This window comes from Taudactylus pleione, unplaced genomic scaffold, assembly GCF_031769625.1.
Source record: "Taudactylus pleione unplaced genomic scaffold, aTauple2 ptg000077l, whole genome shotgun sequence".
Lineage (NCBI taxonomy): Eukaryota > Metazoa > Chordata > Amphibia > Anura > Myobatrachidae > Taudactylus > Taudactylus pleione.
This window is the reverse complement of record NW_028284479.1, coordinates 3,269,714-3,558,071: the sequence shown is the minus strand read 5'-3', so window position 1 is coordinate 3,558,071 and position 288,358 is coordinate 3,269,714. Positions and strand designations below refer to the sequence as shown.

General features: G+C 43.5%; 1 protein-coding gene and 1 pseudogene across 9 annotated transcripts; both read left to right on the top strand.

Annotated features, from left to right (window-relative positions):
• Positions 1 to 26,391: 26,391 nt before the first annotated feature.
• On the top strand, positions 26,392 to 45,172 carry LOC148532430 (transcription factor Spi-C-like; annotated as a pseudogene).
• Positions 45,173 to 161,794: 116,622 nt separating this feature from the next.
• On the top strand, positions 161,795 to 286,955 carry MYBPC1 (myosin binding protein C1). Of its 9 annotated transcripts, none has more exons than XM_088467841.1 (36): positions 161,795 to 161,908; positions 174,713 to 174,946; positions 178,692 to 178,739; positions 189,380 to 189,424; positions 192,712 to 192,753; positions 202,451 to 202,489; positions 204,402 to 204,437; positions 205,542 to 205,625; positions 214,736 to 214,884; positions 216,379 to 216,496; positions 218,617 to 218,668; positions 219,879 to 219,935; positions 234,507 to 234,670; positions 235,862 to 235,994; positions 236,976 to 237,100; positions 238,564 to 238,669; positions 238,851 to 239,017; positions 239,821 to 239,983; positions 245,599 to 245,705; positions 247,749 to 247,885; positions 249,447 to 249,606; positions 251,840 to 251,944; positions 252,306 to 252,494; positions 252,788 to 252,922; positions 254,107 to 254,508; positions 255,536 to 255,904; positions 261,287 to 261,454; positions 263,683 to 263,771; positions 265,439 to 265,634; positions 269,172 to 269,311; positions 272,027 to 272,186; positions 276,286 to 276,422; positions 278,852 to 279,038; positions 283,918 to 283,961; positions 284,868 to 284,907; positions 286,158 to 286,955. In XM_088467841.1, exons 1-35 carry the CDS (start codon positions 161,884 to 161,886, stop codon positions 284,886 to 284,888), a joined length of 4,533 nt encoding a protein of 1,510 aa, XP_088323967.1. In that variant the 5' UTR covers positions 161,795 to 161,883; the 3' UTR covers positions 284,889 to 284,907; positions 286,158 to 286,955. The 9 variants fall into 9 exon arrangements, with proteins under 9 accessions (XP_088323967.1, XP_088323966.1, XP_088323970.1 ...); XM_088467840.1 differs by having other exon boundaries at positions 255,533 to 255,904; XM_088467844.1 differs by lacking the exons at positions 189,380 to 189,424; positions 192,712 to 192,753 and adding an exon at positions 202,040 to 202,075 and having other exon boundaries at positions 255,533 to 255,904.
• Positions 286,956 to 288,358: the final 1,403 nt, after the last annotated feature.

Sequence of the window (288,358 nt, the reverse complement as noted above, 5' to 3'; positions counted from 1 at the left end):
ATCCCTTACCCACTGAAATAGCTTTCAAACATTACTACCCCAGACGCTATACCTCCCGCACATACTTGCTAAAGAGGTTATGACATCCGTTCAGATTTTAGCAAGCAGTGGTACAGCTGTTTATGACTCTCTAAAGATGCCGGCAGGGTTACACTGCCAGCTACCCGTTTTTGGGGGTTAACCGCAAATATGTTTTCCCCGGATGTATGACAGAGGGACCGCAGCAGGTATCAGAGATATCCCTCCATTTCCTTTGGCAGTGGCATCCCCCATCGCAGGGATGGGTTTCTTTTGGAGCCCCTGTCCCTGTGTGTGCCAGATGATACATTCCCGTGCTATGATCACATCTTGCAGTGCGATCATGGCCGTAATGTCATGTCCAGATTGCATTGCAAATGTGATCATTAATAAATAGGCCTGATAGAGACAGAGTAGGGGGACAGAAAGAAAGAAGCTAGTAATAATAATGGGAGAGAAAAATGGGAAACAGTGTCAGATGGAAAAAGAGGAATAGACAGATGGGGAAGGAGAGAAAGATGAAATAACAAGGGGAAAGAGAGAAGGAGAAGTAAATGGTGGGTTGGGAGAGCTTAAAAGACAGTGGTAAGTAGAGAGAAAAAAACAACTTCTAGTATAAATATACAATCTACCAGGGAGAATCACACATAGAAACATAAGAAAAGCTAAATGTGTGTGCACTGCACAGTGATAGCAGTTATTATAGGGAATGCCTGGAAAACCAATACTCCAAGTAACATCTAGAAAACAAGCAAAAGAGTGCAGTAACTGTGCATGGTGATATCTTAGTGCTTATCTCCTAGCCCGACAGATCAGTGGAGGAGGCGACTTCCCTATTCCTTAGTGCACACAGATGGAGGACCAAAAACATAGCCTCGCACATACATGTCATCAGGGCACATGTGTGTATTATAGTTTCGCACATACATGTCATCAGGGCACATGCGCATTATAGCCTCGCACATACATGTCATCAGCGCACATGTCTGCATTGTAGCCTCGCACATAAATGTCATCAGGGCACATGTGTGCATTATAGCCTCGCACATACATGTCATCAGTGGACGTGCACATGCTCAGCACACACTGGGCACTGGCAACATTTTCATGGCTGTGATCGTATCCGGATGTTTTTAATAAGTAGGAATATGGGGCAGGTGGGTGGAAGGAGGAGACTGGAGAGGAAGCAGGATGGAACAGGAGGTGACTAGGGTATGAGAAGTGCAGGGATAAGGTATAGTGGAGAAAGGGGTGGGGTTTCACTGAGAAAAGAGGGTGGAGTTTCACAAAGAAAAAAGGGACGGGCCCTCGGAGACTGAAGCGTGATGTAACATTAATGGACAGCAGTAGTGTGGCCAGCCCTGACGATTATAACCAACAGCCACATAACTTGCTCAGGTACAATATGCGCTGCTGGAGATATGTTGAACAGCAAGCCCTGCCCACTCATGGAAGGGGGCAGGTCTCTCGGCCACGGGGCCCACCGGGCAAAACCCCGAATTTGCGGTGGCCCAGTCCGAGCCTGGGTGTCAATATGCATACACTTAATACCAGTGTGTTTAAATTACTTTATTTTTAAAGGTCTGGTACTTGTCTACTTTCCGAACACTTAAATGAGGTAAATTGATGTCTGTGTGGTCTAGTCTAGTGTTGGGTTCTGAGGCATCTCCTAGTAAGGCTAATTCTCATTTATATAAAAAATACTTTGATCCTCTTTACAGGTTGGAACTTTTTTCATTCTACTGGTGTGTACCTCTACTGATCTTTTGGACATCATCTGAAACTGAGACTTGGAATGAAGAAAATCACAGAACACACTATTGTGCTCTGTGAGTAACTGACTGCTGCTGCATGGCCGAAGGCTGCACTTTGACTGCCTCTCTGAGATGGTGAGAGCCAATCAGAGATAGCAATGTGCCCAATTGCTTAGCAGCAGCCTAGAGAGGGGAGGAAGTCAGGGACTAAATAGGGTCAGGTCTGAGACAGACAGAGATTGAGAGAGAGTCTCCAACGAACCCATGAAGATGCTCTGATACAGACACAGTAGCCAGGAAGGAGCCAAGAGAGACATAGCTATCAGGAATTAAAAAAAACCAACAACCATCGAAACACCATCAAATGATTTCCATTCGATGATGGCAAACTTTGGACTGCCACCATCAAATGGTAAAAACACTACCATCGGAAAAAAATATTGATGATTAGTAACCATCAGATTCCGATGTCCATTCCTATGCTGAACCTGCAGGCAGACTCCGTACACCACTCCTCCACCATGAAATGCTCTCTCTCTTAAGCATGATGTTCCCTCTCAGCTACATGCCCTTGGTGAACAGGAGGCACCTCCCATGGAAGTCAGCGCTGTTCTTGCACGGGGGTACCACGGTGAGAAAGCTCAACAGGAAGCCCAGGAAATACAGGGTACATTGTGCAAAGAGGACATTGCTCACCACCATGTTCGGTAGCTGGGGAGAGGTGTGCATGGAGGCTGCGGAAATATGCACAGGTGCCCCAGCCCTGGGGACATGCTGCTGATAATGATTATGGTAGCTGCATTATAAATCTCTCATCCATGATCCTCCTGCCCTTCCCAGCACATCCCAGTGACAAGGCTACAGCTGCAGGTCAACAGCAATGGGGGTTGTGACACTGGTGAGATGCAGGGGGCAGGAGTGAGAAGCAGGGGGTTGTTATGAGATGCAAGGGGCTGTGGCAAGATGAAATTGCTCCCATGCAAAGCTGGGGCGGGTCGCTAGTTGGCAATATACAATGATATACATAGCCAGCCATGGAAGCTTTCTTTAGGGGTCATACAGAGTGATGTGTAGGGAAGTGCATATATACAGTATACAGTAGAACATAACTAAGTGCAAGATCTGTGATTCCCATCTCCAAGACCCTGTGCTAACAAGATCTAAACGTCTTGCAGATGTATGAGTGGTCTTAGTGTCTTAAAGCTGTAGACTGAAACAATGAGACGTAAAAAACAACAAAATAAATATTGTACCTGTGTTGACTTTATGCATGTACAGTTTGAATTCATGCAAGATAAGCTCTGCAGTCAGGCATACATTCAGCTGTGCATCAGCCTCTCAGTGTGTACCATACTCGCCAACTCTCTTGGGAATGGACTGGAGGCTACTGAAAATCTGGAAGGGTAGGCAAGTCTCATGGAGCTAGCAGCCACCTGCCCGCCCCATCCACCATAGCTGCCCCCCCACCAACAGTGCCCACTTACTGAGATAAAGGATGCGATTCATAGCCATACCCTGCCTTTCAATTACTGTAATATTGGCACTGTATAACTGGGGTGGAGCCACAATGACATGATTGCCCCACACCACCCACCTATACCAATGTCACATACCCTGCTGTGATGAGTCTGCCAACCTGGCTGTGCCCTCCTGGAGGGGGCAGCCAAAAAGTCAGCAAGTGTGGTGTGTACTCCCTCATAGAAGAGAAACAGTCCTATATAACTGAGTAGTGGCGGGCTGGGCCGGGGGGCAGGGTGCCATGTGCCCCCCAGGCCGGTAACATTTTAGTGTCCCAGGGCCGCCCGCAGCCGTGCTCTGCATATACATAGCAGCGCAGGCTGTGGAAGGCCGTCGGCTGGGGCTGGTCCTCCTCTGCTCTCTGCTCCATTGGACTTCCTACCTCGTGCCCCGCCTCCTGTTCTCCGTTCTCTCGCAGCGGGCCCCAGGCCATTAATTGCAGCTGCAGTCAGTGTAACAGTGCAGTTCGAAGTAGGCTAACAGGGAGGCGGAGTCGGGACAGTGGGCGGGGCTATACGGCAGTCAGTGCCAGGCCAGCAGCAGCATGGATGAGAGTGGATGGAGGAGACAGAGTACATAAACAGTGAGTATACTGTATCCTGTCTGACAGTAAGGTGATAGAGAAGGGGGGATCCTGTGACTGTGTATTTATCTGTGTGTATAAGTGTGTAAGTATGAGTCTCTGTAACTGTATCTGTGTGTATGTATGTGTCTCTGTAACTGTATGTGTGTGTGTTTGACTGTGTATGTATGTCTGGGTATGTGTTTATATTTAAGTGTGTTTATGCATGTTTGTGTGTGACTGTGTGTATGTCTGTATAAGTGTGTGTATGTATGTCTGTGACTGTGGGTATGTGTGTCTGACTAATTTTATCAGTGTGTGTGTATGTATGTGTGTAACTATATGTATGTGTGTGTGTATGTGATTATATGTGGACTGTGTGTGTGTATTAATTTGTGACTGTAGGTGTGTATTAGTGTGTAACTGTATGTATGTGTGTATTAGTGTGTGACAGTGAATAAATGTGTATATGCATGTGTGTAACTGTATGTGTGTATGTGACTATGTGTGTGTGTATTCATTTGTGACTAGGTGTGTATTAGTGTGTGACTGTATGAATGTGTGTATTAGTGTGTGACTGCAAATTGTGTCTGTATGTATGTGTGTAACTGTATGTATGTGTGTTATTGTATATGTGTGCAGTGGTGTAACTACTGTAGGTGCAGTAACTGCAGATGCTATGGGGCCCGGACCATCCCAGGGCCCGGCCGTCCATCTGCATCTACGGTGCCAGGCCTCAGTCTACGCCCCCCGCCCGGGCCACTTGATTGCATGTGCCCCCTAGACTAAAAGTTGCCAGCAAGCCCCTGTAACTGAGCTGCACATATACTGTATGTGTAATGCCCCAATAATCCAAGACCAGTGTTACTGAGCTATTCTGTCAGAAGTAACAGGAGTAAATGCCTTATCAGTAATCATTTGCATAGGTTATAGAATTTTGCATATATTTTATCAAAATCAATGTCAGTTACCTTGGTTTGATGTGGCTACATTCAGCTGGAAGTATATTGTTGACTGATACCAAAAAGAGAAAAACATTTGTCAAATATTTAATCACCTGAGATTCTTGCTTATTAGGGCATCCAAGGTGTAAGTGACTTGATCTTGTTCTGTATTTCCTCTCAAATACTAGAGAACCCCTGGATTGTGACACAGTAATAATGCTCCACATTCCAGCCATAACTAAAACCTAGCTACTATAAGACTAGGATCCTGTTTATAAAAGAATATTTGTGGAGGTACCTGGAAATAGTTAGGATCCCCTCCCCTTAATGTATCTACGAGTGACCACAACAGATATCAGTGATATTTGCTGTGATACACCGCAAACTCTGGAATGCGAAGCAGATGGTGCATGTACAATAGCAAGGGCGCCACGGAAAACTGAAAGTAAAGTGATTAGAGATAACTTTACTGCATACTTGCCAACTCTCCCTGAAATAGTAGCAATCTCCCTGACTCCCTGAAGGGTCTAACAATCTCCCTGATTACACCTTACCCCCATTATGAAGCTGTTATAGTAAAAAAACAGATTTTATACACAGTCGAGTCACATTATTATGATGACCTCTTACATTTGACATCGGCAGTGCGTAACCCAAGAAGTACGTCACGTGCCGTTCGCTAGCTTGGTGTGTATATAAGGTGTGCGATAGGGCTTCTGCTCACATATCATGGGTAAAAGGGGCAATTTATCCGAGTTGCAAAAAGGGATGATTATTGGCTATCGGGCCAAAGGTGGCAGTATTTCTTAAACAGCGCAGTGTTCGTGTGCTGATGTGGTGAAGGTGTATCGTGACTGGACAAATGGCACCATTGTGAATAACCGACATGGACACTGCGGAGCACCACGTGCCATTGATGTGAGAGGTGAACGTTGGCTACAAAGGTACAAGAGGGCTGACCGACACGCTACAGTGGAGCAGCTCACCATCAAAATGAACCTCGGGGCCACCAGACGTGTCTAAAATGACAGTTCAGAGTACCTTACTGCGTATGGGGCTCGAAACAAATGGATGGTCACTGCACCTGTGCTAACGAAGGTGCATCGTCAGAAAAGGTTTAAATTTTCATACCTGTATCCAGTGCTCGAAGTGTGCCGATATACAACGGTATGGTATACCACCACTTCAAGCACTGGACATTTTTTTTTTATTCCATGGGCGGCTGAGCTGAGTGCAGAGACGTGGCCTCTGTCCGCTACCGTGACATTGTCTATGGGCCAGACAGCAGCAGCAGCATAGTTCCCTCCCTCCTCCCAGAGCAGCTAGGGGCCGGTCACCTCCTCCTCCCTGCCTTCACGCACCTGCAGCAGCCGGAGTGACTGGGGAGGCTCCGTGGTCCCTCTCTGACAGACAGTTCGACTCCAGTTGAAAGTGCAACAGGAACTTGTGTTCGGTGTGGCGGGTAGGTACTGGGGCACCTGTTGAGACTATTTTTTTTTTTTGCTTTTCCCAGTGACTGTGACAGCACGGCTTGGTGTATATGCTGATCTCCCCCTCCCTCCAAAGCTCTGCTCCTTCCTCTCACCGACCTGCTACAATATTTCCCTCCACTTTACCAGTGTCTTCTGCCTTGCCGGGCTGAGTATCTACCCTTGACGGAGAGGAGGTCTGGGTGGAGAGAGACTGGAGACTAGAAAAAAAAAACTTCAGACATAGGTTCGTGAATGAAATGGGCGGGGCTTCATGGGGAAAGGGGGTGGAGTCTTGGCCAGGAGGGGAGAGAGTAAAGACTTCCTCACTGTGCAGGCATCTCACATAAGAGTAAAGCTCGGCAGCACACTGCCCCAGTGCTGTGACTGGCCCCATGATGGCAGCAATGCAGCTGCTTGATTATAATAACAACAGAAAATGTCCTACAGGTCCACGGGGGCTACTTGTGAGGAGGGGGGGCTGGGGCTACTTCCGTCCCCCCCTTAATGGCTCTGCCTGGACCACAGTTTATAGGTGGGTGACGGACCGGGAGCCTGCCTTAGCCACATCCCGGGGCGCCTAACAGCGGAGACTATGCCGACTCCTCCCAGAGACCTCTAGGTAACTGTTCTCCCAAGCACCTCACACTCTCATTCTCCTGCTGAGGGTATAACGGGTGGAATGGGATTATAATGCCGGCGGTTCAAATCCCAACAGCGCTAGCCCGATGCAGAGGAAATCCCGACAGCGCAGGTAAGTAATCTAACCCTCTTCTCTCCCCCAAACCCTAACCCTCCTTTAGGGGTGCCTAACCCTAACCTCCCCCATAGTGCCTAACCCTATCCTCCCCCCATTAGTGCCTAAACCTAACCCCCCCTCCCCGCAGCCTAACCCTCCTGGGGGTCCCTAACCTCCCCCCCTAGTGCCTAAACCTAACCCCCCCTCTCCTAGCCTAACCATCCTCGGGGGGGTGCCTAACCCTTAGTCCTCCCGGGGAGGTCCCTAAACCTAACCCCACCACCCCGGCGTGGGGTTGCATCAGTATTTTGATGCCTATGTTAAATCCCCTGCCGGGATTGTGGTGTCAGGATTGAGACAGGCGTATAACTACATCCCATAGCAGGTATATGATTATAACCTGCACCGTTTTCTGGATCTTCCTTTCTGTAGCTCTGGGTCTACCAGTCCTCGTTAGGATACTGTAGATTGCTCTCATCATACTGGTTTGGGAAAGGAGGTAGTAAGAGGAGCAAAGGGTGAGAGATGGTTGCATGCCACACCCTTGTGACATGTGGTCACATCCTTTTTTTAAGCGCCTTCGGCGCACACACTAAATACATTTCCATACCCCCACTTCAAAATTCCCACTTCGACCACTGCCTGTATCGGAATTGGTCCCCCGCTGATTGGTGAAGGGTTGCCTTCTTTTCTGCTTCGTCGAGCGGGTGGACATTGGCGTGTCAGGCAAGCAACATCGGAAAACAAACACCCTGCAACCACTGCTGGAAGAATACAAGCTGGTGGTGGCAGCGTTATGGTCTGGGGAATGTTTTCATGGCATTTTCTGTGCCCACTCATCCATGTGGAAAGCATCCTCAAAGATTTGGTTATGAATCCATCCTTGCAGAGCATGTACACCCATACCTGCTGATTGTCTTCCCTGAGGCGGATGGGATCTTCCAGCAAGACAATGTGTCATGTCACATGGCTAGAAATGGCCAACAGTAGTTGGATGAGCACGACCAAGACTTCCAAGTACTCCCTGGCCCCCTAATTCCCCGGACTTGAACCCAATTAAGCATCTGTGGGACCACCTTGATTATTGTGTTCGCTCTAAGGATACTCCAGCAGCTGTGGGAAGCACTGCAATCAGCATGGTTCCAGATACCTGTGCCAACCTACCAGCACCTTATTGAGTCACTCCCAGCCTGTCTAGCTGCACACGGCGGTTACTCTGACTATTAGCTGGTGGTCATAATAATGTGACTCAACTGTGTATATTCAAATGGGATCATTAGTATCATTTCCCTGCTATCAGATCCTATTTAACCTCTATATCATAAAGTCGCTATTTAGCATTGCGTACGCATATGAAATAATCGCTTTCCAGACTTTGAGTGTGGTTCCAAAGCACAAACGTTATTATTCACTTAAAAGTAGATAATTACTCACCTTGATCTATAATACAATTAGTGCAAAGGTTATACAATATACAAGGTACAGTCAATACATATGCATGCGCTCTGGATCCAGATTTCCCGGCCTCAACTATGAAACCTCCGTCAACAGAAAAAGAAAGATGACTCACTACAAGATCCAGGGTGCTTGCTTATAAACCCTTGCAGAGATAGGCAATACAATAGAACAAGTTGACATAATCCCATTGGTTCTTCCTCCTGGTTCTTCTGTTACGATGCAGTTCATAGGTCAGTTTGTATTGTAATAGTTCAGCCTCCAACAGCTCTTTGTGTCCGTTTTCCCGCCGAAGAACAAGTCTAAACTGGCTAATAACATTACATTACAGAGTACATTACAATGCCTATCTCTCTATGATCCATAATTTGCAGATGCATGTTGTGATCTCCTTGCTGATGGAACTGGAAATCTGCAAATAAACAGTGGTTTAGAATAGCACCAAACACGGTCTGTTTATCATGTACTAAACCCTAGATATCAAGATACCTGCATTTCACAATAGATTTGATAACATATAAAACCTTTAATATTAACCTTAATGCTAGGGAACCTTTTTGTATAAGTATGCAATGTGTCAGTGTGAGGATATTAAGAAAAGACGCTAGTATGCGTTGTGCGTCTACGTGTTTGTGGAGTACACCATGGTACGTGCTTTGCGAGGTTGTTCACATTATATGTAGTAATAAATGTACGTATTAGTATAATGAGGACTTTTAACCTGGGGCAGTGGCAGACACACAACGCTAATAATCATAACAGCGTCGTACACGGGGTATCGTACAGTCGCTACTATGCGTGTTGTGTTTTATGTGTAAAGTGCTTTGCTAAACAGCGCAACTGTGCGTCTTGTATATTATATGTAGAATTTAATGTGCGTATGGGGTATGGTGGGACTTTAAACAATATGCAGTAGCAATGTAATCGCACGATGCTAATAATAGCATATTAGCATCGCACACAATGGTTTTAGGCTGACGATGCAAAATGGCGTCACCAGGGGCAACCTAAAATGGTGTTGTGCAGATTTTAATTTTACAATTTAGGTCTCAGCCAATCATCCGGCTTCGACACTGCATTGGATATAAGGCACAATGATCCCTATGGCTACATGCATTTTCTGAAAAGTATCAGTGTTTTTATCAACAAATAGATTTTAATAACTGCTTTGGGGTTCATGTACATTTGGATGTAAGTCAATTATATGACACACCTGTCCATTGTAGCAGTACACGCCCACTTTAATGCATAGGTGTTGCTATCACAATCTCCCTGAAATGTTTTTTCAAAAGTAGGCATGCTTTACTGCTACACATCACATGGACAGGATCCTACCGGAGACCCTGACCCTGTGTGTGTGCATTTTAATATATCCTGGATATACTGGCATGTACAACAACAAGATGTATTCCCACATTCATCATCTCACCTTTTTTTTTAAACTTGTTTAACTATATTGTTTTATTGTTTTGAGACACTATTATATTCCTTTTTTTTGGTATTACATGTGTAAAACAGTACATGTGTTTTAGAAAGTCCTCAGCAAGTAGAAGTTAATAAGTACCTTTCCTTTTTATAAAAAGAAATATATAAAAATAATTTAAAGAGTGCTGCATTCAAAATATTGCTTTATTCTTCCACTGCCGTCTTAGATTAGCATTACTAGAAAAGAACTCTATGCTTGATAAATCGGTTTTCCTGATTGGATATAATACCCAATTTATTCCAACCCTTTGACAAATCAGTCACTGAGTTATATACATTAAACTGTCTTATAGGGATGAGCCACTGATCATGGGCCAGCGCTGTGTACTGTACTTGCCCCCCCAGGCTAAGCATTGCCTGCCAGTCCCTGTCTAGGTGTATGGTAGTCATTATGCTATTATATTCATCTTTTCATACCTGAAGAAACACCAGTGATGATGACATGCCATATTGAAATGGGGTGGCAAAAAAAATGGGCGTGGCCACTTAAAATGGGGCGTGTCAACATGACACACCCCTTTGTAGTCACTCTGAACATTCCTTTCCATATGCACCACAGTACCCCAGTAGTGGTCCCCCTTCTGCAGCCCCCAATTAGTTCCCCTTATACAGTACCCCCAGTATGCAATGCCCCCAGTAGTGGCCCCCCTTATGCAGCCCCTCATTAGTTCCCCTTATCAGTACCCCAGTAGTGGTCTCCCTTATGCAGTGCCCCACCTATGAAGTGCCCCCAGTAGTGGTCCCCCTTATGCAGTGCCCCCAGTAGTAGTCCCCCCCTTATGCAGTGCCCCCAGTAGTGGTCCCCCTTATGCAGGCACCCAGCAGTGATCCCCCCTATCCAGTGCCCCTTATACAGTGCCCCCTGTAGTTTTCCTCCCTATTTAGTGCCCCCAGTAGTAGTCCCCTAGTAGTAAGTGCCTTATATAGTGCCCCCAGTAGTAATTCCCCCCCTCCCGATGCAGTGCCCCCAATAGTAGTCCCCCCCAGTTGTAGTCCCCAGTAGTGCCCCACCCCCAGTAGTGGTCCCCCCCAGTAATGGTGCCCCCAGTAGTGGTCCCCCCAGTAATGGTGCCCCCAGTAATGGTGCCCCCAGTAGTGGTCCCCCCAGTAATGGTGCCGCCAGTAATGGTCCCACCCTGTGATGGTGCCCCCAGTAGTGCTCCCCCCCTGTAATGGTGCCCCCAGTAGTGGTCTCCCCCTGTAATGGTGCCTCAGTAGTGGTCACCCCCGATGTGCAGGCACACAACACAAGTAAAGAAAAATAAAAAAAATACACTTACCTGAATCCATGCTCCGGCTCCAGCCACTGCTCCCGGCGCTGCACGTCAGTCCTCCCGGGCTTGCGCATTCTGCATTATGGGAGAGACGTCATGACATCATGGCATCTCTCCCATTACCCACTGCAGGAGCCGGAAGGAAGCCGGCTCTTGCAGTGGGAGCTCAGCAGTCAATGAGAGTCTGTCTGACTCTAATTGGCTGCTGGTTAACACACATCGCTGCTGCGCGGCAGTGATGTGTGTGCAGCAGCAGCCAATGAGAGGCTGTCTGACTCTCATTGGCTGCTGGTTAACACACACATCGCTGTTGCCCTGGCGGCGATGTGTGTGTTACTGCACAGCCTGAGACCGCCCGCCTCCCACCCTCCTCCTGGCGCTATTGGGTAAGCGCTCAGGGGGAGGGAAGGTCTCGGCTGTGCAGCAAAGGACCGGCGCAGGGAAGCCTAGCGCTGGTCCTTTGTAAATGTGTAGCACTGACCGCACACACTGCGGTCGGCACTACACTGCCTAACTAGGGCAGGTCGGTACCGTGGCCGGCGGCGCCCCCCCCATGCCGCCGGTCCTACGGCGCCCAGGGCACACGCCCTGCTCGACCCTCCCTTAGTTACGCCACTGGGTCACTGTGGGCCTGATTCAGAGTTGTACGCTATTGCATTCGCAGCTGTGCTTAGACTTGCAATTTATGTGTGAAGTTATGCTAATGCCTGCCAACAGACTCCCAACCTGAAATAGTGTGCGACAGATGGTGCAAATGTTGCTACACCGGCTTCCCCTATCTGAGTTGTGTGCAGATCCGCCAGGGGTTGAGAACACACTACCATCGACTCCACATCAGATATACATCGATTCCTGGAGTAAGTCCTGGGATGCGCAGATTCTGTGTCAATTTCCTCTAAAAATGGCCTAAACTGTGGTTCTGCGATTGGGAATGTGGCCGTGTTTGCAGACACAGCTCTGGAAATCCCATAACACACCCATGTATAGACCTCTTTTTGCAAACACGTTTAATCACCTCCCTGACTTCACCAAGGAACGCCCATGGATCACAGTGGTTTGCTCAGGAAATTGCAATCATGGAAACATTAACTAGACTTTTTGGTGCCCTGTGCCAGAAAGAGCATTGGTGCCCCCCCCCCTTCATTCTTCAAATAGGGATATAAGAGTGCACCCAAAAAAGGGCCATGTCCTCATGGCAAAGGGCCAGGGAGAGATAGGGGAGGCCAGGAGCAGCTACTGGGGATAAAAGAAGAGGAAGCTACAAGTGAGAATGATAATATACAGGGAAATTGACAGGCCCAAACAGCGCCCCCTGCCCTGTGCCAAGGAACAGGTCGCACCACCCTAGTTACTGCCCTGAAGAGGCAGGTGTAACATCACATGCAGGATATGATATAGAAACAGTAAGGAGTATCTTAGCACACATTTGGATTGTTGGCATAGGAAGGTTAGTATTGTGAGTTAGTAATTGTGAGCTTCATGCCTATGAATTGCCTTGCAACTTTGAGGCATATTTATCACAATCCTCATTTTAGACGCAGATGGCATGTGATAATATCACCCAAATTCGCAATGCGATATTTGAATACATCACAAGGATGCAAGAAAGCTCTGTCCCTGCAAATCCCACCCCCGAAGTGTTTCCATGCAAGCGTGCGCTCTTTATATACCCTGGAGGTGATCCTCCTAATACCGAAGTTCTCCACGGCCTCTAAGTATCGGTTCTACCTGGTAATGTACTTTCCAACTCTTATGTAGTTAATTATATAAAAGGAATAAGATGAAATGCCTTTATAGTTACCATCCTATTGGTTTATATATTAACACCATGCATGCCAAAAGCTATCTCAGCATGAAATGTATTAACCTATGTGATATATGATTCATACATAATGTTTATGTTTCTTAGGGTTTTTTTGTATATTTATTTTGTATATTTTGTTTTAGAATAAATATTTTATTTTAAGAGAAGCCTCATGTATTAATATCAAAATGCAGATATAGATTACTTTTATAATAATACTGTACATGTCTGCGCAGTCAGATCTTGTTTTGTTTTTTGTTGTTTTTCTATTAGAGCTAGGCAAGCAACTAGTTCTTTTCTGAGTAGCAGCAGACTTGGTAAAGCAAATATTTATTTATAATACATACTGCTAGCGCCAGGAATATCAAGTGAGGATTCACTATCATGCTCCATATATCTCTTTACCAGTATTGTTTACCATTTATTATTTCAATTGCTTGCATACTTACATGTCATATTCCTAGCCCCAAACTATATAATTATGATAAAAATTATCAAAATCACAATTATTATTATTATTATTATTATGTTTTGGGGTCCAAGAACTGTAAAGTTGCGAGGTGCCAGGAACAAAACAACAGAAGCAAGGCAAAACCATTCTGGAAAATCCCCAGTTGATGCACTTCCCCATAATAGTTATATATTGACAATGTATTCTGAGCTTAGCGAAAGTACATAACAATATGTGTGTTCTTCCCCTGGGACTGCCAGTCCAAGCTGCAATTAGCAGTGTGCCTACAGTGGGAAGCTGCTCCTCTGGCTCTCGGGCAGCCCTACTTGGCTGCTATATGCACTTCCTAGAAGCCATTGTTTTGTGTATGTGCTGCACCACCGCCACTTGTGCACATGGCCGCCCTCATCCAAGAGGGTAGGAGCAGGGGCGCCGAGAGGGGGGGGGCGGGTGCAGTTTACCCAGGCCCGGGCTTCCAGAGGGGCCTGGCGGGGGCCCGGGTCTGGCACCGCCCCCCCCCCCTCACTCTCTCCCTCCCTCTGCAGCAGCCCAGCACACAGCGTGCGCTGGGCTGCAGCGGAAGATTGCTTGCGGCTGCTAAGTAGCAGCCACAGCAATCTCCTATGCCTGAAGGGGGGAGCGATCACACTGATCACGCCCCCCACTGGCTTTGCGCCGGGCAGAGGGGCTCACAGCGCCCCCTCCCCGGCGCGCAGCACCGCAAAACTCTTTTTTTTTCCAAGGGGGCCTTCTGAAATTAGGCCACACCCTCTCTTTACCGGGCGTGGCTCTCTACGCCCCTGGGTAGGAGCCACTACGGTAGATTATTATTATTATTACCAGTTATTTATATAGCGCACACATATTCCGCAGCACTTTACAGAGCATATTTGGCCATTCACATCAGTCCCTGCCCCAGTGGGGCTTACAATCTATATTCCCTATCACATGCTCACACACATACACACTAGGGTTAATTTGTGTTGGGAGCCAATTAAACTACCAGTATATTTTTGGAGTGTGGGAGGAAACCGGAGCATCTGGAGGAAACCCACGCAAGCACAGGGAGAATATACAAACTCCACACAGGTAGGGCTGTGGTGGGAATCGAACCCATGACCTCAGTGCTGTGAGGCAGTAAAGCTAACCATTACACCATCTGTGCTGCCCAGATAACACTACATAATGTATAGCTTTATATCTCGACATTTGTCTTGTATTCTTACAGAAGACTTTTTATTTCTTCCGAATACTTAATTCATTATTGTAATATATGATATTGTGTTACAAGTCATCTCTTCATATCCTTGATCTAAGCCAGAGTTTCCCAAACTCCGCCATTACAGTCCATGGTTTAAGGATATGCATTCCTGAGTCAGTGGCGAAACTTCATCTCAGGTGCCCGGAGGCAAGATAAATGTTGGTGCCCTTGCCTAAATTAAAATGTACCACCCCCCCAGCACCTATGCCAGCCCCAGCTGCCGCCACCCAATGCAGTTCCCCCAGTAGTGGTCCCCCTGTGCAGTGCCCTCTGTAGAGGTCCCCCTATGCGGTGCCGCCTATGTAGTGCCCCCCAGTTATGGACCCCCTATGTAGTACCTGCAGTAGTGGTCCCCCTTCGCAGTGCCCCAGTAGTAAGGGCCCCTGTAGTGCTCCCAGTAGTAAGCCCCCAGTAATGCCCCCTGTAGTAAGCCCCCAGTAATGCCCCCTGTAGTAAGCCGCCTGTAGTAAGCCCCCCGTAGTAAGCCCCCGTAATGCCCCCTGTAGTAAGCCCCCTGTAATGCCCCCTGTAGAAAGCCCCCAGTAATGCCCCCTGTAGTAAGCCCCCTGTAATAAGCCCCCATAATGCCCCCTGTAGTGCTCCCAGTAATGCCCCCTGTAGCGACCCCCAGTAATGCCCCCAGTAGTGAGCCCCCCCCCGCGAGCGCACACACATACGAAAAAAAACCCCCAAACCAATATTTACCTGAAACCCCGCTCCAGTGCTGCTGCCTTCCGTCCCCGGCGCCCGCTCCTCGGAACTATAGTGCATTGCGGGACCCAGAAGCGGAGCTCAGGGAAGTGGAGCCGGGGGGAAAGGAGGAGCCGGGCGCCCGCTGGTAACACACTCAGCGGGCACCCGGCAAATAGGGGGTGCGACCGCTGGAGATGGAGCGCCGATCAGCGGCGCTCCATCTCCATAGCAGTGCCTGGAACGGCCCGGGGGACAATGAAGCCAGGTGTCCCCTTAAGGACTGGAGCTCGGCGGCAAATTACTCAATTGTCTCCGGGAGTTCCGCCATTGGCTTGAGTCCAGAAGGTTAAATCAAATTGACTGATGTACTAAATAATTATCCTTAAAATCTGGTTTGTAATGGTGGAGTTTCCCAAAGCAAATTTATGTCTATATTTTTGCCTCCTATTGACTCAAGTAAAATTGTTTTGACAATAAATAAATAAATTATTGTTTAGTTTGCTGACAAAAATACTGTCATTTAAAAGAGAAACAATTTTTATTTGTTTTTTTTATTTTCTATGATATCCTTTTTTTCTATGACAATATTTACCACAATTGTAATACAAAAACATACATTATGCTTAAAAGCCGACATATGAAATAATTTGCTGTTTTTTTGCTGGTCGAGCAAGTGATGTGTGGGGCAGGGCTGGTACTTTCTATTACCTAAACATGGCCATCATCTATAGTTTGTGTAATTCATGTGCTTACTATGAATACAATATCTTTGGAAACCTGTGGTTAGGAAATGTATCTTACAATTAAAAGTAATAATTTTGCACAGCCAGCCAAGACATTTGCAATAACAAAATTTACTGAGAACAAAACTTTAAATTAAATTTGAGATGGCTATTGAATGTTAAGAAGAGACATAAAAATGGTTGGGTATAACTGTTCTAAAAGTCAAAATATTGTTTTTACAAATAATATTACTGTTGATTTTTTTAGTGTCTGTTATATACATATGTTTTAAGGATTCTTTAGTGCAAAAAGGCTCATTAATCACAGTATATAAATGTTTGTTTTAATAACATTATAGTAAATTCTAGCAGAGCTTTAGGGGCCTATTTATCATGTTAAAAATGTAAACAATCTCTGGCTGTTATGCATTTTTTATTATCTAGTCCATTTACTAAGGAGGTACCAAAGCAGATATCAGAAATAACTGCTGTGGTTCCTTTTTAACAATCACAAAAACAGTCCTTATAGCTGTCTGTGCTGTCTGCGTAAAAGCATAATTTACCAAGCTCCAATTAGCTTAGCTTTTCAGAGCTTAGCTGTACTAGATAGTGCTGCCTTAGTCATTGTAGCCTTTGGGGTCAATTCAATTAGACGCAAGTCCCCTTGCGGCACAAGTAAGTGCGACTATACGCCACATTTATGGTACCTCTGTGTTATGGCTCAGTGGTAGCCAAGAGGAAAGTCCTGCTCAGCCTTGAGGACAGGAATTCCTTGACTGGATGCGGCCGGGTGGTTGCCTGAAAAGCTGGAGGAGCTGTCTCCAAATGTGGCTTAAGAGCCAATTAGTTGTGGTGCAGCCTTTGGGCCAGTAGCAGCCCCTGGGCTGAATGGGCCTGTGGGCCAGTATGTGGTGATGCGGCCTTTGGGCCAGTAGCAGCCTTTGGGCTGGACGAAGCCTGTGGGCCTATTAGATGAGATGCGGCCTTTGGGCCGGTAGCAGCCGCTGGGCTGAGTTGCTGCCTTGAGGGCAGGAAGACATTGGCAGGATGCGGCCTTGGGCCGAGACACAGTCACTGAGTAAAGCTGCAGCCTCCGGGCTGAAGGACTTGGCTAGGAGATGCTGTGGTGCGCCAGTGTCGCCGGAATGACACAAGCGGTCGTAAACCGGATTGTGTACTCAGGACGCCCAGGTGTGTTTAATGCCACCAGGATGACACAAGCAGGTTGTACACAAAATGGTGTACTCAGGACACTAGGTTATGTACTCTGGACTCTGAGTGTGGCCTGTGCTACCTGGATGACACAGACGGCAGGTAGTGCAGATGTGGTCCGTGCCACCTAGATGACACAAACGGCAGGTAGTGCAGATGTGGACCGTGCTGCTACACAAACGGCAGGAACAATGGAGCTGGCTGGATACTGAAACTTGACTGTGAACAGGAGACCAACAGAATCCGGAAACACGTGAAACATTTTCACCGGCGATGCAGTGCAATTGGCGTTGTTTCCACCCTGTTACAATGGCAACTTACTCACCCCACTCTTGTCTAATTGAATTGACTCCTATAAATTCAACTTTGCAAATGTTTGCAGGGAGAGAACCAAAAACATGCCTCCTGGATGTACCAGCATTTTATCAAACTATGTCTGACACCAAGCTTACTGTACTCCACCATCCAGGATATCCAGGATACCCTCACCTTTCCCACTCTCACTATCTGTTGACAGAATCGCACTCATCTCTGTCCCTCAAGTCTGCTCCCTCTCCTTCATTCCCCACATTGGGTCTGTCTCACAACCTTACTGCTTCCAGCTTTGCAATATCTCTAGTGTCAAGCCCTTTCCTCACCATGGGCGACTCCAAAACTCTCATTCATGCACTTGTCATTCCACGCTTACTGCAATCTCCTCTTCCCTGGCCTTCTTCTCCTCCTCTCTCCTCATTCTGAATACAAATTTGTACCTTATTTTCATGGTATTGCTGGCCTGCCTAGAAATGCACATAATGGAAGAGTGGAGATGGCACATGCCATGCCGGCTTATTACCGCTTTATCAACTGTCCCTTTACCCATATCAGTTATCTTCACTATGTGGGTCACTTTATTCAGTGTGAATGTTTTGGTCACATTAGATGCAATGGACCTAAAACATGATACGCACCTGGTGCCTGATTGAGCAGATCCCCGATGTTTGGGGATCTGCACATGCCCTGGACCCGTATAGCGCATGTGCAATATGGGTCTGCGATATTGTATGCAGTTCTGGGCCGGAAGGGGGCGGTGACGGCCTTGGTTAGCCGAGGGAGATTTCCTGGCCTCTTTTGTGCAGCTGCCGGCTTGCCTGAGCCCATGGGTCACTTACCCGGCCGAGGATCGAACAGATGATCCAATGTTGTGTTGTACAACTCATCTCGGATATTAGTGCTATCACAGCTGCTACCATGTTAGCAGATATGACTGCAAATGTGTTATCTGCTGAATCAGGCCCTCGGAATACAGAATGAGTCTTATTGAAAGTATAGAATAATCACAATACCTGTATAATACAAATCCTTTTGAGGGGAATAAAACTCACCATGGCCTCCAAGTTCATACTTTCATACAAATAGGCATAAAACATCACAAAACAGCAATACTGTACTTTTATAGGTGACCTGTAATACATGTATCCTTTGTAATTTTGCTACATGGGCAATAATGCAATTCTAGAATGCTATATGTAAAGAGGAGGCATGAACCAAGGGCCTGATTCAGACCCGCTCGTGAGTGCATAGCGCTCGCAAGTGGGTCGATGGTCGGCCAGTGCCCACACGCGGCGTGCCAATGCGCGAGCCCCGGAGCGAGTGAGAACTTCACTCGCTCCGGGGCTCGCTACAAAACGGGGAGGCTGCCCTGTTTTGTAGGTGGGGAGGGGGGTGGCTGGACAAACAGAGGCGTTCCCAAAGGAACGCCTGCCGTTTGTGGGCAACCCTACTGACATCATTCGTGATCCCTTGTGGTAGGGTCTCATCGCAAGCCCGATGGTCGCGATAACTCTCACACACCAGATGCTCTTTGCCCTGATGCTGTCTAGCGGCCAGGTAGTAGACCTTAGTGTTGTAGTGCCAAGGACCAAGGGCTATGCTGATAGAGCATGGCCAATTGTGGCTGCAAGCCACTGCTGACTGCTAAGCACGAGAAGTTTTGAGCCATTTACTTTATTTGTTTATTTGTGTGTGTCCAGGCCTAAGCTAGCGTATACTAAAGTGCAGTGTCTACTGCCACTAAAAGACACTGCTTTACCGAATACCTGCCTGTCTGAATCCTCATTTCTACACCCCTTGTTACATTTGGTGGTCTGTATGGGGAATCTGCACTGCTGTGTTGCAGTGCAATCGCTAGATGCCTGCAGTATAGCAAAGCAACTGACAAAACAGAACAGATGGTATACGTGTGTATGGTTGGCAAACCAGAAAAGCAGTTATATTAAGGACACTGTAACTTACTGTGCACTGAAAAAAAGCTGTTTGTATGTGTGTACTGAGGAAAAAAAAGTTGCTTTTTTTGGGCCTGATTCAGAGCCGTTCGCTATTTGCGGTCGTTCGTTCAAAAACAAGGGGTGGCTATTCAAATGATCCGTTTGCAAATTGCAGTCTGTTCACACCTCTAAGTGTGAATGAGCGAGCAAAACATACGCTCGTTTATTTGTTAAAAACGCCCCCTGGCCGCTCGCACCATACATCATGTCCGCTATTTATTAGATTAATCGAGTACATCGACCAGCGTATGAACTGCTCGCTATTCTTGTGGTTGGTTTTTGCTACCACAATCTTGCGAGCAGTTCTGGCTATAAAATAACCCAGTGACGTGGTCAATGACGCTGCTGTATTAATTATGCACACCCATAAAACGCCCGTTTTGACCTTTAAGCACGTCTGCGTTCGGATCTCCACTCCCCATTTTCAAGCACCTTCCCCTGTTACCACCCACATACGCCTCATTCTGTCACTCAAAATAGCAGGCATTCGCTATATTGCGAGCACATGAATTTCGGCCGCACTGACTGGTTCGCGCATGCGTATAACGATCCGTACGCATGCGCAGATGTGCGAACATCGCTCGGAACGAGCGTACTGCCGCTAGCGAGTGGCTCTGAATGAGGGCCTTTGTTTTTTACTAAGGTGCTTGAGACATATTAAATGCTGCTTATTAGTATTTTAACCAGCTAATGTCTAATTAAGTTTACCTGTTGTTTGAACAAAGCATGGCACACATACTGAGACATAATTAAGCACTGCATTGCTGAAAGAGAAAAAACTGTTTTCTGTTTAACCCCTGCATTGCTGAAGAAAAAAAATCAGTGTTTTCTTTTAAACTTGAATAACTGTTGCTTTGCTGGAAGAAAGAGATATATATATTTGTGTAAACTGGCTTGTTATCTAAAAGCACCTACACTTGTACATATACCTCGCACTGTAAAATGGCGGAAGTTTTTCGCACTATAGTAAATTTGCTAGCCTCCCACCAATAGACAGGGGAGCAAATGTTACAATTAGTGACCCAGTCAGTGGGCACAGCACATGCACGGCATCTGAATAAAATGACTGCCTCAGATGACCCAGAGGCGTATTTGCTGATATTTGAAAGGGTGGCACAGCGGTTAAAGTGGCCAGAAGACACTTGGGCTGATAGACTTGCCCCCTATCTCACTGGTGAGGCTCAGAAAACCTATGCTGATTTGTCCTCTACTGATGCGGAGAAATATGACCTAGTCAAAAGTGCCATTCTAGCTAGGTCAGGTCTCACGCTTCCACCAATGGGCCCTACTACCAGGGGTCCCAATTCAAAAGCAAGTTGCAGAACTCACCAGAGAGGGGCAAAGTTGGCTCCAGCCAGATGACCGCACTGTCACTCAGATTGTACAGCCATGGCCAAAAGTTTTGAGAATGACACAAGTATTGGTTTCACAAAGTTTGCTGCTTCATTGTTTTTAGACATTTTTGTCAGATGTATCTATGGTATACTGAAGTAAAATTACAAGCATTTCATAAATGTCAAAGGCTTTTATTGACAATTACATTAAGTTTATGCAAAGAGTCAATATTTGTAGTATTGACCCATCTTTTTCAAGACCTCTGCAATTCGCCCTGGCATGCTGTCATTCAACGTCTGGGCCACATACCGACTTACATACTGTACGTGTGTGTGTGGGCGGCCCATTCTTGCCAAATCAATGCTTGGAGTTCGTCAGAATTTGTGGGTTATTGTTTGTCCACCCGCCTCTTGAGGATTGACCACAAGTTCTCAAAGGGATTAAGGTCTGGGGAGTTTCCTCGCCATGGACCCTGAATTTTGATGTTTTGTTCCCTGAGCCACTTAGTTATCACTTTTGCCTTATGGCAAGGTGCTCCATCATGCTGGAAAAGGCATTGTTCATCACCAAACTGTTCTTGGATGGTTGGGAGAAGTTGCTTTTGGAGGGTGTTTTGGTACCATTCTTTACTCATGGCTGTGTTCTTAGGCAAACTTGTGAGTGAGCCCACTCCCTTGGCTGAGAAGCCCACACATAAATAGTCTCAGGATGCTTTACTGTTGGCATGACACAGGACTGACACAGGGCTCACCTTTCCTTCTCCAGAAAAGCATTTTTCCAGATGCCCCAAACAATCTGAAAGGGGATTCCTCAGAGAAAATAACTTTACCCCAGTCCTCAGCAGTCCAATCTCTGTACCTTTTGCACAAAATCAGTCTGTCCCTGATGTTTTTCCAGGAGAGAAGTGGCTTCTTTGCTGCCCTTCTTGACACCAGGCCATCCTCCAAAAGTCTTCACCTCACTGTGCGTGAAGATGCACTCACACCTGCCTGCTGCCATTCCTGAGCAAGCTCTGCACTGGTGGTGCCCCGATCCCACAGCTGAGTCAAATTTAGGAGATGATCCTGGCGCTTGCTGGAAGTTCTTGGGCCACCTGAAGCCTTCTTCACAAATATTGAACCTCTCTCCTTGAAGTTCTTGATGATCCGATAAATGGTTGATTTAGGTGCAATCTTATTAGCAGCAATATCCTTTTCTGTGAAGTCCTTTTTGTGCAAAGCAATGATGACTGCACATGTTTCCTTGCAGGTAACCATGGTTAAGAGAGGAAGAATAATGATTTCAAGCTCCACCCTCCTTTTAAAGCTTTCAGTCTGTTTTTCTAACTCAATCAGCATGAAACAGTGATTTCCAGCCTTGTCCTCGTCAACACTCTCACCTGTGTTAATGAGAGACATGATGTCAGCTGGTCCTTTTGTGGCAGGGCTGAAATGCAGTGGAAATGTTGTTTTTGAGATTAAGGGCCTGATTCAAGTTGTTTTGCAAGGCTGCGTTCGCACACACCCCGCCCGCTGTGAAAATATGCTAATGAATGCAATCACAGGGCAACTGCAGCTCTATACCAAGATGCCCACCATTGTATAAAGCCACCCACTTCCCATGACATGCCTCCCCTGGTCAGCGACAACATTGGTAACATTGAGTAACATCGGAACCATCCGCACAGTTGTGGTTGACCTGACGCTACCGCAGAAACTGCTAAACTTCCTGTGGCCATCTAGACCTCTACCAGCGTATGCTATTACAGGGGCTTAATTATGCACGCCCCTGTAATGGTGTTTAAACACCCAGGTACGCCTGCGGTTCTCTGAAGACACCCCGTCACCACCCTCAATCGGTCACTTCCTGTCAATCACCATGTGTAAACTCTGCGATCGCAGTGGCCAGTTAGCGCATGCGCACTGCGTCTTATACGCATGCGCGGAATGCAAACATCGACTGGCTGCATGCAAACGCAGCCTTGCGATCCAACCTGAATCAGGCCCTAAGTTTATTTTCATGGCAAAGAGGGAATTCATCTGATCACTTTTCATGACATTCTGGAGTATATGCAAATTGCCATCATAAAAACTGAAGCAGCAGACTTTGTGAAAACCAATACTTGTGTCATTCTCAAATCTTTTGGCCATGGCTGTAGAAACGGTGGTTATTGACCAGTGTATAAGAACCCTAAGGCGGAATATGCAGTGCTGGGTCATACACGCTGATCCTCAGAATTTAGAGGAATTAGTTGCAGTGTTAAGGTGGTATGAGACCACAGGAAATATAACAAAAATGCTAGAAAATAAACCAGGGAATGGGCGATCTGTAAAGATGACACCCCATTGGCCTGTGACCCTGACTGTCATCCCTCCTCAAGGAAATACTGCTGGAGATGTCAGGGTCGTTTGGTTTGAGCGCAGAGAGCCAGGTCATGTAAGGCGGGACTGTCCCAGAAAAACAACCTATGGAGTGTGGGGTTGCCAATATGGGCTCTATGTACCCTGCTTTTTGGTACCCCTGGATTCCAGACCCCCGTTAATGTGGGAAACTGTCTTACTGAATGGCCGAGAACTCCTGTCAGGATGCGGCCTGGGCTCGGCCACTATTCACCACTGCACTGGCGTCCTTGAGCTTAGGTGTTCAGTCGCCGGGGATGGAGGTGAGTGGTGGGCTGAGTATTCTCCCAGGGGTCTACTAGGATACCGTGCGTGTCCTGGTTCCCGTGGTGGCAGGCATGGGCTCAGCCATGTTGGTCCGCATCACCTGACTAGTCTCTCCCAATGTTAGTGCTGCTGTCACTCAGCTGATCTTCTGATCCAATGACCAACTACCTAAGGGTATTTAGTTTGACTCCAGGAACAGGAAACTGCTGTTCAACTTTGCTACTCCCAGTGACTTCTAACTGGTGCAGGTTTCCAGCTTCCACGTTCCTTCCTACCAGTGTTGTATCCTAGTGTCTGGATTTTCTCCTAGCTTTATACTATTTATTTCCAGTGGCTCCTTCCAGTGCTTCTCAGGATCAGACTCCTCCAGTGATTTCTTCTTCAGTACTTGTCTCTGTGCTGAAACTCCAGCACTAATCAGCGTCTAGTTCTTCTGTGTGTATGTCAGCACCTGTGCTGAAACTCCAGTTTAAGTAATTCAGCACCTGTGTATATGCTGAAACTAGATTTAAATCACCTGTGTCTGCATCTGAATCACCAGTGTGTGTACTTAGGGCATGATACAGCTTGGTTCGCAAGGCTGCATTTGCACGCACGCACCCGGCTGCTGTGAATTAATGAAAATGAATGGAATCGCAGCACTATATAATGCTGCCCACCACATTATCAAGCCGCCCACATCCCTTTACTTACATCTGCAATGCCTTCGCAAGTGTGTGAAAACATCGGTAACATCGAGTGACATCGGACTCATACGCACTGTTGTAGTAGACCATGACTTCACTCACAAACTACTGAACTTCCTGTCGGTATCTACAGCTCAGGCTGCGTATGTCGCCGCAGGGGTTTAAATATGCACGCCCCTGCAACGGCGTTCAAACTCACTGGCACGCCTGCGTTCCCCCGACCACCCCTTCACCACCCACAAACAGCACTTCCTGTCAATCAATAGTTTACGGGTCTGCGTACTCACTGCGATCCTTTACGCAATCACAGTAGCTAGTTTGCTCATGTGCAGTGCGATACATATGCATGCACAGAATGTAAACATCAAACGAGTGCGTGCAAACGCAGCCTTGTGAACTAAGCTGAATCAGGCCCTTAGTACAGCATCTGTGTACTGATTCCAAGTGTCATTCTCCTGATTCTCCTGTGAATGTGCCTGTGTGTCTGAATCACCAGTGTGTGTACTCAGGGCCTGATTCAGACCCGCTCGCAAGCGCTTGAGCACCCATGAGCGTGTCGATGGTGTGCTCTGCGCACACGCAGCGGCCGCACTGCGCGTGCGCAAGCCCCGGAGGGAGAGAGAAATTCTCTCGCTCTGTGGCTCACTACAAAATGGGTGGCTGTTGATGTTGATCGACAGCTCGCCCCGTTTTGTAGGCGTGGTGGTAGGTGGCTTCACAAATGGAGGCGTACGCCTGCTGTTGTGGGTGGCCCCACTGACATCACCAGTGATGTCAATGGGAGAGCTTCTGGCTCTATTAGAGCCAGAAGCTCTCTGGGGCTTGCGGCAGACGAGATCCTACCACAAGGGTCTCGTCGCAAGCCCCAATGGTCGCGATGGTCTTGTTCATCGTGACCATCATCCTGGCCACTCACAATAGCTGTGGGTGGACACAAAAAAAAAAACGCCCTGATTCAGAGTGAGCGCTCTTTCAGAGTGTCCGTCTCTGAATCAGGCCCTCAGTATAGTATCTGTGTACTTACTTCAAGTGTAATTCTCCTGTGTCTGTGCCTGCATCTGGATCACCAGCATGTGTACTTAGTACAGCATCTGTGTACTGATTCCAGGTGTCATTCTCCTGTGCCTGCGTCTGGATCACCAGTGTGTGTACTCGGTACAGCTTTCGTGTACTGACTCCTATTGCTGCTCTTCTATACAGTCCTGTGTCCAGATCATCAAAGATACTCTCTAGTGCAAGCCCCTGCTGGATTCTCCAGTGTTCTCACTTTTCAAGTTCCCTTCATTGTAGTCCAATGTACAAACTCACAGTATTCTTTACATTAATTATCCTGCATAATCATTCCCTCTATTCTCCCGGTCTCCTCATCACTCCCAGGTACCTGACCAGAGGGCCGCGACGTGCTTACTTGGTGCTGTGAATTTAATCCCAATAGGAGGGGTCACTGGTGAAGACCACCAAGTGGTTTAGACTCCGCACCTCTGGTCAGATTTAGCCAACACCTGGGTTATTATTATTTGACACCCCCATCAATTGCCTCCTAACCACCCTAACCCCCCAGCTCCCACTCCTCCAACTGGGAATCCCTTGTAGCAGACCATGACAACTCCCATCTATTATAGACTCAGGGAGTGAGCTAACCCTGATATCAGAGGCTGTCCTGCCCAGGGCAATAGAAAAGGTGCCAGGATTAGTTGAAGTACTCTGCATTCATGGATCCACAGAAAACTTCTCCCGGGTGCGAGTGAGCCTCATTCTAAAGGGCCGCACTTATGAGGTGGTCGCTGTGGCTGGTCCTAAGCTCCCCTATCCTATCATATTGGAACCTAATTTCCCAGGATTTGTTGAGCTCGTGCAGGAACCACAGAAACAATGCCAGAGTAAAGTCTCCAAAGCCCTAACTTGGAAAAAGGAGAACAGTGGAAAAGCATGGCCAGTCCTCTTTGGAGAGCGAACCTCTGCGCAATTAATGTCTAACGATAAAGTCCACAACACTTTGCCCAATAACAGCCAGACAAAAATATTGGCAGACATGTTGTACCCAATACAGATGTTGCCATGGATTTGCTGGAAACCGCCACTCCCCAGGTTCCTGGGAGCCGCTCTAGTTCACCTGGCCCTACAGAAGTTCCGCTGGTGGACGCCTTGTCAGCAAAATGGTGAAAAGAAGCAAAAGTCTTAGTTTGCAATAATCAGGGTGTGTTTTCTTCACTGTCACGGTGCACTGCCTTCATAGAGCACAAGATAAATACACCTGAACGAGTGGTCATAAAACGGCGACCATATCGCATTCCTGAGGCACGGCGACAAGCTATCTGGCAAGAAGGAAGTCCAGACACTGTACTTCTCGCTAAACTGCTCAGATGTCGCACTGGCTCTTGGAGGGATACGTTGTCAACGGAGTGGCAGGGAAAAGTACAACCCAGTGTACATAAGAAACTTTGACAGAGCGTGCCACATTCAGGGAAAATAAAGGATATACGCCTAAGAAGGGTGAAATGAAGTATCAGCTGGGTAGTTGACACAGAAACATGGACGTCTTCTCTAGAGGAAGTAAGAAGATGTGCGCTTCCCCAAGCTTGGAAAAGCGAAGGGGGGGAGGTGTGGTGAGAGGGGTTGTCTTTCACCTGAATTGCCCACATTCTGTTGGGATCTGCTCCCTCCAAGGGAGGCTGGTGTGAGACCTGTGCGTTCTGCGTTAGCAGTGGAGGTATGGAATTCCAGGTTGTCATAGTGGGAGAGGAAAACAAGACCGGCACATTCTGCAGCTGCAATACAATATAGAACTCTGGGCCTGAATCAGAGCCGGACGCTATTTGCGGATGGTCGTTCCAAAAAAGGGGCCGGCTATTTAAATTGAGCGCTCGCTCTTTCCAGTTTGTTGACGCCTCTATGTCTGAGAGAGCGAACAAAAAATGCGCTCGCTATTTTGTAAAGACGCCCCTTTGCCGTTCACATCACACGTCATCTCCGGTATTTATTTATTCTGTCAATCAAATTAGCAGCCCCTCGCTGTTTTGTGAGCGCACGATTTCTGACCGCAATGACTGGTTTGCACATGCGCATTACGACCCATATGCATGCGCAGTTGTGTGAACATCCCTCAGAGCGAACGAGCGGCTGCTTACTAGCGGCTCTGAATCAGGCCCTCTATGTTTTCCAGGTCACCTAGAGCTAGCAGGAAGTCAGCAGCACAGGAAGGGTTTAAAACTCTCACACACCTGATGCTCTTTGCTCTGATGCTGTCTAGCGACCAGGTAGTAGGCCTTAGTGTTGTAGTACCAGGGACCGGGGGCTTTGCTAGCAGAGCATGGCCAATTGTGGCTGCAAGCCACTGCTGACTGCTAAGCATGAGGAGTGCTGGGACATTTACTTTGTTTACTTGTGTTATATGCCTGTGTGTGTCCAGGCCTAAGCTCATGTATGCTAAAGGGCAGGGGGCCTGTTTCAGACGCGCTCGCAAGCGTGTCGATGTTGGCCCAGTGCGCATGCGCATGATGGAGTCGGCTCTGTCGTGCACATGCGCGAGACCCGGATAGCAACGGGCAAGCCATCACTCTGGGTCTCGTACCAAAGGGGGCATGCTGTCGATGGTGAGTGACAGCACGCCCCCTTTGGTGGGCGTGCCAGGGGCGTGGCTGCCCAGACGGAGGCGTTCCCATGGGAACGCCTACTGTCTGGGGCCGGCCCCACTGACATCACAAGTGATTATATATATATTATATTCTTTTTTGCAGCTACAGGATGGTGACTGCTAGAGAGCAAAAGGGTGTTTCGATCCGTAGGCTTAGTGTAGATCTCTGTGTATAATTTATTGTCCCGTAAGGAGATGGTTACATCCAGCTGCAAAAAAGAGTCTTCCATATTCTCAATTGTTGAGAGTAAAAAGGATAACTAATGATGAAGATAAACTAGCATCAGGCATGCACGAGATGACTGAAAAGTTTAGAGAGTGGGGGTACTCTGAAGATATCCTTAAAAGCTCAGTGACTAAGGTAAACAAACTGACGAGAAAAGAGTTGTTAGAAAAATCCTCCGCAAAAGAGAGCAAGGATAAACTACATTGGGTGAGGAGATTTAATACCTCTCATTATTCTGTAGAGAAAGTGACACGATCCTTATGGCCTATCATTCAGATGGATAAAGATTTATGTGATCTAAAAGATACTAAAGTGATGTCTTGTCTGAAAAGAGGAAGAAACATAAGAGACCGGCTTGTGAAAGCAGATATAACTGAACAGATGAAAACGAGGACTCCTGGAGTTATCAAAGCTGGTGGTTGTTACAGATGCACGGGATGTACGACGTGTCGATACGTGATAGCTGGAAAACACTACTTCCATCCTCACACTGGAAGATGTTACAATTTCAGATTTGCAGTAACATGCACAAGCTGTTTCGTTGTGTACATGGTTAAATGTCCCTGCGGCCTATGTTATATTGGTAAAACCATGCATCCGTTTAGAGAGCTCATGGCTTTACATAGGTCCGCCATCAGGGCAGCTCTGGATGGTAAACCATCCGAGCAACCGATAGCGAGGCATTTCGTAGAAGAAAAGCATAATTATCTAGTTTCAGACACATGATTATAGACCATGTACCTGACAACCCTCGGGGAGGAGATAGACATAAAGACTCCTGCAAATTGAAGCAAAGTGGATATTTATGCTTGATACAATTAAGCCGAAGGGTCTCAATGATCATCTTACATTCAATATGTTTCTGTGATTAGATACATTTATTTATGGAACATTTAGGTTCTAACATGACCTTTAATATATGTATTGCACTAAAGATTTCAATGATGTACAGTGCGCTATTTTAAAATTTTCAATTTGCTCTTCTTTAACAATATTGCACATTTATGTTTTGGTTTAATCTATTGGTGCCTGTTAAGGTTATAGGTTGATTCTGGGAGTTTTATGCTACTTAGTTTTCTGGATGATGTCGACTCTAAAATTGTGAGATTGTGATAGTTTGTCTGTATTCATTGCATTATAGACAGACCAACATATGGGGTGTATATTCTGTTTTGCACAGGGGAGGGTTTGACATGGGACGCTGTGTGGTTGTCCTGGTTACAGAGACGGCACCGGGGACGTGTATTCCATATATATATATACTGTATATATATATATATATATATATATATATATATACAGTCAGGTCCATAAATATTGGGACATTGACAGAATTTTCAGATTTTGGCCTCTATTCACCACCACAATGGTTTTGAAATGAAACAAACAAGATGTGCTTTAACTGCAGACTTTCAGATTTAATTTGAGGGTAATTACATCCAAATCGGGTGAACTGTGTAGGAATTACAACAGTTTCAATATGTGCCTCCCACTTTTTAAGGGGCCAAAAGTAATGGGACTATCAACTCAAAAGCTATTTCATGGACAGGTGTGGGCTATTCCCTCGTTATTTCATTATCAATTAAGCAGCTAAATGGTCTGGAGTTGATTCTAGGTGTGACATTTGCAGTTGGAATCAGTTGCTGTCAACTCTCAATATGAGATCCAAAGAGCTGTCACTATCAGTGAAGCAAGTCATCATTAGGCTGAAAAATGTAAACAAACCCATCAGAGAGATAGCAAAAACATTAGGTGTGGCCAAATCAACTGTTTGGAACATTCTTAAAAAGAAAGAACACACTGGACAGCTCAGCAACACCAAAAGACCCGGAAGACACGCAAAATAACTGTGGTGGATGACAGAAGAATTATGGCCCTCATTCAGAGCCGTACGCTCTGAGCAGAGCGCACGCTCTGAATGAGGGCCGGGCTCCATTTTCATGGAGCGTCCTCCTGGACGCTCGGATAGCTGTGGGTCACCACCCACAGGCTATACGAGCGTGCTTTGTGATGGCCGCGATGGTCGAGACCATCGCAACCATCGAAATTGCGAGCCGGAGCCTGCGGTTGAGGTTTTCAACCGCAAGCTCCGGAGTGATTTTGGCTCTATCAGAGCCAAAATCACTCCCACTGGGAACGCCCCCGTCAGGGAGGCACGCCCCCGGCACGCCCACCAAAGGGGGCGTGCTGTCAATCAACATTGACAGCACGCCCCCTTTGATCGGACACAACGAGCGAAGGACTTTTCTTCGCTCGTCGCGTCTGGCGCATGCGCACGACGGAGCTCCCTCCGTCGTGCGCATGCTCAGTGCATAACATCGACCCACTTGCGAGCGGACAGCCGCTCGCGAGTGGGTCTGAATCAGGCCCTATATCCCTGGTGAAGAAAAACCCCTTCACAACAGTTGGCCAAATCAAGAACACTCTCCAGGAGGTAGATGTATATGTGTCAAAGTCAACAATCAAGAGAAGACGTCACAAGAGTGAATATAGAGGGTACACCACAAGATGTAAATCATTGGTGAGCCACAAAAACAGGAAAACCAGATTACAGTTTGCCAAACAACATCTAAAAAAGCCATTACAGTTCTGGAACAACATCCTATGGACAGATGAGACAAAGATCAACTTGTACCAGAGTGATGGGAAGAGAAGAGAAGGAAAGGAACTGCTCATGATCCAAAACATACCACCTCATCAGTTAAGCATGGTGGTGGTAGTGTCATGGCGTGGGCATGTATGGCTGCCAATGGAACTGGTTCCCTTGTATTTATTGATTATGTGACTGCTGACAAAAGCAGCAGAATGAATTCTGAAGTGTTTCGGGCAATATTATATGCTCATATTCAGTCAAATGCTTCAGAACTCATTGGACGGCGCTTCACAGTGCAGATGGACAATGACCCGAAGCATACTGCAAAAGCAACCAAAGAGGTTTTTAAGGCTAAAAAGTGGAATGTTATGCAATGGCCAAGTCAATCCCCTGACCTGAATCCGATTGAGCATGCATTTCACTTGATGAAGACAAAACTGAAGGGAAAATGCCCCAAGAACAAGCAGGAACTGAAGACATTTGCAGTAGAGGCCTGGCAGAGCATCACCAGGGATGAAACCCAGCGTCTGGTGATGTCTATGCGTTCCATACTTCAGGCTGTAATTGCCTGCAAAGGATTTGCAACAAAGTATTAAAAAGTGAAAGTTAGATTTAGGATTGTTTAGTTTGTCCCATTACTTTTGGCCCCTTAAAAAGTGGGAGGCACATATAGAAACCGTTGTAATTCCTACACCGTTCACCTGATTTGGATGTAATTACCCTCAAATTAAATCTGAAAGTCTGCAGTTAAAGCACATCTTGTTTGTTTCATTTAAAAGCCATTGTGGTGGTGAATAGAGGACAAAATCTGAAAATTCTGTCAATGTCCCAATATTTATTCACCTGACTGTATATATACACTGTATGGTAGGAGGCGGAGCTGAGGCCAGGAGGAGTGGGAGAGTGAAAGGAGATCACTGACTCACTGGCACCCCCACCCCACCCGGCGGACTTCCATAGGAGCAGCAGCCACAGCTCATGTATATATACACTGTATGGTAGGAGGCGGAGCTGAGGCCAGGAGGAGTGGGCGGGGGCGCAGCTAGGGTGGCAGGGTAGATAGCAGCAGCTGCTGCTTTTTCAACACAGTGATCACACTGATCACCACACTGATCACTGTTGTTCCTGAGCCGCAGCGGGAGGGTATCCTGTTGGCGACCCGGATACAAAGCAGCGGCCACCGCTACTGCTTATTACTGAAGGGGGTGGGGCCGGGTTCCTGATCACTGCTGGCCACAGTGATCGGGTTACAGCAGCAGCCACGGCTACATGAGCTGTGGCTGCTGCTCCTATGGAAGTCCACCGGGTGGGGGTGCCCCCAGTGCCCGATCACTGTGGCCAGTGAGTCAGTGATCTCCTTTCACTCTGTCTCCTAACACTGCTTAGTAAATAGTTATGGGCCTTTTATTGGGGACCTATTGGCCCCTGATAATTAGGTATCCTATTTGCCACCAGTTGCCACTGTCAATACTAAAGTAACGGAGCAAGTCAGCATTGCTTCGATATGGGGACTGCTGATCCGGCCCATTCACGCATGCGTATGGGAGCAGGGCACACAGTCCAGAGGCAGCTGAAGGATCCAACTAGATCCCTCTTCACAACCCTCCATAGGAAGGAGCGGGGCTCCAGGAACCAATTCCTCTTGAAGATGGAGTTAGTTCTCATAGTTCTCATAGGCAAAGTCCAAAAACTTTTAGTTTTCAGAGTTGGCTAAAAAATAGGTGGCCCCATTGGGCTCTAATAATGAATGCATTTGTTACAAAAATTAAAATGAGCATTTTCACATGTGTAACTAGCCCATATAGGATCATGAATAGGCCCCTTGTTCTTTAATGAGACATGTACTGTACACTTTTGTACAGATTCTTCAGATTTTGCCACCTTCAATCAAACCATGGGTTCCCAAACTGGGTGCCGTGGCACACTGAGGAGTCGTGGGACACTTGCAGAGGTGCCCCAGAGTTGGTGGTCCAGGACCAAATCAATTTACTTATGGTCATTGTAACTAGGGCTGGTGGCTGACAATCATAAAATAAGTGAACAAAACAAAAGTGCAACCCTGTAAACCACCACATAACTGACCCAACAATGGCAGGTAAGCACAATTTACTCAATTTAATAATTTTTTCTGAATTCGTCATTTAGAAATGTTTGGCCTAGTGGTGTCGTGAAAAAAAAGATGATACTCTAGGGTGCTGTGATTCAAGAAAGTTTGGGAACCGCTGCTGCAAACAATTTCTAGTTTAGAGAAGATACGCACTTTGATGTACATTGGGATGATTATCTAGACACACCGTGTATCCAATGCACTGTGTAAATGAGGACTGCACCACTGCAAGGAGGGCTCCTTCCTGGGGAAATATATTTTACTGATTGTTAGCATTGGAATTAACATATTAACTGCTAGTGATTAAATTACATGCTGGCTGATAAGGAGGGACATTACTGAATGCATTGGAGAAATGTTATCCAATATTAATAACATGGTACATTTTGTGGAGAGTGAAAATAGTGAGACTGGCCCAGCAGATAAAATAGGCTCTTAAGAATTTTCAGTACTAGATTCAACAGACCTTTAATTCTGCACTTTACTCCATGTTCAAACCCTTACTCCATATAGCTTTAGATCTGAAACCTTTACACAGAAACTTAAGAAGGTTAATTGAATTATTTGTTAAGTAGTCCTTAAATATATAAAACTACTGTATCATATTAGTTTATGTAGTTATAATATTCTAATTATATTTTATATCTTAAACAATTTATGTCATCCATCTTGAATGCTAACATATTCTCTCAAGCAGCAGAATACAAAATGTATACAGCCATCTTCAATAACCAACCACAAAGTGACCCCTACATCACAATACCGACTGCAGAGACAGCAACACAGCAGTGGACAGATTCAGCAGTAAGTAAACATTCCATGTTGTGATGATACACCCTGCATGGTCACTTTCCTATAACAGATCTGACTCACCTATAACAGATCTGACTCAATCAACTACTGTAGGAATCGGTATGATTTACCGCCGGACCCCTGGCCGGCAGTTCAAATCCCGACAGCGGCAGCCCGACAAGGATGAAAATCCCGATCGTCCCCAGGTAAGTATTCCCTAACCAATTCTACCCCCTAACCCTAACCCTCCCTTAGGGATGCCTAACCCTAACCTTCCCCCCTAGTGCCTAACCCTAATCCCCCCTCTAAGTGCCTAAACCTAACCCCCCCCTTCCCCGCCACCTTAACCTAAGTCCCCCGAGGGGGTGCCTAACCCTAAGTCCCACCCGGGGGTACCTAACCCTAACTCTCCCTCCTACTAGTCTAACCCTAACCTCCCGGAGGGGTGTCTAACCCTAAGTCCCCCTGGGAGCCCCTAACCTAACCCTCCCCCCCTGCGGCTGTCCGACATCACTTCGACTGGGATGCCAGGCGCCGATCTCCCGGCATCGGTAAAATGACAGGCATCTAGATTTAGACGCCTATCACTTAACCCTCGCCTGGACTGAGCAGTCGGGAAGCCGGCTGTCGGGATTAGGTCCGCCGGCTTCCCGACTGCATACCCTACTGTATATACAGTACTGTATGATAACATGGGGAAATTTATAATAATCAGTTACTATATTCATCATTTTGAAATAAAAAATATGTGTTTGGAAAGTTAACTCAGGCCAGGTCCTGCTACATAAAGTGATCAGTATTCAGAGCAAAATATTGTTGCCAAGATTTTTAAATAATTTTCAGGGGCAGATTGCTGGTGGGCAGGTGCATTTGTGTACATCTTTCCCAGTAATATCTACAATCCCTATCATGATATGCTTACTGAATTTTTTTAGAATATGTTAAAACAATTAATTAAATCAGTGTACATTCAAAAAAGAGTTAGAGGGGTATATTTACTAAAGTACGTGTTTTTAGAAGTGGAGATGTTGTCCATAGCAACCAATCAGATTCTACTTAACATTAATCTAGCACCTTGTAGAAGAGAAGTAGCTAGAATCTGATTGGTTGTTATGGGCAACATCTCAACTTTTAAAAACCCAGACTTTAGTAAATATACCCCAGAATGTAAACTAGGAGGTGAGAATTATATACTACTGAATAAAAATTGAAGAATGGTTTAATTTGCAGTTATAACATTTTCCAGGAGCAACTATTTAAAAACTGGTACTGTCCCTGGAGGTTTGGCACATATATCATCAAATAGTTATTTATGTGGCATTTTCATGTGCTACAGAAACAGTATCCTCAACCTAGTAAACCTAGAAAAAAGTAATACTTAGCTGTTTATCGCTGAGTTACAAAGTGTAAGTTAACAGAATATGCTGGCACTATATAAGTAACTGTTATTAAATAGAATAATAATGAAAGAAATACAAAGAGAGACATTAAACAGAGAGCTATAAAGGGGAGGGTAGGGTAGGGCGGAGACGTAACAAGGGCACAGAGCTCCCACCGCCACCCCCCCTCCCTTATCGCACACCCAGGTGTCTAACTGTAGCATCCAAAGGATGGCACTGCCACAGCAATACTGACTGCAGGATGTCAATCCAGGCACCCTGCTAGTCAGTAGCAAGGGCCATGGGGGGTGATGGTGCCACCCGTAGAGTCCTGTGCACTGTGTAGCCGCACTGGTCGCACACCTCTAGTTACGACCATGGTAGAGGGTGATGGAAGTACTGTAAACTGGTATGTGGAATGACCTAGGGCCCATTTATCAATGATCACATACTGCAATGAGACCTGGGCACAATATTAGCGCCCCGATGATTGCATTGCAGTATGCGATATTAGAGCCGGAAAGTATTTAATAGCATAGCCAGGGACAGGGGCTCTAAAAGGAATCCGTCCCTGCGATATGCTCGGAGTGAAGTGACCACATCAGCAGTATCTTTGCTCCTCTAGCGGGACTACTGCGCATGAGCTGTCTGCTGATCACGCATTTTTGCAAATAGTAGCCCATAGGCTAGAGCAGCACAACTCTATCTTTAGATGGCATAAGTTGCGGGGGACTTGGTATATCTGACAGCATCGTATCCCCACAGTAACCTAAGTTGGCTTTTATGTGTTTGTACCCCTATTTCTTATCTTTATTTACTTATTTATTTTATTTATTTATGAGATATGTGTTCTCAAGTAAATGAACCTTAAATGACTTCTATACCCCAGCGCAGCATTGTGTTATATTTTTGGTAAATGTTTGCACCAGTTCATGTCCATTGCTGGTTGCATAGCCTGGACATAGCAGATGGACATACAGTAGCTGGAGAGGAAGGTTGAGAAGCCATGCACTAAAAAATAGTTGATTATTTCCATTAGATGCCACCGATTATTAATTTTTATATAAATATTATGTTCTTAACTATATTTCTATGTGTTTAATATTTTGCCCTACAGATAAATAACTCAAACTCTTTTGCGGACTTGATGCACCACAACTTGCAGAGTGATGAGGATCGTCACTTATATGCAAACAGAACAACACAAAAACATGGTAAGCATGTCACATATATATATATATATATATATATATTAGGGGTGAGCGGGTTCGCATTTCTGAAATCCGAACCCCCCCGAGCCCCCCCGATCCGAGTCAGGCTCGACTTTTCCCGCCTGACTCGGATCTGAAATCGAGGCAAAACGTCATCATCCCGCCTTCCGGGTCTCGCGGGTTTTGGATCCTATATAAGGTACCCGCGTCGGTGCCATTTTCTCACTCGGCTGTGGACAGTGAAGAGGGAGGGTGGGAGTTAGGGCTGGCTGGGCTGTGTAGTGTAGTGTAGTGCAGTGTAGTGCTGTGCTGTGCTGTGCTGCGCTGTGCTGCTGTTGTCCATAGGGGCTGTGTCCACCACATCAAAGTCCATAAGGGCTGGCTGGACTGTGTTGTGCAGTCAGTTGTCCATAGGGTCTGTGCACTCCAAAGTCCTGTGCAGTGTCCAGGGGGTGCTCTGTCCATCAGGGGTGCTCCCCCCATGTGCAAAAAAAATAAAAAAAATTCTGTTTGTGAATTGTGTGCGCAGTAGCCGCACGTGCATCAACAAAGTAGTGCCAAGCGTGCGCCTGTGTCCCATAAATAAAGGGCTAGCTGGATTGACCGCTAAAGGGTGCTGTAACCCCCAAAGGGCACTCCAAACAAAATAAAAGAATATATTTTTTTGTGTTTGTGAATTGTGTGCGCAGTAGCCGCACGTGCATCAACAAAGTAGTGCCAAGCGTGCGCCTGTGTCCCATAAATAAAGGGCCGGCTGGATTGACCACTAAAGGGTGCTGTAACCCCCAAAGGGCACTCCAAACAAAATAAAACATTTTTTTCTGTGTTTGTGAATTGTGTGCACTGTGGCTGCACGTGCATCAACAAAGGAGCAGCGCCAAGCATGCGCCTGTGTCCCATAAGTAAAGGGCCGGCTGGCTCATTTCTTAAAGGGTGGTGTAACTCACAAAGTGCACTACTCTCCAGCAAAAATAAAAAAATATTTTCTGTGTTTGTGTGCGCCTTAGCCGCACGTATATATCAATATAACATAAATGGAGGACCAAACTTTCTCCGATAAAAATAAAATAGGGAAAGATCAAGAACCACTTCCTCCTAGTGCTGTTGCTGCTGCTGGGAGTTGTTCATCATCCCAGAAAGGAAGTAGGAACACCACTACTTTTACTAAACAATTGACCCTCCAACAGTCTCTAGCGATGAGGATGAAGTACGACAGCAGTCATCCTGAAGCAAAACGTATAACTGAGGCCTTGACTGCTATGTTGGTGTTAGACGTGCATCCGGTATCCGCCATTAGTGCAGTGGGATTTAGACAATTGATGGAGGTAGTGTGTCCCCGGTTCCAAATCCCGTCTAGATTCCACCTGCATCCTCAAAGCAGCAGCAACAAGCGTGCGTTTGTCTGTTAAAGGGTGGTGTAACCCTCAAAGTGCGCTCCACAAACAATAAAAAAATTCTTATTTTTTTCTGTCTTTGTGAAATGTGTGGGCTGTAGCCGCACCTGCATCCTTAAAGCAGCAGCGACAAGCGTGCGTCTGTCTTTTAAAGGGTGGTGTAACCCTCGAAGTGCGCGCCACAAACAATAAAAAAATTCTTCTTTTTTTTTTCTGTCTTTGTGAAATGTGTGGGCTGTAGCCGCACCTGCATCCTTAAAGCAGCAGTGACAAGCGTGCGTCTGTCTGTTAAAGGGTGGTGTAACCCTCAAAGTGCGCTCAACAAACAATAAAAAAATTCTTCTTTTTTTTCTCTTTGTGAAATGTGTGGGCTGTAGCCGCACCTGCATCCTTAAAGCAGCAGCGACAAGCGTGCGTCTGTCTGTTAAAGGGTGGTGTAACCCTCAAAGTGCGCTCCACAAACAATAAAAAATTCTTCTTTTTTTTTCTGTCTTTGTGAAATGTGTGGGCTGTAGCCGCACCTGCATCCTTAAAGCAGCAGCGACAAGCGTGCGTCTGTTTGTTAAAGGGTGGTGTAACCCTCAAAGTGCGCTCCACAAACAGTAAAAAAAAATCTTTTTTTTTCTGTCTTTGTGAAATGTGTGGGCTGTAGCCGCACCTGCATCCTTAAAGCAGCAGCGACAAACGTGCGTCTGTCTGTTAAAGGGTGGTGTAACCCTCAAAGTGCGCTCCACAAACATTAAAAAAAATTCTTCTTTTTTTTCTCTTTGTGAAATGTGTGTGCTGTAGCCGCACCTGCATCCTTAAAGCAGCAGCGACAAGAGTGCGTCTGTCTGTTAAAGGGTGGTGTAACCCTCAAAGTGCGCTCCACAAACAATAAAAAAATTCTTCTTTTTTTTTCTGTCTTTGTGAAATGTGTGGGCTGTAGCCGCACCTGCATCCTTAAAGCAGCAGCGACAAGCGTGCGTCTGTCTGTTAAAGGGTGGTATAACCCTCAAAGTGCGCTCCACAAACAATAAAAAAATTCTTCTTTTTTTTCTGTCTTTGTGAAATGTGTGGGCTGTAGCCGCACCTGCAGCGACAAGCGTGCGTCTGTTTGTTAAAGGGTGGTGTAACCCTCAAAGTGCGCTCCACAAACAATAAAAAAATTCTTCTTTTTTTTCTGTCTTTGTGAAATGTGTGGGCTGTAGCCGCACCTGCAGCGACAAGCGTGCGTCTGTTTGTTAAAGGGTGGTGTAACCCTCAAAGTGCGCTCCACAAACAATAAAAAAAATCTTTTTTTTTCTGTCTTTGTGAAATGTGTGGGCTGTAGCCGCACCTGCATCCTTAAAGCAGCAGCGACAAACGTACGTCTGTCTGTTAAAGGGTGGTGTAACCCTCAAAGTGCGCTCCACAAACAATAAAAAAATTCTTTTTTTTCTGTCTTTGTGAAATGTGTGGGCTGTAGCTGCACCTGCATCCTTAAAGCAGCAGCGACAAGCGTGCATCTGTCTGTTAAAGGGTGGTGTAACCCTCAAAGTGCGCTCCACAAACAATAAAAAAATTCTTCTTTTTTTTTCTGTCTTTGCGAAATGTGTGGGCTGTAGCCGCACCTGCATCCTTAAAGCAGCAATGACAAGCGTGCATCTGTCTGTTAAAGGGTGGTGTAACCCTCAAAGTGCGCTACACAAACAATAAAAAAATTCTTCTTTTTTTTCTGTCTTTGTGAATTGTGTGGGCTGTAGCCGCACCTGCATCCTCAAAGCAGCAGCGACAAGCGTGCGTCTGTCTGTTAAAGGATTACATCGGTGACAGCATCCAAGTAGGCATGTCAGACAATCCGTACATGTACTGGCAGGAAAAAGAGGCAATTTGGAGGCCCCTGTACAAACTCGCTTTATTTTACCTAAGTTGCCCCCCCTCCAGTGTGCACTCCAAAAGAGTGTTTAGTGCAGCCGGGAACCTTGTCAGCAAAAGGCGTAGGAGGTTGCTTCCACAAAATGTGGAGAAGATGATGTTCATAAAAATTAATTATCAACTCTTCCAGGGAGACCAGCCTCCAGAACGTACAGAGGGACCTGTGGTGGTAGATTCCAGCGGGGACGAGTTAATACTCTGTGAGGATGAGGATGTACACAACACTGAAGAGGGTGAGGAATCGGTGGATGAGGAGGATGAGGACGGCATCTTGCCTCCGTAGAGCCAGTTTGTGCAGGGACAGATTAATTGCCAGTTTGTTTTGTGGGGGCCCAAACGAAACAATAATTTCAGCCACAGTCGTGTGGCAGACCCTGGCGCTGAAATGATTGGTTTGTTAAAGTGTGTATGTCCTGTTTATACAACATAAGGGTGGGTGGGAGGGCCCAAGGACAATTCCATCTTGCACCTCTTTTTTTTCTTTGCATTATGTTCTGTTTGGGGCCTAGTTTTTCAAACTGCCATCCTGTCTGCCACTGCAGTGTCACTCCTAGATGGGCCACGTGTTTGTGCCGCCCACTCGTATCTCTTAGCATAGTCATCCAGCTACCTCGGTGCAACCTTTTGGACATAAAAACACTACTGTGAGGTGTGAGGTGTTCAGAATAGACTGGAAATGAGTGGAAATTAAGATTATTGAGGTTAATAATAGCATAGGAGCAGAAAAACCTACAAATTCTGTGATTTTAGCTGTTTTTATGCTTTTTTTTTAAAAATTACAGATCCAAAACACAAAACCCAGAACCCAAAACACGGAAGGGTGGTTTTGGCAAAACTAATCCAGATCCAAAACATGAAGAAAGATCCAGATCCAAAACCAAAACACAAAACATGAAAAGTGGCCGGTGCACACTCCTAAAATATATATATATATATTTATATTTATTTGTTTATACTATATAGACAAAAGTGATGGGACTCTTACAGCAAATTGATCATAGAGATTTTATTGACGACAGTACTTTGTAGGTCCACCACGTTCAGTGGTTACTGCAGGCACCCTTCTTGGCAAACTGTCCACAAGTTCCTGGATAACAGCAGACAGTATGCTTTGCCATTCTGCCTTTAGTACGGTGACCAACTGTGACACTGACGAAGGTCGAGTCAGCCTAGAATGCACCAGTCGCTCCAATTCATCCCAGAGGTTCTCAATGGGGTTTTGATCTGGACTCTGAGCTGCCCAGTCCATCCGGGTTACCGGATTTTCTTTATACCAGTCCAGTGTCGCCCTGGAAACATGACAGGTTGCTTTGTGTTCTTGATAAAAAATCATTTGTTGTTTACGTAGAACTGCAAGTGCATGGGCCTCCCTACCAAGTGTTCTTGTCAAAACCGCCACATTAGTGGCCATTTGGAATTTGTGTGCAATGGTATGCATGGGACCATTTCGCTTGCGCAGGAATGTCAAATTACTTTTGTCTACACAATGTATGTATGTATATATATATACAGGTTGAGTCTCCCATATCCGTTATTCCAAAAACCTAAATATTCCAAAAACCGGAATATTTTGGTGCATATGTGACGTCACGACGTCACCTGACGTCATGACATCACTAGCATCAGCGGCCAATGACTAGCGGCGTGGGCATGCTCCACACGCCAGGCCACCCCCCGCATCACCCGCCGGACCCCCAGCGGCAGCCGCCGGACCCCCCATGACAGCCGCAGCACCCGCCGGACCCCTCGTGACAGCCGCAGCACCCGCCAGACCCTTCCGCCTTACCTGCCGGACCTTTCCGCCTCAGTCGCCGGACCCCTCACGACACCCGCCGGATCCCTGTAGCACCCGCCGGACCACTGCAACACCCGCGCGACACCCCCACCGGACACCTGTATCACCCACCGGACCACCGCAACACATTCCGGACCCACCCGCAGCACACGCCGGGGCCTCCCATGACACCCGCCGGGCCACCCCCCAGGTATTCCGAAAACCGGAATAATCCAAAATCCGAAATGCTCGTGGTCCCGAGCATTTCGGATATGGAAGACTCAACCTGTGTATATATATATATATATATATATATATATATATACACACACGTACGCACGCACACACACAAGGCTGGTTGTCAGGATGTGGCCTGGGATCGGCCTTTACTCGCCGCTGAACTGGTGTCTTTAGGCTCGGAGGCGTTCATCTCACCTGATCAGTTTCCGCCAATGACAGCTCTGCAGTCTCTGAGCTGATCTCACGATCCAATGACCAGCTGCCTAGGGGTATTTAGGTCTGACTCCTGCAACAGGAAGTTGCTGACCAACATCACTGTATGACTGCACGTAGTAATTTCCTTGTGACAACTGTCCTATGTTTCAGAAGCTGTATTCCTTTCTTTAGTGTTCCTGGCTTCCTGTGATCTCATATGTCCTTCGTGTATTCACTTCCTGTGTTTCAGTACAAGTTCGTCCCTGCACCACCAGTGCCTCTCAAGTAGCAACTTCGTGTACTTTGTTCCTGTGTCTCAGTACAAGTTCATCCCTACACATCCAGTACGTTCTCGGAGCATCTTAGTGTATTCAGTTCCTGTGTCTCAGTACAAGTTCATCCCTGCACATCCAGTACGTTCTTGGAGTTTCTTTGTGTACTCAGTTCCTGTGTCTCAGTACAAATTCATTCCTCTGCACTGTTTCTAGTTTTCCCTATGTTAGTTATTTTCCTGTTATATTATTTCAGTCTTCTGTCACTAACAGGTACCTGTCCAGAGGGCCGCAACCTGCTCACTTGGTGCGGCAAAAACCAAATCCCAATTGGAGGGGTCACTGGAGAAAACCACCAAGTGAGTTAGATTCTGCACCTCTGGGCAGGTCTAGCCAAACCTGGGTTTGGCCGCAATTAGGAGATTTAGTCTGTCACCCCCGTCATTGTTCTGCAATTATCCTAACCCCCCAGTTCTTAACCTCAACAGAGGTATTTTTAGTGCTCGGTTGTGACACTGGTTCAATAAATAAGGTAACAAGACCTCAATTTGTACATATACGTATATTCAATGGCCATGGTTCAAATTATTTTTCCACAAAGTCTCAATACTTGTCTAAGTATTTGCTCAAACGGTACACAAAGGCATCTATCCCAGCTTACAAGAAATCAGTGTCAAGCTTGCTGACACAAGTTACAAATCGCCTTCCACCCAGGTGCTTCTTCAATAGTCAAAAGAGATGGAAATCATTCAGCGCCAGGTCAGTGCTATAGGGAGGATGATCCATTACCTCCCAATGGTAGTGCCGTAACAACTCATGCATGCGGTTGGGTGAGTGTGGCCTGGCGTTATCGTGCAGCAATACGATGCCTGTTCTGAGCAACCCAGGTAGTTTTCGACAAATTACCCTCCGCAACCAGAGCAATGTGTCACAATAGCAGACTGCATTCACAGTATCTCCCTTGGTGAGGAAATCAACAAGAAGCACGCCCTTGTGGTTCCAAAACACGATCTCCATGACCTTCAGCTGATGGAGTGGTTTTGAATATTTTTGAAGGTGGGGACAATGCACATTTCCATGCCAAGGATGCTTGCTTCATATCTGTGTCACATGATACACCCACATTTCATCGCCTGTAACAATACGCTGCAGGATCTGCACTCCCTGCTCATGGTAGCGCGTCAAATGCACGAGAGACAATCCCATAATTGGTTTTGTGAACTTCTGTGAGTTGCTTCAGTACCCAGCGTGAACACTTTTTCCTTTACTCCAGTTGCTCATGACCAATATTGTGCACAGTAGCAATATCTCTCAAATGTGTCTGTCCTCCTGAATAAGACCTTCAATGTGGCACAAATTGTCATTTGTGGTAGACATGCTTGGCTGGGGCGGATCGCTTCTCATCTTAAACGTCTATACTGCAGTTATCATGGGCAGTGCACAATACCCAAACCTGTTTCCGTGACATGACATTATCAGAAAATGGGCATCACTAAGGTTTACGTGCAAATATTATTTCAGGTCAATACGACCCTTGCTCACACTAACATGTACATGTACTAACATTTTGGGTTGTTAGGTTTTTTTATTTTATTTTTCCTATCTGTTTCTTTTTCTCTCCCCTTCTACTGTACATGCTGCACTTACTGTATATACAACAGTGACCTTGAGGATTGGGCATAAGATTCTTGCAGATCCATGGACAGTTGTGAGATCAGGAATCTTTCTGTGTTGTCACCGTCCATTGTAGTGGTGGGAGCAGTTAGCAGGAGGGCAGAGCGCAGTATAGGCACACGCTCCTGATCCCACTCCACATATTTGAGACAGGACAGTCATTGGGATTTCTATCTATCTATCACAAGCTGTTGCCAGCGGCTTCACCCACAATGAAATCGCTTCTGCCAACATATTTAGTTGATTTAGTATAATAGTTGTATTGCTTTACATAGGGGCCCTGTCGCGGGAGTGGCCCACGTGACCAGCAGTTCTTCACAGACTGGTGGTAGCCAGTGGCGTCCCTCATTGAGGTGACACTTGGTGCGGGTATGGGGTGGGGACAGTTGTCAGGCATGGCTTAGTGGCCCAAACCCCCTTTTTAGGCACTCCTGGGGTCCGGGAGATGTGGGCTGCCTCCGGGGACAAGTCTGTTTCAAAGTTCCGGCTCCCTCACTGTGTCAGGTGCCAATGCTACAGTGCAGCACCCGGCTCCTGTCACTGAGGAGTTGACACTTTGGTGTCACCCCTCGGCGGGTGACACCCGGGTGTTGCCCGCACACCCCTTGTGATGCCACTGATGTCAGCAGCACCTCACCTACCACACACCAATATCACTGTGCCCTGCGCCCAGACTGCTATGTAGCCTATCATATTCAACTGGACATGGGCCCAAAGCATCCCCCCTCCTCCCATTCCTAGCAGTGTCCATGGTGCCACACCTAACTCATGATTATTAAAGGTGGCCATGTGTACTTAATTAGCCATTAGCAGAAAAACTTGGAACCTTAAACTTCATCCAACCACTAGCTTCACCTCATTAACACAGCTATATAGCTTTGTTTGTTGTGAACCGTGCTTCTGGCAGAATGGTGTTCTGTACTATATCTAATGTCCCCACTAAATGTGTTGTACACTAAACTAACAAATTGTCAGAGTAGAGACTTTTGTAGTCAGCTGAGTAATCACATTTTATGTTATCATCAGGAAGGAAAAAACGTCTCTATGAATTTCTTTATGAGGCTGTGTATGACATCAACAAGGCAGACTGCATCCAGTGGGTGGACCAAGCCAATGGGATCTTCCAATTTGTCTCAAAAAACAAAGAAAAGCTGGCAGAGCTGTGGGGCAAGGAAAAGGGCAACCGCAAAATCATGACTTATCAGAAAATGGCCAGGGCCCTGCGGAATTATGGCAGAACCGGAGGTTATTAAAATAAAAAAAAAAACTGACATACCAGTTTAGTGAAGTAGTTTACACAGACTGTGCCCTGCCAGCTTACCGGGGAAAGAAACCCTATACTGCCAATATCTTCAGCCAGAGATGGCCTACTGGAACAGCCATCATTGTTGGGAGGTTAACAAGTATGGTTATAACAACAATGTATATCCTTTTAGCCACCAATACATGTAAATGAAATGATCCATTACAGCAATTACAGACAGGTCTATTAATCCTTTCTGTTGTTAAGAACAGACTCTCACACATACATTAGAGCAGCGGTTCTCAAACTGTGGGCCGCGACCGCAGAGTGGGTCGCGCCCATCCCAGCATGGGGTCGCAACTCACCCAAAGCAAGTTAAAATGCCTGGACCAGTCCCACTCCCTGGCGCCGCTGCAATGTTAATTCTCAGAGGTACACCTGCATCAGCAGTCCTCCGCCGGGTTCTCCTCCCTGCACTGTGATTGACACACATGAGATGTCCAGACGTTCGTGCGCCATGACGTCACCCGGGTGTCAGTCACAGTGAAGGAGCCGCACCGCAGCCTGTATAAATGGACGGAGTCACTGCCCTGCCCTAGCAACAGCGAGTAGCAGCTTTATATATAGTGTTAAAAAGAAAGAACCATTTTTAAAGGTAAGTAAAGTAAAATATAGAACTAGGGTCATAAATTAAAGTAGGATGATGTTTATACATGTTATGCCACACAACCTCCCTTGTCCATCATCTTCCCTATATTTGTTTTATGCCCATCAGCTTTCTTATATATTTGTATGCCATAAAATCTTTAAGGAAGATGATGGTCCTAAAACAAATATAGGAAAGATGATGGGCAAGGGGGTAATGTGCACACATTTTATGCCTCATCATCATTCCCCCCCCCCCATGCCCATCATCTTTCTATAGTATTATGCCATCATCTTTCTTAAATATTCTTATGAGTATCATCTTTCTTATATATATTTATGCCCACCATATTCCTTTTTATAGCATAAAAATATATATAAGCAAGATGATGGACATTAAAAAATTATATACATAAATATTTAATTAGAAAAATCAACAGGGGCGGGATGCATCACACCACCTTTCACATGCATGCCGGTGTTGATTATGCTGGTATGCATGAAGGTGACCGCAAAGGACAGCTCTCTTGGTAAAAGCTGTCCTTTGCAAATGAGGGACTTCCGGGTCTATGACCCAGAAGTCTCTCTGGTGTCATTCTGAGCATGCGCAGAGTGACATGCGCTGCTAAGGGTGCTAGGAGGGATCTGATTGGCGTTAGCACTTAGGCGTTATCTGAAGATGGCGTTATCCACCACTTGGTGCATACAGTATGAGAAATGCGGTCAAAACCTTGAAAACAGCATTTTCAGGGGTTTGAACGCATTTCTCTCATTGCTGCATCCCGCCCCAGATCTTATAAAAAAAAATGTGTTACCTATAAATATATAGGGGCATTGTTCTGCGGTAACTTCCTGGGGTCCTGTAAAAAAAAGTTTTGTCAGACGGGGTCCCAGTGCAAAATAGTTTGAGAACCCCTGCATTAGAGACTGGGGGGTGGGGTGGAGAATGCTTATAAAATGTGTGGTAATTAATACGGCTTCATCATGCGAAATAACACATATTCTAATAGCTATAGAAAATGACTGTGTATAATACAATAATTAAAAAAAGAACTAGAGTGATCAGCCTGTTATATTGTTCCTTTCATATATATGATTGAAGTCTGTTTTCATGGTTTTAAGAATTGTAAGATAAAGAAAAACATGTTCTCCGATAATAGGCAATTCTTATATCAATGTTACTCCTTTACTAACAAGTGCACATATTATATTCTTTAGTATAATGTCAGCAATACAAAGACTGCCATATTCAAAACCAAATGTTGGGTGTAAGAAAGTGGTTTCCAAACTGGGTGCCACGGGGCACTTGTACGGTTGACATGGGTTGGTGGTCCAGGACCAACTCAAATTATTTATAGTCAATGTGATAGGCAAAACCAGTGCTGGTGACTGCCAATCATAAAATACAAAGATGGATCCAAAAGTTGGTGTCCTGACCATGAATAACAGAGAAAGTTCAAATGGCATTTATTTTTCGACATTGACTTCAATACCCTTCTCTCGTTGATGCTCGAACCTCTTGATTCCGTTCAGGAAAGGTCCGGTGATTGGTCCTCAAACCAGTCTTGTACAGCAGTTATGACATCATCCTCAGATGCAAGAGTCTTTCCACAAATGTGTTCCTTGAGCTTGAGTGTGAATGTCAGTAGGCGTCATCTTCTTCAGATAATTAATGACAAATGCATTTCAGTTTTCTCCATTTTTCAGTATTCTCCATATTTCAACTTTTAGTGATGTTGTTCCCAACTTTCAGTGATGTTGTTCTGTTTATTGTTCAATATCTGCAAAAATAAAAGAAGAATTGTGCTGTCTGAGCCGCCTTAATCGTGCATGAGGCTCCAATGATACTCAATGGTACTGATGTTTTCGCAGACCTGCAAGGTATTACAGATGTGAGTAAAGGGAAGTGTGCATCTTTATGTTGTGCTGCGGCGATACTGTGATCACAGTAATTTGCATAATTTCAAAGCAGAACTGCGTACGCGCTTGCTGCCGCGATCGTATCAGCAACCCTTGCTGAATCAGGCCCTTATTTATAAGATAAATCATTCCTGTTATAATGAAAAAGTAGCATCATATATTTCACATATCTGCTGAACATCTTTGATAGTTCCTCACCAAGTCTTCCAAATGGATCCCAATTCCTGTAAGATCCAAGGACCATCCTATTCTGAAGTGCTACTTTCCTGATCTGTGATACCTCTTCAGCAGTCTGACTTATAGCCACAATCACTTCACTTACCATATCATCAATCAAATGAATCTTTTCTGTGATTACTTTCTCTATCAGATATGTTTCTTGCGTTTCTGCCATTCTGTCTCCATCTGAAACTCTGAATGCCTTTTCCAACATATTACCAGTCCTCTTACTATGTTTCAAATAAACAAAACCAGAATACTGTATGCAACAATATCATGGTCAAAAGTTATATTTCTTGAATACTGTGGCAACTCCTTAAACTCTGACAATATAAACTACATATGATAATCAGGTCTGGCAACATACATTTTGGGGTCTCCCATTCTTCCCCAGTAGGTTCAGGCTGATTGTCCATCAACTAATTTCCCTCTTTGTTTCTCTCCATCCTCATCTCCCCTGCTTCAGCCCAGTCCATATGAGTCTCTCCAGCCTCATCCCCCTGTGTCTCTCCATCTCCATGCCTGAGTCTCTCCAGCCCCATCCCTGTGTTTCTTCAGCTCCATGCCTGAGTCTCTCCAGCCCCATTCCCCTATGTCTCTCCAGCTCCACCCTGTCTCTTCAGTACCATCCCTCTGTGTCTCTCCAGCACCACCCAATATTCAACACCATCCCCCTATGTCTCTTTAGTAACATCTCCCTGTGTCTCTCCAGTACCACCCACCCTGTGTCTTCAGCACCATCCCCCTGTATCTCTCGAGCCTCATCCCCCCTGTTTTTTCAATATCATCCTCATTCCCCCTATGTCTCTCCATCCTTCCCGTATCTCTCTCGATCCAGTCCCATGTCACACTTAACTTCTCTGTCTTCTTCCTGATATTTTCATGGCTCTCATGCCCTTCAGTGGCACAACATCCTGACATCAAGCATGCTATGCCACAAACAAAAACATTGTGCCAGCTGCCTGACTCCATCTTCATGCCTACGCCCTGCTGAATACTGCAGCTGCACAGCTAGATAGCAGTAACCAGATCCTGAATGGCTCCAGAGGCAGATGGACTGTACTCTGCGGTCTCCTGAGTGGCCAGGGCACATCAGAACGCCCTGTTACTGGGTCTGATGATAGCATACATTGACCTACTGATCCTTTAAAATACATCAATATAGGTCCAGTCTTATTTCTAAGAAGAGTACCACATGGATTTTATCTATTCATCTTACATCCATTTCTAGAAAATATACTGAAGTGCTTTGTGTGTTGCTTATGGGTGTCTTACCTAGATACTCCTGCTTATGTGTTCAAATCCAGTAATTTGTCTAAGATTTATAAAAATCGTATTATGTATTTCTAAAACCAAATTAATTATCATTTATGTTGTGCAATTATCTCTTCTAAAATAAAATGTATTAAGATGGCAATACCATTTCATACAGCAAAGTTTCAGTGGCCTGGTACACTGATCAGGGTTGTAATAAACATTTCTCCTTGTCTTGGCCATATTTAAATATTATAGTGTTATACGCAGTGTTTCTAATCTCAGTTTTTCCCAATCAGTAGAAATGCTTTTTCTATCGTATAGCAGGTGTCAGATGGTTTACAGCCATTGGCTGTTGCTCTCCTTTGCACATCCAATGGCTGTCTGCATGTATTCAGCTGCGGGCACCCAGAGGTGGTGTTCACAGCACAGACCATGTATGCACTTGCGAAGCTATGGCTTCTGAGCATACGCACAGTATAACCATTGATGGTTATATCATCAAATTATTTGGATACAAAGGCGACTAGCCATTGCATGAAATGATTTGACGTTGGAAGTCCGCCAACCATTTGATGCCGATCTTCCAATGTCCATTCCTACTGCACAAGCCAGTGTAGCCCCGCCCTTCTGCTTAGGTAAGAGGAGCATATGCTGATCTCCTCCAATCAGGGTTCAGCACCCTCTTCTGACTTCCCTGGTGTCTCACCATACAGCAGCAGAATATACTGTAGCTACCAGTCTGTAAGTGATGTATTGTACACCATCACCCCTTCCCTAATGTGGTTCTCCCTAAATTGGGAGAGCCGCATGCCCCACAAGAGGGATGTAGTTAGCATGCCGATGGTCAGGATGCCGGCGATCAGAATACCGGCGCCGGAATCCCGACAACAGTCAGAATCCCGGCTCCAGGATCCCGACCGCTGACATCTCGATGGTAAGTTTTAGGGTCAGGTTTAGGGTTAGGTCTTAGGGTTAGGCACTGGGGGGGGGTTAGGGTTAGGCTGCGGGAGGGGAGGGTAGGGTACTTACCTACAGGTGTCAGTATTTCAAACCAGTCGGGGTTCCGGCGTGGGATTCGGAGTGCCTGTTTTGCATGTGCCGGGATCCCGTACCCAACCACCACAAGACTGGGCAAGACAAAAGTAACTATTTGAAAGATACGGGGTCTGATAGTTGAACACTATTCCAAAATTCGCACAAACGGCCTTTGTGTTCTCATCTGCAAATGCATCTGTTTCACACCGCGCAGAGTTGCAAAACAAATTTAGGCCCATAATATCAAACATGTAAACAATATGGTGATGGGCACGTCCATCTGTGTGTCCAGCACTTCCACTATAGGCAAAGCAAAACAGTGGGGATCTGTGTGTTCCTCTGCTGTTTCAGCTTTGTGGTAGATTAATTGAATTCTGACAAAAAATACCACTGCGGAATATGTATGCACTATATAAATAACTGTTAACAAATAAAATAGATAATAGTAAGAATCTAATTCTCCTTCTAAAAAGTTAGGGAAAAGATCTTTATTACTTTTATAACTAGAGCCCTAAGTTGATAGTGCGCATGTACCATTAGATGTCACTGTTGTATAACATAATAGCTTCATGAAAGCAAATACAAGACGTAGCACCATAGAAGCCATACTGTAGTTATGTCAGCACTTGAATGAATTTAGTCTTGGACAAAGGTATGGTGGGGTGAAGCTGTAATTACGTAGTAATACCAGTACATTAATTACGTACTGTACTAAAGCAAACTGACAATGCACATGGATACTGACAGCTGCAATAGGCACAAAGAAGAGAAGGTACCGTGCTCACCACCACTTGATGTGAAATATTGATGCATCTACTGTAGCTGTTGCTTTTGAAGAAGTACACTTTGGGGCAGATTCTGAGTCAGATGCATCTAGCAATAGATATTTAGTTGTTCTGCGCATGCATCCCACGGTGCGGCCGCATAGGTACTCAGGAGCGACTGGCACATCTCTGGCAGCCGGAGTGTGGAATATATTGGGCATATCTGGGCAGTGACTGGGGGGGAATCCATGCAGTGCACAGTAGTGTTCCATCTTATGGATGTCTTACGGCAGTGTCATGGGAGTGTCATGAGCGTGTAGTCGGACTCAGAAGCAGAATCAGGGACATAAGATGCCAAACTCTGCGGGATCTTCTGTAGACTAGTGCATATCAGGCGCTATTGCTTTCTTAAGATGGGCACAAAAGCAGACAGGGCCTGATACAGAGGTGGACGCAAGGGACGGCATCGAACACAAGTGATCGATGTTTTCAGTATGTGCGTGTCTGAGCCCCACTATGCATGCAACCCCATAGTTAACACTCTGAGATGCAGTTTGAAATTGTACGCAGATCCATGCAATTTCGATGGCCGTTTCTGGGTCGTAACCAGGGGGTTGGCTAGCAAGACGCGGGCGTATCGTGGTTTGCAACTGCACCCAAAGACGCAGCTGGTGGCTATGTTCAGATGGACAATCTGCATCTCCATAGGGCTGGTGCAATGTCTGATGGTGCGACTGATGGTGCTATTCTGTGCTCACAGTGGCAGATTAGCGCCGCAGCCAGTGGGTGTCTCAGAAACCATCAGTTGTGACATTAGCATAAAGACACAGTTGCGCTCTGTATATAGGTAGAAATAATTACACGTAAAAACAAGAATTTAGGTGTTACACACTAAAATATAAAAGCAATACTATATTAATAACCGTAAAAAGCAAAATACAATAATTTATCGAAAAAATAACAATAAAAAAATCGCAAAAGAAGCTAAAATAGTTGGATGAGTTAATGTTCTCCATTAAGCTGCTGTTATAATCCACATTTTCTGCGTAGATCTTTTGCCCGCATTCTCCACCACATGTGACAACCTGGGGTAATTAGCTTGGTAGAGTATTCAGTTGTGCAGTGTTTAGGTGCTTGAATCAGGCTCACACACAGCTTTTCAGGTTAAAATTAAATAAATGGAGCTTTACTGTAAGCAGAATGCATAAAATGAAAACAAAAAACAACCTAACCCTCACTCAGGGCACCAGCTCACTTCTTCGCCCCTCAATAAATTGGGCAGCGAGTCTGCATCACAAAGTCCTAAAGTTCTGCCTGGCTCTTGCAGGTGCATACAAAGCCTCCTGGCCTTCTTAGGTTTAAGGCCCACTGGCCTCTCATGTATATTCAATTTCCTGTTCCTCACCCTTTTTGCTTTGGGACATGACCGCTCCGATACCTACACCGGACGCATCAGTTTGTACCACAAACTCTTTATCAAAATCAGGGGTCACCAGAACAGGTTGGGTACATAAGGCCATTTTTAATTCTTGGAAAGCTTTCTCCGCTTCAGGACCCCATTCCACCATGAATTTTTGTTTGCCCTTGGTAAGGTCAGTAAGTGGGACCACAATGGTGGCAAAACTTAGTATGAACCTCCTATAGTATCCAGTGATCCCTAAGAAGGCTCTCACCTGCTTCTTATTGAGGGGTCGTATTGCTCTGAATCTTCTGTTCTGTATTGCCTGAATCTTATTGAGCTGCGGTTTTATCAAACCTCTGCCAATGGTTTATCGCAGATATTTTACTTCCTCCAACCCTAGACAACACTTTTTTGGGTTGGCTGTCAAACCTGCCTTAAAGATGGAGCTTAGCGCGTGGCCAGGAGGCCGTTTTTTTTATATTAAAAGCGGCCGCCCTGATTCAGAGCGAGCGGCGAGCGGCTCTGAATCAGGGCCTCAGTTCCTCATTCTCTCTGCTCCTCCCCCTCCTCTCTTTCACAGGGTTCACACAATAACAGGTCAGAACAACAGGCGACTCTTCCCCATGGGATACTGTGGACAGTAAGGTGGGATCCGTCACCTTCTCCTGGTATTTATTATAGGTTACACGGAGCCGCCCTTTATGATGCGCTGTGCATTGTGACTCAGTCATAGCGGCAGCTCCGGCCTCCAGGGCAGACCAGGCAGGCTGGCAGGGGCATGTTTCTACTTCCTGATCTAGGAAGCTCTGGTGCTGGCACCAGTTGGTAATAATCATCAGGGCCGCATTATCTATTGGGAGGATCAGTCCCGTCTGCTTCTGGCTGTAAGCTTCCCCAGTGCCCAGGGTGTTTGTGGAGCCCAGGATCTTGATTGCAGCATCTCAGTAGTATGGCACTGTGATTGAAGTCTCCCCCACACACAGCGACTCTGCAGCCGGCATTAGGGTGTCAGTAGGTGCCCTATAGGGGCTCTGGTGTCATGGCGCAGGTGTAACCCCAGCAAGTGCCTGCAGCTCCTATGTACTATACTGTGGGGCAGTCAGCCTGTCCCCAGTGATATCATCTGGGCATTGATGATAACACAGTGTTACTGGATAGAAGAATGGTCCCACTTGGTTCTAGTATCAACCTTCGGGTTAATCTCTTGAACCACTGGATGAATTTTGATGGGGTTTTCTCTATTCTATACAGCATTGGTTGAGGAAGGATTAGATGTATGAACCATTCATCTGTGACAAGCAAGGGAGCCTAGCAAGTCACGATTTTAGTGAAGCAAGTCACAGAAAGAAATCATGCACCAAGCTGCTGTATAGGAGCTGGCCATAGTGCTGAAACAGCAAGACATCATCTGAAACTGAGCCAATGAGAGATAGCAATGTGCCCCGTTGCTTAGCAGCAGCCTAGAGAGGGAGTCAGGGACTGAGCAGAGAGTGATAGACAGCCTCCAACGAACCCATGAAGATGCCCTAATGCAGACACAGTAGCCAGGGGAGGCATAGCTATCAGAAATAAAAAAATCAACCATTGGAACACGATCAAATGATACCATTCGACTGCCACCATAAAGTGGTAAAAACATTACCATTGGAACAAAACCATTGATGGTTAGTAACCATCGGATTCTGATGTCCATCCCTTCGCTGAACCTGCAGACGGACTCCGTGAAGTGGTCCCTCTCCAGTGTGATGTTGCCACTCAGCCACATGCCCTTGGTGAACAGGAGGCACCTCCCATGGAAATCAGCTCTGTTCTTGGACAGGGGCACCACAGTGAGGAAGCTCAACAGGAAGCCCGGGAAATACAAGGTACATTGTGCAAAGAGGACATTGTTCAGCTTCATATTTGGCAGCCGGGGAGGGGGGCGCATGGAGGCTGCAGAAATATGCACAGGTGCCCCAGGGACATGTTTCTGCTAATGCTTGGAAGCGGTATGAAATACCGCCGGCCGCATGGCCGGGAGTTCGAATCCCGGCAGCGTCAGGCAGACAAAAGCAGAGATCCCGGCAGCCCGACAGCGCTGAAATCTCAGTCGTCCTGAGGTAAGTATTTACTAACCTAACCTCACCCCCCTAACCCAAACCCTCCTTAGGGGTGCCTAACCCTAACCACCCCCCCTGTGCCTAACCATAATCCCCCCTCTAAGTGCCTAACCCTAATCCCCCCCTTCCCCGCTGCCTAAACCTAAGTCCCCCGGGGGGTGCCTAACCCTAACCTCCCCCGGGGGGTGACTAACCCTCCCTCCACCTAGCCTAACCCTCCCAATGGGGTGCCTAGCCCTAAGTCTCCCCCGGGAGCCCAAAACCTAACCCTCCCCCCTGCGGCTGTCCGCTCGTGGCGCCCGGCATCCCTTCGATCAAGATGCCGGCGCCGGTCTCCGGGCGTCGGAAAAATGACAGGCATCTAGATTTAGACGCCTGTCATTTAACCCTCACCGGGATAAAGCAGTCGGGAAGCCGGCTGTCGGGCTTACATCAGCCGGCTTCCCGATTGCATCCCATAATGCTTAATGTAACTGCAATACAAATTTCACATCCATGATCCTCCTGCCCTTCACAGCAAATCCCAGTGGCTGGGATCCCATCAGCTGCAGGGCAGCAGCAGGGGGGGTTGTGATGACACTGGTGAGATGCATTGGGCAGGAGTGAAAAGCAGGGGGTTGTGGTGAGATGCAGGGGGTTGTGGTGTGATGCAGGGGGCTGTGGTAAAAAGCAGGAGTAAGAAGCAGGAGTGTGAAGCAGGGGCCTGTGGTGAGATGCAGGGAGTTGTGGTAAGAACCTGTGGCAGGAGTGAGAAGCAGGGTCCTGTGGTGAGATGCAATGGACTGTGGTAAGAAGCAGGAGTGAGAAGCAGGGAGCTGTGGTGTGATGCAGGGAGCTGTGGTAAGAAGCAGGAGTGAGAAACAGGGGCCTGTGGTGAGATGCAGGGAGCTGTGGTAAGAACCTGTGGCAGGAGTGAGAAGCAGGGTCCTGTGGTGCGATGCAAGGGGCTGTGGGGAAATATAGGATGCTGTGGTGAAATGCAGGGGGCAGGAGTGAGAAGCAGGAGGCTGTTGTGAAATGCAGGGGGAAGGAGTAAGAAGCAGGAGGTTGTTGTGAGATGCAGGGGGCAGGAGTAAGAAGCAGGAGGCTATTGTGAGATGCAGGGGGCAGGAGTGAGAAGCAGGAGGTTGTTGTGAAATGAAGGGGGCAGGAGTAAGAAGCAGGAGGCTGTTGTGAGATGCAGGGGGCAGGAGTGAGAAGCAGGAGGCTGTTGTGAAATGCAGGGGGCAGGAGTAAGAAGCAGGAGGTTGTGAGATGCAGGGGGCAGGAGTAAGAAGCAGGAGGCTGTTGTGAGATGCAGGGGGCAGGAGTGAGAATCAGGAGGTTGTTGTGAAATGCAGGGGGCAGGAGTAAGAAGCAGGAGGCTGTTGTGAGATGCAGGGGGCAGGAGTGAGAAGCAGGAGGTTGTTGTGAAATGCAGGGGGCAGGAGTAAGAAGCAGGAGGTTGTTGTGAAATTCAGGGGGCAGGTGTAAGATGCAGGAGACTGTTGTGAGATGCAAGGGGCAGGAGTAAGAAACAGGAGGTTGTTGTGAGATGCAGGGGGCAGGAGTGAGAAGTAGGAGGTTGTTGTGAAATGCAGGGGGCAGGAGTAAGAAGCAGGAGGCTGTGGTGAGATGCAGGGGGCAGGAGTGAGAAGCAGGAGGTTGTTGTGAAATGCAGGGGGCAGGAGTAAGAAGCAGGAGGCTGTTGTGAGATGCAGGGAGTTGTGGTAAGAACCTGTGGCAGGAGTGAGAAGCAGGGGCCTGTGGTGAGATGCAAGGGGCTGTGGGGAAATATAGGATGCTGTTGTGAAATGCAGGGGGCAGGAGTGAGAAGCAGGAGGCTGTTGTGAGATGCCGGGGGCTGATATGCAGAGGACTGTGGTGACATGACATAGGTTGTTATGAGATGCAGGGGGCTGTACGAAGCCGCGGCAGTTTGCTAGTATATATAAGTATATAGATATAGATATATATATACACATCCAAAGTGTTAGTAGAAAAACAGGGATGCAAAGGAAAATGCAATTCCACTATGTTCATATTCATTTAAACTAGGGGTGAGCGGGTTCGCATTTCTGAAATCCGAACCCCCCCGAGCCCCCCCGATCCGAGGCCAATCCGAGTCAGGCTCGACTTTTCCCGCCTGACTCGGATCTGAAATCGAGGCAAAACGTCATCATCCCGCCTTCCGAGTCTCGCGGGTTTTGGATCCTATATAAGGTACTCGCGTCGGTGCCATTTTCTCACTCGGCTGTGGACAGTGAAGAGGGAGGGTGGGAGTTAGGGCTGGCTGGGCTGTGTAGTGTAGTGTAGTGTAGCGCAGAGTAGTGTTGTGCTATGCTGTGCTGCGCTGTGCTGCTGTTGTCCACTACTTCAAAGTCCATAGGGGCTGGCTGTGTTGTGCTGTGCTGCTGTTGTTAATAGGGGCTGTGTCCACTACTTCAAAGTCCATAGGGGCTGGCTGGACTGTGTTGTGCAGTCAGTTCTCCATAGGGGCTGTGTCCACTCCAAAGTCCTGTGCAGTGTCCCAGTCCTAAAGGGGTGCTGTAGTGTTGTCCAGGGGGTGCTCTGTCCATCAGGGGTGCTCCCCCCAAGTGCTAAAAAAATAATATTTTTTGTGTGTTTGTGAATTGTGTGCGCATTAGCCGCACGTGCATCAACAAAGTAGTGCCAAGCGTGCGCCTGTGTCATAAGTAAAGGGCCAGCTGGCTTGACCGTTAAAGGGTGCTGTAACTCCCAAAGTACACTCCAGTCCAAACCAAAAAAAAAATTATTTTCTGTGTTTGTGAATTGTGTGCGCAGTAGCCGCACGTGCATCAACAAATTAGTGCCAAGCGTGCGCCTGTGTCATAAGTAAAGGGCCGGCTGGCTTGACCGTTAAAGGGTGCTGTAACCCCCAAAGTACACTCCAGTCCAAACCAAAAAAATATATATTTTCTGTGTTTGTGAATTGTGTGCGCAGTAGCCGCACGTGCATCAACAAAGTAGTGCCAAGCGTGCGCCTGTGTCATAAGTAAAGGGCCGGCTGGCTTGACCGTTAAAGGGTGCTGTAACCCCCAAAGTACACTCCAGTCCAAACCAAAAAAAAAAATATTTTCTGTGTTTGTGAATTGTGTGCGCAGTAGCTGCACGTGCATCAACAAAGTAGTGCCAAGCGTGCGCCTGTGTCATAAGTAAAGGGCCGGCTGGCTTGACCGTTAAAGGGTGCTGTAACCTCCAAAGTACACTCCAAACCAAAAAAAAAATATTTTCTGTGTTTGTGAATTGTGTGCGCAGTAGCCGCACGTGCATCAACAAAGTAGTGCCAAGCGTGCGCCTGTGTCATAAGTAAAGGGCCGGCTGGCTTGACCGTTAAAGGGTGCTGTAACCCCCAAAGTACACTCCAGTCCAAACCAAAAAAAAAAATATTTTCTGTGTTTGTGAATTGTGTGCGCAGTAGCCGCACGTGCATCAACAAAGTAGTGCCAAGCGTGCGCCTGTGTCATAAGTAAAGGGCCGGCTTGCTTGACCGTTAAAGGGTGCTGTAACCCCCAAAGTACACTCCAAACCAAATAACAAAATATTTTTTCTGTGTTTGTGAATTGTGTGCACTGTGGCTGCACGTGCATCAACAAAGGAGCAGCGCCAAGCGTGCGCCTGTGTCCCATAAGTAAAGAGCCGGCTGGCTCATTTCTTAAAGGGTGGTGTAACCCACAAAGTGCACTACTCTCCAGCAAAAATAAAAAAATATTTTCTGTGTTTGTGTGCGCTTTAGCCGCACATATATATCAATATAACATAAATGGAGGACCAAACTTTCTCCGATAAAAATAAAATAGGGAGAGATCAAGAACCACTTCCTCCTAGTGCTGTTGCTGCTGCTGGGAGTTGTTCATCATCCCAGAGAGGAAGTAGGAACATCACTACTTTTACTAAACAATTGACCCTCCAACAGTCTCTAGCGATGAGGATGAAGTACGACAGCAGTCATCCTGAAGCAAAACGTATAACTGAGGCCTTGACTGCTATGTTGGTGTTAGACGTGGGTCCGGTATCCGCCATTAGTGCAGTGGGATTTAGACAATTGATGGAGGTAGTGTGTCCCCAGTTCCAAATCCCGTCTAGATTCCACCTGCATCCTCAAAGCAGCAGCGACAAGCGTGCGTCTGTCTGTTAAAGGGTGGTGTAACTCTCAAAGTGCTCCAAAAAATAAAAAACTATTTTTTTAATGTGTTTGTGACTTGTGTGCGATGTAGCCGCACTTGCATCCTCAAAGCAGCAGCGACAAGCGTGCGTCTGTCTGTTAAAGGGTGGTGACACCCTCAAAGTGTGCTACACAAACAATAAAAATATTCTTCTTCTTTTTTCTGTCTTTGTGAATTGTGTGGGCTGTAGCCGCACTTGCATCCTCAAAGCAGCAGCGACAAGCGTGCGTCTGTCTGTTAAAGGATTACATCGGTGACAGCATCCAAGTAGGCATGTCAGACAGTCCGTACCTGTACTGGCAGGAAAAAGAAGCAATTTGGAGGTCCCTGTACAAACTGGCTCTATTTTACCTGAGTTGCCCCCCCTCCAGTGTGTACTCCGAAAGAGTGTTTAGTGCAGCCGGGAACCTTGTCAGTGAAAGGCGTAGGAGGTTGCTTCCACAAAATGTGGAGAAGATGATGTTCATAAAATGAATTATCAACTCTTCCAGGGAGACCAGCCTCCAGAACGTACAGAGGGACCTGTGGTTGTGGATTCCAGCGGGGACGAATTAATACTCTGTGAGGATGAGGATGTACACACTGAAGAGGGTGAGGAATCGGTGGATGAGGAGGATGAGGATGACATCTTGCCTCCGTAGAGCCAGTTTGTGCAGGGACAGATTAATTGCCAGCTTGTTTTGTGGGGGCCCAAATGAACCAATCATTTCAGCCACAGTTGTGTGGCAGACCCTGGCGCTGAAATGATTGGTTTGTTAAAGTGTGCATGTCCTGTTTATACAACATAAGGGTGGGTGGGAGGGCCCAAGGACAATTCCATCTTGCACCTCTTTTTTTTCTTTGCATTATGTACAGTTTGGGGCCTAGTTTTCAAACTGCCATCCTGTCTGCCACTGCAGTTTCACGCCTAGATGGGTCACGTGTTTGTGCCGCCCACTCGTGTCGCTTAGCATAGTCATCCAGCTACCTTGGTGCAACCTTTTGGACATAAAAACACTATTGTGAGGTGTGAGGTGTTCAGAATAGACTGGAAATTAGTGGAAATTAAGGTTATTGAGGTTAATAATAGCATAGGAGCAGAAAAACCTACAAATTCTGTGATTTTAGCTGTTTTTATGCTTTTTTTAAAAAAAATACAGATCCAAAACACAAAACCCAGAACCCAAAACACGGAAGGGTGGTTTTTGCAAAACCAATCCAGATCCAAAACACGAAGAAAGATCCAGATCCAGAACCAAAACACAAAACACGAAAAGTGGCCGGTGCACACCCCTAATTTAAACTGGTTGCAAGATCCCAAAAACTGTATGTAAGTGGAAGCAAGAGGAGAATGTGACATCTCACAATTTGCTAACCTAAACACTTGTCGCATGTTAGCAGATTGAACAAAGCATTTGTCAGGGATTAGGCATGTAACAAACAAAACCGTCTCTTGTTATAATGAATTCCCAGGATAGCCCAGCGGTTTGTTTTAAAGGCTTTTACACAGTGCTCGAAGAGGGAATTTAGAGGTGGGGGTATGGCAAATTAATCTCTTCCCCCCCCCCCCTCCCCTTGGGCCCCTGCTTCCATATCACCCCATTGTACGTCTCACCCCCCCCCCACTCTCCCTGCCTGCTCCCCTCTCTCACACCCTGCCCTTCTCACTAATTCCCTCTCTGTCACCCCCTACAATACTAACTGCCTGCCTCCCTCTGTCTGCCCCTCTCTCTATTCCCTCTCACATCCTCCCTCTCTCTACTTACCTCTGTCCTGTGCTCAGTGCGCTGCTGGAACGGAGCTGCCAGGACTCAGGAGCACCGGGTCCCACTTTGCTGGTGCAGTTGTGCGAGCCAATGAGAAGCTGCCACTTGGCAGCTGCTCATTGGCTGGTGGCCGTGAGCCCTGTGATTGGCTGGCTGCCGCGAGCCCCGTGATTGGCTGGTGGCTGCGAGCCCCGTGATTGGCTTGCGGCCGCGAGCCTTGCGATTGGCTGGTGGCCAGTGTGTGCTGACTGTAGCCGGGACCAGATGCTTGGTCCCGGCTACATGCCAGCGTGTCCGCTGCCGCCGATCGAGATGTGTCCCCTGCGGGACACATCTCTACACATTTCCGCCGCTGTTCCAGCGCTGGGATGCCATACTGCATCCCAGCGCTGGTGCATTCTTTTCTGCGGCTAAAATGAAGTGGGGTCGGGAAGTGGCGGTATGTCATACCGCCGTATACCGCCCCACTTCGACCACTGCTTTTACAGTAGATCTCAAGGGAATAATCAATTCTTTCTCGGGACATCATTTTAGGATAGTGCACTGATGTTGCCATTGCATGCCACATGGACTAAAGCTGAAAAGCCCATGAAAAAAAATATTTGCACAGTAAACCCTCCTCGTAACAGTTAGTATTGTATATCCTTAATGTCATTATCTATTTTTCTATTTCCTTCATTCAGATTGTTTCATATAATAATGCAGGCAAAATGTTCAATTTGGTTGATAACTTCGTATTAAATTAATTACTTTTATTTCACATTTTTTTTAACCTAAATTTCTTCATACATCTTTATCACATGTATACAGTACATAACCTCATCAATAGATACATTCAATTACTTGCTTTTGCATCATGTATAACAACCTTGGTACGAGATCCGGTCAATGTACTGAGAGTTGGGATGCTGGCGCCATGAATCTCGACACCTGTCTGAATCCTGGCGCTGGCATCCCGACGGTAAGTACTGCAGTTAAGGGGAGGGTTAGGAGTTAGGGTTAGGCACTAGGAAGAAGGTTAGTTTTAGGCACTAGGGAGAAGGTTAGGTTCAGGCACAGGGGAGAGAATGTTAGGGTTAGAATAGGGAAAAGGGGAGGGTTAGGATTCTGACTGGCGGGGTCGCAGTGGGGTGCCAGCGGGGTCGCAGTGTCCCGCAGGTGAAGAAATGTGCGGTGACCCGTCACCGCCGGAGAATAGACGCCGGGCGCATGCGCCCGGCATCTATTCTCCCTGTCTGCAGGCCTTGGGGGCTGCCCGGCGTGTCCGTAAGTGCCGGGCACGCCCCCAAGAGTGACGAAAAGGGGACGCGTCTTATAGACACACACCCTTTTCGATGACCACGCCCCCTTCTCGGTCGCGAGTGTGTCTCCGCCGCGCGCACGAACTTGCCCTCTCTAGCTCCCCGCGCCCTGCCTCGCGCCGGAGCTAGAATGAACACTACATCCGTAATGTTTAGCAAGACTGCGAAAACATCGGTAACATCGAGTACCATCGCAGCCTCACACACACTTGCACAAGCTCTGACCTTACTCAGAAATTGCTAAGCTCATTGCACGCTATGGGGCATATCCAATTAGCCACGGGATTTCACCCACGGCTAATTGTCAGGCAAATGTCCCGCGACGCGGGTATTACCTATTCAATGAAATAGCTATTTCCCCGCGTCATTAGAACCGGACTCCTGCGCGAGAACACACTGATTCTGCGAGAACTGCGGATTCAGTGTGTTTTACCCGCTCGCTCGAGTCCGAATAGGGTGGCCTCATGCAGATTTTACCTCGCACCTACATGAGGTGCGAGGTAAAGTCCAACAGCGTGGACTTGCGCGCAGGGTCTCGGGGGCACCCGTGCATGGAATCCCCGCTAATTGAATCACCACCAGTACGAAATGCCCCTATGAGTACTCTGGCTGCATAAGGCATTGCAGTGGATAATTTATGCACGCCCCTGCAATGGCATTCGAATGAATTGGCACGTCTGCATTTCGCCAACCACCCCCCTGTCACCACCCACAAACAACACTTCCTGTCAATCACTCTGCGATGGATCTGCGCAGTCTGTGCGATCGCAGTTCCGATCGCAGTGGCTGGTTCATGCATGCGCAGAAGGCAACAATCAGCTGATTGCGTGCGTAATCGCAGTTGCGATCCTTGCTGAAACAGGTCCTCTGATCTTTGGAAGATTTGTGCAGGAGCAGCAGAGAGGTCACTGGGACCATGGTGCAGGAGAGGAAACTGCACACGGACCCTCTCCTGTCTTAACACCACCCTTACACCTGGTGTATGCCAGGCACACATCACAGGCACTCTGGCCCACTTGTGCCCATGGAATAAACCATTTATTTTATGTGCAACAAATGCATTTGTGTATATTAGGCATTACAGCCTCTCTAAAACAGCATAAATAACTTCTCCTCTCACATATACAAAAATATAAATAAAAAAAGATTTATTTAACTCACTCACAGAGTCACAATAACATAATCTACTGTATGCTAAGAAAGGATCAATACGTGTCAGTAAAAGCTACACGAACAGCCAATCAGATGCCGGCGACTGTCACCATTATCTGCAATTTACACCTGCCTCTGACAATTCTCTAACACAACTTTTGCAGACATACTGTATATCCATTTTTTTTCCCAGTCAGTGCACAATGGCAGAAACACGTCCTTACTGTACTTGGCCTATGTTAGAAAGCCCATCTAGCTCCATTCACCTGTTCAGGCACAAATAAGCATAAGTGGCAATATGACACAAATCTGTTTGGATGCATATAGGTTTGCCAACTGTTCTGGGCATTCACAATACAAATTCAGGGGATGATTCAGCAGAGAACGCGATTCGCAGCTACTAACATGGTGGCAGCTGCGATAGCTGTAACATGGTAATGCAGCAGGAGGTGACATGCCTGACCTGCATGCATTACTGATCCGAGCTGAATCCAAGGACGCAGCATCGGATTATCTGTCATCCCATCGGCCGGCTGAGTGACCATGGGCTCACACAAGTCGACCGTCGCAGATCCTCAAAAGAGGCCAGGAAATCTCCATGAACTTACGGAGATCCTGGCCTCTCTACTCCCCCTCAGTGGTGGCAACACGCCTCCATTGAGAAACGGAGCCCGTCACCACCCCCTGCCTGCTGAGAAACAGCAGCAGACTGTCAATCACTGAAAGTCTGCTGCCGAACTCAGGCCCTGATTCAGAGCCGGATGCTCTTACAGAGCACTCGCTCTGAATCTGGGCCGGCCTTCTTGTTGTTTAGAGCGGCCTCCTGGCCGCTCGCATAGCTGTATAGCATAGCATAGCGGCCAGGAAGATGGTCGAGATGGTCAATACCATCGCGACCATCGGGCTTGCGACGAGACCCTTGTGGTAGGGTCTCGTTTTCCGCAAGCCCAAGAGAGATTTCGGCTCAAACAGAGCCGAAATCTCTCCCACTGACATCACTCATGATGTCAGTGGGGCCGCCCCCAAACAGAGGCATTCACATGGGAACGCCTCCGTTTGGGCAGCCACTCCCCCGGCCCACCCACAAAAGGGGGCATGCTGTCACTCAACATCGACAGCACGCCCCCCTTTGGTACGAGACCCGGAGCGACTATTTGCCCGTCGCTATCCGGGTCTCACGCATGTGCACGACGGAGCCGGCTCCGTCGTACGCATGCGCACTGGGCCACCATCGACCCGCTTGTGAGCGCATAGCGCTCGCGAGGGGGTCTGAATCAGGCCCTCAGTGCGTGATCACAGACCCATACTTCACAAGTGCAGATTCCCAAACATCGGAAATCTGCAATCATCAGTGCACGCTATCAGGCCCCCAGACAAGAAGTGCTATACCACCCTGCATTAGCCTATTTGTCCTTTAACAAATCACTAACATATATTGTATCATAATTACAATATCTGAATTTGCCAAAATATATAGTATACAATACATGTATTTTCCTTTCATTTTTTCCCTTTCATTCTCAAAACATTTAAAAACTAATTTAAATGCAATTCAGGGGTATTCAATTTGGAGCTTAAAAAAAAATAGCCTGCAACCCTGGGAATGTCATTTAAAAATAAATTGTATAAAAAAAAGTTTTAAAAAAAATTAGGGACACCCCAAAAAAAATATTTAAAAATTGGGGTGAAAAAAAAAAATGGAAAAAAGTGTTTAAAAATAGGGAAATAGGTTCAGGGCTATTCTGCAAGTATGCGGCAGGTGTTTTCTAGAATAGGCTATTAGCGACAGGTGCATTTTTGCAGAATTTTTGAAAAATAACTTTAGGGACATAAAAATATGCTAGTACCCATTTTCATATACCCCAAATTTGATGGGACCACTTAAAAAAAACGAAAAAAATAACATGTGCTCTTCTGCATCACTTCTTCAATGTCGCGAAAAAAACACCTGCCATGGCTATTTAAAACCCCGACTTTCATTTGCAGGCTAAAACGGGGGTACCCATAGTGATCCTCCATGTTTTGACAGCTTTAGGGGTCCTACAATTTATTCCAGGTAAATCCTGTTTTTTTTTGCCGATCCTGTTTCGCCAGTTCCCGTTTTCGTAGCTTTTTAATTGAATACGGGGATAAAGCGGGCGCGCGCCCGATACTTTATCCCAGGAAAATCAGCGATGTGGAGCGAAAAGTCCAGCACAGACTTTTCGCTCCAAATTGAAAAGCCCTGTTTATGTTAAATAAAAGAATATACTAGTATATATTCACAAATACATAACCCTTTGATTTCCTGCTTTGGCTATCTGAGTGCTTTTATTGATTGACAGAGGAGCCAGGAATGTTGATATTTATATGACATTAGAGTATTGCAGGAAATACAAAAATCATAGACCCTGAACCATACTTGACTACTCTTACGGAACATCCAGGAGACTCCTAAATCTCAGTCGGCGCTAAAGAATGCCCAGAAAAGTAGGCAAATCATCAGGAACCCTCTCATGGCTGCCCAGTGCTGCCCACTTCACGATTGAAATGGGCGGTCTGGGCAGCTTGATGATGTGATCTGCTCTCTGCATTGCATCATCATGGCCCTGCCTAATGTTTTATAATGCTGGTAATCGTGGCATTGTAGAGCGGGGGTAGTGGCCACGATAAAGCAATTGTGCCATCACACCCCTGCACCTCCCACTTGGCTGTGCCACGTGCCCCACACCTCCCTCCTGGCTATCACCTCCGCGAGGGGGCAGAAAGAAAGTAGGTAGGTATACTCTCAACACAATCAGGGTTCAGCAGGATATCCATAATCACAGTCTCTGAAATGTACATTGAACAGCAGGTGAAACACAGGAGGAGCTTAGTACTTATAATGCAGAAGATTAGCATACACATGTGGATGAGCAAAACTCCATGTTGGAGGATGCAGGCAAACTGTGAGCTTGATTAATGGATACAATTCATATAGGTAAGGTGCAAATGCCAAAATTCACAACAGCAGCATAATGCTAATTGTTATTAATGCATAAATCTACTATATAAAAGCGAAAATTTTCCTTCTGTCTTTCTATACAAATGCACAGTTTACAAGCCAAGATCGTGAAATTTTAGCGTATTAAAACACGGCGGAGACAACTAAAAAAATTTGAAATCGAAATTAATAACTGTTAATTTTTAATTAATGAAAAACCACAATTTTTGCATAGCATTCGCCCTCTACAGGTCAGGTACGGAATTACAAAAGGATTTAGCTTATCTACTATTTTTTCTTTTCTATCTTCTCTACAGAATCGAAATTAATTACTGTTAATTTTTAATTAAGTAAAAACCGCAATTTTTGCATAGCATTCACCCTCTACAGGTCAGGTACGGAATTAGAAAAGGATTTAGCTTATCTACTATTTTTTATTTTCTATATTCTCTACTATATAAAAGTGAAAATTTGTCCTTCTGTACTTCTGTCTTTCTATACAAATCCACAGTTTACAAGTGAAGATCGTGACAATTTACATACAAGCGTATTAAAACAAGGCGGAGGCAACTAAAAGTTTTTTAAATGGAAATTAATTACTGTTAATCTTGAATTAATTAAAAAACACAATTTTTGCTGGACGCTCATTGTGGGGCCTCTCGGCATATGGGTAGGGCCTCGGAGCAAGCGTTTTGTGTTGTCATGATCTCAATGTTTATTTTCGAAAAGAGAGCTTTAGCAGGCTTTGCCAGCATTCTCAGCTCTCTGACTATACCAAATTACGCAACAACATTCACTTCTTTCTTCCAACTGTGTCAAAATTATGACTTTGCAAGGACCCTGCTGTACTGTGAGCTGCCAAATTATTACACATGGAATGCTTTTCCAAAAGTTTTTCTGCGCAGAAAACAGGGAGTCGCTGTAGATGTTCATCCTGGTATCAGAGCAACAGAAGCTCTTGGCCATGTTTACACTGTACATCCTACAAATTTTGAATGCTTCTATCTCCGAAGTTTGCTTTACAGGTCCTACTTCCTATGAAGACCTTAAGACTGGGGAAGTTTGTCACACTTTTCGTGAGGCCTGCCTAAGGAGAGGTTGGTTGGAGGATGATGTGTAAACAAACATTCTTAAAATCCTGGGCAATGCCAGGTACTCCAGCTAGTAGTGATATATAATACACCCCTCCCAATCATCCCAATTTCAGCAGGACAGTCCTGCTCTTTGGGCATTGTTCCTCTGTTCCACCGGTGGACCATAGTAACCCAAGGTGGTTAGGAGGTTGGGGAACACTGTGCACCTCTGTTCTGCATAGCAGAGCAGCGGTGAATTGATGTCACTCGCATGTGAGTATCATCCATTTAGAGCCAGTACGAGGCTGGGGGTAGCCCAGCATGCCCCCAAAGCACACATCTGGGTCATGGTCTAGTCCCCACTAGTGGAGGTCTTTTTAAACATAAGCTAGGATTCCGAAATGGCACTGAACAATGAATTTATCAGCTCTGAATATTTAAAGGTCATCCATGGCCATATAATAGTCCAATCTAGAAAACCATTCTATAATGGTAGGGTGTGCAGTCTAGGACCCTTTCCTATACACTCCATTTAGTGTGCTTCTTTGCACACCTGAAGGCATGAGACACCTTCACACTGGACTATCACCCCTCCCCATTGGTTTAAAGCATGGAGTCTGGCATTGTTAATGCACACTAGTAATAGGCACAACTTAGATAAGTCCTACAAATTATATAGTGTATTGCAACTTTGGCTTGATTTTTGGGGTGTGGGTCCCCTGGATTGCTTTGGTTGGTCTGCTTCAGGGCATCGCATTATAACACATTTGTCCTTTTTTGCACATTTTAACACTTTTACTGTTTGTTTATTATATTTGTATTTTCACTTCTCCATCCTATATATGCAGCTGTAACTTCTCTTTACCTATCTTACTTTACACTTCACCTTTCTCATTAGTGCGATGCCCTGGGGTGGCTCAGCTGAGCTGGTTTGGGGGTGTCCTGTGCTCGGGATTTGAACCCTAGTATGTTAGGGACCTACCCTACGGAGGTTACCTGGATATGGTAGGTAGGCCTATAACCTTGGCCATGATTATGCTAAAAACCTCTATTTATTGCAAAATTTTATTGCATAATGTATTTATATATAATCAGTAATTTGGAGTTGTGCACCTGTGATTTGTCTTTTTTTGTGCCTGCATTAATAGTCTCAACTGGTAGCACCTCCCATTATATATATTCAGGGTGTGCAGTCTAGGACCCTTTCCTATACACTCCATTTAGTGTGCTTCTTTGCACACCTGAAGGCATGAGACACCTTCAGTCTGGACTAGCACCCCTCCCCATTGGTTTAAAGCATGGAGTCTGGCATTGTGAATGCACACTAGTAATAGGCACAATTTAGGTAAGTCCTACAAATTATATACTGTAGTGCAACTTTGGGTTGATTTTTGGGGCGTGGGTCCCTTGGATTGCTTTGGTTGGTCTGCTTCAAGGCATCGCATTATAACACATTTTTCCTTTTTTGCACATTTTAACACTTTTGCTGTTTGTTTATTATATTTGTATTTTCACTTCTCCATTCTATATAATGCAGCTGCTCTTACCCATCTTACTTTACACTTCACCTTTCTCATTAGAGCAATGCCCTGGGGTGGTTCGGCTGAGCTGGTTTGGGGGTGTCCTACGCTCTGGATTTGAACCCTAGTATGTTAGGGACCTACCCTACAGAGGTTACCTGGATATGGTGGGTAGGCCCATAACCTTGGCCATGATTATGCTAAAAACCTCTATTTATTTATTACAAAATGTTATTGCATAATGTATTTATATATAATTAGTAATTTGGAGTTGTGCACCTAAGATTATTCTGATATATTAGATTTATCCTAAAAACAGGATCTATTGAGGACTATGCCATTACTTTCCTAATATTATTTGCATATTCTTTACCTATGAGTTATATTAAGTTATGAGCAGGTGAAACAAATCTCCTATGCTTCGCAGCTACCTTACTTTTTAATAATGGTTGATGGTTAGCCTTATTATTTCTTTTTATAGATATATGGAATGGTGCCCCACCATGCCCCCAGAAATGCCCACCTCTGGAAAAGAAGGAGACACTTATGCTGCGGAGTTTGCCCAATTTGTGAATCTCTGGACAGTCAGGAAATAATGTTTCCATGTATTAGAAATCTTGAAACTGAACATATTCAGGCTCATCCAATCTGAAAGCACCATTTTGAAAGTTAGTTACAGAAGAACAGCTGTGTGGAAAGCCTGTGTATATGTGTTTATTGTAGGCTAAAGTACAGTGGAATAACAATCAAGGTGACAAGTGGTTTATCTGTGTGTCAGTTGTGCATTGTCCCGTGTAGGTTGGGTGAGTGCTGTCTGGTGGGTGCTACATCAGAAACTCTCTGAGCGTACAAAGGCTCCACAGAAGACAACACTAGAACGACAATACACTGTAGGGACTAATGGAGAGTATTTTACTCAACTAATTAACCAGATAAAGTATCATCGTTCTAGGGCTGCTGTTCCCAAAAAGTTTTTATCATTTCATTACTTTTAATAAAATTTGGATTAAACTATCTCTGTGATTGGGCAGCGTTCCCTACATGTATTTGCTTTCCACAGAATATTAAAACAGTGTCTGAGGCCCTTGCGCCAGTGATTACATAACACCCATATTGACTAAAAGGTTGGGTAGCCGATGTACCCTATTCTGAGAGGGGGAGGTTCCAGGTTTCCCCATCATGCAACCAGTTGGAAGTGACTGGCCCTTATGAGTCTCTTTCCTTCCCGAAACGGGATGTAGTTATAATCCCGACATGGCTGAAGATATCCCAGCGCCAGAATACCACTACCCAGCTAGAAGACCGGCGCCGGAATACTGACAGGAGGTGACATCCTGACGCCGGAATCCCGACAGCCAGGATGCCGAACATGAGCATAGCGAAGGCTGATTAGGACTTAGCTACAGTAGGAGTGAGTTAGGTTTAGGCATCATGTGGGGGGGTTAGGTTTAAGCTAGGGGAGGGGGAGGTTAGGGTTAGACACCACCATGGTGGGGGGGTTAGGTTTAGGCAGTAAGGCAGAAGGGTTAGGTTTAGGCACCAAGGGGGGAGGGTAAGGTATAGGCACTAATGAGGAGGATTAGGATAGGGTGGGGGGAGGGTTAGCATTAGGATTTACAAACAGAGGGTTAGTTTTAGGGGGAGAAGATGAAAAGGGTAAGTAAACTTACCCAACCCTTGTCGGGATCCTGAGCATCGGGATGCCGCTGTCGGTATATTGACAGCAGGTATTATTATTCTTATTATTATTATTATTATTATCAGTTATTTATATAGCGCACACATATTCCGCAGCGCTTTACAGAGAATACTTGGCCATTCACATCAGTCCCTGCCCCAGTGGAGCTTACAATCTATATTCCCTAACACACACTCACACACATACACACTAGGGTTAATTTATGTTGGGAGCCAATTAACCTACCAGTACATTTTTGGAGTGTGGGAGGAAACCGGAGCACCTGGAGGAAACCCACGCAAGCACAGGGAGAATATACAAACTCCACACAGGTAGGGCCGTGGTGGGAATCGAACCCATGACCTCAGTGCTGTGAGGCAGTAACGCTAACCATTACACCATCTGTGCTGCCACTTCCAACTGTCGGGATTTGATACCCATTCCGAATCATTTGACCTGCATCCCAGGATTGACTGACAGACGTCTAGCCGGTAAGAGCTGGTGGATCAGGTACTTGCATAATTTTTCCTCACTTAAATTTACTAAATTGCTGGATGTAGACCTGATTGCTTGACCAACCCCTTCATAGCCTTGTGAGTTGTGAAAATTAGATATTCTTCCAGTGGTCCAAATAACATCAAAAGTAATTAAGGTAGAAAAATAGGTGTTCTTTGTTTTCAAAGAATGAGTCATTTAATATTTAGTAACATTGCACAATGTTGCAAATTTCTGCTAACCCATATCAACCAATAATTGTTTATCGATTTTATTGTCTAGCTCTTATATCCCCTACCAAATTCTCATACTCTCAGAACAAGTGTGCTCGAAAATTCACTGCAGACTTCCAAGTCACTCAAACACCACCACATGCCCACACACACTGCTAGATAACTAACGACCTCCTATTAACAATTCATTACCATTAATTTATACCTCTCCGACCATACATTTGTATTTGTAAAGCTAAGTACACACTAAGATTATATGTCCAATCTGGCTAGTACAAAAATATGGTAATGTATGGGTGTGATGTTCTGAGTTGTTTGTGGACCCGGGGTGGTAGCAGGAGCGATCACAGAAGCAGATTTGAAAATAAAACTAGGATTTTTAATAAGTGCTTGAGTAGACATATAATGGCAGTAAATAAAAGTCCAGGAATATATAAATGTGCACAAGAGTTCTGTGGTGGGAGTAAAAGGGTTAATGTCCAAGTAGAAACAATTAGAGCTGTGTAGGTAGTGAAACTGAAAATAATCAAACCAGGTATGCAGGTAGTGAACTGAAAATAAACAAGCCAGGTATACAGGTAGTGAACTGAAGCGCAGGATGTCAGCAGGCTCAGGCACTCAGGTATGGGCAAGGGTGATGGAGGAAGCGGGGTAGTCCAGTGGGAGCTAGGAGCTGACAGGCAGACTGGCAGACAGCGAATTCACAGGAACAGGAAAGCACCGAGAACTCCCTCTCAGCTAGGCTGAGATACACGTTGCACTGGCAAAGAAGAAAGGCACTGACCCTTCCTAAATACCCCATGCCATGCTGTTACTGGCCGGAGGGAACATGTGACTCACCAGGATTGGCCAGCCGCATCACATGGCCAGAAGGCAAGATGGCGGCGCCCATGCCAAATGGAATGGAGACGCCGCCAGGCCTTACCAGCGCAGAGTGACAACAGGCCCGCACAACAACGTGTGCAGGCAAAGCCCCCCGCCAGACACCAGCTCCGCCACCAGACAGCCCGCACCACAATGACCTCACAGGTAACACTCGCCTAGCGCCATGCTGAAATACCCTGGCCGTGACAGTACCCCCCCTTTTGGTGTGGCCTCAGGACACTCACCAGGCTTCTCCGGATGGGCAGAATGGAATCTCCTGATGAGCGTGGGAGCGTGGACATCACGAGCATCGGTCCAGCAACGTTCCTCTGGACCGTAACCTTTCCAGTCCAGCAAATACTGTAGATGACCTCTGCGTAGATGAGAGTCCAAGATCTGGGCGACCTCAAACTCAACTCCTCTCTCCGTCTGGACTCGAGGAGAAGCAGGTAGAGCACTATGGAATTTATTCAGGACCAGGGGCTTCAATAAGGAAATATGGAAGGAATTAGGGATTTTTAGGTATGGGGGTAACTGTAGACGATAGGCCACTGGATTAATGACTTCTGTTATGGAGAAGGGACCGATGAAGCATGGTGCAAATTTCATAGAAGGAACCCTCAGACGAAGATTCCAGGTGGATAACCAGACCTGGCTTCCAACTTGCATGCGTGGAACTATTCTACGCTTCTTATCAGCCTGGGTCTTATAGCGAGAGGATGCCTTCAGCAAATCAGACCGTACTTGAGTCCAGATGGCAGCAAAATTCCGCACCGTGTCCTCCACGGCCGGAACATTGAAAACAGGCAGGCTTCGGAATTCGGGAACACGAGGATGAATGCCATATACATCCTGAAATGGCGTTTGGTTAGTTGACGAGTGGTAGGAAGCATTATGTGCAAACTCAGCCCACGGCAGCAAGGCAGCCCAATTGTCCTGGGAAGATGACATAAAAATTCTTAAGAAAGTCTCTAGATCTTGATTAACTCTCTCGGTGGAGCCGTTGCTTTGCGGATGGTAGGCCGTGGAAAAGTTTAACTTCACTTGAAGAACAGAACACAAAGCCCTCCACAATTTTGCAGTAAACTGCACACCACGGTCAGAGACAATTTCAGCAGGAAGGCCATGTAGACGAAATATGTGTTGGACAAACAACTGTGCCATGTCAGGGGCAGAAGGTAACTTCTTCAATGGTATATAGTGGACCATCTTAGAAAATCGGACTATTACAACCCAGATAGTGTTGAAACCTTGAGAAACTGGCAGGTCTGTGACGAAATCCATGGAGAGATGCGTCCATGGACGTGATGGAGTAGGTAATGGAAGCAATTCCCCAGCTGGAGCTTGTCGTGATGATTTATGCTGGGCACAGGAGGAGCAGGAAAAGATAAACTCCATTATATCTGCATTCATAGAAGGCCACCAATAGTGTCTTTTCAGGAACTCCAAGGTCTTCCGAGTGCCTGAGTGCCCTGCGAAGCGAGAGGAATGTGCCCAAGTGAGAAGCTGCTTCCTTAATTTCCGGGACCACAAATAATTTTCCCGTAGGAGGCTGAAGTTGTAATGCAGCGAAAACTCTTGATTCCAAGACAGGGGTATTGCTTTGATTTTCAGATTGATCATCACAGAGGAGAGATCTCGATAGGGCATCAGCCTTCTGATTAAGTGCTCCAGACCGGAAGGTCAGGGTGAACTGAAACCTGGCAAAGAATATTGCCCAGTGGGCCAAACGAGGACTCACACATTGGAGGTTTTTGAGAAATAGGAGATTTCTATGGTCCGTAAATACAGTAAATGGGAACTTGGCGCCTTCTAGCAAATATCTCCATTCCTTCAACGCCAACTTTACAGCTAGTAGTTCTTGCTCACCTATGGCGTAGTTCCTTTTGGCAGGTGAGAATTTTTTAGAAAAGAACCCACATGGATGGACTCGGTTGTCCTCATAATGTTGAGACAAAACTGCTCCCACAGCTTCAGATGATGCGTCCACTTCCAACAAAAAAGGCCTGTCCAGATCTGGTTGTAGAAGAACTGGTGCTGAGATAAAGGCCTGTTTTAGAAGATGAAAGGCAGACTCTGCCTCAGGTGACCATTGGGCAGGATTAGCACCTTTGCGGGTCAAGGCTGTAATGGGAGCCAGCAGTGTAGAAAATCCCTTAATGAAGCGTCTACAATAATTGACGAAGCCCAACAATCTCTGGATGCCCTTCAGTGTCTGAGGTCGGGTCCAATCCAGAATTGCTTGTACCTTCTTGGGGTCCATTTCTAAACTGGAGCCAGATATTACATAGCCAAGAAAAGGTACACTGGGCACTCCAAAGACGCACTTCTCCAGTTTGCAGTAAAGGTGGTTTTCTCTCAAACGGGTCAGAACTTCTTTAACATGTTCTTGATGTTTAGCCACAGAGGGTGAAAAAATCAGTATGTCATCCAGATAGACAACAACCGAAACATATAACAGATCCCGGAAAATCTCATTAACGAAACTTTGAAAGACAGCAGGGGCATTACACAATCCAAAAGGCATCACTAAATACTCGAAATGTCCATCTCTGGTATTAAAAGCGGTCTTCCATTCATCGCCAGCTCGGATACGAATGAGGTTGTAAGCCCCTCTTAGATCTAATTTAGAAAAATTACAGAGCCCTTGACCCTATCAAACAACTCAGTAATCAGGGGAAGAGGGTATCGATTCTTTACAGTAATGTCATTAAGGCCTCGATAATCGATACACGGTCTTAGACCACCGTCCTTCTTGCCAACGAAGAAAAACCCAGCTCCGGCAGGTGAAGTAGAGGGGCGAATTAACCCCTTTGCCAGGTTGTCCCGGATGTACTCGGTCATGGCTTGAGTCTCAGGCAAGGACAGCGGATAGGTACGACCACGAGGTGGTATCTTATCAGGTATCAATTCAATTGGACAGTCCCGTTCCCTATGAGGGGGTAAGATATTTGCTTGTTGTTCAGAGAAAACGTTGGCGAACATCTGATATTCCTTAGGAATGGCAGAAGAAACTAATAGAACTGTCTTTCTCACAGGTCGAATTTTTGGAAGACAGGATTTCTGACAGTCCATACCCCATGACAGAATCTGCATAGAACTCCAATTAATCATGGGATTATGTTGACGTAACCAGGGTAGACCAAGAACAATTTCTTGAGAGGCCTCTGATATCACCAGGAATTTTAAGGACTCAGAATGAAGTGCCCCAATTCGGACCAATACTGGTTGAGTCTCTTTGGTGACTATCCCGTTAGTTAGAGGGCGTCCGTCTATAGAGGTCAGAGAGATGGCATGGTTGAGAGACAAACAAGGAATCTGAAATTTATCTATGAAACTAGACGTTATGAAATTTCCGGCTGCTCCCGAGTCGACTAGAGCAGTAGCAAAGACAGGTTTGGGTTTAAGATCCAAGGCTAGGGTAATCGTGAAATCTTTAATTTTTGGAGACGGGTTCATAACTCCTAACTTGATGTCTCCAGGGTCAGTTAGGATTTGGCATTTCTCGGTTTACGGGGGCAGGAGATCAGCAGGTGACCGGACTCTCCGCAGTACAGACAGAGGTTCTTTTGCATTCTTCTCTGACGTTCTTCTTTGGAGAGGTGTGTATGATTCACCTGCATAGGCTCCTCTTCAGTAGGAGAAGGAATGGGACGGGTAGAAATGGAGGGGGTAAATGACCTTTGCCGGTCAGTTCTGTTTTTTCAGCCTGACGTTCCCTGAAGCGTAGGTCAACTTTGATACACAACGAAATCATGTCGTTCAGATTAGTAGGAAGCTCTCGAGTGACTAGATCATCCTTTAGTCGGTCTGACAACCCATGCCAGAAGGTCGAGGTGAGGGCTTCCTCATTCCATTTGAGCTCTGATTCTAAAATTTGAAATTGCACAGCATATTGACTGACAGGATGGACCCCTTGTCTCAGTGTCATGATGTTTGATGATGCTGATACAGTACGCCCAGGTTCATCGAAAATCCTCCTGAAGGATGACACAAAGCCTGCATAATTATCCAGCAGCGGATCTGAGCGCTCCCAGAGAGGGGAAGCCCATTCCAAGGCCTGGCCGGATAACAGAGAGACTATATAAGCCACTTTAGTTCTTGCAGTTAGAAAGTTGTCAGGCTGCAGGGTAAAATGTATGTCACACTGATTTAGGAATCCTCGGCAGAGTTTAGGATTGCCGTCAAATTTATTTGGTAAAGGAAGATGTAAGCGGGGAGATGATCTGCCTCCTGTATTCCCAGACGCTGATGCGGATGTAGATGCTGGTACTTCAGGGGTAGAAAAGGAAGTTTGCAAACTATCCTGTCGCTTGGACATCTCTTGCAGAAATTGAGCCATCTGATGCTGCATGTTTTCCAGATTTTCTAAACGACCAGAAATGCACCGGAACAAATCCACTCCTGACTCCTGATCTGTGGCCGGCTCCATGGGGCCAGTGCAAACTGTGATGCTCTGGGTTGTTTGTGGACCCGGGGGGGAAGCAGGAGCGATCACAGAAGCAGATTTGAAAATAAAACTAGGATTTTTAATAAGTGCTTGAGTAGACATATAATGGCAGTAAATAAAAGTCCAGGAATATATAAATGTGCACAAGAGTTCTGTGGTGGGAGTAAAAGGGTTAATGTAAAAGTAGAAACAATTAGTGCTGTCCAGGTGTGCAGGTAGTGAACTGAAAATAAACAAGCCAGGTATACAGGTAGTGAACTGAAGCGCAGGATGTCAGCAGGCTCAGGCACTCAGGTATGGGCAAGGGTGATGGAGGAAGCGGGGTAGTCCAGTGGGAGCTAGGAGCTGACAGGCAGACTGGCAGACAGCGAATTCACAGGAACAGGAAAGCACAGAGAACTCCCTCTCAGCTAGGCTGAGATACACGTTGCACTGGCAAAGAAGGAAGGCACTGACCCTTCCTAAATACCCCATGCCGTGCTGTTACTGACCGGAGGGAACATGTGACTCACCAGGATTGGCCAGCCGCATCACATGGCCAGAAGGCAAGATGGCGGCGCCCATGCCAAATGGAATGGAGACGCCGCCAGGCCTTACCAGCGCAGAGTGACAACAGGCCCGCACAACAACGCGTGCAGCCAAAGCCCCCCGCCAGACACCAGCTCCGCCACCAGACAGCCCGCGCCACAATGACCTCACAGGTAACACTCGCCTAGCGCCATGCTGAAATACCCTGGCCGTCACAATGGGAGCATATGTCAATGGACTATTTGCTCCCAAACACCAGAAAACGAACAAAAATGGTAATTCAGACAAATTGGTTAAATCAAACAAATTTAACCAATTTGCCTGAACAACCATTTTTGTCAGTTTTCCAGTGTTTTGGAAGAAACTGTCATTTACTCCCACACAGTACGAGATTGTTGTTCCAACCAGCCAGATTGGACAGATAATCTTATACAGTAGTGTGTACCTAGCTATAGACAGGGTCAGGAATAATGGTCTGCCCACTGAAAAACAGGGCATATAATAAATGCAATGCCCCTACTACTGCTATGATCAACACTTCCTCTTCCTACTGTTGGTCGTGCACCATTGACAGCCTGTTACCATCTTGTAAATAGTCCTGGCAAGAAATGGTCAAAATATTCCCTAAACACTGGCAGTGAAAAAACAAGCATGTACATTAGGAGAAGGTTGCTAGCAATGAGGCTGCTTGCATGACTGCATAGAAGCACTTTATGGAGCTCATTCTGAGTTGCATGCAGAGTGGTTGTACTGTAGTTGCAGGCCGCTATGGAAGCCTAATTAACTACCTCGGGCTAATGCGAGAATCCATAGGACTAATGTGGTAGCTCGAGCGTCTGCAATCGGAGAGCAGTGCTGCCCATTTAGTTTACACCAGTTGCCACAATAATCTTCTAAAGACGCACAAAGTGAGCGTTTCAGTCCTTGCACATCCAGACGCACGGCTGTGCACCAGGAATGGCTTTGCAACGGCAATAGCAGAAAGTCGCAGGCACCACTGCTGCAAAACAAACGGCTGCATCCAGCTCAATATCAGCCCCTTTCTGTTATTATTACCCACTCTTGTTTTATTTTATTTACTGTTTTGTTCCCAATTTTCAAACTCAACAGAATATACCGGTGCCATGTAAGAACATGGTAGCAAATAAATAGTTCATCTTTCAAATTGTCTTCTGAGTAACTAACACCCCCCTCAGTGAGCTATGCTACTCCCTGGGGACACAACAGTGCTATATCCTGGAGTCTGTTGCTGGATGCTTTGTTTGGATTTCCCATGGGGGATTTCTGACAGGTGTGAGCTCCATACTAGGACTAGAGAATGCCTTTGCAAATTATATCTTGGTGAGTGCTTCAAACAAATCCGTACAGCATGCAGCTCTTCCACCCCCACTTTTGTTGCTTATCCTTCCTTACATGTGGGGGACATTTATTGCTTTGTTCATGTGAAACGACTTGGCACCCAAACAATTTTAAAGATAAAGGTCATGAGTCAAGGTTTGAAATAGACCATACGAGCAATTACTGGTGTCACTTTGCTGGGAAAGATAATGTGACTTAGCTTCTTTCATCTTAATCAATATAATGAGTTAATACAGTGACTCCATAGACTGTTATTATGACTGATAAACCAGTGCTTTGATAAAACCTTATCCTTACCCTATTGAAAACATAAAGACAGACTTTGGATCTAAAGGTGCGTATACATTGTGATACGATCGGGGTAGTGGTCCCTCTCCTGGGGTAGATGGACACCTCCTTACACACAGCAGCCAGGAACAGCACACCAGTCCGGGGTTTCATGCAAGCTGGTCGGAACCAGTTTTTAATGTGCAAATAAACTAAACAAAACATAAAAATAAATCCTAGCCCGTCTGGGCACTAAACAAATGGCTCCTTCTCTCAATGTGGCAGGGCCTACTGCCTCACCACAAAACTTAGACACAAACGCACCACTTTCCAGTATAACAGTGTCTCTGAACAAACCTCACTGTCTGTTCACCCCAGGTGTATATGAGACAATGAACCAAACCTTGATACGGCTTATATGAGCCACTTCCAGGTGCAACTACTAATCAGCCTGCTCTCAGACTGAAAGGCCCAACACCTGGAATGGCCTGTGGATGGAGCCCTTCCTTCTCTTCTCACATCCACACCCCCAGGACCCATTTTCCGTATTTTACCAAAAGCCGACACTCTAATCTGTTTGGCAGAACAGACTTTTCCTGGGGGTTTAAAACACATATGTCAGAAATCTGGGACACAGATATATGCCATCCACAACTTCTCCAGTGCTTCTATCACAACACGGAATGATATATCGTTGCGATATGAAAAATAACGATATCGTTCAATGATATATCGTTCATATCGTTCCATTTGTATGCAATGAATGACCAACAATGCATGCTCCCGTTGGACGATAGCAATATTGTCCATTGGGCATGCATGCAGGCCAATCTGGACGATATCGTGCATTTTCATAGGGGTTTGCGATCGGTGGTTGTTCATCGTTGGCGACATCTTTGGTGTGTGGATGAACCAGTGTCGGTTCTAGGGGTGGGCTAACAGGGCCGTCGCCCGGAGCGCCGGCCCCTAGAGGGCGCCACTGAGTCCCCGGGAGAAAAAAAATCCCAGAAAAAAAAAAGCAACGCTGGTCCCCGCCCCCGCTAGCCACCACAGGGAGGCTCCATTTGCCGGGTGCCCACTGATATTTGTTATCAGCAGGCACCCGGCTCCCTCCCTGCAGTGGCAGTCAAAAGCCAGAGCTCACTCCTGAGCTCCGGCTTCTGGCTCACCCAGAGAGCACTATGGGAGGGACGTCATGACATCTCTCCCATAGATCCGAGGAGCCAGAGCTCACACCTGAGCTCCAGTTCCCGCAGAGAGCACTATGGAAGGGAAGTCATGACGTCATGACATCTCTGCCATAGAATCCGGGTGGAGCCGCAGTCGAACCGGACAGCAGCGGACGCAGGAGCGGGTCTTAAGGCAAGTATTGTGTTTGTTTTTTAATTGTAGGGTTTTTTTAGAAGCACCAGCACTGGGGGCATGGCTATAGGGGGGATTACTAAAGGGGGCATTACTACTGGGGGCACAACTATAGGGGGGCATTACTACTGAGGTCATTACAACAGTGGACACTACTAATGGGGGCACTAATATAGGGGGCATTACTACTGGAGGCACTACTGTAGGGGGCATTACTACAGTGGACACTACTAATGGGGGCAATAATGTAGGGGTATTACTACTGGAGGCACTACTATAGGGGGCATTACTACAGTGGACACTACTAATGGGGGCATTAATATAGGGGGCATTACTACTGGAGGCACTACTATAGGGGGCATTACTACAGTGGACACTACTAATGGGGCATTAATATAGGGGGCATTACTACTGGAAGCATTACTATAGGGGGCATTACTACAGTGGACACTACTAATGGGGGCATTAATATAGGGGGCATTACTACTGGAGGTACTACTATAGGGGGCATTACTAATGGGGCATTACTACTTTGGACACTACTATAGGGGGCATTACTACTTTGAGCACTACTATAGGGGGCATTCCTACTGTGGGCACTACTATAAGGGGCATTACTACTGGGGGCACTACTAATGTGGGCATTACAACTGTGGGCACTAATATAGGGGGCATTACTACTGTGGGCACTACTATTGGGGGCATTACCAATGGGGGCACTACTATAGGGGACATTACCAATGGGGGCACTACTACTGTGGGCATTAACACTGTGGGCATTGCCAAAGGGGGCATTACCACTGCAGGCACTACTAATGAGGGCACTGCATTGGGGGCACCACTTGGGGGGCCATTGTGTAAGGGGCACCACTGCTTTTGGCATTGTATAAGGGGCACTACTACTGTGGGCATTGTGTATGAGGCACTAATTTTGGCATTGTGTAAAAGGGGCACTACTGTGTGTCATAACATGAATAAGGGACTACTGTGTGGCGTAATTTGAATTGGGGATAATGTATTATAAAGGGAATTACTGTCTGTGGCACAATGTATTATACAGGGCATTACTGCGTGTGGCATAATGTGTTGTACAGGTTATTACTGCATATGGCATAATGTGTTATAGAGGGCATTACTGCATGTGGCATATGTTATAAAGGCCATTACTGTGTGGCATAATGTGTTATAAAGGCCATTACTAAATGTGGCATAATGTGTTATAAAGAGTATTACTGCATGTGGCGTAATGTGCTATAAAGGGCATTACTGCGTGTGGCATAATGTGTTATTCAGGGCATTACTGCATGTGTCATAATGTGTTATACAGGGCATTACTGTGTGTGGCATAATGTGTTATACAGGGCATTACTGCATGTGGCATAATGTGTTATAAAGGGCATTACTGCATGTGGCATAATGTGTTATAAAGGGCATTACTGTGTAAGACACACTGTGTAAGGCGCATTACTGCACATGGCAATTATTCGCCATGAGGGGAGAGCTTGGGGGAGCCCAGCACCTTCATAAGCACGCCCCACAGTGTTCCGCAAGGACATGCCCCCTTTCCGGAAGCGTGCACGCAGAGGAACGCCATCTAAAAAAAGTTATTTCTTTACTAATTTTATTTTTTTTTGGGGGGGGAGGGGTGCAACTGGGAACTTTCGCCCTGAGCTCCAAAATGTCTAATCGTTCATCCAGCACACCAGGAATTTCAAGGGAGATCGTTCAGCGATATCGTTTGCTGAACAGATCATCCCGTGTGTACCCAGTATTACATTCCATTTCTGCTGGCTGAGCGGTCATTAATAACTCAGATAAATGTTGCCTATTGGTAATAGCAGACATGCAGTCATGCATCTGAACTACAGTACCACTAAAATTATAATGAAATGTGTTCTGTTGTAAGCGAGGATGTCAGCAATATAATCTTGTTTTTCACTGATTGTGAAAATAGTCCTGTTTATTCAGAAAATCATTTATGGGGGCTGATTCTCAGTCGGACGCAATGCTGATATTCACATAAATTGGCGATATTGTGACTGCTCATATGTCTAAATCCCTAAAAGATCACAGGGCTCTTGAGTCCCATGGTTTTAACGCACAGAGGGCCTGATTCAGCAGCAATCGCAAATGCAACTATGGATCGAGCGATTGTTAGCTATTGTGTATGCGTATAAGCTGCACTGCGTGTGCGCTGCGATGGCACTACGAAAATGCAGATGCGCCTGTCCATTTGAACACCATTGCATGGGCGTGCATAAAATAGCCACTGCGATTGCACACACAGCATGAGATCCCACTGTGTGTGAGGAAACTTGCAGTGTCTGCTGTTGGTTAGACTTGGTATAAATGCTGCGTGACTGCCGATGTGTGACGATGGTACCAATGGTTACGTAGAAGAGCGAGGCTGGATGGATATGAGAAGGCAGCAGTGGGCGTCTTTATGCCAGCTGTGCTTTGGCATGTATTAGCATATTTTCACCGCTGCAATACCACAGCTGTGACTGCTGCTGAATCAGGCCCAGAGTCGCATGACCGACTGAGACCCACGGACTGCTCATTACAGGGATGCTGGAGGGGGTCACCAAAGCAGGTTCGTAACTAGGGGTGTGCAACCGGTGCCCCACGGCCCTTGCTTTTGGCTATCATGGTGCCAGGAACGACACCCTGCAGCCAGTATTGTAGCTGCAGTGCTGCCCGGTGCGTCCTTTGGATGCTCTAGACAGGCACCCTGCAGTCTCTGCAGACGTCCTCTCTGTGGTGTCATGACATCATGCGCTTAGGGGGCAGGACCACCACAGGGTGCTCCAAAGCGTAGCTACGTTACTGCGCAAAAATGCAGTTAGGTAGTGCTGTGGACGTGTTGACTGTTTGCATGTCTACTGCAGATACCCATGGACATTTTACTGGTGAGACTACCTTTTATGTCCAGAGCTTCACTGTGCTTATTTAAGTTAATTGAGCTGGAGGGATTCTACTTGTTCCTTATAGTAATCAGATCGTTTGAAATTTGTTGTTCATCCACCATACTGTATATACAGTATGCTATTGAAATGCCTTTAAAACTTATAGCAGTGTGGCAGCCTAGTAATATTAATCTTTTATTAACCTTTTAGTAAATTGATACACCTCCATGGCAGTTGTTCTCAACCCTCAAGTAGTTCCAACAGGTCAAGTTTTGAGGATATTATCTATCTGTGGAAGCTGGTGGGATAGTTTCTGACTCAGCATAATTGATTAACTCACCTGTGCATGATTAAAGAAATTCACAAAACATGACTTGTGGTACTTGAGGACTGGAGTTGAGAATCACTGCTCTATGGTGATTTCTGCATTATTATTTTATAATACACCTAGAAGTGGTACTACCTACTTACTTTCTCTGGTGGGTGTTTTCAACCCAGATTGAAGTTGTTAGTGGATGCTGATGACAGATGCAGGCCTCATCTGATTGGTTTAATGCCTCTATAGCTGGGTACACACTTAACAGATATACCTGCAGATCAAGTGATATAACTGCAGATGATGGCTGTTCACTTCATACACACTGAACAACCATCATCTGTCTTCTGGCCATGGATCCCGCTGGCCGGGGAGTGTGTCGCACCCCCTTCCTGTACATCTTTCCTGCTGGGGCCCTGTTGGTGTTCTACCCTCTCTGGATTTGAAGCAGAGCAGGTGGGTCCTTCCTTTTCTCCATTACAGCTTCTTTTATCTGACTCTTCTGTATTTCTCCTTCCTCCTCTCTTACGTCAAGTCCTATTAGTATAGCAATTTGCCCACTCATTGTAAAACTGGGAGGATTTGGATGCAGAATCACTCCTATAGTCCACTGTACACTGTACAACAAATTAAAACTTTCAATTTGTTTCCTTTCTAAAAATAGTCATTTTTAATAGTCATTAGTAATTTGAGGTCAAGAAAAACTAAAATGATTTCAGAATGTTTTTACTAGTTCTATTTTTTGAGCTACACTACTTGCACTATACTGTATGTACATTAGTAATATAGTCATAGTGAAAAGCTATTTTAATATAATCTGATATTTTCTTGATAGAAAATAAATAACAGTTGTTTTAATTCAATCTATCACAAATAAGAACACAAAATGAAACAAACATACAGCATGCGAAACAAACATACAGCATACGAAAGTACTATCTAATATAGTGGCCTATTCATGGGGGTGCTTTCTCTTTGCTTGTCGCTTGTGCTCCTCTTCTGGGGGATCTCTTGTCACTGTCCAACAGTAGTGATTCGCCTACCCTGATATCTTTGTTCCATTGCTGATATGCCTTGGTGGAATCGCTCACTATGCTTGTGACTCAGTGCACCATAGTTATCTTGTGTGGGTAATCCTGTGAATCGCATATTTTTGAATAGGGGAGCGGACAAATAACTGATTCATTTAATTGGGTCATTAGGCCCCGCCCCCTCTGCGCGGAACGCAGATTGCTGGTAAGATTCTTCTGCCCACTTCACTAGGAATACCCCTACATCGTCATAAATGGGCTATATCTCGTAACTCAGAGCTAACTGAGAGTTTTAAATGTCATATTCATTCTTTGCATTCTGAAATTTATTAGAAGTAACTATTTTCATATCGGAAACATTTTCATTGTGCAGTTTAATTCATACCCGAAGTTGATGGGTCTTTCTCATGACAATCTGAGGCTGTTGAAGGGGATAACTTTCTTGGTCCTTCCAACAAATGAGCAGTGAATACAATCTTCCTAAGCATTTTTTCGATACCTACAGTTGCGGCATGCAGTACAGGCGCAATTTGGCAGATCCACTCCTCCCATTTCTGCCTCACCAATTAAAACCTTGCTTCAAAATTTAGGTTCTAGAGGCCACTTTTTCCCGTCTCCACTCACACCTTTTCGGCCCTCTTAAAAACTTAAATGTGAGGCAGATCTAGGTGTTCTCTCTGAGGAATAATGGATACAAATATTGGGCTCCATTAAATTTACTACTCCCTGTGGTACCAGCAAGTTTATAAGAACTTACCGTACCCCGGTCTCGTTGCACCGGGCGGGACTGAGATCTGATACCTGCTGTTCAAAATGTAAGGCGGAACATTCTAATTTCTGACACTTGCTGCGGTCCTGTCCGAGAGTTTTTCCCTTTTGGTCTGCTATCTGGGAGGATATTATACACACAGAACCCTCCCTTCCCCCACTTTGCCCTAAACATTGTTTATTTGGTTTAGAAATAGAGGAAGCGTACTCTATGGTCATTTATAAGTTCACCCTATGTCTGACCACCTTAGCAAAGGTTGTGGTGGCTAGGAGTTGGTATGCATCTAATTCACCTAACCCTTTCAAGTGGTGGGCCCTAGTCATTGATGTGACCAACTATAAAAGACAATCACTTACAAGTCAAAGCACGATGAACAAATTCCAAGATAAATGAGATAGATGGTGTACCTCTGACCTCAGTAGGGACTTTGGGCCTGATGCAAATTCGTAATTGTTTTATTAGTGTTAGTCTACCTGCAGTTTTTAGTTTTTTTGTGTGCTCCATCGCTTTTCACCTCCAGATGTTTTAACTGCCTGTAAGTAACTATCCGTGACCGTGAGATGAAATTATGAGAGTGTATCACTTTGTTCAAGCTCTAATTGTCATGTATATTGTTAAGTTTGGCATTTCCTTACTTGTATTTGTTCAATACAAGTCTACCAACAATAATTGGATTCTTACACTGATTTCAATATAACTAGGGGTGTGCACCGGCCACTTTTTGTATTTTGGTTTTGGATCTGGATCTTTCTTCGTGTTTTGGATCTGGATTGGTTTTGCCAAAACCACCCTTCCGTGTTTTGGGCTCTTGGTTTTGTGTTTTGGATCTGTATTTTTTTGGAATAAAGCATAAAAACTGCTAAAATCACAGAATTTGTGGGTTTTTCTGTTCCTATGCTATTATTAACCTCAATAACCTTAATTTCCACTCATTTCCACTCTATTCTGAACACCTTACACCTCACAATAGTGTTTTTATGTCCAAAAGGTTGCACCGAGGTAGCTGGATGACTATGCTAAGCGACACGAGTGGGCGGCACAAACACGTGGCACATCTAGGTGTGACACTGCAGTGGCAGACAGGATGGCAGTTTGAAAAACTAGGCCCCAAACAGAACATAATGCAAAGAAAAAAAAGAGGTGCAAGATGGAATTGTCCTTGGGCCCTCCCACCCACCCTTATGTTGTATAAACAGGACATGCACACTCTAACAAACCAATTATTTCAGCGCCAGGGTCTGCCACACGACTGTGGCTGAAATGATTGGTTCGTTTGGGCCCCCATAAAACAAACTGGCAATTAATCTGTCCCTGCATAAATTGGCTCTACGGAGGCAAGATGTCGTCCCCATCTTCCTCATCCACCGATTCCTCACCCACTTCAGTGCTGTGTACATCCTCACCCTCTTCAGTGTTGTGTACATCCTCATCCTCACAGAGTATTAATTTGTCCCCACTGGAATCCACCACCACAGGTCCTCTGTACTTTCTGGAAGCTGGTCTCCCTAGAAGAATTGATCATTCATTTTGATGAACATCATCTTCTTCACATTTTGCGGAAGCAACCTCCTACGCCTTTCGCTGACAAGGTTCCCGGCTGCACTAAACACTCTTTCGGAGTACACACTGGAGGGGGGGCAACTTAGGTAAAATAGAGGCAGTTTGTACAGGGGCCTCCAAATTGCCTCTTTTTCCTGCCAGTACAGGTACGGACTGTCTGACATGCCTAATTGGATGCTGTCACCGATGTAATCATCCACCATTCTGTCAATGGTGACAGTATCATATGCATATGGCGCTACTTGGTTGATGCACGTGCGGCTACATCGCACACAAGTCACAAACACAGAAAAAAATATTTTATTTTTTTTCAGGCACTTTGGGGTTACACCACCCTTCAACAGACAAGCCAGCCGGCCCTTGATTTATGACACAGACGCACGCTTGGCGCTGCTACTTTGTTGATGCACATGCGGCTACTGCGCACACAAGTCACAAACACAGAAAAGAAGAATTTTTTATTTTTTTTGGAGTGCACTTTGGGGGGTTACACCACCCTTTAACAGACGAGCCAGCCGGCCCTTGATTTATGACACAGGTGCACGCTTGGCACTACTTTGTTGATGCACTTGCAGCTACAGCGCACACAATTCACAAACACAGAAAAAAATAATTGGTTTTTTTTGCACTTGGGGGGAGCACCCCTGATGGACAGATCACCCCCTGGACAACACTACAGCACCCCTTTAGGACTACAGCCTTTATGGGACACTGCACAACACAGCCCAGCCAACCCCTATAGACTTTGGAGTGGATACAGCCCCTATGGACAACAGCAGCAAAACACAGCCCAGCCAGCCCCTATGGACTTTGGAGTGGACACAGCCCCTATGGACAACAGCAACACAACACAACCCAGCCCAGCCAGCCCTAACTCCCACCCTCCCTCTTCACTGTCCACAGCCGGAGTGAAAAATGGCGCCGACGCGGGGACCTTTTATAGAATCCAAAACCCGTGAGATCCGACAGCAGGATGATGATGTTTTGCCTCGATTTCAGATACGAGTCAGGCGGGAAAACTCGAGCCTGACTCGGATCCGACTCGGATCGGGGGGGTTCGGATTCCATAAATATAACAGTGTTTCTTTTTCATTTTTGTAATTGTTTACAAAACACCAATAAAAATCACTTGATTAAAAATGTATATATATATTAGAGCCACCATGACTTTAAAATAATTATTATGCCCCTATAAAATAATACAATAACACTTTAAGCAGTAAAATATTTTTGCCCCATAATTTATACATAAATATTGCCTCCATACTAAATACTTACCGAAACTCATCTTGCTATCTTGGTCTGACATAACCCAGTGTGAAATAGGATAATTTATATGGGAAATTGACCCCCTTGCCATGGATTGAACAGACTGCTTCTGAGGATCAACTGTGTTAATCTACAGTGAACCATGGCTACTTAACAGCTGGGCAGCCAATCAGGAGTGGTCTCTAACAACGCTCAGGAAATTAGATAAGAGACCACTACGGATTGCTCACTTAATAAGAGATTATTACTTAAATTGATGCATTTTTAGTTTTCACCCTGATTTAGGGGCAACTGGGCATTCACACAAAGGATAATTGTGCTGTGGGCATGTAAGCGGAATTGCAGGTTATTCAGAGGTGTGTGGGGCTGATTCAGCAAGGATTGCAAGTGCTAAAACGCACGCAGTTGGTCGATTTTTGCGATCTGCTCATGTCTATACATCGCAGTGCGCAAACTAGCCACTGCAATCAGGAATGAGAGCACAGTGTGTACGCAGACCTATTGCAGAGTGATTGACAGGAAGTACTGTTTGGGGGCGGTTACATGCGGTGGTCGGGCGAACGCAGGCGTGCCAGTGCGTTGGGATGGCGTTGCAGGGGCGTGCATAAATTAGTCACTGCAATACCATACACAGCCTGAGGCCTCATAGCGTACACTGAAATGAGCAATTACTGAGTGAGGTCTGACCTGCCTTAACTGTGCGTATGGGTCCGATGTTACTCGATGTTACCGATTGTTTCGATATGTTGCCCAAGTGTACAGATGTGAGTAAGGAGAAGTGGGTGTCCTTATGTTAGGCTGAGATTTACATATCCCCGCTGATATTAGCAACTGCATTGCCTGCATATATGCAGAATAGCGATCCTTACTGAATCAGGCCCTGTGTATGCAGAGATATGTGCTGTTTCAGACACATCTCTTGCACCAATAATGGGGATGGTGTAAACGTGTGCTGGTATTGATGGCTACTTTCACAAGTAAAGATGCTGCCAACTCCTAATACAAGCAAGATCCATTAATGAACAGTGAAATTGTCTGCAAATACTGCAGTATCATGATAGACTAGGGAAAGTGGTTGTCACAGATGAGGAAGATTAAAACAAAGGACCTGACTCAGACCCGTTCGCTAACAAGCGGTGCGCAAACTAGTACGAGCGATCGGAATGTGGAGAGGCCGTTTGAGGGTGGTAACAAGTCAGGGCAGTAGTAAGAAAGAGAAGTATTAGAACAAGAGGAAATGTTCTAAAACTGGAGGAAAAATTACTTCACAGAAAGGGTAGTGGACAAGTGGAATAGCCTCCCATCAGAGGTGGTAGAGACTAAGACAGTAGAGCAATTTAAACATGCATGGGATAGACGGACAAGGATATCCTTCAGAAGAAGTAAGGATCAATAAGGGTTGAGGTAACAATATGTTTAAAAGTGTTGCAGACTAGATGGGCCAAGTGGTTCTTATCTGCCGTCAAATTCTAAGTTTCTACGGGGGAGTGGAGTTGCGGACGCATGCGTGCCAGAGTGTTTCAACACCGTTTCAGAGGCGTGCATAATTAACTGGCAGCGTCATAGTACACGTCACCTGGGAGATTTTTACACAGGACTGCTCGCAGTGCTTGCGGTAGGGTACAGTCAACCACAAGCGCTGCTGTCTGATCCGATGTACCGATGGTTGTATATACTTCCTGGAGATGATGTACGCTAGTGGGCGGCTAAAGACAGGCTGGTGGGCATCTGTAAACACAAAGTGATCGATCGCCAAGACATAATGGGCGTGCTTAGGTCTTGCTGTGCGAGCGGATGTCTTGACGTCACTTAGCTGAATTTACATATGCTAGGAGCGAGCGTCGCAACCAGTGAGTGGGTCTGAATCAGGTCCAAAGTGTATCAGACAAAAAGAAAGACCACACTGGGAGATGCAGTACAGTCTTTGCATGGGGAACCATAGGAATTCAGCTGTGCCACTGCTTGATCCTTCCAAGGCAATCATAGGACACACAGTGAACATCCTTCTTAGCTTTACTCCTTGCTTGACTAATTATTAATTCTTAAACATGACAGAGCTGGGCTCCAGCTAGGATCACCAAGAGGCCACTTCCCAGGGGCCCCCTGTGCAAACAGCCTTGGCAATAGTTGCCTTTGTAGCATGAAGCATGGGATTGGGGTGGCTGAGCAGACCCATAAGAATTATAAGACTAGCCTTGGCTGCTCTAACCCATTGGCATAGCAGTCGAGAATTTCATGTTCTAATTATTACAATTGCCACGGTTCAGTTGGATTTATTTTTAATAATAATTGTCTTTTGAGAAAATTCGTTTTCATTTTATAACTTTTGCTTGTATATGCACTCTATGATCTCATTTCATAAATACTGATGTCAGTAAAATGTAGAGATGAACGGGTTCGGTTCCCTGAGAACCGAACCTACCCGAACTTAGGGGATCCGAGTCAGATCCGAGTTGGCTTGGGCTTTCCCGTCTGACTCGGATCTGAAAACGTGGCAAAACATCATCATCCCCCTGTCAGATTCTCGCAGGTCTTGGATTCTATAAAGGTCCCACGATCACCGCCATTTTTCATTTTGCCTGTGAAGAGTGAATAGGGAGGGAGCTGGGAGCTGTGGTGTGCTGCTGTGCATAGGGGCTGGCTACAGTTGTGTTGCTTAATGTCCATAGGGGCTGGCTATTGTCCATATAGGGGCTGGCTGTTGTTGTGACTGAGGTTGTCATGTCCATCCATAGGGGCTGGCTGTCTGTTGTCCAGTCCATAGGGGCTGGCTGGCTGTTGTCCATAGGGGCTGGTTGTTCTGCTGGGTTGTCCAGGGGTGCTTTGTCCATAAGGGGTGCTCTTCACCCCCATTGTGAAAAAAAACAACAACATTTTTTTCTGTGTGCATGTTAGCCACACTTGTCAGCAACGTAGGTGCGCAGGGGTGCTGTGCTATTGTCTGTCAAGGGGCTGCTACCTCTTTCAGGGGTGCTCTTCACCCACAGTGTGAAAACAAAACAATTTTTTCTATGTGCGTGTTAGCCACATTTGTCATCAACATAGGTGCACAGGGGTGCTGTGCTGCTGTCTGCCAAGGGGCTGTTGACTCTTTCAGGGGTGCTCTTCATGCCCAGTGTGAAAAATAAACACTTTTTTTTTTTGGTGTGTGTGTTAGCCACACCTGTCATCAACGAAGGTGTGCAGAGGTGCTGTGCTGATGTCTGTCAAGTGGCTGCTGCCTCTATCAGGGGTGCTCTGTACCCCCAGTGTGAAAAAACAAACAATTTATTCTGTGTGCATGTTAGCCACACTTGTCATCAACGTAGGTGCACAGGGGTGCTGTGCTGCTGTCTGTCGAGGGACTGCTACCTCTTTCAGGGGTGCTCTTCACCCACAGTGTGAAAAAAAATAAAAATAATTTCTGTGTAACTGTTAGCCACACCTGTCATCAGCGTAGGTGCGCAGGGGTGCTGTGCTGCTGTCTGTCAAGGGGCTGCTGCCTCTTTCATGGGTGCTCTTCACCCCTTGTGTGAAAACAAAAAATGTTTTCTCTGTGCATGTTAGCCACATTTGTCATCAACATAGGTGCACAGGGGTGCTGTGCTGATGTCTGTCAAGGGGCTGCTGTCTCTCTTAGGGGTGCTCTTCACCCCCAGTGTGAAAAAATAAAATATATTTTTTTCTATGTGCATGTTAGCCACACCTGTCATCAACGTAGGTGCACAGGAGTGCTGTGCTGCTGTCTGTCAAGGGGCTGCTGTCTCTCTTAGGGGTGCTCTTCACCCCCAGTGTGAAAAAAAAACAACAATTTTTTGCTGTGTGCATGTTAGCCACACTTGTCATCAACGTAGGTGCGCAGGGGTGCTGTGCTGCTGCTGTCTGTCAAGGGGCTACAGCCTCTTTCATTGGTGCTCTTCACCCCCAGTGTGAAAAATTAACTTTTTTTCTTCATTGTGCATGTTATCCACACCTGTCATCAACGTAGGTGTGCAGGTGTGCTGTGCTGCTGTTTGTCAAGGGGCTGCTGCCTCTTTAAGGGGTGTTCTTCACCCCCAGTGTGAAAAAAAACAATTTTTTTCTGTGTGCATTTTAGCCACACCTGTCATCAATGTAGGTGTGCAGGGATGCTGTGCTGCTGTCTGTTAACGGGCTGCTGCCTCTTTCATGGGTGCTCTTTACCCCCAGTGTGAAAAAAATAAACAAACTATTTTTTCTGTGTGTGGTTGTATGCATTAGCCCCAACTTAGCTGCTCTATAATTGCTTGGTTACACTGCTGTAAGACCGCAGTGTGTATGGACGACAGTCACATGACCGGAGAGCAGGATCCACATACCAGTCTTGTAGCTGCCAGCAGTAGTCATGATGATGATGCAAAGCCATCAACGTCATCTATGAAGGCCGATGTACCAGGGCTTAAGTCAGGCGAAAAAGTCAGGCTAAGAAAAAATATCTACTTTTACCCTGTTAAAGCAAAAAAAGTCGGCTTTAGAGAAACAAATAATTGGCAATATGCCATTCACTACACGAAGTGGCAAGGAAAGGATAAGGCCTTGGCCTTTATTTATGACTGGTTTTGATGATTTAAGCCCTTCTGCTTGTAGAAGTGGTACAAAAAAAATTAAAATGGTCTCCGAAAAGTCACAGATCCCTGAGGAGAGTCCAAGTGTGTCCGCGGTTGCCATGTGTGTGCCTGATCTTTCTAATACTGTACTTGAAGAAGATCGTACTTCCCCCATTTGTGTGCCCTCTGCAAATGTGGGGATGAGCAGCACAAGTCAACATGCTGACATAGAAATCGAGGATGCTTCTGTGGAGTTGCATGAGGAGGATGAGGAGGATATTTATGTAGTTGGCGATAACAACAAGGATGATGAGGATGTTGATGATGATGATGATGATGTTGATGCTGAGGATGTTTGTGCAAAAACTGTAAATCACAATCAGGCAACAGTTGTTGCCCATGGTGGGAAAAATCCCATTGTTGGCATGCCTGGGCAATGGACCAAAAAATCCACATCTCATGTGTGGACTCATTTCCACCCAAATCCGGACAACCTTTGCCAATCCATTTGTAACTGTTGCCATGTAACAGTGAGTAGAGATAAGGACCATAACCATCTTGGAACCTCTTCAATGTTACGTCACTTGCAGCACATTCATAAAATTGGAAAGGGTATTGAACCTTAGAGGACACAAAAACAAACAAACAATAATCAGTCTACTGTCACCAAGCTACTCCCTTCTATCTGGATCAAAGTGCCTGCAATATCCACCACCAACACCTGCTTCATCATCAACATCCTCATTCGTGATCGGAAGTAGTCCTGCATCCAATATCATAAGGACTTACTCCTCTCCTATCCGTTGTTCCTCAGAAGGATCCTTGAGTGTTATGCCTGCTGCTGTTGCTATGAGTTGATCTTCATCCCAGAAGGGGACCAGGAAGAAGACTACTTTTAGTAGTTCAAGAAGTTCAACCAAACAATTTACTGTCACACAATCCTTTGATTTGGCGAAAACGTATGATGGCAAACACCCAGTAGCACAGTAGATTACTGACGCCATAACAGCTATGCTGGTATTAGATGTGCATCCAGTATCCGCCATTAATGCAGTGGGTTTTACACAGTTAATGGAGGTCGTGTGTCCCCGATACCATGTCCCTTCTAGATTCCACTTCTCTAGAATAGCAAATCCCAATCTGTACAAGGACATTAAAAAAAACCTTATTAATGTCCTCTGAAATGCCGTTGTGCCCACTGTCCACTTAACCACAGATATGTGAACAAGTGGGACAGGGCAAACTAAAGATTACATGACTGTGACAGCCCACTGGGTAGGTGTATCACCTCCAACAGTACAAACAGCACCAGCAGCAGCTGACAAATGCCAGCTCATTCAGAGGCAGGCTACTCTGTGTATCACCGGTTTCAGTAAGAGGCATACCGCTGAAAACCTCTTAGAGAAACTCAGGGAAATCATGGCTTACCCCACTTAGACTATCCTCAGGATTTGTGATTTCTGACAATGCCAGCAATATTGTGCAAGCATTACATGTGGGCGAATTTGAACACAGCCCATGTTTTGCTCACACAATGAATTTGGTGGTGCAACATTTTTTTAAAAATGACAGGGGCGTGCAGGAGATGCTCTCGGTGGCCCGAAAGATTCCTGGACATTTTCGACATTCAGTAACTGCGTGTCAAAGATTGCAGCACCAGCAAGAACTGTTGAAAAAGGCCATCCAAGGCTACACTACGGCCTATGACATAGGGAAAGGCGCGGGAATGCACCATAGTCAAGCGCAGTGGAGAATAATTTCTGTGTTCTGCAAGGTTCTCAAACCCTTTGAATTTAAGTGAGTTCAGACACTGCCAGATTGAGTCAGGTCATTCCCTTAATCAGACTTTTGCAAAAGCAGCTGGAGAAACTGAAGGAGGAGCTGAAACAGAGTGATTCCACTAAGTATGTCGGACTTGTAGATCAAGCCCTTCATTCGCTTTGACAGGATCCAAGGGTTGTCAATCTCTTGAAATCAGATCACTATATTTTGGCGACCATACTTGATCCTAGGTTTAAGTCATACCTTGTGTCTGTCTTTCGGATGGACATAAATCTGAAAATATGCAAAGAGCTGGTGGTGAAAAACTTGTCAGCTCAAGCGGAATGTGACATGGCAGCATCTCCTCCTTCATTTTCTACAACTGCCAGGAAAAAACTAAATTTTCCTAAGAGACCCACTGCTGGTGGTGATGCAGATCAGTCAACAAAATATAATGACATCTGGTTGGGTCTGAAAGAACTGACTACAATGAGTCTACTGTGACTTTGTCTGATACGGTCACCATTCAGAGAATGATGGATGACTATTTTAGGGATAGCATCCAAACAGGCATGTCAGACAGTCTGTTTCACTACTGACAGGAAAAAGAGGCAATTTTTAGGAGTTCCTTACTCAAACTGGCTGTGCTGTTCTTAAGTTGCCCACCCCCCGGTGTGTACTCTGAAAGAGTTTTCAGCGCAGCCGGGAACCTTGTCAGTGATCGTCGTAGGAGGTTACTTCCCCAAAATGTGGAAAAGATGATGTTAATCAAAATTAAATACAAATACCACAAGGAAGACATTTACCAGCACTTAAGTCCGATAAATACAGAAGCATCTGTAATAGTGGATTCTAGTGGGGACGAATTCATATTGTGCGAAGAAGAGGAGATTGCACACACTGATGGAGATGACGATGACAACATCTAATCTAATGTATTGTAAAGCCACTTTGTGTATGGGATCATTGCCACCAATTTCCACTGCGCATTGGCAGCTTGTTTTGTGGGGAGTCCAAACAAACCAATCATTTCAGCCACAAGGGGCAGTCCCTGTCGCTGAAGTGATTGGTTTGTTAAACTGTGAATGTCCTGTTTCATATATACAACATAAGGGTGGGTTGGAGGGCCCAAGGACAATTCCATCTTGCACCTTTTTTCTTTCCATTATGTGCTGGTTGGGGATTGCTGCCTGACATTTTTAATGTTATGATTTATGAATGTCCAGAAATTGTAATGGCCACAGACAGCATCTACTGCATGCCCCTTTCATTTTTTTTAAAGAAAATTCTGAACCAATTGCTGCTTGTTGTGTCAACCCAACGGCACAAGTCGCACAACAGTGACATTCAGCGAAGGGTTCTCAGGGTTCTTAAGGCTGCTACACGGCCCAAAGGCTGCATCCTGCTTCACGGCCTAAAGGCCACCTGTTGTCACTCCTCACCAGCCCTCAAGGCTGTAATGGCCGCAACTTGCCAAGAGATCCAGGCCTCAAGGCTGTTGCAGGACTGGTTCCTCCTAATCATAGCTCTGTATTCCACTACTATTCAGCCCGGAGGCTGCATCAACAATTAACTATCAACTATCAATTCTTCAGCCAGGGGCTGCACCAATTATCAATTCTTCAGCCAGGGGCTGCATCACTTATCAAGTATCAACTTTTCTTACTTCAGCCAGTGGCTACGCCAACTATCAATTCTTCAGCCAGTGGCTGCACCAATTATCAAGTATCAACTATTCTTACTTCAGCCAGTGATTGCGCCATCTATCAACTATCAATTCTTACTTCAGCCAGTGATTGTATCAATTATCAACTATCAGTTCTTCAATGCTCAAGGGTTACCCCAACCATTATCTTTGCACAGTCCTCAACTCTATTTATCACTCAGTTTTGAGCCAGCTAGCTGGATGCAACCTTTTGGCCCTTAATTAGATGAAAAAAAAATCAATATTGTGAGCTGTGAGGTGGTCAAAATTAACTGGAAACAAGTGGAAATAAATGTTATTGAGGCTAATAATACTGTAGGAACAAAAAAAAGGCATTTTATGTGATTTTAGCTGTTTTTATGATTTTTTAAGAAAAAATCCAAATTCAAAACCAAAACTGAAAAACAAAACAGAGGTGAGGTTTTGGCAAAACCAATCCAGATCCAAAACCAGGGGAGATCCAGATCCAAAACCAAAACATGGGGGTCAGCGCGCATCTCTAGTAAAATGATGAGAATTTCCTCAGTGGGTACAGGATGCCGACGCTCGGGATCACGATGGTCAAAATCCTGTCTAGGTTACAATCCCAATGCCTAGAAGTAAGTAAGCCTACCCTAACCCCTACCCCTAACCCTCTGTCCCTACACCCTAAATCTAGTCTCCCCCTCTAGTGACTAAACCTAACCCTCCCCCCCTAGTGCCCAACCCTAACACTCCCCCCCTAGTGCCTAAACCTAACCCCTAACCCTCCTTCTAACCCTAATACTTACATAGGGATGCCAGTGGTTACGAAGCAGGTGCCGGGATTCTGACAAGTGTCAGGATTCCAGCGCCAGTATTCTAAGCGTCGGCATCCAGCTTGTCGGTATATTGACATCCCTTTCCTCATTCCTATTTTGCTTGATACCTGGGGGTCTATTTACTAAGCAGTGTTAGGAGACAGAGTGAAAATTGATAAGGTGCCAGCCAATCAGCTCCTAACTGCCATCTCACAGGCTGTGTTTGAAAAATGACAGTTGGGAGCTGATTGGCTGGCACCTTATCACTTTCTTCTCACTTTTCACTCTGTCTCCTAACACTGCTTATTAAATAGACCCCCTTATGTTTATTTCATTCTAATGTATAGGAAATATGCCTTCACTGTATGTATGAGTAGTTAGTATATTGCGAGTCGAACTATCAAGATGTGGCACTGTAACTGCTTCTGAAACAATTGATATTTAAATCAGTGTGTTTCCTTGCTGTTTCATATGGTACAAGATTAATGTTTAAAATGGGGAAATTTCATTTGAAATACATTCCTAATCAAAGTTTTCTAATGCACTAGTTATCACAGGGCTTGACAAATCCAGGCACCTGGGCGCTATGGCGACTTAACTTTCAGTCAGAATGATTAGATTTTGCTGTTGTTTTCTCTATAGTTTGATCCCATTTGGCTTGGTCTAACTCCTGTTAATGAGGAGAAGGAGGTTTCCATGCTGTATGTAGCAATAGACAGCCATGATGACCGAGGACCTACCCTGTTTCTGAATTGAAGGAGGAAGTTTGTGAGTCCTCTGTCTGTCTTGAGTCTGACAGGCCAATTTCAAATCTTCCACCAATCAGTTCCCAGTATTATGGTTGCTGAAGAGGGCAGAGGGTAGGTGATCCAGTTGCCTGTCTCCAATCATGCTGCAAGGCTATTACAGTCTTCTCCTGTTTGACAGAACTGAACTGAGGGCACTACGATGTGACATACTATGAATTTGGGGTATACTGTGTGGCATACTATGAATTTGTGGCATACTGTGCAGCATAATATAAATTTGGGGCATACTGTGTGGCATAATATGAAATTAGGCCCTACTCAGTGGCGTCCCTCCCTGCGGTGGGTCGTGGCCTCATGGGCAGGGGCGTGACCACATGGGAAGCTGTGCTGCTTATCACTGGGAGTGCAGCACCCGGCTCCTGTCACTGAGGGGGAGTCTGTACCTTGGAGTCACCCCTCAGCGGGTGACACCCGGATGCAGCCCGCACCCCTCTTGTGACACCACTGGCCCTACTGTGTTGCATATTATGAATTTGGGTCCTGCTGTGTAGCATACTATGAATTGGGGGCATTACTGTGTTATAAATTTTGCATTGGGGCAGGTTTGGGTATGTGACAGAATCTGATAACCATTGAAGAGGCATGTGTGGTGGTCTGATGGCATGTGGGGAGGTTGAACAGCATTGAAGAGGCATGTGTGGTGTTCTATACTAGTTTTCATATATGTTTGTCACAGATGGTCTGGCTCTTATACTTTGAAACTAGCTCCTAGATTTTACAAAAATTTGACGAGCCCTGGCTTATCATAAAATGCAGAAATGTTTCCCTGTTCTTTGACTTATGGGCTGTGAAGATTCAAAGGGCTCTATTTATTAACATTACTTTTACTAAAATAAAGTGAAAAAGGGTGTTTTCACACCCTTTTCACATTATTTTAGTTTCACCTGTAGTTATTACAGGGCAATTGGAGTAGAATTAGTAAAATTCTACTCCAACCCCTAGTATCACTTATTTTTAGTAAAGCAGATCGCATTTCCCATAATTGTAATGGGAAATGTGATCTGTGTGCAAGTTACTAAAAATAAATTGTAAAAAAATACCGGGGGAAGCCCTGTGATAATAACGCCACCTGGAGGTGGCGTTATCCAGGGTCTCCCCCAGTTACCGGGCTCCCACTCTGCTCTAACGGGGAGAGCAGAGGCGGGAGCCGGTACCAGTAATCAGCTATGTGGTCTAGGTAGACCGCAAGCTGATTGCTGTAAAAAAAAGAAAAAAAAAATTAAACATTTTTTTTTTCACTTACCTGACTCCAGGGACCGGTGATCGGGCCTCCGGTGATGGCTCCTCTCCGGTCAGCTGGTCTCCCACAGTGCACTGGGGCCCGGTCATCAGGTGATCGGGCCCCAGTGCAGTATGGGAGATCACCTGATCGGGAAGCCCGGAGAAGACCACCGGAGGCCAAGAGGATGCAGGTAAGTGTAATGAAGGGAGGGGGGGTCGCGGGGGGGGGAGGGGGGGTCGCGGGGGTCCGCGATCGTGGGGGGCGGGGCTTAGCGCCGGGGGGCGGGGCTTAGCGTCGGTGGGGGGTAGTAGCGGTGGTCGGTCGGCGCATGCGCGGGCTCTTAATCGCGGTATTTTTTCCGAAAATACCGCGACTAGAGTGCGGATGGGATCCGCAGGGACAGAGCTTTATCGCAAGCTCTGTCCCTGCAAGGGATTTATAGTAAATCCCTGTGATATTACCTGAATTCGCAATGCGAATTCACTCGGTAATATCACACTACAATCCGCATTCAATATGCGAATTGTAGTAAACAGAGCCCTTAATGTGATATAGAACCTGGCAGTCACATACAGTATAATACCAATGACCTTGCAAATGGTTGTCATCACCCTATGGTAATTATGTGTGCATTATATTAAATAACTCTGTCATGAATTCAATCTTGAGTGGTGAATGTAGGTTGGGAAACTCCTTGTGAAAATATTGCTATTTAAAAAAGTTCACCAAAATGTCAAACACATACATGTTGATTTTCAATAATGACATATACAGCATTTGCTATTATACTTTCTGTTTTGCTTCTTTATTCAATCTGTTTTTGTAGAGCTGTTGAAACCTTGTCTGTGTAGATGATACAGCTGGCAGGCAGGTTGTCAACACCTATTAAAAGGCTTTTTTTTATAACCAATGTGACAAGTGATAGAGTGATGATTTGGGAACAAGCAGAACTTCACAGTGCTAATTTTGCTTTTAGATTTCCATTTTAAAACATTGCTACTCTTTAGTCTCAGGAAAAAAGGCAAGTCTCATGGATAAGATATGACATATAAGTCCTCTGTGGATACAGTAATACAGTATATAATGCATAAAGCAGAGCAGATCTGCATTATATCCAGGGACAATGAAAATAAACAGCTCTGTCTACGTTATATGAAGACTTTAGTTAAAAACTGAGGGAAGATAGACAGGCAAAGCAAGAAACCTATTTGGTACATTTTTAAGGCTTTGCTTACTTATTTAATTTTAAACTGTTTTATAATCTTCTTATGGGTGAGATGCACTAAACGGAAAATGCGGTGAAAACCCTGTTTTCGGGGTTTTAACGCATTTTCTGTATGCACTATTGTCCTGGCCGCCGACTCTGATGCGGTGGGTAACGCCAGCTTTTGCTGGTGTTACCCTATAGAAGCCTATGGGCATCTACCACATCGCGCTGCGATGAGGGATCCCAGTATACCCCGCGGCCACCGCATCACTCTGCGCATGCGCATACGGATTCCCGGGTCATAAACCTGGAAGTCCAGGGCGCAGTGGAGATCGCAAAGGACAGCTCTTATCAGAAGAGCTGTCCTTTGCTGTACTGATCACATATGTTAGTGCATATGTGGTCAGTACAAATGCGGTGACTGGCGGTAAGTTTTGCACTGTGGGCCTGATTCAGAGCCGGATGCTCTGAATCAGGGCGTTTTTTTGTTTTGTTTTTGTGCGGCCTCCTAGCAGCTCGCTTAGCTGTGGGTGACCACCCACAGCTATTGCAAACGGCCAGGTGATGGTCGCGATGGTCTCGACCATCGCGACCATCGGGGCTTGCGACGAGACCCTTGTGGTAGGGTTTCGTTCCAGAAAGCCCCAGTGAGCTTTCGGCTCTATTAGAGCCGGAAGCTCACCCACTGACATCACTCGTGATGTCAGTGGGTTCGCCCCCAAATGGCAGGTGTTCCTTCAGGAATGCCTCCGTTTGGCCAGCCACCCCCCTGCCCACCGTCAAAACGGATTAACTAATGTGAGGAAAACCTCACAACAGGCGCTCAGATGTGCACGATTTCCACAGCAGCTGCAATAAATGAGTGTAGTTGCACTCAAAAAGGGAAATACAAAAAGATGGAAATACAGTGCTAGTATAATAGGTCTATTAATGGTTGTAATTAACCAGATGAAGTGTGATTAGTATGGAAAAGACATTTTTAATTAAATAAATGCAATAAAAATCAATTAATTAATTAAAATTAATTATACAGATGTAGAAATACATACAATTAAAAATAAAAACATGCAGGTCAATCTGTGGTACAACTACCCCTATATATGTATGTGATACTGTTATAGGATATGGTGTCAGTAATTTTGAGCTCTAAGGCTCTTTTCAGGAACAAATGTGGCAAAGTACTTTAGCTTCCCAATATGGATTAGTCTCCACCAACTCACAATAGATAGGGATCCAGGTGTTTCCAAGACATCATTGTGCCAGTGTAATGTCCCTTGGAGTGGTGAAGCAAAAGAATATCCAAAACGTTTCTTTGGGAACAGCTGTAAAGTCCGTCCGGCACTTGGTAGTAGTCCAGATGAAAGACTTTTATAGTCCACAAAGTATATTCCAAATTGATGACTGACAGCGGAGATGGAATCCAAACAATATCTTCTTATGAAGTGGGGTGTTGAATCTACTGACGCGTTTCGCTGGGTAACCCCCAGCTTTATCAAAGGTGTTTATATGTCTGGATATTGAGGGTATTTATACACATTCAATATGGCTACTAATTGCCTGCACATGAAATCAATCACACTTCATCTCCGTGTACATAGTAAAAAAGGAATAATTTTAAACCAATGATAAATCTTAATAATGAGGCAAACCTTATTAGATGAGAACAATGTAATTATAAAACCTAAGAACTGCTTTTTCATTTCAAGATCGCAGCGATCATGTGATGTAAACAGAGGGTCACGTGGTATAGCTAACCCACGTGATCCTTTATCCATTATTACAAGGATAGCCCTGTTGTGATATATAAATAAATAAAACAGGGGTAAGTGATTACCGCCTACCTTTACATTTTTAATAATACTCCACATGGAGCGGCATGTATTAGCTCCAGTCCGCGTCCTCCCCCCATGCGTGTAATCCGTTCTGAGAGTTCTGGGTAACACGTGACTCTATTGGGTCACGTGACCGCCCTCACATCAATACTCCATGCGTGGGGCATCACACAACGTCACCAATCAACGTCCCCTTCACGTTTGCATCTCGCGCATTGTGAATTCAGGACAGCTTTTGGATATATTATGTCACGTGACCGTCCTCATACTCAGGGTATGCCCTTAGTAAAAATGTCGGGTTTTAACACTCGATAACGATACTGTTTATATCCACTTTTATCTATAAATAATTCTGGCTTTTTAAGCATATAGTATATAGGAGCAGAAATAGCCAGAAAAACCAGAGATTTGGGATAAATGAATATTATTATAATTATCTCACTCCTGGTAACAGTTGCCCTTAATAAAAATGGCATCTTTAATAGCAGATAATAAAACCTGTTTATAAACAGATAACAGAAGAATATATATAGGCACAATCCTCTTAAATACATACAGAATAGCACATTATTTTTATCATAGCCCACAAATAGGAAGATATATTGTTATTTCCTTTTTTGTTGTTCATTAGGTGATTTTTACTCTATTATTTGGAAAAAACATAAAAATCTCATATAATAAATTTTAAGTATTTTTATAATATTAGAATCAGTTATACTTATATATCAAAGGTATACATTCTATCGTATGACTATGCTATTTAGTTATCATTAATAAGGCAGGTATGACGCATTGTCCCTAATAACCACTGTAAACAAACATTATGGAGTCCTACTTAATTAGGTCCAACCTCATCCCAATTTGATGTTTTATTGAAAAAGGTAACCATATTAGTTAGGTCAGAGAGAGCCTCGTTACTAAAATTGCAATCTATAGAACAATATTCAACTCTACAGACTCATTCAAACCGTTTGGATGCAATGTGTCTAATTTAAACATCCTGAAGATTTCTTGGATACAAAGACGTTTAAACCTGTCTCCTCCTCTTTTAGTAGCTGATATATGTTCTAGTCCAATTATTGTCAAACATGTTGGATCTCCATTATGTTTTACATCATAATGTTTGGAGACACTATGTTTGGGGTTCCTATTCAAGATGTTTCTACGATGTTCCATGAATCTCGTTTTAATTTTTCGAGTGGTCCTCCCTACATAGCGTAAATTACAGCCACATGTCAATAGATAAATAGAAAATTCTGTATTGCAATTTATAAAGCTTCTGATGTTAATCCACTCTTCATTCCCACTAGCCAAAACTTTAATGGATTTTCTCGCATGCTGACATGTAGTGCATCTATTGCTTCCACATTTGTAAAAACCACAAATGGGTTTCAACCATGATAAATTGGAGTCAGCAGCATTGTTCTTTTCATTAGATGTTATGGATTTTAAATGGCTAGGTGCCAGGATATTTTTCAATGATTTGTTTTTCTTAAAAATGAAAGTAGGTTTGGTAGGTATACAACCCTGTAATATATTATCCTGTCTGAGAATATTGTAATTATTTAATATTATCTGTTTTATCTTTGTATGTTGGCTATTATATGTTGTAATAAATGTCAAGTGATTGTCTGTGTATCCTGTTTTGCTTGGAGTATCTTTTGTTCTTTTCTGTAAAAGACTCTCTCTAGGCCTTAATCTGGTTTCATTTAGTGCTTTTTGAACAATATAGTCAGGGTATCCCCGAACTAAAAAGGATTGGGCCATATGTTTCGCTTGGCTCTCAAATGTAGCTATGTCTGTACAGTTTCTTCTTAATCGTAGAAATTGGCCCTTAGGGATATTTCTCTTCCATGCAGCACTATGTTCACTTTTATAGTGGAGATATGTATTTGTTCCAACTATTTTATTGTAGTTGGATGTATGGATATTACCATCCTTTATCTCCAAGGTTATATCAAGGAAATTAATTAGAGAAGAATGATAAGTGTATGTGAACTGTAAATTATAACTATTTGTATTAAGTGAAGTGACAAAGGATTGTGCTGTTTCTAGATCACCATCCCAAATAATAAATAAATCATCAATATACCGGCCATAGAGGACCAGGTGTCCGCCGAGCCCGCCTCCCCACACATGTTGGTCCTCAAAGTGACCCATGTACAGGTTGGCATAGCTCGGCGCAAACCTGGTCCCCATGGCCGTTCCCATCACCTGTAAATAGTGAGAATCCATAAACAAAAAGTGATTGTGACGTAATATAAAAGAAATAGAATCCACCAAAAATTGAACATGTTTCTCAGATAAATCATTGTCCGACTTAAGTTTCTCTTCTATAATCTTTAAACCCATCTCATGTGGTATATTTGAATAGAGACTTTGTACATCTAGAGTAAGAAATGCATATGACTCTTTCCACTCTAGATTGTTAATTAAATTCAAAAAGTGAGTAGTGTCTTTAATATGTGAGAAACTCGTGGTTGTAGATAAGTGTCAACATAGTGAGAAAGATTAGAAGAAAGGGACCCTATACCCGAAATTATGGGACGACCTGGGGGTGCAGTGAGGGATTTGTGTATTTTAGGAAGGTGATAGAAAATGGGAGTAATAGGGTGTTCAATCAAAATAAATTTATATTCTTCCCTAGATATAATCCCATCTTCCAGTGCTGCATCAAGGAGATTTATCAAAATAGGGAGATAAAGTTTTGTGGGATCTGATGCTAATTTACAATAGAAATTAGAATTATTTAATTGACGAGTGGCCTCAGATATATAATCATCTCTATTCTGTATCACCAGACCCCCTCCCTTGTCTGCCTCTTTTTTTTTTACTATTTGTGTATCTTCAGTTAGTCTACATAGTGCTCTTTTTTCCCATTTGTTCAAATTTGATTTACGTTGAAATGTAGGGGAAGAATGTTCAGAATTACATAATTGTTTGAAACTATCTAACGTAGTTTTGTAGAAACTTTCAATGCTAGCACTTTTATATTTCATTGGAGAGAAATCCGATTTTCTCTTTGTAGTTTCTTTGTTTATATCATAAAGTTTCATTGTAAGATTATCATCTGAAACTTCTCCATTCTCTTTAAGTAGCTCATTGAGAGTAAGAAGAGTTTCATCATCATCTATATCTAATAAAATAGGTGAAGCTTCTTCACCATGTTTATCTAGATTTTTTTTGGTGAAATATCTTTTCCTACAGAGAGTCCTAATAAATCTATTAAGTTCTGTGAAAAGTGTGAAGATGTTGGGCATTGCAGTAGGTGCAAATTTTAAACCCTTAGTTAGTAAAGAAATTTCTCCTGCTGATAGTTGTTTGGATGAGAGATTAAATATATTCTTAGTCTGCGAGGGATTGTTCTTTTTTAATCTCTTCGATTTCTCCTTCTTTCCCCCCCTTCTCCCTCGATACTTGGTTCTCTTGGTCTTTTGGGGGTTAAATCTGGCCAAGTTTTGTTGGGTATGTGTTCTTTTGGGTATCTCCTTAGATGGGTCCCTAAAAAAACCTCTGAATCTTCAACAGTAGGAGGCTTTCTGTGTATGTTTGGTTCTTTTGGTCTTGTGCCTGTCCTCCATTGGTTAGATCCTATTCTAATATCTGAATTCTGAGGATCAAACCTCATGGGTTCAAGGGGATCCAAGTGGACCCTTGGTCTCCCTTTGTAGGAATTCCTCCGTTCTGGTCCTCTGTATTGATGATTGGATCTACTGGGGGGTGGTGATAGTTCTCTCCATCTAGCTACAAATTTTGTTCTCATATTGTTAATTTTATTTTTATTTTTATCTTTGTTCACAGTCCTAAAAAATCTAACTTGACCACTTTTGTAGTCATCTAGGTCCCTTCTAAACTTTTTACACTTATTGTCTATCGTATGTTGTTCAAATTTAGTCATTATGTCCATCACAATTTTATCTCTTTCTTTAAATTCTCTTGAGTTTTCAAATGGTTTTAACTTATTTTTTAGACAATCTATTTCTTTCTCTATCTCTTTAGATTTGTCATTTCTATATGCAATTACAATCTCCATTAATCTTAAGGAGCAGTTATCCAGAGTCTCCTCCCATTTTGCCTGGTAATCACTATCCTCAGAAAAAATGGAAGGTTTAAAAAGCCTCAGACCCCTAGGGATCATCTTTTTATCACAATATTTACGCAAATTGATCTCATCCAACCAATATTTGGTCTCTGTTTTCAATAGATCTTCTAAATTGTGGAACTCATCCCTGAGGTTGCACTCTATAGTATCAGTGCCAATGTCAGAGGATGAGTCCCAGCGTGTAAGAAAGGTTTGCCTCCTAGTCATTCTTTCCTCAAAATTGGAAAAAGTGCCCATCCAGCTGCCTTTTTGAAACTATGTGTATATGTAAATGAATTAACTAATGTGAGGAAAACCTCACAACAGGCGCTCAGATGTGCACGATTTCCACAGCAGCTGCAATAAATGAGTGTAGTTGCACTCAAAAAAGGAAATACAAAAAGATGGAAATACAGCGCTAGTATAATAGGTCTATTAATGGTTGTAATTAACCAGATGAAGTGTGATTAGTATGGAAAAGACATTTTTAATTAAATAAATGCAATAAAAATCAATTAATTAATTAAAATTAATTATACAGATGTAGAAATACATACAATTAAAAATAAAAACATGCAGGTCAATCTGTGGTACAACTACCCCTATATATGTATGTGATACTGTTATAGGATATGGTGTCAGTAATTTTGAGCTCTAAGGCTCTTTTCAGGAACAAATGTGGCAAAGTACTTTAGCTTCCCAATATGGATTAGTCTCCACCAACTCACAATAGATAGGGATCCAGGTGTTTCCAAGACATCATTGTGCCAGTGTAATGTCCCTTGGAGTGGTGAAGCAAAAGAATATCCAAAACGTTTCTTTGGGAACAGCTGTAAAGTCCGTCCGGCACTTGGTAGTAGTCCAGATGAAAGACTTTTATAGTCCACAAAGTATATTCCAAATTGATGACTGACAGCGGAGATGGAATCCAAACAATATCTTCTTATGAAGTGGGGTGTTGAATCTACTGACGCGTTTCGCTGGGTAACCCCCAGCTTTATCAAAGGTGTTTATATGTCTGGATATTGAGGGTATATCGACAGCTGCCCCGCTTTGGTGCGAGACCTGTACTGACGGAGCGCCCGTCGCTAGCTGGGTCTCGCGCATGCACACGGCGGAGCCGGCCCCGGAGTACTCATGCACAGTGGCCAAACATCGACCCGCTCGCGAGCACATGGCGCTTGCGGGCAGGTCTGAATCAGGCCCATAGTTAGTGCATCTCCACCTTTATTTGACCATAATGAAGGAGAAGTGGAAGGACACACACAAACATTCACCACTTGTCTGTTCCCCTGCAGTCTGCTTGATGGAGGGATGATTTTTCTATTACTCAGGAACTTTTACACAGCAATACTAACTAACTTTTCTGTACCGCAGATGATCTGTAAATTTTAGCCGCTTTAGTATGGCTAAAATGGAGGCTCACAAGTAATATACTGCTTCCTGGATGGAGTAGGAGTCCTGCTTGTGTCAGACTGGGGCATGAAGGACCAGTAGTGTTCGGTGAGGTCAATGGCTGGGGAGGCACACATGAAGATGGATCTGAGTGCTGGGAGCCTGTCTCACCCCCTACTCACTGTAACTCTCCCCTCACTACACTAAGCTTCAGTACCTATTGATTCTCCTACCTGCTTCACTGTGTCTTCTCTTGCTGCTGCTCACTGAGCTCTATCTCTCAACACTGCAGTGCACTTGTTGCATGACACATCCAAGGTGTCCATCAGTGCTCAAGGCATGCCCCCCATACTCAAGGCATGCCTCTATTAGCTCTCTTTCGGTGCAGTTTACTGCTTGTGGTGTCGCCCCACCACCTGCTCTGCAAGCAGTGTCTGACTCTTCAGAAGCAAGGCTGAGCCGTTGCTGCCTCATCTCTCGTCTCACTGCAGTCCCAGGGAGCTCCACAAAGCTAGTGAGTTTTAGCTATAAAAATGATTATGTTTATAAGTTATAAATATCTTCTTAGTATTAGTCTAATCATTTTTATATCAAATCACAGGAGTATGGCAGGGGAGGCTCTGCCTCCCTTGCCTACCCTGACTGCATGTCCCTGTGAAGGACCCACCAGAGTAATGCAGTGGTTGAGACCCATAAGGGGTGTGGCTAGTCATCACAGGGGGAGAGGTCAGCCATCACAGAGGCTTGACCAACGATCATAAACATATATAGTGAATACTGATAGTTCATAATCTACAAGATTATGCACTATAGTGCATACAGCATAGTCCTTGGAATGCAGTATAATGTAACATATGTATAATAATAAAGCACATGATGGTGATCCTGTCTATATATACCACATTAATTCACTGTACATATGATAGGAGACCCCTGTACACACCAGCCAGTGTCCAAAACTCAACGAGAATTGCATTAAGTCTAGTAAAGGCCAAATACACTGGGATGACTAGTGTTCATTACTTTTTAAATATTTTAAATATTTTTTAAATAATTTTCAGAACTACATTCTTAAGGGGTGATTCAATTGTTTTTTGGGTACCTAAATGCAATGACCAGCCAACAAAGCAATTCAATGGTTGCACACTTTCGGCGCCCGTGTCACGTGTGCGCACCCAAAAGCACAGGGTTTAGCCGCGTATAGCAGTTAACCCTGTCTAAAGTTTTGCTTTGGGTACCCAAAAAGCTGATTTATCACACATTTCTGCTCGCCACCTTTGAAATAAAGGGGATAAAGAACTGAGCGACACGTCCATGGCTAGATCAGCATTTAATAATCAATATGGATTCACGAAAATCACATAGGCAGTTCACTGGCACAGTGGTTAGCTTAGTTTTCTCACAGCACTGGGGTCTTGGGTTCCTTGCCAACTAAGGGGTATATTTACTAAAGTGCAGGTTTTTAGAAGTATACTTGTTACCCATAGCAACCAATCAGATTCTAGCTATTATCTTTTAGAAGGTGCTAGATAAATAAGTATAATCTGATTGATTGCAGTGGGCAACATCTCCACTTCTAAAACCCGCACTTTAGTATACCCCTAAGGCCCTTTATGTATTCAGTTTGTATGTTCTCCATATGTTTGCATGGGTTTCCTTATTGGCCTGTGCCTAAAAATTTAGATATTTACAAACTATTTTAGGGAAGAGTCATTCATTTTTGGACTGTCCCTGGAAACAACATATAATAGGGGTAGAATAGTTCATCCCCGAGTGTCAAAAATTCAGGGATTTAATTAATGACTACTGGCAACTAGATTTTACACTACCCAGGAGTGACGCAAAGGACCCTGCAAGGGGATTTGAGTTTTGCTGCGTCCGACACGTAGGTCATGGCCCCATAAGTGGGTACCTAGTGTGACAGGCTCATAACCAGAATAAATGCAGGAAACTAGCCATAGGTTTGAGAAGACACACACAGAAGACATTTAGAGCAAAATTTACTAAGCGGTGGGCACAGATAGAGCAAGTAGCCACAACATCTTTCACATCACATTAAAGGCCACAGATAACTTCTCTGGACAAGGTTTTCCTAACTCTGGCACCCGAAAAGCAGAAAGCATGAGCCCAGTTCAATAATCTGGGACATAGCATGGAAGAGACAAACATTTTCATTAAAGGAATCTTCTTTGGAATGATTAACATACAACATGAAGGCTCAAGGATGGGTTTGAACTTGCATGGGACCTCTTTATCGAAGAAATCAAAGGATCGAGATAAGGCATCAGCTTGTTGTGTTGCCTGTTAGTGGTAACTAAATTAAAATGATTAAAGTATATTAACCACATGGCCTGCCTCAGATTCAAACATTGGTCTGATTGGAGATTCCTATGGTCGGTATACACCATGACTAAATTTTTTATTCCAGTAGTGTCTTTTTGGGACAGTACAGCTCCAACCCCCATCAACTTTCAGGTAGCAGGGAGAACAACTTGTAAGGATCCATATGAAGTCCAGAACAGGAAATGATGTACCCTTAAGGTGCGTACACACGGTACAATTAAAATGGACAATATGAACTATAATGATATCGATCAAATTGTTATCATTCATATCGTCGATTTTTCAGTGGCCAATGAACTGAGATGCGCGGGCACGCATGGACAATAATGATATCGTCCATCACCTGTGCTTGCAGGCCAACCTGGTCGATATCAACCAGGTTATTATAGGTAATCGCGGGTCGTTGGCCATCGTTGGTGGGTACATGGTGTGCTGGATGATCGCTATCAATCATCTAGCACACCCAGGAGATTGTACAACAATATAGTTGTCGATCATCCCGTGTGTATGCCCCATTACACAGACATCTCTAGTTGCCTGAGAGCACACTTTTCTATTCTGCAATACAAATTTTTAGAGCTAAAGTCAAAACCTCATAAAGGAAAAATGAAAAGACTTTAATGCCAGAGTGAGGTGTAAATAGAGGCGGAAATTGTAATTTGGCAGTAAGTGACATGTCAGAGGTCCCCTGACCGCACTGATATCTTCTGCAGAGAGCTGTGTGCCCACTTCCTATAGAGGGAGCAAGATGCCGCCTGCAAGGAGCGGATTAAAACCAGGCACCCAGCTGGCTCAGTGCAGAACACTGGCTGGGCAAGACAGACTCCAGTGGTGTGTGACACTGGGCTCCATAGCAAAATTTGTGTAAGTGCCTGGTGATGCTTGGTCTAGCCTCCGGGTCCCCTGCTCTGCTTAAGAAAGAGAAAGCTGGGCCCAGTATGTGCATGTGCAGGTCAAGTGCATGAGTGACTCTGGCAGATGCTCAGTAATGTTTCTTTTGAGATCAGAGTGGGGGAAATGGAGTAAGAAGCTTGAATCATGTTACAGTCGCACCCCCAGCAAAGGTGGTAATTCCGTTACTGCATATACTTCAATAGATGGGGATATATAATCCTAATGTTCATATACGTTTATGTCCTAACGTGTTTTAGTATCATTTTTCATAATATAATAGCTGCAGTGTCGCATGTTCTCCAGAAGAACCGGTGCCAATTGCTGTTGTTTGGCCTCACTGGTAGCTTTGACTTAAGTGATATAGTCTTCCAAGTAGAATGTGACTCTAAGCTCCAGTGTCTGATTTCAAAGGAATGAATGTTTTGCTTGGTGCTTTTATCCCTACGCAGTGCCTTACATTTATCTACAGACAGCAATGATCTCCATCAAAAAGCACTTCTCAGCCTTTCTGATTTCATACATTTTTCTACCAGAAATGATTCTGCAAAGGCAGTGTAGCAGTACAAATTACACAAATTATAGATGTTACAAACCTGCTATCATCAAGCTAATATTTATGATACATGATTTGCATCACTCCATAACCTTTTCAGTAGCAGTAAGTAAAGGGCTATCGAAATTCAACATAATGTACATTTTAAATTATAGTTGTGAAGTTTTGTTAAGTTTCTTCTTTATTGAGATTCATCTAGTCATTTCAATCATTTGACATTAACAGTCAATGCCAAAATGTGATCCTATTTAAGGCATTGAAAACTTCAACAATAACATATCTCTCAGCTGTTTTTTTGTTTTGTTTTTATTATTTATCACTGTGTGCAAGAAGAGTGCTAACCAAGAGAGAACAGTTGTGTGCTATGTATTACTTGTACTGAAGTTACTAGATACAAGACATAACACCCAACAGTACAGTTTTATGGTGGCAGACAAAGTTGAGAACAGATTTTGTGCAACAGAATATCTTTCTTTGTTACAAATACATTTGGTAACAAGTAAATGTACCCCAAAGTCACTAGCTGAAGTTTTTGATGCAAAGTTTATTGTATTTTACAAAGTAGGTTGTGTTGAATTTCTTTTTTTTGCTAGTCAGTTTTGTGTGCTAAAAATACATATTATTAAAAATAATAATTTATTATTATTATTATTATTATTATTATTATTATTATTATTATTATTATCCTTTATATGCTACCACAAGGTGTCTGTACAACTTTTGTAGTACATAAACAGAAGTAGTGCAAACAAAACAAAAAATTGCATAAGATGTACAGTACAAAACATCATGGGATACAAGCTATATTACCACAGCTGCACATGAAGTGGTAATACCCACAAAAGCAGCATCGGCTAAACCCAGAGGTTCAGTGCCATTGATTATTATTATTATTATTATTATTATTATTATTATTATTCTTTATATGGCATCACCATGTGTCTATAGCACATGCAGAGGTAATACCCACAAAAACAGCACCGGCTAAACCCTGTCGAAGCCGGATGATTGGCTGCGGAAGAATCTGTTTACAATCGGAATCTGCAAGATGCCATTTTGCGACTGATCTCCCAGCGCAATTTTAAGTTACAACTCACGAACGAAGTACAGATGGCAATGTTTTTGGTAATCCTTTTAGAAGCCATGACAAGCCCATTCTGTTTGGGTGTAAAACTCATTACTAATAACACATTGCATTGCAGTTTAAAAATGTTAGTAAGGGATGATGTATGTGTATATATATACAGTTAGGTCCATAAATATTGGGACATTGACAGAATTTTCAGATTTTGGCCTCTATTCACCACCACAATGGCTTTAACTGCAGACTTTCAGATTTAATTTGAGGGTAATTACATCCAAATCGGGTGAACGGTGTAGGAATTACAACAGTTTCAATATGTGCCTCCCACTTTTTAAGGGGCCAAAAGTAATAGGACTATCCACTCTAAAGCTATTTCATGGACAGGTGTGGGCTATTCCATCGTTATTTCATTATCAATTAAGCAGGTAAAAGGTCTGGAGTTGATTCTAGGTGTGACATTTGCATTTGGAATCAGTTGCTGTTGACTCTCAATATGAGATCCAAAGAACTGTCACTATCAGTGAAGCAAGCCATCATTAGACTGAAAAATCAAAACAAACCCATCAGAGAGATAACAAAAACATTAGGTGTGGCCAAATCAACTGTTTGGAACAGTCTTAAAAAGTAAGAATGCACCGGAGAGCTAAGCAACACCACGGAAAACAACTGTGGTGGATGACAGAAGAATTATTTCCCTTGTGAAGAAAAACCCCTTCACAACAGTTGGCCAAATCAAGAACACTCTCCAGGAGGTAGATGTATATGTGTCAAAGTCAACAATCAAGAGAAGACTTCACAAGAGTGAATATAGAGGGTTCACCACAAGATGCAAACCATTGGTGAGCCACAAAAACAGGAAGACCAGATTACAGTTTGCCAAACAATATCTAAAAAAGCCATTACAGTTCTGGAACAACATCCTATTGACAGATGAGACAAAGATCAACTTGTACCAGAGTGATGGGAAGAGAAGAGAAGGAAAGAAACTGCTCATGATCCAAAACATACCACCTCATCAGTGAAGCATGGTGGTGGTAGTGTCATGGCGAGGGCATGTCTGGCTGCCAATGGAACTGGTTCCCTTGTATTTATTGATGATGTGACTGCTGACAAAAGCAGCAGAATGAATTCTGAAGTGTTTCAGGCAATATTATATGCTCATATTTAGTCAAATACTTCAGAACTCATTGGACAGCGCTTCACAGTGCAGATGGACAATGACCCGAAGCATACTGCAATAGCAACCAAAGAGTTTTTAAGGCTAAAAAGTGGAATGTTATGCAATGGCCAAGTCAATCCCCTGACCTGAATCTGATTGAGCATGCATTTCACTTGATGAAGACAAAACTGAAGGGAAAATGCCCCAAGAACAAGCAGGAACTGAAGACATTTGCAGTAGAAGCCTGGCAGAGCATCACCAGGGATGAAACCCAGCGTCTGGTGATGTCTATGTGTTCCAGACTTCAGGCTGTAATTGCCTGCAAAGGATTTGCAACAAAGTATTAAAAAGTGAAAGTTAGATTTAGGATTGTTTAGTTTGTCCCATTACTTTTGGCCCCTTAAAAAGTGGGAGGCACATATAGAAACCGTTGTAATTCCTACACCGTTCACCTGATTTGGATGTAATTACCCTCAAATTAAATCTGAAAGTCTACAGTTAAATCACATCTTGTTTGTTTCATTTCAAAGCCATTGTGGTGGTGAATAGAGGACAAAATATGAAAATTCTGTCAATGTCCCAATATTTATGGACCTGACTGTATATATATATATATTAAATCCATCATAAATAGACTCACATGCATAAACACTGCACATTAAGCACAGTTGCGCTGTTTCACTCTACAAATAAACGCACCACGCATATTAGCAACTTCATGCAATATTCTCTTACACTTGCACAAATTACATGAAAGGTTCCCTAATATTAAAGTGTAATATTCAAGGTTTACTCAGTGATTATTAATGTTGTGAAATAAAGATTATTTGATATCTAAGGTTTAGCACATGATAAGCCAGCCATGTTTGGTAGCGTACTGATCTACTCTATCTCAACAGCTTTCCGGTGTCATCGGTGAGAAGATCGCAACATGCATTCTCAACTTATGGACTGTAGAGAGTTAAAACACCAAAATGTACTTTGTAATGTTAGCAATTGCATGCAGGGGGAATAAGGAGACAATAGGCTGTCAGAGGCTGACCTGTGTCCATTTGAATCAACCTGTTAAATATCCTGTAACAGATGCACCCGCACTGGGAACCAATGAAACCATGCCAAACTTTTCTATTGTTTATTCCTGTAAGGGTATAAATGTGCTTACAGACTCCAATCTGGAGTCTTCATGCTGATGCTGTTGATGGAGGTTTCTTATGGATGCCGGTAACTGGTCCCAGTGCGCGTGCGTATGTATAACTGTACCTTGGGTCTGTATAATTTCTTTGCGCTAAATTGTCTTTAGATCACAGCGTGTAACCTACTTTTTTTATGTTGAATAATATACTTTGTGCTTTGGAAACACATTTTCAAGGTCTGAAGGTTTTTATTTTACTGTATGACTGCATACGCAAATAGCGTAAATTTTAGAAGGTATAGGTAGGTTTTAGAAGGTATAGGAAGGATTGTAGCAGATGTTTAAAACCGTTATAACAGATGGGGGCTCAGAGTGAGATCACCAATTTACACGATAAACATACGGTTATCGATCTCTCACCAAAGGGTGGAGTGGCCACACGCAATTTACCTGCAACCACTTGATGCTGAGAGATCACTATCCGTTATCATGTGAGTCAAGGTACGCTGACTAGAATCCAGGGACAAGAAGGAAAAAGTTTGTTTTCCTTTGTTGATAGAATTGCATGCTAAAAGGCGTGCCGCAGTATTGCGTACACGGCTGGGTTGCATTTTTGCGTACGCAGCAGAGACGCATTTTTGCATATGCAGCTAAGGGTAAGAGTCATACGGTTGTGTAGTAGTCGCACAATAGCGTATACCTATTTCCGGTCTTGCTGCCACATGTTTTAAAACAAAGCCGTTGAGATTACTTTATCGATTGTTGTCAATAACTGGGTTAACGTGTATTTTTCTGCGCAGGAAAAATGTGTGTAACTGTGAGTACTTTTTTAGGGTGTAACACGGGACCTAAATGTTAAGGTTATCGTAGGACCCTTAAGTGCTAGGCGCAGGAGTTGGCCTAGTGACTCGGTAGCAGCTTACCATTTACTTTACACAAGGCAGGTGTATGGGTTGTTATTGTTGTTAGGGTTCGGCTCCCAGTGTGATTATAGTATTCAGTAATTAGTGTGTGTGATCTGTTAGGCTTATTTGAGCACTATAATTGAACTGCATAGCTTTGAGATAAACTGTGATTGTGAACTGGTGAGAGAGTGGACGAAATCAACTGGAAAACAAAGGGTATTTATTGCCCCCTAGCAGTTGGAAAGTTATCAAAAAGGGATTTCTGCGTGGGAGCTTTTCTTCCATAGGTGAGTGGAGGCGTCTAGAGGTCCTCCATAGGGTTCGTGGATACACCCTCTTTCAGAGGCGTCCGCAGGTAAGTGAAAGTATCTTGACTGTCTTTCACCAGTTTTAATCTTTATTGAAAAACGTAGGAGTTGTCCCAAGATGGGAGCCACGCAAACAATAGAGATGTTAGGCAATGATGTGCTGCTAATGGAAGCGCCGCTTGGATTGGCCCGTCGTATTATGCATACTAAGTACGGTGCTTATGCAATAAGGTATTGTGACGTATGGTTTAAGTTAACGATGAGGAGTGTTAGACCATTTCCAGGAATTGGTAGTTTTGATAAGGATGTAAAATATTACGAATGTTTAAAATTGCGGCAGCATGAAGTGGATGCATGGTTTAAAAATGTGCAGGCGACGCAAACTAGCTTTCCGAACGCATTACCAGAAAGTACACCCGCAGCGCTAAATTGCAATGCGTGCGAGCCGCGAAATAGCGTGCACGTGCAGCAAGGTAGCATTGTGGAAGATATTGCCAGTGGTTCACGCGCACCACCGCCACCTTATGTGGATGGGGGTGCAGGTACAGTTATTGAAAAAGCCCATAAAAATGTAACAAGTAATTTGTACCCTCTCTTAAGTAACATCTCTAAGAAGAGAGAGATCCAGAGCGAGAAACTAATGGCTGTCAATATTCAAGCTCTAGAAGGAATGACGGTAACATCACAGCCAGCAGACACACCTGCTTCCACACCTGCACTTGCACCTGAACAGTTACATATTCTCACTAATCCTACACCACCACAAACACAGCCCTACCCCACTTATCACACACAACCACAATTCCCATACTATCCTCTCCCTCAATATCCTTACCCATACCCACCACCTTTCCCTCCTGCTCAACCCTCACAACAATCCTTTCATCCACCCCGCTCACAAAAATGTTTTAACTACAACCAAGTGGGACACCTAAGTAAGTACTGCAAAGTGAAGAATGTAGGACTCCCAAACCAGACAGTACCTGTATACCCTCATAAGGGATATACACAGAATACAGGAAACCCCCAACAGGCACCAGCTCCAATTGTGGCCGTTAATGCTTTATTGGAGAGTGGGAGCCAACGCTAGGAGTCGGGTCATACCTGTGGTCTACAGATAGACAGGTTGACGGGAAGTACTAGGGAAAAATAATGGTAATTAATGTAACTGATACCCAATCTCTGTTCTGCTTTCTTCCCTGTGTCCTAACACCCTGACTGTCAGTACCTTTTTGCTTTCACATAGGGGGAGGTGTACACCACACATGGACATGAGTGTCCCATGGGTTCATAGACAACCCCAGTATCTTCTCCCAGACCTTATACGACTGTTTACAATCTTTTCAACCTGCCAATGGATCTGTTCTGATACAATATAAGGACGATTTATTGTTGTGCCCTGTTTCATTTATGCCCTGTTTAAATGATACTAAACTGTTGTGCTTCATCTCTCACACACAGGACACAAGGTTGCTAAGGAAAAATTGCAGCCATGCCAGGCTAAGGTCAAGTACTTGGGAAGCTGTCCCAAACCCAGGGGTAGAGACACTACCCAGAGCAGTAGCTATTAATAACAGGGTTTAATTGTACAGAAGGTTGTATGCAGATACGGTATCCCTAGAGTATAGGGATACTCATTTCACAGGTGTGGTCATCCAGAAGCATGTGTAAGTTGATGAGTAATAGTAGCACCAGGACCACCCCCAGGCCCCCTCTAAATCTGTCCCCCTTTGAAATTCTGTTTGGTCGACAACCTCATTTGATTATAAGCCCACAGGAAGATTCGAAAGGTAACAACGAGGTAACTGTAAAGTATCTTATATCAATGAGTAAGCAGTTAAAACAGCAGCAGCAGAAACTGAAATTGTTGTCACCTGATATGCCAGAAGCAAATTGTCATGATGTCAAACCTGGAGAATTTGTTATGATCCAAAATTTCTTATGCTCAGGTTGTCCGGTAGATCGGTGGGAAGGTCCGTATCAGGTGTTGCTGAAGGTGGCCGAGAGAGATACCTGGGTCCATTCCACTCACTGTAGAAAGGTCAACCAACCGGTGGAGATATGGGGCGGAGCTGAGGCAGATAACGTGAACCTGTCAATTGCGAGCCTGTTCCAGGAGGGTTAAAAGGTGCGGTGAGATACCTGAGCTAAAGAAATGTGTAGATCAGTGCTTCCAGCAATGGAGTGGTCTGCTGTGGTCATCCTAGTTCTTTCTTCCAGAGTTTCTGTCTTGATGATCTCTTTGGGGATATCCAGTTTCTGTGATGGAGGACAGAGTACGGAGAGGGGAGCTGATAGTGATATCAATGAAGTGGAGTCGAGAGGAGGAGTACTATGCCAAATCAGGGGAGTGTCTGACCAATCTTAGTACCATAATTGTTGTGTTATTTGGGAAGAATACTTCCAGAAATTATGACCCTTACGCATGGTGAAATGCTTGGTATTCATAAAAACACACCATCACCATATCTTCACACACAGTATGAACACAGAGACCAAATAAATATGATACCTGGTGATGTGCATAAAGCCACTCAGTTAATTAGTGAGATAACTGGCTTTCAAGTTTTAGTAGCATTGGATCCCACCAGGATCGCTCGGGGTACACTAAATTTTAGATATATCCAAGATCTTGCCAAATTAATAGACAAAATCACCGAGATGTATGATGACATGTTCAGATATACAGGTAAAGAGTTACAAGCTTATAAGAAAGAACTTGTGCAGCACAGGTTGGTGTTGAATTATTTAACAGCTGTCACGGGAGGGTATTGTGTAACATTGGCCACCCAGTTTGGAGTAAAGTGCTGCACATATATTACTAATAACACCAGTGACCCCAAGGAGGTGATAGACCGGAAGATGGATGAAATTCTGCAGTTAAAATGGGAATTCCAGAAGAACCATAATGCTTCATTGAATGAAGTTGAGGAACAGGTAGAGGAATGGTTCGCATGGTTGAACCCTGTGAAATGGTTCTCCGGTCTATTAGAGTGGGTCCACAAATTGGTTGCTACAGTGGGTAAACTCCTGATCCTTATACTGGTTGTTATCATAGTAATTGCCATATGTGTCAAGTGTGTTCCTACTGTGTTGAAGTGTGAAAAATTTTAAAATAAGGTAAACCACAAGAACGAAATTATGATTGTGGTCAGTAGGGACAATATGAATACTGAGGTAAAGGAAGAACTGCATTACAATCCTGATTTAAAGTGTACTGTACGACAATGTAACCTGAATTTGTGTGGTTGTGCATAAATATATCGTTTATGTTATTTTAAGTCATCTTAGATAACGCAGTCCCTCCCTTTCCAAACTTCCTTTATAGGTGAGATGAGTTCCCACATCCTGCCAATGGTCCACTGAGGATCCTCAGATGGCATATAAGGGTTGTTTTACCCTCCTGGAGACGCATTGTCTAAATGGTTCAAATGACCAAACCGTGTCATACCATATATAACATTAAATGGTATATTCTCATGCATGACTAAACAGATTCAGAACAGAGTATGATAGCATGTTGTTTGCTATCAAAGGGTGGACTGTCGAAGCTGGATGATTGGCTGAGGCAGAATCTGTTTACAATCGGAATCTGCAAGATGCCATTTTGCGACTGATCTCCCAGCGCCATTTTAAGTTACAGCTCACGAGCTAAGTACAGATGGCAATGTTTTTGGTAATCCTTTTAGAAGCCATGACAAGCCCATTCTGGGGACAACCTTGCATAGAAAAATACCAAAACAAACACAGTATCAGTTAGTAACTAGAAAAACAGCTTCCTGAGAAAAGTAATTAGAAAAAACAATACACCAGGAACTTTGGGTGTTTTTGCATGTAAATAAAGAAACCTCACATGTAGGCAGGTATAGCTATGGCAATTGAAATATAACCCAGACAATGATCTGCACAATTGAATTTGTAAATAGGCAGAAGAAAACCTTTAGTTTCACTGTCAGACAGGCTGGCACAGCAAACAGCTCGGGGTCTCCACCCTGTTTGGGTGTGAAACTCATTACTAATAACATTGCATTGCAGTTTAAAAATGGTAGTAAGGAATGATGTATGTGTATATATATATATATATAGATATATAAATATATATATATTAAATCCATCATAAATAGACTCACATGCATAAACACCGCACATTACGCACAGTTGCGCTGTTTCACTCTACAAATAAACTCACCACGCATATTAGCAACTTCATGCAATATTCTCTTACACTTACACATACACAAATTACATGAATGGTTCCCTAATATTAAAGTGTAATATTCAAGGTTTACTCAGTGATTATTAATGTTGTGAAATAAAGATTATTTGATATCTAAGGTTTAGCACATGATAAGCCAACCATGTTTGGTAGCGTACTGATCTACTCTGTCTCAACAGCTTTCCGGTGTCATCGGTGAGAAGATCGCAACATGCATTCTCAACTTATGGACTGTAGAGAGTTAAAACACCAAAATGTACTTTGTAATGTTAGCAATTGCATGCAGGGGGAATAAGGAGACAATAGACTGTCAGAGGCTGACCTGTGTCCATTTGAATCAACCTGTTAAATATCCTGTAACAGATGCACCCGCACTGGGAACCAATGAAACCATGCCAAACTTTTCTATTGTTTATCCCTGTAAGGGTATAAATGTGCTTACAGACTCCAATCTGGAGTCTTCATGCTGATGGTGTTGATGGAGGTTTCTTATGGGTGCCGGTAACTGGTCCCAGTGCGCGTGCGTATGTATAACCATACCTTGGGTCTGTATAATTTCTTTGCGCTAAATTGTCTTTAGATCACAGCGTGTAACCTACTGTTTTTATGTTGAATAATATACTTTGTGCTTTGGAAACACATTTTCAAGGGCTGAAGGTTTTTATTTTACAGTATGACTGCGTACGCAAATAGCGTAAATTTTAGAAGGTATAGGCAGGACTTAGAAGGTACAGGAAGGATTGTACCAGATTTTTTTAACTGTTATAACAACCCAGAGGTTCAGTGCCATTGATGGCAATGCGGAAGAGACAATGATATAGGTGACAGAATGAAAAGCACGTTTGGGAAGAGGGACCTGCTCATGATCTAGAGCGGGGAGGGGCAGACAGACAGGGTTGACACAGAGGGGAGAGACAGTGAGAAGGAGAATGTAAGGTGGAGTTAGGATGGGAGCTGGAAGGATTTAAAGACTGGACCCTGAAGTACACCTGCAGCCTTTTTTTTGTTCACATTGTCCTCACCTATAACTCCATTTCATTGAGCCTGAAAAGGATCCCACTGTTTGCTAACGTGCATGTAAACAGTGGCAAATCTACCGTGGGTGCAAGTGGTGCGGCTGCAATGGTGCCTGAGCTGCCTCTGTGGCCCGCCGCTCCCACTGCACCCAGTCATGCACACAAGGTGGGCTGGTCCAGTCAGAGCAAAAATCACTTTTTTCTGCAATAGTATGGTGACAGAATTCATACAGATGTTGCTAAAATAAAATAAGTGCACTTTAGTGGCTTATCATTTTATCATAAAACACCCTCCATTTAATGATGGACCGTTACTTATGGGCCAGTCCTCTGGACTTGCCCCCAGGCTAAACGTTGCCAGCCAGCCCCTGTATGTGTGTGAGCATGAGGTATGGAACATAGAGTGTAAGCTCCACTGGGGCAGGAACTGATGTGAACGGCCAAATATTCTCTGCAAAGCGCTGCAGAATATGTGTGTGCTATATAAATAACTGGTAATAGATAAATAATATACACTATGTAGACAAAAGTGATTGGACAGCCCCGTGCAAGTGAAATACATACCATGCATATTATGACACATGAGTTCCAAATGGCCACTAATGTGTCGATTTCTACAAGAACACTTCGTAGTGAGGCCCATGCACTTGCAGCTCTATGGAAACAACAAATGTTTTTATCAGGACGACAATGCCACCTGTCATGTTTCCAGGGTGACGTTGGACTGGTATACAGTACATTCAGTAACCCGGATGGACTGCCCAGCTCAGAGTCCAGATCTTAACCCAATTGAGAACCTCTGGGACAAATTGGAGCAATGGGTGTTTTCCTGGGCTGGCTCAAGGCATATTCGATCAGTGCGGTCGAACAGAGGGCACACCCCTCCCAACCATCCCGATTTTCAGCGGCACAGTCCCGTTTTTCGGGCACTGCCTGAAATGTTCCCCCAGTGGGCCGCCGGTGGTCGGGAGGTTGGGCACCGCAGCTGTGCGGTGGTGCTGGCCCCAGAGAAGAGGAATGGATGTAGCATAATTAGTCCAATATTTACATGTCAATTTTTGGGTTAAAAAAAATGACCCCAAATTACCCCAAAATCAACTTTTTCGTTAGTTTAGGCACCCAAAATTTAATTTCATTATTTTTTTAATTTAAAAATATATATTTTTTTTTTTTTACAAAAAGTGCCCTCAAAGTACCCCAAAATCTCCTTTTTTTCCCTACTTTTTTTTTGCATTTGTCGTTTAATTTGTTTGAGATTAAACAATAAAAGTTTGTTTTTATAATTGTTTTGCTTTTGTTAAAAAAAGCACAAATCAGCCATTTGACACCATTTAAAAACCTTCAGTACCTAATGGCCACAAACAGCCTTCTATATGGTCCTGCTAATGAAATTATCCATTTTGGGGGGTCCAGGATGGTCTTCCCACTTTTTCATGCACTTCTCTCACATCGCATTTGCCAGTCAATTCGCAAACTTCCACTGCGAGTACCGTGAATAGGCATTTTTAATTGGATTGGAGAATTCTTGGGTGCGCGTATTCGTGCGAAGTCGTCGAGTTTCATGAAACAAACTCGCTGTTTGCAATTTGCACCTAATCACTTAAACATACAATGATTTTGTCACTTATGGCACATTCCTACAGTATCAGTTACTAAGTCTTCTCAAAAGCTTTATTTATGAAATATTTCACCTTTTATCTATTATCTATTACATTGAAATGATTTAGTCAATACTATTGTACACTTGATCTTTGATACTGATTTGATTTATTTTAATATATAAACTACGATATACAGTATGCACTTACAGTGGCTCATAGTCAGAGCCGGATTAAACGGAGGCACCAAGATCGGCCAGGGCTGCTCTGACCAAGCTCTGATGCTGCTGTCCAGGGACGATTCGGCTCATTTCTAGCCTCCGCCACCAGCAGCAGCTCTCCTGTTGTTGGGAGAGCTGCTGCTGGCGACGGAGGCTGGAGATGAGCAGAATTAGTCCCCTCGCTGCCCGAAAGGAGACTGCGAAGTCTGCCACCGCTGCAGGATTGCAGGTAGGATCTGCGTGGCTGCTGCCCCATGGAGGTGCGGGGGGAGGAAACACACTCAGCGGGCACAGCCAGGGGGCGGTGCTGACAAAATGGGGAGAGCCCTCCTGTCTTAAGTGCCCCGTGCCCCCCAAAGGCTTAATTTAACCCTGCTCATCGTGTGTTTTCTGCATGCAAGGGAACTAGGTATATGCACTCACTTTCTCCACTATCTGCACCTATGATATCTTGCAATACAGGCTACAGATAGGCACCCTGCCGTAATTACAGCTACCTGCAGTTCCGGGTGCCGACATCCCCATCCCCATTATGTCATGTGCAGAGGGGGAGGGGCCAGCACAGGGCAATCAGAGCCCTAGTTACAGCTCTGCTTGTCCATATTCAATTCTGAGAGTGGGAATTCCCCTACCTTTTAGGAAGCAGCACATAGGGGCCATCCATTTACTTGCTATGTATAAAGTAGCAATTGTAAAAATACTATTTGTAATCTAATATAATAGCTTCTCTGTGGCTGAGAACACGTGTAATTCTAGAACCACAGAAGTATTGGAATTTTTTTATAGCCAGTCTGCTGTGTGTAGGTGTCAGGATCTGGAATATGTTTCAGTTCATTCTCCTTAAAGTGGGTACACACTATACAATATATATTGGCTTATCTTGCGATCCGTGATGGATTGAAATGGCCATCATATAGTGTGTACCCCCAAATCCAGCCAATTCATAACCTGCACATCAGATGGGATGATGCCACAGATGATGCTGTGTTGTAACATTAAGCATGTAACAATACAGTGCATCCGGAAAGCATTCACAGCGCTTCACTTTTTCCACATTTTGTTATGTTACAGCCTTATGCCAAAATGGAATAAATAAATTTTTGTCCTCAAAATTCTACACACAATACCCCATAATGACAAAGTGTAAAAAGTTTTGTTGAGACTTTTGCAATTTTATAAAAAAAAAACAACTAAGAAATCACTCGTTCATAAGTATTCACAACGTTTGCTCAATACTTTGTTGATGCACCTTCGGCAGCAATTACAGCTTTAAGTCTTTATGAATATGATGCCACAAGCTTGGCACACCTATCTTTGGGCAGTTTCGCCCATTCCTCTTTGCAGCACCTCTCGAGCTTCATCAGGTTGGATGGGAAGCGTTGGTGCACAGCCATTTTCAGATCTCTCCAGAGACGTTCAATCGGATTCAAGTCTGGGCTCTGGCTGGGCCACTCAAGGACATTCACACAGTTGTCCTGAAGCCACTCCTTTGATATCTTGACTGTGTGCTTAGGGTCGTTGTCCGGCTGAAAGATGAACCGTCGCCCTAGTCTGAGGTCAAGAACGCTCTGGAGCAGGTTTTCATCCAGGATGTCTCTGTACATTGCTGCATTCATCTTTCCCTCTATCCTGACTAGTCTCCCAGTTCCTGCTGCTGAAAAACATCCCCACAGCATCATGCTGCCACCACCATGCTTCAATGTAGGGATGGTATTGGCCTGGTGATGGGCGATGCCTGGTTTCCTCCAAACAGAACGCCTGGCATTCACGCCAAAGAGTTAAAACTTTGTCTCTCATGGTCTGAGAGTCCTTCAGGTGGATTTTGGCAAACTCCAGGCGGGCTGCCATGTGCTTTTTTACTAATGAGTGGCTTCCGTCTGGCCACTCTACCATACAGGCCTGATTGGTGGATTGCTGCAGAGATGGTTGTCCTTCTGGAAGGTTCTCCTCTCTCCACAGAGGAATGCTATCGCTCAGTTTAGACGGCTGGCCAACTCTAGGAAGAGTCCTGGTGGTTCCGAACATCTTCCATTTACGGATGATGGAGGCCACTGTGCTCATTGGGACCTTCAAAGCAGCAGATATTTTTCTGTACCCTTCCCCAGATTTGTGCCTCGAGACAATCCTGACTCGGAGGTCTACAGACAATTCCTTGGACTTCATGCTTGGTTTGTGCTCTGACATGCACTGTCAAGTGTGGGACCTTATATAGACAAGTGTATGCCTTTCAAAATCATGTCCAATCAACTGAATTTACCAGAGGTGGACTCCAATTAAGCTGTAGTACCATCTCAAGGATGATCAGTAAACAGGATGCATCTGAGCTCAATTTTGAGCTTCATGGCAAAGGCAGTGAATACTTATGTACATGTGATTTCTTAGTGATTATGTTTTTATTACATTTGCAAAAATCTCAAAAAAACTTTTTACACATTGTCATTATGGGGTATTGTGTGTAGAATTTTGAGGTAAAAAATGAATTTATTCCATCTTGGAATAAGGCTGTAACATAACAAAATGTGGAAAAAGTGAAGCGTTGTGAATACTTTCCGGATGCATTGTATATAGCATTGACGTATGACGGATCATGTAGTGTGTATGGCAATTCGATATATTGTTATATTGCATCACAGCATTGCCGGATCATTTCAGTGTGTACCCAGTTTTTCATAGGTGCTGCTGTAGTCATGCTATTTCAGCATGGGAATGGTTAAGGGCCTGATTCGGAGATGGACGGATTTGCAGAACCGCATACAAGCGGCTGTGCAAATCTGTCCATCTCTGATGCAAATGCCGAAGGAGAAGTTAGACACCTCTTTGCTGCATTTGCAATCCCAGCATTGCGACTGATGTCGCAGGCTGGGATCACCTTTGCAACCATCGTGACCGATGGTCGTGATGGTTGCTCCTTTGGTCAGGAAGCGGCAGCTGAAGCTTCCCACAGCCTGACCGGGTGCTAGTCACGTAAGAGGCCAGGAATCTGCATCTGCCGACACAGACCTTGGCCTCGTCCCTCCCGGAAAAAGGGGGGATACGCCCCCCTCTGCAATATGTCAATCATGCTGCGGCTTGGGGGGGTCTGCAAACATAATAGCAGGATCCATTCTGCACATGCGAAGAACGGGTCATGTGCAAGCACAGACTCCCAACCATCGGAGATGTACAGTCATCATTGGATGTTCTCTCTTTAGCCAGTGATTACCTGCACCTGTGCTTACCTACAGTATAGTAGGTAATACAGTACAGTATACCGCTGTCTCTCCCAACCAGTGTTTCCGCTTTTTTCTCAGTTTTCAGCAGCCTGTTTGCAGGGAAATCTGCAATGTTAAGGTATAATTTTTCCACTTTTGGATCTTTTAATCCTGGCCTGATAGAATTTCCTTTTCAATTTTGAATTTTTATTGTCTGTAGCAGTGGCCGATTTTACCTAGGAGGTGTAGTCACCCCAATAAAAACCACCACTCCCAGTGATGTTAACCAATGTGTCTGTACACTGGGTGTCTTTCCTGGCAGTGGCTTCTAATTGAAAGTGCTAACTGATAATCAAACAGCAGACAGGCAGTCCCAGGAAGAGGTGTTTTCTCCCTACTGGCCGTCCAGACCAAGATTAGCAGAGAGAGCACTTCCAATAGGAAACCATTCCCTGCCTTTATGTCAGCCTTATCTCACTTCTAGGTACTGCAGACCCTAGAAGCTTGTGTCTGTGTGCATGTGCTGGTTTTGGTGCCTGCCAAATCCATTGTGCATGTGCAACGCACCTGGTAACCGCTGTAAGGCAACAGTCTGGACCACTCAGACCAGACTGCAGGCAGCCCCCCTCATAGAACATGGTAGGAGCCGCCAGTGGTCTGTAGTTAGTTTTGTTAGCTCTCCTGTTATGTTATTACCACATAATTTTAAGTACAAAATTTGCCTGGGATTTTGAAAATAAACAGGTAGAGACCAGGGAATTTGACAATTTGAAAGTGGAAACACTGCTCCCAACACACTGAGCCAGATCATTAAGTCTAATCTTGGGATCAGCCACAAATCCTAGGTTCCTGTGACTGCTGTGGGGCTTTATACTTCTACAAACTTAGGCCCTGATTCAGAGCCGGACGCTCTGACCAGAGCGCTCGCTCTGAATCAGGGCCCACCTCCATAATTATGGAGCGTCCTCCTGGACGCTCGTATAGCTGTGGGTCACCACCCACAGCCTATACGAGCGTGCAGGTTGATGGCCGCGATGGTCTTGACCATCGCGACCATCGCCACTGCGAGCCGGAGCCTGCGGTTGAGTTTCTCAACCGCAAGGCCCGGAGTGATTTTGGCTCTATCAGAGCCAAAATCACTCCCACTGACATCACTAATGATGTCAGTGGGCCAGCTTCTGACGGTAGGCGTTCCCTTGGGAATGCCCCCGTCTGGGAAGCACGCCCCGGGCACACCCACCAAAGGGGGCGTGCTGTCAATCAACAACGACAGCACGCCCCCTTTGATCAGACACAACGAGCGAAGGAAAGTCCTTCGCTCGTCGCGTCTGGCGCATGCGCACGACGGAGCTCCCTCCATCGTGCGCATGCACAGTGCACACCATCGACCCACTTGCGAGCGGACAGCCGCTTGCAAGTGGGTCTGAATGAGGCCCTTAGCTGCTTCAGCTGTTACCTATTCAGCAACTAGTGTTTCTTGGTACATATTGGTATTTCAGATTCCAGCTTCCATTATTATGTCTAGTTTAACTGAACCGATGCAAATTATTAACAAAACCTTACTTTATTTGTCAGTTTTTTATGAATTAAGTTAATATCTATTTAAAAACGTATTTAACAATATTTTAGTTAAAATATACCTAGTGGGTGTCTAGCACTAACCTGTAGCATCACATGTGACCATGCCAGTTAAGTGGTTAATCTGCAATTCAAGCTTACTTTCCTGGGCCGTATATGATGTAAGAGCAGAACTGCTGTGGATCTTATGAAGTCAATGCCAGCTCCACATAGACAGCTGCATGATCAGACCAGGACACTGGGAGCACTACATTTTGATTCATTTCTGTGAGAAAAAATAGTCAACAGATATTATATCAACTTGTGGGGGTTGACAAGGATCACAGAGGCACGTTATACCCAACACATGCCATAAAATGGTGCAGTTTGAGAGACATTCATTTTGATTGTTCTTGGAAGTACTCAAGACTGAAAACATAGATGGTAGCTGTGACATAGAAGACATGAACCAAAGACATAGATGACAGCTGAAGACATGGACTGAAGACATGGTAGCTTTTACAATATTGAGTCAAATGCCATATAGGAGTTCCATCCAATTACTACTTGGCCTTTGCCCAATTGACTTGGGTACAGAAAGCTATATCCAGAAATGTACTTTGGCGATCCAAACCGATATTATAATAAAATAATGGTTTGCGTCAAATTTGTCAGAATTGCAAACCGCTGGATGTATTAAAGTCAAACTTGATGGAAGATCACCAAAAATTGCAAATTTTGTACACAAATGACAGCAGATCTTTATTTCATTGGAAATAGTCTAATTTATTCATCCAAATATGCAGTAAAAAGAAATCACCAGAAAATAGATTTTATATATATATATATATATATATATATATATATATATATACATTTCAGGTGCATAAATATTGGGACATTGACAGAATTTTCATATTTTGGCCTCTATTCACTACCACAATGGCTTTGAAATGAAACAAACAAGCTGTGCTTTAACTGCAGACTTTCAGATTTAATTTGAGGGTAATTACATCCAAATCAGGTGAACGGTGTAGGAATTACGAATGTTTCTATATGTGTCTCCCACTTTTTAAGGGGCCAAAAGTAATGGGACAAACTAAACAATCCTAAATAAAATTTTCACTTTTTAATACTTTGTGGCAAATCCTTTGCAGGCAATTACAGCCTAAAGTCTGGAACGCATAGACATCACCAGACGCTGGGTTTCATCCCTGGTGATGCTCTGCCAGGCCTCTACTGCAAATGTCTTCAGTTCCTGCTTGTTCTTGGGGCATTTTCCCTTCAGTTTTGTCTTCATCAAGTGAAATGCATGCTCGGATTCAGATCAGGGGATTGACTTGGTCATTGCATAACATTCCACTTTTTAGCCTTAAAAAACTCTTTGGTTGCTTTTGTAGTATGCTTCGGGTCATTGTCCATCTGCACTGTGAAGTGCCGTCCAATAATTCTTCTGTCATCCACGACAGTTGTTTTCCGTGGTCTTTTTGTGTTGCTGAGCTCTCCGGTGCGTTCTTTCTTTTTAAGAATGTTCCAAACAGTTGATTTGGCCACACCTAATGTTTTTGCTATCTCTCTGATGAGTTTGTTTTGATTTTTCAGCCTAATGATGGCTTGCTTCACTGATAGTGACAGTTCTTTGGATCTCATATTGAGAGTCAACAGCAACTGATTCCAAATGCAAATGTCACACCTAGAATCAACTCCAGACCATTTACCTGCTTAATTGATTATGAAATAATGAGGGAATAGCCCACACCTGTCCATGAAATAGCTTTTGAGTTGATAGTCCCATTACTTTTGGCCTCTTAATAAGTGGGAGGCACATATAGAAATCGTTGTAATTCCTACACTGTTCAACTGATTTGGATGTAATTACCCTCAAATGAAATCTGAAAGTCTGCAGTTAAAGTACATCTTGTTTGTTTCATTTCAAAGCCATTGTGGTGGTGAATAGAGGCCAAAATATGAAAATTCTGTCAATGTCCCAATATTTATGCACCTGACTGTATATGGAACTAATATATATATTAGTTCCACAATCATTCCAGCACTCCACTTATAAATGAATTAACTAGCTGAATGAATCCAAAGGGTCAGGAGAAAACTCCAGTCCACACACTGCAGTACTGCATATAATAAATTGTATTCAGTTCATAGCAACTTTTCTGATTTCTGGGTGACACAGGACCCCGTCTTCAGGCTGCTGTATTGTACATAATTACAAAATGAATTGATAAACTTCTTACCTTTATCCCCTGTGGTGCAAAGTGAAAGCAGTTCTCAGAGGTGCGCTCCCACCCGACGGGACACCACCTAATGACATTTGCGCTGTGCGTCTGGAGCCGGCTATAAAAAAATAAATAAAAGTTTGTGATGTACTTTCTGCTAAGCAGGAAATGCAGTGGTAAAATTCACTTATTTGCTGAAATAACATGGAGTTATTATAGTCCACCATATATTGATATTGTGATTGATTTTTATTTTTTATATTCTTCATTACTTTTCGTTTGTTCACTGTCTCTGTGGTTTTAATAATTTGATGAGTAACATCCTGATATAGTCTGCTTGACTTCTATAAGTGTGGACACCAGAGGTCTCATACATACACAGCAGCAGCATCCATTCAGACTCCGGGATCCGGCACTGTCGCACAGCTGCGGCGGTGTGGGTCCCCAACCTCCCGATTTGACCAGCCGCGGGTCACTTCGGCCCACGGGTGGAACAGCGGGACAGTACTGTCCCGCTGAAATCAGGATGTTAGGGAGGGGTGCGCCTTCTATGGGTGTTGCCCCTCTTCAACCGCACTGGTCGAACACCCCTAGAGACGGCCCTGCTGCCAGCCATCAGCTCCACACAGTGAGTTTATTACTACCTACTATCACAGACCGCTGTAAACAAACCTAGGGGTATATTTACTAAAGTGCAAGTTTTTTAGAAGTGAAGATGTTGCCCATAGCAACCAATCAGATTCTACTTAACATTTATGTAGCCCCTTCTAGAATATAATAGTTAGAATCTGATGGGTTGCTATTGGCAACATCTCCACTTCTATAAACACTTTAGAAAATATACCCCCAAGGGTACAAGGAACAGCTGCTACTTACTAGTCTATAGAAACAATATTAAGCTCTGAGAGCATCCTTCATTTTATTATACTTCTGCTGAACTTTGCTTAATTTGTAGAAAGTACAACACTCCATTCTTCTGGGACTCTTTATACATTAACTTTGTCTCTAGAGCTCGATACATTTTAGCTTGTTCTAAATTTATTGATACTATGTTAATTTATTTTGCTAGCAACCAGACTAGAGAAAATATACATATTTACTGATATCCTTATCAGCTACTCTATTGTAATTCACCATTACTCATGGGAGTTTTTCCTTTCTATTATTAATTTTTACTTTACTCATATATCTTTATTTGTGTTTATCCTGTAATTAATAAATATATTATTTTAATTATTTGAATTTTAAGTGGTTCTCAGTTTAATGCACCAGCGCCTAGCTTTTTTTTTTTTTTTCATTTACCAGATGCTGGATTCCTGTGATGAAGGTCAAAGTGGGAGCATATGGACTGCAGAATTCCTGATCCACATATTGTTTGTTTTAGTTTTACCTCCTAAATGGCTACACGGAAGGATAACAGCTCTTGCTTTTCACACTTTTCTATGTGGTAAGATTAGCTTTGAAGTATCAGCCAGGAGGGACTATTATTGGTGCATCTGGATGGTATATGCTGTTCAGGCTTCCGCATTAGCAGCTGTTAGGTTTGACTTGTCTCTTTCCTGGAAACCGTGACCTTAGCTTGGGCTGCTGTTATTTGCAACTGTGCCAGTCTGTTGGTGGGTTGCCACCATGATCAGTAATAGCGAAGACATGTCTAAAGATGATATATTAAGAGCTCCAAGGTCCACAGCTCATCTATCATGTGTATCACCCACCAAGAGTGTGTGCATTCCCACCAAGCAACATTTATAAAACCAATATGAATAGGTAAATTTGTATAACATTTTTCAAAACAAGGCTGTGTGCTATAGAAATACTAAACATACATGTAAACACTGTATAGAAAAAGTACTACACTAACCAGAAGCAAACCCAGAGACAGTGCAAGAAATGTTCCCGCATGTCTGCTGAATAATGTAATCTCACTCACAGTACTAACATTAATGAGCAGCATGGATGGTGTAATGGTTAGCAGTACTGTCTCACAGCACTGAGGTCTTTGGTTCAAGTTCCTATGCTTCTGTGGTTCTCCTCTTGGTACTCTGGTTTTCTCCCACAATACAAAAATATATAGGTAGTTTAATTGGCTCCTGACAGAAATTAACCGTAGTTTGTATGTGCATGTACATGAGATAGAGAATATAAATTGTAAGCTCCACTAGAGCAATGGTCTGATGTGAATGGCCAAATATCCTCAGTAAAGCGCCGCAGAATTTGTGTGCACTATATAAATAACTGGTATCATTCCAACTGGATGATCATAAAACTGGAAAACGCATGCCAGTATGATAAATATTTATATATATATATATATATATATATATATATGCTGTAGTTTGTGATTATGCACTGTTTCACTCAGGACTGGTTTTAGAATTTTTGCTCCCTGGACCCTGCATAAGTTGCTTTTCTAACATTGCCTTTAGTCACTATTGGGCCCCTAAAGGTTGTGTGTAAGGATGCCTGAATATAAACTGATAAACAAGTGTGATAACTAGCATATGCAATGCAGATATATTACCATTATAACTAATTAATAAAACAAGACTCAAGAAGACTATGTAATGAATAAATCACAATACACATAATCTCTGATAACATATGCTTATTTCTCAACCAGACGTTAATAACCATTATTTTCATTATCAGTTGAGGGATATGAATTATACAGCCTGCAGATCACCTTCATCACTTGATGGATGGGCCTAGTTGGTTGATCACTTTTGCTAGTAGCTATATAAAATAGAAACCTACTTCTCTTCTGGGGGGGGATATATATAAAATCACATGTATTCAAAGGAAAACTAAACGCCTAACCGCATTCGTTGGCTTACAGGCGTCTCAAACATTACTTTTGTGATGTGATAGCTCATGGATCTATTTCATGCTGACAAATGCTAAACATGTGTTGCACATATTTCATCAGCTACTACCTGGTCTGACAGGCAGATTTAGATGGTTGTGTTGCGCCAGTAGGTGGCTCCTGGGCTCTCAAGTCTCTAAACAATACTCTTAAAATAACTCAGCAGCAAAAGTGCCAGCCACTGATCTAGTAATAACAATGGCATGAGCACATCATACATGAATGCTGCAAGGCCTCATTTGGTCTCATGTTTATATTGATACCGTTCCATTTTCCTAAGACCATAAGCCCTTGCTCTGTCTCCAAAGGGGGAGTTTATTTTTAGAAAAGGAATCTTGTGCCCATAGGGGAGGGAATGCAATGTGGACAAAGGATAGTTTAGTTTATCTTTCTTTTACCACAACTCTATCTCAGTATTCCTAATGAATACATTATAATTTCACAGGCTAATTGTATTTATTACTTAAAGTAAAGTGTTTTGTAGGGTCATATAAAACCTGTTGCTTATTTCTATAGAACAGTCATCTGGATGTTTGGTTTATTTTTATTTATGGAGATGAGTGGCTGTGATCAGTTGCGGATTTACCACTAGGCAACACAAGCGGCCGCTTAGGGCACGGAGGGTACCAGGGGGCCCGCCGACAGGGCTGCATAATGTATGCTTGTGTTACATAGCCCTGGCCCTGCCAGACTGTCAGCACATTGATTAGACAGCTGCCGGGTGCCGCTCTGGCTCACTTTCCTCTCCCCTGCACTGTATGCTGCATGTGATGTCACACACACACACACACACACACACACACACACACACACACACAGAGCAAAGAGGAGCCGAGAAGATGCTAGAAGAAGCTGAGGTGCATCTAAATAATGTACAAAAATACAAGGAAAGTCCTGTGCCAGTGCTACAGTATTCTGGTGGAGTGGGGGTGTCGATCGAGGGTGGGGGGTACCCGCGGGGGTGGGGGGCTGTGTGATGGTTTCCAGCACTACATACCCACTACAGCACTTCAGTGGAGGGGGGCACCCGTGGGGGTGGGGGGCTGTGAGGTAGTTTCCAGCAGTACATACCCACTATAGCAGTCGGGTGGGGGGGGGTGTGGTCGCTGTGGGTGGGTTGTAGTTTACAGCAGTATACACTATCTACAGCAGTCCGGTGTGGTGGTGCTAACCTGAGGGAGGGATTGGTTGTTAGTTTTGCACTACATACCCACTACAGCAGTCCGGTGGGGGGTGGGGGTATCCGCTGGGGGGACGGGTGGTAGTTTCCAGAACTTCACAGTGCACACTATCTACAGAAGTCCATTGTGCCGGCCGCAGGGGGTGGGGGTCGGGGATATTTTCCAGCACTACACACCCACTACAGTAGTCTGGTGGGTCTGGGGCTGCCAGTCTGAGCTGCGATTAGCAGAGAGCAGCTTCCAGTGGAAGCGGCTGCTCTGCCTTTCAGGCAGCTCTACATGGCTTCTAGGGGCTGCAGCTGATGCAGTCCGTAGAAGCCAGTTTTATGCATGACACCACCGCCGCTTGTGCACATGCACTGGGTCTGGCACCTGCCAGTTCCATTTCACAGGAGCGGGACCTGGCCAACTGAACCAGCAGCAGTGGCAGCCACCCTCATGCAAGAGTGTAGGAGCTATTATGCTCTCACCCAATGGCATCACAAGGGGAGTGCGGAGGGTGCGGGCTGCACGCGGGTGTCACCCGCCGAGGGGTGACACCAAAGTGCCGACTCCCCCTCAGTGAAAGGAGCCGGGTGCTGCACTGTAACATTTCATGCAGCATTCGGCTCCTGACAAAGTGAGGGAGCCAGCACTGCCCGCAGAGTGGTCCCTGGGTGCTGTCCGCAACTCCGGGACACCCCCTCCACCAGAGCTCCCCAGCTGTCACGTTTTCTTTCTCCTGGAGCACAGCTCCGCCGCTTGCACTAAAGCGCTCCCCGCACTGGGTGCAATAGCGGGGAGGGACGCCACTGCTCCCACCTGTTCCGATTTTGGAAGGATTGTCAGGAACTGATAAAGTTTTAAAAAGTTGAACATAAGGAGGAAAAACAACAAACAATGTAAGGGGAATTAGGGATGAAAATATAGTGTTATGGATTGTTTGAGGAAGCGGGGCCCCAAATCGGTGTCTTGCTTAGGGCCTCATGAGGTCTAAATCTGCCTCTGGCTGTGATACTTACATAATAATACTACTATGATTAAATGTAATCGGTATGACATACCACCGGACGTGAGCCTAGCGGATGTAATACCAATGCCGGAAGACAGAACAGTGAAGATCCTGACAAGGTAAGTAACTAACTATCCCTAACCTTTCCCACCCCCCCTCCCCCTAATCCTAACCCTTCCTTTGGGGTGGCTAACCCTAACCTCACCCCAGGGGTGCCTAAACCTAATCCCCCCTCCCCACACTAACCCTCCCGGGGGTGCCTAACCCTAACCCTCCCGGGGGGGTGCCTAACCCTAAGTACCCCAGGGACTTATCCTCCTCCCCCCCCGTGGCCGTCCGCTACCGACACCCCGGCTTACCTTCGTTTGGTATGCAAGGCGTCGGGATTTTGGTGGGTGTATAATGATAGGTGTCGGGATTTCAATGCCTTTCATTAGTCCCAATGCCGGGATTTGACAGTCGGGAAGCCGGCGGTCTGCATTTCAACCGCCGGCTTCCTGACCGATTAAATATTGCAAAAAAATGTAAGCTCCAGGAGGTTTTAAGATGAGTGTGCTTGTGATTTCATATGTATTGGGTTGTGGGAGTGAAGTCTGAGGGTTCAAAAATGCCCATGGCAATATCTGATCATCAGGGGATGTCAGGGCTGGATTAAGCTTTCAGGGGGCCTGGGCACTAAAGACAGAGGGGGCCTCTGTCTTTAGAGAGAGAGAGAGAGAGAGAGATGTAATAGGGTGAGGAGTTCTAACATCAGTGAGTCCCGTGCGAGATTGCCCAATGTTTTAAGGTAGCTGTTACAGTATTTAACAGGTAAAATCAACCTGGTTTTGCCTGTTAAATGACTACTACTTTAAAACATAGTTTGGTACCTTGCACACTGGATTTCTATAAATTGTTGCGGGGTGTGCCACGGGTAAGGAAGAGGTGCCTAGTCCTCTCAGTATACAAGTATATATAAGGAGCTACCACACTCCACCCCTTATTGTGATGCAGGTGCTTGTGTGTATAAACAGGCTAACTCTGGATGTAGTGTACAAGAAATTCTATACACATAATAAGTTGTCACAGTAGTAGATACAGGGATCAAAAACAGTAGAAATACAGAATAATGTAGTACATAAGTAATTGCAAAGGGGTATTAGATACATATATTGGTCTACAGTGGTCTTTGTTTATACAATAGCAAATCAATTGAGTTCAAGTAAACAGACGATGCTGACAATAGAGTCCAATATTGTTAAGGAGTAATATACGTATAGGTTATTGTTGGTATAGCGTACTATACAGTGTGTCGTCCCTGCAGATCGCTACCCAGTGAGCAGTCAACAGCAGAGAGCGGCGTCCCGCAATGCTGTGCAGGGGTTCCATTCACAGTGGTGATGGTGACTGAAAAAAAGGGGGAGAGAGCACATATAAAAAGGAAGACAGTGTGGAAAAATAGGGGGAAAAGAGTAATAATAATAAACCAAAAAATTCGGAATATAATATGAAAAATATGACAGAAAACAGCCACAAAGAAAGTACCTCAAAGACACCTCAGTCACAGAATATTCTTGCCTTTTTCAGTATTACTGTGTTCAGCTTTGGGATTATACCGGCTTCCATGCATGAGATGCTTCAGACGACGTGCCTGGTGGGGCCGGATCATCGTTAAAACATGGCGCAGTCTCCCTCGGGACTTGCTGATGTCAGAACTCCACACCCTATTGCATTTACCCCAGAAAGTGCAGAGAGATTAAGTACCAACCAATCAGCTTCCATGTTAAGAGTTGATTGGTTAGTACCGTATCTCTCTCCACTTTATCGCTCTCCAAGGCTTCATACATCTACCCCTCTGTTTGAAATCAGCAGATCATGGAGATGAACACTTACAATGATATGGGGCAGCACAAACCGTAAACATGACCCCTGTTGTGTACCATAGATCATCAGCTAAGTGTCCCTATATGCATATAAAGGATGCTAAGGGGTCAATTCATTTGGATGCGAGTTTGCAAAAGCAAACTCTCATCACAAAACTGACATACATTGCGACAATGTGCGCACTCACAATATGTGAGATTCAATTAGAAATGGCAATTTGCACAACTTTGCTACATTAAGTGACCTGGCAGAAGTGCATGAAAAAGTAGGAAAATCAACCTAGACTGCAAAAAAAGTGGCAACTGAGATAGCAGGACAGTATAGAAGGCTTTTAGTAACTATAGGGAAAGTAATGGAGGGTTTTAAAAAAAAAAAATTAATGGTGGAAAACTGATATGCAACGTGTTTTTCAGCAAATGTACTCTACGACGAGTCAGAGCCAATATGATAGCGAATAGCAGCATTTTGCCGCGAGGTTTTTTTCTCTGTGGTTCAGTGTAAACCCCGCCCTTTACAAGTACCTGTGCAATGTCATTAAGCTGATGTGAGCAACCACCATACTTTTTGTTTGCAGTTCTGTGAGGCATGAAGGGAGCCAGCGTTGGGAGGATGTGCTGGTCCGTATAGTGCCATTTGGAGGTTTCTGGGGTACCTCCTAGGTGAGTCAGCTCTCGGCTTATACATGTGCTGTTATTATACAGTACATTCATTTGTAATTATAGGACCCAGAGTGGGTGCTACTATTAGGTAGCAACAATTATTTTGGGGTGAGCGTTTGGGCGTGGGGCCCCCGGAGTTTGCCTGGCTGGGCCTTTTTCAGGGCATCACCACTTAATTCACATAGATATTTTTTCATCACCTTTCTATTTGTTTGTCTATTATTTATGTAATTTTAACTTTCTCATTATATTAACACTTATTGATTTATCTTTACACATCTATACTTTACACTTCACTATCACCTTTTTCATGTGATGCCCTGGGGATGATCCTTGGCTGAATTCTTTTGGGGTTCCCTGCGCCTCAGACGTGAACCCCATAATGTATTTTTGTTGATATTGCTGCAGTGTGCTGGAGGGAAAATCCCTTTTTTTCTCTGTGACTTATTGACATGGTGCCTGGTACTGTCCCCATCTACAACCTGCAGCTGCTGCAAAGTGAGTGAGTGTGTGTGTGTGTGTGTGTGTGTGTGTGTGTGTATGTGTCTGTGTGTGTAACGCATGTGTGACATATGTGTGGGTATATGTGTGTGTACATATATATATATATAATATACAGCAATAATCAGTGCACTCACCAGACTTAGAAGACGTAGAAAATAGATCATTTAATTCATAGGAAAGCCATCAGTGTTTATGAGATAAACTCATTATTGCTGTATGGATTTGGAGCAGCTATGCTCGAACGAGACTGCGACCCCAGCATGATCTAATATGAATATGTGAGTGTGGACCTTCTAATACTGTATATATATAATCAAAACAATACAGCAGCACTACCATTAAATAATTGCAACTGCTCAGCCAGAGGTCCCAACACAAGTGAACGTGGAGGCGGCACTCAGATAAGACAAACTTAGATAGTCACATACCAAAGGTACCGCAGATGCTTCAGTGCCGTGGATTGAAGCCAATTGCTTATATAAATATTGTGTCACACTTTCTATGGCGCCCCAATTTTCCATATTAAAGTCAAATTTTGTTAGCTTATTCCCCAGGTGCTCATTAACTGATATGCTTGGGTGTGGTTCTGTCTCTTTAAGTCAGTCCTGAACCCATGTAAGAAGCATTATTTAGATTTAAAATCTATGTGGTAGCTGGAGCCAAATGAACCAGAGCAATGCTAATACTTTTGAATGTCAGTGTAGAGACTGACCAGAGGGGGAGACCATGACATGGTTGGTCAATGTCAGTGGCGGGCTGGGCCGGGGGGCAGGGTGCCATGTGACCCACGGGCCGCAGCGTCATGCGGGCCGCGGGCAGTCTGTGTCACTGTGACACAGACTGCACCGCGTGTGTAGTGCTGACCGGACGGAGTTCGGTCAACGCTACACAAGTGACAAACACACAGGCGCCGGCTCCGGCAGCTGTGTGTTTGTTTTGATCAGCAGCCAATGAGAGTCTGTCAGACTCTCAGCTGCTGCTGCGCCCACTGCGGGAGCCGCTCCATCTTCCGGCTCCTGCAGTGGGAAATGGGAGAGGCGTCATGATGTCATAACGTCTCTCCCATAATGCAGAGTGGCCTGGCCCAGGAAGGACAGACGGAGGAGCGGATGGCGACGGCGGGAGCAGGGTTTGACGTAAGTGTTTTTTTTTTTTTACGTGTGTCTACTGGGGGAGGGGCGGGCACTACAAGGGGGAGACCACTACTGGGGGCACTACAAGGGGGGGGACTACTACTGGGGGTACTACAAGGGGGGGACTACTACTACTGGGGGCACTACAAGGGAGGAACCACTACTGGAGGCACTGCAAGGGGGGGACTACTACTACTGGGGGTGCTACAAGGGGGGCACCACTACTGGAGGCACTGCAAGGGGGGGACTACTACTACTAGGGGCAATACAAGGGGGGGACTACTACTACTGGGGGCACTACAAGGGGGGGCTACTACTACTGGGGGCACTACAAGGGGGGGAATACTACTACTGGGGGCACTACAAGGGGGGAACCACTACTGGAGGCACTGCAAGGGGGAGACTACTACTACTGGGGGCAATACAAGGGGGGGACTACTACTACTGGGGGCAATACAAGGGGGGACTACTACTACTGGGGGCACTACAAGGGGGGCTACTACTACTGGGGGCACTACAAGGGGGGGACTACTACTACTGGGGGCACTACAAGGGGGGAACCACTACTGGAGGCACTGCAAGGGGGAGACTACTACTACTGGGGGCAATACAAGGGGGGACTACTACTACTGGGGGCACTACAAGGGGGGGACTACTACTAGGGGCACTACAAGGTTAGGGGACAACTACTAGGGGCACTGCAATAGGGGGGAGGGGACTACTACTAGAGGCACTATATAGGGGGGAGGGGACTACCACTGTGAGCACTGCATCGAGGGACAACTGCTGGAGGCTCTATAAAAAGGGCAATACTGGGGGTACTGCATAGGGGGGAGACTACAACTGGAGGCCTGCATAAGGGGTCCTCTCCTGGGGCACAGGGGGGCACTGCATATGGGCACCATGATGGGGCTGCCCCTGATCTTTATTTTTACTTTACATTAATCCCATATGGACCCGCCTCCTCCCTGGAACACTTGAGGGGGGGTGGGGGGGTGCCTTAGCACGCACGTTCTTCGGGCACCCTGGCTACACGCTACTCCTCTGCCAGGGCCACCTGCATGCATTTGCCCCCCAGGCTAAAAGTTGTCAGCCAGCCCCTTGTCAGTGTGACATATTATTGCAATATTGGGGGGTGTACCAGATGTTCTGCACTGTGTCCTGACACTTTGACTTTAGAATAAAGAATTTCCATACCTTTTCACCTGCTCAGGGGGGTGAATTTGCTGGTTAATGCAATGCAAGTTTATAATTGAATTGCAAATGCAATTAGCTGTGCGAATGCACTGTGAAAATGGCTCACAGGACCCAAGTCGCTCCTAATTGAATTGACCCCTAATGCTGGGCATACACTATACAATTATCTGCAAGCAAAAAATATGGTAGTTGCTCAATTAGCTTAATGACATACTACAGGTGCTTGTAAAGGGCAGGGTTTACACTGAACTACAGAAAAAAGGAATTTGCCCTCCAGCACACTGCAGCTAAATCAAAAATACTTGAATCCTACATAATAATAGAAATTCAGAGGTATTGGTTACATACATTTGCAAATATATGAATAAGCGCTGGGCCAACGTCAAGGCTCCTCTATACCAGCGTCCCTAACATTAAGGGGTTCACGTCCGAGAAGCAAGGCACCCCAAAACATTTTTTATGTAGGATTCAAGTATTTTTGATTTAGCTGCAGTGTGCTGGAGGGCAAATTCCTTTTTTACTGTACAATTATCTATCAGATATCTGTCCAATCTGGCTGGTTGGAATGAAAACCTGGTAATGTATGGGAGCAAATGACAGTCCAACATATGGTTTTAAACACTGGAAAATGGACAAAAAACAATTGTTCAAATTGGTTCAATTCGTGTGTTTTATAGGATCAGGATTCAGAGTGAAACTGGGGGAAATGGTATTTTGAATACAGATGCTGCAGAAGGGGAGCATTACATTTCTTAAGTCTTTTTTGGAACCCATAGAGATATAGAGGGGTGTATTTACTAAGCCTTGGATGGATATAAGTGAAAAGAGATAAAGCACCAGCCAATCAGCTCCTAACTGTAATTTGTCAAACACAGCCTGTGACATGGCAGTTAGGAGCTGATTGGCTGGTACTTTATATCCAATCACTTTATCTCCATCCAAGGCTTAGTAAATAGACCCCTAAGGAATGTTAACAATAGCACTGTTTAAGCCTATTACTGATATAGAAGGGCTGGGGTCAGAGGTAATCCCGCAACTGTCAAGTGATGATCAGGGCTGTAATTAGAATGTATGCTAGCCTAGGCACATGTGAATGATGACACCACCAACAAGCAGTGCTAATGCTAAATCAAAGGGTCCACATATAATAGTAACACATAAAATTAAAACATATTACTAAGTGCTCACTAAGGCTGCATAGACGTAGGCTGTATTAGACTTAAAGTGTTCGATTATAAGTGTAATTACAATTTGATAACTAAGACGGAGTTACACCGTAGTTAAACTGGAGGAAAACTGAGGGAAAACAAACTCAAAACCAGAACACTTTCTCAATGACAACAAGCAACATATTTATGTGAATTACCAAAATCACCAGCTTCTGCTTTATGAATATCCAGGAAACTCCTTACTGCACTCACTGCTTGGACATTGCAAATACTCCCCTATCTGTGTGCTGCTCTTGTTGATTGATCTTTGTTTATTATAACACTTCGGACTGGATCGGCTCTGTACATTGTAATTTTGCCCTCATACTACATAAAATCTTGATTGTATTCCCTTTTCCCATTGTGTCACATCTATCCACTTTAATAATTTGTTTAATATCTAATTCCTGCACCCACTACTCACACACCTCTCTTTATGTATCACTTTTGGATCTGCACTCATAAATTAGCAGCACTGTTCTTTAATCTGGGTGTGATATGTATTACCGCCGGCCGCACGGTTCAATTCCCGACAGCGGCTGCCCGACAACGGAGGAAATCCCGATCGTCCTAAAGGTAACTACTTACTAACCTTACCTAACCCCCATAACCCTCCTTAGGGGTGCCTAACCCTAACCTCCCCCCCTGTGCCTAACCCTAACCTCCCCTCTAAGCGCCTAAACTTAATCCCCCCTTCCCCGCTGCCTAAACCTAAGTCCTCCGGGGGGGTACCTAACCCTAACCTTCCCCCGGGGGTGCCTAACCCTAACCCTCCCTCCCCCTAGTCTAACTCTAACCTCCCAGGGGGTGCCTAACCCTAAGTCTCCCTCGGGAGCCCTAAACCTAACCCTCACCCTCCCGCGGCTGTCAGCTGCCCAGCATCTATTCGAACGGGATGCAGGGCGCCGGTCTCCCGACGTCGGGCAAATTACAGGCGTCTACATTTAGATGCCTGTCATTCGTCCCTAGTCGGGATAAAGCAGTCTGGAAGCCTGCGGTCGGCAGTTAGGACAAATATATACAATGTCCCAAAACTGACAGTTGGCAGAATATGCTGCTCTCACCTAACTGTTTTTCAATTTTGACGATTTCTGGTGCGTTCATTGCTGCTTCACTAGATCCTGGAATGTGGAGCTATGTTGGAAAGCGATAGGTACTTCATCTGGACAGTCAAGCAATGAGTGAGCACTCTAGGCTTCTCGCCCCCAATCCAGCCAGTCATTAAATCATTGACACCAGCGGCGGATTGGGATGCAAAAACCAGCCCGGGAAATTTATGGAAGCAGCCCTAATGGGGGTGGGGTCTGTCGAGGGGGCGGGATCGCTTCTCATAGGGCCTGATTCTAATTTGGAAATAGTTGCAGCTGTCTTTGCGTCTTTTGCTACAGTTTCGACTTTAAGCTAATACTGCTACAATGTCATTCCATGGTGTACAGTCCAAATATGCAAGGACTGAGACGCCCGCTTTCAGTGTCTAAGGGGTCTATTCAATAATCCATGGAGAGCGATAAAATGGAGAAAGATAAGTCCCAGCCAATCAGCTCCTAACTGTCATGTTACAGGCTGTTTTTTAAAAATGACAGGAGCAGTTGGCTGAGACTTATCTTTCTCCATTTATCTCTCTCCAAGGATTAGTGAATAGACCCCGAAGACTTTAAACACCACCATCGGTTGCACCATTGGAACTTTCAACAGCCCTATGCTAAGTGCAGATCACCCATGTACAGTAAGTATGGCTTCCACTGTGAGCAATTCAGCGTCCCTATAGCCAACCCCCTGTAACCGCCCAGGAACACCCAACACATTTCTCATACACTACTTGGTGCATGTGTCTGATCCGCACTGCCACTCACACTCATGCACAAAACAATGCACAAGTAAAAAATAAAACACTTTGGTCCCCACAGGAACATAATAAAAACACATTATCTCCCACAGTAAAAAATAAAACACACAATGACACCCGACAGAAAAAACAAAACACATTAGCCTCCACAGGAAAGAATAAAAACACATTAGCTTCAACAAGAAAAAATTAAAACACACCGGCACCAAACAGAATAAAAAACAAATACATTCGCCCCTACAGAAAACAAATACATTGGCCCCCATAGGTAAAAATACAAACACATTGGACCACACAAGAAAAAAACAACACATTGGCCACACAACTTCATAAACTCCAACACCACTGGGGTCGAGATGGGAGTAGCAGTAGTGGGAAGCAGGATGCGAGTAGTAATAGTAACAGTAGTGGGATGCATGGGGCAGGATGAGAATAGTAGTAGTGAGAAGCAGGGGGTTGAATTGGAGTAGTAGTTGTGTGGTTCTGAGGTCATGATGGGAGTAGTAGTAATGGCAGAGCAGGTGCAGGTTTAGAGTGATAATAATGGAAAGCAGGGGGCAGGATAGGAGTAATAATGGAAAGCAGGGGACAGGATAGGAGTAATAATGGAAAGCAGGGGGCAGGATAGGAGTAATAGTGGATAGCAGGGGGCAGGATGAGAGTAGTGGTGTTGAGCAGGGGGCAGGATGAAAGTAGTGGTGTGGAGCAGGGGGCAGGATAGGAGTAATAGTGGATAGCAGGGGGCAGGATGAGAGTAGTGGTGTAGAGCAGGGGGCAGGTTGAGAGTAGTGGTGTGGAGCAGGGGGCAGGATGAGAGTAGTGGTGTGGAGCAGGGGGCAGGATGAGAGTAGTGGTGTGGAGCAGGGGCAGGATGAGAGTAGTGGTGTGGAGCAGGGGGCAGGATGAGAGTAGTGGTGTGGAGCAGGGGGCAGGATAGGAGTAATAGTGGATAGCAGGGGGCAGGATGAGAGTAGTGGTGTGGAGCAGGGGGCAAGATGACAGTAGTGGTGTGGAGCAGGGGGCAGGATGAGAGTAGTGGTGTGGAGCAGGGGGCAGGATAGGAGTAATAGTGGATAGCAGGGGGCAGGATGAGAGTAGTGGTGTTGAGCAGGGGGCAGGACGAGAGTAGTGGTGTGGAGCAGGGGGCAGGATGAAAGTAGTGGTGTGGAGCAGGGGGCAGGATGAGGGTAGTGGTGGGAATAAGCGGGCTGGATAGGAGTGAAAGAAACTGAACAATAATCACCTCCACTGTAGGGTCACCTCAGCTCACCACCATCATTCTCTCAGCGATGACATCATCCTCACCCAGCCAAAGTGTGTTAAAAAGCCCCTGCCATCCGTGTCCTGCTCCTCTACGTCCCATGCACAGCTGCACACACCCCGCCTCCCTGCGTGGTCCAGTTCATCATCTCCCACAGCCCCAGGGGACAGGATGGGATGGCCCAAAGAAAAAGAGGGGTTGCTAATAGCGAGCAATGAAGGATGAGGGAAGGAGATGACACCACACATACTGGAGCCGGAGAATTTCCGGTTTGCATGCTGACTGTGTTGGAGGCGGGCCGCGGAGGGGCTGGAGGCGGGCCGTCAGTGTTGGCTGAGAATCCCGGGCTCCGCAAAAGCTGCAGCTCCTCTGTCATTTGTGCATTAGCTGTGCTGCTGAGCTGCCCGACCAGGGCTAAGCTACGCTCCGATTGCTGCAGCGGGATGGAGGAGCAGAGGCCCGGGGGAGGAGGGGTTAGACTGTTGATGGGGGGGCCGCCGTCACTAAGCTGATGCGCTGCACTGTCATACGATCGCAGCAGCAGGATGCGATTCGGTAATTGAAGAGTGGGTTGGGTGGCTGCCGGCCACCAAGGGGACCGGCCCAGCGGGAACTGGCCCGGCTTCCCTGAGGCCCAATCCGCCACTGAACACCAACATTTAATAATTATATATCCTTTCCTACAATAAGCCCAAAAGTTTAACTAATAACATTTATGATTCTTCTCCTCAACCAACCATTACAATAGTAGCATCTACATTAGATAAATAGACATCCTTTCCTTCCAAAGAGCCCTAACATTAGATGAATAGCATTCACATTTAAAGTAGAACTCTTTCCTCTAGTTCTACATTAAATGCAAGTATTTTATTGAATTAACAGGCCTTATATTATATTATATTATTTAATAGCCACACTAACCCTAGGCATATTAATGGTCCCCACATTTAATAAACATACCATATAACATTGATAGACCCATGATCTCCATTTTAATAAAGAGCCACCACATAACATTAAAACCCAACATAAACCCTCTCATAATATTAATAAACCTACTAACAATAATGCCCCCACATAACATTAAAAGCATCCAGCATAACAGTTTATATCCCAACATAACATAAATCCCCTCCCACGTTACTCACCTACTCTTGAAAGCTGTGGGAGGGAAACAGAGGAGAGGGGATAGGTGAGGAGATTACAGAAGAATAGAGGGGATGCAAAAGAAAATGGGTGGAGAGGAGAGTATGTGAGACTGGAAGGGAGGAGCAGAAGTAATGACTGATCCAAGGCACAACTCATTGGTTCAAGTGCAGTGGTCAGTCACCAGATAGCACAGAAACGGTGTCTCCAGTCTCTTCTAGACCAGGGCTGTCCTGATAATATTATGTAATCATAAGAAAACAAAGAGTTAACATGGGTACAGTATTTCTAGAGGGGGGTTTCCATGCCAAGCAGAACAGCAATGGGGTGTCGGGTCCATTTTTTCCCAGGTTTGGCCTAAACCAGTGCCCTAGCTTCCCCATGTGCCCCTATCTTCCCAGACATTTATATATGCTCAAACTAACAGATCTCCAAATTGTAATACTAAAACAAAAGAAGGTCAATGCATGCAGTGGCAGGTGGGACCTCCAGGATCCACCACTCCCAGAGCAAAAAAGGATTTTTAGAGGAAGGTTTTCATGCCATGCCACCAGCTAAGCAGCTCTCCAGTCCCTTCCCATCCAGTCAAATACATATTCAATGCAGCATGCACTACTCTTAGGCTTACCCAGCTCCCCCTTCACAAGCAGAATACTGTAAAGTGAGACATACAGTAGTTTCTTATATGTCCATGCAGTCAGGACAAAGTCCTGGCTGATTAGGACAGAAATGCAAAATCTGTACTGCCCCCTCAGAACCAAGCCAGTTGGCAGACTATCCTACTCTTTCCTACCTTTTCTTGCAACTTTCCCAACCTGCTGCAGCTCATACCTTAAGGTGCCCACCCACTAGAAGACAGGCAAAAGACTGCACAATTACGACATTGTAATCGTGCAGTCGTTTGTCAGTCTGTGATTTGCCTACACTGAACGAGCAGTCGTTCAGTGTAGGCACAATCAATCATCTGCAAACATGCTGTACCTGACGTTCTCGTCAGGTTGACCAGCATGTTTGCCCGATGATAGATGTCAAAAAGACCAATTTTTTAAACAAACTGCAAATGATTTTCAAATGATTATCAAACGATCGAACAATATCAATATCGTTATCGTTCATTCGCTCATTTTAATCATCTAGTGGATAGGCACCTTTAATCTGAGTTGTTCTTTTTGGATCCTGGAATGTGGAGTCATGCAGGGGCAGAGCCAGGGGGTGAGTGATCGCCCCGTCTCCCATACCGCTGGCCTCTGTATAGCAGTACTGTGACACACTGGGCAAGGAGAGAGCAGAAACTGCTGATTCTCAGCTGCAGTAGCCTCACAGGATTCTATCCTGCCCAGCACACAGCAGGTTCCTTTGAAAAAGCTGCTATACAGCAGCGAAACGCGTTAGTTGCTGTGACCCAGATATTGGTAACTAATTGGAGAAGCTCCCCTATATGAACTTTACCACTGTGTATATTGAGGACCACCACCATGTGATTTGCAAGATCGAGGACTAGAAGCCTGTACATCTGCATTGGGACTTATTACAACTTGGACCTCCGCTAATTAAAGGACTCCATCTAACTATCTCACAGAACCGGTAGTATCTTTTGTGCACAGACAAACTACCTGAGGTCTTTTTTTTATCTAAGCCTATTGCGATATTCATTGGTATGTTTTTATAGACTGTTATATCAGTGAATGTGATATCAATTTTTTTAAAGTACATTATTGTATTCGTATCGCTGTTTTTCATATTTTTATCTTTATCCTATGTATTTTAATACAGCTGCTTTTATTTATTGGAACGGCAACACACAAACAGCGCCCGTCTGTTATTACTAGATAATAATTTATCTCTGGGCTGGGGAGAGAGGCTGCTGAGAGTAGCAGCAGTCTCTGCTTTCTCCCTGGCTGTCCTGCTGTGCTGCTATACAGTGCCATGTTTGGGATAGGTACATTAAATATGGAAAGTATTGCAATTACTGGAAGGCGCATGCTCAGTAGGACTCCTGGGTCATAAACCTGGAAATCTTCTCATCGCAAGTGACAGCTCTTATTGGAAGAGCTGTCCCAGCATGTAAGTGTACCTGTATACTGGCAAAAGAGTACGGGATGTTTTGCAATATTCCTGCAAAAATTGATACATCCCGTCCAGAGTACCTTGAGCCTGATTCAGTAAGGATCATTATTGAGATCGCAATAGCAATTACGCATGCAGTCCTACTGCGAAGATATGCTAATGATTGCAATCGCAATATCATACGCAATCTAACAAGGACGCCCACTTTACCTTACACACATCCGTAATACTTAGCAAGTCTGCAAAACCATTGGTAACATTGAGTACCATTGGACACTCACGCACACCTCTACAGGGTCAGACCTTACTCAGAAATTGCTAACCTCATCGCACGCAGTGATACTGTAGCTCAAGCTGCGTATGGCATCGCATTAGCTAATTTATGCACGTCCCTGCAATGGCGTTCAAACGCACTGGCACGCCTTTGTTTTGCCGGCCTACCACCGTCACCACCGCCAAACGGCACTTCCTGTCAACCACTCTGCGATGGGTCTGCGTAGTCACTGCAATTGCAGTTCCAATCGCTGTGGAGTCTTCGCACACTCCGATGCATACGCATGTGCAAAACGCAACAATCAGCCGATTGCGTGCGTAATCGCAGTTACGATCGGTAGTGAATCAGGCCCCTTGTCCTCAAGTCACTGATGCTTCACCTCTTAAATCCAGCTGTAAATCAGGCCAAAAGTGCTTTATTGGTGCATAACTGCAACAACACCAATTTGACCCTTACTAAATATACCCTTAAGACTAATTTTAAGGCTCATTATATCATGGGTAATAATAGCTGAATATCATATAGATCATTTGTGTCAGTTCACCTTTCTGCTCTGCAACTAAACTGGATGTTCTGCCAGTTCAGCAGGTCAGTGGACATTATATTATTGCCTGGGTATCAACGGCTTTGATTTTTGGCACAAGTGTGAGCTCATTATGGGAGACTGGGTGTCCGCTGTCAGCACCTGTACAAGAACTGCACACTACAGCACTATAAGTATAATAGTGACATATTTACAAGCAAATGGCATGTACTGATTCCACTATATATATATGATTCCAAAGCGGTCAATCCAGCCAGGATTTTGCTATTAAATTACTTTGATAAAAACTACTAAAAATGTCAACTGGTACATTGTTTTCCTTTTTTGCTACAGTGGACATTTTTTGCATACAAGCAGAGGTTTATATGGACCTTTTACTGTAGTGATGTGTTATTTTTAAGATTTTTTAGAGGTTTATGTATATTGTACTTTTATGTTGTTAACTAATTAATTACATGTTGAATTAAAGATAGATCTATTTTTTTTTTTAGCCAGCACATATCCTTTTTCTAATTGTTTATGTGGGGTTTGCTAGGGTGTGTGTTATAATAAATGACACGTTTACCATGTAAAATACATGCAAATACAAAGTAAAATAATAATTACATTAAAAAAATACAAACACTCATCCTTAAAAAACAAATGGTTAATCTTCTTTCCTACCACTGAGTGTAAGGTGTATATTTACTAAAGTGAGAGTTTTTAGAAATGGAGATGTTGGCCATAACAACGAATCAAATTCTACTTTTAACTAACACCTTCTAGAAGATAATAGCTAGAATCTGATTGGTTGCTATGAGCAACATCTCCACTTCTAAAAACCTCTCTAAATTTACCCCTAAATGTCAATTAAAAATGCAAATATACACTAATACTATATATACAGAAAAGTAAAGTGCTGGTTAGAAGTTACTTAAATATTTTATAATAAAATATTTTTAAATTGTTGGTCTCGGGCACTATATACATATTTAAACATGAATATAGTAAATACAAAAATACATTTTGTTTTTTGCTTTTCCCTGAAATATGCTTTTTTTCATGCTACGCATGTGCAGCAAAATGGAGCACGTATCAGTCTGTATGCACTTCCCCATTGCCATTCGCTGCACTTAGGGGCATATTTACTAAAGTGCGGTTTTTAGAAGTGGAGGTGTTGCCCATAGCAACCAATCAGATTCTAGCTATTATCTTCTAGAAGGTGCTAGATCAATGATAAATAGAATCTGTTTGCTTGCTATGGGCAACAACTCCACTTAAAAACGGCACTTTAGTAAATATATCCCTTGGAGAGGTGGAGCAGGGGAGTGAAGAGCCAGGCTCTCGTAGCCCGAGTACAATAAGGGCATGTTCACACACCTTACACCCCATGCAGAGTTGAGGAAGACAGAGCTGATGCCTCTTATTGGTTGCAGCCGTTTCTTCCCTGATAGCTGATGGCACAAAGGCACTTCTCACACCTATGTAGCAGTGGGTGTGGGGTATTAATGGTAATAGTAGTGTTAATATAATATAATAAAACTGTTTTTTTTTCTTGAAAATTAGAGGTCCCAGAATGCCCTGCCATGTTCTATGTGTGGGTTACTTCTAACCAATCAGAGTAGCTTTTCTCACGCTAGGACCAATTAAACCCCCCAGACAAAACCCAATCTCTTTTTTGCAAAGATGATCTCTGCAGTGTCAGCCAGGCCCCTGCGGCCACAGTCACTGATTTCCCTGGGTCCCCAGTCTCCTCTACTCTCACCAGTCTGCTCTCCTCCATTGATTTGCTAGTGAATGTTAAGCTGGGTACAAACTAAACTCTGTGTGTACCCAGCAATGCGATGGGTGACTCCCCTGCCGACAGGCCGACATATGGGGTCGTCAGCCACATCATCAGATTTAGCTGCATGTAGGGCCAACCTGATGATGCAGCTCACAACCCCACAGGAGCGCGCCACGGCCAACATAGTGGGTACACACTACATGATTTGAACGATTTGTCGTTCCGATCTGTAGGAAATCGTCAAATCATCCAAAATATTGCTAAGTGTGTACCAAGCTATATAACTATATATATATTATATATATATATATATATATATATATATATACATATACAGTATTTCCCCGATAATAAGACCTACCCTGAAAATAAGCCCTAACAAAATCCCCATTTTGTCCGGTCCCTGCGCTACACTAAAATGCCCCCTGCTCCGCCCCCACATGAAATGGATGCCGCTGTTAAAGATTTAACAGTGGCATCCTATCACAGCTGCAGCGTCTCACTCTCTCACAGTGAGCGAGCGGCAGCTGGCGTGCATGGCAGCATCATTTACAGCAGCGCCGCGGAGGAGAGTAGAGCAAAAGAGGAAAAAAAATAAAGGTAAGTAAAGAATGACATGACCATTTTTGAATAAAGGTAGATTTTTTTGTTCACACTTACCTGATTATTGAAATAGCTGTCAATGTTAATTAAAATAATCCCTACCCCGAAAATAAGCCCTATGGAGTTTTTTTGACCAAAAAAAAAAATGACAGTGTCTTATTATCAGGGAAACACGGTATATATATATATATATATATATATATACATATATAATATTCACACATACAGGCAGGCAGGGTCACACATACATTCATACATATATATATATATAATTATATATATATATATATATATATATATATATATATATACACACACACATACTGGCAGGATCACATACATATATACAGGCATGAAGGGTTACGCACACATACAGGCAGGGAGGGTGATAGACATAACTGGGGTACCTCTCTCATCCTGCAGCTTCTTCCTCATCAACATGCTGCTGTAGCCCCGTTCTCTGCTGGGGTCAGATGAACATGTGCTGAGCTCCACCAATCAGGGCTCAGCACAAGCTCCTCTGACCACAGAGTCTCTCACTAGAGCAGCAGGAAGGCAGGACAGGACGCTGCTGCTGCTGCTCTGTATAACAGCACCTGGCAGGCTGGACGGCCTCGGCAGGCTATCGCTGCTTCCGGACTCCGACTTCAGGGCGCCCTCTGGCAACTCCCTACGCCACTGCTTGTGTGCATATACTGTGTATATATATATATGTATATATATATATATATATATATTATATATGTATATATATATATATATATATATATATTATACACTACCATTCAAAAGTTAGGGGTCACCCAGACAATTTCGTGTTTACATGAAAACTGACTTTCATTTATCAAATGAGTTGCAAAATGAATAGAACATATAGTCAAGACATTGGCAAAGTTAGAAATGATTTTTATTTGAAATAATAATTTTGTCCTTCAAACTTTGCTTTCGTCAAAGAATGCTCCTTTTGCAGCAATTACAGCATTGCAGACTTTTGGCATTCTAGCTGTTAATTTGTTGAGGTAATTTGAACTTTCACCCCACGCTTCCTGAAGCACCTCCCACAAGTTGTATTGGCTTGATGGGCACTTCTTGCGTACAATACAGTCAAGCTGCTCCCACAACAGATCAATGGGGTTGAGATCTGGTGACTGCGCTGGCCAATCCATTACAGACAGAATACCAGCTGCCTGCTTCTTCCCTAACTAGTTCTTGCATAATTTGGAGGTGTGCTTTGGGTCATTGTCCTGTTGGAGGAGGAAATTGGCTCCATGCCTGCGCTGTCCACAGGGTATGGCGTTGCAAAATGGAGTGATAACCTTCCTTATTCAAAATCCCTTTACCTCCATCATGCTTGACAGATTGCGTCAAGCCCTCTTCCAGCATCTTTTCACTTGTTCTGCATCTCACAAATGTTCTTCTGTGTGATCCAAACACCTCAAACTTCGATATGTCTGTCCATAACAATTTTTTCCAATCTTCATCTGTCCAATGTCTGTGTTCTTTTGCCCATATTTATCTTTTCCTTTTATTGGCCAGTCTCAGATATGGCTTATTTTTGGCCACTCTGCCTAGAAGGCCAGCATCCCGGAGTCGCCTCTTCATTGTAGACATTGACACTGGCGTTTTGCGAGCACCATTTAATGAAGCTGCCAGTTGAGGACTTGTGAGACGTCTATTTCTCAAACTAGAGATTCTAATGTACTTGTCTTCTTGCACAGTTGTGCACCGGGGCCTCCCACTTCTCTTTCTACTCTGGTTAGAGCCTGTTTGTGCTGTTCTCTGAAGGGAGTAGTACACACCGTTGTAGGAAATGTTCAGTTTCTTGGCAATTTCTCGCATGAAATAGCCTTAACAACAAGAATAGACTGTTGAGTTTCACATGAAAGTTTGGAGAGTATAATCGAACCCACAAATGTGATGCTCCAGATACTCAACTAGCTCAAAGGAAGGTCAGTTTTATAGCTTCTCTAACGAGCAAACCCATTTTCAGCTGTGCTAACAAAATTGCACAAGGGTTTTCTAATCATCCATTAGTCTTCTAAAGCGCTTAGCAAACACAATGCACTATTAGAACACTGGAGTGATGGTTGTTCCTTTAAAAACCAGACATTTGCAGCTAGTATATTCATTTACCACATTAACTGTGTATAGAGTATATTTCTGATTAATTTAATGTCATCTTCATTGAAAAAAACAGTGTTTTTCTTTAAAAAATAAGGAAGTTTCTAAGTGACCCCAAGCTTTTGAACGGTAGTGTATATGCATATATATTATATGGAGACCCCCCGTAAAAATCCTGTGTTTGTCAACGAAACTCTGTTTGATAGAGGTACAAGTCAACATTTTTTCTGAAAGCTGAAACAATCCAGAGAACATTCTGTTTCCTCATTACACACTACACTATTATCAATACAACATGAAGGATAAATTTCCCTAACAATATTGTGGTGATGTTTTTACAAGCAGTTTTTTTAATGATTTCCCACTGATGCAATGGGTACCACTGCATTTTCTGCACAACATCGGCTTGTTGGGACCGATGAATGTTGTGGATGAATGTTGTGCAGTACTCTTGATATCCGGAGCCGATGTGACGGGTTTTCGAATGACCATCAACTCAGGGTGTGGTGTACAAACTGTACAATATGCAGAGAATTGGCTGATCGGCCTGATAATTGCACAGGGTGTACCTACTGTGGCTTTAGACTATTATTTGTGATGTGACGCCTCTCGGAAGAAGTCTTGCATCATTCCAAGTCAGGAATACCACATCATCTAAAGAAAAGCTAGATGAGCAATAAATGGGTAAAGGAGTGATGGTGTCCGCGAGTTTTCATTTTAATAAAGTATTTTTTTATAATGTGTGTATGGATTTTATTACAGTGTTTTTTATAGGTGAAAAAAGCCAATATATAACTTCCACTCTACTACTTACCTATCTCCTAATTATATTGCCGTGACTGGTCTTTCAGGAACCCATTCTGACTCTGTGTTATAGAGTGTATCTTCCATAATATACTACCAGATAACATTCCTTACAATTATTTAACATTTTACCCACAACTGCTGTTTTTACTGATTAGTTAATACTAGGGGTGAGCGGGTTCGGATTTCTGAAATCCGAACCCCCCCGAGCCCCCCCGATCCGAGTCCGATCCGAGTCAGGCTCGACTTTTCCCGCCTGACTCGGATCTGACATCGAGGCAAAACGTCATCATCCCGCCTTCCGAGTCTCGCGGGTTTTGGATCCTATATAAGGTACCCGCGTCGGCGCCATTTTCTCACTCGGCTGTGGACAGTGAAGAGGGAGGGTGGGAGTTAGTGCTGTGTAGTGTAGTGTAGTGTAGTGCTGCTGTTGTCCACTACTTCAAAGTCCATAGGGGCTGGCTGTGTTGTGCTGTGCTGCTGTTGTTAATAGGGGCTGTGTCCACTACTTCAAAGTCCATAGGGGCTGGCTGGACTGTGTTGTGCAGTCAGTTCTCCATAGGGGCTGTGTCCACTCCAAAGTCCTGTGCAGTGTCCCAGTCCTAAAGGGGTGCTGTAGTGTTGTCCAGGGGGTGCTCTGTCCATCAGGGGTGCTCCCCCCAAGTGCTAAAAAAATAATATATTTTCTGTGTTTGTGAATTGTGTGCGCAGTAGCCGCACGTGCATCAACAAAGTAGTGCCAAGCGTGCGCCTGTGTCATAAGTAAAGGGCCGGCTGGCTTGACCGTTAAAGGGTGCTGTAACCCCCGAAAGTACACTCCAGTCCAAACCCAAAAAAAATTATTTTCTGTGTTTGTGAATTGTGTGCGCAGTAGCCGCACGTGCATCAACAAAGTAGTGCCAAGCGTGCGCCTGTGTCATAAGTAAAGGGCCGGCTGGCTTGATCGTTAAGGGTGCTGTAACCCCCGAAAGTACACTCCAGTCCAAACCAAAAAAAAAATTATTTTCTGTGTTTGTGAATTGTGTGCGCAGTAGCCGCACGTGCATCAACAAAGTAGTGCCAAACGTGCGCCTGTGTCATAAGTAAAGGGCCGGCTGGCTTGACCGTTAAGGGTGCTGTAACCCCCGAAAGTACACTCCAGTCCAAACCAAAAAAAAAATTATTTTCTGTGTTTGTGAATTGTGTGCGCAGTAGCCGCACGTGCATCAACAAAGTAGTGCCAAACGTGCGCCTGTGTCATAAGTAAAGGGCCAGCTGGCTTGACCGTTAAGGGTGCTGTAACCCCCGAAAGTACACTCCAGTCCAAACCCAAAAAAAAATTATTTTCTGTGTTTGTGAATTGTGTGCGCAGTAGCCGCACGTGCATCAACAAAGTAGTGCCAAGCGTGCGCCTGTGTCATAAGTAAAGGGCCGGCTGGCTTGACCGTTAAGGGTGCTGTAACCCCCGAAAGTACACTCCAGTCCAAACCAAAAAAAAAATTATTTTCTGTGTTTGTGAATTGTGTGCGCAGTAGCCGCACGTGCATCAACAAAGTAGTGCCAAGCGTGCGCCTGTGTCATAAGTAAAGGGCCGGCTGGCTTGACCGTTAAGGGTGCTGTAACCCCCGAAAGTACACTCCAGTCCAAACCTAAAAAAAAATTATTTTCTGTGTTTGTGAATTGTGTGCGCAGTAGCCGCATGTGCATCAACAAAGTAGTGCCAAGCGTGCGCCTGTGTCATAAGTAAAGGGCCAGCTGGCTTGACCGTTAAAGGGTGCTGTAACCCCCGAAAGTACACTCCAGTCCAAACCAAAAAAAAATTATTTTCTGTGTTTGTGAATTGTGTGCGCAGTAGCCGCACGTGCATCAACAAAGTAGTGCCAAGCGTGCGCCTGTGTCATAAGTAAAGGGCCGGCTGGCTTGACCGTTAAGGGTGCTGTAACCCCTGAAAGTACACTCCAGTCCAAACCTAAAAAAAAATTATTTTCTGTGTTTGTGAATTGTGTGCGCAGTAGCCGCACGTGCATCAACAAAGTAGTGCCAAGCGTGCGCCTGTGTCATAAGTAAAGGGCCGGCTGGCTTGACCGTTAAGGGTGCTGTAACCCCCGAAAGTACACTCCAGTCCAAACCAAAAAAAAAATTATTTTCTGTGTTTGTGAATTGTGTGCGCAGTAGCCGCACGTGCATCAACAAAGTAGTGCCAAGCGTGCGCCTGTGTCATAAGTAAAGGGCCGGCTGGCTTGACCGTTAAGGGTGCTGTAACCCCCGAAAGTACACTCCAGTCCAAACCTAAAAAAAAATTATTTTCTGTGTTTGTGAATTGTGTGCGCAGTAGCCGCACGTGCATCAACAAAGTAGTGCCAAGCGTGCGCCTGTGTCATAAGTAAAGGGCCGGCTGGCTTGACCGTTAAAGGGTGCTGTAACCTCCGAAAGTACACTCCAGTCCAAACCAAAAAAAAATTATTTTCTGTGTTTGTGAATTGTGTGCGCAGTAGCCGCACGTGCATCAACAAAGTAGTGCCAAGCGTGCGCCTGTGTCATAAGTAAAGGGCCGGCTGGCTTGACCGTTAAGGGTGCTGTAACCCCCGAAAGTACACTCCAGTCCAAACCTAAAAAAAAATTATTTTCTGTGTTTGTGAATTGTGTGCGCAGTAGCCGCACGTGCATCAACAAAGTAGTGCCAAGAGTGCGCCTGTGTCATAAGTAAAGGGCCGGCTGGCTTGACCGTTAAAGGGTGCTGTAACCCCCGAAAGTACACTCCAGTCCAAACCAAAAAAAAATTATTTTCTGTGTTTGTGAATTGTGTGCGCAGTAGCCGCACGTGCATCAACAAAGTAGTGCCAAGCGTGCGCCTGTGTCATAAGTAAAGGGCCGGCTGGCTTGACCGTTAAAGGGTGCTGTAACCCCCGAAAGTACACTCCAGTCCAAACCAAAAAAAAATTATTTTCTGTGTTTGTGAATTGTGTGCGCAGTAGCCGCACGTGCATCAACAAAGTAGTGCCAAGCGTGCGCCTGTGTCATAAGTAAAGGGCCGGCTGGCTTGACCGTTAAAGGGTGCTGTAACCCCCGAAAGTACACTCCAGTCCAAACCAAAAAAAAATTATTTTCTGTGTTTGTGAATTGTGTGCGCAGTAGCCGCACGTGCATCAACAAAGTAGTGCCAAGCGTGCGCCTGTGTCATAAGTAAAGGGCAGGCTGGCTTGACCGTTAAAGGGTGCTGTAACCCCCGAAAGTACACTCCAGTCCAAACCAAAAAAAAATTATTTTCTGTGTTTGTGAATTGTGTGCGCAGTAGCCGCACGTGCATCAACAAAGTAGTGCCAAGCGTGCGCCTGTGTCATAAGTAAAGGGCCGGCTGGCTTGACCGTTAAAGGGTGCTGTAACCCCCGAAAGTACACTCCAGTCCAAACCAAAAAAAAAATATTTTCTGTGTTTGTGAATTGTGTGCGCAGTAGCCGCACGTGCATCAACAAAGTAGTGCCAAGCGTGCGCCTGTGTCATAAGTAAAGGGCCGGCTGGCTTGACCGTTAAAGGGTGCTGTAACCCCCAAAGTACACTCCAGTCCAAACCAAAAAAAAATTATTTTCTGTGTTTGTGAATTGTGTGCGCAGTAGCCGCACGTGCATCAACAAAGTAGTGCCAAGAGTGCGCCTGTGTCATAAGTAAAGGGCCGGCTGGCTTGACCGTTAAAGGGTGCTGTAACCCACAAAGTACACTCCAGTCCAAACCAAAAAAAAAATTATTTTCTGTGTTTAGCCGCACGTATATATCAAATCGATATAACATAAATGGAGGACCAAACTTTCTCCGATAAAAATAAAATAGAGAAAGATCAAGAACCACTTCCTCCTAGTGCTGAAGCTGCTGCCACTAGTCATGACATAGACGATAACATGCCATCAACGTCGTCTGCCAAGGCCGATGCCCAATGTCATAGTAGAGGGCACATACAATCCCAAATGGCAAAGTTCAGGAAAATGACCTTGAAAAAGACATTTAAATCAGCTGAAGAGAAACGTAAACTTGCCAATATGCCATTTACGACACGGAGTGGCAAGGAACGGCTAAGGTCGATCCCTAGTATGTTCATGACTAGTGGTTCAGCTTCACATGACGATGGAAGCACTCCTCCCACTAAAAAAATCAAAAGAGTTAAGCTGGCAAAAGCACAGCGAAGAACTGTGCTTTCTAAGAAGATATCACAAATCCCCAAGGAGAGTCCAAGTGTGGTGGTGGTTGCGATGCCTGACCTTCCCAGCACTGGACGGGAAGAGGTGGCTCTTTCCACCATTTGCACGCCCCCTGCAAGTGCTGAAAGGAGCACCCACAGTCCACTTGCTGATATGCAAATTGAAGATGTCACTGTTGAAGTACAACAGGATGAGGATACTGGTGTAGCTGGCGCTGAGGAGGAAGTTGGCGAGGAGGATTCTGATGGTGATGTGGTTTGTTTAAATCAGGCTCCGGGGGAGACAGTTGTTGTCCGTGGGATGAAAAAGCCCATCACGGTCATGCCTGGGCAGAAGACCAAACATTCCACCTCTTTGGTCTGGCAATATTTCTATCCAAATCCGGACAACAACTGTCTTGCCATATGTACCATATGTAAAGGTGAAATAAGTAGGGGTAGGGACGTCAACCACCTAGGAACATCCTCCCTTATACGGCACCTGCAGCGCGTTCATAAAAAGTTACTGTCAAGTTCAGAAACTTTGGCTCAGACCGTAAGCAGTCCAGGGACACCTAAATCCCGTTGTCCTGTTGTATCCAAGCGCCTGCAAACCACACCGTCAACTCCCTCCTCGTCAATTTCCTCCTTAGTCAGGATCGGAAGTAGTCCTGCAGGCCATATCACTGGCATGACTGACTCTCCTATCCGGGATTCCTCCGGAGGATCCTGCATTGCTACGCCTACTGCTGCCGCTGCTGCTGTTGCTGCTGCTGCTGGGAGTCGTTCATCATCCCAGAGAGGAAGTAGGAACACCACTACTTTTACTAAACAATTGACCCTCCAACAGTCCTTAGCGAGGAGGATGAAGTACGACAGCAGTCATCCTGAAGCAAAACGTATAACTGAGGCCTTGACTGCTATGTTGGTGTTAGACGTGCGTCCGGTATCCACCATTAGTGCAGTGGGATTTAGACAATTGATGGAGGTAGTGTGTCCCCGGTTCCAAATCCCGTCTAGATTCCACTTCACTAGGCAGGCGATACCGAGACTGTACAGAAACGTCAGAAAAAGTGTCCTCAGTGTCCTGAAAAATGCCGTTGTACACAATGTCCACTTAACCACGGACATGTGGACAAGTGGAACAGGGCAGACTAAGGACTATATGACTGTGACAGCCCACTGGGTAGATGTATCACCTTACGCAGCAACAGCAGCAGCGTCACCAGTAGCAGCATCTCAGAAACGCCAGCTCGTTACAAGGCAGGCTACGCTGTGTATCACCGGTTTCAGTAAGAGGCACACCGCCGACAACCTCTTAGAGAAACTGAGGGAAATCATCGCCCAGTGGCTTACCCCACTTAGACTCTCCTGGGGATTTGTGATATCTGACAACGCCACCAATATTGTGCGGGCATTACATCTGGGCAAATTCCAGCACGTCCCATGTTTTGCTCACACAATAAACTTGGTGGTGCAGAATTTTCTGAAAAGCGACAGGGGCGTGCAGGAGACGCTTTGGGTGGCCCGAAAAATTTCTGGCCACTTTCGCCATTCAGCGACTGCGTGCCGAAGACTGGAGCGCCAGCAAACACTCTTGAACCTGCCCCGCCATCACCTGAAGCAAGGGGTTGTGACGCGGTGGAACTCAACCCTCTATATGCTTCAGAGGATGGAGGAGCAGCAAAAGGCCATACAAGCCTATACATCCACCTATGACATAGGCAAAGGAGGGGGTATGCACCTGACTCAAGCGCAGTGGAGAATGATTTCCGTGTTGTGCAAGGTTCTTCAGCCCTTCGAACTTGCCACACGTGAAGTCAGTTCAGACACTGCCAGCTTGAGTCAGGTCATTCCCCTCATCAGGCTTTTGCAGAAGCAGCTGGAGAAAGTGAAGGAGGAGCTAAGACGGAGCGATTCCGCTCGGCATGTGGGACTTGTGGATGAAGCCCTTCATTCGCTTTGCCAGGATTCCAGGGTGGTCAATCTGTTGAAATCAGACCACTACATTTTGGCCACCGTGCTCGATCCTAGGTTTAAAGCCTATGTGGTGTCTCTCTTTCCGGCCGACACAAGCCTGCAGAGGTGCAAAGACCTGCTGGTGAACACACTGTCAGCTGAAGCGGAACGTGACACGTCAACGGCTCCTTCTTCATTTTCTCCCGCAACTGGGGCTGCCAGGAAAAAACTTAGGTATCCTAAGCAACCCGCTGGCGGTGATGCAGGGCAGGCAGGACCAAGTTTGGACATCTGGTCCGGACTGAAGGACCTGGCAACAATTTCTGACATGTCTACTGTCACTGCATATGATACTGTCACCATTGACAGAATGGTGGAGGATTACATCGGTGACAGCATCCAAGTAGGCATGTCAGACAGTCCATACCTGTACTGGCAGGAAAAAGAGGCAATTTGGAGGCCCCTGTACAAACTGGCTCTATTTTACCTGAGTTGCCCCCCCTCCAGTGTGTACTCCGAAAGAGTGTTTAGTGCAGCCGGGAACCTTGTCAGCGAAAGGCGTAGGAGGTTGCTTCCACAGAATGTGGAGAAGATGATGTTCATCAAAATGAATTATCAGCTCTTCCAGGGAGACCAGCCTCCAGAACGTACAGAGGGACCTGTGGTGGTGGATTCAAGTGGGGACGAGTTAATACTTTGTGAGGATGAGGATGTACACACTGAAGAGGGTGAGGAATCGGTGGATGAGGAGGATGAGGATGACATCTTGCCTCCGTAGAGCCAGTTTGTGCAGGGACACATTAATTGCCAGCTTGTTTTGTGGGGGCCCAAACGAACCAATCATTTCAGCCACAGTTGTGTGGCAGACCCTGGCGCTGAAATGATTGATTTGTTAAAGTGTGCATGTCCTGTTTATACAACATAAGGGTGGGTGGGAGGGCCCAAGGACAATTCCATCTTGCACCTCTTTTTTTCTTTGCATTATGTACAGTTTGGGGCCTAGTTTTTCTAACTGCCATCCTGTCTGCCACTGCAGTGTCACTCCTAGATGGGTCACGTGTTTGTGCCGCCCACTCGTGTCGCTTAGCATAGTCATCCAGCTACCTCGGTGCAACCTTTTGGACATAAAAACACTATTGTGAGGTGTGAGGTGTTCAGAATAGACTGGAAATGAGTGGAAATTAAGGTTATTGAGGTTAATAATAGCATAGGAGCAGAAAAACCTACAAATTCTGTGATTTTAGCTGTTTTTATGCTTTTTTTCAAAAAAATACAGATCCAAAACACAAAACCCAGAACCCAAAACACGGAAGGGTGGTTTTGGCAAAACCAATCCAGATCCAAAACACGAAGAAAGATCCAGATCCAAAACCAAAACACAAAACACGAAAAGTGGCCGGTGCACACCCCTAGTTAATACTTAAGGTGCATACACACACAACGATTTTTGTAATGATTATCGTTAACGATATCGTTTATCGTTCAATCGTTGTAAAAATCGTTCACTTTCTGAGTTAAAACGATGAACGATTATCAATTTTTTGAACTACAAATGATTTTTGCATATTCCCTTAATGAAAATCGCTCAGTTGGTCAGTCTGACTGAACTACAGACTACAAACGTGAACGCGCATGAACGATAATCATTCATTTTAACTCAGAAAGTGAACGATTTTTTCAACGATTGAACGATAAACTATATCGTTATCGATAATCGTTCAAAAAATCGTGTGTGTATGCACCTTAAGGGGTAATTTTGCTAAAGTGACAGTTCTTAGAAATGGAAATGTTGCCCATAGCAACCAATGGAATTCTAACTTTTATCTTCTAGAAGGTATGGGCAACATCTCCACTTCTAAAAACTCTCACTAAATTTACCCCTTATAGTTTCGGTGAGATTTACATCTAGTATCCATCATGAAAAGTATGCACTTGATTTTAGCCTATGTCTTTGTATCTACTTCAATCACTGCATACAAAAGTCCAACAGAGAATATTATGTTACATGTGCTACAACCAGGGCCGTAGCTAGGGTAGTGCGGCCGGTGCCATCGCACAGGGCACCACAGGTCAGGGGGCGCTGTTTGGGCCTGTCAAATTTCTGTTTATTATCATGCTCACATGTAGCTTCCTCTTGTTTCATCCACAGCATCTCCTGGCCTCCCCTATCTCTTCCCGGGCCCTTCCCCATGAGGCCATTCCCCTTTTTTGGGTGCATTATGTCCCTTTGAAAATGAGGGGGTCACCAATGCTTTCTCTGGCACAGGGCACCAAAAAGTCTAGTTACGGCTCTGGCTACAACAGGTATAGTCCTATAGAGCTTTTATAACGAAGGATGCTGTGTGCCCTTTAACTCCATCACTGATTCCTATCTGTATGTGTGAGCAGCTGAATTTAGAAGCTCAGAGATGTTCTCATCCACCACATGAGATGTAACAAAGATTCTTTCCAAAAGCTGAGAGAGTGCTGCTCAGACAACAGATGGGAGAGTTCCCATAACTGTCAATTTTCCAAACATTTGCATAGTAAAGAGAGGAGGTGCCATCCGATTGATATATAAAGTGGAGGAATTCCTCTCCCCCTCTGTTCTCAAACTGATCTTCATCTGTGTTGTGTGTCTACCTGGCTGCTGCCGACCTGGTTTTGTTTTGTGGAAAGTGCAATACTCTTTGGGAATAAAGAGTTATTACTAATATGCCAGAACCAACCAAGAATACAGGTGAGTATCTGTGGCTTATTTGCCACATTTAGCTGAATCACATTTAGCAAAAGATGCATTTCATATAATATATAGCAAAATGAATGAGATGCTGGTGATGCCAAGTGGCTGATAATGCTGATGCTTTTAGTAAATGGATCCAATATGGCATAAATAACAAACATTTTATGCATGAAGCTGATCAAATATTACGTGCCATTGTTGTGAGCCCTGGGCCTGAATCATTACCGATCGCAACTGCGGTTACATTCCGCGCATGCGTATGCATCGCAGTGTGTTTGCGAAAGCTTCACTGCAATCACTCTGCGATCACAGTGTCTACGCAGACCCATCACAAAGTTATTGACAGGAAGTGACAGTTTGGGGGGGTGACGTGGGGGTGGTCAGCGAAACACAGGCATGCCAGTGTGTTTGAACGCCGTTACAGCGGCATGCATAAATTAGGCACCGCAATGCCATACGCAGCTTGGGCTTTCACTGCGTGTGCTGAGGTTAGCAATTCCTGACTAAGGTCAGACCTTGTGTAAGTGTGCGTGAGGCTGCGATGGTACTCGATGTTACCGATGGTCGCAGTCATGCTAAGTATTACAGATGTGTGTAAGGTAAAGTGGGCGTCCTTATGTTAGGCTGCGACGGCATTGCTATTGCAAACATTTGCCTATTTTTGCAGTGGGACTGCGTGCATAATCGCAGCTGCAATCACAATAGCGATCCGTAAATGGCCCCCTGTCCTTTATTAACCCCGGCTTACATGCAATATACTCTGAAATAAATATGAGGTCTCACAGCATTTTGGGACATCCTATCACACAGGTGAATAGTTGTATAACCTCAGACAGACTGGTGCTGCAAGGCTCCTTCTAATCTTCCCAGAATTACTTCCTCAGTGATTTCTCTAGTTTTTAGCTCATTGGACATGATAAAAACGTATACTGTAAGTACTTGCACATATAGACATGTATTGTAGAAGTTTACAGTCACTGCATCATGTTATGGAACTACATTCTATTGTTATATTTCATGGTCTTTGTGACTGCCACTCACAGTTACATTTACTGACACTAGTAATAGGGATGTTACATGTTCATCCATCAGTAACAAGAAATGAAATCATACGAACACTACCACACAAGACACTCTGGTATAACACATAGTAGTATGTAGATTTTTCTTTTCGGTCCTTGATGTTATTTTTATACACAAGTAATATTTCACAAAAAATGCTGCTGATTATTTTTCCTAGAAATTGTTCAATTATACTCATGGCTTGGCAGCCCAACTCCATGCTGAACAGATAACAGTGTCTTCATAACATGGACCGGCTGTAGTTATAACTGCAGCTCCTTTACTAACAAATTGCAAATGCAAAAATCTGCAATAACCAATAGCAACCAACCAGATATTCGCTCTCTTTTAACTTGTATTAGATTGGTCGATTGCTGATTGCACCTTGTTATAAAATTATCACCCATAAGTTTTATTCTGTATTAACATTTTCAGGATACATCAACAAATATATGTTTCTGCTTGTGTATAATGTCTATAGCAGTGGTTTCCTCAAAGCATCCTTAAAGTTCAGGTTTTCAGTATATCCATACTTAAGCACAGGTGACTTAATTAGTACCTCAGTCAGTTTGATTATACCATCTAAGCACAAGCATGGATATCCATAAAACCTGGACTGTGATGGTGCCTTGAGGACCTAGTTTGGCAACTCATGGTCTATAGAACACATGAAAATATGTTCCGCATAATAAATATGGATCGGTTATATGGACCGATGTATATACAGTGTATGTATGTATATATATATATATACATATATATATATATTATTCAGTATTAATGTCACCAAAAGTTGTTATATAAAGCTGCTCTTTTAAGCTTTATATACAGTATGTATATTCTGTACAAACATCTTCTATGGTGTAAACATATAACAGTTATATATAACATAGAGTCCGTGAGCTTATTTCACTTCTAGAAATAAAAGATGGCTTTTACAAGGTTTGCTTATTGTTTGGTGAGTGGTTTTAAACACACCCTGTATGCTGTGCAGTGATATTTCAGAACATGCCACTGACATTATCTTCCACTGCAAAGCATTCCAGGAGCTTATTTCAGAATCCTTATATCCCACATTGGAACTATAAAAATTCAGCTCCAGCTTTATGAAGCTGAAAATATCTGTAACAGGCAATCTCTTGGCACACAATTCTGACCAAACATAGCTAGGTTCTTCACCATTGTAAATGTCTTACATTGTCCATCACATATACCCTGTGGAGTGGCGATGTACTGGTTTAATAGTGGGGATGATATTCATATGTTAAGGTGCATACACATGTAACGATTTTGTAACCAACGATTATCTGTCAGATTTTCTGTCAGATTTTCCCTTGAAAAGTGAACGATTTTTTGAAGTGTAATGAACGATTTTTACAACGATGAACAAAAAATGTTCCTTCCCTTAATGAAAATCGTTATGTTGGTCAGTCTGAAATGAACTACAAAGTACAAATCGTGTGTACGCACCTTTAGACCCTATTTTATAGACAGATGTTAGTATAGAACATTCCAGGTCAGAGCTCATAGTCTATCAAATCTCCACATTTTTAACAGACTGAAGAACCAACTCAAGTGACGTTGTATGCTGCAAAGTAAGGGTGTTGGAAGTGTACAGTAGTATTATTCTTATTGTTCTTTTTCAGGTTTTTGCTAAATTGAAAAGTAGAGTACAGTGGCCATAAAATATAAGTGTATTTATATGTATGTTGACATTCACAAATATATTCAAATATTTCAGGATATTAATGTGAAGATATTTTTATCAATGGGGATATATGAATTAGTTGAGAAGAAAGCTGCTTGAAATGAATGGGGATCTTCATTTAAAATGCATTTATGACTATCCCGTACCATAAAGAAACTTCCTTCTTTTAATAAGTGAGACCAGCCATACTTAGCTCATACTTGTGATACATCACTCACTGCTACCACTAATGGTTCTTCACTGCTTACAGTGTCCATCTTTTCAGGGCACCTGTGACTTCCTTAGTGTAATGTGCTCGTTCAAATTGTAATGGGTAGTACATTGCAATTTATTTTATTTATTGCTATGTATTTAAATTTAATTAAAATGGATATTAACATAGAAACAAAAAAGTAAAAGCACCTTTGTCCATTGGTTTGGGGCCAAAGACTTTTTGGGTATGATAGAAGAATAAAAGTAAGTTTTGTGTAGAGCAGGGGTTCCCAACCACGGTCCTCAAGGCACACTAACAGTCCAGGTTTTAGGGATAGCCATACTTGAACACAAGTGGCTTAATTAGTACCTCAGTTATTTTGATTTTACCATCTGTGCACAATCATGGATATCATTAAAACCAGGACTGTTAGTGTGCCTTGAGGACCAAGGTTGGGAATCACTGGTGTAGAGTGATGATAATAGTAGAGTAGCCCAAAGAGGTTAAAAAGGTGGTTTGGTATATTGTTAAGCTTGAGTAAAGAGTTTTCAGGGAATTCTTGAAGGTTTGGAGTCTAGGGAAAAGTCTTGTTGTACAAGGGAAGAAATTCCACAGAGTGGGTTCTGCCAAAAAGAAATCCTGTAACCTGATGAGAGGCACTTTTCTCAACCAAAGTAAAGGGTGGAGGCTGTGAGTTTTTATAAATGAAGAGATTTGTTAATGGATTCGTATGTGAGTAGAAGTAGTTATACTGGATTTGGTAAAGTATAGGTAACCAATGTCAGGACTGAAAGATCGGAGCAGCAGTAGAAGAACATTTTGAAATTAAATTTAGTCTAATTATTTTATTCAAAGCAGAGTGTATGGGCCAAAGTCTGATTAGGGAATACAAGTAAGAAATGGTTTACAATATTCAATGCAGGAGATAATGAACACATGAATGAAAGTTTTTGCAATGTCATTCATGAGATACTTGCATATTCTTGAAAAGTATCTTAGGAGTATGTAACATGATTTGCATATAGACTGCATATAGTGAATAAAATACAGTTCTGAGTCAAGAATAACAGCTAGAGAGCGAGCTGGAGGAGAAGTTTTCATTGTCATGTTGCCGACAGATTTTATATTCGATAGGTAGTTTATTTTGACAAATTTAAATTTTATACGTTTAGTTATAAATGATTGAGCTTGATGTGGCGAGAGAACGTCCAGAACAAAATAGCATTCAGTAATAGGGGCCAACACACATGGCAAAAAAATGGTAGATGAGAAGAAGACTATACACACTGGCAGGTATATGGGCCGATCAATTGATCGGCCAATATATCTTGTGTGCGTCGGCCAGTGTGTACCCAGCGATATGTCTGTGAATTATGTTGTTCCCAGACATATCCCAGCCGATGCCCAATATATCTCCAGATATTTTGGGTATCGTGCTCTGTTTACGAGCAGTCAGCCAACCACCCGTACACTTGCAGCGGAAGCCGAGGCGAGTGGTACCCAACCCTAATTCTATCCCCACCATCCCCGGCTAAGTGCTCATACTTACCGCCATCCGAACGTTCGGGCTTCCGGTGGTCGTGATGCCGACGCCGGTATCCAGACTTCCATCGGGCTATCGGCATCGGCATTATGCCGGGCAGCAGGATTCTGGCATCAGTATTTCGACTGTCGGCATCCCGTCTGCCAGCATATCAACTGCATGCCATATCTGTAAGGTGTGTACCCAGCTTAAGAAAAGTGGCATAGATAGAGAAGAGCAGAAATTATAGGACTGAGTCTGAATACTCCTGCAGATAGAGGAAACAGAGAGAAGGTGAATCCAGAATAAAAATCACTGAAACAGCGATAAGTATTATTATCCTTTAGTTTTATGGAGCCACAAGGTGTCTGCAGAGCCTTACATAGTACATAAACATAAGAAGTGCAAACAAAACAAGAAAAAAGTGTAAGAGACATAAAGTACAACACATGGGCAGCCAGGGCCGTAGTTAGGGTAGTGTGGCCGGTGCCATCGCACAGGGCACCAAAGGTCAGGGCAGAGCCGTAACTAGACTTTTTGGTGCCCTGTGCCAGAAAGAGCATTGGCGCCCCCCTCATTTTTCAAAGGGACATAATGCGCCCAAAAAAGGGCCATGGCCTCATGGGGAAGGGCCAGGGAAGTGATGGGAGAGGCCAGGAGATGCTGGGGATGAAATAAAAGGAAGCTACAAGCAAGAATGATAATAAACAGAAATTTGATAGGCCCAAACAGTGCCCTCCTTATGTCTCAATAACTTTATTTGTTTCTTCTGCATTGCTGGGGCTATTAATTGTTCTGTAAAACAAATGGACTAAATTGATATGGCATCCTTACATTACTAAATGTCCTTACTTTGAATGGATCAACATCTTCCACTTTACATTTCTTGCAAATTTGTTCCTCATTTTGAACTTATGTGAAGATCTGTATCAATAAAACCAATCATGGATTCCTAAAATAGATTGGGTCCTACCTGCATAATATTATCATTACCTGTATTCTTTTTTTTTTAATAAGACACCTGAATTTTTTTTATAAGGCACATGAAAGTTTGCAGCACCAGACAGCTAGCAGTAGAAGTCCTACAAAATACACAATAAATATGAATACATAACACATGAGGCAGGCAAATGAAGTGCAGAAATGAGACAGAGGGCCTGATTCAGAGCCGGACGCTCTAACCAGAGCGCTCGCTCTGAATCAGTGCCCTCCTACCTAAAAATGGAGCGGCCTCTTGGACGCTTGCATAGCTGTGGGTTACCACCCACAGCTATAGCGAGCGTCCATGATGATGGTCGCGATGGTCAAGCCCATCGCGACCATCGGGCTTGCGACGAGACCCTGCGGTAGGGTCTCGCTGCCGCAAGCCCAGGAGTGATTTTGGCTCTATCAGAGCCAAAATCACTCCCACTGACATCACTACTGATGTCAGTGGGGCCGGACCCAGACGGTAGGCGTTCCCATGGGAACGCCTCCATCTGGCAGCCACGCCCCCGGCACGCCCACCAAAGGGGGCGTGCTGTCACTCACCATCGACAGCACGCCCCCTTTGGTGCAAGACCCGGAGCGACAGCTTGGCTGTCGCTCGCCGGGTCTCGCGCATGCGCATGACAGAGCTCCCTCCGTCGTGCGCATGTGCAATAGGGCACCATCGACCCGCTTGCGAGCATCCTACGCTCGCGAGCGGGTCTGAATTAGGCCCTCAGGGTACAGAGCACACTACTCGTGAGTGGATGTGGCAGGTATTATCAGATATAAGGGTCTATGTACTAAGATATAAAGTACCAACCAAGCAGCTCCTAACTGTCATTCTTCAAATGCAGCCTGTAAAGTTACAGTTAGTATCTGATTGCATAGGCAAACGCAGGGGGGGTTTCCGTCTGCCTGGAAACCCCCCTCCCCAGCAAACACCATGATTACAATAGAAATAGTAATATAATACAATGTTACTAGCACTGCATGTTCTTCTCAGTATCACAAATGAAAAGATTAGCAACACCTGTGGATCTTTTAAAATATGTCAGCCAGTAATAAGTATACCTATGCACCAACTAGGAGATGTGGAAAACATGCACTGTAAGGAGTGCACTGCTATAGACCATCAATAGGGATAATTGTTAATACTGTATAATAATACACTATCCAGTACATAAGGAGACCAATATGTACATATATGTCCAGGGCAGTGCTAGGTTCTTCTGCTGCTCCCCCAGACTCCCGGACTTGCTCCAATGCTCAGCAATGGTGCCCACATCTGAAAAAAAACATTCTGCTCAGGCAGGATGGACCATCTGTCGCATCTAATGGCTTACTGTGATCCCTGGTCCTGTATATGCTGGAATTATGCAACACAATATACTTTGGATGATGCATATTAAAGCTGGATAAGTGATAATTATACCCTCTTCATGGATTGGCCACACTCTCTCTAAAATCAAGCATTTGGAAACCCCCCTCTAGAAATCCTGCGTTTGCCACTGGATTATTTGGTACTTTATCTGTGTCCACTTTATCTCTCTCCAAGGCTTACTACAGACCCCACAGAGAGGAGGTGGGTTTTGAGAGAGAGCTTCAAATATTTGAAGTTGGGAGATTCTGTTAAGCTGGAGTAGGGAGTTGTTTAAAATGGGAGCAACATGGGATAAGTGTTGGGGGCTGGAGTGAGAAGTGGTTTTCACAGGGGAGGAGAGACGTAGGATGAAGTCAGAATGGAGAGGGCAAACTGCAGTGCATTTCGTGACATGATGAGAGATGTACAGTATAAAAGGGTGACACCAGTGATTGTTGGTTGGTGAGCAGCTTAAATTGATTTCTGGAGGTAGTGAGGAGCAAGTGTAAGGATTTGATGATTGGTGAAAGGAAGATCAGTCTCACCGCTGCATTCAGGACAGATTATAGAGGGGAGAGATGGGTCAGAGGAAGGCCAGGCAAGAGGAGGTAGCAGCAGTCAGGGCATTAAATAATGAAAGAATGGACAAGGGCTTTTGTAACATCCTGAATGAAAAAGGAGCATATAGCAATTATTTGAATGAGGGGGCAAAAAGACAGCATAAAGGACTGGGGGGGTCACTCAGACCCGATCGCAAGCACTGATGTGCTCGCAAACGGGTTGATGGGTAGCCCTGCGCACGCGCAGCAGCCGCATTGCGCGTGTGCAAGCCCCGGAGGGAGAGAGAAACTCTCTCACTCCGGAGCTCGCTACAAATCAACAGCTCGCCCCTTTTTGTAGGCGGGCCGGGGGGGGGGTGGTTTCCAAAACGGAGGCGTTCCTTCAGGAACGCCTACCGTTTTGTGGGCGGCCGCACTGACATCATCAGTGATGTCAGTGGGGAGCTTCCTGCTCCATCAGAGCAGAAAGCTCCCTGGGGCTTGCGAGTGCCCAGACCCAACCTTAGAGTCTGGTCGCAAGCCCCGATGGTCGCGATGGTGATCACCATCGCGACCATCACCCTGGATCGCTAGCTAAGCTGTGGGTGGTAACCCACAGCTTAGCTTGCCAACCAGGTGGCCGCACCAAAAAAAAAGAAGCGCCCGCCCTCATTCAGAGAGAGCGATTGCTTCTTGCGACCGCCTCTGAATGAGGTCCTGGATGTGTACAGTGAAGCTGAGGGTAACACAATTATATATTGAAACTACAGTAGTAAGGGGAAAGATGATGAGCTCTATTTTGGATATAATGAGCTTGAGGTACCGCAGCATTATGGTAGTGATGGCAGGGAGGTAGATGGGTACATGGGGCCTTATTCAGAGTTGGACACAAATGCAAAAAATTAGCATTCTGCATCCTATTCAGACTTACCTGCAAAAGCCAGATGTGACCAATACTGCATAGGTAGCAAATGTGCTTTCCTCTTCCCTTTCTTTAACCCCTTCACTTTTATCTCCTTTTGAACTATCACTTAGTTATTCCACAAAAGGGTTGCCATAGACTTGTGTGCAGTGTCCTTAAGGTACCTTCTTTCTGTGGCCGCTTTCTCACAATATTGCTCCATCAGCCCACACTTGAGTCTGTGGGACCGTAATTTATCTTTGTGCCACAAGAAATGTGGCTGTGACAGAGTTAGGAAAACATGCAGTGATGTGCTCTAGTATATCATTTGCTACTGCTACTGTATGTCTCAGATCTGAAGCCAGTGATTTCCAAATGCCTCATTAGGAGGAAGACCACAGATACGACCTGTCCAAGATCCGTGCACCTGGGATGTGATGATTGACACCAACATAGTAAAATTAGATGATCTCTGAAGTGCATGTGTGCCAAGGGCTTGGCCTTACACAATAATTATTTAAGAACACATTGACAATTACTGTAGGCCACATCTCCTGTTATAGTGTATATATATATATATATATATATATATATATAAAATGCACAAGCTAGAGACACTAAATTGTGATGTGCTGCCTCATTGTTAGGTTGTGCTTTAGTTTAGAAGCTGTAAATACAATAAATAAAACTATATGTAATAAACTGCAAGTAGGAACATTAGGAAATGTCCAAAAAATTGTGTATCCCTCCAAATCAGTAGTCATTTTTAAGTATAACATTGAAATGTATCACAATTCCTTAATAAATTCACAAGTCCAGTTGCAGATGTCAGTTAGTCTTAACACTTATTACCCCATTAACAATCACACTACATGCCTCACCTTATTGAATTGTTTTGCTAATTTCTTCACAATCTCTAAGAATACTGAATTAAATTCCTTTTATACAGTGCAATTATAATGGATAAGAGGGATATGTGTTACAAGAAGTCCTATTCATTTTGACGGTCCTTAGGTCTCCCTGAATATACATTTTTTAGGCAGTGCTGATTCCCGACTGCTGGTATTTTATAGCTTCATAACCGAGCACAGGGTCTCATTCAGACCCGCTCGCGAGCGCAGGACGCTCGCAAGCGGGTCGATCGTCCCCAAATGCGCACGACGGCGGGAGCTCCGTCGTGCGTATGCGCGAGACCCGCATAGCAACATGCCAAGCTGTCGCTCTGGGTCTCGCACCAAAGGGGGCGTGCTGTCGATGGTGACTGACAGCACGCCCCCTTTGGTGGGCGTGCCGGGGGCGTGGCTGCCAGACGGAGAGGTTCCCATGGGAACGCCTACCATCTGGGGCCGGCCCCACTGACATCACTAGTGATGTCAGTGGGAGTGATTTTGGCTCTGATAGAGCCAAAATCACTCCAGGGCTTGCGGCAGCGAGACCCTACCGCAGGGTCTTGTTGCAAGCCCGATGGTGGCGATGGTCTTGACCATCGCGACCATCATCATGGACGCTCGCATAAGCTGTGGTAACCCACAGCTATGCGAGCGTCCAGGAGGACGCTCCAAATTTAACTAAAACGGCCCTGATTCAGAGCGAGCGCTCTGGTCAGAGCGTCCGGCTCTGAATCAGGACCACAGTTCCCAAGTCTGCTAGGGGTCAGTTAGACAGAGAATCATTCCTTAAATATTGTATTACCTAGTAAGCATTACATTTTGCATTTTTAAAAAGATTGTCATTGAATAACATATTCAAATAAATATATTATTTATATTAAATATGACAAAACTGATCATAAGAAAAGTAATGCATTTAGATTTGAGCTGCCCTTATTCATTTTTGAAAAAGTACTGAAATGTCATTCATTATTCCCCATCATCAGTACAGAGCATTTTATTATTAGTGTATGTATATGTTTATTATTACTAAAAGAGCATACAGTATGCTGTAAGGATAAAACATAAATGTAGATGTCAGTGACCTCTAAGCTCATGTTACTGCATGCTGACAAATGTCCTCAGCTCTTATTAGACTATGGGTTACAGTATGTCTCCATCAGAGAACACCCAGTGATGACAGGGAATTCCCTCCTCACACCTGCAGTATTCCCTTATTTGTACAGAACACATCCTTCTCTAACATCGAGCCTGATTCAGAGATGAATGCTGATGTCATCGCAGCTGCGATCCATACCAAAATATGCAAATGTCGCAGGTGCTGAGGATTGTATGCTAAACCAATCATCTGCATACAAAGACGCCCATCTGCAGCTTTGCTAATCCAAACATTTACGTAAAAGCATCTGCAAACAAAGGCCCTCATTCAGAGCCGTTCGCTATTTGCGGTCGTTCGTTTAAAAACAAGGGGTGGCTATTCAAATGATCCGTACGCACATTGCAGTCTGTTCACACCTCTAAGTCTGAACGAACGAGCAAAACATACGCTCGTTTATTTGTTAAAAACGCCCCCTGGCCGCTAGCACCATACGTCATGTCCGCTATTTATTAGATTAATCGAGTACATCGACCAGCGTATGAACTGCTCGCTATTCTTGTGGTTGGTGTTTGCTACCACAAATTTGCGAGCAGTTCTGGCTCTAAAATAACCCAGTGACGTGGTCATTGACGCTGCTGTTTTAAATATACACACGCATAAAACGCCCGTTTTGACCTTTAAGCACGCCTGCGTTCGGATCTCCACTCCCCATTTTCAAGCACCTTCCCCTGTTACCACCCACATACGCCTCATTCTGTCACTCAAAATAGCAGGCACTTGCTATATAGCGTACAAACGATTTTCGGCCGCACTGACTGGTTCGCGCATGCGTACTAAAAAGCGTACGCATGCGCAGATGTGCAAACATCGCTCGGAACGAGCGTACTGCCGCTAACGAGCGGCTCTGAATGAGGGCCAAAGACACAGCATTGGTGCAGATCATTTGATTATCGCAGTTCTGAGTAACCCTAAGGCTACTTAGATTGGCCACGGGAACTGAGATGCCAGAGGCATTTTTACAGCGTACGGGATCACAGATGCAGGCTGTGAAATGGCGCTAAAACAGTTGCAACACATCTACCACTATCCGCTACATCCCACAAACGCTCCCTGACAATGACACTGTGAGAAAATAGTTGCTGAGAGCAACTAAGGCAATGTACCTTGGTGCATGCACAGTGCGACATATGTGCAGTTCAGCCATAACTGCTTAACTGTGTAAATAACGACATTGCGTATATCTCTGTGTCAGGCCCAGAATCACAAGGATGTAACTATAGCCATAGATGTCAATGTTACTGCTTTGGGTCTAGGAACAGGGCCGGGCTCCAGGGGTAGCCACGCCCTGTGCCTCCTGGGTAGTCGTCGCCCTCTAGTCTCGCGTGGCTTATGGGGGTGTGACCATAAGTCACACCTCTTAAATGACTTTATTTGGGGGCGTGCCCGCACGGCACTCCTCCCATGTAACGTTAGGCTGAGGGCGAGCCCAGCAGTTCGTCACCAGTTGGGCCTCCCCCAGCCCTCTCCCGGCACTGAATGGATGCCGAGCGCATGTACAAAGTATCCATTCAGCTACTCCGGGGTCCGGCACCGCCGCACCGCTGCGGCGGTGGGGGTGCCCAACCTCTTGACCAGACCACCCACGGGACAATACTGTCCCGCTGAAATCAGGATGTTGGGAGGGGTGCACCCTCTATGGGGTAGTGCCCCTGTACGATTGCACTGGTCGAACATGCCTCAAGGCGGCCCTGTCTGTGAATACAGGACGCCCTCTCTCTGAGGAAAAAAATATGCCTTACTGCTCTAAATAGTCTTTTCAACAAGTTAATCGTACATTTGCAAGGACCTTCCTGGGTACCTCTTGTTATAGGGCATGTATTTTATTTGTGATCTTATACATCAAGTGACTCCTTTTGAACTGTCCAAATACAGTTTATATGATAAGGCACACATTTGCATGGTATAAAATCCCTCCACTAGACAAATAGGACACAGGAAACTAGGCTACTCCAAAGTAATATATAAATTAGGGCATTTTATTGCTTTAGTACACAGGTTGTCAGCAAACAACTAAAAAATAACTATTGTGGAAAAAACTAACTATTTTGTGATCAAATATGTTCATCAGCTAATAGTTCATAATAATTGAGCACGGAATGATTAATGAGTTGCTGCTTCTTGCATTCTTGTCTCCTAGCTAAAACATAATTATTGTAGAATAAAGTAATCATATTAGCTGTATGCATTCTAACATGAGCTCTGTCATGAGTACTTACAATAAGCCACTATCTCTTTGCAAAGGTCACAAGTTGCATGTACAGTATGCAGCCCTGTCTGAGCTACTTGGTAATTTAATCAGGGCATTTATCAGAATAGCAATAATGAAAAAGTGAATTTGCCGCTTGCCTCTGCTGCACCTGTCATAAAGACTAATAAAGAAGCAGACAATCCTTTAGTCGCTTCAGTCATCTAAATATAGTGCTAAAAAAACAGCTTGTGCATACACACGGCTCTGTCCCTTCTGTAGGCAAGACAAGGTCTCTCTTTTTATATTCCAGGATCCACTATCACAGAGCAACATAAGACTGTCCATGTAGCGGGCGGAAGTAGAACTGAAATCACAACCACCCAGACTGTCAAGACTGGGGTCCAAGTCACATGGCAGCAAGATGGGAAGACTGAAAAGTCAGTCAGCCAATCAGAGCACACAAAGCGCACAGTGATCGTGGACAACAATGTGACCCATCAGGAGGAGTTTTCACTTGTGAGTGGAGACTCTAAGTATAAAGAAGGTATGGATGCAACAATAAATAATTCAGTCTTACTTTAGGATATGTGTCGTGCTATTTTATGTTTGTGTCAAACTATACATCTGGTATGTATTAGCGGATAAATACATTGGACTGTTAACTAGGAAATCATTTTTACATACAAAAACATACTGAGATGTAATTCTAATTGTTCAGAGGTGTTTTATGATTTAGTGGGACTGTGCGCAAGAGTAGTTGAGCGACTATTGGTAAGCTGGCGATTATTGGTAAGCTGCACATGTGTGTGAGTCGCACTGCGTGCGCCAAGTTTAATTTTCGTTGTTGCTCGCAGTGATAATTTATTCACAAAGTGATTGACAGACAGGAACCATTTGTGGGATGCAACAGGGAGGTGGCGACTTAAATGCAGTTGTGTCGCGTCCATTTTCGGGGCATGACCGCGATCCTGTACACATTAAAAATTACTCCGATGCCTCCATTTTGACATCCATTCTGTGCAACCATAGGGTTACTCAGAAGTCGGATACTTGACTTCTCTGTGACTGAGCTGCTTCTTTATACGCAGTTGCTTGGATTCGCGAAGCCGCCGGTGGGCGACATTTGAATATTTTCACACAGCCGCTGTGTACAAATTTGCAGCTGCACCGGCATTAGTGTACATCTCTACATCAGGCCTTGAGATCCATATATCTCTGAATTGCTTGTAAGTGCTCTAAGTTGCATGTGAAAGCTCCAGGACATGTGCAGTCTGCTAAGGATCATAAGATCCATGCACAGATGGAATTGTGCGTAAGTCTGAAACCCGATGGTTAGCGCACAACTCCGATAATGGGAGGACTGCGCATGTGCAGGAGGTGTACTGTGCATGTACAGCCCTCCATCTGCGAGTTCGCTCGCAGAGCTTCACAGCTGCAGCCTGATTGACAGGCTGAGACCTTTAGGCAGTGGAGCGGGGGCGTTTCTGGGCAGCATTCTCGGAACAGGGGCTTGTCGCCCTGTTTTTTTGGAGGGACGAGGCAAGGGTCTGCGTCGGTGCACGCCGACTTCCTGGCCTCAATGGTCGTGATTATTCCAATGGTGACCCCAGACTGTGACTTCAGTGGCATCACTGGGATCACGCAGATGCAGCAAGGAGGTATCTGACACCTCCTTCTGTATATGCATTATGAGTGGACAGAATTGCACAGCTGCTTGTGTGTGGTTGTGCATTCCGTCCATCTCTGAATCAGGCCTAGTATGCATGCAGTACTTGGTGGGGACAACTGTTACGGCGTTCTGGCAGTGTCATTGTTCCTATAACTTAATAACAGTGGAAAGGTTTTGAAGTGTACAGTTTACACTTCAACATGCATAATCAACACTGTCAGCAACACATGGTCATTACTTATCACAGCTTGTCAGCACCACACAATTCGTGACAACATGCTTATGTCACTGTAACCGGCATATGTTTATTTCACAGTAGCAGTCACAAAACATAAATAAAAATTAAAGTATTAAAATAAACAAATATAAGGCATTTAAATGTTCAACCCAAGCAACTATGATTTTATTCTATAGAAATGTTACAAGTTGTTTAATAAAGTGAGTGTGATGTTTGTACATCTATGTGTAGGGTTGTATTAACAGTATGGATATAAATATATTTTCTGCTTAAATATCCCATTAACTACCTAAAGATAGACATAGCTCTGAGTTCAAAGGGCTTGAATTAGCTGCGGACACATTTGCTTTCATGTAAGGAGCTGCTATAGCACTAATATGGTAATGCAGCAAAACTGATCTGAGCTGCGTCCTAGGACACAGCATCAGATCATCTGCCATCATCTGCCCAGATGCTCAAAAGAGGCTAAAAAATCTCTGTCAGTCGATGGAGATCCTGGCCTCTTCAGTCAGCGACCTGCCTCCATTTTTGGAAACGGAGGCCGTCACCGCCATCTCCCCACCTAGGAACTGCAGCAGACTGCACTGGCATCTCAAGAGGGGATCGGTGGGTGCGGGCCGCACCGGGTGTCACCAGCTGAGGGGTGACACCAAAGTGCTGGCTCCCCCTCAGTGACAGGAGCCTGGTGCTGCATTATGTGCAGCACTCGGCTCCTAGCACAGTGAAGGAGCCGGCACTCAAACTGGCTTGTCCCCAGGGGGCAGCCTGCACCTCCACCACCCCCGGTGTAACAAAAAACGGGAGTTCGGCCAGCGGGGCCACGCCCCCACCCATGAGGCCACACCCACCCACGAGGAAATGCCCCCTAATTTTCCAGTGAAGGGTGCCTGTCCTCCCTACCCGCACCAGGTGCGATGTCATGTAAGGACACCACTGGCAGACTGTCAACTACCGACAGTCTGCTGCCGAGCTGCATGGGTGATCGCGGACCCATAATGCAAATGCACAGTATGGGCCGGCACATGCGTACAGGGGCTTAGAGAGCCCTGCCGGCCCCAGGTGAAATGGGGGCGTGGCCTAATAGCGGGATGTGTGGCCACGACCCCATGAACAAAAAAAAACCACAATACACTTTTGCAGCGCTGCGAGACGCTCTGCCTCCCCACCCAAAGGCATAGGAGACTCCTCTGGCTGCTGCTGTGGCTGCTGCCCGGGCACCTGCCGGACCCCTCAGGAAGCCCGGACACGGGTAAATAGTACCCACTCCCCACCCCCCTCTCGGCACCCCTGCATGCGTAGATTCCCCATAATTGGCATTCTGCGATCAGCAGTGCACTAGCATGTACTGCTGAATTGGGCTCAGAGTTTGCTGTTTGTGGTTGAGAATCTGTGTTTCCCCATTGCCAATAACAGAGCTACAATGTTAAGATGAAACATATTTGAGACGGCTCATTCATGTGTGAACTGCTCAGTGAATCTCTAACATCATCATAACCGGATTATCCATTAGATAACCTAGGGCCAAATTTAATAGGGTGAGAGTTTAGAAAATGTGAGAGAAAACTGTCCCATTTTTAACTCAGCCAATGTAATAAAGTCACAGAACATGGAAACGCATGTTTTTCAGACTCAAAAAACTCTCAAGATTTAAACTCTCATCCAGGTGTTTCCTGTTTTGAAAATACAACTCGATCAATGTATTAGGGTGAGAGTTTTGCTGCTAAACTCACATTTTCTAATCTCTCACCCTATTACATTTGGCCCCTGGTCTCCTGCCTTGGACCCAGTGGGCCAAGCGGTGCCCAGATTACTCAAACTCATTTCTATTTGTACTTTATTACAAATGGAGGGAGTCCTACAGGGGCGCCGAGAGGGAAGGGGGTGGGTACAAATTACCTGGGCCCGGGCTTCCTGAGGGGCCCGGCGGGGGCCCGGGTCCGACGCCACCCCCCCCTCCCTCACAGCAGCCTAGCACACAGCGTGTGCTGAGCTGCAGTGGGAGACTGCTGTGGCTGCTGAGCAGGAGCCACAGCAGTCTCTATGTATCAGGCAGCCACTGGCAAGTGCCCCCTGGCCGCTGGTGGCACCGTTGAACGGCACACCCCCTTTCCATCATTTGTATGCACAGAAAGGTGTGCTGGTTATGTAGGAGAGGACATGATACTGTATACAATAGTTTAATGTATAGTTCAATGAATGAAAGTGGGCATGTAATAATATTTCTATGGAGGTGCTGTACTAGTCCTATAATTTCAGAGCTGCCATAGGGATAACAACTGTGGGATATGAATGAGTACTTTGTTGTATTTCGTGGCATCTAAATATTACATGTATAGCTTGTAAATAACAGCTGTGTATTTCTTATTACTGTATGTGTTACAGAAGGAAAATTTAAAGAGAACAATGCACTTCTACCACCAGCTGCAGAAGGTCAGTGCACGTGATAATTGTGTTGCTTTATTAAACTTCATATTTTGGTTTCTGTAAGCAGATTTTCATTCATAATGATAAATACAGAATGCAGGGAGAATAAAGATACATACAATACATTGTATCAAACTGTAAAACAAACGTCAATGAAGAGATAATAAAATAAACTTTATCAGTTTTCCAAATAAAATAACATTGTAGGAATAAGGAGGAGCCCTAAGCAAACATTTTTCCCATTTGTTTTAATTTCCGTATGATTCTATGATGGTGGGCTGCAATGATGAACAGAATACACTTCATAATATTACCTACTGAGGGGGAGATGTATGAAGCGGCAGGCTCCGGGCATTATTTGTCAGGACCTGCTTCAGCCTTTTCAGAGAAATGCGCTCTCCCCGATGCTTGCATGCATATTGCGCATGAGCTAGTCAAATTCCTCCCAAAGGTACTCGCGGCATTATTTCTTAAAAAAATAAAAACTTTATTGTTTTTTGAATGCACAATCCCTGGCTATCGGACATGCGGCAATGAATTGTACACACTGCCCATAGAGCACACTGTACACACTTTTTAACGAGAGGACTGAATACAATGCGTATAGAATGGACTTAGGGCTCGATTCATACCCGCTCGCTAGATGCGTTCGTACGCAGCCGCTCAGCTGCTAATATATGCATAGGCTGCAATCTCATGGTAAGACATTAGTACGCCCACTATGTCTTAGCATGCGACGGCAGTGCGATCATAAGCCAGTCTTATGATGCCCCCTTTCCCTTCACAGCACACATCATCTCCTGGGTGTATACAATATCAGTAACATCGAGTGCCATCGGAGCCATTCGCAGCACTTGTGGTTGACCCTACCCCACCGCAAGCACTGCGATTGCTGCAGTGTGAAATACAACCAGGTGACGTGTACAATGACGCTCCATGTTAATTATGCACGCCCATGAAACGCTGTTAGAACGCTCAGGCACGCCTGCGTTCACACATCCACACCCCCATTTTCATTGACCTTCCCCCATTACCACCCACAAACTGCTCGTCCTGTCACTCAATCTTACGAGCCGTCTGAGCTTAATGTGCGATCGCTTCCCGATTGCAATGACAGGCTTGCGCACGGGCACTGCATCTTTCACGAGCAGGTCTGAATCAGGCCCTTAATGCATTGCATGTGGAATGAAATGAAAAAGGCACATTCAAAATCTTTTTAGTGGCTAGATGAATAAATCATCATACTGTATATATTTAAATATTATACATGAAGTGTTAATCAAGATTAATTATTAAGGTATCTTGTGAATTTCCAATGGTGATAGACCAATTGGTCAATGGATGTCGACTATTGCAATTTGATTGCAATATATCATGGCTACAATCGCCTGCATAGTGGAGTTTTTTAGCACTGGTATTTAGGGTCACAGAACCACCAGGACAGCTCTACTGATACAGCGCTGTCCCAGCGATGAGAAGCCTTACAGGTTTATGACCTGGGAATCCCTATGCACAGACGCTGCCATCGGCCTGTGCATGCACTAGCCGCTCTTTTTTTTGTAAAAAGAAGCCCATGGCAACATCATCTATGTGTTATTTACCCATCGGGCTCAAGCTCCGGAAAATTATGCTTTCCGGAGTTTGCTGCATGCGGGCACATCATAGCCCTATATATTCCTAAGGGGGCTGCTGTGCTGCGTGTCCAAGGCAGATATCTCTGATACTTGCTGCAAACCTTTTGATACATATTAAGGTCCATATCTATTGCGGTAAACCTGTAATTTTCTGAGGTTTTATATTCTCTTCATATTTGAGACATCCTACCCCATGTCTGGCGGTCACAGGTTTACTAAAGACATTACACATAATATGGATGGAAAGTTGCCCACAAATCCATTTTGCAGTTGTGTCTTGTATGTTTTCGCACTGCACATGTTCCTTAGCCAAGTGTATGCAACTATGGGCGATGCTAAGTTGTACGCAACAAAGTCACATCTCCACTGAAGGGGCATAACTGGGTGACTGGGCATTTGTACATAGGCAATGTTTAGCGGAAGTAATGTCAAGGGCTTCTCGCCGGATTGCGGGCTATGAAGAGTTGTGTCTACATGTAAACACACTTGTTCTCAGATGGATCTTTTACACCAAGGGCAGGTGTGCACTGATAATGATGGCGTCTATGAAACTGAGCATACAAATAGGGAAGGTCCAACCACAGAGTTGTATAAAACTCTGCATACTTATAAAAATCTACATTTAGTTCCATGATATTTGTGCATGGTCCAAGGGAAATATTTGATGACTTCCAAATGCGACGTGTCTTGCAGACATCATTTTAAGAGATATTGCAGAATAATCTAATAATGTCGGACAGTTATTTCTCAGAACACTGTACAGCGATCATCTGTCTCTTCTCTTCTATTAGATATGTTCTATTTACCACCAATGCTACTATTCCTGCTAAAATTGTTATACTTCCACAAGAAACTTGTCAGATTCTTGACCTAAAATATATTAAAGGGGTATACAGTATTCAAGAGGTTTTTCCCACAGACATGAGGATTTTGGCATTCATTTGGGTCAAGGTTTTGTTTTTTTCTGCAGTGAAAGGTTTTTTACTGAGCAGTTTCAGAGCAGTTGCAAAGAATCCATATTTTAAGTTAAAAATGTTGTGACTTGCTTCAGAACCCCTTGGACACCTCCCCTCCCCCCAATGACTAATGGAAGTTTTCAATTAGCTTAATTAGTCCAATAATTACAAGTCATTATAGGTTGATAAAAAAAAAGCCTCAAATTACCAAAAAAAACTATTTTTTGTGTCAATTTATGCACCCCAAATATAATGACACTATTTAAAAGAAAAATAATTGCTTTTGATCATTCTTTTTTTTTTAAATAGTCTTAAAATTATGCCAAAACATCACTCTTTTTTTAAATGTATTTATTTATTTTTTTAAAATGCACAAATCAGCCATTTGCAGCATTTTTAAAGATAAAAATATTTTTCTTTGGGATAATAATTAACATTATTACTGTTAGCCAATTTCTTTTTTTTTTTTAGGCTACAGGCTGTTCCCCAATTTGTAAAAAATGGAGGGCCTGATTCAGCTTGCACTGCTGAATGCAGATTCCCAATGTTTGGGAATCTGCGCAGGTGCAGGACCAATTCTGCGAGTGTGCAGAATGTGTCCTGCTAACTCGCTCGTAGACTGGCAGCAGACTGTCAGTGATTGACAGTCTGCTGCCATTTGTGGAGGGGAGGGGGAGGCAATATGTGTTGTGTCGCCGCCGTTGTGGGGGAGGGAAGAAGCCAGGATCGCCATCGGCTGATGGAGATTTCCTGGCCTCGTCCTGTAAACCGCAGCGGCTAGCTGTGGGACCCCATGGGTCACCTTAGCCAGACAATGTTACGCAACTTATCCGATGCTGCATTGGGCAATGCAGCTCAGATAAGTAATGCACAGGGGGCTTGATGCCTCCTGCTGCATTACCATATCTACAAGGTTTACAATTGCAAAGCTGCCTGCGTGCATACATCATATATCTATAGCCTGCGTGCAGCTTTGCAATTACGATCCTTGCAGAATCAGGCCCTTGTAAAATTGAGTCAATAAGTTTTTCCACATAAAATTCAAGTAACACAAACTAGCAGAATAAAATATCCTATATAATAATAATGATAATAATAATAATGATGATAATAATAATAATAATAATAATAATAATATGTATTTGTTTATTTAGGGCTTTGTCTAATAGGTCTCAAAGCGCTTTACATTTGCAGTATGTAAACTATATTACAGGCAACCATTTTGGGTGCACTACAATAGTTACAGTGAATGATTGCAAAATATGAAATATGTGACACAGGACACCCACATAATTGGCGATTCCAACGATTATTCATTTTACATGTTTATCCCTACCACAGGTATACCAGGCAAGGCAGCCATTTAGGCTGCACTACCTAAGTTACAATGGGCGATATAAGCAATACACAAAGGTGTGATACATAATCCGGAAATACAAAGACATCAGGACACGAAATACAGTATACAAAAGTAACATACAAAATAAGAAACCCACGGCATCATCAGCTCCACAGGTTTTTACATGCCTCCCAAGGAAATACATGCTTCCCAACATTGGGTTGATGGGGACCAGGACAGTGTATGTGCCTTCAGTGCCTGCATGATACTGGTTGCCTCGTGACTCTGGAGTATAGCCACGTGTCATGGAGGCCAGCCTGAGCTTGTCATGCAGGGGGCATTCGTGCATGTGAGTGGCACCCATTCATCTGAGCTCTGCTCTGCTAAAGTCCAGTCATTAACATAGCCTAGGGCTGTTAGACAAATGGAGGAGCCCTGGGACCAAAATGTTACATCCCCTCGGAGCCTCAGAGAGGGGAAGGGCTGTGTTAGCAAAATATTTTTCTAGGTGGTAGTACAGCTTTAAAGTAGAAGTATCTAGATATGTGGATGACCTGAGTTCCAAGAAAACAATAGCATTAGCGCTTCTATGAACAGCATTGTTGGATAATTAGTATGTTAACAAACCCCATACAGTATCATTCATAATGATTTTGCGTTAGACACCTGTTAGATTTTCTACAACAGTAGATAAAATAGAAGTTTAGCACCACATGCTTACATGTAACATATGATGCAAGCATAATAATCCCATCTGGGAAATGGCAGAGACATGAAAGCATTTTTGTTGGTGTAATTCAAGTGACAGTTGTCTTAATATAGAAGAGAATCTACTGATTAATCACTTTATCTCACTGTTTGATGTGTCACGTTCTGTGATCCAGACACTTTAATTTAAAGAGAACAGTTTTGTCATGCAATAATGTAAATCTGGAAGATTAAAAAATACTATATAATAAATTACATGTCCAATTAGTGTCCGAACTAGGCCAAGTCTACGTTGAGTAATATATGCTCGCTAAAGTATTTAACACCTAGCACTACATAAATTAGAAAGTCTGGAATGTATGACTGACAGGTGGAGACACAGTAGACTGGTGCTAAACTAGTTAATTCTTAGCACGGCACACCAGCAGTCATATCAGTCACCACGTTATGCTGGAAAGGCGGTATGACCTGTGTTTATGCCAACATATATCAGGCTACTGTTTTATAAAGGAGATGACTGGTGAGTTCAGAACATGATACTGAAAAAATACTTCTTTCAATAATAATAGATGTTGAATAGGTTGAGAGAGGAAAATACGATACCGTAATGTTTCAATATTGAGTGAACAAATAAAAATGTAACTAAAGTTATAAACAATGCTCTCGAATGATCATTTATTATAATAAATAAATTCATAGAAAATATGTGGAGTGATTTTTCATTGGCTATCTAGCTGTCTCTTTCCAACAGGCCATCCTAATTACCCATATTTAAAATTTTTGCTGCCCTCTTTTTAATCTTTAATTGTACTGGGTGTCTGCGGGATATCTACAGCTGACAGTTACTTGCACTATATTAGTTTAATTGCATGTATACATTAAACTGGGAGAGAGATAAAATTGTGAGAGATAATTATACTCATCAAAGTAATGTCTATTACAAGTGCTACCACACATCTACAAGAGGATATGCACACATTTTTAGAAATCGGTAAGTATCATAGAAATGTAACCCTGATTTTGCTACAATGCAGCATATCTAACAAAATTACAGGAATACAGAATATAAATACAGAATATAACAAAACTTTGTGTACAATAAAAGAAAATCTCTGTAGTGACCGTATTTAATGAGCACGGCAAGGATAGACTTACATGACCCCTGGCAGAGGGATGCATCAAAGAAAGTGTCTTCCTACTGTAACTGCAAATTTAGATGCTCATTTTTAAGCATTTTCTTAAAGTGTGCTAAGTTTATCACTGCACATCAACAAGCTGCAGATTGCAAACCATAGTGCCAATTTTGTGACCAGAGATCCGTACAAACGCTTCAGAGATTCAACAGATGGTTTGCAAAACCAAATGGAAATCTGCATAAAAACGCATTGTTCTTATTGAAGAAACCTATCAAATTTCTTGCGCTTGTATGATACCTATAAATAGTTTAGAATTGGTTGCTGAAATGTGACCACAAAGTAGCTGCAAAAAGTACCTGTAGAATTAAATCTAATGCAATGTGCAACTTTTGTTTAAATAGAGCATACAGATAATCCAGAGCACAGATATGACAATCATCAGCAACAGAGCATCTGATCCACATATGAGGCGATCCAGGTATCACTGCAGAAATAGATCACTGACTTGCCATCTAGCAATAGATCACTTTTATCAGGGCTACAGTATATTAATACAGGAGAGGCCAATATCAGTACAGTATGGGAATGCTAATTATCTACATCAAACACTAAGCTCAGGGAGGTAAAATGCTTTGTCTCTACCTTTATCTCTCATTGTTACAATGTATGTGCATGTAAGTCCTTAAATGACAGCTTTAAAACCTAAAGTGGTGATCCCCAAAACACATATCAGAGACATCTTCAGTTCTGTGAAGCTTTCACCCTTTCAAAAATATTTAATAGACTCATATTTTAACAAAACTTTAGCCATAGTTATTGAATTGAATACTATATATGGTCAATTCAGCTGGACACTAATTGGGGCAGCACAGACGGTGTAATGGTTAGCATTACTGCCTCACAGCACTGAGATCATGGGTTCGACTCCCACCACGGCCCTACCTGTGCGGAGTTTGTATATTCTCCCTGTGCTTGCATGGGTTTCCTCCCACACTCCAAATATATGCTGGCAGGTTAATTGGCTCCCAACACAAAGTAACCCTAGTGTGCTCATGTGGTAGGTAATACAGATTGTAAGCCCCACTGGGGCAGGGACTGATGTGAATGGCCAAATATTCTCTGTAAAGCACTGTGGAATATGTGTTCACTATATAAATAACTGGTAATACATAAATAATAAAATAATAAATGAACACAACCCTGCTGGCATCGTGTGCAGGACTTTGTGTGCAGGCTGCTTGTACATCCTGTTAATACATATCACCTCCTACCTTGCATGAAATGTGATCTAGTGTCCACATGCATTAGTCTGTGTCAGCTTGAAAACATTACAGGCATTAGATCATCAGTATCATCTTTGGTTCATAGAGGGATATGTCAAAGAAAAAAAAAATCTTTATATTTAATACAGAAATTATTTTTTTAGAATTGGATAGTATTTCTGACAATCAAAAATTCATTTTGGTGCCGGGTCGCTGACCCTGATTTATGTAATATCTAAAAATTATAATTTGAACAATAAATAGGTAGAAAATTAGATAAATTAGAAAAAAATAATGATATTGATAACTTTACCTGCAGAATTACAGTTTGACTTTTTTTTTAATAAGACATCTTTTTTAAAGACTTAAAATTTGGAATATAAAAGACATTAACTTTTGGAACTCCAGAGATATGAGATATGAGGGTGAGTCAAAAATGATCCGCACTCCAGTTATATGAAAACTTCTGTTGGCCGAACTGTCTTATCAACGCTTTCCATACTAGGCCGCTGTCTCCCCAGTCACTGCTGTGCAGGTTTGAACATGTTACATCGGTTCATTTGTGACTGCAGTGTAAGAAAAAATGGCAGCCCCACTTGTGATTTGCATGAAAGAAGAGCAGCATGCAGTGATTTGTTTTTTTGTGGTATGAGGGTGCATCTGGTGCCGATATTTATCAAAGACTTGTGCACAGTATGGAGAAAGTGATTTGTCAGTAAGAAGTGTATATGAATGGATACAGAAGTTCAAAGAAGGTCACACAAGTGTCAGCCATGAAGAAGGAGCAGGACACCCATCCACGTCCATGGCTGATGAGAACATTGAGCATGTGCGTGAACTGATTCTGTTGGATAGACGAGTGACAGTGGATTATGTTGCAAATCATTTGCAAAGCAGCCATGGCTCTGCCTATGCAATAATCCACAACAGACTTGGGATTCGAAAGGGTTGTGTGAGATGAGTACCAAAACTCATGGAGGAGCACAAACTGAAGCATTTGGACACCTGCAAACAAAATTTGGACCAATACTCTAAGGAAGATGAAAGTTTCTTAAAAAGAATCATTACAGTTGACGAGGTGTGGATTCATCACTATGAACCTGAGAGTAAACGGTAGAGTATGGAATTGAAACATCCTCAATTGCCAACCAAGAAAAAGTTCAAAAGTCAACCATCAGCTGGAAAATTGATGCTTACAGTTTTCTGGGATTTTCAAGGGCCAGATTTGGAACATTATCAAGAAAAAGGTTCAACGATCAACAGTGCTCGTTACAGTGAGTTGATCACTGAAGGGATGAAGCCTAAAATCAAGCAAAATGCAGAGAACTGCTATCCAAGGGTGTTGTGTTGTTGCATGACAATGCTCGTCCGCACACCGCTGTTCATACTGTCGACACTCCAAAAACTTCATTTTGAGGTGTTAATGAATCCTCCCTATAGTCCTGATCTTGCCCCATCACCTGTTTGATACCCTGCAAGAAGCCCTAAGAGAACGAAGATTCACATCCGATGAAGATGTGAAGACAGCGGTGCATTCGTGGCTCGCATCATAGCCTAAAACATTTTTTAATGAGGGAATACGAAAGCTTGTTGACCGATGGACAAAATGTATTGAAAAGCAGGGAGATTATGTCGAAATATAATGTATTTGTCTTTTATGAAAGGAGTGCAGATAATTTTTCACCCTTGTATATCTGATTGATCTAACCATATATTAATTTGTGTACAGTGTGCACATTAAGTACAATCAAGGCACCAACCATCAAATATCAGTATGATCTGTGGTTACTGTAGGTGGCATTGTGCCTCTTAGCGTATGGGCTACAACACAATCATCCATACTAGGGCATGCCTTGGATCAAGGGCATAGGTATTTGAAGGCCCCATAGCGAAAGTTTGAAAGGGCCTCTACGTACCACCCCATGGTGAAAAATGTATATAACACATGTACCTTTGACAAGAAAGATGGGCCCCCATCAGCTCTGGGCCCCATAGCAAATGCACCCCTTGCACCTATGATAGCTATGCCCATGCCTTGGATATACATCACACTGGTCCAAGACCCAGTAATATTGTAGTGTTCCATTCTCTTGCACAGATAATTATTAAGCAATGTGCAATACAAATATTTGTCATTGCCGGTTATGTGATTGGCAGAAAAAAAGGCTGTATTGAATTTAAAAAATTATAAAAATTAACAAATTCTAGTGTGGTTGTTACTGTAGCAATCCAATGACTATTGAAATTTGCACAAAATAATTTATAGCCATGATTCCAGTTGTCTGGTTGAATGAGGGGCTTGGAGTTAAAGATGTGTTGGGTATGGGATGCTGGTCAGTGTCCTAATCCCCCCCCTCTCCCTACCACTCCCTCCCCGCTGCCTAAACCTAACCTCCCCCCTAGTGCCTAAACCTAACCGCCCCCTGCACCCTAAACCTAAGACTCCCCCCTTAGTGCCTAAACCTCCCCCTAGTGCCTAACTCTAAACCCTTCTCCAACGATTGTTGCAATGGTGGTGCCTAATTTGTGACCTTCTTCCTCCAGTGGGGCTTGTAAAGGATGTTTTCTGTCTGGCAGCCAGTGAGAGCTGAGAGGAGAAGGATGGGTTGGGTTTTTCTGTAGCTCACTACTGAGTCAGTGCTAGATGGACAAGAGCAGCATTATATAATAGATTGCTATTCTTTGAACAAGAATGTGGTATGACCATTTTACATTGAGGATACTAAGAAATAGGAAGAGAGCATGGGTCAAAGCAAGATACAGAGGTGAGTTTGATACTTGAATTTGAATAGGGAGGGAGTCAAACATGTATCAAGTTAACTTTATTCATTGATGCAGGTGAACTCATGTCTATGTAACACGAATTGCCATTGCCAGGGCAGGGAGCACACAGGTGAGATAACAGAATAGTAATATACTAGCTACTGAATGAATGTCCGTAACTAAACTTTTTTGGTGCCATGTGCCAGAGAGAGCATTGGCGTCCGTCCGTCCCCCATTTTTTAAATAGGGACATAAGATACTGCAACTGAAAAAAGGCCATGACCTCATGGGGAAGAGTCAGGGAAGAGATAGGGAGGTCAGGAGATGCTGGGGATAAAAGAAGAGGAAGCTACAAGTGAGAATGATAATAAACAGGAAAATCGACAGGATCAAACAGCGCCCCCTGCCCTGTGGTACCCTGTGCCACGGCACTGGTCGCACTACCCTAGTTACGGACCTGAAAAACGGAGACTGTCCACTAAACTCCAGCTCTCATGGCAGGGCCAACAGTAGCAGCACAGTATTCCCTCAAGCCTTCTGGCATCTTATTCAGGATTCTGTATCCTAGCAGCTATGTGTCCTGTTCACTGGAGCCATGGCACCTGGAGTAGGTTGCCTCCTCCAGTGGCCAGTAAAACAATGTGGTGAGACCAGCCCATGGGTCGTTGCTACTGCAATAGAAGTGCTTGGTGATTGTCCTTGACTATAGTAACCTAGTTTTTGAAAAATTGTAGAAAAAGCTCAGCATAAAAAGTGTTCCCCATTTTCAGCATGTAAAGGATCATAACTGACTATTTATTTGCCAGTTCAAGCTATTTTAAAACCTAGAAAAATTATTTGCTTCCCAGCAGTGGAAAATAAACCTATTGATGATGTCTCTGACAAGGTGAAAGGTGAGTGGAGCCTTGCTTTGTGCTCAGTTTGCTCAGGGTGAACTAGGCCTTGTTGGATGCAGTAGTAGTAGTGTAGTCTGCATTTGTCGTATGTCTTCTTTATGTGCATGTCAGAAGAAGGTGGAAAAAGAAAAGGAATATGTCATTGTTTTCACTGGTTTTTCTTCATCTGTGATTTAATCAGATAATACTGAATCTAGAAAACAACATTTAATGTGTCCTTCAAATAACATTTTCTGTCACAAATAAATAGTTTAGGAATGTCACACCATATAAATCTGAAGGCATTTTTCACAAATAATATATTGGATCCTAAATGACTATTGGTCCCAGCACACCATGTTGGTTATATTCAGCTGGCTCTGGATTCTCCAACCAGAGGCTGCTTTTCCTCCAGCTGACTTGAGCAGCCAATAGGGATCCTGGGTGCCCTACTAAAACTCCTCTGGTGAAGCAGTATAATGCCAGAACAACTTTATTTGTGAGCAGAGCCGTAACTAGACTTTTTGGTGCCCTGTGCCAGAAAGAACATTGGCGCCCCCCTCATTTTTCAAAGGGACATAATGTACCCAAAAAAAGGGCCAGGGCTTCATGGGGAAGGGCCAGGGAAGAGATAGGAGAGGCCAGGAGATGCTGGGGATGAAATAAGAGGAAGCTACAAGCAAGAATTATAATAAACAGAAATTGGACAGGCCCAAACAGCGCCCCCTGACCTGTGGTGCCCTGTTCGATGGCACCGGCCGCACTACCCTAGCTACGGTCCTGCTTGCGAGCAGTTACATGGCTCTTGTCTCAGCAGTTTCTAAAGCTTCCTGTGCTCATTGTGTGATTAAGTGCTATTCCACTTGCAATCCACTTGCTGAGCACTCTCTTCAGAGAACACCTGTGCCCCTTGTTCAGCAATCAGCAAACACCAGCATTTCACCTATTGGGCCTGATTCAGTAAAGATCATTATTGCAGATGCAAAAGTGATTACACACGCAGTTCAACTGCAAAAGTATGCTAATCCATTGAGATCGCTATGGCGCCGCAGCATAGCATAAGGACGCCCACTTTACCTTACACACATCCATAATGTTTAGCAAGACTACAAAACCATTGGTACAATCGAGTACCATCGCAGCCTCACGCACACTTGCACAAGCTCTGACCTTACTCAGAAATTGCTAACTTCAGTGCACGCTATACGTCCTCAAGCTGCGTACGGCATCACAGTGGCTAATTTATGCACTTCCATGCAACGGCTTTCAAACACACTGTCATGTCTGCGTTTCGTCGACCACCCCTCCGTCACCACCCACATATGGCACTTACTGTCAATCACTCTGTGATGGGTCTGCGTAGTCACTGCAAAAGAGCACACGCACTGCTATGCATATGCATGCGCAGAAAGAAACAATCACCCAATTGCGTGTGTATTAGCAACTGCAATCCTTGCTGAATCAGGCCCATTGTGTGCTCTCTCCAAGATCACCAGTGTTTCTATGCAGCATTCAGCAAATGCCAGCATCTTACCTGCTGTGTGCCTCTTTAAAGATCACCAGTGCTTCTGTGCAGCATTCAGTAAGTGCCAAAATGTCACCTGCTGTGCACTTTCTTCAGAGAACACCTGTGCTTCTGTGCAGCATCCAGCAAATGCTAGCAATCCACCTGTTGTGTGATCTTACTGATATCACCATCTTTACTGTGTGGATACCAGCTCTCCACCTTCTGTGCGCACTCAGCTGCTCCAGCGGGTGTCAGCATTCCTTCTGCAGAGTATCATTCTTGTTACTTCTATTTGCCAACCCGCAGTTCTTTTCACCAGCTATTACTGCAATTCAAATATCCCACAGAAAAAAGGTTAGATCGATGCAACCTGCGCCCCACAAACCGCAGCTTAGTCCACTGTTAGGCGCACCACACCTCCAAATCAAAGTATAACAAACAAATAGAGCGATCCAAAAAGCGCGATTATTTAGTATTGTGTAGATGGATATCCGTCCAGGCAAACGTATTAGCTTGAAACAGAAGAGAAAAAGATGTACAACAATTTACATCTTCAAAATCAATATATATCTGAATTTTCTGGATTTCTCCTCATGGGGCTCACCTTCCAGAAATAAAATGCATTCATATAAAGGTATTTCCATATAACCATTGGTGAAGAAAGAAAGATACCTTTATATGAATGCATTTTATTTCTGGGAGGTGAGCCCCATGAGGAGAAATCCAGAAAATTCAGATATATATTGATTTTGAAGATGTAAATTGTTGTACATCTTTTTCTCTTCTGTTTCAAGCTAATACGTTTGCCTGGACGGATATCCATCTACACAATACTAAAGAATCGCGCTTTTTGGATCACTCTATTTGTTTGTTGTATTACTGCAATTCAGCGCACCATTTTGGGGAGTTCCCTATAGGAACTACTGAAAAAGGAGGAGCATTATCAGACCACATAACTTCTTCCACTCCCTCTGCCACCAGCCAGCCCAGCCCAGCGGTTCCTCTCCAGAGTCCACAAAAATTCAGATCCCTGACATCTGACATCACCAAGTAGGAGGGAGAAAGGTGTATGATGCTACTTTCTTTATCACTCCCCTGTATATGTGGTGTCCAGGGGTAAAACTGCCAGGTGTCATGTCCACCTTGCAGGCATGAAAGCACCCCTGCAGGAGAATTACTCTCCCAGGAGTCCCAGAGGTCTCCTAGATGTTCTGTGAGAGTAGGCTATGCAGTGTTACTCTGGTGTATCAAATGTCATTCATCTGTCTACAGCAATTTAAGCAATTCAGAATAATAGCACTTATTTTAATTTTCCTATTGAATTGCAGACCTGGATTTACACTTTCCGCCCCCTAGGCCACTTTTTTTCCCCCCCAACACTGTAGCCCACCTTGGTTCCACCCAAGATTATTGCATCAGTTTAAAATAAATACCCATGGAATTCCGTCTATCTTGAACTAATAATTTTATCATCTTTATATTGTAATTTGTAAAAAAAAGTGTATAAAATACAAAAGATTCATTTATACAATACAAAAGGTTCATGTATAAAATACAAAAGGTTCATGCATAAAATAAACCAGTAAAAACAATGATATGCGGCATGACCAATATTCTGTCCCTGCAACTGTGTAGCCCTGAGGCTGAAGCCCATTTAGCCGTCCCATAAATCCAAGCTTGCTGGAATGATAGTATATGATGGTATGAAAAAGCCAGTGGCATATACAAGCTGCAGTAAATATGCATGCTTTTTTTGTAATTGAATACGTGGAAAAATAATGAAACTTCCTACATTCAGATCAAAATAAACCTAATGAGGACGGGCCTGAAAAGGCAAATGGTGAGTAGACTATGGTTTGGAGGCACCGTGTTTGCCTGAGGTTTCCTGCTCCTTTAGAAAGCAGCTCACACTGTACATATGTTTTTCTTTGTATGCATTTCACAAGAAGTTGCAGAAAACTACAGTATGTTCACTGTTTTGCTTGTTTTGGATTGCACAGCTACCTTTATCCATATGACCTGCAAGGAAGAACTGTAATATATTTATATGTGTTGTATGACATACCTCCCAACCATGCTTGTGTACTCTCCTGGAATGTCTGTGAGACTTCCAATTTTGCTGAGTTCTCCTATATTTAAAGGTGAGCAAAGAGCCCTCTTGGATCCACCCATTTAGCAGTGAAAGCAGGATCATTATAATGTAATGTGCATCACCTCCTGCACTTGCTACTTGGACCTCAAGATACCAAAACTAGGCAGATACCACAAATGTCCTGACTTATGTAGGACAATCTCAAGTCTAGTGCTCACCACAACAGTAAAGTGTGCTACATGACAATTAGGGATGTATTTAGTGTAGGCACAGGAATCAGGATAGCCTACCCTAGTGCTTTATAAATACTGGCAACATTCCCAGAGGATGTGGCATGTCTGGGAGACTCCCGGACTCTACACAGAATTCTCCCGGTCTCCCCTCAGAGTAGACCACCCTCTTGGGTCCTGTCTACTTCCTCAGAGAAGTGGTGAGGAGGCCATGATGATGCATTTCCTGCACCTGCTTGTCCCTTGGACTACCCTTTCAGGATCTAAAGTGATGCCTAAAAAGGGGGCAAGTATGCCCCAATGTGACGCAGAAGTTGTGGAGGCCATGTCCCGATTCCCAAACAGGATAAGTCACTGTGTTTGGTGCTAGCTCAAATGTCCCATCACAGCTTCTATAGCTTGTAAATGAATATAGACGGTTATTTGGTGTGTCAGTTTTTATTGTCTTACAAAGAATAGATAGATAGATAGATAGATAGATAGATAGATAGTGTTTATAAACTCCTAAAAGTAGAAAACAGAATAATTAACATAATGGAAACTTTTTTAAATAAAAGAGATTTAATATATCTAAATTTAGCTCACTAAGGGGTCTATTTACTAAGCAGTGTTAGGAGACAGAGTGAAAAGTGATAAGTCAGTGATAAGGTGCCAGACAATCAGCTCCCAGCTGTCATTTTTCAAACACAGCCTGTGAGATGACAGTTGGGAGCTGATTGGCTGGCACTTTATCACTTTCTTATCACTTTTCACTCTGTCTCCTAACACTGCTTAGTAAATAGACCCAATAGTGAGCTAAATCTAGATATATTACATCTCTTTTATTTAAAAAAGTTTCCATTATATTAATTATTCTGTTTTCTACTTTTAGGAGTTTATGGGGCATATGTATCAAAGCTTGATGTGAGATAAAATTGTGAGATATACATCACCAACCAATCAGCTTCTAACTTACATTTTGTAGGCGGTGTTTAAAAAATGATAGTTTCGAGCTGATTGGTTGGTGATATATATTTTGCAATTTTATCTCGCATCAAGCTATGATACATATGTCCCTATAAACACTATCTATCTATCTATCTATCTATCTATCTATCTATCTATCTATCTATCTATCTATCTACTTAGTAAATAAACCCCTATGTATGTATTGTAGTTAACTGATTTGTTATTTTATTTCACAGCTTTGGTAGCCTGTATATTCTTGTGTGGTATTTATGCCCCTAGAGCTGTTTTGTGCAGTGCATAGAAGTAGCCATTTTGTTTGCTAGTTATCGCTGTATTACCACTAAACAGTCCCAATTTGGTCAGGTCTGAAACAGGCACGGCTCTGCTATAATGGTCTCTGTGGATCCAGGTGTGGTTTGGGCAGATCATGGGTTTGACCTATGACCTATGTGTGCCACAAATTGAATTTTGAAATGTTGGTAGGTATGTATTCTATTCATAATGTACATATTGTATATATGTTATCTTTATATAAGTATATGAGTAGAGTGACAAGTTGCAGTCTGTGACTATCTGCAACATTTACAAGTGAAATGTGATGCAACTTGCATGCTGGGCATGTTCTTGTTGTATTCCCAGTTCTATGCAGCTTTCCTTATAGTTAGTGTATCCTAAAGTAAGCAGAAAGGTGGTTATTTATGACAGAGAGGCACAGTATGAAGGTATATTTTTATTTATGATGCTATGCATAGATGCCAATAATTTAAGATAGTTGAGTATTGTTTCCAGCCTAAAGAAAAAAGTACTTTTATTGAATGGTTGGTCAATATTGACAACCAGGGACTGTCTCTGGCCTTTACCTCTCTGCTTCAGGTTCTGTAAGCAAGGATTGCAGCATTTCCCATAGCACAATGATGTTCCTGGTAACAGGCGAGCCATACGCATAATGACCTGGGCCCAATATTGGGGCGAGCGCAGGGAAAATTGAAAAACAATATTTGTCTTTGTGCCCATGATATTTAAATAAAAAACAAGGGGTGGTGCAAACTTCCTGTCCTCTCAAGATATGTCTGGCTATCGCTTTGTCAAAAATAATGCAATATATTTAATATTGCAAAGCTCAATCATTATGATAATAACAAAATAATAAATAATGAAATTATATAGGTAAGAAAAAAAAAACAATACCCAATAGGGTTCCTGCCATCCTGTACCTGAGTGAGTATGGAGATGTGGGAAGGAGGAGTCCAGAATGCATGATACATCACATTTGCTTACATTTTCCTTTATCACAATTATTCTGGAAGAAGATGCTTGGAGTATACATAAGGTGTGTACTACAATTGTTACTGTATCTAACAATTGTGGTAAGCTTGTGCTTCCAGGCTCATAGGGGTATTCAATATGGAGCGAAAACACAGTTTCTGTGATGTTTTCGCTCGGATGACGTCATTTTTGCCGCTTTTACTTTTACACCGTATTCAATTTGAAAACTTTTCGCCGGTGCGAAAAGTATATTGCATTCGAACCTGCGAAAAAATTTCACCAAGGAATGGGTGGCGAAAAAAAGTGCAGAATTGGGGTTTTGGGGTGCAACATTTTGGAAACCATCCTGCAACCTTCAGACAGTCCCCCAAAGGTATACTGTGTCAAAAAATGTAAAAAAAAACAAACCTCAGGAAACCCCCCAAAAAAACACTTTCATTTAGGGGGCGGAAAAAAAAATTTGGAGTACAAAATTAAAAACTAGCGAACTACAATCTAGGGGGGTCCCCATGTATGCCCCAGGTGTTTTTGTCATTGCAGGTGTTTGCGGCAGGCGGATTTTTCAAGTTTTTTAAAACTTCACTTTAGCAACTTTTAAATATGCTCACCCCCATTTTCAAGTACCCAAAATTTGCTGGAACTACTTACTTTCTGCAAAAAAACCCTTCTAAATACTATTCTTCACCACCTTCCCAAATCCCCAAACTAGCAGCTATTGAGCCTGTTTAGAGACCCCAAAAACCTTCAGCAGGGCAAATCGGGGGTATCCAGAGTGATCCCACATATCAGAGCATCTTTTTGGGGGTGTTAGGGTAATTTCCCCAAAAATCAGCGAAGTTTTCGCTGATTTCACATTTGCCGGTTGCAGTTTTCGACGATTTCATATTGATGGGTATAATCGGGGGCGCGCCTGATACTTTTTCGCCGGCAAAAGCTCCGATGTGCGACGAAAACTTCGACCAACATAGACGGCGAAGTTTACGTTTCATATTGAATACTCCTATCAGTCTCCTCCTTTGGGAAGGTCTTACAGCTAGCAGGGCTGAGAGCAGTGTGAAGGGGATTTTGTAATGTGAAATTGAAAGGTCCTAATTTAATGAGGGATATATGAGTATTTATTATAAAGAAATAAGGACAAGTGAAAGTTATTTATATTTGGAGTGCAAGTTGAACCATTGCACTATTGATGGGCATACTGGCAGTTTTATGCACATTGTGGTGTGACCATACTGTCTCCTGGGAAAAGTAGGTGCAGTGGGTCATATAGAGGCCAGCAACTTTGCACTGTGCCATCTGTTGTAAATAACCCCTAATTAGTTTAAACTAGCCCAGTGCACTTAGCATGTATAAGGAAACCCATACACTGCATGTCTATTATTTTTGTCCTCAAAATTCTACACACAATACCCCATAATGACAACGTGTAAAAAGTTTTTTTGAGATTTTTGCAAATGTAGTAAAAAAAAAAAAAAAAAAAAAACACTAAGAAATCACATGTACATAAGTATTTACAGCCTTCACCATGAAGCTCAAAATTGAGCTCAGGTGCATCCTGTTTCCACTGATCAACCTTGAGATGTTCCTACAGCTTAATTGGAGTCCACCTGGGGTAAATTCAGTTGATTGGACATGATTTTGAAAGGCATACACTTGTCTATATAAGACCCCACACATGACAGTGCATGTCAGAGCACAAACCAAGCATGACATCCAAGGAATTGTTTGTAGACCTCCGAAACAGGATTGTCTCGAGGCACAAAACTTTTTACATGTTGTCATTATGGGGTATTGTGTGAAGAATTTTGAGGACAAAAATGAATTTATTCCATTTTGGAATAAGGCTGTAACATAACAAAATGGAAAAAGTGAAGTGCTGTGAATACTTTCCAGATGCACTGTATCGAATAACTAAAAATTCAGAAACATGGAGCCCCCAAAGTCCACCAAAATCAGTTCTCTAATGCTCATCTAATTCACATTGTCTACACTGAAGCAGTTCACAATGTTTCAAAACTCAGGGGAATGGCTCCACCTAGTGGCATAAATGGAGGATGTTAGCTCCACAGAATTGCAAATCTTTGCCTCCATTGGCTGATTTTGACATGCTGCCCTAGTCCTCATGTCTAAGTGCTATAAAGCTCCATTGTTCCACCCTCCACAACTTCTCATGCATCATGTGTATTCAATAAATCAATGTATTCTCCCAGTACTTAAACTGATCATTATCTATTTATATAGGTAGACATATGAATGTGATAACATAATGTAACAGGGCAGCCATCCAGGCCTAGTAAGCCTTTCCATAAATCCAGGGCTGTAAAGTTTCCACACGGAATTGCAGAACAGTATTTAATGGTAAGGAAAACAAAAAGGCAGCCTACGGGATCACAGGACAGTGGTCTGCAGTATACAGAATTAAAAAGCAGCAAGCATTTGATAATTATAGCCCATTGGCTGGCCAACCTCTGTATGTAGGCCAGGTATCAGTATATCCTTGACTCTATTAGAAAACACTGGGATTACAATGTTATATTATAACTTGCTTCATAAATAAACCATAGAATTGAATGTGATTCCTTAAAAGATTGTTGTTTCTATGTTTATATTTTCTGCTTCACAATTTATTAAGTAATCTAATAATCTGTTCATACCATCTCCTTTCAACAGCAAATACGGTGCTCACTTATTAATTATTTGTAACACATAGTAGCTGCTTAAATACAGGGCTGCTGACCTTTGTGTGCACAAGATCTACAACCTTACAAGACAATGGAGTTTCCTAACCCAAAACATGAATTGTACATTTTTATTGTTAAATTGATTTATTTTTCTTAATTAGATGGATATTTATTAAAATACAGGTAAAAGTTGTAATAAATTCAATTTTTTTTTCATTATTATTTCGATAATGGAACAGACTCAAGACTCATCCTAACAAAGAAAAACTTCTTTTAAGTAATTTCTGTTTTCATTTCACTTATTACTGTCATGCTGCAGTAGAAAGATTTGCAGTGACATGTTCTAGACTAGTAGATGTGTAACTGGATCAGTTTGTTCTGTTGGCACCTTCTTCTGGGGCATGTATCACTGACCTTTGGTTCAGCCTTTCACAAACATTCCAAAATATCACTTACAGTCGCTGCTTTAGACTAGCATATATTAGTGACATACTTGTCAGAAAATGTGCCCCTTGGTTCAGCCTCTCAGTTCAAGGTTAATCTGTTCGTATTCCATTGTACCATTAATAGTCCCATAAAAATCTTGGGCACTTGTGGCATGGAAGTAAAAACACTGGTAAGTTCAACATACACCCTGTAAGTCTTGGCTCTCCCTTTAGTCATGATGTTGGATTCATTCCAGGGAATGAGGGAAAAAGAACATGTGAAGATGCTTGAAAGAAATTAGTTCATCATCTTGTCATTCAAGTTCAGACAGGATATGCAGTGCCTGATTGCTCTTCTATATGATCTTATTCATGCAATGCAATGCAGGTTTTCTTGCTGATCAAGTTCCCTGGTTTAAATCCTTGATTAAAATGCACATGATGGGCCTAATTTTAGAAACCGCTCAGATAAAAAATAACAGCAGATTTTTAAAGGAGAAATGCATCCATGAATAGGTTGACCTTAAGCATGATGTACAGTATTATCGTTTTAAAGATGTCCTTCCCTACCAAGTAATAGTGAGGGTCCTTCCTCCCCTGCTTTTATCCACCATAGTATTCCCAAGCTCAGCCTCCTGCAAGCACCTCGATGGGATGTTAGGCAAGGATGGAAATTGTGTACTAGTTGGTTTCTCTCTATTGTCAGAAGCCGAACGCCCAGGAAATCTTTGCGATTTTCTCTCATAAGGACTGCATCTCATTAATATACACAGCCTTTATTGCTGAGCTGATCCATGTACCTTGTCTAGATTCATTGCTCACAGTAGGCTTGCTTAAAAAAAAGGCACATTCCTTATATTTTTTCTTTGCTAAAATACTATACATAGAAACAATGGTCACTCATATATATTTCATCTCCTGTAAATGATGTGTTTATAAATGGTGTCTAGTGATGTCATGCTACTAAAAAGAGACTTAATGATTACGTTAGCATATAGCTGTACCTCTGATGTACCGGTCGTGTACTTCCCCCAAAACCAATCTCTGATGTAAAGCTGGCCACACACTAGACCAACTTACATCCAACCAGCCAACTAGTTGATTGGTTGGAATGAAAATCTGGTAAGGTATGAAAGCAAATTACATCAGCAATTTGCTCCCAAACGCCAGAAAATGGACAAAAACTGTTGTTTGAACAAATTGTTTAGATCAAACATTTAACAAATTAATCTGAACGACCATTTTCATCGGTTTTCTGGCATTTAGGAGCAAATTGCTGATCATCAGTTACTCCCATACGTTACCAGATTTTCATTCCAACCAATCAACTAGTTGACTGGTTGGACAGATAATCTTTAGATGTGTGGCCAGCTTAAGAATGTGTGTTTCAGCTGATTCATTTCTGTTCCTTCTACATCAGATCTCTAGTGATCCAGTGGGTGGATTATTGAAATTGTCTCATTAGAGATTTTAGGAAAAATCTATATTTGTGCATTAAAATATAATGTTCAGCTGTATCCTCATACACCTAGCTTCAATATGCCATATGGCACGAGACACTCGGCGTGACTGAGCCGTTTCGTGAGGTGTATCATACCGTCTTTTTGTTTACACTTTACATCTTGTTAGCAGATGCAGCGATACAATACTCAGTGTACTATAGATGCTGGGCTGCTACTTTAACCGCACAGGAATTAGTTTCAAGCAGATGAAGCACAACGGAACTTGGCTTGAGAAAAAGCCGCAGCCATTGCATCGTAGCACTTCATATACAGATGTAGAAATGTCACACATCAATTGAGCAGTTCAATTTGGCAAAGTAGTTTTGTCACTTCTATCTTATTTATAGAAAAGAAGCACATTTTAGGTGAAAAATGCCCTCGGCATCGCTGAGTAGCCTGAGACCTGGTGCGCTGAGAAGGGGTGTTTGGCGCGACTGAAGCCAGAGTGTATGAGGCGACACCTGTATGTACTTTTAGTTATAATAATATGAGAAGTCACTGAAGGATCACATGACATAAATATGCTTTTTCTTTGTCACATGACATACAGTGCATATGTGTAAATAAATCATGTGTTTCAGCAAATGGGAAATAAATCTGTATTTTTGTTAATGTGAATGTGATGTGAAAAATACAGTTTAAATGCTTGAATTTTGAGTATAATACAAAATGCCTACTACACTTGTGTATCTCTTAGTCTTCCGGTCACTGCACTGTGGATCTAAACAGATGGAATAGTGAAACATCCAGCTGTAAGAGATATCCTAACAGCTATGGTTAACCAGTATGTGGTCTGCCAATAAAGATCATGGAGGGTTAGTTAAAGATTATCGCACAGCATCTACAGTATGTCACCCTTTTGCAAAATAAGTATTCCTCTCCTATGTTGAGATGTACTCTTTATAAGTATTATATTAATAGGCTGCTATAAAGATAGAAAACTATTAATATAAGAGCATAGTACATGGGAAATCTCAGTGCTTTACTTTTAATCAGTGCTTGATTTTAAACCGTAACCAACCGCAGCGGAATGATTATAAGAGGTTGCGCAAATGACACAAAGTTATTTTTATGCTACCATGTGTCCATGCAACTCAAGTTTCAAACCTTTTTTCAATTGTTTTCCACTAAAGCAATATATCCGGTTTCACTCCCATAGTAACTTCAAGGCCCAGTTGTGTTAGCCTGCAGTTTGCGGTCACTGGCACAATTTTGGCAATATAAACGCTATTTAAAGTGGCATTTATTTTTACCAACCTAGTTTTGCCTTAAAAGTAATTGCCACTTCACATCCAGTGACTATATCGCGGAAATCGTGTTGATGCTCGCAAATCGCAGGCTATTACTTTTTGGCCACATAGTCTAGAAAGACCACAGTTTACAACTAGAATAATTTAATTGAAAGAGATTATTTGTATATAATTTTTAGATGCTTATTGAAGAAAAAATGCTATACCGTTAATAGTCACATGATTCCAAAATATGTAGCCAGTCCAAGGAGTGGTAGATTCAAAATAGCCCCGGGCATTGGTAGAACCATTTAACCCCAGTCCAATTGCGTTTTAATCTAAATACATTTCTTGATCACCCCGTCACATTCACAATTGCTGATACCATATGAGTTTCAATTGTCATTAGAACACACAGCAGTGTTCTTATCACAGATGTATTAATTTGCCCAGTAAGTCTCATATTCCAAGAATTTAACAATAAATGGCAAGAACATTTCCCCGTAGCCATTGAGATACCGTATATAGAAATCCCTCAGTTTAAGTCCCTTTGGGAAGGTCATAATCGCACCAGTGAGTTTGAAAGTGGAATGTCTGTCTTCCATTCAGCAATGAGTTTCAAGCTACCACTGCCATTATTATTCACCACTGTATGTAATATTGAGATGTAGATGTTCAGTTTACATGTATGTTATGCCTGTGATTAATATGTGGCAGACAGATTCATTGTGTATGTGGTGCACATTTTACTTACAGACATGGAAGACAGTGATGTGACATCTTCTTCAGAAGGTCAGATGTGTGGTTGACCTTAATTTCAATGTGTTTTCTCTTTCTTGCTGCTGTGTACATTCCTAACATTTCCAAGCCTCTTGAAAACTCCCCATATGTTCATGTAATACTTGTTCTACATTTCGTCTTTGTGCCCTCATTTCCTCTTTGCTGATTGCTGGTTTCTCATTTCAGCTACTGAAAATTCCAAGCTTTCTTCCCATGAGTTTGTAGCTTCCTCTGAGTGTTGCAGGCTGCTGCTGCTGTTGCTGTAACTATGTGGTCTTTTTTGCAGGATTTTTATTTTGCCTATGTTTCCACTGCAAAGGACTCACGTCACATTATGTAATGTACATGCATGTCCACAGATTAATCATTCTTATTTTATGTTTGCAGATGAAGATACATCTTCTTCAATTAGTACTCCTCCTCCAGGTAGCTTTTCCTTTTCTTTCCTGTTCTCTTTCCTGTTCAAAATGTAGGACTGCTTGCACACAGCTGGAAAATGTCGGTGCTATGATATATTACTTGGTTGGTCTTTGTGGATCCATGTCTGGGTTGAAATTATAGATGTGCAGGTTCGGATTAGTTCAGATTTTCCCGCCAAATTGTGATTTCTTTTTTTTCCCGCCAAAAATCGGGTTTAGGAAATATGGTAAAACGTCATCTTTCATGGACAAGCATCCTCTTTCATGGACAAAAGGCGGGAAAAATCCAAATTTGGTGGGAAAATCCGAACTAATCCAAGCCTACACATCTCTAGTTGAAATGTGAAGAAATACAAGCAACATTCATAGTTGACAGCGGAAGAGATATTCAATGTTCCAGAACTGTCTGTGCTTCAGGGGACTATGTATTAAGCCTTGGAGAATAATAAAGTGGAAAAAGATAAAGTACCAACCAATCAGCTCCTAACTTTCATTTTTCAAGCACAGCCTGTAAAGTGACACTTAGGAGCTGCTTGCTTGGTACTTTATCTCTGTCCATTTTATCTCTCTCCAAGGCATAGAATATAGACCCCTCAGGAACTAACACTTATTTTCAGGAAGAAATCTATTCTGGATCCATACAAAGGACCTGTCGGTGTGATTATCTTACTAGTAAAACTTATTGGGATTTCAGATATTTAGTGAATTGGTGTGTTTGTTGCTGGTTCCCTGAGGACATTTGTAATTAGCTTGTGATTAAGCAGTATGTGTAAAACATGTGCTTAAGGAAGTGCAGCTCCAAAGGATTATCAGCCAAAGGCACCGGAGAAGGGATTACAGTTCAGATACATAAAGCTCACATTAGGAGCACATTAGGATGGAAGGAAATTAGGCTTCATCTGACTCCTTCATTACTGTAAGCACCATATAGGCTGATAATTAGTAGATGCTAGAATACTGATCAGCTAATGTTCCTCTTTGTGCACTCCTTCTACACAAATGATCAGATACAAGACTTCTTTAGGTGAGTTTTGCTTATAAACCACAAATCACAGTATTAGTAATCCATACACAATTGAAAGACGTCAAAATAACCAATATTGATTAAAATGTTATTTGTTTGTAGGTTAAATAGTACATATAGTATATTTAAAATATACTGTTTAGGTAGTAATCAATGGAAAACTACGCATGTCCTCAATATATTTACAAGTTAGGGACTCCAGGGCTGACCTATGGCATACTTACACTTTCCTAATATTATATACCTATCATAATATTACATATACTGTGATACTCTTTCATGATAATTGATCTCATTGCTGCTATATAAATAGTTGCAGAAATGTATACTATGCTGTAATAATGCAATACATCTTCCATAACATGAGCCCACCTGTATATGGTGTATCTATTGGAGGAGACAGAAGAGATCTGTGACCATAATAAGGCAAATCCATATTTTACATGCATAGTATATTGGAGGTGTATAACTGTATATTGCATACCCCTCTAATATAATTCATGTTAGAGCATGGGAGTGCTCATTCCAAAACTTTTTATCTAATAAATTAATAAACTATTTTGGCTCCAGTTGGACAATATTGTTTTATCTCCTGTTGGTGTAAATCTCCCATCATGCCCAGCAGCAGAAGAAATCGCTCTATCCACATTCCCTTGTTTATTAAAATGATGTAAGTCCTGTATTTTGCCTATTCTGACCATTTACAGAGGTTTAATCTGAAAAGAGTAACCATATATTATAAATAAATATCCAGATATAAAAAATATGCTCTACACAGATACAAGAACAACTGTACATACAGCATCTACGTCCTTTTAATTTTCAGCTGTTTCCCATGACTTCGTAATAACAAATCTGCTCATATTTATCATTGCAACTCCATGTTTTCTTTCAGATTCAAATGCTCGATCTGCGGACAGGAAAGATTCTGGTAAGTAATTATCATTAATATGCCACAATCTTCATAATCAGCTATATGGTCTTCTAGCCAAAAGGAAATCGCAAAACGCTAGTTTCAAATAAAACTTTGATAAGCTTAGGAAGAGATTTTATATTTTTCTCCAATTCTAGTATATCTGATTTTGAGTTATTTTTTTATGCATTTTCTTTAATAATGTTCAGCTTACGCAATAATGTATAGTAACACATATAAATGGCTATTGAGAATTTTATTAAATCCATACAAATCGTTTAGAAAAAGTTGATAAATATGGTTGGTCTACAGATTGAATTGTACCCCGGTCTCTGGTGATGATGATTTGGGGGTCTAGTTACTAAGCAGTGTTAGGAGACAGAGACAAGTGATAAGGTGCCAGCCAATCAGCTCCCAACTGTAATTTTTCAAACACAGCCTGTGAGATGACAGTTGGGAGCTGATTGGCTGGCACCTTATCACTTTTCACTCTGTCTCCTAACACTGCTTAGTAAATAGACCCCTTGGTTTGGTCGTTCATACTTCAGCACCAGTATTCTGTAACCGAGCACATACATACAGTACATATGCAGACTACTGAAAGGAAGCTAACAGTGCACAGTATATAATCTATAATATATATAATATACCGTATTCACTGCTTTTATTATAGCTTGGCTTTCAATCTCATGATTTAGCCTAATATACAATATGACTGCAGTTCCATAATGCCCAGGTTTTGTGTTCTAACGTTCTTCATTTCAGGGAATTAGGGAAGCTGCATCACCCGGAGACTAATGAGTATGTAAAGCTTACGCAGAACTGCTATATTACCCCTATCATTCTTTTGCAGATATTTCTTTTTGAGTCTAGTACTTGAAAAAGCCAAACATGGAAAAGGAACATATACTGATTTTTTTTTTATTTGTTATGACTTTACATAATCTGTTTAATTACTAGTACGAGTCTGACTTTGACGATATACATTCTATTACTAAATTAATTCCTTACACAGGAAATATGAGAACAGTGACAATGTTTCATGAACATTGACTAAGTGGCCAGTGTCCAAGAACTCTACATGTTTAGATCAACTATTCTCATTGTTTGGTTCTCTTACAGGGCAGGATGATGCAGACAAGCGGGATAATTCTCAACGATCAACTTTATTTATTGATACCCCTTCTAGTGGAACAATAAATGTGGGTGAGTGTTACAGTTGGGTCGGACATATATACCGTCCTAAATTCTGACTGCTTACTGCACTAGGTTTTCTTCTATAGGAGATGTCACGTGTACTCTGCGTAAGATGTGATACAATGTGTACTGAGCAGGGGTATAGACCAGGAGGCCGGTTATTTTCACGCTGTAGTTTAGCTCTATGATTTCCTCAATGTGTTTCCAGTTCCACACCAATTTCCTTTATCCCGATTCATCTGAATAAATACATAAGAATAATAATTATGAATTACATATTTACTCTACATTTAGAAGTAATAAATTTTAACAAACTGACATGAATTCTCAATAATAGAAAAATATGCCAGAACACAAAAATAGACACAATATATATTTCTATGCTTACACATTTTCAGGGACAAATATACTTGCACATATATGTGCACAACTTCATACATGCACATACACAAACAATGGGAAATGCACATTTTTACATAAAACATATGTAGAGCTCCCAGAAAATTCACGAATATGGGAAACTAAACTATCACCACTACTGAAAGTCCTGATGAAAAAGCTGCAATAAATGCTTTGAAATGTTGACTGTCACGCTGCTTTGAAGCCTCTGTCTGTACCAGGAGTGCCGCACTCATGTAAAACTAACATTATATATATATATATATATATATATATAGTCACCATACATCCGGCTCTCCCTGGAGTGAAATGGCTTGGCCCGGTGCCCGCGAGGAATGGATAAGTATTCGGCATGAAGTCGCGGCACTCAGGGTACTTGAAAAAGATTTAATGTGACATCTCAATAATGCAACGTTTCTGTGCCAACAACCGGCACTGTCCTCAGGCTAAAGAACACTGGGAATCATCTTACCTTAAGTAGCACCCGTGCAGCATGCAGACGCCCAAGCCGGAAGCGGGACCGCTCACCCGGACCGGCGGCGCTTGAGAGTGACATCATCACTCGCGACATCATGTGCCCATCACCTAGGTAACATAACCAAATCAAACTGAACAAAACATAAACACAAACACAGACACAAACACAGAACGCCGCTGGTATGCCATATATAGCAACTAGATAAAATACAAAGCTGGATAAAAGATACATAATAAAACACATGGATAAGTATATGTAACAATTAGAGCATGCCACATACAAGAATACAGTGCATATTGGTTATCGAATATTGACCTTTCAAATAATCATAAAGAAACCAAAAACATATAAGCATAAGTACATATAAATAATGCCTATGTTATTAAGGATAAATGACATCATTAATATCAAACTAGATAATGCCTGAGTACAAAAAAATGATAATCATATAAAGTATTGTAAGCCAAGGTTCTTGTTTAGACCCCTGGGAACAAGGGTCCCTAAACGAAAAATCCAACGGCTTTCCATTTGAAGAAGTTTCAAGCTACGATCACCGCCCCTCAACGATTGAGGGACGTGATCAATCATACGGTACCGCAAAGTAGAAAGTGGATGGGGAGCTTGACCAAAGTGCCGTGCCACTGGCTGCTCACTGTCACCATTCAAGAGAGCTGCTCGAATTGCAGATCTGTGAGCAGCCATACGCTCCTTAAAGGAACGTTCGGTCTTACCAATATAAGAAAGCCCGCAAGGGCAAATAATCTGATAAATAATAAACTTAGAATTGCAGGTAAGCCTAAAATTTATAGAATATTTTTTGCCAGAATGGGGATGGCAAAAGGTATCACCAGGGATTAAAAAACCGCAGGTGGTGCACGTACACTTGATACAACCTTTTTTACCAGTCAAAAAGTGACTAGGTTTTTTAGACAAAATATTGTGAACATTGGGTTTAACTAAGAAATCTCTGAGGTTGCGCCCTCTCTTATAGCTAGCCATTAATCTAGTATCAGCTAGTTTAAGATCAGTGTCAGACTGAACAATAGACCACAATTGTCTGGATGTTTGATTAATAGAAGAGCTAGCAGTATTATACTTAGTAACCCAAGGTAGAATATTGGTATTGGAAGGTTTATCATGTTGTTTTTTCAATAAGATTTCTCGATTGATTCCAAGGACTTTAGCCTTGGTCTCATAGAGAAGTTTCTCATCGTACCCCCTTTCCAAAAATTTTTGAATCATAGATTCCATCTGTGAATCGGCAAGGTTAGGATCAGAAGTGATGCGTCTGATACGTAAAAGTTGAGAAAATGGTAATCCTCTCTTGAGGGGGTAAGGATGAAAACTTGACATATGCAGCAAATTGTTGCGGTCGGTAGGCTTGGTGTACAAAGAAGTATCAATCTTACCCCGATCAAGAGTGATTTGTACATCGAGAAAATTAACTGTGGTGGCACTAATAGTATATGTAAATTTTACTGGATGGTTCAAAGAATTGTGATTATCAATAAGTAATTTAAAAGCTGATTCACTGCCTCGCCAAAAAATAAGCAAATCGTCGATATATCATCTATAAAAGACGATATTATCGGAAACATTGCTATCTGAGAAGAAGACTAGGTTTTCGACATCAAACATGTATGTGTTGGCGTACGATGGGGCCACACTGGACCTCATCGCACAACTAACACATTGCAAATAGAAAGTGCCATCATAGATAAAAAAATTATTACGTAACACTAAAGAGAATAGATCAATAACCAAATCGATGTTAAGCCCACTGTATAAAGAGTTATCGATTAGAAGACGCTTCATGGCTAGTAACCCCTGATCATGGGGTATCACAGTGTATAGACTGGCAACGTCAACGCTACAAAGTAGGATCTCTTCTGTGAAAACTGGTAACTCATTTAGCGAATTAAGTAGAGACATCGTATCCAAAAGGTAAAATTGATGCTGCTGGATGCAAGGTTGACAAAGAGTATCCAAATAAGTAGCCAGTGGTTGAAAGAGAGATTTAGTAGCAGCGATGATAGGACGTCCAGGCGGCTTGTTAAGAGTCTTGTGAACTTTAGGGATAATGTATAATATAGGTGCAATGGGGTATGCAGGGACTAATGCAGACATTAACTCAGAATATATCAATCCTTCATTCACCGCCCTATGTAAAGTTTCTTGCAACTGTTTTTTAAATGCACCGGTGGGATCACCTTGTAATTTTCTGTATGTTACAATATCACTTAACTGTCTTTGTATTTCAGTGATATAATCTGCCGTATTGAGGATGACCAATGCACCACCCTTATCGGCCGGTCTGAACACCAAATCAGGATTTTTGGAAAGTTTATTCAGGGCACACCATTCACTCACAGTGAAATTACTGCTTGAGGGAGGTTTATCGAAGCATGATGCAGTCTGTTGGTCCAAGAGCCGCATAAAAGTTTTGATAGTTGGATTACTTGACGGGGGCTCAAAATTAGACCTAGGTTGTAACCGCAACAAGGCAGGAGGTATGTCAGTGTGAGAATTAGATTTAGTGGTGTTTTTTGAAAAGAATTCTCTTAATTTGAGTTGTCTATTAAGACGATATTTATCAACTTGCCACTCAAATTTGTCAGGTTTATTTGTTGGCACAAAAGATAAGCCTTTGGACAATATGTGAGCCTCTAAAGGTGATAATTCATAGTCTGACAAATTGATGACTAAGCATTCCGCCCCGCGGTGGCTGACCGCCTTTCACTTTTCCTCTGCCTTTTGTATTGTTGCCCCCGTCTCGTATATCTGCGGCTCCTCCTCCTGTAAATTTTGCAATACTTAACAAATGTTCCATGGATCTAATTCTTCTTATTATTGAACAAAGCACTAGATTAGGAGATTACAAAGAGGTAGAGACCCTGAGTCTTCGTATGAATTTTCTTCTTCAGCTAGCGATCTGGAAACTCCTCAGCAGCCAAAAAACTTGATAGGCACAGGAGGTGTGGTTACGAGGGCAAAATTTACAGGAGGAGGAGCCGCAGATATACGAGACGGGGGCAACAATACAAAAGGCAGAGGAAAAGTGAAAGGCGGTCAGCCGCCGCGGGGCGGAATGCTTAGTCATCAATTTGTCAGACTATGAATTATCACCTTTAGAGGCTCACATATTGTCCAAAGGCTTATCTTTTGTGCCAACAAATAAACCTGACAAATTTGAGTGGCAAGTTGATAAATATCGTCTTAATAGACAACTCAAATTAAGAGAATTCTTTTCAAAAAACACCACTAAATCTAATTCTCACACTGACATACCTCCTGCCTTGTTGCGGTTACAACCTAGGTCTAATTTTGAGCCCCCGTCAAGTAATCCAACTATCAAAACTTTTATGCGGCTCTTGGACCAACAGACTGCATCATGCTTCGATAAACCTCCCTCAAGCAGTAATTTCACTGTGAGTGAATGGTGTGCCCTGAATAAACTTTCCAAAAATCCTGATTTGGTGTTCAGACCGGCCGATAAGGGTGGTGCATTGGTCATCCTCAATACGGCAAATTATATCACTGAAATCCAAAGACAGTTAAGTGATACTGTAACATACAGAAAATTACAAGGTGATCCCACCGGTGCATTTAAAAAACAGTTGCAAGAAACTTTACATAGGGCGGTGAATGAAGCATTGATATCTTCTGAGTTAATGTCTGCATTAGTCCCTGCATACCCCATTGCACCTATATTATACATTATCCCTAAAGTTCACAAGACTCTTAACAAGCCGCCTGGACGTCCTATCATCGCTGCTACTAAATCTCTCTTTCAACCACTGGCTACTTATTTGGATACTCTTTGTCAACCTTGCATCCAGCAGCATCAATTTTACCTTTTGGATACGATGTCTTTACTTAATTCGCTAAATGAGTTACCAGTTTTCACAGAAGAGATCCTACTTTGTAGCATTGACGTTACCAGTCTATACACTGTGATACCCCATGATCAGGGGTTACTAGCCATGAAGCGTCTTCTAATCGATAACTCTTTATACAGTGGGCCTAACATCGATTTGGTTATTGATCTATTCTCTTTAGTGTTACGTAATAATTTTTTTATCTATGATGGCACTTTCTATTTGCAATGTGTTGGTTGTGCGATGGGGTCCAGTGTGGCCCCATCGTACGCCAACACATACATGTTTGATGTCGAAAACCTAGTCTTCTTCTCAGATAGCAATGTTTCCGATAATATCGTCTTTTATAGACGATATATCGACGATTTGCTTATTTTTTGGCGAGGCAGTGAATCAGCTTTTAAATTACTTATTGATAATCACAATTCTTTGAACCATCCAGTAAAATTTACATATACTATTAGTGCCACCACAGTTAATTTTCTCGATGTACAAATCACTCTTGATCGGGGTAAGATTGATACTTCTTTGTACACCAAGCCTACCGACCGCAACAATTTGCTGCATATGTCAAGTTTTCATCCTTACCCCCTCAAGAGAGGATTACCATTTTCTCAACTTTTACGTATCAGACGCATCACTTCTGATCCTAACCTTGCCGATTCACAGATGGAATCTATGATTCAAAAATTTTTGGAAAGGGGGCACGATGAGAAACTTCTCTATGAGACCAAGGCTAAAGTCCTTGGAATCAATCGAGAAAACTTATTGAAAAAACAACATGATAAACCTTCCAATACCAATATTCTACCTTGGGTTACTAAGTATAATACTGCTAGCTCTTCTATTAATCAAACATCCAGACAATTGTGGTCTATTGTTCAGTCTGACACTGATCTTAAACTAGCTGATACTAGATTAATGGCTAGCTATAAGAGAGGGCGCAACCTCAGAGATTTCTTAGTTAAACCCAATGTTCACAATATTTTGTCTAAAAAACCTAGTCACTTTTTGACTGGTAAAAAAGGTTGTATCAAGTGTACGTGCACCACCTGCGGTTTTTTAATCCCTGGTGATACCTTTTGCCATCCCCATTCTGGCAAAAAATATTCTATAAATTTTAGGCTTACCTGCAATTCTAAGTTTATTATTTATCAGATTATTTGCCCTTGCGGGCTTTCTTATATTGGTAGGACCGAACGTTCCTTTAAGGAGCGTATGGCTGCTCACAGATCTGCTATTCGAGCAGCTCTCTTGAATGGTGACAGTGAGCAGCCAGTGGCACGGCACTTTGGTCAAACTCCCCATCCACTTTCTACTTTGCGGTACCGTATGATTGATCACGTCCCTCAATCTTTGAGGGGCGGTGATCGTAGCTTGAAACTTCTTCAAATGGAAAGCCGTTGGATTTTTCGTTTAGGGACCCTTGTTCCCAGGGGTCTAAACGAGAACCTTGGCTTACAATACTTTATATGATTATCATTTTTTTGTACTCAGGCATTATCTAGTTTGATATTAATGTTGTCATTTATCCTTAATAACATAGGCATTATTTATATGTACTTATGTTTATATGTTTTTGGTTTCTTTATGATTATTTGAAAGGTCAATATTCGATAACCAATATGCACTGTATTCTTGTATGTGGCATGCTCTAATTGTTACATATACTTATCCATGTGTTTTATTATGTATCTTTTATCCAGCTTTGTATTTTATCTAGTTGCTATATATGGCATACCAGCGGCGTTCTGTGTTTGTGTTTATGTTTTGTTCAGTTTGATTTGGTTATGTTACCTAGGTGATGGGCACATGATGTCGCGAGTGATGATGTCACTCTCAAGCGCCGCCGGTCCGGCTGAGCGGTCCCGCTTCCGGCTTGGGCGTCTGCATGCTGCACAGGTGCTACTTAAGGTAAGATGATTCCCAGTGTTCTTTAGCCTGAGGACAGTGCCGGTTGTTGGCACATAAACGTTGCATTATTGAGATGTCACATTAAATCTTTTTCAAGTACCCTGAGTGCCGCGACTTCATGCCGAATATATATATATATATATATATATACATATATATATATATATATATATAATATTTATTAATACCAGGGACTGGCACTCGAAATAAATCCAAATAGCTTGGGTCCGGTGCCTCCACAGATAGACAACAAATAATACATAAGAAGGTGCGGCACTCTATGAGTCCTGAGTGCTGCACCTTAAGAGATAGATATTTATAATACAAAGAGAGGTCCGGCACTCTTAATAGCAGAAAACAACAAGTTCCGGTGCCCTAATTAAGTTCAAGTAATAAATGCTTTAAAGAACAAAATGGCACTCAGAAGACATTTTCAAATAACTACACATATATATACACCCATATATTTATATATATATATATATATATATATACACACACACACACATATATACATGTGATATACACACACACACATATATATAAATATAAACACACACACGTGTGGATATTATATGTAGCAAACTGGCTGCAGTGAGAGACTTGTATAAAACGGCGACGGGCAGACCTCTGAAATGTAGGACAATAAAGGCAATATTTTAATTTTTATACAAGTCTCTTAATGCCGCCAGTTTGCAAAATGTTATTGGGTTACCGACCCATTGAAGGCGTGCACGTGTGTATGTGTTTGTGTGTGTCTGTGTGTATATATATATATATATATAATCTATTTATATATACAAACACACACACACTATATATATTTATATAATTTATTTATATATATGTACAGTGCAGTATATATATATATATATATATATATATATATATAAATATATATATATATTTCTATGTGCTATTTATTTTATATGTATCATCGTCATGTCATGGCTGCCACTGTCATGCACATTTTAGCTTACAATATAGGATAATCTTTTATTGTAAGCTAAAATGTGCATGACAGTGGCAGCCATGACATGATGATGATACATATAAAATATATAGCACATAGAAATATAAGTTCCCCCCGACTCTACAATATTTAACTGTAAGGTGGCCCAATTCATAAAGAGCAATCAGAAATACATACTTTGTTGTGACGCAGTATCTGAGCCAGCCGCGGCCACTCGAGTCGTGCAGGCTGCAGCTGCCCTTCCCGGCTCCTACACTTGTGACCACTGGAGGCGGAGCCATGAGCTGCCTGTCACTCACTAGCTCCGCAATGGCCGATGGGAGGAGCTCCCGTGGCCATTTTATATTCGCCTTCTCCTGGATGAGCTTCTGCGCATGCGCATAGAAGCTCATTACCGCGATCGCGGCAGCAGCCCTCACAGAGCCGCCTGTCAGTGTTAGGGATGGACATCGGAAGCCCACCATCATATGATGGCAGTGCTTCCGCCATTGAATCTTTTGATGCGATGGTAACTAACCATCGCATCAAAAGCATTTAATGGTGAAAAGTATTCATATGAATAGTAAAGGGGCGGGGTTAGGGGAGGGGCTCAGACACAAAGTTAAAAAAAAAAAAGAAAAACCCAGGCAAGCAGAGCTGTTTTAGGATGAGGAGAATGGGAAACACTGCCATGCTGCTGCTGCTGTGGGCACTTAAACAAGCAACAAGAAAGTGAAGTGTAAAAACAATAATAAATATACTTATAACACAATGAAAACTAACCTCTTACAGCACCAACAGAGAAATCACTCTCCATCTCTGCTGTTAAAACGTTGTTAGCTGTCACTCTGTGTGTGTCTGTGAGTGACAGCAGCTGCAGGGCCAGGGCTGCACACTGATTGGCTCTCACTGTCTCAGAGAGCGCAGAGAGGGGAGGGAGGGACAGGTCTGAGGCAGTCAGAGGCAGCCTCCAACGATCCCAGTAACATGATGCAGGAATGTTATCAGAGGCAGGAGACACAGCACACAGCAGTCAGGGGAGGCAGAACTTTTAGTTTTTAAAGAAAATAAGCCACCATCGCAACACCATTGAATGATTACCATTCGATGGCAGCAAACATCGGAAATGCTGCCATCGAATGGTAAAAACACTAACATCGTAAGAAAAACATCGATGGACAACAAACATCGACCATCGATGTCCATCCCTAGTCAGTGTTAAGCGGCCCAGCGGAGGGGAGAGGGGACCGGTGTCTCAGGACTTGTATATTCCGGCTTACGCAATTGGAAGGCCGCGGCACCACATAAAGACACAGCCGTGGCTGCAACTATGTGCACCTCTGAATCAGGCCCAGTATCATTGAATATGGTTCTTACCAAGGCAGAGCTTGCATATCTGTGGTGCCTCACTCCTTATATTTCTATAGGCTTGGACATAGAGGGCTGCATAGTCAAGTGGGCCGCTAAGCTTATAATTAATGTATTACCCTTTTTTAAGGTGGTGATATTAAGTTTGTTGCAAAAGTGGAGGCAAAAGATCTCCTTCGCAAGCCGACCGTTAAATGGCTGAAAGGAAAATGGATGGATTTGGCAAGTAAAGCTGGAAAGCATCTTCAGCTGAAGGACACATTTGACCGGATTAACAAGGTAGATATCACACTGCTATACTTTATTATTATTATTATTATTATTATTGTTATTATTATTATTATTACATAGGGTGCCACAAGTGTTCCACAGCACTGTACAGAGAGCAACACAATAAGTCAATACAGGGTAACTTTACCTAGAAGCCTGAGTGATGCTGGATTGAGACAGGGCTTGCCCTGGACATATACAACCTAGGCTCTTGCCTAGGGTCATCTTGCTCCAGAGGGGTTGTCCAAGAGCAGTCTGCAGGTCACAGCTAAGGGGGTGCCAGGTGGGGCATGTGCCCCAGGCAACGAAGATATCCTGCCTAGGGAGCCACCACGCCATGATCAGATTAAAAGAAGGGTGGTGATCAATCATTACTCTTCAAATATGCAGCGTTGTACAGACTCAGACTGCAGGGAGGGGGTCGGTGTAGGGGGAGGCAGGTAAGGAAGAGGAGGTAGCCACTCTGGAGGAGGGGGAGCTGGGAGGAAGACACAGGCAGGTGCAGGAGGAGAAGGGAAATGGGGCTGTGCAGTGAATTTGTAATGATTATATATATACATATTTTATAGATACATGGGATTGGCTGCAATTTAAGTTACTCCAGCTAAAAATCCTTCATTCTCTCTCAGAGTATGATGTTGGTTCAACGCTGCTTTGAGGTGGGGAGGGCGGCACCAGCTAAAATCTTGCCTAGGGCACTAAATTGGTCAGGGATGGACCTGGCTTGAGATCAGTTAAGTGAGGTAACAGATGAACATTTTGTAATGCTACAGGTGACAATAATCTGTGTATTATTTGATGCACTTGAGAAATTGGCATATGAGCTAAACTGATAACTTACTTATATCCACATAAAGACTCACACAGCAAATGAAGTTTAAATATGTCACAGCTTTTATTTTATCTACTAATTGCAAAATGGGTTGCACTAGAAAGCATTTCATTTAGCCCAACAAATAGGGTACCTGTGTGCTCCTTTACGCAAACTGGAATTGCTAGAGCCCCAACCTCCTTCGTTGGCTTAGTACTACTGGTTCCAACCTCTAGGGAGAAGCCCAGGTCCATCCTCTAGGGCAGAGACAACTTTCCCTATGGATGTGAGGGGCCCTAACTTCAGCCCTAATAGGCCGCTGAGAAGCAATGCTTTCCTGCCAAGCTGAAAAACAAAAATTGGTAGACAAAACCAACAAAGACAGCACAGCCAAAAAGGACACAAAACGGAGGGATGGATGGGGAATCATCCAGAGAGAGGCAGCCTAACTGGAAAAGCAATGGTTGACTGTTACTTAATTCAGACTGGGATTTTATGGTGAAATAAATATGTAGGGACATGTTATATGTGTTGTTTGGACTAGAGGTTTATGTGAAGCAACATTTCAAGCAGCAACTATAATTTTGTGGTAATTAGAAGTTGTACAGCAGTTGATACACTGTAAAATCATTGAATTAATTATCTGTGAATTATAGCAATCTCATATGATGACATAATATACTTAATTACAGACGTATACATTTGAGATGCACATAATAAAGGCAAAGGAGAACTATGCTGGGAACTACAGGTGTGAAGTTACCTATAAAGATAAATTTGACAGTTGCTCATTTGATCTGGAAGTTATTGGTAAGAGCTCGTTGTACATTCACAGATGATATGTAATGTATTTATTTATATGTATTTCTATGCCAAATAATACTAATGTTTGCCTTGGCATTATATATGATGTTTTTTCCAATATTTATAGCTATTTGGCTGTTCTTCCTACACTATGCATGTCTATGCATTATACAGTCATGACTAATCACATATAATGTCATAAAATGACGTAAGATCATTAATAGAGTTCAGCATGATGAGACCACCTGGAAATCTGACAGAGAGGATCTTCTACGTATTACAGATTCTTTTACTATAGAAATGCTCAGTCGCAGTATCACATTGGTGTTTGTCCCAGACGGAAATAATAGAGGCTTGAAAAAGAACATTACAGAAACTTGCTTCATTACCAATATAGGATTATTTAGAGGGATGTGACAAAATTGGAACAGTACGTGATTGCACATTGGCAACCCAACATTTCCAATGTGCAGTCTTACCATTCAGGGGGCGGGATGCAGCAAAGCAAGAAATGCGGTCAAACCCCCGAAAATGTGGTTTTCAGGGGTATGACCGCATATCTCATATGCATCAAGTCCCAGAATGTGATATAGTCTGGGGCTTTGACATGGTGGGCAACGCCATCTTCAGATGGTGATGCCCAATAGAAGCCTATGGCATTTTATTTGCGACGCCTCCCCTTGAGAGGGATCCAATTGGATACCTTCCACGTTGCGCGTCCTTCTGCACATGCCCAGAAAGACGCCAGAGAGGCTTATGGGTCGTGGACCCGGAAGTCCCTCGGACAACTCTTACTGAGTTAATTAACGCTGGCATGCATGCAAAGACTAGCAGGATGCATTGTAACCCAAATGCAATGCATCATGCATCCTGCCCAGTATGGCACTTAGTACGTCTGCTAAGCGTAGCACACATAGGGGCTGATTCTAAGTCAGATGGATCTCTTACCATGCACTCAATTGGCAAGTATTTGAACACAGTGTGTGCGCAGAAGCAAATTTATGCATTTTGCTTAAGTCCGTCCTATTTTGAGTTGGACGCAAATTGCCCAGTTCTGTCTTTCCATGGTAAAGGGCTTTTCCGGGCATAAACTGGGTGGTGGTAAAACCATCACACGTTACCACCTTGACTTGTGGGAGTGTCATTGGAGTATCATAGTCATGTATAAAAAGCTCTGGGCCTGATTCAGAGCCGAACGCTCTGACCAGAACGCTCGCTCTGAATCAGGGCCCTCCTCCCTAAAAATGGAGCGGCCTCTTGGACGCTCGCATTGCTGTGGGTTAGCACCCACAGCTTATGTGAGTGTCCATGATGATGGTCGCGATGGTCAAGACCATCGCGACCATCGGGCTTGCGACGAGACCGCTGCCGCAAGCCCTGGAGTGATTTTGGCTCTATCAGAGCCAAAATCACTCCCACTGACATCACTACTGATGTCAGTGGGGCCGGACTCAGACGGTAGGCGTTCCCATGGGAACGCCTCCGTCTGGCATCCACGCCCCCGGCACGCCCACCAAAGGGGGCGTGCTGTCAGTCACCATCGACAGTACGCCCCCTTTGGTGCAAGACCCCGAGCGACGTATTCCTCGTCGCTCACCGGGTCTCGCGCATGCGCACGACGGAGCTCCCTCCGTCATGCGCATGCGCATTCGGCCAACATCGACCCGCTTGCGAGCGTCCTTCGCTCGCAAGCGGGTCTGAATCTGGCCCTCTGTGTGATTATGAGTTGTGCGTATAGGAAAAAGAAGACTGTTTCTGATGGATCTGGCCTAGGGCTGGTTGGTGCAAGTGCAGATAATAATGATGATGGTTGCGGCAGCTGGCATAGAATCAATGGACGGCACTGGTTTTCTGCTTATACATGCATAATCACAAAAAATTGTTGAATGAATTCTTGCATTAGCATAAAGAAGTACTACAAGCTTCCGCGGCTGCCCGCAACTGCAGCCACATTGTGGGCATCTGAGAATCAGCCCCATAATATACACTGGTTTAAGGCTTTTTTCTATGGTTCTCATATATTTTCTTTTATGTTTGAAAGTTACTTTTCTCTAACACCAAACATGGGTAATTGTGAAAAAAAAAATACATGTACCCATTAATATGATTGTTTGTCATCTATGTAGCTGCCCCAGATGCTTCCCAAGCTATTGACATCAGATCTGCATTCAAGAGAAGGTAAGTCCTTGTAGGAGATTGTAAGGTTGTCTAATCAGATAGTCATGTGAATACAAAGTATAGTTTATCAAGATATGCAATATACATTATGAGTGACATCTCAGCAAGGAACTAAAGAAGGCAAGTGTTTTCTATGATATTTAAGTGTTATCATAATTTACATATGATTTAGTATTAATGTGCTACTTTTATAATAACCAATGTACATCCCAAGTATAATTATACAGATTATTTTACTAAGGCTTTTACTTTCATCTAACCACACAATAGACCTTTCCTGTTATCCACACACACTATGAAGAGGTAGATTTGATTTAAAAGAACATCTTATTTAGGGACAAGATTCTTTGCTATTACTGTATATAACATCCTATTGGTTTATCCCTGGTACACACTAATACAATGCTCCCTGTTTATAATGTTGTCTTAAGTACAGGTCAAAACTGGTGTTATGGCTCAGGTAGTGTTCCACAAAAAGGTGAACTATAATATAATTAGTATAAATGCATGTTTGGGCTGAGCAAATACCTGATAGTAAGAGTGTTTTAAAAGTGCAGGACCTGACAATCCTTCCATTAAGTCAACTATAACCCAGATCCAGGTAGAATAATTTGGGAGCTCTCTATATACTAAGCTTGAGTTTGTTGAGCAGATCAAGAATTTATTTATTTTTGAGTGTGGAATTGTACAGACAGCACTGTTTATCAATGGAATGTGTATAAATGATAGAAGAAACACATCCACAAAAGCTTATTGTTTCTTTTCTCATTGAGGTGTCGTAGACACGTTGTTGTGGTGATTTTCCTCACTTCTGTTTGTGCTTTGAAACCACAAACCAGGATAATGCTTTCTCCATGCTGATTACATGTAAAAAACATTATCTTGAAAGGCCACAACATATTAAGGCTTATTTAATAACATGGTGCAAAGAGCAGTGATGATTTGTAACAAATAGGAAATCGGATATTAGATTTCAACTGTCTAGAATCTAATATCTGGTTGCTATGGGTTACAGCATATGTGTTCTATGTTCCTTTTTTATTGAATAAACCTTTTTGTGCTTGTTTTCAACAGTAACAGAGATGTGAAATTATTGTCAAATATGCATCTTGGCATAACATCTCTATGTGACCATATGGATGATGTTCTTAATGAGTGTTGTGAATCTTTCTCCTGAAAAAAAGAATTGATATTTTTATATTAATCACAGTGGTGAAGGACAAGAAGATGCAGGAGAACTTGACTTTAGTGGTCTCCTGAAACGTAGGTGAGGTATAAAGTGGTGCAGTGTACACTGATGACAATAATACAGATGATACATTGCAAGGTTTCAGTCCACAGTTTGACAATCTTCCCCTTCTGATTTCCTTTCCTGATTTCCCTCCCTGACATATCCTTTCCTGAGACATCTCTTCCAGAGATTTACCTCCCTGAGACATCCCTTCCTGAGATTTCCCTCCCTGAGACATCCCTTCCTGAGATTTCCCTTCCTGAGACATCCCTTCCTGAGACATCCCTTCCTGAGTTTTCTCTCCATGACATATCCCTTCCTGAGATATCCCTTCCTGAGATTTCCCTCCCTGAGATTTCCCTGCCTGAGATATCCCTTCCTGAGATTTCCCTCAATGAGATTTCCCTCCCTGAGACATCCCTTCCTGAGTTTTCCCTCCCTGAGACATCCCTCCCTGAGACATCCCTTCCTGAGACATCCCTTCCTGAGATTTCCCTTCCTGAGATTTCCCTTCCTGAGACATCCCTTCCTGAGTTTTCTCTCCATGACATATCCCTAGCCTGAGATTTCCCTCCCTGAAATTTCCCTCCCTGAGATTTCCCTTCCTGAGATTTCCCTCCCTAACATATCCTTTCCTGAGACATCCCATCCTGAGTTTTTCACCCTGACATATCCCTTCCTGAGACATTCCTTCCTGGGTTTTCCCTCCCTGAGATTTCCCTCCCTGAGACATCCCTTCCTGAGATTTCCCTCCCTGAGATATCCCTTCCTGAGATTTCCCTCCCTGAGGCATCCCTCCTTGAGATTTTCCTCCATGAGATATCCCTTCCTCAGACATCCCTTCCTGAGATTTCCCTCCCTGAGATTTCCCTGCCTGAGATATCCCTTCCTGAGATTTCCCTCCCTGAGACATCCCTTCCTGAGTTTTCCCTCCCTGAGACATCCCTTCCTGAGATTTCCCTCCCTGAGATATCCCTTCCTGAGTTTTCCCTTCCTGACATTTCCCTTCCAGAGATTTCCCTCCCTGAGTTATCCCTTCCTGAGATATCCCTTCCTGAGATTTCCCTCCCTGAGTTATCCCTTCCTGAGATATCCCTTCCTGACATTTCCCTTCCTGAGACATCCCTTCCTGAGTTTTCCCTCCCTGAGATATCCCTTCCTGAGACATCCCTTCCTGAGTTTTCACTCCCTGAGATATCCCTTCCTGAGACATCCCTTCCTGAGTTTTCCCTCCCTGAGATATCCCTTCCTGAGACATCCCTTCCTGAGTTTTCCCTCCCTGAGATATCCCTTCCTGAGACATCCCTTCCTGAGACATCCCTTCCTGAGTTTTCCCTTCCTGAGACATTTATTCCTGTGATCTCCCATTTGTAACCATTACATTATTATGTCATATGTAACTATAAGTTTCATTATTACTTGAATCTTAAATGCATGAACATTAGTGGGTGATTATACTAATCCAGCTGTGCCTGATCTGTTTGGAATTTATTTACTAATTTCTGAATTTGTGTATACAAATTGGTACTAAGCATTTTTTGAACAACCAATATAATTAAAGTATTACCAGAAAATGAATCATAAATCCTGGCCTGTTAAATGTATTTTTTCATTTTTAATAAGATAGAGTCTAGAGTAGTGGTTGTGGCATTAGTGTTTCATTATCACTTGGTAAATGCATCATCCAGCTTCAGGAATATCCTCTGATTATTTCACTTATAACTTACTGGAAAGATGGAATTCATGTTGCTTTATTTAAAGGGGCTACTAATAATGTTTACAAATAGTGATGTAGATAGTAATCTTAAAAATAATGTTAACAAAATTCTGGTTCAGCCATGGTATGGGAATATTTATATATATATATATATATATATATATATATATATATAATATGAGATATGGTAAGAACTTACCCTTGTTATCTCTATTTCTACGAAGTCCATAGGGTTCCACAGGATACCTTGGGGTATAGGTGTGACGTCAGTCGCTGGGCACCATAGAGTTAAGCTTTTCAGCCTCCCAGGATGCACTAGGGTCCCCCTCCTATACCCCGCCCCCGAGCCAAGGCACCTCAGTTAGTTATCAAGCCATAGGCCGGAGGAGGAGAAGGAAGAGAGAGAAAAAAAGATCTGGACACATACAAGAATCACATTCTCACCAGAGGGAGACGGAAAACCGGTGACCAGAGCAAAGCCCATCTGCAGCACAGGTGCGACAGGGCGGGAGTCCTGTGGAACCCTATGGACTTCGTAGAAATAGAGATAACAAGGGTAAGTTCTTACCATATCTCATATTTTCTACTTCAGGGTCCATAGGGTATCCACAGGATACCTTGGGGATGTCCCAAAGCAGTATCCTTTAAGGGTGGGGACGCTCCTGTGCAGAAAGGAGAATCCGCCGCCCGAAGGAAGCATCCTGAGAGGCGAAGGTGTCAAACCTGTAATACCTCACAAAGGTATGGACAGAGGACCACGTAGCAGCCTTGCAGATCTGAACTGCCGAGGCACCACGTCGAGCTGCCCACGAAGGACCCACAGACCTAGTGGAATGAGCCTTCAGAGAAGGTGGGACCGGTAGGCCTTCATGAAGATAAGCTTCAGAAATAGCCATACGGATCCAGGCTGCCAAAGTTTGCTTTGAAGCAGGCCAACCCTTTTTACGGAAGCCATAGAGGACAAACAAAGCGTCCGACTTCCTAAACGAAGAAGTGCGGTCAACATAAGTCCTTAAGGCCCGCACAACATCCAAAGAGGCCTCACCCACGGAAAGACCCGGTGAGTTAAAGGCCGGAACAACTATTTCCTCGTTAACATGAAACTGGGAAACAACTTTGGGAAGAAACTCGGGCCGAGTGCGGAGCACTGCCCTGTTCCCATGAAAAACCAAGAAAGGGGGTCTACAAGAAAGAGCCCCTAACTCAGAAACACGTCTGGCCGAAGCAATGGCCAGAAGGAAAACAGTCTTAGCTGTTAGCCATTTAATATCCACTGAGCCCAGTGGTTCAAACGGCGGTCCTTGGAGAGCCCTCAGGACCACAGCCAAATCCCAAGGCGCCACAGGTGGAACAAAGGGCGGCTGAATACGGAGAACACCTTGCATAAAGGTGCGCACATCCAGGATTGTAGCAATCCTACGGTGGAACCAGACAGATAGGGCCGAAACCTGTACCTTCAAAGAAGCAAGGCGAAGCCCATGATCTAGTCCCGCTTGCAGGAAGGCGAGAATCCGAGACAGACGAAACTCCCGCGGTGAATAACCTCTCGGTCGACACCACTGGAAGAACGTACGCCACACGCGATGGTATATCCTCGCGGAAGACGGTTTCCGAGCTCGTAACATGGTACGCACCACAGAGCTGGAAAACCCCCGGGACCTCAGCATGGCCGTCTCAACAGCCACGCCGTCAAAGACAGCCGAGTCAGGTCCGGGTGAAGGCAAGGACCCTGAGACAGAAGGTCCGGTCGTAGCGGCAACCGCAGAGGACTGTCCACGGACAGACCCTGAAGGTCTGAGAACCAGTGCCATCTGGGCCAAGCGGGAGCTATCAACAGGAGCGTCCCTCCTTCCTGTTTGAATTTCCGGATTACCCGTGGAAGAAGGGAGACCGGAGGGAACAGGTATGCGAACCGGAACGTCCACCGGACAGACAGAGCATCCACCAGAGACGCCCCTTCGTCTCTTGTGCGAGACCCGTACACCGGCAACTTGTTGTTGTGCCGGGACGCCATGAGGTCGATTTCTGGAAGACCCCACCTGTCCACCAGTAGTTGAAAAACGTCCGGGTGCAGGGACCATTCCCCTGGATGAACGTCCTGGCGACTTAGAAAGTCCGCCTCCCAATTTAGCACTCCCGGGATGAAGACCGCTGATATGGCCGGAAGATTACGCTCCGCCCAAACCAGGATCCGAGAGACCTCTACGAGAGCCGCCCGACTGCGAGTTCCTCCTTGCCTGTTTATGTAGGCCACGGTGGTAGCGTTGTCCGACTGGACCTGCACCGGGTGACCCTGGAGAAATCGCTGTGCCTGCAGGAGAGCATTGAAGACCGCACGGAGTTCCAAGATATTTATTGGAAGCTCCGCTTCTGTCGGCGTCCACCTGCCCTGGAACAAGTGTGGACCCGAAACTGCTCCCCAGCCCCGAAGACTGGCGTCCGTTGTCAACAGGACCCAATTTGGAACCCAGAACGGACGTCCCTTGTTGAGGTGGGTCGTCTGTAACCACCACGCAAGGGACAGGCGAACCTCCGGGGTGAGCACAATCGTCTGGGACTTCAGAGACTGAGGCAGCCCGTTCCACTTGGACAGGATCAGGTGCTGCAGAGGTCTGGAGTGAAACTGGGCGTATTCCACCATGTCGAACACCGACACCATGGAGCCCAGTAACCTCATCGCCGAGTGTAAGGACTCCCGGCAGCTGTGCAGGCAACTGCGCACCCTTGACTGTAAAGCAGAGATCTTGTCCTCCGTCACGAAGATCCTTTGCTGTCCCGAGTCCAATAAGGCTCCAAGATGCAGAATCGTCCGAGACGGGATTAGAGTGGACTTCTGCCAGTTGATTAGCCAGCCGTGCCGTTGCAGCAGTGCAATGGTCAGGTCCAAGTGGCGTAACAGGAGCTCTGGAGATCCTGCCACCAATAACAGGTCGTCCAAATACGGCAACATGCGGACTCCCTGCAGCCGCAGAGAAGCCGCCATGACCGCCATCACCTTGGTGAAAACACGTGGTGCTGTTGCCAGGCCAAAAGGTAACGCCCGAAACTGGAAGTGGTCGCTGCGGATTGCAAACCTGAAGAACTGTTGATGGCGCAAAAGAATAGGGACATGCAGGTAAGCGTCCTGTATGTCCAATGACACCATGTAGTCCCCAGGTTCCAGCGCCAGAATGATGGACCGTAGGGTCTCCATCCGAAACTTCGAGACCCGCAAAGACTTGTTGAGTACTTTGAGGTTGAGAATCGGACGATATGACCCATTGGGTTTCTGTACCAAAAATAGATTTGAATAGAAACCCTGGCCCCTCTGGGAGAATGGAACAGGCACTATAACTCCAGCCTGGAGCATAGTGTGCAATACCTTCCGCAGCTCCGTAGCCTTGTTCCGGTCTGATGGTAGACCCGTGGTGAAGAAGCGAGCCGGGGGTCTGTGCCGGAAGGAGAGGGCGTATCCGTGGGAAACCACCTCCAGAACCCAAGTGTCTGTCGTAGTGGTCGACCAACACTGGGCGAACTGTAGCAGGCGGCCTCCCACCCTGGGATCCCCCAAAGGGAGGCCCGGACCGTCAGGCCGCAGGCTTGTCATCTGGCTTGGGGGCCGGACGTCTGGTACTCCATGCCTGCTTCCGGGGCTTGACTGATTTCTTAGGGCCAGCCTATCGAGGAAACGACTGTGGTTTGGGCCTGCCCTGGGCCCTAGATGACCGAAAGGACGATGGTCCAGAACCAGAAGGAGCAGCGGCCGACGGGAGACAAGCAGATTTGGCTGCCGCCAGCGTGGCCACAATCTTATCCAGATCCGGACCGAAGAGAACTTCTCCGGTAAACGGCAACGCTTCCAGACCTTTCTTGGAATCTGCGTCCGCCTTCCAGGATCGCAGCCACAAGGTGCGACGAGCAGCTACCGCTGCTGAAGAAATTCTAGACACCAGAGTACTAATGTCTAGAGCCGCCTCGTTGATGTAGGTGGCCGAATCACGGAGATTGCCAATCAACTCCGCCTGTTCGGCCGGACAGTCGGATTCAAAAGAAGCCTCTAATGAATCCGCCCAGCGCTCCATCGCCCTGGCAACCCAGCAAATGGCCATAGCCGGCCGTGCTGCCCCCCCTGCAAGGGAATAAGCGGACTTCAGGCAGATTTCTACCTTGCGGTCCGTAGCATCCTTAAGGGAGGACATGGATGGCATCGGCAATGTGGCACTACGGACAAGACGGGTCACGTGAGAATCCACCTGTGGAGGGGATTCCCACTTAGCAAAATAATTATCCGCGAACGAATAAGCCACCGCCAGGCGTCTCTGCGGCTGGTATCTTTTGCCAGGTTGTTTCCACGCCTCCTCTAAATGGTCCACCAACTGACCCGAAAGAGGAAAGACTGTGGCATCGCCCTTCACATCTTTGAAAAAGGCATACTTAGATTTAGCCGCTGGGGGAACTTCGTCCTCAATCACCAAGGCTGTGCGGACCGCCCGAATAAGTCCAGGAATATATACTTTGGACTTAGCATCAGCGTCCTTAGTATGGAGAGGTTCCTGATCGTAAGGATCCAGAATCTCCCCATCATCAGACGTCCCTTCGTCATCCTCATAAGGAGCGGACAGAGACGCCACCGGCCTTTTATGAGGCCGCATCACAGACTCCCCTTGCAACACATCCGACAAGTGCTGTACAGAACTCGTCAGGGAGTTAACCCACGCTGGCTCCTGAGAACCCGGGAGCGGGGAAATAGGGAGACTGTGGGGTACCACCAATTGTCGTGGGAACCCCTGCGTGGGTGACGACACCACAGACTGCTGGGACAAACCCATCGGAGTAAACGCGGGCTGCGGAGCTAACTGGCCCACTAAAGCTGTTAACGCCTGAGCGAAACAAGCCCAGGGCGGCTCCTGTACCGGTGCTGTAACCGTAATAGGCCGCGCCATGGACAAACACTGCCGGCAAAGGCCCTCCGCGCTACCCTCCCCCTCCGCTAACGGTACTTTGCACGTGGTACACTGTAGCCGGAGGGGAAAATCACTTTCAGACATGATGGCACCACGTATGTGACCTCTCTCACCAATTAAGTATTAAATAGGCGAGAGACCACCCTGCAGCACCGCACCGCAAGGGCTTTAGCAGAAAGAACAGGGACAGTAATAAAGCTGACAGTTTAGAGAAGAAAAGTTACAGGCAGCGCTAGCACAGTCACATACAATGCAGAGAAATAACAATTCCTGCACTAACAGCGCTGATCACTCAACTACACAGACACAGGGCCTGGTAGGACACAGCGCTGCATACACAGACCTGAGCCACAGCGGAGGAGAGGTATGCGGGGGGACCCAGACCACGATGCTTCCGTCCAGCGCTTCCAGCAGCGTTCACCATGCGTTCTGGAGAAGATGGCCGCCGAGGAGCAGAGAGGAGGCTAGCCTGGGGGAGGAGCGCTGCCACAGGACCAGTCGGCAGCATGCAGAGAGGGCTGTGTGCAGCGGGGGAGGCGCCGGCTGTGAGACAGGGAAGGCGCGCTCCCCTGGCATGCATTTAACCCCTGGGACGCCGCAGCGCTACCGCTCTGCTGCGGTCCGCTGTCCCAGGGGGTAGTGGAAAGCGCAGGTTGGTCGCCTGGCTCCACGCTGCAGCCAGTCCCCAGGGAGCCCCCTGCCTAGGGACTTAGGACCATGTGACCAGCGGGGACCCACCGCGGGACCCCGCTGCTTACCTTTGTCCCCCTTGGATCCGGCCATGGTCCGGAACATCTGGGGTCACCGCTAGCTGTGACCCCAGATGCTCACCGGCATCCCCGGATCGGTACCGGCGTTCTGGTACCGGCGGGGGTGTAGGGAAGACAGCATGGACGTCAGGACTGACTGTCCATGCTGTACATCCAGATGTGCAGCCACAGCTGCACTGAAGAAAGCTTCAGGGGCTCTTCTAGCCCCCACTCCGACAGGTGCACCCGACGCCGGCCGGGCACCAAACTAAACTGAGGTGCCTTGGCTCGGGGGCGGGGTATAGGAGGGGGACCCTAGTGCATCCTGGGAGGCTGAAAAGCTTAACTCTATGGTGCCCAGCGACTGACGTCACACCTATACCCCAAGGTATCCTGTGGATACCCTATGGACCCTGAAGTAGAAATATACATTTTGTGATTGTTACATAATGTATTGTTGTAGTTGGTCAGTTTCTATTTGACATCACTTGTGCTAATACATGTTGAGTGTTTTACAGAAACACAAATATCTCAGATATATAACAATTTAGCACAATGATTTTTTGTTTGACATGTAGTGGATGTTTCACAAAATGAGTATGGGCTTATTTACTCTAACAAGAAGAAATTATGTGCTGTAATCTATACCAACCAATCAGGTGTCAGCTTTTACCAGTTTAGTAAAGTCAGAATAATGGAAGCTGACATCTCTGCGGTTCCTATAGGTTAAGTATATCATAGTATCATATTATTAAATAAGACCCATAAGTGCCGATTTACTTCTCCTGTGTATATGAAAAGTGGGATAACTGAATGATTTGTTTGATGGACAAATCATTGTGGCTCCCTATACCCTTCATGCACACAATCATTTAATCACACACAGAAAAGCTAGTGTGTCTGCATGTGCAAAAGCCATCCTGCAAAATGCAAAGTATCTCCAGGACCACATTGTAATAGATGAGTCGGTCATCCAGGTCTAAATATTTTATAGCTAAAACACCATCATTTCTACAGAGTGATTGCTCAGTGCAGAAGACTAGTGAGGCTTATTATACGGTATGTGGGACTGATTCATTAAGGATTGCTATTGCGATCACAGCTCCGTAATCGCACGCAGGTCTGCTGCGAAAATATGATAATGTATGCAATCGCAATGCCGTTCGACTGCCAGCATAGAGACGCACATTGCCTCCCACTACCACTATATCCGTAATACCTTGCAAACCTCCATAAACATCGGTAACAGAGTACCATCGGCGCCTCACGCAGAATTACAGCAGCCCTGACCTTACTTAGGAATTGCTAACCTCGTAGCATGCAGTAAGTACTCAAGCTGCGTATGCAATCGCACTGGCTAATTTATGCATGCCCATACAATGGCGTTCAAACGGACGGGCACGCCTGTATATCGCCGACCACCCCCCAGTCACCACCCCCAAATGCTCACTGTCTGTCAATAACTCTGTGATGGTTCTCCGTGGTCTGTTTGATTGCAGTGCGATCGCATTGGTGCCTTCACACACGCGCACTGTGATGCATGCGCAGTGGGAAGCAGTTGGGAAGCCGATGGATGGAATCCCGACCGTCAGCTTCCCTACTGTCTAATCCCGGCAAGGGTTAAATGACAGGCGTCGCAGTCCCGACGCCTGTCATTTTCCTTACACCGGGAGCCCGACACCCGGCTTACCGATCGAATGTAAGCCGGTTGCCAGGCACGGACAGTCGCGGGGGGGAGGGTTAGGTTTAAGGTTCCTGGGGGGGACTTAGGTTTAGGCTAGGGGAAGGGGAAGTTAGGGTTAGGCACCCCTGGGGGGAGGTTAGGGTTAGGCACCCCCCCGGGGGAATTAGGTTTAGGCAGCGGAGAAGGGGGGGTTAGGTTTAGGCACTTAGAGGGGGGATTAAGGTTAGGCACTTGGGGGGAGTTTAGGGTTAGGCACCCCTAAGGGAGGGTTAGGGTCAGGGGGTAGAATAGGTTAGTCAATACTTACCTTCGACGATCGGGATTTTCACTGCTGTCGGGATGCCGCTGTCGGGATTTGAACCGCCGACCATGCAGCTAGTGGCGGATTGGAGCGATCGCCCCCCCCCCCCCCCCCTAGCACAGTCCGCCTGCACTGAACACCGTGTGCTTTCACGGCCCCTTATCCAGTTGTACCGCCGATGTGTGTCACTGTACTACACACACTGCTGGGCTGCTTTCCTGCCTACTCCCTGTCCCAGCAACAGTGTGACACACACACACACCGCTGGCTGTATGCGCTCCACTCCCGTTTCATTAGGCGGGTTAAATGCCCGACTATAGCGGGGACAGGGTGAGGCAGGAGAGCAGCCGGGGACCAGCAGTGTAGTACAGGGAGAGCTGGAGTCACTCTCGGCCCTGGGGGACTCCTCTGTGGCTGCGCGGTGTACCATCATGCCGTGTAACGTCACACACTGCTGCCACAACCAACGCAGCCAACAGCAGCCAAACTGAGCCTCAGTTATGTGAAGGTAGCCCAGGAGATTGTGACAGGGCTGTCCTTCTGCTGTCTTGAAATCGGGGATAACCTGCTGACTGCTGCTGCTGCTAATCAAGGATGGGGTGTCCGTGTCCTGCAGCCTGAGTCTCAGTGCAGTGCCTCTGAAGAAGGTATGCTCCTACTGTGGGTGTATTGCCACTGAGTGACTATTTTAATAATTCTATGTATTGTTTAGTTAGTTGTACATGTGTATATAATATATATATATATTTTATATATTATGTATGTGTGTGTGTATATATATTATATATATATATGTGTGTGTGTGTGTGTGTATATTTATATATATATATATATATATAATATATATACACACACACATACAATATACACACACGCACACACTAGTATATGCCAGGCCACCTCAGTTATCCAACCTCATTCCGCCCTTTTCTGTCTACCCACTTTGTTCACTGCCCACCTCTGTTTCTTCCCCTTTGCTGCTCTGCCCCACCACCTCTGATCTAATATTCTCTTAGTATACTGTAGCTATTCTTTAGTACAGTGAGGTCCTTTTTATATTTGGAAAGATTTCACATTCATTACATCACTAAGTGATACGTAGCCTCTTTAGCAGTGGATATTCACAATTATGTTGTCATTAAGGGCCATTTTTCTTTAATTACCATATTATGGTCATGTTTCCCTTTGTTCATATGTAGATTCTCACACTATTGATTTAATTGGTAAGCATAGGAAGATTGCGGTTTTTCAAGGTAGGTGCTAGTCACGCCACCGCAACAATGACCACACTCTCTACATCACTAGTCACACCCCCATGGCGCTGGTCACATCCTCTGCAGCGGCACACAATGGGGGAGATGTATGAAGCCCAGAAGCGATGTATGATCGGGGGTCTGGGCGGTAAATGACAGGGGCGCTATACACCCCTGTCATTAGATAGCAGCGCCGATAGCCTGGGCCATGTACGAACGGTCAGATCGCCTGACCGTTCTGCCCGCTGTAGCTGTCGTTATTGACAGCTACAGCCTGGTGATGCCCTATCCCCACAGGGGCAGCTACCGGCTCCAGGCTGCACGCGGGGATCTCGCGATACTTGCGAGATCCCACACATGCTCAGTGGAGCCGGCCGGGACAGAGACACAGGGCATCAGCACTACACTAGGCGGCTGCGCTGTGGTCTCTAGCGGGTAGCGCCAGAGGGGAGAGTTAATGCTCCCCCTCTCCAGCCGATGAGATGTTCTTACAACTTATCGGTAGTGCTTCCTGCTTCGCCTCGGTAATGAGGCGAAGCAGGAAGCGATATAGCGGCACGTTAAGTGCCGCTATCATACATCTACCCCTATAGGCCTTATCTCTGTACACCCCCTCCTGGCAAATGCCAGATGGGCCGGTCTGGCCAATTTAACGGAAGGGGGGCCCAGGTGGCAGGAGCTTTGAAATTGTTGCCGCCCAACCGTCCGCAGCAGCCCTCAAGAATGACTGCTCTCATTCTAATCTAGCTCTAGTCGCAGGACAATGGGAGCTCACGGACCAGCAGCTGCTGCTGATTGGCTGCCGGTCCGCAAGCTCCTTTTGGCTCGTGTCCGGCGCCTATCGCCCCCCCTAAAAGAACAGTCTAGATCCACCCCTGCATGCGGCCGGCGGTAAATCATACTGACTCCTGCGAAGTACGCAACATTCGGCAAACTTGGTGTGCTTTTGCAGTTGCAATCCTTATTGAATCAGGCCCTGTGTTTTTTAAATATAAGCAAGCAACATCACACATTGTCAACAAATGTTCTCATGACAAGACACCTTTCAGTATACGTGACATGTGAGTGGGTTGACCAAAGCAGAACCACCTTTTCTGTTTAGAAATGACTAAAATCCTCCCAAACTATATCTCACACTATTAAAACCAAAGTCCTGCTACCACTGAGAATTATGGCCCTATTCAGACCCGGACGCTAAGAAGCGTTCTCTCGTAGCTGCTGATGGTTCGCATTGTGCGTATGGGTATGCATCGCAGTGCGCATGTGCGAACCGTAGCGAAAAATCGGAAGCGTACACTTGCCCAGCATAGACAGCCCAATGGGCATTTTAAGACAGGCTGGTTGGAGTCTGCATACACAAAGCATTTGCACGCCAAGACATAGTGGGCGTGTTTATGCCTTGCCGTGCGTTCGCCTGCCATGCCGTCACTTTGCCAAATTAGCATACGCTGGGAAAGAGCGTTCACATCTTGCGACCGAGTCTGAATCGAGCCCTTAGTTCAAGAGCTTACACTCTTAGGAAGTCTTCAGTGACTCCCTGACTGATCCAAAAATGCAATAACAGCTTACTTTAATCAGTAACAATAATCTGCCATAAATGTAGTGTTAAAAGCATAATTAACTGAAGTTTAATATAACAAAAAGTCACAATGCTAAATGAATAAAAAAAAGCTTATAACTGTTTGAAATATGAAAGCAAAACAACTTTGTTAACATAAGACAGGAATAAAACATAGGACAGCAAAAGCTTACTCATGTATTCTATTGTACAGTCTGCTGCTTTGTCAGGCTAATGGTATGGACAATTCATCAGTAGAAGACTGTTTCCTTACAAACTGACAATTTGCAAATAATAAAATACTTTTGCGATAATCACATATGAGTAGTGATATGCTATTATCTCAGAAGTATTTTACTTGTTTTCAATATACATAAATGGAAAACCAAATTATTGTAGTAGTGCCCCCATATAATGCCCCTGTAGTAGTGCCCCCGTAGTTATGCCCCCATATAATGCCACTGTAGAAGTGCCCCCGTAGTTATGCCCCTGTAGTAGTGCCCCCATAGTTATGCCCCTGTAGTAGTGCCCCCATAGTTATGCCCCTGTAGAAGTGCCCCCATAGTTATGCCCCTGTAGTAGTGCCCCCATATAAGGCCCCTGTAGTAGTGCCCCCATATAGGGCCCCTGTAGTAGTGCCCCCATATAATGCCCCTGTAGCAGTGCCCCAATATAATGCCCTTTTAGTAGTGCCCCCATATAGTGCCCCTGTAGTGCCGCTTGTACAAAGAAAAAAAAAACACTTACCTTAATCCCCGCTCCTGCATCCGCCGCCATCCTGTCCGCCCGGCTGCTCCTCGGTACTATGGGAGAGACGTCATGACGTCTCTCCCATAGTGCGCATGGGGAGAGCCGGAAGCTGGAGTTCAGAAGAGAACTCCAGCCTCCGGCTAACGCGGCACTGCATGGAAGGCGCCGGGCGCCCGCTGGTAATAACATCTCAGCGGACGTCCGGCTTAGAACCTCCCTGCGGCGCTGGGCTGGAGGACACTGGCGCCGCACCCGGCGCTAGTGACCTCCATTCCTGGGGGTAATGGACGGACAGCCGGGCATTCAATGATTAATATGCATGCCCGGTTGTCCGTCCATTACCCCCAGGAATTTAATTTTTACCCCATTTGGGGTAATTTACCCCTGTTCCCCGACCAGTGGTCTAGAGCAGTGGTTTTCAAACTCAGTCCTTGGGACCCAAAACAGTGCATGTTTTCCAGGTCTCCTCACAGATCGCAAGTGAAATAATTAGCTCCACCTGTGGATCTTTTAAAAAATGTGGATCTTTTAAAAATGTGTCAGTGAGTAATGAATACACCTGTGCTCCTGCTGGGTGACCTGGTAAACGTGACCTGTGCGAGGTCCTGAGGAGCGAGTTTGAGAACCAATGATCTAGGACACATTTTCTCGAACTCAGTCCTCAGGACCCCAAACAGTGCATGTTTTCCTGGTCTCCTCACAGAATTGCAAGTGAAATAATTAGTTCCACCTGTGGATCTTTTAAAATGTGTCAGTGAGTAATGAATGCACCTGTGCACCTGCTGGGTAACCTGCAATACATGAACTGTGTGGAGTCCTGAGAAATGAGTTTGAGAACCACTGATCTAGATAAGTGACTGGATTCCTCTCCATGTCTTACTGACTGCAAATTATCAGGACTGTTTTTATCTTAGATACTTCTGCACTGGGGAGGCGTAGGTCTTTTCACACCAAAGGGCTTTTGTATTAGCCTGCAAGATACTGTATAGGCACAGGCGCAATTCTGATGAGAATGCCTATATAGTCTGCCATTATTTTAAAGTGTCATTTAAAAGGCAAAACCAACCTTTTAAATGATTGCTGCTTTAAAAATATGGACAGACTCGCCGGAATCACGCCCATTTCTGCATCTCACAGGCTAATACACAAGTCCCCAAGTCTAAGGGGTCTATTTACTAAGCAGTGTTAGGAGACAGAGTGAAAAGTGATAAGAAAGTGATAAGGTGCCAACCAATCAGCTCCCAACTGTCATTTCACAGGCTGTGTTTGAAAAATGACAGTTGGGAGCTGATTGGCTGGCACCTTATCACTTTCTTATCACTTTTCACTCTGTCTCCTAACACTGCTTAATAAATAGACCCCTAAGTGATTTATCACACACATACAGAAATGAGGGTTCATACACTAATATTATGTTTTTTCACTGTCACTGAACCAGAACCAGAATTATCCAGAGGAAATCTGTGCAAACATGGAGAGACCATAAAAAGTCCATCCATATAGGGCCTTGGTTATTATAATCGAACCCATGACCCCATCGCTGGGGTCATGGGTTAGATGAATGCAATGACCCACAAACATCTGCAATCTCCTGTAAGCAAAGCTGTGATCTGTATCTCAGTATGATCTACCTCATTCTCTCCTGATATCAGAGAAGTGAAACCAGAAGAAGGTCCTGAGATAGACGTGTGGGAGATTCTGAAGGCTGCAAGTCCCAATGAGTATGAGAAGATTGCCTTTCAGTACGGGATCACCGACCTAAGGGGCATGCTGAAGAGACTGAAGCGCATGCGCAGGGAAGAGAAGAAGAGTGAAGGTATTTATTAGAGACAAATACATTAGTTTTATAGCAAGATCAAAGGGTTACTTGTATTGCTATATCACAGAGCCATTCTCTATCTGAAATATACTGCTACATGTAACATCGTTATTATTATGTTATTATATGTCATCCAGCAGCTGAACTTCTAAATGCTTATGAAGTGTAGAACTGTGTTATAAATTCTGAATTGCTATTGTATATATTGTATATATCTCCATGCAGTGCTGTACATAGGCACATTTACCATATCCAGCTTAGCTTACTGTCTGAGACACACAACGACAGAGGACCTCATTCAGAGTCGGTCGAAGCGGCTGCACGGTCGTACGCCACCGATGTTCGCTATACTGCGCATGTGTAAAGTTCGCAATGCGCGTGCGCACAGTAGCCGCTATGATCAGAAATTTCTCTCTCCTTGAACACAGCCAGATCGGTAGTTTGAGTGACAGAATGAGGCGTTTGTGGGTGGTAACAGGGGAAGGTGCTTGAAAACGGGGGAGTGGAGATCCGAACGCAGGCGTGCCTAATTATGCGAACAGCGTTTTATGGCAGTGCATACGGTTTATGGGAGTGCATAATTAACAAAGTAGCGTCATGGCACATGTGACATGGGAGGTTTTTACACTGACATGATTGTAGAGCTTAAGAGAGGGTATGGTCAACCTTAAGCTCTACGACCAGTTCCGATGGTTCGCGATGGTCTCGATTAATCCTTATATGCCCGGAGATGACGTGTAATGCGTACGAGAAGGGGGGCGTATTTTTTTGACTTCCGACCGCTTCCTCCCCTTGGTCAGCCAGCAACCGATCCGAACTTAGGGACGCAACTTGCGAGGGAATCATTTGCATATCCGGCCCCTTCTCCCGTGCGGCCGCTTCGACCGACTCTGAATGAGGTCCAGAGTGCTTTGTCCAATGTCACAGGGAACTGATACCTGTAAGTAAATCCATGTCAGCTCCTTGTCAGCAAGCCTTTCATTGTTATACAAACATGACAATTAACCACCGACCTACTCCTTGGTAACATCTATATTTATATAGTCCTAAATGGGCTTTACCTGAGATATAAGAAAGTAGAAACAAATTTGAAATACTGGCATTTAATTGCTTCAACTCAGATTTATGATATTTATATATTAAACAGTATATTGACCAAAATATTACTTTATTTTATCTGTGTCCAAGCATTTTCCAAGAAACTAGATCCTGCTTATCAGATTGACAAAGGAGGACGAGTGAGGTTTGTTGTTGAACTTGCTGATCCAACGGTTGAACTTAAATGGTATAAAAATGGTCAAGAAATCCGTCCAAGTACCAAGTAAGTAATAATAAATACTTTGATGAGTTTAACATCTTAAACAAATAAACTGCTTTTTAGAACAAATACTGTGTTTGTTAATACTTTATTTACTCAATACAAATCATTGTAAAGCTGGGTACACACCCAACCGAATATATCTGCAGATGATTGTTCATAAACACTGAATGGCCATCATCTGCAGGGGTGCCGAGAGGGTGGGGGAGCGGGTACTATTTACCCGGGCCCGGGCTTCCTGAGGGGCCCGGCTGGGGCCCAGGTCCAGTGCCGCCCCCCCCCCTTTCTCTCGCCTCCCTCCCTCAGAACAGCTGTGTGCTGGGCTGCAGTGGAGACTGCTCGAGGCTGCTGAGCAGCAGCCACAGTAGTCACCTATGCCTGTGGGGGTCACTGATCGCGCCCCCCCTGGCATTGCGCCGGACTGAGGGGCTGACAGTGTTGTTGTTTGGGATGTTTTGCTCAAGGGGGCGTGGCCACACCTCCCGCAATTAGGCCACACCCCTCTTCACCTGGGCCTGGCAGGGCTCTCTACGCCCCTGATCATCTGTTATCTGGCCGCAGGTCCCACTGGCCGGGGACATATTGTGCCCCCCTTCCTGTGGCCTCTGCTGCAAGTGTATACACAACATGATGCTCCACAGCCAATGCCCAATATATCTGCAGATATATTGGGCATTGGCTGTGGAGCACAGCCGACGTGATATGCCTCAGAGCGACGTCGTTCGCAGACATATCGCTGGTACACACTGGCCGACGCACACAAGATATATTGGCCGAATGTGTAGTGTGTACCGGCCTTAAGTGACTCATTCTACAGATTCACAGTGCTTGGGGACTGGTTTTGCCACCACTGCTGTAAACCACTGTAACTTGAAATAATTACAATTAGGCTTAGCTATATGTAAAACTCAGCATTCACCATGCATCATGTGTGAGTTCAATAATGAAATATATAAATGACATTGATTTTTTTATTTAATACAGGTATATATTTGAGCATAAAGGAAATCAGAGGATATTATTTATTAATAACTGTACATTAGCAGATGACGCTGCTTACCAAGTGTGTGCAGGAGATGAAAAATGCTCTACAGAGCTCTTTGTCAGAGGTTGGTACGCACTATTGTTTTACTGCAGGTCATACTAGGCCAGTGATGTCCGTGTATTTGTGTGATAATGACCATATACTGTACATGTGACAAGTATGTGCTTGTAGACTGAAATCTGTTAATAAATTATGTCGTACAGTAGAGCATATAGAGATTATTGTGAGTGGTGGGGGCCATAGAAAGACTTAGGGGGAGATGTGTCAAACCTTTGACAGATATAAAGTGGATAAGTTGCCCAAAGCAATCAATCGTCTTCTAACTGTCATTCATCTAGCACAGTCTTTGAAATGACAGTTAGATGCTGATTGGTTTCTCTGGGGACCTACTCCACTTTATCTCTCTGCAAGACTTGATACACCTCCCCTTTAGAGGACCACACCTAGCCTGTGGACTTCCAGTTGTACAGCCCTGTGATAGACAAAACATAGAGACTTAAGGGCCTATGTATCAAGCTGATTTTTACATAAAATTATGCAGAAACTGCAGTTTCTGCATAATTTTATGTATCGATCCTATGTACTAATTAGCACAATGCAGAAATCACAGAAATCTCTGGCAAACTGCTAATCAGCACTGCAGATCACAATCCCCATTATTATCAATGGGGACTATGGATCTGACCCCTATGTACTAATCTCCAAAAAGCAAAGCTTTTCAGAGTTTAGCCCCTGTAGTTTACACCATCTTCAGGGAAATCTTTCACTTCTGTGAAAGACTTCTCCTAAATGCCGGGATGTAACTCGCGGGGACAGCATTTACCGCAACCGCTGTCCATGCGAGTTCCCGGTAGTACATAGCCAGGATATTTTTATTTAAAAATTTAAATATCCTCGGTAAGTTGTACGGTTAATAATCGTGGCAGCACTGCGCTTATTAATACATAGACCCCTTATTCTGGCTGATGCACGGTGAAAACTACGCCAGTTTGTGTAGCATAAATTGAGAACAGTTACAATTGTGAGAGCCATATTATATACAAAATGATGATGATAGTCACCCATATTAGCAAACCACTTCTGATTGGCTGATTGCAAAGGCACTGCTGTCACAGATAGGCGCTCTCTATGCTGCTTGTGCGCATATTACATTTCTGTGTGTGTGTTTCAATTTCAAGAAACTTTTCTTTTGTACACAAGATGGAAAGTTATGTCTGATGTTTTAGTATTGGAGAGGATGTTTAAATTCTATTGAAACCTAAGAGTGAGTCTATTTCATAAGCAAAATAAATAGTTAGGTTATAGTTAGTTATAATTGTTTTGAGCGTGACTGTAACTAAAGGGCTCGCAATGGAGTCATTTAATTATTGCTATAATCAGGCACAAGTCCCGTGGGTGCCCATTATTTCTGCTCTCTCCCTCCTGAGGTATAAAGAATTCACTCCAGTTATTATGGGATGCTCTAGAACAGAGCATCTCAGGTCAGCGCTGATTTCTAAATGATATTTTCTTTGTACAATATGACAGAGCCACCGGTGCTGGTTACAAAGGAGTTGGAAAATGTCAGTACATACTGCGGGGAAAGAGTGGAAATGGAGTGCGAGGTGTCTGATGAAGAAGCAAATGTGAAATGGTAAATGATTTTGTCCTCTCATGACTTAATAGCCGGTGCTAAATACACAGATGGTTTATATTGTCAATGAGCCATGTTATTTATCATAGTGTGATCTATAAGATTTATTCATATGGACATTTATATTTCTTATATTTTATAGATTTATAATTGTTGCATAAGTTATTTCTGTTTTTTCCAGGTTCAAAAACGGTGTGGAGATTACAAATGAGCCACGCACACGGTACAGACTGAAGGTAGACGGGAAGAAGCACACGCTTATAATAGATGAGGCAGACAGAGGAGATTCAGCAACCTATTCGGTGATGACCACGGGAGGGCAGTCAGCGGCACAGCTCCAAGTGGATTGTAAGTGCTTTTCTCAGCGGCTTCAGTACTTATCTGCTATCTAATAGTACATCATTAGGATGTTAGAGTTTTACTGTATATCTTACATGTAGTGTACCAAATAGAAATGGATGCTAATGATGCTAAGTAATATAGTTAAAGTAAGCCGGTGTGGTATAAGAGATACAGTAGACAGTAATTAGACAATGTCTAGATAGATACCAGATGTTAGACAGGGAATAGTCAGACAGGGAAAAAAGTTAGACACAAACAAAAGTCAGACACACTAAAGTTAGACATGTAAAAAGTTCGACGGGTACAGAAGGTCGACAAGGTCAAAAGTTCGACATGAAAATGGTCGACACAAAATTTTTGTTGTTGTTGTTGTTTTTTAGCCCTAATCTTCACCCTAACCCTCCCCTTGGTGCCTAACCCTTCCTCCTGGTGCTTAACCCTAACTGTCTGTGTAAGTGCCTAACCCTAACTGTGGGGGTAAGTGCCTAACCCTAAACCTAACCCTAATCCTAAAAAAATAAATACAAAAAATGTGTTGACCATTTTTGTGTCGATCTTTTTCATGTCGAACTTTTGATCCTGTCGATCTTTTGTACCTGTCAAACTTTTGACATGTCTAACTTTAGTATGTCTGACTTTTGTCTGTGTCGAACTTTTAACCTTGTCTAACTATTAACTGTCTAACATCTGGTGTCTATCTAGACATTGTCTAACTACTTACTGTCTATCTATAGTCCGAAACCCAAAGTAAGCATTGCCTGATGTGGTCACTTCTACTGCTACTACTTATTTGTATGTTTTCATTAAAGTGCGGCCCCTGAAGATACTACAACCCCTAACTGATATGACTGTGAATCTTGGCAAGGAAATCAGTTTGAAGTGTGAAATTTCTGAGCATGTGCCAGGAAGATGGTACAGGAATGGGCAGCTCCTTCATGGTGGTGATCACATAAAGTTATTTCATAAGGGAAGGTAAGAACGCTCCAACAGCTCTGAATGTTTTCATTTATTTTATCATTGTAATATTTAGCTGCAATAGAGTATTCACTCTCCCACAGATCTGATCTTCCAGATCGGTCATATTTTTAATCTAAGATCTTGTTTAGTGTGTGCTCAATGTAAGACGGTGACAATTTAAAACAGTCACTAAAAACCATTATAGTTGCCCATGCAGCAGTCCAGTTTTCTCCTGGTCGTAGGCTCTGATGATACGCACATTGCGATCAGCCTATATTGCTGTGAATTTGTTTTTGTAAATGTGTGTTACAGTAGTTTACATTAATTTAAATTTAATATGCGTCCAATGCAAAGGAAATATAATTGCTTCTAGCACACAAAAACAGTCAGATCTGTGTCTAGCTTTAGCTGTGTATATATCTCCAACCTCCACTACGTACAGTAGCTGCTCACTCCGATCAATAGATAATGTCATAATACATTGAACTTACCTAGAGAAGTTACTTGTAATAGGTGTGTTATGACTAGGGGTGAGCAGGTTCGGATATCTGATATCCGAACCCCCCCGAGCCTCCCGATCCGAGGCCGATCTGAGTCAGGCTCGACTTTTCCCGCCTGACTCGGATCTGAAATCGAGGCAAAATGTCATCATCCCGCCTTCCGGGTCTCGTGGGTTTTGGATCCTATATAAGGTACCCGCGTCGGCGCCATTTTCTCACTCGGCTGTGGACAGTGAAGAGGGAGGGTGGGAGTTAGGGCTGGCTGGGCTGTGTAGTGTAGTGTAGTGCAGTGTTGTGTTGTGCTGCTGTTGTCCATAGGGGCTGTGTCCACTACTTCAAAGTCCATAGGGGCTGGCTGTGTTGTGCTGTGCTGCTGTTGTTAATAGGGGCTGTGTCCACTACTTCAAAGTCCATAGGGGCTGGCTGGACTGTGTTGTGCAGTCAGTTGTCCATAGGGGCTGTGTCCACTCCAAAGTCCTGTGCAGTGTCCCAGTCCTAAAGGGGTGCTGTAGTGTTGTCCAGGGGGTGTTCTGTCCATCAGGGATGCTTCCCCCAAGTGCAAAAAAATAAATATTTTTTCTGTGTTTGTGAATTGTGTGCACTGTGGCTGCACGTGCATCAACAAAGGAGCAGCGCCAAGCGTGCGCCTGTGTCCCATAAGTAAAGGGCCAGCTGGCTTGTCCGTTAAAGGGTGCTGTAACCCCCAAAGTACACTCCAAACAAAATAAAAAAATATTTTCTGTGTTTGTGAATTGTGTACACTGTGGCTGCACGTGCATCAACAAAGGAGCAATTGCCAAGCGTGTGCCTATGTCCCATAAGTAAAGGGCCGGCTGGCTCATTTCTTAAAGCGTGGTGTAACCCACAAAGTGCACTAGTCTCCAACAAAAATAAAAAAATATTTTCTGTGTTTGTGTGCGCCTTAGCCGCACGTATATATCAAATCAATATAACATAAATGGAGGACCAAACTTTCTCCGATAAAAATAAAATAGGGAAAGATCAAGAACTACTTCCTCCTAGTGCTGAAGCTGCTGCCACTAGTCATGACATACACGATAACATGCCATCAACGTCGTCTGCCAAGGCCGATGCCCAATGTCATAGTAGAGGGCACATACAATCCCAAATGACAAAGTTCAGAAAAATGACCTTAAAAAAAACATTTAAATCATCTGAGGAGAAACGTAAACTTGCCAATATGCCATTTATGACACGGAGTGGCAAGGAACGGCTAAGGTCTTTCCCTATATTCATGACTAGTGGTTCAGCTTCACATGACGATGGAAGCCCTCCTCCCACTAAAAAAATCAAATGAGTTAAGCTGGCAAAAGCACAGCGAAGAACTGTGCGTTCTAAGAAGATATCACAAATCCCCAAGGAGAGTCCAAGTGTGGTGGCGGTTGCGATGCCTGACCTTCCCAGCACTGGACGGGAAGAGGTGGCTCTTTCCACCATTTGCACGCCCCCTGCAAGTGCTGAAAGGAGCACCCACAGTCCACTTGCTGATATGCAAATTAAAGATGTCACTGTTGAAGTACAACAGGATGAGGATACTGGTGTAGCTGGCGCTGAGGAGGAAGTTGGCGAGGAGGATTCTGATGGTGATGTGGTTTGTTTAAATCAGGCTCCGGGGGAGACAGTTGTTGTCCGTGGGATGAAAAAGCCCATCATGGTCATGCCTGGGCAGAAGACCAAACATTCCACCTCTTTGGTCTGGCAATATTTCTATTCAAATCCGGACAACAACTGTCTTGCCATATGTACCATATGTAAAGGTGAAATAAGTACGGGTAGGGACGTTAACCACCTAGGAACATCCTCCCTTATACGGCACCTGCAGCGCGTTCATAAAAAGTTACTGTCAAGTTCAGAAACTTTGGCTAAGACCGTAAGCAGTCCAGGGACACCTAAATCCCGTTGTCCTGTTGTATCCAAGTGCCTGCAAACCACACCGTCAACTCCCTCCTCGTCAATTTCCTCCTTAGTCAGGATCGGAAGTAGTCATGCAGGCCATGTCTCTGGCATGACTGACTCTCCTATCCGGGATTCCTCCGGAGGATCCTGCATTGCTACGCCTACTGCTGCTGCTGTTGCTGCTGATGGGAGTCGTTCATCATTCCAGAGAGGAAGTAGGAACGCCACTACTTTTACTAAACAATTGACCCTCCAACAGCCCCTAGCGAGGAGGATGAAGTACGACAGCAGTCATCCTGAAGCAAAATGTATAACTGAGGCCTTGACTGCTGTGTTGGTGTTAGACGTGCGTCCGGCATCCGCCATTAGTGCAGTGGGATTTAGACAATTGATGGAGGTAGTGTGTCTCCGGTTCCAAATCCCGTCTAGATTCCACCTACATCCTCAAAGCAGCAGCGACAAGCGTGCGTCTGTCTGTTAAAGGGTGGTGTAACCCTCAAAGTGCGCTCCACAAACAATAAAAAAATTATTCTTTTTTTTTCTGTCTTTGTGAATTGTGTGGGCTGTAGCCGCACCTGCATCCTCAAAGCAGCAGCGACAAGCATGCGTCTGTCTGTTAAAGGGTGGTGTAACCCTCAAGGTGCGCTCCACAAAAAATAAAAAAAATCTTTTTTTTTCTGTCTTTGTGAATTGTGTGGGTTGTAGCCGCACCTGCATCCTCAAAGCAGCAGCGACAAGCATGCGTCTGTCTGTTAAAGGGTGGTGTAACCCTCAAGGTGCGCTCCACAAAAAATAAAAAATTCTTTTTTTTCCTGTCTTTGTGAATTGTGTGGGCTGTAGCCGCACCTGCATCCTCAAAGCAGCAGCGACAAGCGTGCGTCTGTCTGTTAAAGGGTGGTGTAACCCTCAAAGTGCTCCAAAAAATAAAAAACTATTTTTTTTATGTGTTTGTGACTTGTGTGCGATGTAGCCGCACGTGCATCAACACAGTAGCAGCGCCAAGCGTGCGCCTGTGTCATAAGTCAAGGGCCGGTTTGGACATCTGGTCCGGACTGAAGGACGTACCAACAATTTCTGACAAGTCTACTGTCACTGCATATGATACTGTCCTCAAAGCAGCAGCGACAAGCGTGCATCTGTCTGTTAAAGGGTGGTGTAACCCTCAAAGTGCGCTCCACAAACAATAAAAAAATTCTTCTTTTTTTTTCTGTCTTTGTGAAATGTGTGGGCTGTAGCCGCACCTGCATCCTTAAAGCAGCAGCGACAAGCGTGCATCTGTCTGTTAAAGGGTGGTGTAACCCTCAAAGTGCGCTCCACAAACAATAATAAAATTCTTTTTTTTTCTGTCTTTGTGAAATGTGTGGGCTGTAGCCGCACCTGCATCCTTAAAGCAGCAGCGACAAGCGTGCATCTGTCTGTTAAAGGGTGGTGTAACCCTCAAAGTGCGCTCCACAAACAATAATAAAATTCTTCTTTTTTTTTCTGTCTTTGTGAAATGGGTGGGCTGTAGCCGCACCTGCATCCTTAAATCAGCAGCGACAAGCGTGCGTCTGTCTGTTAAAGGGTGGTGTAACCCTCAAAGTGCGCTCCACAAACAATAAAAAAATTCTTCTTTTTTTTTCTGTCTTTGTGAAATGTGTGGGCTGTAGCCGCACCTGCATCCTTAAAGCAGCAGCGACAAGCGTGCATCTGTCTGTTAAAGGGTGGTGTAACCCTCAAAGTGCGCTCCATAAACAATAAAAAAATTCTTTTTTTTTCTGTCTTTGTGAAATGTGTGGGCTGTAGCTGCGCCTGCATCCTTAAAGCAGCAGCGACAAGCGTGCGTCTGTCTGTTAAAGGGTGGTGTAACCCTCAAAGTGCGCTCCACAAACAATAAAAAAATTCTTCTTTTTTTTTCTGTCTTTGTGAAATGTGTGGGCTGTAGCCGCACCTGCATCCTCAAAGCAGCAGCGACAAGCGTGCATCTGTCTGTTAAAGGATTACATCGGTGACAGCATCCAAGTAGGCATGTCAGACAGTCCGTACATGTACTGGCAGGAAAAAGAGGCAATTTGGAGGCCCCTGTACAAACTGGCTCTATTTTACCTGAGTTGCCCCCCCTCCAGTGTGCACTCCGAAAGAGTGTTTAGTGCAGCCGGGAACCTTGTCAGCAAAAGGCGTAGGAGGTTGCTTCCACAAAATGTGGAGAAGATGATGTTCATAAAAATGAATTATCAACTCTTCCAGGGAGACCAGCCTCCAGAACGTACAGAGCGACCTGTGGTGGTGGATTCCAGTGGGGACGAATTAATGCTCTGTGAGGATGAGGATGTACACAACACTGAAGAGCGTGAGGAATCGGTGAATGAGGAGGATGAGGACGACATCTTGCCTCCGTAGAGCCAGTTTCTGCAGGGACAGATTAATTGCCAGCTTGTTTTGTGGGGGCCCAAACGAACCAATCATTTCAGCCACAGTCGTGTGGCAGACCCTGGCGCTGAAATGATTGGTTTGTTAAAGTGTGCATGTCCTGTTTATACAACATAAGGGTGGGTGGGAGGGCCCAAGGACAATTCCATCTTGCACCTCTTTTTTTTCTTTGCATTATGTACTGTTTGGGTCCTAGTTTTTCAAACTGCCATACTGTCTGCCACTGCAGTGTCACTCCTAGATGGGCCACGTGTTTGTGCCGCACACTCGTGTCGCTTAGCATAGTCATCCATCTACCTCGGTGCAACCTTTTGGACATAAAAACACTATTGTGAGGTGTAAGGTTTTTGAGGTTAATAATAGCATAGGAGCATAAAAATCAACACATTCTGTGATTTTAGCTGTTTTTATACTTTTTTTTAAAAAAAAACAGATTCAAAACACAAAACCCAGAACCCAAAACACGGAAGGGTGGTTTTGGCAAAACCAATCCAGATCCAAAACACGAAGAAAGATCCAGATCCAAAACCAAAACACAAACACGAAAAGTGGCCGGTGCACACCCCTAGTTATGACATGTTTGTGTATCACAGAACCATGCTGGATGTGTCCCAAGTATTTATGGGTTATAAAGGACAACTTTTAAAATAAGTTTCAAATAAGCAGTGGGGGACTATACACAAACAAGGTAAATTTAAATAAAGTAGCTATAATTCACTCTAGTAACCATCAAAGGATATGAGCACACAATATACAATTCCAATCTAAAACACTAATGCAATGATTATTATTTCATTTTCCTAGGAATCACAGATTAATCATAGATCATGCTTTGGTTGAAGATGAAGGCGACTATGCGTTTGTTCCAGATCTTTACTTAATCAATATTCCGTGCAACATACATGTCATTGGTATGTACATAGGGGCTCATGATAAATTGGGCATTTGCCTACTTGCTAAGCATAAAATACACAAATTTGTACAGCTCTCACCCACATAAAAAATGAACATCTATGTCTGCATGCACATTTTGGACATGGAGAGGCATAATGGGGGACAGAAGATCTATGTAAAGTACATTAAGGACGTATATGTGTAATTGTGAACTGATGCAAACCCGAAGACACACTTGTCAATAGCTTTATCACTTGTGTGGGCCTGACGGCTGGGGCAAATGCAGACTCATGATGCCAGCACTAGCACAATTGCTTTTGGTTGGCTAATTGTGGTTTGAGCTATGAAGCCAATATTGAATGATTTAGTGAGTGCATTGTGGAATTAATTGTTTGCTAATTTCATTTATACATAGGATGAAAGATAATATCTGCTGTACGTATTATAGATGGTTGTTTATGTAAATAAGCGTAAGAATTTTTACGCTGTCAAAATAAGTTTTAAAAAACTTTTCTCATGCGCAGAACCTGGTTGGGTTTATGATGTACACCTTGAGATGCTTCAGGCTCAGCATATGAGCATATTTAGGTATTTTCTGATGAGCATTTTTTTTATGCATATGCATCCATCTTCGCATCAGACCCAGGGGGTATACTTGTCAAAATTTAAAAAAATATTTATTTTTGTGGCAATATTTAAGGCAGCATTTTTTTAAAGGTAATATACCATTATTTAATTTACGAGGAAACAGGACTAGCACAGCACCATTGAAGCAAGTATAACTTTTAGTGGCAGATGTTCTCCTGGTCCCTTTCCCAATCCATCTTTGAAAATTACATTTAGGATTTGCTGCAGTTATCTCTACATGAACAACTGGTTATGTTACTGATTCCTTTTTACATTTCTCATTGATCTGTAATACAAAGAATTGATTCTCCTAAGCGTATATATGTACCATCTATACAAAGTCCACTTTTGGAGTAATGATACACACTCTTTATTAGATCAAATGATGCAGATCTCTCCCTATCCTTGTTACAGCAGGATACAGTTCTACTTCATCAGAAAAAAATAGTCTATTACAAGATGACACAATTACCGCAGCTGTAGGCAGTGCTGTGCATGCGCCGATTTTGTGAACGTAACGTTGCATGCGCAGCACTGATTACAGCTGCGGTAAGTTAGTGTAGTGAGGGAAAAGTATCTATTTTCTGAAAAGCTGTCATCGCAAAAATGACAGCTTTTCGGAATAGAAACTTATGGAGAGGAGGAATGATGAATTCCTCCGGTAATTAGGTAGAACGCCATGCAAATACTAAACCGAATTACCTCAATCGATATTTTAGTTATGATGAATAGGCCCCTGAATCCTGTAAACCGGAGTGATACAATTTAAAGCTGTAATCAATATTAAAACATTCTAAACTGAATAACTCCTTTAATGTAATATGACATTGGACCTCATTCAGACCTTCTCGCAAGAGATATGCGCTCGCAAGCGGGTCAAGGGTGAGGGCCTGCACACGCGCAGCGCTCGCAGTGCGCAAGCCTCGGAGCAAGTGAGAAATTCACTCGCTCCGGGGCTCGCTACAAACGGGGCGGCTGTTGATGTTGATCGACAGCTCGCCCCGTTTTGTAGGCGGGGTGGAGGGGTGGCCGGACAAACGGAGTCGTTCCTGAAGGAACGCCTGCCATTTGTAGGCGGCCCTACTGACATCACTAGTGATGTCAGTAGGGAGCTTCCTGCTCTGTTAGACCAGGAAGCTAACTGGGGCTTGCGGCAGACGAGACCCTACCACAAGGGTCTCGTCACAAGCCCCAATGGTCGCGATGGTCTCGACCATCGCGACCATCACCTGCCTGCTAGCTAAAGCTATGGGTGGTAACCCACAGCTTAGCGAGCGGCCAGGAGGCCGGCTTCAAAAGAGAAAGCGACCGCCCTCATTCAGAGCAAGCGCTCGCTTTTTGCGAGCGACTCTGAATGAGGGCCATAATGTGTTACTAATATAATGAAAATAAACTCTTTCAACTAGTATAACATACATGGTTTTTCATTGCAGATCCTCCGAGAATTCATTTTGACTCTCTTAATTACCCTGATAACACTGTGGTGGTTGTAGCAGGAACAAAGCTGAGACTTGAGGTGCCTGTTACTGGAGAACCAGCCCCCAAAATTATTTGGAGTAGAGGAGATAAGGTAATACCTTTAAAAATGATATGTGTGCCCAGTGCACATCCTGACAATCAGTGTCCTATAGATAGTTTCTAGCCTCCAATAGAAATTTAGCTGATTTATAGTTTGTCACTTGACCATTAATACACTTTGGACCTCATTATGTGAACTGAATGCACAATACACCGTTGTACTTACCCCGATCATTCCATGTGCACCCCTGTAAAGTCTGCTTGTGGGGAGACAGAAAGAGGCTCGCTGTGAAAAGTGTAAATATCACTTAAGTGAAAATCCTTCCTCTTACCACTGTAGGACTAAACTTTTCACTAAATATAAAATTTTAGTTTTTCAATTTAGCCTATAGTTAAATGTTTTGGTGGCAGCTACTATTTTAAATGTATATGTTTTTTAAATAAATTTATTGATGTTTTGAAATGTCATCAGCTACATTCTAAATTCAATATTTCTTTCAAGCGCAGCTATTTCTTCTTACTTTTGGTATAGTTTACATTAACCATAAGTGAGGATACGCCAGGATTGTCAAAACATTGGATTGACAATTGCAGTCACTTGTTGGCAGGGTATAATATTCCATCACCAGGCCCCATAGCAAAAGGGGGGGTCCAGCGCTGCCATTCCACTCCCATGGACATCAGGAACAGATGGACCAGAATTACCATGTTCCCCCTGCAATGGTGATGATGGTTGCTACATCTATCAGGTCAATTAGTATATGTATGGGCATAATCATTCAGTCGCAGCTCTCACTAACAAAAGAGCAATACACATTTGGACTGTGTCAGTTAATTATATTGTGAGGGCATGCAAATTGCAGTCTATTAGCCAAATGAAGACTAATTGTAAGTTATTATGAGATACACCACAGTTAAATTCATTTTATATCAAACAATCCCCAGAACCTGTTTCTATGTTACATTTAAATGACTTTCTGAAGGAGAACACATATACAATAAAATGGTACCGAGAGATACACTGATGTTATGATGAATTACATATGTAACCTGCCACCCTAAGCTGTGGCTTTCGTGGCCAAACTTGCTGTCATTCTTAAAATTGGAAATACTAGGAATCAGAATTGGGAAATTCATCAATTCGCCCATAACTCCCCTCACCCAAAACCCAAAATTGTCCCCGCCACCGATTACATACTATGTAAAGACTACAGAAGGAGCCAGGGTCCTGCTCAAAAGAGCTTGCATTCTAGAGGACTAAGGAATATTGCAGGAAAAACTAAAGTGAGGAGAACACAACAAAATGTTAATTTGATATTACAGCGTTATTGTATGTACTATTGTATGTACTGTAAACTGACTGCTATGTGTCATAAAATGGACTCACTTATTGGGGGTTATTCAAAAAAATGTTAGCACTCAAACACAATGGACGCCTCACAAAGCAATTCAATTGTTGCCAGTACCACGTGTGTGTGCCCAAAAAAATGGGGTTTAGCCTCATATAGCAGCTAACACCATCAAAAACCTTGTTTTGGGCATCAGTGAACTTCAGTATAGTACTGTATATTCTTAAGCACATATAAAATGAATCTATGTCCTTTGCCCTTTAGTGGATCACAGAGCTGAGTGGTCGTATAAGGGCAGAGTCTTACCCTGATCATGGACTGCTAGTCATTGACACAGCTGAGAAGGAAGACACTGGGACATACCGGATAATGGTGAAGAATGAGGCAGGTGAAGCTGTAGCTCACATCAAAATAAAAGTTGTAGGTAAGTTATAGTAATACACGGTGCTATTCATAAATGTATTTATGCTGTTTTATATTTAAGATAGGTTTTTTTTATTGGGCGCCACAGTGGCAGCCTGTCATTCAGGCAGAGATTTGTTATAGAACCGCTGTGTACAGGGTAAAATTAAGGGCCAAGTGGGCCTGTGGGTGACAATGATCAAGGGACTGTTGTGAGAAGTGGAGGGGGTGTGACCAGTGCTTTGTGGGTGTGGCCAGTGCTGTGTGGGTGTGGCCAGTGCCATATCGGTGTGTCAGCTCCCTACACTATCAGCTCCACGGTCTCCCTAAATATTTAAAAATAGAAAAATTGCATCATTTAGTGGGGAAAATACAAATACAATTTTGATACTTGGCAGTTGGTGGCTGGCCTTCATCATGCTGACATGATGATGGGCCTATTTTTATGTAGAGGCCTGGAGCTGTAGGGGTTTATTTACGAAGTGTCGGGTTGTAAAACCCGACACTTCTGTTCTGCCCGATAATTAAAAGGGCAGTGCTTTTACTAACAAGGCACAGCTAGTAAAAGCACTGCCCTTTTAATTATCTGACATAAACATGAACACTTTGTAAATATACCCCGTAGTCCCATGTGTCCCATTGTGAATCTGGCCCTGATTGTGTAAATAGGTGGAAGACGATTAGTTATGCTGTCACATAGAAGAAGAAGATGCATTTCAGAATCTTTATCTGTCGTACGGTTTGGTCAGAAATGTTGTATAGCAGCAGGTGAGATGGATAAGTGGACTGTTACATTAAAGCTAAGGAATTGCTGATGAGGTTATCCAAAATGGGACAAATTGTATATTAATAGAAAGCTACCACACAGCTGAGAACTTTGTGCCACTGAAAAATGATTCGCGCCATTGCAAAAAAAAGTTGTTTTAATGTTTCTAAACATATATACTACACTATAGTATAACTGTGCTTGTACTTTGTCTGCAGTACAATTCTAATTCCACTACCCAGTAATCTATTGTACTATATTATTACCTATGATCAGGCTTTGTTTTACAACATTGAATTGTCTTGGTGCTGTAGTGGGTTCAGAATTTGACAAGGTTGCATTTTAAGTTCCACATTGTTCTAATTGCATTTGGAGATTTTATAGTCTGATTTTGTTAAATTTACCGATTTCTTACTAGAGTTGAGTTTTAGCGGATGCAGCTTGTTTTGAGCCCTATTTTGCAAGTCCTATTTACTGTATAGATCCCAAAGTTTAATAGCACAAATAACCACAAAAAAGTAGTTGCTGTATGCAATATATACCCATGGGTATAACTACCATAGGTTCAAGGGTTGCAGCTGCTATGGGCCTAGAGCTGAGGGGACCCATCTTCCTTGTCAAAGTTATATGTGTTATATCCATTTTTCAACATTATGTGGTAAATAGGAGCCCTTACAAAATGCTATGGGGCCTTCAAATACCTAGTTATGTTCCTGAATATACCATATAAAACAGGGGAAATCCTGTGCTAGGCATAGCTTTATGTTACCACTCTGTACACGCTAAGAGCACACATTAAGGACTTGTGTCTATATTTCCTACACTCTGCCATGCAATGCCACTAATATCTGTCAGGCTCTGCTCTCCTCTCAGATCATGTTCCATGGGGGTTGAATAGTGGGATGATTAATGCACATTGTAAAGATCTACAGGAGAGTTTTGAAAGTTTTAAATAAAACTTTAAACAACATCTCTAATCATTTTAGTAGTAACACCTTTATAGTGTTAGGTAAAGCCCTGAAATTTGAATATTACCATTAGTTAAAAATATTTTTAGAATAGGATATAGGTGAAACGTATTAGTGAAAGTTGTCTGTCTTAAGGCACACATCCACTAGACGACAGGAAAAAGCCTGCATGATTACGACATTGTAATCGTGCAGTCGTTTGTCAGTCTGTGATGTGCCTACACTGAACAAGCAGTCATTCAGTGTAGGAACATCAATCATCTACAAACATGTTGAACCTGACGATATCGTCAGGTTGTACAACATAGTTGTACGATGATCGATGTCTGAATGACCAGCGGGAGCGCACATCGCTGGTCATTTTAGAAGTTTTTGAACAATCTGCAAACGATTTTCAAACGATTGTGGAATGATTATCGAACGATTGAACGATAACGATATCGTTATCGTTCAATCGCTCAATTTAATCATCTAGTGGATGTGTGCCTTTACTTTCTCATCTTTCTATTTTATCTTGTTAGATATCCCTGATGCCCCACTAGCTCCTGATGTGACAGAGGTTGGGGAGGACTGGTGTATCATGAAATGGGATCCACCATCATATGATGGAGGATGCCCTATTATGGGTGAGTGAACATGTTTTCTGTCCTATATTTATGAGCCAGTTGTTAGGTTGGAACCTATAAATATTGACCTGCATCTGGTTACATTTAGTATATGGGATAACATATATTTCATTTAATGTTCAAAATTGCACTATAATTTTGAAGCAAAGGTAAAACTTTCTTTAAAAAAATATCCACTCCTGCTGTAGACACAATAATCTTTATTCTACATCTAATTTAAAATAACTTTTTTTTTAAATAAATAAATACATACATAACACGGATTACTGGGGGGAAAAGTAACTGATCCTAGTACTTCGAGCCTGTAATCAACATTTCTATGTGTGAGAAGAATAATACTATATGCAATGTCATTTTATAGGGTACTTTATTGAAAGAAAGAAGAAGCAAAGCTCCAGATGGATGAGATTAAATTTTGATCTATGTAAAGAAACTACATTTGAGCCCAAAAAAATGATTGAAGGTGTTGCATATGAAGTGCGGGTTTTTGCTGTCAACTCAATAGGAATTTCTAAACCAAGCCTGCCATCCAAGCCCTTCGTCCCATTGGGTGAGTATTTGGTTATGGTGCATTTAACTGACAGTTGGTCAACTTTTTCCATTTTTTTATTTTTAAAAAAAGGAAACACAAACTATGTGTGCCGTACATATACTGTATGTCATGGGGTGGGCTACGTAATGTCATATAATAGAGTGAATGGAGGGTTACATGGAAACTGGGGAACAAAAACAATTTAGCTATCAAGGCAGCCATGTACAATTATCCACCCACTACTGGACAATAATAATATGTTTCCTATTTAATTGGAAGATCTTTTGACCCCTTTACTTCTTTCTCTCTAGCTGTCACAAGTGCACCAACCATGCTAACAGTAGACGGCGTGACCGATACCACAGTGACCATGAAGTGGCGGCCCCCTGACCATATTGGTGCAGCAGGATTAGATGGCTATGTCATTGAGTATTGCTTTGAAGGTGGTAAGTACAAAACACTTGTCCTTGCCTATCCTATGTGTCCTTCCTCATCTAATTCTTAACCACATTCCAGCGTTATTAATTGCACCTTTCATGACAACTCTGGTACTCACCATATAACAATTTACATGTTTAGTACTGTAGCATTTGGTGATGTTGTTGTTTTTCTGGGCTAACAGTTTATTTTTCAAGACAATATTATCCTAAAAACAAAATTGTAGATGCAAATGACAATAAAAAAGTATCCCCTAATGTCTAAGTTGCATTGTAAATTATTACAACTGGACTAATACAACTATAACAACTTTTTGCCATTTAACAAGTTTTATAGTCTACAAGTCTCTGAGTTCTCCCTGATAGAGCTCACGAGGAGAGATGTATTTCTATACCAGCTTCCATTAGCCATCCTATAAATGTCAAACACGTTTTTACTTCACCTATGTCACTCAATAATATATATGTATGTGTATATAGTATGTCTATATATCACAATCCTCTGTTCCCGGTGATCTTCCCAATCATCTTAATGAGCACAGTGTGCGCAGTGATGGACAGGGCGCGTGCTGTGCATGTTAGGTCACAAATCAGGTTAGGATGACACACTACATAATTGGCAAACCCTGCTTCATCTTCTACACTCTGAAGGTGAAGGGATAGATTGCAAGGCAATTGCACACAAGTCATTAGGAAAGCTGGCATATTTATTTTAACACTGTACCCAGATGACACAACTTTGGACAGACACACTGAATATGGTTGCTTGAAATATACATTGTTTTTAAACTGTGATTTGATTTTTAGAATCCATTTTATCAGTATGAAACACATTCATTTATATTAACCCTTAGGGTGCACTGCACTAAACTGAATCCCTTGCTATTTTATATATTACATTAAGATCTGCATTTACTCTTCTAAATTTCTATACACATTTTAACAGTTGTTTTTGCTTATGGAACAAAAGAGACCTTCACTTCCAGATTTATTATATAAGCATGTGGGAGTGATCTACAGCACCAAGATGTTTGCACTGGTGTGTCTGCCTGCTTTCATGCCTTGCTAACTTAGATTAACTGCATTTTGTGTGTTCATCCCAAGTAAAGAACTAATGCACAAGTCAGACACAAGTGCAGGCCCAATTCTGATTAATGCAAACAATATTTATGAGGTTGGTGCCTCTTCACCAGGAGAACAGAAGCATGAGAAGCCTGAATTTACAGACACGGAGTTGGGCATGTTAGTGGATTGTGTGTCTAAAAATGGGCCACATATATGTGGCGCTTTATCTTCTAAAACCACCAAAGCAGAGAAGAGTAAGATATGGGCAGACATCCAAGCCAAGGTTAATGGCGTGGCGGGCAATAACAGGTCCATAGCCGACTTAAAAAAAGAATGGAATGTTCTCAAAAAGCAAACCAAGAATAAGCTGCTCCAGAATAAGAAGGAAAATGCTGTGGGGGATGGAGATGTACAGGAGACCACGCAGGGTCTGTCTCCCCTGGAGAAACGCGTGAAGGCCATGCTAGAACTTGAACAAAAGGAAGGAACTCCTGGAATTGAAGATGATCTCCTAGATGATATAACTGGAGGTAAAACAATGAGACTGACATTTTCCTATGTAAACTTACTACATTTGGGATTGTACTGACTGAATTAGAGTTTCCCACAGTTTGCAGAGGAAGAAAGTTAATATGTTAATGTAGTAAACATTGGAATAACACTTTACTATATATATAAACATAGACTTCTTGCATTCCAATATAATGCAGATTAGATTTGTATTTTCTATGTATTAAATAGTTACATTTATCATTGATAGAACTTGAATTTTACTGTGGTTGCTGGGGACTAAAGTCAGTCCTACATATTTCCTAAATATTTTAAATAGCATATTAAACGACATATTTAATATCCAACCCAGCACAGTTATTATTCTAGCACAGTCTATATTATAGTAGGGACATAAACTGCATCTGAGGATGATACTACTTTTAAACTGAATTGCTCTTAAGTGTGTATAAAACAACATATAGGCATAGCCCAAGATGACTGAGGGGTCTATTTTCTAAACAGTGTTAGGAGACAGAGTATTAATGTGCCAGCCAATCAGCTCCCAACTGTCATTTTTCAAACACAGCCTGTGAGATGGCAGTTAGGAGCGGATTGGCTGGCACCTTATCACTTTTCACTCTGTCTCCTAAGACTGCTTAGTAAATAGACCCCTGAGTATGTGTCAAGTAACAGTATTACAAATGTATCTGAAAAATGAATGATTGCATGCAGTTACCATATTCTCCAATACAGAAAAATTTATGATTATGAGAAATAAATAAAGAAACATATTAGAAAAATCCTATCAAGGTCCCCAGTGTTATTTTTAGCTATCTGTGTTTATCATGAAAATTTCTCCTAAGTAAACTCATTTACAAACCTTTCATTATTGTTATTACCCATGAGGTCTTACTAGAAAATAAATATGTTCTTTTTAAAAGTGACAGATAAAGGTGTTGCGTACAATACATTATCCAGCCAATGCTTCTTGTTAAAATAGTGTTTTCTTGGCCCTAAGAACATGTTTAAAAGTCAATTTACCTGAGGTTGCCCCATCTTCAGCAGGAGAAGACAATCTAAAACTGACAGATGAGGAGTTGAACACTTTAGTGGATAACATTGACAAACTCGTGCCCAAGCTCCTCTCTGCCCAAACCAGCGAAGCGGAGAAGAATAAAATGTGGGCAAACATCCAAAAGCAGATAAATGCTGCAGGGGGCAATAACAGGTCAATTGAGGAGATAAAGAGAGCATGGAATAACCTAAAAAAGCAGACAAAGAAAAAACTGGTGCATAACAACACTCAGAAATTACTGGAAAGCAAAGGAGAAAAAGCCACTTTGGTTCAGTTGACTCCCATAGAGAAGCGCGTGGAAGTAATATTACATATCAAAGAAATCGATTCTGAGGACTTCCATGAGGAGCCTGAGGAAGGTAACAAACAGCATAACCAAACCGTTCTAGTTGCGCTGCTCTTGTGTCTCATACAGGGTATATGTTTGTGACATGTCCACGTGGCTGCTGTGTTTTCATCCCTTCTGCAAAACTGCTCCAATTCCACTTTACTATATATAACATTGCACAGATGAAATTGTTCCAGTTTTGTATGAAGGACACGCTTTCCATTTTTATTCAGCTATATTCAGCTAGTGTGTGCACTGTGCTTTCATAATCCATTCCCCATTATTACTACTAAGAGCTCTTCCCACAGAAATGCTACCTTAACTTCTTATTTTGCTGTATAGCTTCCCTCACTAATTTAAAATTCAAGTGTCAAATACATAGATAATATTAACTCTAAGGACCGTATTCAATTAGCGGCGAAAAAGGCCGTTTTTTTTGCCATTGGCGAAAAAGTCTGTTTTTGCGAAAAAAAGCCAACATTTTTGGCAAAAAAAAAAATAGGCGAAAAAAAACTGGAGAAAAGTTTTCTCCATCCCAGACCAGGCGAATAAAAAAATGCAAAATCCCTATTTTGGGCTAAAAAATGTGGATATTTCTTTCGGAACCCTTTGGACCCCCCCCCCCTTAATGATAACTTACTGGGAAAAAAATGTGTAAGTTGCATACTTTGGAGAAAAACGTCCGCGCAAATTTTGGGCAAAAAAAAATAATTGAATACGGCCCTAAGGGGTAAATTTACTAACCCCTTTAAGAACCCCACAATTTTTCTTAAAAGATAGTTTTTAAGCTTGCCATGCTAATTGTTTCTGCACAATTTAGTAGCCACGTTTCCTGTGTGTTATGCCCAGTGACTGGCAGCCAAATTGCTGCAAAGAAATCTGACCTGGCAAAATTTCTAGTGAAATAAATGTTATTACACACTGGGTAATAACTTCTTGGTTTTATTGCTGAATTTGCTATCATCAGATTATTGTTGCCTGTGGATCTGATTAATTACCGATTGCAACTATGATTATGCCCGCAATCTGGTGATTGTTGCTTTCTGCGCATGCATATGCATCACAGTGTGCGTGCTCAGAGGCTTCACAGCGATCACACTATGATAACAGTGACAGCGCAGACCCATCGCAGAGTGATTGACAGGAAGTGACCATTTGGGAGTGGTGACAGGGGGGTGGTCGGAGAAACACTGGCGTGCCAGTGCGTTTTAATGCCTTTACAGCGGTGTGCATAAATTAGCCACTGCGATGCCATACGCTGCTTGGGCTTTAACTGCATGCGATGAGGTTAGCAATTCTGAGTAAGGTCAGACCTTGTGCAAGTGTGCGTGAGGCTCCGATTGTACTCGATGTTACCGATGGTTTCGCAGACTTGCAAAGTATTACGGATGTGTGTAAGGTAAAGTGGGCGTCCTAACCTAATGTTAGGCTGCGAAGGCATTGTGATTGCAATCATTTGCATATTTTTGCGGTGAGACTGCGTGCGTAATCGCAGCTGCAATCACAATAGAGATCCGTAATAAATCAGGCCCTGTGTTTGTTTTAAAATGTTTTAGATGCAGTGCAGTAACGTCAGCCTTAAGCCCATGAATCATTCTTTCTTAATGACACATAAACATTTCCAAAGAGCAAGTGTTGCAGTAGAAGGGTCTCATCATTGACATTTACTGTACATAGCAAGGGCATCCTCAAGGTCAAACAAAATACTTTCTGGTTTTTTTTTTTTAACTCACACTAAAAAGTCACACATTATACCGTATCTCAGGGCAGCTGCTCACTTCCTCCTCCCAATTTGGGAGTGTCACCGATATACTGGGAGAGTAGGCACGCATACAGCAACATCATTATTGCAGCCAGGCTGCCTCACACTAAAATACCTGGTAAGAAAGGTAATTAGCATTTTACATAATATAAGCAAAATATTTACTACAGTGCTTCAAGTAAAACTAGTCTTGTGGTGAAAAAGAAAATATTCTATGTAGTAAAGAGAGAATGGAAATGGAAGTACTTAGATCCCATCACATGAAATCAGGACAAAATAAGTCCCATCCTAATCTAAGCTCTGCTCCTATCTGGCCAGAAATGCCTACATTTCAGTGAGACTCCTCCCCATTTGGGGCCCACAAATTGGGACAGTCATTCAATAGAATTTTTTTTTTCACCAAATTTACCATTAAACCATTGTTGGGGCAGTTGGGTGAAAGTTAGCTTCCTGGCAATACTGGCTAGCAGCTTTGCCGACCAGTCCAGGTCCTCTGTGCAAATGCAAGATGCAGCTACACAATCAAGTCCAAGGGGTCTATTTACTAAGCAGTGTTAGGAGGAGACAGAGTGAAAAGTGATAAGGTGCCAGCCAATCAGCTCCCAATTGCCACCTCACAGGCTGTGTTTGAAAAATGACAGCTGGGAGCTGATTGGCTGGCACCTTATCACTTTTCACTCTGTCTCCTAACACTGCTTAGTAAATAGACCCCCAAATGTTAATGCACTTTGAATAAAGACTAAGTTATGTGTAATAAGGAGTATAGTTTAGAAACATTAAAAAGACGTAATAATTCACACATCCGCAAGAATACTATGTAATACAGGCGTATCCTAGAGCTGTTCCACCATTCCATCCATCCACCATCCTAGAGCTGTTCCACCATTCCATCCATGTCTATGCTGCAAATCATTATTTGCTTTTGCTTGCTACTGTACTGTATATTATAAAGTACATTCTTCGGTGTTGAAGCCCTAAAACCAAAGTTGGACAATGCAAGATGAAGATCACTGTGGATATGAATGAAATCCACAATGCGGAGGGTGCTATAAAACATCATTGCAGAACGTAGTTACAGAAGTGAAGTGCATTCTTCCCTGGATACTGGGTTTCTTCAGTTGTTCAACTCTACATTATTAATGTGGATTGTGTGGCTATTAATTGCACTAAATCTCTTTCATGCGTTTGATATCTTCAATCAAAGTAAATTCAAGATGAGAAACATCCCAAAGACCATGAGACTGATGATTTTATCAGTCATATGACCCAAGATGCTCAGAATATATTTGAAGAATTCAGCATACCACACATACACATAAATACTTCTGTCACATGTCATATACATTCACGAGATTGACTGGTGGTATAACTGATAATAAACCTCAACTGACTTACATATTCCTACCTGCTGCAGTGTTGGGTCAATGAGTGATCTACATAGCCGCTCGGCATAAATCACTGCTGCTCCATATGGGAAGGATCTCTGCCCAAAATGATGGACTTCCACTAATGACATCACCAGTACTCTGCACAGAAGGCTCACATTGTACCTCATGACTGTTTCTGCTAAACTGTGACAGTGCAAGGAGAAATGGGATAATTGGCAGGCTGTGCTGCTCTCCTACCTGTTCTTGCAGTTCTGGATGCCTGCTGCTGATGTCTTAAGCTCTATTGCCACTTAACAAGGCTCGGGGATATTTGGGCCCTATATGGGAAAGTGATATGCATTATTCATCTCGTGGAAAGCCTAGCAATGACTGAACGCTCTCGGCTTTACTTACACTAAATCACTAATTAAAAGTCTAATCCAGAGACTCCATTCTGCATTATTAGCCCCAACAATATATTAATAGACCCATCAAAAACATATTACAATTAATATACCCAACATTTCACAGAGATCCATTATTAATAGCGCCCGCTATCCAATACATTACATTAGTAGCCTCACATTACATCAATACCACAACACATAACTGATGTGCAGAAATTGAATGCTGTAAAAAGCAGAGTCTTCTGTTTGTTATCTGTTTGTTATCTACAGGGTCTCTGCACACATGAGGGCCAAACCAGGCCCAGGTTTGCTTAAGTATTGATGGGAGTTAGATCACCTGGAGGGGAGGAAAGTAGAAGAGAGAGGTGGGAAAGTAGGAAAGTAATGGAACAGAGGGTAAGGAAAGCTGAGAAGCAAAGGTGAGGGAGGAGGAACAGAAGATAAGCCAGACAGAAAGCCCACTGCTCTGATTGGCTGTATAACCTCTCCTGCCTTAGGCTAATGCTAGGTACACACCTTACGATCCGATTCAGAATGTCGTGCAACAGGTCCAAACCAATCATGGGATCTGCAACAATAATTCTATACACCTCAAATTAGTTGAGGTGTATAACGAGCATTACATACTGTGAGATAATCAGTCTGACCACCCAAGAATCGTCTGACCGGCCTGACTATTGCAAAGTGTGTAGCTCACTCACTTAATGGACAGGAAGCAGAGCCAGTCAGGTTAGGAGACTGAGCCACACTGTAAGCCGTATTGTATTTAATATACTGGCTGGTTAGAGACAGATCCAATAAGCCAGAGCAGGCCATACCAGGTCCATGGACTCCTCTGCCAATGCAAGCTATCAAATGTTATACAATGGTGGAGGAAATAATTGCTAAAAAAAAAAAAAAAGATATTGAAAAAAACCCAAAGCTTTGAGCCCAAACCATGGGTCCATCTTATTGTCCCGGATGGCCACCCCATCTGCACATTTATAAATCACCTTTTAACATATGTATAGATTTAAATCTGATAAAAGGAAATAATGGAGATTAAAACACAAAACAATTTCTTCACATATTGCTACTAATATCCCTTTTAATACTGATAATATTTAAATATAACTATAAAAATCTCAGTTATCACTAATGCTCGCATATAAGCTATTATATAGAGTGGCTAATTTTTCTACATACACACTAATGAAGATAAGACTCATTCTGCAGCAAGGAAAATATTGTATTCAAAGTTACAGTGTATGAAAGTACAGCAAACATTGAGTTCAATAAATAAGATTCATGTGTTTATTAAAGTAGTGGAAATCACAAAAGAAATAAATCACATATATTTTCTTTTTAAACTACAAATGTTTATCAAATATAGTAAATAGGCAATGCTATATGTATGTTTTAGCAAATTGGGATATTATGATTCAATACATTTTCTACAGGTGCAACATACTTTGAATACTATACAAACTACACAAAGCATCAATATTATGGCCTACAAGAATTGTTAATGTTAACCATATACTTTATTATCAAGCTGACTAAATCACTGAATAAATGCATAAATAGCCCTGAGAGTATAGAACTGAAGTATGGAATTGTGAAACCTTTTGTATGAAAGTTCTTTTGAAATTATTGTACATACGTTTCAGCAGGAGAAAATGGGGTAGATGTATGAAGCCTTGGAGATAAAGTACCAACCAATCAGCAACTAACTGTCACTTTTTTTAGCACATCCTATGACCTGACAGACAGAAGCTTATTGGATAGTACTTTAATTCTCTCCACTTTATCTCTCTCCCAGGCACATCTTCCCCAATATGTGTTATTTAAGTGTATATATTATTGTGTTGTTGTCATGTTTACCTTTTATGTTCCAGCACAAGAGTGGATAGTTGCAAATTCCGATCTGACAGATAAAACAAGGTTCACAATGACTGGGCTGCCAACTGGTTCTAAGATCTTTGTTAGAGTGAAAGCAGTGAATGCTGCAGGTCATAGTGATCCCAGAATACACCCCCAACCAATTCTGGTAAAGGAGGTTATAGGTAAATTTTAAATAATGTTTTTCACACTGATTTATAATTTATTGTACAGTGAGTGCTGTCATTTGTTTGATGTGCTGAATTATTTATTTGAGTTTGTTAAACAAAATGAAAACTTGCATTAGCCTAAATAACACAAGTACAAACCATATGTAAAAAACACATGTATTTCTTCATGTGCCTGATATGCGGTATGCAGTTAGGATACCGACGGTCTAAATGCCGACCATCAGCATCCTGACTGTCTAATCCCAGCAAGTGTCTAATGACAGGTGTCAAAATCCCGACACCTGTCATTAGACCCACGCCGGGAGCCTGACACCCGGCTTACCAATTGAAGGTAAGCCAGGCGCCGGGCACGGACAGCCGCGCGCGGGGGGGGGGGAGTTAGGTTAGGGGCTCCCGGGGGGGACTTAGGGTTAGGCACCCCCTTGGGAGACTTAGCGTTAGGCTGCGGGGAAGGGGAGGTTAGGTTTAGGCACTTAGAGGGGGGTTAGGGTTAGGCACTTGGGGAGGTTAGGGTTAGGCGCCCCTAAAGGAGGGTTAGGGGGGGGGTTAGGTTAGTCAATTGGAAAAATACTTACTTGTCGGGATCTTCACTGCCGGGCTTCCGCTGTCGGGATTTGAACCGCCGGCCGCATGTTTCCTGATATGCAGAATGCCATAGTTAATATGCACTGGACATATTCATAATAGAACGCACCCAGATGCTCATTTTTTACAATGTGGTTTTTAGCAGATTTCCCTTTAATAGGGAAATGTCCTTAATTTGTAATATAAAGGAAGATCACAGTCAGATTTTTTTGATCCTAAAGATAAAAGTTGTAACCCAATAGGACATTCCCAAGTTAGATCTTATACACACATGCAGAGTGAAAAGAAACCATATCCCTGCTTTGATAAATTAAGAGATTACAGAGATTGATCAACTGATGTGGGGACAAATCAGTTACCAACGTTGTACAGCTCCAATCATGTCAATGGGGGAGATGTATTAAACCTTCGAGAGAGATAATGGGAAGTTCCCCATAACAGCCAATTATCTTCTAACTGTCATTTTATAGACTGTGCTAAATAAATGATCGCTAAAAGCTGATTGGCTCCTATGGGCAAGTTCTCCACTTTATTTCTCTTGAAAGTTTGATACATCTCCCCCTATGTCTCATTCATTTCAAAACCCTGTTGTTTTCATGTAGCACACTGATTTCAAATGTGTGTGATACTGGAAGGAATGGGACACAGAAATATACAGTGCAGCTTAAGGTAAACAGCTCGTGTTACCCACAATGCACACAATGGGGCTAATGCAGATTTGCGCAAGTCAGTTTTGTGGACTGATGTGTTTTTGCCCTGTGCATGATCTGAAGCCAAATGTACACAACTATAGGCAACGCTAAGTTGTATCAAACACAATTGCATCTCCACTTGTGCCTGAAGGGGCATAACTGGATGATGATGGGGCCTTTGCCCCTAGGCAAAGCTTAGCGTGGGCATAACTATGGAATTTGCGAATTATGCAGAGTTGTGCCTACATGTAATTATGCCTGTTCTCAGGTGGATCTTTTTGCACCAGAGATAGTGCTGATGTGCACTGGTAATGATAAAGGCTATGAAATAAAACATATGGCAAGGGGTGGTCCGACTACAGGGATGTATACAACTATACATATTCATTTAGTGCCATGCAATGTGGATGCAATTACATCCAACTTGTGATTGCCCAAAGCTCTTCTCTAGAGATTAATGGACGTTATCATATGCGGTGGCATGCAGACACATGGACCCCACATTAGCCTTACAAATTCTCACTTAGCATAAGGTAGTAAATTAGGCTTCCGCAGCTGCCCGCCACTGCCGCCATTTTCTGTGCGCTCAGAATCAGAACCAATGTCTCAGTTGTTATGAGCTGTACTTTTCATTCTTACTAGTAATTAATGCTCTGTGTTAAAGATGGAAATTTGCAACTTTTTAATTGTAATAGGAAAAATATGGTTTAAGGCTTTTGACATCCATAATTGAAATCCGATCTGTCTGAATGGTTTGTTACCTTTTCCCATATATCATGAGGGAAATTATATACTTGCTAGGGTGTGAACATTCAAATGGGTTTACTCCTGCTTAAAGTAAAATAATCCTAAGTAAAAATGTAACCAATACAATCTTGAGTAGTTTGGTATTTTTATCTTTATAATACACTTTCTGTACCTAACTTTGTTTCATTATTTCCTTAGTGCCTCCAAAGATTCGCCTTCCCCGACACCTAAAGCAAACCTACATCCGGAGAGTAGGAGAGGCTGTAAACCTGGTTATACCATTCCAGGTAACAACTCTCACTGTGATTGTTCCTTGTACAACACTGTAAGTCTCAGTGATATTTATTTAAAACAAGCTTACAGAGCATTATCTTGTTGGACATCATTTGTCACAATCAGTCCTTTGAGAATGTGTAATTTGTCTTCAGATATTACGCTTACACAAAAATATATGTACTGTCAGTGGTTTCCCTACCCGTGGTGACACCCGGTAGAGGGAGGGTTGTAATGCACGCCCTGGCGTGATCTCGCGACACAAACCCTCATTTTAGTCACTCGGACTGCCCCGGGGACCACTCTGTGTGCAGTGCCAGCTCCCTCACTGTGTCAGGAGCCGAGTGCTGCACGTAATGCTACAGTGCAGCACCTGGCGCCTGTCACTGAGGAGCGCCCCCTTGTGACACCACTGAGTACTGTAAGGAGTAATAACTTTATAAAATACCACTAACCTCTTATGTGAGACTTGGACTCCCGCTGTGCATAAGGCATGGTAACATGACGCTGGGGTTTGTAATTAGTGGGAAATACTCAAGGCCTGCATCGCAATCCGGATGGTGGTAAATTTGGCAGCATCGCATCCACCATAGAAACCTATAGAGGATGCGGCTGCCTGCAGGAATGGAGGGACCACAGCGGGTATCAGAGATGCATTCGGTATGAAATCCCGGCAGGGGCAACCCAACAGAGGAGGAAATCCCGATCGTCCTAAGGTAAGTATAAACTAACCTAATTTTACTCCCTAACCCTAACCCTCCTTTAGGGTACCTAACCCTAACCTCCCCCCCTGTGCCTAACCCTAGTCCCCCCTCTAAGTGCCTAAACCTAAGTCCCCCGGGGGGTGCCTAACCTTAACCTCCCCCCGGGGGTGCCTAACACTAACCCCCCCTTCCCCTAGCTTGACCCTAAACACCCGGGAGGGTGCCTAACCCTAAGTCCCCCCCGGGAGCCCTAAACCTAACCCTCTGTATTTAGACGCCTGTCATTTAACCTTCGCCGGGATTAAGTAGTCTGGAAGCCGGCGGTCGGCATTGCGTATACTAAATACTTGTAGTTAACCCCTGAAAACGGGTGCTTTCAGGGATTACACCTCAAATTTACATTGATAAATGGGTCCCTTAGTCTCTTTCAACTTCCATCCACACAGAAGTACTATATAGTGCAGTTTATGTTCACTACAGTATGTCCTTACAAATTTTAATCATACTAAAGAAGAAATGTTATTTTGCACGGAGGGCCTTTTTACTTTGCTGATTATAATAGTGGGAGCTTCCATGCGGGTTGCTGTGTATGTAGACATCTCTCCATTCTCAAACGACAGGACCCAGAGCAACCTTGAATCTGAACGAGGCAAAACATTTACTTTTCTCATCTGAACTTTTCATTGCAGGATCAAACTTCAAAGACTGTCCATTTTATTCTACCAAAAAAAAAAAAAAATTAAAGTCATACAACGTTCTTTCCTCTAAAATTGAGTATTTTCCATTTAATGATCTCTGTAATGACCAGTATGTTTACAGAAGCCATTTCAATGCTGGTTACATATGTTCTAAAATTACCTTTTAATACTGCTGAGCTAGATGATTGTTCTACAACTGACAAGAGTTAGTATAGCAGAAAGGGAATAAGTGAACTTTAGGGCTAACATGTGAGTTTATTTTTCCCATTTCTTTCTTAGGGAAAACCCAGACCCAAAGTATCCTGGAAAAAGAATGGCTCACATGTAGACAAAACACAGATAAGTATCCGGAATAGCGAATGTGACACCATCATCTTCATCCGGAAAGCAGAGAAAAGTCATTCTGGAAAATATGACTTGAAGGTGAAAGTTGAAAATCTCCAAGATAAGGCATCAATCTACATCCAGATTGTCGGTACGTATAGTTGTATTGTATGGAACAATAACAATATTAATATTAATTATTATTATAATAATAGTGCTTTACTCTAGAAGGACTGAAGGCGCTTTACATTTGCAGGAAGGAAACAATATTACAGTCATTCATATTGGGGCACTACAGTGGTTACAGTGTGTTTATACAAAATATTAAATAAACAGAGGGGTAATTGTAATAAGCCTACGGACTGCAGGCATCGGCAAGTCCTGTGTGAGACTGCTTGATGTTTTAAAGTAGCAATCATTTAAAAGGCAAAACCAGGTTGATTTTGCCTTTTAAATGATTGCTACTTTAAAACGTCAGTCTCACATGGAACTCGCCGATGCCTGCAGTCCATAGCCATTTATCCCCGAGTATGAGAAACGCATCAGTTCTGTTGATAGTTAATCCTATCCAAGGAAGTAACAGGCAAGGCAGCCATCTTGGACATGCTACATAAGTCACAATGACGGCATAAGCAATTTGTGGAGATACAAAGGGTAAAACACAGTATACAAACAACAGGATACACACAGAATCATCATTTTCACATATAGTTCATCCCACCATGAAAGTATCAGACAAAGCCATTGTTTTGAATGCACTACAAATGTTACATTGGGTGTGATAAGTGAGACGTGGAGATATGATGCATGAAATGACAGATACACATTGGGGAAAGTACAAAATATACTGTACAGTTGGCTGCGACTGAAACCTGATAAAACAGAGATCCTGATGACAGGTCACAGGACAAGGCTGCAGCATAGCCAACCAACAGGACTAATGCTTGGGGGGCAAAACATTGAACATGTGCGGAATCTTGGTGTTGTCCTGGATAGTCGCTTGACACTTAAACATCAGGTATCAGCCACAATCAAATCCTCATTCTATCATCAGTGGCACATGGCCAGAATCAAACATTTCATTCCCTCAGAAGATCTGCCTAAAGACATACATGCATTTATATCATCACGCCTAGACTACTGCAACACCCTCTACCTTGGTCTCCCAGCAAAAGAATTGCACCGCTTGCAGATGGTACAAAACGCAGCTGCCAGGCTATTAACCAACCAGCCCCATAACACCCATTCTTTACTCCCTTCACTGGCTGCATGTAAGATTGTGAATCGTTTTCAAGATTGGCTTACTGACTTTCAAAGCCTTACATGACCAGGGCCCAAGGTACTTGAAGCAGCTTCTGATCCCTTACTGTCCCACTCGATTACTGTGATCCGTTGATGAAGGAGAATTAACAGTACCTTGAATCTCCCGGAATTAATTTGGGGGTCGAGCTTTCAGCTTTGTGTCTCCGACTCTATGGAACTCGTTTCCCCGCACAGTTCAAGAAGCCTCCACTCTAGAGTTCTTCAAAAATAGACTGAAGACTCACGTCTTCTCCCAAGCATTTCACTAATGTTCCTTTGTTAAGATTGTTTTGTATTTTGTGCTGTAATAGCAAATGTAAAGCACTTTGGGCTCAATCAAATTAGGTGCGAACTGGGAGTTGCTACTTTCTCTTCGAATTCACATAGCGAATTAATTTTGCAAACCAATTAGCAACTTGCACTGAACCAGTCAGACTGAATTTGCATTATTCCATTTGCAACTCCCTGAGGGCGAGAGATGAAGGTTAAAATTTCTGTTAGTTTAGGCACCCCAAATATAATTACAATACTTTTTTTAATTGAAAAATAATTGGGTGTTTCTATCATTTTTTTTACATTTTTCAAGGTGCCCTCAATGTACCCCAAAACCACCTTTTTTCCTACTTTTTTTTTTTTTAGCATTTTTCATTTAATTAGTTTGAGGTTAAATGGAAACAGTTTGCTTTTTATCATCTATTTGCATTTTTTTTTTTAAAAAGCACAAATCAGCCATTTGACACCATTTAAAAACCTACAGCACCTTCCTAATGCCCACAAACAGCCTTCTATACGGTCCTGCTAACAAAATTATCCATTTTGGGGAGTCCAGGATGGTCTCCTCACTTTTTTATGCACTTTTCTCACATCTTATTTGGCAGTCAATTCGCAAACCTCCGCTTTGAGTACCACGAATAGGCATTTTTAATTGGATTGGAGAATTCTCAGGAGCGCGCATTCATGCAAAGTCTGTAAGTTTCAAGAAACAAACTCGCTACTCACAATTTGCGCCTAATTGGATTGACCCCTTTGAGTCCTATTAGGAGAAAAGTGCTATATAAATAACATTTATACAAAATAAAAGTTAATATATAAACAATATTATGGATATTTCTAGGTATAGCTGAGCCATAGAGATTAGGGGGTCTATTCATGATATTAATTATGAAGGTCTGTCTGGACCCCGATAATTAACATTCTAACTCGCAGAGGAATCTGCTTTGGCGCGGTGACACCTGATCCGAAAATCAGCTTTCCGCAAGTGGCTTCACTACTCCTTTTGGAGCAGTGAATCTGTTCAGTGACGCTAGTATGCATACGTGACCTACAGGTAGGAGGAGCCGGACAGGGGTGGAGGGATCCTAAAAGGTTGTGAGCCAGAAGAGGGAGCATTCGCCATCTAAAGTTGGCAAATGTTCTCGCACTCAAGCTCCAAAAATATTGTATTTTCGGAGCTTGATGAATTCTGTCCCAATACTAGTGTATGGGGACAGCGGGCCATTCTGCCAGAGGAAGGTAAGTAAGAGATATCTGTGATATCTCCTGCTTTACCTACTTGATGAATGGCCCGATAACTTAATTTTTTTTACAATTGCAGGTGAAAATGCTTATTTTCACCTGCTTTTGTAGAAATTAAGTGATGAAGAATAGGCCCCTAGGGGTCTATGTACTAAACCTTGGAAAGAGATAAAGTTGATGGAGATGACTGCCAGCCAATCAGCTCCTAACTGTCACTTTACAGGTTGTGTTTAAAAAATGATAGTTAGGAGCTGATTGGTTGGTACTTTATCTCCGTCCACTTTATCTCTCTACAAGGCTTGGTACATAGAGTCCTAAGGGGTTAAGAAATTAAGAAAAAGGTTTAGTAATGTCTATTTTCTTTGGATCCTAAGTGGTGAGGATTTGACCACAGCATATAACTGCACTCAGATGCAGAGCCGTAACTAGGGTAGTGCGACCATTGCCATGGCACAGGGCACCGCAGGGCAGGGGGCGCTGTTTGGGGCTTTCAATTTTCCTGTTTATTATCATTCTCACTTGTAGCTTCCTCTTCTTTTATCCCCAGCCTCTCCTGGCCTCTCCTATCTCTTCCCTGACCCTTCCCCATGAGGCCATGGCCCTTTTTCAGGTGCACTATCTTATGTCCCTATTTAAAAAATGGGTGGGGGTGGGGGGCGCCAATGCTCTCTCTGGCACAGGGCACCAAAAAGTCTAGTTACGGCTCTGCTCAGATGGTAATCAGAAATGTAATGTGTTAATCATGCAATGACATACTTTATGTTAATAGGCAAATCTGTCCGTTCAGTGAACAAATGTTTCAATAACTCTAAAGACCTTTCACTGGCTGAAAAAATACACTGAATATCTGTTCATCCTGTGATTTATCCAGAGCGACCCGGACCTCCTGAAGCTGTATTAATTGAAGATGTCTGGGGAGAGAATGTTGCACTAGAATGGAAGCCACCAATAGACAATGGCAATGCTGCTATCACAGGATATACAATACAAAAGGCAGATAAGAAGACAATGGTATGTTGTTTTATAATTTTTTAATTGTATATTTTGTTCTGGCTTTTCATGCATACTTCCCATCAGTCCCAGCGATACTCACAAAAAGAGTACCAGTACTCACCATCTTTCTGAATCATATAAGTGGGAAGATGGCGCCACATAGGAGGGGGAACTCGCTGCACACGGCACCCTCTGGCTTTCTGAGACAAGATTTGGTAATCTGTTGCACCACCTTATAGGACCCAACTGTGGATTTGGCTTGGCAGAATTCTTCTTAGCAACCATGATGTACTAATCAGATTTATACTTAATTAAAATGTGTTTTTATTAAACCTCCTGAAGACATGTGTTCATGTTAAATGATTATATTTCAATGAACTCCTGGGAACTGATTCAGATTTGGCCACTATTGCATCCCAAATTACAGGGTCACAATCTATTCAGTAAAAAGCAGCAATTGCGGGCATATGCCAGGCTGTAATCATTGCAGGATTCATGCAGCTTGGCACCAGGAGCATATGTTCAGAGTTACACCCAGATAATTATATGTCACATACACGTAAACACATGTTTATTATCACGTGTCCTGCAGTACTTGCAAGATACGTATTTACTTTTAGGCATTAATAAATCTCTCTAATGCAGCAAAAATAACACTCTGGGCCTGATTCAGTAAGGATCGCTATTGCGATCGCAGCTCTGTAATTGCACGCAGATCCACTGCGAAAATATGCAAATGATTGCAATCGCAATGCCGTTGCAGCCTAACATAAGGAAGCCCACATCCCCTTATGCACATCCGTAATACTTTGCTAAATAGCGAAACCATTGGTACCATTGAGTACCATCGGCCTCTCACGCAGAATTACAGCAGCCCTGACCTTACTTACAAATTGCTAACTTCATTGCATGCAGTGGGAGCTCAAGCTGGGTATGGCATCGCAGTGGCTAATTTATGCACGCCCCTGCAACGGTGTTTGATCGCACTGGCACGCCTGCGTTTCGCCGAACAACCCCCGTCACCTCCCCCAAATGGTGTTTCCTGTCAATCACTCTGAGATGGGTCTGCATAGTCACTGCGATCGCAGTGAAGAGTACGCACACTGTGATGCATATGCATGCGCAGTACACAACAATTTTCCGATTACTTGCGTATTAACAACTGCGATCCTTGCTGAATAAGGCCCTCTGTCTGTAGCTCTCTCTCTCTCTCTCTATATATATTTATATAAAGAAAGCATCTATCAACGTCATTGATGCATTTGCAACAAGCCAATCACATAATTACGAGTGGTGTTCTAGTGCCCATCATCATCATCATCATCATCAGAATTATGCACCTGTCAGTGAATAACAAATAAACGGCTTTCTCGTGACTATGTGGGGTATATTTACTAAAGTGCGGGTTTTTAGAAGTGGAGTTGTTGCCCATAGCTACCAATAAGATTCTTGCTTTTACATTCTAGAAGGTGCTAGATACATGACAAGTAGATCTGATTGATTGCTATGGGCAACACGCACTTTAGTAGATATACCCCTATGGGCCGTATTCAGTTAGCTGCATAAAGCCAGTTTTTGCGGAAAAGTATCGCAGGTGACGTAATTTTGCCCGGTGAAAACTTATTCCCGTATTCAATTGCAAAGACTTTTCGAGAGTGCGGAAAGTCAATGTATTGGAATAAGCAAAAAAGATTTGCCTATGAAAGCAGTCGAAAACAAGTGCAGAATTGGGGTTTTGGGGTGCAAACTAGCTGAACCACCCTGCACCCTTGGGACAGGCCCCCAATGGTAAACTGTGTCAAAGAAAACTAAAAAAAAACTTTAGAACACCCCAAAAAATGATTTTGAAAAAGGGGGCAAAAAAGTACAAAGTTGGGGGACAAACTTAAAAACTAGCAAAATAGACTCCAGGGGGGTCCCCAAGTATGCCCCAGGTGTTTTAAATTTTGCAGGTGCTTGCGGCAGGTGGATTTTTTATGTTTTTAAAACTTCACTTTAGCAACTTTAAAATATGCTAGCACCCATTTTCAGGCACCCCAAATTTGCTGGGACTACTTATTTTGATCTTAAAAAAACTGCTAAATGCTATTCTTCACCACTTCTGCAAAGATGCTAATTAGCAGCTATTTACAGCATTTAAGTACTCCAGATACCTTCAGCAGGCCTATTCGGGGGCATCTATAGTGATCCCCAATGTCAGTGCATCTTTTGGGGGATGTCAGGCTGATTTCCCCAAATCTGACAACGCTTTTCGCCAGGTCCGATTTTGCCAGGTCCCATTTTCGCTGATTTCTAATTGAATACGGGGATAAGCGGGGACGAGCACAATACTTTTTCGCATGGAAAACCAGCAATGTCGGCGAAAAGTCCGGCATGCGAAAAGTACGGGACTTTTCGCACCTAATTGAATACAGCCCTATGTGTCCTTGTCTGCATCTGTTCACAATTGCACAAATTTGTCCTTACTGAACTCAGCCTATGTTAGAATATCTTCTTCATCCCCCATTGAACTTCTCCAGTGCATGCAGGCATAAGTGCCAAAATAAGTGAAATCTGCATTAGCGCATATAGTAAGTACGTGGACATATTCAGAACATTATTATGCTACACAAACTGGCATATTTCACACTCTGTATCTGCCCCCTGGTGGTGACCATTCTTTCAGCTAGTCTATTTCAGTCTGTATTCTCTGATTTTCCAGTCTGTATATTTAGCCGTGTTTTGTCTCTACAGGAATGGTTTACGGTTCTGGAACATTACCATAGAACCAGTGCAACCATATCAGAACTTGTGATTGGAAATGAGTACTACTTTCGGGTCTTCTCAGAAAATATGTGTGGCCTCAGTGAGACAGCAACCAGGACAGTAAACAGCGCCCTTATTGAGAAGGAAGGTTGGACATTCATTGTATAAAATGATAACATGAAAGGACCAATTTATGAATAAAAAATGATAAACACTGCTTATCACAGCAATAAAAAATATCTTATTGCTACAATTTATCCAGAACATCTCGCATCAGAGTGATATTTAGCAATGCTGCCATGTGGTTAAAAAAAAAAAGAAAGTTGAATGACACTCTATATTATAAATATATATATATATATATATATATATATATATATATATATAATATACACCTCCCAACTGTAACGCATTCGGCAGGACAGTCCCGTTTTTCTGGGACTGTCCCACTGTCCCACCCATGGGTCGCAGTGTCCTGCAGTGGTGGGGGGAGGCATCTATTCACAGTGGAGGTGGAGCCTGGAGGCAGCCCAGCACCCCCGTTTGCCCTCACAGTGACGTACGCGAACAGTTCACAAACTGCTCTGTTTTAGAAATACTGCCACCCTTGGCCCGAAAGCCAATAGTCATCCCTTTTTGCAACTCAGATAAATCGCCCCTTTTACCCATGACAGCAACGAGTGACATGTGTACAGATGGCCTATAAGGTGCTGGTAGGTTGGCACTGGTAACTGGAGCAATGAAAAAATGTCCCATTCATGGGGAAGCTGTTGCTGACATGAGCAGGATAAGGTAGGTACCTTATCTCCGTCATCTTTATCTCCATCCAAGACTTGCTATTGACAGGCAAAAATACCCATCTCCAGCCATGGAGGGCTTTGCCCTTTAATAATATGTCCTTTATCTGAAACTCGATTTATGCTTTCAGCAAACATTATATTTTATTTAAACACAATGAAGTTAGAATTTATGGAGATTTGAACTTAATAGGCATGATCAGTTATGAGCGATTAAAGTATGTGGATGGGGACTCTCTCATCTGGTTGTCAGTGAGCAGGGGCATATTTATAATGGGTGCAAGGTGTGCAGTACACACGGGCCCGTGTCCTGGCGCACAATGCCAGAGTCTACTGCGCCGTTGGAGAGGAGGGGGCCCGATCGAAGCCTGCACACGGGCTCTCTCCTCTCTTAAAGCGCCTCTGTCAGTGAGATCAGTCAGTCTACCTGCTTAGAGCCGTGCAGCCAGTGTGGTGGCCACCCCTTCCCTCTCCTTAAGTCCTCTCCTGCATTGGGGTCCTCCAAAGCCTGTCAGCCACAAGCTCCGCCCCTCAGATTACACAAGGAAATGCTGCTGGAAGACGCCCAGTAAGTTATTTCTGTAATGGCTTCCTGATGAGGAAAAATGTTTGCTGTGTTTGTGTGTGTATATATATACAGTATGTGTGGGGTGCGTGTATATATATATATATGCAGCAATGGGCGGCACTCCCGGCGATTTTACAAAACACACAAACGCTCGTGATATTAAATCAACTTTTCAGAACTCTAATGAAGGTTCTTTCCTCAGTGCCGGCCATAATTGCTGTGTGTGTGTATATATATATATATATATATAAATACTATTCACAGGGCGGTGGTAAAACTGTCTTTTTGGTTTTTGTACAGAGTGCCACCCTGTGGATATTGTAAGCGGTCGGTCCTGGGGCTTGCTGTGGAGGGCACCCGGCCACATTTGCCATGGAGTTTGTGAGTGCCGGATTCTGGAGTTTTATATATATATATATATATATATATATAAATAAATATACACGAGGGCTGACTGAAAAGTAATGAGACTGCCTTTTCCTGTCCCATAGGTAGACGTGGTAACGCTATGCTGGTTATTGTGCAGCTCAGACTTTGATGTGTCTGAACCTGTGGTTGTACTGCCATAGTCTTCTTTGTTTGGTCACAGCGAGTGGAAGATCTTGTACGTTTTATCATGGCGGATGAGAAAGACACGTCTGTGAGATTACATCAGAGATGTGTGATTGAATTTTGTGTTAAACTTGGAAAAAGCAGAAATGAAAATCATGAAATGTTACAGCAAGCATACGGTGGAGAAACAATTAGCCATGTTGCAGTAGTTCGGTGGTGGAAGAACTTCAAAGAGGGTAATACGCAAGTGACTAACGCATTCTGGGAGACCATCCACCGTGGTTACAGATGTCAACATTGCCAAAGCTGCGGAGATGTTGCAAAATGACAGAAGGTTAACTTTACGCAAACTTTCGACTTCACTTGGCATCTCATCGACAGGTTCAGCATATTGTGACAAAGGAACTGAAAATGCATTGCGTGTGCGCCAGGTGTGTACCCAGAAATCTCACAGAAGAGCAGATGCGACAACGAGTTGAATCCTGCAAGAACACCGTTCGAATGTCGGGGAGGATCCTGACATCGATTGTGAAGTGTGACGAATCGTGGATTCATCATTATGAACCGGAATCCAAACAACAGTCCAGTGTATGGAAATACACAAATTTGCCTCCACCCAAAAAATTCTGTGTGATTCCTTCGGCGTGTAAAGTCATGCTACTGCTGTTCTTTGATGTGCACGGTATGATCTAGCTCTGGGTTCCCCGTGGACAGACAATTTTTGGTGAATACTATGCAAACGTCCTAAAAACCCATTTGCGTGGAACCATGAGGAAGAAAAGAGCACATTTGCTGAAGAAACAGTGGTTTTTGCTCCAAGACAATGCCTGACCACATGTTGCTGCTGTTATTTTGGCAGCACTGACTGAAATGAATGGGACAGCACTGGAACACCCTCCATATAGCCCGGACTTAGCGCCCTGTGATTTCTGGGCATTCCCAACCCTGAAAAAACAACTGCCTGGAAAGAAGTTCTCAACAGATGATGAAGTGAAAAATGCCACAGCTGCAACACTAAGGGACAAATGTAATAGGGTGAGAGTTTAAAAAATATGACAGTTTAGCAGTAAGCTCTCGCCCTTTTTAAACTCAGCCAATTTAATAGAGTCCGAAAACCTGCAAACTCGCATGTTTTTAGCCACAAAAAACTCTTAAGATTTAAACTCTCATCTAGATATTTTCCCATTTTGAAGCTAAAACTGGAACAATATGAGAGTTTGCTGCTAAACTGTCACATTTTTTAAACTCTCACCCTATTACATTTGGAGCCGAATTCAATTAGCCGTGAAAAGCGGAATGAATTTGCCTCAATCGCCTGTTTTGACGCTGTTTTCTCTATGCGCGTCCCCGCTTTTCGCCCTATTCAATTGTAAAACACACGAAAATGCGGATAGGCGAATGTTTTACAAGCGAAACTAGCGAAAAGGACATCTTCTTTTGGGGAAATCAGTCTGTACCCCATAAAAAGCTTCAGTGACCCTGGGAATCAATATAGAATAGTAGTAGTAGCCCTAATAAAAGTATTTAGTGACCTTATTTTGATGTAAAGGGCTGTTATGTGCAGATTTGCATATGTGTGGAAAAATGATAGAAAGCAAAGTTGTTTTCAGAAACATAAGTACCTCAAAATGGGCACTAGTATATTTTGATGTCTCTAAAATGAAGATTTAAAAAAATAAAAAAAATACACCTGCTGCAGCCTGATGCAATCCCAAAAACACCTGTCCCAACCATATAGCCCCCCCAAAGTACCAGGCCCCCCCACCTTTTTTTCCAGTTTTTCAACACTTTTTTCATTTTCACCCCCAAAAATTACATGTCTTTTTTGGGGTGAATTCAGTTTTTTTCCCTATTAGTCATTAGGGGGGTGTCCAAAGGGTTCTGAACAAAGTCCCTACATTTGTACCCCAAAATATGGATTTTGCACTTTTCTCCTGCCTTTTGCTGGTAACATTTTTCGCCTGATTTTGCCTATGGAGTTTTCACGTTGGCGAAAACTCCGGGGAATTGAATATGGAGATACTGTACTTTGTAAGCAGGCGAAAGAGTGCAAATCGGAGAAAACTTTTTTCCAAACGGCACTTTTCGCGGCTAATTGAATACGGCCCTTGGCCCTAAAAGTGATGTCACAAAGCAGTCTACTGCAGGTCCTTGTGTATTCTACCAATGTTTCATTTTTATCCTTATCTATTCTACCAATGTTTCATTTTTATCCTTATGTATTCTACCAATGTTTCATTTTTATCCTTATGTATTCTACCAATGTTTCATTTTTATCCTTCTGCATTCTTGCCTTTTATTTTAAGACTTAATTTTGTTTTCTTTACCAGGTAAACCTTATAAGCGTCCTGAGTACTCAGAATTTGACTTCACAGAAAAACCACAGTTTACTCACCCCTTAATTAATACTGTAGCCATTGCTGGATACAATGCTACATTGAACTGTAGTGTACGAGGCAATCCAAAGGTAAGTAATGATAAAGGCATACAGATCTGATTCCTTCTCTTGTAAAGGATTATTGTACATCTCAAAAGCAGCCAGAACTATGTTAACAATGTAGAGTTCATAAAGCTACTGAAAATGACTGATTAGCAAAATAATAAATGTAATAAAAATGCTATATTAAATGGCTCTGGTATATATATATATATATATATATATATATATATATATATATACATATATATATATATATATATATATATTTAAATATCAGAAGAAAAAGCACATAATATATTAAATTATACACAACAACATTATTTATTGTCATTTAAAACAGATATATCCTAAGAATGTAAAGGTTAATTCCACCTAAAATAAAAAGTTGTTTTGGATGGAATTGGATGATCTTAAATAACATACAATGTCTTTATGGTGCTCAGTGAATCCCATTGCATCTAAAGGCTGAGCAGGAGATGCCTTTAGCTTGTAAATGTACAATTTTGTCATCTGTCCTTGGGTTTGATGCTGAGTTAGACATACAGTATACAAAGGGCCGGCGCTTGGCTTCTCTGTGCCCAAGCCGTCCAGTGCTGCACAGCGGTGCCCCTCTCCCCAACTTGAGTGTTTATCCAATAACGCTAGTGGAAGGGTCGGGGGCAGGGGTATCGGCCGTGCTATGGTGAGTTCAGGCAGGCAGCTATGGTGCTTTGGGCAGCGGTCCTGCTAGCCCGTACCTAGAACCGCCACACAGAAAATGAATATATTTATGCCCATATGCTGGGGTGTAAAAATGCATGCCGATCTACACTAATAGCATATGTGCACAGATTAGGGCAGGCATATGTCACATACATGTAATCAGGGCCATAACTAGGGTGGTGCGACCAGTGCCAGGCACAGGGCACCGCAGGGCAGTGGGCGCTGTTCAGGCCTGTCAATTTTCTGTTTATTATCATCCTCACTTGTAGCTTCATCTTCTTTTATCCCCAGCATCTCCTGCCTCCCCTATCTCTTCCCTGGCCCTTCCCCATGAGGCCGTGGCCCTTTTTCGGGTGCGTGTCTTATGTCCCTATTTGAAAAATGGGAAGGGGGGGGGCGCCAATGCTTTTTCTGGCACAGGGCACCAAAAAGTCTAGTTACGGCTCTGCATCTAATCCCATGTTTTCCACCACTTGATTTGGGGCAAATTATGCATTTGCCATTAGGTTCCAATAAAGCTTAAATGTCATCTCCCAAATAGTAGGTACAACTCTCCCTCTCATGTACAAAGAAAATAAAACATTTATAGAATGTTAACACAGCTATCAACTTCAGAGATTAATTTGCAGTCAGCCTATCAGAAGCAGTTAGAAAGGGGTTGGGTATGGGATCCATGTGGTCGGGATGCTGATGGTCTGGTGGCTGTTTGCCAGCTTGGCGTGGTGCTAACAGTCTCACGGCCAGCACTTTAGTTGGAGAATGCCAGTTCTCACGACTAAACACCCAACTTTAGACATGAGAACCGGCATTCTCTGACTCAGCATCGCTTTGAATTGAATCGCGGCCAATAACTGATTGAGTCTTGAGCTCCTCTTTTTTGTATATATTTTACCAAAAGCCTGAGAAGGCAAGTTATTTTTATGAAGTTACTTTTGAAGAAAATATCTGTAATTTAAAGGGACATTAAACCTAAAATGCTATTTTGTTTTATAAAAATACTCTTATCTAATTCAAAATTTGATTGAGTTGACCCCAGTGTGTCTACAAATCACCCTCCCCTTGTGTCCCCCAGCACCAGGGCAGCTTTCCAAAGTGATGTTTGAGTACAGACTGACTTTTCTGTAAATCCAGTCTGTTCATTTACAAATATGATGCAACCCTTAGAGTAAATTTACTAAAGTCGATTTTATTCAATTTTAATAAATTAAAAATCATTATAAATCTATCGACATCGCTGTGTTTTAGGGGTTAAATCACACATTTACTAATACTAAAAAGATTGATATCAAAAGAATTGTCTGTTAGTAAATGTGATTTAGCCCCTGAAACACAACAACAATGTTGATTGATTTAGATAAAATTGATTATAATCGACCTTTAGTTAATTTACCCCTAATTATTTGATCAGTAAAGAGCATATGTCACTTGTAAAATATGAAATTAGTCATTTTCTGAAAATTTCTACTTACAAATGTAATTTTACAAGATGATTTTCATATCAGATCATTTTAGATTTAGTAGTTTATACTTTACCTATGTTAGCAAATATTTTACATTGAGGGTAACGGTGCCACATGCTGGCCATAGTAGCATCATTCTAATACAGAAAATAACGATGTGAATTACTTTGTTACAGCATCCGGCAATGGGAGTTCCCTCAATATAATAGGAAAATCATTATGGTATATGTTTTGGAAAAAATACATTTTAAAGGTGTAATGTAATATTTATTTAACCGATCTGTTCTATTGCAGCCTAAAATCACTTGGATGAAGAATAAAGTGATTATTATGAATGACCCTAGATACAGAATGTTCAGCAACCAAAGTGTATGCACACTGGAGATACGTAAGCCAAGCCCTTATGATGGCGGGACGTACACCTGCAAGGCCGTCAATGAACTGGGAGAGGCTGAAGTTGATTGCAAGCTGGAAGTGAAAGGTAAGATAACCGAGGAAAAACATCCATGGTACCCAGATTTCTACATATATATATATATATATAGGCAGTGTCTACAGGATACTGTAAAACCAATACACCAGGAATATCACTATAGCCTATTACAGAATACTGTATATATTACCTATACTTAGCAAGTTTAAATAATACAAAACTTAAATAATAAACAATAGAAATGTTTATGTAAAAACAGTAATATCAAATTACAATAAAGACAGAAAAATAAAAACAAGCAGATTATATAGAACGCTAGAATAGTTATAATTTCATAATCTATGTTATTCCTTAAAAAAAATTATCACATTAGTGTAGGAGGGCAGTGGTATACTCTTCCCACCCAAACTATACAACTAAACTATCTCCTTTGTTTATTATTTTATTGACAGACTTCTGAGGAATGTTTGTTATAATTATCTAGAGCTTTCTCATTAACACAGTCTAATAGTACCAGCATATTGGAACCGTCAACCTCCACCCCCCAACACTGACCTTGGCTGCACTTTCCCGTGATCCCTTCTCTCCGCCTCTTTTAGTGTGAGCCAATAGCAGGGGGTACAAGGTTGCTATGGGTTCTGAAGGAGTATGTTGGAGACAGGACAAACTTTCTATGGTTATTATATGGATAGAGCTTCCAAATCAGTTTTAGAAAGTGCCCTCTCACAGATTTAGGTAGACAAATAAAGCTTAAGATATGCACCACGGGGCTGATTTGGAAGTAAAAAAAATCAAGTAACTTTGTACCTGGAACAAACCATGTTGCAATGCAAGGGGTGCAAGTAATTTTTTTTCCATGCAGGATAAATACTGGCTGCTTTTGCATGTAGCTCACAAATACTGGACAGTTTTAGTTTTACACTGCAATTTAGATTTCAGTTTGGACATGCTCCTCTCATATCTAAATCTCTCCACATTTTACAGCTGCCCCACCTGCAGTGCATCATGGTTTTGCCAAGGTGCCAAGTAACTTGCTGTATTTATTTTACTCTTAACTCAGAAGCAGCCCCCATGGTGGTAAAAGTTTGTTCATTACTAACCTGATATTCCATTGTAACCCTGCTAAAATGGAGACTATTACTCCTCCCTCCCCATTACAGACCTCTGCAGCTCCAGTGTCCTAATAGTGTCCGAACCAGGTCAAAAACCTGAGACAACAGCAGTCATTTGTGTTGCTGTGATATTATTGGCACTGGCCTCTGTGTATGAATCTATCAATCCACAAATTGCATTTCTGTAAAGTCTGCCAAACTGATAGAGACCTTCCTCCTAGTGGTGTGTACTATTCATTCTGCTTGGCTATGGCCAATGGTGAAACATGCCTTGCGACAGGTGTGGTTTATGAGAGGAAGGGAACTGTGTGCAGTCTATTGTGCACGCGCAGGTCTCTGGGAAAATGGCCACCGAGCCATTTTCTTGGTGATTTTTGCAGTGCTAAAGCTGGACTCTGGAGAGGTGAGTATAATATATAGGTGCAGGGTGTGCAGTGTGGGCCCTCCTGTACCCAGAGGCCCGTGTGAACTGCACACCCAGCACCCATCATAGAAACGCCACTGCCTTACGATGGATTTTAACCATCTATGGTTCTATTGTGTGCATTCGCAGTTGGCTGTGGGAGCTCACAAAGCTGCTGTGCTATAGACCGCACTTCCAGGTGCCCACAGCTGAATTTAGTTAATGCAGCCATTGAATGGACATTGGGAGGAAGCTTGCAATAGTTTGCAACCATTGCAAATCCAGCATCAACTGGAAAAACTATTTCCATCAAGCCAAGAACATCAATGGTGGTTGATAACAATTGGTTCCCGATGTCCATCCCTTCTGCTGCTGCAGTAGAAAGCAACTGAAAGACACAGTTCTCTTTAATTACATAAAGAATGTATACAATTAAAAATGTTAAAAGGGGCAGATGTACTAAGCTCTGGAAAGTGATAATTTGGAGAGCGATAAACTATCAACCAGTAAGATGACAGTTAGGAGCTAAGTGGTTGGTAGTTTATCACTTTCCAGAGCTTAGTACATCTCCCCCATTGTCACTAACAATGAAAGTTACTGCAAAGGAGTGAAGGAAATATGATGGACATATTTAGTTATATATACTGTAAGTTATTTTATTATACATTAAGTTGAAAGACAAAGTGTCAGTCGAAACCAAGATATTTGATAGGTAAGTGCACATAGACATGACCTGACACATTGCATACCACAGACACATACAAATATAAGCATGAAACATGTCAGAGAGGGTGTGTTAGTCAGTCTTGCACTCCACCAGTGATACTAGTGTAAGGCAGATTAAGGTTTTGACACTTCTTCTTACCTTATGCAAATGTAACATGTTGTGAGCCTTAATGAGGTGCATGGCAAAAATGTTCTCTAATATCAACATAGGGGAAATATTCCTGTAGGCCATTCACAAAGCAAGCTGGTTCTCAAGTAAGGTGCCAGAATTTATTGTTTTAATTTCTGTAACACCCACATAACATATGAGATGCTGGCGCTCGGGATCCTAGCGGTCAAAATCCCGATGCCGGCATCACAAGAGTGTTAGGATACCGACAACTGTCGGTAGGTATCCTAACCCTCCCCCTCTCCTAACCTCCCCCCTAGTGCCTAAACCTAACCTCCCCCTCCCCGCACCCTAAACCTAACCCCCCCCCCTAGTGCCTAACCCCAACCCTTCCCCTAAACTCCGCTATTTACCTTTGGGATGCCAGCGGACGGGATACTGGTGCCGGCATCCCCTGTGTCGGGATACTGAATGTCAGTAGCGTAACTAGGGTATTTGGAGCCCAGGGCAATTTGAAAAATGGAGCCCTCCCATATGCGGCGAAAAATGGGTGCAGCCACTGGAAAATGGGGCATGTCAACATGACACACACCCCTTTCTTGTCACTGGGAACATTTCTTTCCATATGCACCTTAATGCAGTGCCCCTTATGCAGGCCCCCAGTAGTGCCCTTATACAATGCCCTCAGTAGTGGTCCCTCTTATGCAGTCCCCCATTAGTTCCCCTTATACAGTGCCCCCAGTAGTGGTCCCCCTTATGCAGGCCCCCAGTAGTGATCCCCCATATGCAGTGCCCCTTCAACAGTGCCCCCTGTAGTGGTCCCCCTTATGCAGCCCCCCATTAGTTCCCCTTATACAGTGCCCCCAGTAGTGATCCTTCATATGCAGTGCCCCTTATACAGTGCCCCCAGGAGTGATCCCCCTTATGCAGGTCCCCAGTAGTGCCCCTTATACAGTGCCCCCAGTAGTGATCCCCCATATGCAGTGCCCCTTATAGTGCCCCCAGGAGTGATCCCCCTTATGCAGGTCCCTAGTGTCCCTTATACAGTGCCCCCAGTAGTTCTCCCCCCCTATGCAGTGCCCCCTGTAGTGGTTCCCCCTTTTCAGTGCACCCTGTAGTGGTCCCTCCTGTGCAGTGCCTCCAGTAGTAAGCCCCTTATATAGTGACCCCAGTAGTCCCCCCTATACAGTACCCTTTATATAGTGCCCCCAGTAGTGGTCCCCCATGATGCAGTGCCCCCAGTAGTGGTCCCCCATGATGCAGTGCCCCCAGTAGCCAGTAGTGGTGCCTCCCCCCCCAGCAGACACACATAAAAAAAATGAAAAAAAAACCACTTACCTGAGTCCTCGCTCCTGCTCCCGCCGCAGCCATCAGCTCCTCTGTCCTCCCGGGCCGGCCCGCTCTGCATTACGGGAGAGACGTCATACCGATGCCTATCTTAATCCTGTTGCTGGAACGCCAGCCCGAGCAAGGTAAGTCCAGGGCGTCCTTAACAGTTAAACAGCCGTCTGTATTTCATACCGATCCCACGAAAACAATAACAACCCCTTTAATGCAGTCTGGATTTGAAACAACATTCTCATTGTTTACATACTTGTCATACCTGCAGTACATATTGGTGCTGGGGGATACCCTTTGCTGATACTTGTCATACCTGTCAGCACTAGTCACACTTGTCACCAGGTTTGTTTCTGTACATTCTATAGTTGTTGTCATCATTGCTGTCTATTCAGAGATCATTGGTCAAATGCTTTCTATAGATAGCAATAGCAACATTGATGCAGTGAAAGCTACAATATGGTATGGTACATTTTTTTTTATTTACTACATTTGAGTCTATACACCATCAATTCCTATGAATTTGAACTATGTAAATAATCTGTATATAGAGATGTGTAAAAAGTGAAGTGGTTCAGTAATAGCTATAACACCTAAACAAGAAGTAGTCTTATGGTGCAGATTGAACCTCATTCATTTGGAAACAGTGGTGTGTGATTGTTCTAGATCATTAGATTTTCTGGATTACGTAACTGCTTGGCCAGAGAAGCTGTTACTACCCTTTTATGTGACCTGAGGCATTATCTATGAGGCAAAATGTATTACATTACAGGTATATTAACGTATAAATAAGTAGAAAATAGTATACAAAAATAAATATTATGAAATTAAGTTATTCTGCAAAATTATATTATAATGTGGATACTAAATAATTTAGCCATTGATCTTAAGATCCATTCTTAATGGCATCAGGACCCATTTTTGTGTCACAACTACCATTATAGAACTCCCGTTTTAGATAATTATTAACTTCCTGTAGTCATTAAAATGGATAGCAACGGTTTGGCAGAATTTACAAATTCCTTGCCCAACACAAATGTATCTTTATATCTTGTTAAAACTGGGTCTATTGAGTGGTAAATTATTAAGTCTTCCAGATCTGATGAAGAAAAAGGGTGTCCCAGCAGGTGTGTCTTATATATGCCACCAGTCTGCCTACATAATAATATAAATAGAGATATAGTATGATGAAATCAGTAATATACCAAGTATATCATATGAAATGTTCTAATTCTACAGGGTCTATAAGCGGAGAACCATTCGGCTTGTGGAAACAGAAGCAGGTTTATTACAGAATTATTAAACTTAATGATACTTCCTATTTACACTGTCCCTGCTCACCTCAGGCTATACCTTGCATGTAAAACTGGTATTTGTAATCTAAGGCTAGATTGCAAATCTTTTTCATGGTAAATTATGGCAATGCTACTGTATGTATATTTGCCATGAACAGTTAAAATAACAAAACATTTTCAACAAAGCAATTGGTACATTCATAAATATAAACCTGATCACACAATACATTGCTTAATTGGATTTGATTCTAGCAATGGCAATATTCTTCATTGTGTACATTCAAGTTTCACATTACAATCATAGCAAACATGATATATATGTCATTGCCTATCAATGTAAAATGATTAGTCGCATTATACTGTATATTTTTTTACAAACAATATATATTCATATTTTATGAAGACATTATTAGTTTTGATCCTGACCTTTCCATATTTCTAATTTTTAACATATATATATTAAGTGTGTCGTTTTGTGTGCATGTGTACATATTTCATATATACATACATATATATAAATCATATATACTTGTTTATATATACAGTGTATGTATATATAGATATATGTATGTATGTATGTATATATACGTACAGTATATATATGTTTTAAGTATAAACTCACCTTATGTCACAAAGGTTAACCATGTATTTTGCTTACTGTTGAACAACAACAAAAGGTAAATCTGCTAGTTGGTGTGAATTAATATTTCAGTTATTAATTGTATTTATGAAGTATAATTGGATTTCTGGCTTTCACTTTTCCTATGCTTCAACATCCAACAGACTTTACTAAATGTGTAAACCATCATTACATCACAGCTTGCTCCATTCGGAAATTAATATGTTCTTTATTAGCACCTGAATGCTCATTACTTCTCTTTCTCTCTCCCTTAGTTGCACAATAAGGATTATTGAATGTGTATTGTCATCTAAGGTAAGCTTTCATATGGTCAGGTCATATGAAGCTTATGTCTTTCCATGCTGAACACCTGTATCTGTCCTGCCTTGATCTAACCATGGTTGCTTCAACAGCTAATGTTCAGAAATGTGGAACAAATAATATTTACTCATTTCTATTATTGCTTTCCATCAGCCATCTCATACTTGATATATTGCCTTAAGATCCAGTCAAAATGTAAATATATATTACAACCAATGGCCCCATAACAGCATGGGACTCTCCACTTAACAGGTCACTTACATTTGGACTATCCAGATTTCTTTACTGCATGATATTTCTCATCTACATGTCATATGCATGGTAGCATGTTCATCCACGAGTCATATGTAAATGATAGGTGATTAATCACCATATGATATGTACATGATAGCTACTTTATCTATATATAATAGATACAATACAGTACAATTATGTACATGTGAAATGATGATGGCACAGATCCATCTGCACGTGTTATAAGGGTGATAGCTTCATCTACATATTATGATTGTAAGTGAATCTATATGGTATATGATAGCCAAATCATCTACATATAATTTGTCCATGATGACAGATTCATTTACGTGATACATTGTTAACTAAAACGGGTGCCTCCCTGTGTGCAGGTGACAGGTGGACTTTTTGTTCTTCTTCACTATTTCCTCTAGTTTTTGTCATGTTACATTTACAACCATTGTTCACTGTAAGTATGCCACAAGAGCTAAGAGTGGTGCAAGTCACGGGAAGAACAAAATGGCTCCCATTCCTCCATTCACATACACCTTAATTACAATAGGACTGTGGTACGATCATAAAAGAAATCCCAACACATGCAAGACAATATTGTTTGGATCTGCAGCTCTTGATCTATCACCAGTGTAAACTAGCCTTTGTCAGTATATCCGAGTATCGCCTGAGTGGTATATAGGAGAAGAGGATAACTATAGTATCTTTGTATGCAGCAGATTTAGTTTTTACAAAAAAAAACAAATAGTTGTTTATTTAGCATGTACATCTGTCTATTACATTTGCATGAATTAAATAGAAACTACAAAGACAAATTAATTACACAAGTTGCTTTTAAGAAATGGGAAAAATAATAGTTATTGTTGACTTATTAAGTCTATGGAATGCATATAAAACTGTTTATTTCACATGCTATGTATTACAACCTTCTAGCACATGATATGCACCGGTAGTAAATACTCAGAGTATTACTAACCTTTCCATATTCTGATTTATAGGTGGGCTTAAATTTTTTCACCTTCTAATGCAAGGTGTGCCTCTGTCTGTCATCGATTCTTATATTCGAGAGCTGAATGCCAATTAGGAGAGAGCATGAGCAAGTCCAGCGTCGGCTACTATTCTGCTGCATTAAGCCTGGATATCAGTGTTACAGTGTTTGACCCCAAAGCTGCAACTATAACAATGTAGTCACTTTCTGTCTGCTGTCTTTATGTGATTGTTATAAATAAGATTAATGCATGGGTTGGTCTGGGGAGAGACGAATACGCTTAAAGTTTCGCTTTGGGCTTTTATACAACATGAGTCCTAAACTGAGGCGATTGCCTAAAATGTCCATTGATTTCCTTGAACGAAAAATGTAAGCTGCAAAGATAAAAAAAAACAGTCATTTATTGGTAAATTAAAAGTGGTATATTCTATTCATAAATAATCTGTAATGGATTGTTACAGTGACAATCTACATTTTCTGCTTAAGGAAAAAAATAGGCATTTTAGGCACCATCTGCAGTGCTAAGTTACATGACACATATGGGTATTGACATCCTTACTTGAAGCAGCAAATACTTTACTTGTTTGAGGCAAAACCAGATTATAATACATAAAATTGGTTTAGCTAAAATTGATATAACAATAATGTTGCATATCATTGTTTCCTTTTGCCAAGTAGGTATATTACTGCGATATCTACATACACATCACATATATTAGGAAATGCTTATTTGGATGATACTTTTGGTTAAAAACTGGTCAAAAAAAATATTGTGTAATGCGATCAATGTACAATAAATAAGAAAATGTTTCCCACGTCTATTTGTGTAGTTACTTGTGACTGCTAAGTGCCCGTAGAAATGATATCTAATGTTGCGAAGACTTTTATTATCCATAATAAGTACCTGTATTGCTCATCTTAATATCGATTTACATACACTCTAACATCCAATATACCTGCAATATTTCCATCACGTGCCAGCAGCCTCCATACTACTAGTTGATAAAGTTATATTTTCCAGCATTTTAGTCCTCTTACCTCAGTTTATTGGGGAGTGAAAAATGTGGTTTACTCTAAATATGCGATAGCAAAAAAGGTTTTACAATTCCTAGTTACAGACTGTGAGATATAAGTGCAGCCTGGGATACACTGCATCAAAGCCAATATAAATTAACCATGTATTATCTAAGCCAATATGAATTAACCATGTATTATCTAAGCCAATATGAATTAACCATGTATTATCTATCTCCTGTTTGTTACTTTGAAAATTATGATCAGATTGATTGGACTGTGTACATCACAAATACTTTACCCAAGGGATCACGCAAGCCAGCCGCCGCAGATGCTGAAAAGAGGCCAGGAAATTTCCATCAGCAGACGGAGATCCTGGCCATGTCACAATACAATGATGCCAATAACTTCTTAGTGCTATAAAAACAATATAAAAATGCTTTATATTTATTGAGACTTGGACGTGTATCCAGTTAGAAGGTGCACCTTGGTAAAAGCATCTTGTACAGCAGCTAAAGCAAATTTGAAATGCGAGGACAGATTTAGAGATAGGAAGGGTACTCAACTCTTAATCATGTGAACTAAAGACCATGGGGTATCTGAACAAAAAGAAGAAATTTATGTTATTCAATAAGGCAAACTTAATCCACTAACTATGTGGATAGGTTAATGATATTATATTAACCTATCCACATAGGTTTGATAAATTGATAAATATAGGTAATGAAGGTGCGCCTGGAATAATGCGTACAACACAAAGTATTTTGGGAAAGAACCCAAAATAAAAGTATTCAACTTAGTGGGCACTTGAGGCTGCAGTAATAGTAATAACTTGGGAACAGTTACATAAATTTAATTAGGTATGCATTAAAAATGATATAACACACCTATATTTTCTAGATAGCGAAATATGACAGGAAAGTGATAAAACAGGTATTATAAGAGTAATAAACTAAATTATTACTTAGTACACAGAACAAGAAATAAAAACATAGTGCCTGATTCAGCTGCGGTAGTAATCGCAGCTGCTTACATGGTAGCAGCTGCGATAGCTCTAATATGGTAATGCAGCAGGAGGCATCATGCCTTCTGCATGCATTACTGATCTGAGTTGCATCCTAGAACACGTCATCAGATCATCTGCAATTCCATCGGCAAGCTAAGTGACCCAAGGGATCACGCAAGCCAGCCACCGCA

Bases quoted from the DNA above. Each gene is read 5' to 3' on its own strand.
- MYBPC1 (XM_088467840.1), top strand. From the start codon at position 161,884: ATGCCAGAACCAACCAAGAATACAG. The intron at 192,754-202,450 runs GTGAGTAGACTA...TTATGTTTGCAG, and splicing joins CGGGCCTGAAAAGGCAAATG to ATGAAGATACATCTTCTTCA. The intron at 218,669-219,878 runs GTAAGTCCTTGT...TATTAATCACAG, and splicing joins AGATCTGCATTCAAGAGAAG to TGGTGAAGGACAAGAAGATG.